Below are 265,996 nucleotides of genomic sequence, written 5' to 3' on the forward strand. Positions count from 1 at the left end.
GCTGGAGGAAGGAACAGCTGAACTATGGGGAGGTGGAGGTCTATGGTTGAAAATACAACTGTAGGAATATTCTTTTGGCAAATATGGCAGGGAAGGGTCACTGGTGCAGGGTGTCAGTGGTGGGGGAATGTTTGAGAAATGGCACACCTTGGGCATGTTTCTGTGGGCTATGAATGTCATAAGGTGTTATCTCAGTGGGTGGAGACCCACAAAATAAACAACAAATATTACACTCCCATTCTAAGGAGTCCTGCTAAATTCTCAAATAGAGGGGCAAGAATCTCTTGAGTACATAGACTGTTTGTAATTAAAGAAAACAAACCAATATGTCAAACCTTCAGTATCAATGCATGTAACTATGAGACTGATTCTTGTAATATTGAAACTTAGAGTAATAATCACTATTGCCTAAGATTTGTCCCCTGAAAACCTCCTTGTTACTCAAATGTAACATCAATCTAAGTCAAACTCAGCAAATAAACACATTACCTTCCCCCTGACATGGGACACAAGTCCTGGGGATGAGGGATTAATACAATGCACCAACCAGTGATGTGTTTGGAAAAAGACCTTGATCAAAAGAAGGAAACATCAAATGCAAAAGAGTTTTTATGGCTAAGAGATTTCAAAATGAGTGGGGAGGTCATTCCAGATGTTACACTTATGTATGTCTCAAGCAGACCTCCACTGTGAACAAAGGCCCAAATAGAGGTGCTCCTGAGGGCTCTAGAGCCATCCAAACACTATGGGCAAGACACATAATCCTTTGAAATCAGCTCCCTGTTGGTGGACCTTACCTTGAAATATATAATAGCCTATTTCCCCAGTGTAACATTTAGACTCATCTATAAATTCCCTATATGTGATTCCTCTACCATTTTTATTTGAGTCTATAATTATCACTACACCCATTAAACATATGTCTCAGAGACTTAAATCTTTATTCTGTTTATATGCCAATTGAGCCCTGAATCTCAGAAGAGTAGCAGCCAACACCTATCTCCAGATGGTTGAACTCTCCCAGAACAATTAACAAAAGGATGATGATGGACAACCCCCATGCCAAAAATAGAAAGTATCTACAACTTCAAAAAAAAAACAACAACAGTTCCTTCCATCTGCCCCACAAGATCTAAGCCCCTTCCCAATCTGAGGCAGAGCAGGCATCACCATTCCCAAATTCTCAAGGTTGAGAAATGAACAAGCATAGCCAGGGAATGCAACCATAGACAAAGTAAACTTATTAACATTGTAGTAATGAAAGAACATGTAACATTGTTATCAACATAGTGGTTACCAGAGGTTCTGAGGAGGAGGGAGAGAATAATAGGTAGAACCTAGGTTATATTTAGGGCTTTGGAATTAAGTGTAAACCACAATGTAAACTATAGACCTTGGTAGTAGCAATGCTTCAATATATATTCATCAATTGTAACAAATGTACCACACAATTGTAAGATGTTATTAATAGGGCATGATGTGGGAGAGGAATGGAGTGTGATATATGGGAATCCCTTGCACTTTTGATGTAACTTTTCTGTCACCTAAAACCTCTTTTAAAATAAAGTTTATAATATTAAAAATATTAATAAATCAAAGAAGAAAAATCACATAATCATCTCAATTGATGCAAGAAAAAACATTTGACAAAAACTGGCATCCTTTCTTGATAAAAACACTCCAAAAGATAGGAACTGAAATAAACTTTCTCAATATGATAAAGGGCATATATGAAGAAACTCACAGCTATTATTGTACTCAAAGGTGAAAAACCGAAGCTTTCTCACTGAGATTGAGAAAAAGATAACATGCCCAATGTCACCACCTTGTTCAATATAGTGCTAGAGGTTCTAGCTAGAGCAGTCAAGCAAGAAAAAGAAATAAAAGTCATCCAAATTGGAAAAAACAAAGAATTAAAACTTTCACTATTCACAGATGATAAGACCCCAAAAAATCTACAACAAAGCTACCAAAGCTAATAAATGAATTCAGCAAAGTGGCAGGATACAAGATTAATATGCAAAAATCAGTAGTGTTCCTTTACGCTAATAATGAGCAATCTGAGGAGAAAGTCAGGAAAAAAATTCCATTTACAATGGCAACAAAAGAATCAAATATCTAGGAACAATCTTAACCAAGGACATAAAGCAATTGTATTCAGAAAATTACAATGCATTGCTAAAAAAAATTTTAAAAGGCAAATAAATGGAAGAACATTCTGTGTTCTTGGATGGAAAAACTAAATATCATTAAGATGTCGATTCTACACAGATTGATATGCAGATTCAATCCCTACAAATATTCCAACAGCCTCTTTTGAAGAAATGGAAAACCCAATTATTAAATTTATTTGGAAGGGAAGGGACTTTGTGAATAGCCAGAAACATCTTAAAAAGGAAGAACGAAGCTTGAGGACTCTCTCTTTCAGACTTTAAATTATATTACTTAGCTACAGTGGTAAAAACAAACAAACAAAAAACAAAAAAAACAAAAACAGCATAGCACTGGCATAAAGATAGACATATAGATCAATGGAACCAAACTGATGGCTCAGAAACAGATCCTTACAGCTATGGTCAAGTGATTTTTGACAAGGCTGTCAAACCCACCCAGCTGTGTCAGAACAGACTATTCAACAAAGGTGCTGGGAGAGTTGGATAGCTCCAAAAGAAATAAAGAGGACCCCTGTCTCAGACCTTATATAAAAATTAACTCAACATGGAACAAAGACCATAAAACTCCCAGAAGAAAAGGTAGGGAAACATTTTTAAGACCTGGTAGTAGGTGCGGTTTTCTTAAACCTTACACAGAAAGCACAAGGAATGAAAGAAAAAAATTGAAAATGTGACCTCCTCATATTCACTTTTGTGCTTCAAAGGACTTTGTCAAGAAGATGAAAAGGCAACCCACTCAATGGGGGAAATTATTTGGAAACCACATATCTGATATTTGATTTTCATGCTATATAAAGAGATCATACAACTCAATGATAAAAAAGAGAAAACAATCCAATTAAAAGTGGGTCAAAGACTTAAACAGACATTTTTCCCAAGAGGAAATACAAATGGCAAAAAAAAAAAAAAAAAAAGCACATGAGAAAATGGTAAATATCACTAGCTATTAGGAAAATGCAAATCAAAACAACAATGAGATATCTCACACCTCATGGAATGGGCATTGTTAAAAACAGCAACAACAGAAAACAAGTGCTGGAGTTCATATGGAGAAATTGGAACGCTCCTTCACTGTTGGTGGGAATGTAGATGGTGCAGTCTCTGTGGAATAAAGTTTGGTGGTTCTCCAGGAAGCCAAATATAGAACGCCTTATGATTCGCCAAAATCTCTACTAGAAGAAATGGCAACAGTGACTTGAACAGACATTTGCACACCAATGTTTATAGCAGCATTATTCAAAAATTGCCAAAAGATGAAGAGAGCTCAATTGCCCATCAATCAATGAATGGATAAACGAAATGTTGTATATACATATGATGGAATACTATGCTGCTGTAAGAAGAAATGAAATTGGGACATATATGATAACATATGTGATCCTTGAGTACATTATGCTGTGAAATAGGTGAAACACAAAGGACAAATATGGTATGGTCTCATTGATATGAACTAAACACAAAGAATAAAACATGGAGTTAAAATCTAGACTACAAGTTACTAGAAGATAGGATGAGGACTCAGAAAGGGTACTGATGCTAAATGTATGTAGAATTTTTTATTAGCTTGACTATAAAGGTGTGGAAATGGGGAGCAGATGTGGCTCAAGCAGTTAGTACCTGCTTCCCACATGGGAGGTCCCGGGCTCAGTCCCCATTGGCTCAGGGGTTGAGCACCAGCTCCCGCCACCTCAAAAATACAAATGAACAAACAAAAACAATGTATGGAAATGACTAGAGTTGATGGGTAACACATTATAGTAAGTATAACTAACATGGCTGGGCAGGTCTATCAATGGGATTGTGGCTGAAAGAGATAGTCTAGGGACATAAGTGTCAATTGAAAGAAAGCTAGAGAATAATCTGTGGACTGAATAACAGGATCCAGAGGTAAATAAGGATTGTGGTTAATAATACAAATACATGAATGTTCTTCTATGAACTGGAAAAAATGTCCGTCACTATTACAAGGTGGTAAGAATATAGCGATGCATAGGGAAAATAAAATTAATGTAATTTATGGACTATACTTTACAACAATATCATAATATTCTTGTATCAATGTCAAAGAGGTACTATATCAATGCTATGGGTCAATAATAAGGGGTTATGGGATTTTTTTTTGGACTAAGGAAAACGTTCAAAGATTTATTGGGGCATTGACTGCACAATTCTGTGATGAAAGTGAGAGCCACTGAGTGTAAACTTTGGATAGAATGTACACTTTGGATAGCTATATAGCAAAGTGAACCAGGTGGTAGAAGATGGACTGTGGTTAACAGTACAAATATGAGAGTGTTCTCTCATGAACTGTAACAAATGTACAATACTAATACATAGTCTTAGTAACAAGGGTGTATGGAAAAAAATATACCAAGTGTATGCTATGGACCATAGTGGTAATAGTCTGATCATTCTCTTTCATAATCTATAACAAATGTTCCACAACAAGGTAAGGTGTTGGTGGAGGGGTTGTATGGGAATCTGTACATTATGCATGATTTTTTTTGTAAGCTTACAACTCTCTCTCTATATATATATGTGTGTAGATATATATATGTATGTATATATGTAAAGAAGGGTCCCATGCCTTAAGTGATAACATGTACTGAGGCTTCCTTTGGACCTGGAAAAAGCAAGTGAACTGCTAATGCATCTGAAATTCACACTGATTGTCAACCCTTCGTTATAACAGTCTGAATAATTGGTGTAGCAGTTATGAATTCCAAAAATAGATACTGGATTATGTTTGTAAACTGGTTTGTTCCTCTGGGCGTATTAGATTATACTGGATTAGAGGTTTCACTTTTACTTGCTTAAATAATGATTAAGGCTTTGAGCCATGTCAGTAGGACATTGAGTCTTACTCAGAGAAACCACACTGCAGAGAAGGGAATTTTGGAGTTTTGAATTGGAGTGTCAGTAAACAAACACACAGAGAAGCAGATATATGAGGAAGGAGAGAAGGCTCCTCCATTAGAGGCAGAGGCCCTGGGAAAAGAGATGAGCTGTTCCCCTGACGGTCTACAGCTTGCCTTGTGGAGAGAGAGAGCAGCTGAGCCCAGAGAGAAACAAGCCCTGGGAAAAGAGGAACCCAAGAAGCCTGAACCCCTGCAGACATTGGCAACTATCTTGCTGCAATATGTGGCAACAGACTTTGGTGAGGAAAGTAACTTATGCTTTATGACCTGGTAACTATAAGTTTCTACCTCAAATAAATACCCTTTATAAAAGCCCACAGATTCCTAGTATTTTGCCTTTCAGCAAATACAATTGAGGAGGTGGGAGTAATTAGAGATAAAAATAGCTTTGTGTCTGGGACTTAAATTTACTAATTGGACTTCACTGCTATAAACCTCATTCAGGTCTGGTCACTTTTGAGGGGAAATTGTTGAATGGATTCTTCTCTTATCATACTGTTCATTTTAGGCTTATTTTGTTTTTCAATACAAATGTAAACATGTGTAGAGTTTTAAAATATTTAATCAAATAGCAAATATTTTAATTGTAAAATAAATTTATACTTACCACTATTTTGTTAGAGTTTGGATTATCTCTAATGGTAGAATTAAAAAGCGAAATGAAGAGACTCCAATAGAAAATAACATTATTTGGGCACAGAGGTTTTATTAATTTTGATTCCATTAGAAGAATGCTTTATTGACCATTCTTTGTGTTGGTTTGGTTTTTTGCTTCATTCAGTATTTGAAAATAATCTTTCAAGCAAGAATGATGTGTCACAGACAATCAGTAACTGGTAATCAATAAATATAGTCCCTTTTATGCCTATGCATAGGCAATCCAGTGGTTAATGGCTTGGAAGTCATGCAGTGCATTCAAGTTAAATGTGTGGCATTCTAGTTCATTAACAATGTTAATTCTGCAGCCTGAGACAACATATCAAACAGAATACAAAGATCAGAGTCTCACAATCAAGAAGTCATCTCTGGAAGCTGTTTTAACTCATTTAGACAGTGAAATGATCTGGCAGTAAAGTAACCATTTGAAGGAAAATGATAGTAGCCTAAAAGAATGAAGCTTTTAAATAAGTAATCTGAAAGAATTTGGCTTAATATTTACCTTTGGACATTGCCCACATTTAAAGTAAATAAATAATCAATAGTCAAGGAAAAAAGCATGCTCTTTTATATATATATAATATATAATATATATATTATATACATATATGTATATAAATCCCAAGGTATGAGTTAGCTCTGAGGTTAGATTTATTTTCTCTTTATTTCCAAACCACTGGTCATTTTTCCAATGAACCCAGATCCACTCTTACGAACATACATGCTTATCAAATCTTCAATCATCTCTTTCTTCTTTAGGAAAGTGGTTTTTAGGAGCTGAGAATATGCACCTGAAAGTAGAGAAAATGAACTAATCATTAGGTCATCAAATCATTTTCAGGTTAATTAAATATCAATTGTTTGAAAAAGAAAGTTTGCTCCTTTTGCCACTCTGTAAGTTGTGTATAAATTTATTGTAGGGGTGTTTATGTAAATTTGTATATATGCAAAATTCTGTGTTATATAAAACTTAGTTTCATAATATTAATTAATTTATAATAAATACAGGTCCTAATTAAATATTTATTAAATATTTTTCTGATTAAAATTAGTGATCATCATATCATTCTAGTAGACAAATGCAAAGAAAATACTTAAGTCACTCATAATTTTCTAGATGTAACCATCATTTTATACATAGATACTTTATATCATAATTTATTTAACCATTACCCAGTTATGGGATGTTTGGGATATTTCTAAATGTTCTGTTACTATAAATAGTATTGCAGTGAAGAGCCTTGTACAGCATTTTTGGCTGCATCTCTGAGTTCCTTAGAATAGATTTCTAGATAGGAAAATGCAGAGTATGTTATCTGAGAAAATTTCCAGAGTAAGTAAAGTAGAAAATCAAACATTTTTGGGTCTAATTATTTAAATATTTAAAGTATTATTTTCAATGATGCTTATCGTTTATATAATAACCATTAGGAACATTTGCCAGTTAGTTACCAACTGCAAATCCCTTCAAATCATAAATTCAGATTTTTATGTTCCCATCATGGAGGAAAGTAAAGACTCAATTTTTCTAGAAGTTAGAAACAACCAGGCCCAGGAAGACAGGTTTTTCTGTCTTTCTCAGTGGCAGAGCAAGATTTGTTAAAGGAAGAGACCACAATTCTTGACACAAACAAGGATGTACCTAAAATGTTTATTGGAGAGTTTATTAACCCATAAATTAATTTTGACTGTTGTTTTCTATGTGGGAGTTAACAGGAGCATCCTCTTCCCCTAAATTCTCTCTCTCTGTCTCTCTCTTCCTCTCTCCCCTTGTTCCTCTCCTTCTCCTTCTCCCTCCCTCTCTCATATTCTCTTTCTGCCTTGACACACTCCATCAGGATTCAGTGACCAATCCTGGGTAAACTCTCTTCACCTTTTTTTTGGATAATTAAACATTGTTATTAGACCATGTCTTTTTAGACGTAATAACAATGATTTTTTTAGTCTTTTCTCAAATGATGACACCTCTAGTCCTCAGACTTTTTTTGAATTCTCATTTCTAGACCTCCCTGTTCTTACTCATTTCTGTAAACAGCCACAGTGTCCAGGTCATAACCCACTACATTTAGCTATCATTGGGTAAAGCTCTTCCAGATTCTTTCTATAGTCAAGTACATGCCTTTCATACAATTCCTTTTTTATATAATTCAGAACATTAGAATGGAAAGCCTTAAGATATCTTATGGGACATCTAAATCTTCCCATAGCCCTCTTTTGCATATGAAAAACTTGAGAACTAAATAAAGTTAATTTGCCCAAAGCTACATAGCTATTTGATCATTTTGTTTTCACATTTGTTGACAAAATATTAACAAATATGATATATTAATATACAAAATTGTATGGGACTTACATGCCTTTAACCAAGGATGATTCATAGCAAGATTTTACAAGTGTATTTAAGTGATTTGATGACATCAAAATAACAACTTTTTGTCTATTTTGTAGACCCTTATCTTAGCTCTTCCTTTTTGCCCTGATGATGTGAATTTGCTGAGAACTGAAGGGACAAGCACCTCTTCACTTTCACCTCCATTCCATCTGGGTAGCATATTAATTCCCCAGGGACAAAAGAAAAATTTAGTGGAAGATAAATACAGGTACATCTAGAGCCCAGTTGAACTGCTAGAGCTTTACTCAAGCCTCTTGAGATGAAATTTCGATGTTCCTGTAACTATTTAACTTTTGGATGTGGTGTCTCCTTGACCCAAGACCCTCTTTGACTGTGATTATACAATCCAAATGGAAAGTCTTGTTTTCTGACCTGCAAACAATTATGTCAAACATTAAAATAACTTCAAAACAGTGGAAGTTCACTCCTGCTACTTGCAAAGCATCTCCAGCTAAAGTGTACAGACCAGCTCAGTCTATAGCAACACTGTATCAAGTGGAAAAGTGGCCTCCAAAGCTGAAAAAAATTCTACTAACTTACTTTTAAAAAGAAAGTAGAAATACCATGCTGAAGCCTGCTCAAAGAACTACTGGAAGCTCCAGACTATTTCAATAAACTTGCTGAAAACAATAAAACTAAAAGCAGTTTTACAGAAAGACATTATTTAGATATAAAGATACATATATCTTTAAATGATAGACAAAATCTAATGAACTATTTTCATTTTAAGATGGACATAAATCATATTACTTTCATTCATGCTGTAGACGTTTCTTAGAGTTATTCAAAATGAGTGCCAAAAAAAAGCTGGTAGTGATTTGAATATGACAGTAAAATATAAAGATGGAAGGAAAGGTCCCAGGGGCCACCCTTAGCTAAAGCATATGGTCCTTTCTGATGCTGCTATCTGGGCATCCTCTATTCAATTTTTAAAAAAACAATATTGGTAGCCAACATTTAAAGTCACTCATTTTGTATTTCTACTTAAGTAGTTATAGCTGCAGAAAGAATAGTTCCTCTATAAAATGAAATTGGCTTAAGAAACAATAACACTTGCCAAAATAATAAAACTATAAATAATAGTGGATTATCTGGTTTTATAGATCAGCAAATAATGAAGATTTTTAGTTACCAAGGGTAAAATAGACAAAGGCTCTACAATATCTTAGGAAAGAATTCAGCTAGAACTATAAAATTGCTAATTTTTATTTTAATACAGAGATTATATGAGTATATTATATTCTCATAATAAAATGTATAAATGCAAAGATTAGTTATGGCCCAGTTTATGCTGGTGCATAAATAATTATAAGGGTTACTGCCACCCAAACAGCACTTGCTGGAAGGTTTGGAAACTCCTTGGTTGAAACCACAACGAAAAACAAACAAAAACAATATGAATAGGGCAAAGGCATTTACTCTACTTACAAGGATTCACTTGCCCTCTCTTCAAATCTATAAGGGATGTTCTTTCTAGTAACCCAGATAAGTCTGTATTTGAATATATATTTCAGTGACAGGCTCTAAATTTATAGGAAGTTCCAACTTACTAAGAATTAATTACTCAGCTCACTGAAAGTGGATTACTTATTTTAGATTTATGTAAAATCAACAGAGAATGAACTCACATGCCAGCTAATTTTCTACTCTTTACTTTACCAACTGAGAAGTTTATCTCTCAAGTAACCCTTCCATTTTCATGAAAGCAATATTCAACCTCTTCCCCCAATTTAAAAAGGGCAAGAACTTGTGCATTGTGAATGTTCCCTGGGCTAATATTCAAATCTTCCCGATCTCACAGCAAATAAATATCAGATTAGAGCTACCAATCTAAAAAGTGTTAATTTGGGGATATCCTGTTATGCCTTTATACTGTATTTTAGGAATCATGCTTATTCTTACTCGTCTTTGAGGCTCTTCCAGGCTGCTATTCACAAGAAGTGTGAGGATGAGGAAAATACATTAATTACAAAAAACCTAGCATGGAATGCAAAAGGAAGTGCTATCTATCTTCCTATCACTGTGTGCTCTTGGAGGTTCAAGTACTGAGGGGTATATACATAGCAATGGATTCACCTAAAGCCCCATCCCTCTTTATCAAATTCCAGCACATTTATACTTGAGTAAGCCTTTAAAAAGACCTGAGACCTGGGGTTATCACCTTGTTTCCTCCCTGTGTGCTCTTCCTCTCCATCCAATTGCCTCCTTCCCAAGCCATGATTTCTGGAGAGGACACAGTCCACATAGATGTCCCAGAAGAGTTGGGCCAGATCCCAAAACAAAGCCCCATGCTTCAAGTTCTCAGATGACTTCAGGTAGATCATAAAATCCCAGAAGCCTGAAACAGTATTGGAAATGCGAGGCTTCCACATTTCCAAGAGGAGAACTGAGGAGGATTCCCAGCATTGCGGATCAGCTTGGTTGAGAGCCAATAGGTCTGTCTGGCTGTGACAGAAGAAAGGAAACACACAGCACATTCCTACAATGAGCAGGGAACAAGTGAGACTCGGTGAGCGATGGATCCTTCCTCTGCTCCCAGGATCAGTCATGGCTCTGAAATTGCACAGGATGGAAATACCTTACATGAGTCTCTGTTTTGCTCCACTTAGTACAGAAAATAATTACACCCATATGAACCTTGATGTTAATCAAGGAAACCCACCAGTCTTTTCCTATCTTCCATATCGCAAGCACCATTCCATTTTAAATGACTCATTGCTAGGTTAGGAGTTATAAAACCAAGATATTTAGGCTAAGAAATTGCTGTTCCTAACAAGTGTTTCTTTATAAAATGAATAAATGAAAATTTCCCCCTCATACAGAATAGTATAGATTCAAAAGTATTAAATGAAAACTAAAACTCCTATTGCATGGCTTTAGTCATTCTATAACATCTTAAATCAGCCTAGCTATCCTAATCCACGATCCTTATGCAATTAGGAATTTGAATATACTTTACACTTGGGACCCTTTCCTACGAGGGTAACTTTTAATTTTAAAAAAGTATCCATGTTGTAAAATATTGTAAGTAAAAAGAAACACAAGAGAGTGTGCTAAAAGTATGGGTTGATGTATTTGGGAACCGAAGGACTTATATTCAACCTATTAGGACAGATCAATAGAAATTTGCCAAACACCTAAAAATATTCTTCAACTCTGATATAACTTTCATAAAGAGGATGTTTTCTCATTTCTCACTTCTTGCAATAAAGTCCATGAATTTTAAAGAAAATTATTTGCCAACACTTCAACTTTTCCAGCTCTCAATGCCTATTGAAATAAAATCAAGGCATCCACATATCATTTTGAAAGGATTTACCACCTTAGACAAGTGCAATGAGAAATCACGCCCTAAAAGAATATAATGAATCCCCCCCTCCCCGGGAAAAGTTTATCTGACTCCTCAGAAATTATACAAAATGTATATCACATTTAATCAACTCTTACAGAAAGGGAGAAGAAAAGAAAAAGAAAAAGAAAAAAACAGAGTAGGGGCATATACAGATCACTTTCAGTTCTGTCTTTTATTTCCAGACATTTTAGAAGTCACGAATATTAGTTCCATCAAGGCAGGCAAAGCCCAGTTCATGGGAATACACATTGGGATACTTCTACACTGGAACATCTGATGGTAACACCTGAAGATGGAACCTTTCTCTTCTTCACAGCGGCAGTACCTATTGAGGTACCCTTAAATCGAGATTTCGGAAATTCCGTGTCTTTGAACATGCAAGTTCCTATTTTGAAGGAGCATGTTTGAGATTCAAAGTTATTCACACATTTTTCCTCTTCTTTCAGATCATGGATACATGATATTTACCTGAACAACATTATATTCAGTGTGTCCTCTTCTGAACTGAAATATCAAAGTGGGACCCAGAAGGTTACCTTTCCTGAGGGCACCACCCCCAGCCGTCAGCGCAAAGCGGATCCGCAGAGCGCGCGCGGGGCGCGGTCCAGGCTGCCGAAGTTGGCTTAGCCCGCGCTCGGACCGGCTTTCCGAGGTTTCCTACTCCTGGCACTCTTCCCGAGCCTGGAGAAGTGTGCCTCTAAGCTCCTCATCCCCGGCGTCCTCCGTGCTCCTCCCCAGGAGCCCCGCACCTGTCCCGCGGCGTCGCCTTGGGGCGGAGCTGCCGGGGCCCCGCGCAGCCGCTGGTGCCCCCCTGGTTCGTTCCTCCGCGGCTTGACTCTCAGGCCGCGGCAAGGGCGCCCCTCCCGCCCTCCACTTACCCGCCGAGTCGTCTCGGGATTCCCTCGAGTGCGCGAGGAAGAAATGCTCGGGCTGCTCCCCGAGCGAGTGACGGTGCCCAGCTCCCGCGTCCTGACGGCTGCCGCGCCGCTTCTTAAGCAGTGGGAGTGTTCAGCGCCTCTTCAAGTACGTCAAAAGGGCCGGGAAGCTGCCGCCCCCCGTGGTCCCCTAAGTCCGCGCCCCCGCATCCCTCCCCTCCCCGCCCTCCCCTGAAGGCTTCGGCTCCGGCCTCCCACACCCTCCTGCACCCTGACCCGACACCCCGCCGCCGCCCGGAAAGGAGCTTTGGCGCCGAGGGGCTTCGCGCCCCCGCCTCGGAAGGCGTGGCGCTGCCCGCGGGAACCGCAAAGTTGGGGCCGGGCCCCGCGCGGGTCTGGGAGCGAGTGGGGGTCCCTAGGCCCCCGCACTCTGGACGAGCCTCTTCTGAGGGTAAAGAGAGGTAGGGGAAGGCCCGGGACTCTTGGGGCCGGAAGGGGGTGACAGGGGCCCTCCAGTCGGTCAACAAAGGCTCGGAGAAAATAAGGTACCCCCGGGAGATGTTCTGGATGTGACTTTCTCCTCCCGAACCGTGACCCTGGGCTGGGAAGAGTAGAACACCTCTGGGGAGGGGATATGGGTGGGAATGTGGCGCTGAAAGCTCCCCTTGATTGGGGCCAGCAGAGCCCGTGTTGCCCAGACTCTGTGGCCTGGGGTCACCTCAGGAGCCTGGGCTGTTGCTGGCTTCGCTTTCCTCAGCCTGCAGCTCCAGACTGCACGGTGGGGTCTTGGCTTTCCAGAAGTAGGTAGCGCCCAGTGTTGTGTTTGACTCAGCTTCACACCCGGTTACTGTTCTAGTGCCGGGTTAGAGTCCTGTCACCTTGTCCAGCGCTCTACAGAGCATCAGCGCCCAGGGTACGGGAAACACACCCAGCCAAGGCGCCTGAGGGGAAAAGAAGTCTTCCCTTTGCAAGTGTTTCCAGGTTCTTCTCCTCACCTCAAAAACAACCTAAGTGTCCGGAAAGCCACTTGTAGTCTCCAGTATTGAAGGCTTTTGTGCCAGCTCACTAGTATCCATAGTTACCTTGCAAAGGGGCACAGGGAGTAACCCAGGCTCATAGCTAGGTATACCCATGCCACCGAGAATCCTTCTCCTCCCCATGTGACAGGAAAAGAAAGCTCTGGAGATGAGTTCCCAAACGTGCAGGGCTCTTCTCCCCACGGTGAAAGTGGATAGAGAGTATCTGTCTGTGTGTGACCTGGGCACGCTAATGCCTGCCTCTATGGATGCTGTAGGGGTGTGGGAAAAGATCACAGAAGACTGCGACTGACTTCCTGCCTGACACGGCCCTGATCTTTAGGGGGCTCACAGCCTTTGGAGAAGGTCGTCAGAGAAATAGGTCCTTTTAACAATTTTTAAATGCTAAACAGGTCATTTTAACATTGCATCCCGTGTGAGCACAGGATAGATATTAACAGGGACGGACCCCGCCGAGGGTGGAACGGATCCAGAGGAGTCAGAGAAGGTGTCTTGGATGAGGGACTCCTGATTTCTTGAAGAAGGAAAAGGAGTTAAGCAGTCGTCCTGGGGCCAAAAGAGGGGGATGGCCTCAGCTCTCCGGGTAGACAGCGTGAGCAATGGCGTGGAGGGAGCACTCCCGCAGTTCTGGAGAGCAACCACAAGGGAAGGGGGAGTGTGGAGAGAGAAGGCAGGACAGAGGTAGGGATGTGGGGATTTAATTCTGACTTTGGACATGTCAAGAGTTACACTACCCTTAGAAACATTAACATATAGTTAAACAGGGCTTGATTAACTAATTTTCTTTTGCTTATTTTGCTTGTAATGTCAGGCGCTATTCTAGGTGCTGTGTATATAGAAGGAACAAAAAGTCCCTGCACTCATGGAGCTTACATTCTAGTTGTTGGGAGGAGGATTGGAAAAAAGATAATTTAAAGATAGACAGATGATTGATAGGTGGTACTTTATATGTGAATATATATACACTTATATGTGTATATATGTACACCCACAGGTTTATATATATATGAAATGATGTGTAGTTTTAGTTTCTGTGTTGAGCAGTGAGTTTGCAGGTATGTATCAAAAACAAGCACATATCTAGTTAATTAAACAAAGAGTACCATGCATAAATCATTATGAGAACCTATCATCCTGAAACCCATGGGGGAAAATATATGCAATATACAAGGTATGACATGAAAAAAACAAAGGATCATGGAGGAAAAAAGCAAGATTAGAAAGGGATGGTAGAAAGAGCTGTTTTATACAGGATGGTAAGAGAAACCTTTCCCAGTGAGGAGATATTTAAGTAGAGACCTAATAAAGTGAAACAGTAAGTTATGAATACATATGTGAAAGATTGTTTCAGGTGGGGGGGCTTGGAGCAAGTGCAAAGGGCTTGGAGCAAGTGTGGTGTGAGAACAGTGAATTAGGGGTATAAGTGGTAGGAAAGGAGGTCAGGAAGGTGATCAAGAAATTCATTCTGGCCGCTCTGTTGAGAACAGAATGGAGAGGAGCAAGGGAAGAGGCAGGGAGTCCAGTTAGAGGGCTGTCGACATAATCCAAGACAGATATGATGGTATCTCTGACAAGAGTGGTAGCACTGGAGATGGTGACAGTCATCGGGTTCTGAATGTATTTTGATGGTAGAAAGGAGAGGACTTATTTATGAAGTGGTTCTGGGATGTGAGAGAAAGAAAAAAATTGAACATGACTCCAGGCTTTGGGGCCTAAGCAACAGGAAGTTTGGAATTACCATCAGCTGAGAGGGAAAAATATTTGAGAAATAGGTTTGGGAAAGGGAAATCAAGAATTCAGTTATGAACATGTTAGTTTGAGCTGCTAATTTGGCATTCAAATGGAGACAATGAATAAGTAGGAATGACGTGAGACTGGTGATAAATATTTGGGGTACAGCACTCAGGAAAGAATTCTAGTTTGGGGGCTTCATTAACAACCTGTCGATGATAGTTAAAACCACCACAAGAATGTCTGTAAAGTGGGTGCAAAAACAGCCTGCGCACAGAACCTGGGAAATGCAACATTCAGGTTAAGAAACACAGACAAGAGGGACCAGGAGAAACCAATGAAATAAGGATTTTTACAAAGGTGGAAGAAACTGACCACATCACACAAATTCAGTAAAAAGAATCAATAAAATGAAGTCAAAGAATTTCCCATTGGATTTAAAAACACCCAAGGTCCCTGAGGAGCTTATTAAGAGCTGTTTCCATTGAGTATTGGGTGAGGAGCCGTGGGCTGAGGCCTCAGTGGAAAGTGGGAAAGAAGACAGCTCTTGTGGAGTACTCGCTAGGAAGTTTCATAGGAAGAGGGGAAAGATTGGAACCGGGGGTTTGGAGTTGGGTCTTGATCATGCTTATAGGCAGAAGGAGAGAAACCAATGGGGGTGGGGGGGTGGGGCATTGAACATCTGGAGAGAAGGATAACTGATATCACAGAGGAAACAAGAAGCAATAGGGCTAGGAGAACGGGCAGGGCCACACTTAAACAGAAGGGTGGGTAGCTTGCCCTGTGAAACAGAGGGAGTAAGGGAGGCTATCTATGGCTTTGGGTTTGTCTGTAGGCTGAGGGGGGAAGCAGGAGTTGAGACTGTGATTGTTGGTCTCAATTTCTTAAGGAAGTGTAGTACCCACAAAAGGTATGAATAAGTGGAAGTGTTAAGTAGAGAGCTTAAGGTGAGAAGAAAACCTTTAGAATAGTCATTGAAGGGAAGAAAAGAGCAGACAGAATTAAAGAACTAAAGAACAGGGGTAAAAGCCCAGTTGAAGTCTGAGACCATGTTTCAGTTTGCATGACAGTATATTTTTATGAGGCAGAATACCCCCTCACCTGTCTGTAGTATTTCCCTAATTCTAAGATGCACTTTTTTTTCACATTTCATACCACCAAAATCAGAATGTATTTTTCAACTGATGCACCTTGCAATTAGATTTGCAGCATTTTCTTTTTCTCTTTAAAAGTAATGGGATATCTACAATCAGTGGCACCTTCAATTTGATGTCATGCTTTGGGCAAGTTACTAAAGCCTGTGAAACAGGTTTTTTTGCCTGTAAAATGGACATAAAGCTCCCTCATGGTTAGTGAAAGATTAAATGAAATCATACATGGAAAATGCTTGGAATGGTGTTTAATAAATGCTAGTTAGTTTTTCCTGGAGTGTTCATCTGCTGAGTGTCAGAGACAAGAATTGTCATTATTAGCTTGCTTCAGTGTTAGCGCTTTTTGGGCAGATGCTGATGAAGGGTAAGGATGCAAGGGACTCACAAGCATAGACAAGTTAGAAAAAGAGGAGACTGGGGTAGGGAGATGAAATACTGGGAGCACAAGGAGGAAATTGGAAGCCTCATTGAAGGGGTATCTCCAGATGTGTGGGGAGTCAGGAGAGAGGGTGCTGAAAGGCAAAGAGTTTCTAGTCAGGAAGAGAGATATTTACATTTCAGATTTTAGAGGTGGAGCAGCTCTGAATCCTGAGCATGACCACAGAAATGAGTGGCTGAAATGGAGTGAAGGGAAAGGTCACTGTATTTGAACACTACATTTCCTCTAAGTCTGAAGATAATAATGAATCAAAATGGTTACCCTGTTTTATAGAAGCTGATGGTGTGTAACATCGCTATCTCAACCTGATGACCTGGAACAGATCTTGCTAATAAGAGTAAATGTTTGAAAAAAAATTTTTAAGAGTCTAGTTGTTGACTCATTCTCTCATGGCTCATCTTTTTTTTTCTCTTCAATATTATTCCTTGGAACTGGAACTTTTAACCTGCAGTGAGCCTTTTTACTGCCACACTGGAAAATAATGCCCTGATTTAACATTTCTTGTAAATGCAATTTACCAATTTGCACTTGAAAATTAAGTCTTCTTATTGATTTTTTTTTTTAATATAGAAAACAATCCTAGCCACTACATACTCTGTTGTAACATATCTTTAATACTTCTTGGTTATCAGGGGGCAATTTGGAGAGATTCTTGGGAGGGGGAACATGTACGTTCTATCCTGAACCTCTCTATCAGCTTGATAACTGCAAGAAGAAAATGACATCCTTATTCTCACATTTCAATAAAAAGAAAAGCACCACCAAACCACTGGAATGAATGAAACATTTTATACTTTCTTGATGAGGATGTTAGCTTGATATCTTATCCTGGTGCTTAGATTGATTTCTTATCCTTCATTTCCACAGATGAGACTCTCTGTAACAATGACTAACATTTATTCGGCATCTACATTTTACAAAATGTTACTTTCACATATAGTTTTTCTTAGTTTCCAAGGGCTTCCATGACAGAGCACCACAAAAAGGGGGGTTTAAAACAACACAAATTTATCGTTTCACAGTTCTGGAGGCTAGAAGTCTGAAATCTGTAGAAGAGAATTCTTCCCTGCCTCTTCCTGGCTTCTGTTTGCCAGCAATTCAATCAGTACATGGAGTTCTGCCCTCTCTGTGTCTGCCTGTGCCTCCTCTCCTCTTTTAATAGGGACACCAATTATACTGGATTAAGACCTCCTGCCAAATTACCTCATTTTAACTTGTGTAATTCTATCTGTAACCACCTATTTCCAAATACCATCACATTCTGAAGTACTGGGGGTTAGATATCTTCCTGGGGGACACAGTTCAACCCGTAACAATGGTCTCCTGTCATCCTAAGGAAAACATAATTTTTTTTTAAAGATTTATTTATTTATTTTAATTTCCCCCCCTCCCCTGGTTGTCTGTTCTTGGTGTCTATTTGCTGCGTCTTGTTTCTTTGTCCGCTTCTGTTGTCGTCAGCGGCACGGGAAGTGTGGGCGGCGCCATTCCTGGGCAGGCTGCTCTTTCTTTTCACGCTGGGTGGCTTTCCTCACGGGCGCACTCCTTGCGCGTGGGACACCCTTGCGTGGCACGGCACTCCTTGCGCGCATCAGCACTGCGCATGGCCAGCTCCACACGGGTCGAGGAGGCCCGGGGTTTGAACCGCGGACCTCCCATATGGTAGACGGACGCCCTACCCACTGGGCCAAAGTCCGTTTCCCGGAAAACATAATTTTTAAACCACTCCCCCACCCCATTTTACCAATTAAATTAAGGAACTATCCTTGGATCGGTCAACTGGTAAGAGTTAGAGCAGGGTTCTGTTTTCAAAACTTAGACATATTTATTAGGTCATTTATCTGTCTTCCATAGTGTACACATACAACACATGAGCTGTCTGTCATACTCTAATCTCTTCACTGTACAGGCTCCTTATTTCCCTACTTCTCCCCAATACCAGCTTGGGTGGTGGAGAGCATATGGTATGTTTACTTTACAGGGAAAATAATTTTAACAAGTTATATCTGGACTCAGCTCATCACATCATCACCTTGACTTGTCAAAAAAATATTCAGGAAACCAATGGGTTATTTTAAATTACATAATGCTAAATAACTGGTTCGACTGATATTTGTCATTGAAAAAGTTGTTTCAGTTTTATGCAGTTGCATTCTAGGTCTAAAGAATACCTAGTTGAGAATCACAATTAACTGAATGTGTCCCATGGGTTGGTTTTCTGATTTTTGTCACTTAAAGCAATTCTCAAAGACATTAAAAAGGACATGCAATTAATTTTAATGAAATTCAATAGCAGTTATGTAGATAGCTTGCATCTTCAGCAGGGCATTAATTTGCAAATGATGGGGACAGCCTTTAAGAATAGGGTACTTCTTTAACATTTTGCATCAGATAGTAAAAATAATTATTGTCTCTCATTCTTTTATGCTTCTCTATCATTTGAAGATGACAATAAACAAGGGCAATTTCCTGGAACACACATAAGTGGATGAGTCATTCTTTAAGTGCCATCAAATTCATAAGGACAAGTTGCAGTGAAGTAGTCAGATGATACTGGACATTGATTCCAAAATGTGCAGCAAGGAAAAGTTACTCAGGGATACAGGACTAGTTCATTCATATTTTTCATTCTTGTCTAAGTGTAGATACTGTAGCTGTAGTAATATGTATAGTGGTAGTTTCTTTCCAAAGTACTTCTCAAGATACAACCATTATTTTCAGTAGGTTGCAAAGTCTGTAAAGATTCCTATGACTTTCTCCAGAGTTGAGTTATCTGTAATTTCAAGACTTCAATAATTGTCCTCCCTTTTTGCCTACTCATTTCCAAAGTAGACTACAATATAAGTTATTTCTTTTCAGTTTTGTTTACAAATCAGAGCAACAATGACAAAGGTATAAGGTTTAAGTGATAGTAGATTTCCTTTTCCTAAAGTTTCAATTATGATGGAGTAGCAAAAAATATACACAAAATCTCCATTTCAATACATATATGAGAAGTAGGGAGAGCTACAATCCAGAAATCCAGAGGTCCAGTGAAAATCGTGGATTTCGACCAAGAAGAAATCTGTGAAAAGACAAATGAGGTCATAGATCTGTATGTAAATGCATACATAGGGAAACCAATTATACTGGATTAAGACCTTCATGCTATAAATCTTCTTATAGCATGAACAGAAGATCCTGGGATGAGGAACTTTCTTTGCTCATGTATATCTAAGGCAGCTAGTTCTGCTCTGCTCTAGGTTCTCATATGATTTTGTTCATACCTTTATTCTGTACTTACTGTATTCTAATTTTTTTACATGCCTACATGTCTTTCATCTTCCCACTATCACCCCAACTAAAATATGAGGTCTTTCAGAGTGGGAATCATGACTTGTGTCTCTTATTAGTCTTAGAATCCAAAACATAATAGTAATTTCTCAATAAACATTGGTTGAATTTATTTCTGATAATAGTCTAGAGTAGTGAGTGTCATTAAACAACTTTGCATTGATGGAATTTCTTTCACACATGTGGACAAATATTTCAAGCAGTAAAAACAAGCCAGACATCCAGTTTGGTTTTCTTTTTCTTCATCTAGAGATAAAATTTTTTAAAAACATTAGTTAGTTAATTTATTTATTAATTTATTTATTCCCCTCCACCTCCCCCACACTGTTGTTTTCGCTGTCTGTGTCCATTTGCTGTGTGATTTTCTGTATCTATTTCTCTTTTTGTCTTCTCATCTTTCTCCTCTAGGATTCACTGGGCTTTGATCCTGGAGACCTCTGATGTGGAGAGAGATTCCCTGTCAATTGTGCCACCTCAGTTCCTGGTTCTGCTGTGCTTCACCTTGACTGTCCCCTTCATCTTGGTTTTGTTGCATCTCACCACACAGGCACTCACACAAACACTTGGCTTACCACGCGGGCACTTGGCTCGCCATGCGGGCACTCACATAGGCATTCGGCTCACTGTGTGGGCACTGGCTCACTGTGCAGGCACTGACTCACCACACAGGCACTCATGTGGGCACTCGGTTTGCCATGCGGATGCTCACACAGGCACTCAGCTCACTGTGTGGGCACTTGGCTCACCTCACAGGCAGTTGGCTTGCTACACAGGCACTCGTGTGGGCATTCAGCTCACCACATGGGCACTCGGCTCACCACACGGGCACTCAGTTCACCACATGGGCACATGGCTCACTGCATAGGCATGCTTTTTCTTCTTCTTTCTCACCAGGAGGCCCCAAGGATCGAACCCAGGTCCTCCCATTTGGGAGGTGGAGGCCATATCACTTGAGCCACATCCACTTCCTGAGTGACAAAAATCTTTTGCTAGTTTTACAGAATGTAGATATTACTTAGATGTGATTATGGATACATCCTCATAAGTAGGGATTTGGACTGGCAATCTGTAATCTAAAAGTAGATGCTAAGCATGAAAGTTCAAAATTAATTTTCCCTAAGAAAAAACATTTTCCATTCAATGATGAGATTTTAATTTTTGGTTATTAGAAAATAAGAAACAGTCTAAATCCAGTTTAGGAGATAATTTTTATAACGTGATATACTGGTTAGGATTGCTCTATGCTGCAAGTAACAGAAAAACTGAATACAGTGACTTAAACAAAAAGGGTTTTATTTTTCTTACCTAATAAGAAGCCTGGGAGTATGTGGTTACTGAGGTTGATTCAGTGACCCAAGGATATTAGGCCCTAAGTTTCTATGTTTTTATGATTCTTTCAACCTTCCTTTAGACCCAGAGGATAGCTGTCACATCTCCAGATACCATATCTGAATTCAAAGCAAGAAGCAGCAGGAAGAATTACTTTCGCCCAGCCAAATCTATCCCCTTTTAATGAAGGGACCCTCCTCAGTGGATTTAGGCTTGAAATTCATGGATTATGCCTAGGTTATATGGTCTTTTGTACATACAAATAAACTATGAAGAAGAGCTGCTCCATTGGGAGGTGTGGTGGCTTGAAGCAGTGTGTTTCCCAGAAAAGCACGTTCGTAAATCTAATCCATTCCTGTGTATGTAAACCCATTGTAAAATAGGATCCTTTGATGAAGCTACTTCAGTTAAGGTGTGACCCCCTTCATTCAGGATGGGACTTAGTCCTGTTACTGGAGTCCTTTATAAACTGAATGAATACAGAATGAGAGAGAGAGGAAGAGAGAGAAAAAGTCATGGAAGCAAAAAGGTGAAAGCAATGAAACCAAGAAAGGGAATTGACACAGATGCTGCCATGTGGTAGAGGAGACCAGGATCACCCACAGCTCTTCTTTGGGAATAAAACATTGCCTTTAAGGATGACTTGATTTGGACATTTTCTCAGCCTAAATTGGTAAGCTAATAAATTCCTATTGCTTTAAGTTGAATTGTTTCATGGTACCTGCTTTAAGGAATCTAGACAACTAAAACAGACTTTGGTACCAGGAGAGTGGGTTGCTGCTATTGCAAATACCCAAAATGTGGAAACAGATTTGGGACTGGTTAATGGGTAGAAGCTGGAAGAATTGTGAACTGTTTAATAGAAAAGGCCTTATTGCTTTGAAGAGACTGTCGGTAGAAATGTGGACACTGAAGGTATTTCCAGTGAGGCCTTACACAGAAATGATAAATGTGTTATTAGAAACTGAAAGACAGATGATCTTTATTTTAAAGTGACAGAGAATTTGGCAAAATTGAGTTCTGATGTTGAATGGAAGACAGAATTTGAGAGTGGTGAACTTGGATATTTAGCTGAGGAGATTTCCAAGCTAAATGTGGAAAGTGCACCCTGATCTTGCAGCTTATAGTAAAATACGAGAGGAAAGGATAAGCTGAGAACTGAACTCCTGGGCATAAAGAAATCAGAAACTGATGGTTTAGAAAATTCTGAGCTTCTAGAAAGTAATTCCTTAGAGAATGGTGCTCAGTGTGAGGGTTTAACTGAACATGGATCAAGCCAGTCATTTCAGTGCAGGTTAGGAGTGGATGTGCAGTAACCCAGAAAGAGCTTATGGGAACTTCTTTTGTCTGATGGATTGGACCTCTCTGTACTTCATGCAAAACCAAGTTTTTTGCAATATTTGTATGAATGGAATCTTTGCTAGTCTGGACTAAACGGGACAGAACAGAGACAAACTGAGGGAAAAAAATCACTTTGAGAGCAGGACCATCGAAGCTGAGACATGAAATGAAAACGTCTTCTTGGGCCAAGACAGTGATCCTATCTGTGTGTGTGAAAAGGGTGAGTCTGCTCTGGTCCTGGGAGAGGGTGGGCCTTCTGCCCCATTGTTTGGAAGAGTGCTGCCACTCCAGTCTTCAGTGAGGGTGGAGCATATTCCCTGCGGATTGTGGAAAGTCTGGCCATCACCCCAGTGTTCTCAGAGTTGGAATCTTCACCCCAGTGTTTGGGAAGAGCATGGCCACTGCATAAGCACTTGGAAAGGAAGGAGCTGCTGTTCCATCAGGCCCAGAGGATGAACCATCACTCCATAGATGACTCTCAGACCTTGAAATCTAATAGAGTATGTCCTGCAGTGTTTTGGAATTGTTTGGGACCCATGACCCCTGTTTGTCTTCCAATTTATCCATATGGGAATGGAAATGTTTATACTACACCTGTCCCTCCTTAACCAAGGAAGCAAGAAGGTGAAAGTTCTGAAATCTGGAAGAGAAGGGAGAGACTAGCAGATGTTGCCATGTGCCTTGCCATGTAACAAAGGAGCCAAGGATCACCGGAGGCCACTCTTTGGGAAGGAAGCATTGCCTTGATGATGCCTTGATTTGGACATTTTTTTCAGCTTCAAACTGTAAGTTAATAAATTTCCATTCCTTTAAACCGACCCATTTCATGGTATCTGCTTTCAGCAGCTTAAAAAACTAAAATGAGGCTGTGAAGAAGGGCACTGGGTACAATGTTCAGAGATTTGTCCAGTAAGTTGAATTCCACATGGCAATGTGAGCTGATGGAAAACTAGGCAATGAATTAATTCAAGTTTAGTTCAAGATGTCCATATCATCTATGGAAAGTCTTTATTCTAAGTTAATGTTCTTCATTACGCATGCAAAACAGATGATGCAAAAATTCATCCACCAAAAATAACAAAGTTTTCTTGGTTATTTGGGATCACTACTATTAGAGCACCTAGTCATTTAACTAGTGCTAATGATACATGAAAGGAAACCAGAACAGACATCACATTCTACTATGATTCCAGTATTTTCAGATGGCAAGTCATTCCCTCTTCCCTGTGACCACCATTTTCTGGACTAAGATCAGGATAGTAAGAAGAAAGGTTTTCTCCTCACTCAATTCCTGAGAAGATCTGTTCACAGTATCTTCCTGTATTAGCCAAAGGGGTACTGATGCAAAATACCAGAAATCAGTTGGTTTTTATAAAGGGTATTTATTTGGGGTAGGAGCTTACAGATACCAGGCCATAAAGCATAAGTTACTTCCCTCAGCAAAGTCTATTTTCAAGTGTTGGAGCAAGACGGCTGCTGACATCTGCAAGGGTTCAGGCTTCCTGGGTTCCTCCCTTCCTGGGGCTTGCTTCTCTTTCCTCTGTGTGCTTATTTCCTGGGGCTCCAGCTTAAGGCTTCAGTATCAAACTCCAACATCAAAAACGCTTGCATCAAAAGCTCCAACTCTGTCCTTTGCCATACCTTTTATCTGTGAGTCCCCACCTACCAAGGGGTGGGGACTCAACACCCTGATGACATGGTCCAATCAAAGCACTATCATAAGTCAATCATGCCCAGTAATAGACCAGATTACAAATATAATCCAATATCCATTTTTGGAATTCATAACCATAACAAATTGCTACACTCCACCTTCTGAATTCCAAAAAGACATTACAATATTTTTAAAAACCTTCAATTGGTAACAATGCAAGTACTAAATCACATCACAATCATTTTAAAGAAATACAGTTTGTCTTGAAGCAAAGCCCTGTCTGCTATAGACCTGTGAAACTTACAAAACAATTTATCTGTTTCCTATACACAAATAGACAAACGAAGGATAAACATTTTCATTACAATAAGGAGAAATTGGGAGGGAAACATGAGCCAAGGGTCCTCTACAGTACAGTAGACCTGCAGGGCATCCTCTATGCAATTCAAAGTCTGAGGATCATTCTTAAGATGATGGTTTCTTCTTCTTGGTGCCTTATGGGAACCCACACTTTCCACATGCTTGCCCAAAGGTCATTTTCTTGGTTCTACCCTCATCAAGCATCTGGGTGTCAACCAAGCTCCAGACCTCACCCTCCACGAGTGCTGGGTGATTGTCACACCTTACCCAATCTTTGGGTTAGAGTCTTAACCCTCCTAGTACAGTGACATAAAGAAAATATTCCCCCTAAACTTTGGCATACAGGCTCAACCCTCTCAGAGCAACAATTTGACCACCTGGCCTTCCCTATCTTTTGGCATACAGGCTCAACCCTCTCAGAGCAATGAGTTAACCACCTGGCCTTCCTTAATCCATGGGGGACAGGTCCACCCCTCTCAGATCTATGGGGTTCTGACCTTAACCGCCCTAATCCTTGGAGAATGTGCTCCACTCTCTCTGCACTCTAGGGCAGCAACACTCTCCAAGAACTTTGGGTAGGAACATCCACCTTCTTCAACTGTTGGGGCAAACTCACACTATACACATGGATGGGGTTCCTCTCTTGGCCCAAGGTGATGTCTTAATTCCAGATCTCAGCTTCCATGGTTTTCCTTTTGCAGTTGTTTCCCCTTCAATCTCTCCTCTCCATGTCCCTTTTATTTCAGGCTGACAGTGGTTTTGTTCATATAGCTCTCTTAAAAACCTTGTTGGTTTAGCATTCAGGACAAAGGGGTCCAAGCTATCAGACAATAAGACTTTCCACAAGTCTTTCCAACATAACTGCATCTTCAATCTTGATTTACAAATTCCAAGTTTATTTAAGTCCTCCAGTGGGGCACTTTGATCTGGGATCTCGATTTCCAGAAGCTTGGTATTTCCAGAATCAGTTTCTGTTTTCTTTGTACCTGGCAGTTTAGTCCTCAACATATCTCTCTCACCTAGCATTTTGCTATAAGCTGCAAGCAGAAGCCAAGCCACATTATCTGGGTTTACTTTGGAAATTTCTTCAAGTAAATGACCAGGCTTGCCATTTTCAAATTCTGCCTTCCATAAAACACCAGGAGTTAATCTTGCTAAGTTCTCTACAACTTTAAAACATGAATCGCCTTTCCTCCAGGTTCCAATAATAGTCTCATCATTTACTACTCAGGCTTCATAAAAAGTCTTGTTAGCATCCATATTGCTATATCAACAGTCTCTTCAAAGCATTATAGTTCTTTTCTTCCAAGCATCTCACAATTCCTCCAAAAAATACCCCTTACCCATTTATAAAACTGTTTCAGCATTTTGATAATTGCAAAAGCACTTCTCCACTCCTTGGTACCAAATTCTGTTAGTCAGTCAAAGGAGTGCTGAGGCAAAATACCAGAAATCAGTTGGTTTTTATAAAGGGTATTTATGTGGGGTAGGAGCTTACAGATACCAGGCCATAAAGCATAAGTTACTTCCCTCAGCAAAGTCTGTTTTCAAGTGTTGGAGCAAGATGGCTGCCAACATTTGTGAGGATTCAGGCTTCCTGGGTTCCTCCCTTCCTGGGGCTTGCTTCTTTTTCCTCTGTGTGCTTACTTCCTGGAGCCCCAGCCTAAGGCTTCAGCATCAGACTCTAACATCATAACTCCAACATCAAAAACGCTTGCATCAAAAGCTCCAACTCTGTCCTTTGCCATACCTGGTGACGTGGCCCAATCAAAGCACTAATCATAACTCAATCATGTCCAGTAATAGACCTAATTACAAACATAATGCAATATCTGTTTTTGGAATTCATAACCATATCAAACTGCTACACTTCCTGAGCAGAGATGAGATTGTTGAGATGACTGAATACACTATATGTCATGAGAGATCATTAAGATATATTTTAAATCACTGATGAATCCACAAGATAATAGGAAATATAGCCAGTCAAGACAGGCAAAGAACAAGGTATTGAAATATACTGACATAGGCCCAAAGCAAAGCAATTTGTTTGTTCAACAATATGTATGCACACACCACACAAATACATGTACACACAATGTTCCATTCATCATTACAGGCATAGGAGATACATCAATAAACAAAACAAGCAATGTCCTTGCTCTTGTAGAACTAATATTTTACTGGAGAATTCTAACAATGTTTAAATAAACAAATATACAAGATAATTTAAAAGATCAAAAAATGAAATGAAGGAAATAAAACCATGTTTTATGATAGAGATTGTGGAGAGAACCAGTGACTTTAGGTCTCTTCCTACTTTTCTAGATCTTCAATCCATGCAAGCTTTGAAATTGCATGACTTTAATGAAATTCAAGAACAAAATTACAGCCTTTTATGCTTATGAAATGTACTTGTATCAATCAAATATAGTTTTCTTAGGTACCCACATCTGAAACTATTGAACCTTAACCAAGCAGGTATGTGGAGAGCACATGCCTCTTTACCATTCAGTCTCTCTTTAGTCTCCTGTTTACTCGTTGTCTCCCATCTTCCTTGAAAACCTCAGGAGCACAGGTGACCCACCCCTACTGTAAGAACTAGCAGCTCCTGTATTCTTTAACAGGTCCCATGCTTCTGACAAGTCTGAGAATTATGTCCAAGGGAATTTAAATTTATACATATAAGCACAGATTTGGAAAAGCATGTTACATATTCAAATGTCTGATCATATATAATCTCCATTTCATCTAGGGAACCCATGTTCAGACTAAGCTTCATACCTGACACACATCTTGGGATACCCATTCTTATATGGTTTGGGGTTAATAATCATACAGAAAACTTCTAGAATCTAGCAAATTTGTGATGCTGGCCAGGGCATCAATTAAATCTTAGTGAAAAGTTGGCAAGTTCCTATATATAACTTATGATTTTTTTCAGTTTATAAATTTAATCTAGAGTAGCTATCAGAAAGCTGACCATCTCTGATCTCAAATACATCTGCATTTGACATTCATGTTTTCACTGTTAGCAGAACAAGTAATTTGATTTGGAACAAATTTCCTGAGTTTCTAGTTGGGCGCCTCTTTCCCACTGGGTAACGGACACAAGTGAGAGAACTGCCCAGGAATTCTACTATACAGCCATTGCTCTGATCCATTTCAGTACCAGACAGGCATGAGACAACCATCTCACTAGAAGCATTTCATCAAACACCTGGCAATTTTTGAAACACCCTGGTGAGCTGCTCGTTGTCAAGACTCTAGAACATCTTCCGAATCTTCCCCAGTTGTAAACTTTTCAGAAATAAAATCCTAGAATAGGGGAGGAAGTCAAACAGTAATTTAACAGTACAAAGTGAAAGTCATGTTCATCAACTAATAGACCCAAGCCCACTCTTTCAGTGTTTTTTAAAAGTCATATTAACAAAGATGACCCACCTCATTTCTAAACCATCCCAGCTCATTTCTCCTCTGGGCATAGTCCATGCAGATCTATGTTCCCCAGTAGCTTCCTGGCACCACATTTTCCACTTTCTCTATGGTGATTCCCAGGACAAGGATTAGGTCCATAACACATTCTATAGAAGAGCCTCTGTCATGTTGAATGATGGGGTTGGAGGCATTCTCAGGTCCGCAGAAAATTTGGGAGCAAGAGTCAGTTTTATGAGGGGTTGGGTTTATTCTGTTTGGGATGCTTACTCAGATATAATTTTTCAATGCAGGAAAAGAACTGTTTCAAAAACAAGGTGACAGCATTCTTTTTAGTTATCAATCACTTTTTGTGCAAGGAAGTAAAAATTTATCTTTCACTTTCACTGAAATAAAAGTAAATATGTACAAAACTTTCTAACCAAACTAATTACAAAGCTATTTAGGTAACTACCAAAGTATTGTAGGCAAGTCAGCCAAACAGAGAAATGATCTATGTTACAAAATATTTGCAATATTCCATTAATGTAAGTGATATGGGATTTGTGGATATGTGAATTATTTGCCTTTCTGAGTAACTGGAAATTGCGTAAACCTGGGTAGTCAAAGGACATTCTCTAGGGATATTCATCTGTAATTTATTCATCTGTAAAAGCTAAAAGTTTTTTATTCCATATGGGCAGCTACTTACTCAGTATATAAGAGAACAAAGCAAAAATTGATCAAAATGACTACAAATGACTACATTTTCCTCCTTTCATCTGAATGGTATCATGTAAATATATGAGTACAAGGCCTTCTCAGAATCCTTCAACTTTAATAAAACAAAGTTTATTTCTTCATTTCTAACCATAGTTAATTAAATGTGGTCCCTGACATACATTACCAAGAAAGAAGATCTTATACAACTTTCTGAGAATTCAATGGAATACTATCAGAACTATTTTGGTTACCTGTACCCTTTTTTAACCTGGATTGGCTCCTTTTCTTTCCTTTGTTCAGCTCTCATGTCTCAAAATATTAATGTCTGATAAAATGTCCTTAAGCATCTCACCTTTTCTTTGTAGAGCACTGAGGATGTAACTTGGAGACCAACTTCTTACACCAACCTTATGCTCCTAAGTCATAGTGGCCCAGGAATAATATTTTTCTGTGGAGAGCTCTAGTGATGTTATTGATAAACACCTACCCTGCTGATAAATCAATACTTGACTTCTGAGTAAGTACAGCAGTCTCAATCTCTTCTCTTGTTCCTGGAATGCCAAATGCTTGTGATTTCAGGTTTTCCTTAAATCACTCTGGCTACACAGGAATACTGTCAAAAAGTTTCTTCAAGTGTGAACTTCCTAGTTTCCCTAAAATTTTTTCATATAGCCCAATAAAGCTATAATATGTTCTGGTAATTGGGTTTTATGTTCCCCTTTATGGAAGAATGCTACTGATTCCACATTAATTAGACTCATAGCTACAAAAGAAGCATCTGACTTGCCCTTTCTTGCTCAGTTCTTTTCTAGGGACGAACAGAACTCAGCTTTCACCTTATGGAAATAATTTTGGTTCCCTGCTTCATTTATTCCGTATTTTCTCCCAATCTCCTTAGCCTCCCCACTCCTTCTCCCTTCCTTTTCCTTTCTGTGATATCTTCCTTGGGAACTACCTCTAACTTTATGGTTTAAATTATTACATCTATAGTTGGTTCTCAAATATTTCCATCCTGACCACTCTAATGATTCCATATCCTTATTTCAATTACCTGCTAGACATCTTCACCTATATTTTCTGCTAGCCTCTTACATACTACAGATGCAATACTGAATAAATCTGTAAATCAGGATCTCTTCTAGACTGTCCCCTTTATTCCAGTTACTAAACCTGGCCCTTATTTTTTACTCTTTCTTCCTCATTTCCAACAATCAACCCCCCAGTTCTGTTGATTCTACCTCACTAACCTGTTCTCTCCTTACCATTTCGTGTTGCCAGGGACCTGTGTGAGTTCTTCATTGCCTTCCATCTGTGGCCTGGCCCTGTCACCCTAACTGCTCTGCCCACCTCCTGCCTCTCTTCCCTACAATCCATGCTATCTACTGCTGTCAGATAGCTTCCTTTACTCTGATCCTCAAATTTACTCAAAACTGCCTGCAGAATTCAGTTCACACATGACTGTCAGGATCTCTACAGCCTTACCAAGGCTACAGCTCCTTCCTCACTTCCTTCATTTCTCTTCTACACCCTCTATGCTCTGACAACACCAAACTGCTTGGTGATTGTGCAAGTCTGGGTTCCCCGGGAAGCAGATTGTGAGGCAGCGATTAACAGGCAGAAAGTTTATTAGGGAGTGCTGTTCCACAGCTGAAGAAGGGGAGGGAAAAAGGTGGGATTGGACAGAGGAAGATGAACCTGCTACAAGCCCACCCAAGGCCCATCTGATCCCACATCCCCCAAGGAACTCTGAAACTGGATTGGTCCTTCTGAGCTGACTTGAATTGGAGTGAGAGGAGTGGGCCCTGATAACACCATACTCATCATTCATCGGCTGCAGATTGCACCTGGAAGGAGTGCACCTCAATGACCTTGAGGCAAACTCCAAGGGGGGTGACAGGTAATGCCTATCTTCTGGTGGCACTTATAGAGGAATAAACCCTTTTAACCCCTTTATTCTTCAAAATGGATCTGAGCAAGCCATAACCGCACCAACCCACTGGTCTCCATCCAACCTTGCAACCCCCCCACGGGGGTTATCTCTCAATGCTCCTTTTTAACCTTTTTCTTTAGTAATAACTAACCTCCCATTACATTTTCTAGCCTGCTTTACCACTAGGTTTATCCATGTGACTACGTTCTGCCCAATGACTCGGATCAAAAGTAATCTAAGCAACTCTAGAGGGGACCTGGCAGGCCCTCTACATCTTCTTCTCCTTCTGCTGGCTAGAAGACAGACATGATGGGGGGACTGAAGGAAGCTGTGTGCTAAGGATTGCACAGGAAGGAGATGGAAGGTGTGTGGTGCCACCATATCAGCTCTAGACTGCTCATGCATGGCCTCTTGCCCGAGAGAAACCTTTCTAAGTCATTTAAGTCACTGGAATTTCAGTCTTGGTTACTTCAGCTGAATTGGTATGTCCAAACTGGTACAAGTTGCAATATTTTGCTTCCCATTTCTGTGTGTCCACGGTTCACCATTGTTCGGATACCAGCTCAAATGCTACATCATTCTTAAAAAGTTTGTTGATCTCCACCCTAAAGCAGGGAGTAGTATTTTCCTCTGATAACTTCCCATAATAATTTGTCTGTATTTAACTTACCTGGTAGGATACTTTCATTATAAATGGTAATTACTTCCCTAGTTCTCAGAACAGCATCTGGGCATATATTATTATTATTATTATTATTATTATTATTACTCACTGTGCCCAGAAAAGAATCTTTTATTTAATAGATGCTTGTACACTTGTTGACTCAATGGAATTCTTCTAATATGGAGTTGAAATTGGCATTGCTATCATTTTTCACTCATCAGTTTTGCTCAAGTCTTCAGATATAAAGAAACATTCCTTACCTCCTCTCACTCAGCAGTCTTGCCAATATCTCAAACTAGTTACATATTCCCCCTTGTGTCGAGTGATCTAGGAATAAATTTTCAAACTTTTCTCTGGGTCTTCTATCTGCTCTCTCTAGTTATAACAAAATAAAGTCAGAATTTACATTTAGAGAATAAAGTTTTTACAAAACAGAACCTCTCAAGTTGGACTCTCTCCCTTTCCCAGTGATAGTAACGAGTAGAGGTGCCAGAACACAGTGCTCCCAGCAGAAATGGCCCCCAAAGGTAGGCAGCACGTAGTTCTTCTCTCTGAGGATCTAGTTCCATCTTCCCACTCATTTTCCTGTCATATGCTATGTCTATCCTGGGCTCAGAAAAGGATCCAGAATTGGACTGCCTGGGTCTTAATTCTGGCTCTGCCACTTACTAGAATGGTGATCTCAACGAAGGTGCCAAACCTCTCCATTTTCAAGTTTTTTTTCAACTGTAAAATAGGGATAATAACAGAGGAACAATAAAATGACATGGTTGGGCATGGGTTTTGGACCTTAAAATCCCTGGGGTTTCATCCCAGCTCCCAAATTCTCTGTACTTACCTGGAAAGCTGTAGTAGGAGCAGGAAAGACCACAGAAAGGAGGTAATATTTGAGGTGACACTGGGGATGCACAGGGTTTTGACAGGAGAACAAGGAATTCCTAGCAGAGGAAATAGGCTGAACCAAAGGCAAGAGGCTAGAAACACTTCTTTGCCCTAATGATCCTATTGCTCCCATCCTTTTCTGGACCCAGTAGAACAGGGCACTTGGCACATAAGATGCAAAAAAGTGAGTAGGAGGATGGAAACACAGATCCTAAAGAGACAACCACTTGCTGCCTACATTTGTAGGCTGATTCTGTGGCTGTGGTTCAAGAAATTAACAAAACATTAATGGGAGTTATATCTTCATTAGATAATGGTTTTAATTTCATTCTTTAAATTTTTTCTTTCTTTCCAAAACTTTCTTCAACAGACATTTCTTGTCTTAATCAGAACAAAACAATTCTTGGAGAGAAAGAAAATGAATAGTAACTCCTTCTTGCTAGATTCTTCAGCTTCTGTATTACTTAGCTCGAGAATTATTTCCTTATTTCTCTGGATCCAGAAAATTATATAATCACCCCTGGATTAGCCAAATTGACTGATTCATCCCTATATCCAATTGGCCTTGGGAAGCAAAGATGGAAAGAAAGATTGTCATGAAATTTGTACAGATCTAGTCAGACCCTTCTTGTTGCCAGGTAGCAGATATCTATAATCAAATGCAGCATTCTCCCAGATGGTGGGCATGGCTTCAGGGTCCAGGCAGCCATTACTAATGGGATGGAACAAAATTAGCCTTGAGACAAGCCCATTTGCCAAACTGAGTCAAGTGTGTCTCCCACAGATGTGCACATCTGAATATAGGTGGTACACAGAGCACCACCAAAAGGAAGTATCTTCAGGTAGGCCGTCTCTGATGCTCTATGACTTTCAGTTGCTGTCCCTTATCCACACAAAATATTGAGTCCACACTGTAAGTGGCAACTCATAAAAGCTCCTGCAGGCTCTTCACATTGCAACCTGAAACCCTGAAGGAGAGCAAGGCCATGTCTGTGTTCGCATTTCATTGGCGCTGTCAGATGATTTCAGGGAGCCACACATGAAAATGTCTCATTATCTTATGCTGAAGTAACACACTACAGACCAATGATCTCAGTCTTATGCAACGACAGGTTCTGTTAGTACAGTCTTGGTCCACAATGTTTTTAAAATGTGAATTGACTGCACCATTTAAAAATGAGGAACATTTACATGAAAATCTGGATTTCTGGCTCCTCTAGAAAATAAGGAGTGGGCAATAATGGATCCATTTTTGCACATGGCAACAGTGGCTGAAGCTGAGTAGAGGCTGCTCCCTTCAGAACAGGGTGTGTGCACTCCAGCTTGGCAGTCCCCTCATTCTTCCCATCTCATCCACCTGCCCTGTTCTGCTCATTTTGGTAACTGGCTCCTTTAGACATAAGGGTTTGTGACAATTTCTTTATAGCCATTGCATCTACCTAGAAAAAGCAGCTAAACTACTGCATACAGTCCATTTGCTACCTCTTCAAGAGTTGCAATGGCTCTACAAAACTGTGATTGTCATTGGGACATGGAGACCTCCCTGCCATCATTTGCAATTCAAGTTACCTTTTTTTGTCTTCACCCTGATTCCTGGGCCTGAAAAGGCAAGGAGCTGTACCAGAAGATCATTTACCTCCTGACAGATGGAAGTTATATAAAGCTCCAAAGAGATCTGAAGAACTCGACATACTCTTGATCATTCAGGGTGAATATATTGTTTAGTTTGCTTTGTTCATGTTGGATCAATCAATTTGTGGGCCAGTTTGGCTTTCCATGATCATCACTGAGATATATTCTCCTAAGGGTGGACTGTCTGGAGTCAAAAGTGCAGTCTTTGCAGCTAGACCAGGGCAAAGGACCATCAGCAGATCCCAGCATGATAACTATTTTCATGTGATAAGGGATCATGGTATTTCCTTTCTTTCCAGAAGCTGCATATGCAGCCAAGAACCTGCTGATGGGTTTCTGGAGAATGAGAAATATTAGCTAACCTCTCCAAGGCATAAAAGATAGAAAGACACTCATTGGGTGGAGAGGAAGTGCAGCAACATTTTGAAAATGATTTTGACCCCTCATTAATTGAAGGACTTACTAAATGATGCTTTAAAAGCATTTATGGTTCTTCTTATCTACCCCCTCACTTCAGACTGAGATTAGCCAGGGATCCTTTTGCAAAGAAAACACTAGAAGTTTACCAGCAATGTCAAGAAGCCTTCTTTGTCATTACTAACAGAGCCAAGCATTTAACACAGATCTCTGAGGAGCACATCAGTGGAAAAATATCTAAATACATGAGGTCCTAACCAAGATAAAAATCCTCACACAAGCAAAAGAAACCAGAGACCTGGAGTAGACAATTAGTAGAACATTATAGGGTTGTTATAGTCCCAAAGCATGTAGGAATATGCTTTTCCCACCAAAATGAGCCCCGGTTAAACTTAACAATAAGTGATCATGGAATTAGGTCCAATTGCATTGGCACAGGCTTTTGCTCAAATGTTTCCTCTGCTGTGAAACTCTCTTTGATCCCACTGGGCAAGGATGGAGACTCCCTCTTCTCTGCTCCTAAGCATCCATACTTTTGTCTATTAGGGTGCTTATCCCAGTGTAATTAAGAATTGCATCTTTCTACCAAGATTGAGAGCTCATTATTGTGTATTTGGGGCCTGGCATAATACTTTAGGACTTTTTTATTTTTATTTTTTATTTTTTTTTAATTATTTATTTATTTTTTTAAATTACATTATGAAAAATATGAGGTCCCATTCAACCCCACCGCCCCCGCCCCCCACTCCCCCCACAGCAACACTCTCTCCCATCATCATGACACATCCATTGCACCTGGTAAGTTCATCTCTGAGCATCACTGTACCCCATAGTCAATGGTCCACATCATAGCCCAGACTCTCTCACGTTCCATCCAGTGGGCCCTGGGGGGATCTATAATGTCCCGTAATTGTCCGTGAAGCACTATCCAGGACAACTCCACGTTTAGGACTTTTTTAAAAGATCAAGTATTTTTTTCATACAAGGAACGAAGAGAGAGAGAGGAAGTGAAGGAGAGTGGATGGAAGGAAACACAGGCTGAATGCATCAGGCGCTTAGCACTACTTACCCCAGGGCTCTTGGCTGCTCCTCCTGAGCCTGGCACAGGCTGCTTCCAGGGCCTGGGGGCTCTTCCCACTTTATTAGACAGGGGAAGGCCTCTGTCAGGAAGCTATCCTGTATTCTTCTCCCAATTGCCCATCAGGGCTCCTCTTTTTACTCCCATTGCACTAGGGTCTTAGGTTCACTTACCTCCTCGGGTTTGGAAGTCTGTTTTTTTGTTTGTTTAAAACCTGTGTCTCCCAACTCTATGGTGAGCAACTCTAAGCCCAGAATTTTCTTTGGGTCTTTCAATTCCTAGAAGTTCCTGGCACCAAGTAGATGTTTAGTAAATGATTTTTTGAATGAATAAATTAATGAGGGGAATCCCCTAACCCTTGCACATTAAACTAAAGGGAACTCATCTTAAATTTCAAAAATTACTTATGAATTCCATCATGAGCATGTGGACTATTTTAACTACTCACATCAAATTTTTAATTCTAGGGTTGGTGTGAAGATTCTATTATCCAGGGTGTTTCTGGGTCATCTTTCCAAGTCCGTTACCAAGGAATCAAGGAGCAGACTCATTTCAATGTCAACTTCAAAAGAAGTAGGACTTAAATAAAAAAATAATAAAATGCAGATCATTCCTTCAAAGTCAAATATAAATTCCTGTGCAACGTCTTAATTTTACTATAATATTCATGTTATTTTAAAAGTGCTTTAAAATTTATTACATGAAATAACACAGAAACAAATGATGAATTATGGTGAGTAGACATAAAATTTACATAAGCTTGTTCAATCTTGGAACTTCAAGAAGTTTAAAGAGGAACTTTGACTATGAGAGGAGAGTAGATAGGGCTAGAAAAGAGACTAGGTCATGAAGGACATAGCTGTAGGCTGTGTAATTAAGTTTGGACTTTAGCCTGTAAGATATAGAATATATTCTATAGGAAATGAAGAGTGTCCAGAAGACTTTCATCAGATGAATGATGTGGTCATTAGAGCATCTTCTCTTGTGTCAGTGTAATCTATGCAGGTGGCTCTTGAGTCCTGACCCAAGGCACTGCAGCAGGAATGGAGAGGAAATGTTGAAAGGCATTTATGAAGTAGGGAAATAATTTGATGACCAATTGCACGTGAGATATAAGGAAATACCTTCCTTTGATTTTTTTTTTGATAATTTATAAAACCAGATAAAATTATTTTCTTTATAGCTTGATTATAAATTTGGTGTCAAGTCAAAAGTGTGAATGTTACTACTAGCCATTTCCCCTCTAAACTCAGAAGAGACATTAAAGAAAAAAAAAAAGTATAATTCTAAAAACTTTTTTTCCTTGATTTATAATAAGCAAAGCACTTCCAATGAATCCAATAAAACTGAATTCTAATAAAGAATATTTTTATCATTAATCAGAGATTTTATTTTGCTCCAATGAATGCCTAAGTTTTCAGTGAGCCTTTGATTGAGAGACCAGTGCTACAACTCTGATATCAGGCGCATGGCCGTTTAATCAACAGTGCAAAAGAACACAGAAAAATGGTTTAAGAAAAATGATCACAGTATAAAGCTACAACATTCGATGTTAATGAAAGTTTTAATACAGATGACTAAAAGATGCATACAGTGACTAACTTCTCCATCCGCAGGCAGCCAATAAGAAAAGAAGGAAATTTATTAACTTTAAACAAACCTTTAGGTTGTGCCCCTAAAAAAATCCAGACCATTTAAAAATGAAAATTAACAATGGAAGCAACAATGACGATAAAACATGATGGGATGCTTTTAAAGGAAGAGTTCAAGTACTGTTTGTAAATTTCTTCAGACTCTAGTCTTTGAATTTTGTGCAATTCCCATCTTTGCATAGTAAAAAAAACAAAGAAACAAACAAAAAAACCCAAACACCCACACACCCACACCCCACTTGGTAAAACTCCATAGCTCTATGTGATTCAGGGTTCATAGCATGCACCTACATGTACTGCTCATTTATCTAGTAGGAGTAGCTCTAATTCAGTGGGCTCATGCAGTACCCTGGGGTGAGCAATGAAGTTGGCGCGCATCTCATCCAGGTATTAACGCAGCAAAAATATAACAGGTGAAATGGGAACTTGTCATCACTTAACGCTCTTGTTGGGTAACATTAAATGGTGATATGCATGTGCTTTGAGCTCAAATTAATAAAAAGGAGTATTAACACCTCAAAAATCAGCAATTAGAATGCATGTGCAAGTAAAAATTCAGCAAAGAGTTGTTGGAAACTACATAACTTAATACCACAAAAATAATTATAATCCATTGTTTATGATTTGTATGGTTGCATTATCTTTCATATTCATACACATATAGCTTAAACCTTGGGTACTTTACATATACACACAAATAATTTAACATTGGAGCATAGGTTTGGTTACCTATGTAACTGCCAGTGTTACAAAAAGTTACACTGACATTTGCCATATGTACATAATATTTGGGGACCACTGTGGTCTGATTTAAAACATAACATCGCACATTTACAATGTTGTATGTGAAATGATCAAGAGTTAATGATAGAGATTTAACTTGTTTTGTAATCACCATGTTTTTTGTTTTCCTATTAAGTCACCTGGTGTCTCTGAAATAGCAGTGAAGTGAGTCTGGTGTATTTAGCAGCAGCTTACAATCTACTAGTGACTAGGACCCAGCAACAGGGAGACACTAAGCAGTGTACCAAAAGGAAGAGATGCCAAAGAATCTGACTTTCCTCCAGTTTCCTCCAAGTTAAAAGAGCCATAACCACTATGCAGAGGGATAAAACCTGTATCTTTTGAAGCCAAGGGTAAGGCTGATAAACCTGTCGGTACCCCTGTAATTACAGTATAAATATATAGCTACTTTAGAGAAAGACTGCATACTTGTGTAGCACCTATTACTTAAACAATAATAAGATTAGAATGTGAGGAATGGTCTATTGTAGCATATAGAAATTAAGGTTTCTGTTCTGTGTGATAATTCCACAATTAGAGATAACTTGCGGGGGGGGGGGGGGGGGCCTCAATGTTAAGCATATATTTTTAGGTGATATCCTTTCCAAAGTTAAAGTTGTGAGACTCGTGTTATGAATCTTGCTGGAAAGTGACTTCAAGTTAAAGCGAGCAACTGATTCAGTGTCATGAGGAAGTGAATAGTAAAGTGCATGTCCTGTTCTTAAAGAGAAGACATTAAAAAAGTTTGGGCTCTTTGGGAGCCTTTAGTAAATCTTGTCTCGAGATGGATACTTACTGAAGTGAGCATGTACAAGTTGTATATGCTAAAACAAAGCCAGGACCAAGTATCTTTATTAAGTTATTCACTTACACGGAAGCTATCTTGACCATAAATGAAGGAAGAAATTGGTGGAAATGAAGGAAACTCAGAGGGACTTGGGAACCCAGATTATATCTGCAAATCTGCCTGAAAGAAAAAGAATGTGAACCTGTATATAGTAGAATCCCATTATAATCCATCACAACATTCCATGAATCAGCACAGTGGGCCAAACTGTTGCTTTCAAATGCAACACAGAATTAAAGTATGTTGTAACAATGTTGACAAGAAGATAAATGCCACTTCTATGCCCAGTAGCAGTTTTATAATAGAGTTCTACCATATATATTTTGAGACAGGAAGATGAAACATGGATTAAATCCTGACAATAGATATGAATAAAATGGAAAGCTTAACTTTTTCCAAGCTTCCAACATTTAAAAATTAATTTTTTTATTTAAGGCTTTAAGTTTATCCTCCTTTCACATTAAAGACAGGGAACAAAAACTGTCAAAATAAAAAAACTAAAATAATGAGCTTGGCACTTTTGTGATTAATTTGAGAGGGTGTCTACTTTCTTACATTATATACATATGTTTATAACGACATCAAAAAATTTTAGAGACTTGTCAGTACATGTATTTGCATTTACATAATTGTTCTGTTTTTAATATGAGTATTTTGCTGTTTGTGTTCCCCCTCTTTTGTTTGTTTTTGACTTCAAGAATACTTTCTTTAAATTGCACCAGTTTCATGCCCAAACTCCCTGATTTGTAGCCACATCTGCCTTATTAAGCAAACCCAATAATCATTGGACAATATGTTACAAGGGAGAAAGACAGAGACCAAAAAAAAAAAAAAGAAAGAAAGAAAGAGAGGGAGAGAGGAAAGGAGGGACGGGGGGAGGGGGGGAGAGAAAAGAAAAAAGATGAGGAGCAAAGGATAAACTTAAACTTAAAAAGAACCTTTACAAGAAAAATATTTCAATACAGACAAGTGAAAATGATGTGTTCAAAATCTCTTATTTCCATATTTACATTTATAAAAGTACTATACAATAGTATCATTGTTCAAATTCCAGCTCCCATTTCCAGAGGATGCTCAGTCCAAGGGAAAAAAACAATGGGGAAAGTGAATCAACAAGAGCACGGCCCTGTGGAGTTCTGCCACAGCCTTCTGGAGTGGAGGTTGAGAAACTTTACATGAAGAGGCCCAGGTCACCTTCTGTGTGTTCATCTGTTATATTCATCTTAGCAATTCAGTTGCAGGTTTTGCTGAGGATTGGCTTGCTAGCTTGTTGTATATATGCCATGCAGTTTTTACCCTTTCGAAAATTAGATCTTCATGCCACTGGAGTTTGTCATTGGTAGGAAAAGAAAACAAATCATGCCAAATCATTTAGAAGATATTAAGTGCCAGCAGGCTGAGGGAAAAAAATCATTTGCTATTTTTTAATCATTCTTTTATTGCACATATTTTTTGTTGTTGTTGTTCCTGCTTCCGTTAGGAAAAAAAAAAGGTTCTGAAACATTTTTTTATAACATGGTCTTTTGCCCCCCTTTTATAGACATGTCATGGATGGGGTTCTTTGAAATTATCTTCAGAAAGGTCATTTTTCTTTTACCTCATCCCTGTTGCCCTAACTTTAGTTCTATAGTCACTACCACCCAATATTCTTGTTTACAGACTGAATAGTTCTGACAACGTTGATGCAAGTATGTCCAACCCAGAATCCAACAGTCGAGGCCAAGTTCACCTAGTGTGGCTGATTCAGATGGGGCCTTGCTGAGTAGGATCGAACCTCCTCTTCTTGACATTTCTTCCAGAGTGCGTCAAAAGAAGATGCAAGCAGAGGGGAAAAAAGCCACAATATTAATCAGATCGTGATGAGAGAAGGGTGATGATAATGACAGTAATGCTAGTTCCAGAGTAAAGTAATCAACTCGCACTGAGGCAGACTTTCCAAAACAACCAGAAATTGAAACAGAATAGCTAATACTTTTGATGATCTTTATAACATCTCCACTAGAGAATGTCCAATTGTAAAGGCCAAAAGAACCTTTAAGTTTTCATTTTAAATCAGAGAAAGTCCCACTGGACCAATTTATGTCTTTATTTCAGAAGGAAATAACCTTGCTAATTAACTGGATGAAAATTAAATATAGAGAGCGCTCGTCCACTTACGGGGCTACTAAGAGAACTAAGAAAAACTCACAGCCACTTCCTTCCAGGACTCGAGAGTTCTGCATCAGTTGACCGGCCTTTAAGAAGGGGGCCAAAAAAACCTTGTTCTACTCAATTATCTTGCTGCCTTGGATGTGTGAGATTTTACCCAACTATGGAACCAAGCATTTTTCATATCTAAAAAGTTGAAGAACAGAGTGCACAGTAAGACAGTACACTCAAGGAGAATGGACACAGGCTTGGATTAGTTAAGCAAATGCAGCAGTTTAGCTTAATGAAAATAAGCAAGTTAAAATGCTTTGCTCACAGTGTCCAGTCTCCTCAAAAGTGCTTCCTATGTTTGAAAAGAGAAAGGAAAGAACCAGCGAGACACTACAAGGCAACAACAGAAGTTGGCTGCAACCTCCCCATGGTCTGGCTTCATGTGGGGCATCAAGCAAGGGGTTCATGCATTTAGTCTGCATACTGGGCGTGTGCAACGCTGCTGCCACGGAGGCTTCATGCAAACTGGAGACCGGGGAGTCCCCAAGATCCCTCTCTCCCCTGCCCACTCGCTCGCTTGGGACCAGTTTGACACCCTCGCAGGTCCTAAGTACCAAAAAGATCAGTGTGTTCCTTCTCCCTCGTAGATAATCCAAAATAAAAATACCAAAGTGCAAATTACATATAAAGACATTCTGCAAAGTTCTTAATTTTTCCAAATTGACTACAGCGATGCTTCTTTTTTGAAATCTCAAATATGAAAACCTGTAAAGAGAACTCTCTTTAAAGTGTACATGAAAACGTCTCCATTAGTGGCCTAAGCACTGGCCTCACAGGCCATACAGTGGTTCCTTAGCCCAGCAGGTAATCTAGTGCTGTAAACACTATTTGCAACAGTGCTATGTCCTTTTCTTGGCCCTTCTCACTCAGTTCTTTTGAGTCCATATTCTTGAAAGCAGGCATTGCTGATGCTGCCAGGAAAGACAGGCAAGAACAAAAGGGAAGCCCCTATCATGTACCTGTCATTGATATGGTTTGACATGGAGCAAGCATCTGTAGTTTGCTCCATAGTTTGACATGGAGCAAGCATCTGTATCTACCACCAATGCTCAGACCCCTTAAAGGTAGATGTATAAGGAATCAAACTTCTTTCTTGTGAGTCAGGTAGGAAAAATGGACAGATGACCTGGTGAAGGACTAGGGCCCCAACCTTTTTTTTAGCTACATATTACTGGAACTCAAGAGGAATGTTAAACCAATGTCAAATCAATTAGTATGAGAGTAGAGGAAAGTTGGTATTTATTGTGCATGTAAATGACTATCTTGCCCACATCTAAACTCCTTTCTTCAAATTTTGGAAATGTCAGATAAATAGCCATTTCTAAGGCAATAATGGCAATCCTGTTCATTTTTTAAATGGGGATATGAAATTCCATTCCAGGCTGGCATACAAGCAACCTTCGGCTTCCAAATATATGTGCTCCTTTTAAAAGTTGGTTTCTGAACCAAAAGTACAGATTGTACTTTTATAGCAAGAATGTCAGCAGAGTGACAGGGTTTCCAGGTCAGCCCAGAAAGTCAAGTCACCCTTAGAACTATCTATTTCCCTGGCAAATGGGGGACTGCAAGAACACAGTTCCTCTACCAAGACTCAGCAGGGAGATGTAATGCTGCAAAAAAGAGGAGAGAGGCCCAGTGATGAAGACAGAGAAGGGGACTCCGGTAGCAATGCAAGGGCTCCTCAAGCATCAATTGTAAAACCGCTGTGGACTGCTGTGCGTGGAGAACAGCTTGACCTGAATTTTCCATATGAAGAAATTCTCTCTGTGCAATTTTAATGTGAAAGGACAACTATTATGGCAGGGTACTTGCTGCCTTCCGTTCACTGTTTCCTCTGAATACCCTCTGCTCACTAGGATTCTTAAGGAATTAAATGTTCCCATCATCTGTAAAATATATCTGGATCATCATAAAAACCAAAAGCAAAAATGAAAAAAAAAGACAGTTAATCTTTTGAGGAAATATAATTAGCAATATTAAGGTCCTTTTGTTTCACCCAACTTGACATTCAAATAATTCGGTTAACTTTCCTTGCATAATCCTGATATAGTCCTTTAAATTTAATTTCCTGTGAGTGCATACACAGTCTTTGTATGCCCAATGGAATCGAACATAAACCAAATGACATCTCTTAGAACCAAAATCAGGCTCTGTATGAACTTGTGACCTAAGTAACTTCTCAGAGGCTAGGAAACCACATATGGCAATTACACAGACTTATTAAATTTACCATATTTTAATGCCATGAGCAACTCTGCCAGGTCACTATGACCACCACTGGCAGTGGTGAGGAACCACTTTGCCCCTGAATTGCATGGACAGAGCAAGTCATGGGGTAGCAGGGACATGGTGATGGTTTTCTAGGACTGAGACATTATACCTGGTTGGAAGAGTATTTATCCTAGAATCCTTGTGACATGAATTTGTCAACAAACTCATTGTTTGTCACTGCGGTCTAAAAGTTTTTTCCTTCCATCAACAAGAATTTCTCTTTCCTGCCACCATCACATATGGCCATCTTTTATATTTTTCATCTTTCCTAAGCTTTGGAAGATGCTACTAAAATGATGTTTCATCTATTTAATTTTGTCCAATATCCAGTAAAAACAACAGCTCTAATAGTCTAATCGAGGAGCATTATTATTCAACGTTTGGTAGGTAGCACCAGTCTCCATAAGTCAACCAGGATAGAGGGTTGGAATCATCTTCCCCACAGTTCATAGAGTTCATAGCTTTATTCTGTGTGTGGAGGTGATTGGGAGGAAAAGAAGAATGGGGGAAATAAATCCATACATGAAGAAAAGTTGACAAATTGGCATGCCAAGAGCTAGCTCATTTTTCACAGGATCTCTCAGAAAAAGGCCCAAGACGTGGGAATCTCTACACTAAATCATCCTTTTGTGTCTTCAAATTTCTGAGGTATCGGGTTAGCCAGAGTTACTAAGGTATGCCCAGTACATTACCAATATGTCAAACTAGGTCAGAGAAAATAACCCAGAAATAGTCTTGTTTTGTTTCCTTTTCAGGAATTCTACAATCTAGTATGTGTAAGTCTTTGCTGCATTAAATAAATCTTGCAGAATCTATTCTTCTGATCTATATTTGTAATATTTTCAGAACACAAATTTGTAATATTTTCAGAACACAATACTTTTGATAAATCTTTATCACTTTATACTAAAAAACAAACACACATGCATACACACGTGCCCACTCACATACACTCATGCTTTTTACCACCTATTTGGGAGAAAACATGGTTACAAAACAAACATAAAAAATGGCAGACAATGTCAGCACTTAAGGCATAGCTGCATTTATCATTTGTGCTTGAACAAGTCATGTATGGTACAGTATTTTCTCTACATCTAAATGATCTAGTCTTATATTTTCTAAAGAAATATGATATTAGATAAAAGCAATAAATTTTTCTGAGTATTTAACATATTTCCTTTAATCTAAAAGTTTATATACCTTCAAATTCTTCAGGTCACTATGCTAACTACTCTTTCAGGAATAAAAACCTGATTTCAGGAAGAATTCCCAGTAGCAGTGTTTAGAGCAAGCTTTCTTACAAATTATTTCCAGCTTCTGATTCTCAAGGAACCCTTTACATAAAACTCGTGAAAAACTCAATGGGTTTCAGTTCAACTAGCAAATAACTATACTTCCAAACATCGCTAATGATAATGGACTACCAATCTCCAAAATTGTCACAGTAGTGGGAAAACCTAAAACACTATCCTTTAACACCCAAAGCCTTTTACTGCAAGGCAGACGTAGTCATTTAAAGTTAAATACAAACTACATAGCTACTATTAAAATCTCAAGCAAATTAGGATCCTCATGTAACAAGAGTTAACACAAAGAGCAGCTGCTTCTCCAATTTAAACTCCTAAAGTTAAATGTTCAAAAAGTATTCTCAGTTATTTTTTCTCTTCTTTGCATTGGGGCGTGAAAATATTTACTTCTCACTACTGTGGGCCTTTCTACAGTGATTTCCCTTCAAGTGATTATTAGGGTCATAGGCCTGGGAAGGGGCTTGACTTAGCTTAGCGGTACAGGTGCCTCCACAGCAATCCACACGGCAGTCGAAAAGGCTGCTTCTCACCTCACAGATGAAGCCCTCCCTGCCTCCCCCCAGCCCCCTGTTTTCTCCTATTCTGATGAGTAGACATCTCTCTCAGATATAAATCATCTGGACAGGGCCTAATCCACTTATATACACAGTGATAAAGGCTTTTCCATTTTTCCCCAAAGAAACATGCAATTCAAGCTGTGAGCTAGGCCAGGCCACTGTTTTGAGGTCCTGCTACAGAACAGTGCTTTAAGCTCCCAACTTCAAAAGGGCAAATTTGGCATCACATGTGGCTGGGTGGCAAAGATGCATTATAGACTGTTTTCTAGGTCTCTCAAAGTGAGGCTTCCTAATGTCAAGGTGGCATAAGCCTCGGAATGAGCTGGATTTATTTGTCTTGAGGCATATGTAAGAAAAAATTCAAGGGAGTATTATGACAATATAATTAGAGTATGAAATCTACTATAATGGACAAACTTTTTATAGCAATAGGGCACTAAGAGAGGTTTTTTTACTTGAATTAGGCAAGTCCAAGCAAAAATATACACTTTTTACTAGGTGCCACATGAGTGATGCATTATCCAGGTGATGTTTTGTTACTATCATGATAAGGAATTCAAATGTGATTTGCACATTTTGTGACACACTGATGCCAAAACTACTCTTTCATTTAACAAGGTCAAGGCTATAAATATCTTTGTAGATTAGAAGTATCATTTGATAACATCTCTCAAAGGTGAAGACACTCAAACACTGTAGGCTTACTGATTAAATCTTAATATAACAAAATTAGCAGAAAATGTTTCATTTATTTAAGTTGTCTTTTGTTTGTTTTTATATCATAATCAGTATCTGATAATAATATTTTGGCTGGTTTAAAAATATTGAGTTCAGGATCCCAAAATCATAATTAAGATAATTATTCAGATAATTCTGGTCAAAAGCTTCATTTATTAAGTAACCAGATTACTCAATAAATGAAATGTGTATTGAATTGAGGCAAAGTAAGCAATGAATTTGGCTAATGGTCTTATTTCCCATTTAAATTTGCTGCTATAAATCTGGTTGACGATTTATCAAAGGGAATATTTACCACAGGAGATAAAGTTGCCTCCAAATGAAAAGATGTAAAAAGCAATTATTCAATGAATCTGAGGTACAGAAATATCCTAAGTGGATAAATTAAGTTTAACATTTTAAAAAATTATAATCCAGGCCTTATTTGTGATTAGCTGGCTTACTTATTTATATAAACTTAGTTTAGTGAGAATGCACAATCCAAACTAAAAGGTCACTATGAAATCATACCAGGCCTATGTCAATATCAGCAGCTAATTAGAAACTATTAAATGTCATAAAGCCATGGACTTCAAATATCAATTCAGTTAGGGAATTAATGAAAAAATTTTTTTTAAAAATCTGTTGTTATAAAATAACAAAGCCTTTCAAATCGCAAAGCTACATATACTACGTTACACATGAAAAATAATGTCTAAATGATCTTTAGTTTATGAAAATTTAAAAATAGAGAGTATCAATGGAATATAAGCCAATTTTAACAGATATATACAATTTATATTCACTTATTTCTGACTAGCGTTCCCTTGATTATGAGTTTATAAATGAATGTGTCTTGGACTACTTGCTCCTGAAAGCTAGAATGTCTTCTATGGAAGAACTTCCACTTTGCTTTCCTTAAACCAGGGTACATGAATTCCTTCTACATTTTAGTTCTTGTTTTCCCACTTGCCTGAAGATGACATTTGAAGTTTCATGTCTCTTCTTTCTAACCCATTTCTGAACAAAAATGTTTATTTTTAGCAGTTTTACTTTTAAAACTTGAAATCTTGTAGCAGGAACTCAAAACATGGTTATGTAAGCAGAAAAGAGAAGTGCCAGAGCCACCGAGAAGACGACATGCGGCATTGCTTACTTAAATCCCCATCCTGTGCCCCCAAGGACAATAGCTGCTACCAGGATGGCACCAGCGATGGAGCCTATTATGAGATTGGTGGCACTAGGACCTGTGACAAAGGATCATGGGAAGAAAGTCATAAGAGCCAGCCACTTCGTTTACCTCAAGGGAAAGGCAGTTAAGCGGTTTCAGGAAGGAAATACCCTGTGTAAAAAAGATCACTAAACATTTAAATCGCCTTTATTTACTTGGCTTAATTGCATTTTAGATATTATGGATACCTATTGCCTGGGTTTGTATTTCTTTTCATCTAAAGTTTCTGTAACATTGACAGTTCAGTCCCATTAAATTCACCTTTCGTGGAATTTGAAGCAAATATGCTCAGACTGCTGTTGTTGCATATCTTTCTTCTCCCCTTTCCCAAGATCACGAATCAAAGAGTGCATAAAGAACATGGCCGCTTTAGAATTAGCTTAATCTGACTAATGAATGAAGGTGTGAAAAGAGGAAAAGTATTCTACTAAAGTGCTCTTTGAAGGAGGACATCAAGTTGTCTGAATCTGTTGGAGTTTTCCGCTTCCCTCCTTTTTTCTCTCTTTTATTATATTTTACTTCAAGACAGTCAATATTTAGCAGTCAGAAGAAGGTTACTAATGAAGATGTGACTCAAGCCACATCCTTTTGAGAAAAGGCAAATTTCTTTATGGTTCTTACAGTGTTAACAGGCAAAATGGGACACCAAAGGCAAGTTATAAAGGAAGCATTCCAGTGATTTGGGGGAAATGGAAAAAAAGTTTCCTTAGGTCAACTGAGAATGTCTTTCAAGATCTCATTTATTACTTAGAGAAATTTACAGCTTGGAGGCAGAAAAAAGGAAGAGTGCAGGAAGGACACCAAGAAAGAAAACCACAAGGTGAAGTTTCTGTCAGTTGTTTAAGTAAGCACTGATACACATTGCAGTACTTCTTGCCACTCACATGGAACACAACTTAGCTCAGCATTTTAAAATCTACACAAAATTAAATTTAGTGCCAAGAGTGATTTAAAATATCACATGCCCTCAGGATGCTGATTTGCAGGTAGAGTGCTAGTGCTCCCTGACATCAAACGACTTTCAGTCCTAACTGTGCATCCCTGCTCCAGAAGTCACAGGGCCAATTTTGCTGGTTCCTCAAAAATCCTCTTGAGTTTTGTGTATTTTTATTTCTATGTAGAAAATTCTCTTTTCTGCTCACATCAGCCCTCAACTGTGTACATAAATGGATGTCACTTTTGGCAGCACTAAAATTGTGTGCATTTTGTGTTTCTGCTCAAAGAGATCACCTAGTTCTTGTGGGCATGGGTGGATGGGTGGAGGAAACTACAATGGGAGTCTCAGTGGATGCTGGTTCCTTCAGGCTCCTGGGCTTGTGACATGCTTTTAAGACCATCCATTGAGGGCCTACAGAACACGAATCCCAGTGGGCTTCAGAGATGCAATATAATAAATAATAATGAGAACAATAAAAGTAGTTCAGCTACTACATATCGAATGCTTACTATATACCAGGGGCAGTTCTAAGTACTAACCACACATTATCTTATTGGATAGTCACAAAAACCAGAGAGAGGTAAAAACTATGACTATCCCTGTTTAATGCATGAGAAAATAGATACTTCTAAAGCTTAGTAAGTGATGGAAGCCAGATTTGTCTGATTCTAAAATCTATGCGCTAAGGTTTTAGCAAACTGCTGCCCACAGACCAAATCTGGCTTGCCACTTGTTTCACAAATAAAGTTTACTGGAACACAACCCTGCTCATGCACTAAAGCATTAACGTCTGCTTTAACGGTATGACAATGGAGTTGAGTTGAGAGGCCTGCAAAGCAGAAAATATTTACTATCTGACTCTTTACAGAAAAGTTTGCTAACCTCTACTCTAAGGAGAAATTATTCCATTTACATGTACTGCCTCCCCACATTTGAATAGGGAATCAAATTTTGAACATTTAAAAAATAATTTATGCCACCATGTACCCAACAAATGCCAATACTGTAAATAATGTTCTAGATATTAATTACACTTTATGAGCTTAAAAAACCATGGGTTGGGATTAGAATAGATAAATAATTCATGAGATGATTTGTGATTTACAATTCTAAACTAAGGAGTAGACTAAATTCTAAAAAATTATGCCCACAGAATCCTTAGTAACGATATGAAAATTACACTCTCATTTCAACTAGGAAGTTTTAAAACAATCTATATTTCACTATGCAGATTTTATATTTTAAAAATCTACATTTACCTTTTTTGGCAATTAAGACAAAATTTAGAATTTGAAAGGAAAAATCCATCAACTGATACAAACTGTGCATAAACCAAGAGGAATTTTTTTTTAATCTGTTTTTATAAAAATCATATTATACATTTGTATGGACTTACCTTTAACAAGCAGAAATAGCCACAAACCAACAACACTGGAAAGGATGAATGAAAGCAAATGCTAGTGACAAGGACTATGTTTAATCAAAAAGGGGACTTTTTGATTTTGCTGATCTTTAAGACTCAGAGGGAGGATTATTAAAGTTCATCCCTTCAATTAATACATTTCAGGACACTATAATTAGGGTAAAAAATATAGAGTAAAAAATTGATTTGGGATATTTTTAGAAATTAACTTTCCTCAAGAAGGAATTTCACACAAATATAGAGCTGCAAAAGGAAAATCTAACTCCAGTACTTAATCAAATAAAAAGATTCAAGGTGAAATTTCACAGGACCAATTTCTTATTTTCTCTAAATATTTTACCTGTGTTATATATTTTATTTTCTAACAAATAAGGGAAAACAAAATATCTTCTCCAGGATTTCTAACTTCTCGTGGGCTAACTAGCTTCACAGTCAGACCAACAGAAGATCCAAACCTGGTTAAAGCCCTTCAACCCCAGGAGGAAAGAAGGTTCACGTAATCTTCAGTACGAAGCGTGACGTGTGAACTTGCTCATCTTTTAATGCTATTTCATGAATGGTCTCCCAATCCCAGTATATAAGAACAGCACCTGTGTATTCCAGCTAATATGACTAATAAGGAATGCATCTGATCTTATCAAGAAGAAGAATATCTGGTTATTCCTTACGAAGCTAATAATTCATCTCTGGACCACCGTGAAGTGTCACCACCACCACAGTGATGTTCTTGTCATTTGAAATACTCTCTCTCCAATTTGAGAGCAAGAAAATAATCGTGATGCTCTTTTAGTCTACAGGTTAGCAATCTCACGAGAGTAATATCCGATGGGTAACTGATACCTATTTTGAGAATCTTCAGTAAGTACAAAGCAACCCAAATAAAGACATCAGGAGGAGTGGATTTCTGTGAGAGGTTAATGGGCAAGTGGCAAAATATATTTATTAATAACCAGCTGCTTTTAAAACAAACCCACCATATAATTTCCAAATGTTCACTTAAGGCAGTGCAGGCATGGATTAAATATCTTTTCATTCTTAATGCTGCTAGCTCTGAAATATCTATGCAAACTACTTCAAACTTGAATTATGAATCTATTTTATTAGAAAAATGAGGTAGTATCCTAAACACCTTCTTAAAAATATTAAACTGAAGCCTCTTATATCATCTGAAAAAGGGAGAAAATATTAGTTAGTGATAACCATTCAGATTACCTTTAAAAGGTGCTATAAGCATTAATAATTTGTGGTTGTATATGTGTATCTACTTGACTGGTGAAGATTAAATTCATTGAAAGAATTCTGTAAGAAGCATTTTTGCCAATAAATAGTAAAAGAAAGCTATATTTTGAAAATTACTTTCACAAGTGGAGGAGCAATGGAAACTCTTGGACCACTGACTTAAAGGTGAAGATATTATAAGCAACCCCACTGTCGTTCTATGCCCCACATTGTTCCAGACAGGAGAAGGTTCTGCACGGCACAAGGAAACCACAAGACACAAACACATCCAAATCACACCACAAGTAGCACTGCCACAGGAAACACAGACAATGAGACCAAACACAGAGGGGGAAGGTAAGGGGTCACCTCACACACCATCACCAGACAGAAACACTCTGAAACTTGTAGGATGCTTACTCTATTCCCCACCCTGTGCCTCCAAAAATCACCCCCAGGGCCAGAATGGTGCCTGCCACGGCCCCTATGAGCCTGCTTGTGGCCATGTTCACTGTGTGGAGGGAAAACGGAGACTTTTTTAACGAAGGGAATGACACATCGATTCCACTAACAAACATAATAATCTAGTCAGGACATTGTTTGAAAGACAGCTAACTATTAAAATCTTTGCATTAAGATTAGAAACTAAGATCTAAATAGACACTGAAAATATGAGGACAAATTTGAATTTACTGTCAAACTCCACCAACCCTATTTAAAAACAATCTTTTAGAACTAATTTTAAACACATATGCAATCCAACTTGATTTATAGTTTCTATAAAGTGGAAGGTAAAAGAAAAATGTAATTTAAATGGCATAGTGGCAAAGCTATATTTTAATAATCAAAGTAATAAACCATTAATTAGGATACTTTCTATAAAATTTTTAGGTTGTAAAATATGCATAAGAAGCCAGGTCTTTTTAAAATTAAGAACATGGCGTTCACAGTTTTGTGAAAATCCTTACAAATTTAAAACAGGGACTTTTAAAATTAAATGAATTTTTACCTGGAAAGTTATTAAAAGACATTTTCAAGTAGCTCTGTGATGTCTGGATTTTTCTCAGAGTATTTGGACATTTTGTTATTGCTTACAGTCTCTGATGAACGATGCACTGAGAGAAAGTTAGGATCTCTGCGTCACTAGTAATTTCTTTAGACCACCAAACAGTAGATTACTACTGAGTGAAGACACACATCCCTGCGCAACAACTGCTTCTGTTTATTGTTTTTGTATTTTGGAAAATTGGGCTGATCTGAGTAGGGGTCCCCAAAATTCTCCTTGCCAAGGCAAAATGAAGTTTGGTGTAGAAGCAGGAAGGCAGATTATTTAGGGCTTGAGTGTTTGTGTGTGTGCATGTGTGTATGTGTGTACTTAATCTCACATTTTCAAGTGAATCAAAAATACTGACTTCAAATTACTTCACCAGTGAGAACAGAGATTACCTTCAACATGATCTTACAGGTTGTGTGCCATGAGATACAGTGAAACAAAACAAAGAACCATGACTCCATGTTTTAAGGCTTAATATTGGGCTCTTTGACCTTGATAGCTAAATATCTCCCAGTGGAAGAGAGAAAACGAATCTTTAACCCTGTTGAGCAACTGTACATTTACTTCATTTTATCATAGGGTAAATAATACAAATGATAGATCCTAGTTTTATCACTAAACACATCCTGAGTTCTAAAAAAAATAAAAGGATGGGAAACAACAGAAAACTGAGAAGATCTATTGAACTATTGAAAGCATTGAAGGGAAAGAGAAGAAGATAAACAAATAAGGTAATGCTAATGTTTTCCAAGTATCACAATACATTATAATTGAAAATAACCTAAACTATAGTTCAGACTTTTAAATTGTGGAAGCAAACACTTGGATGGAAAAGTATTACAAATATAAAACCTTTTTCAAACCTTAGAAAATTATTAGTTTCAGAATATTAAATTAATTAGGATACATTATTTTATAACTTTCTCCCCCCTCAAGTTTTAGGCATTGGTTTTCCAGACCAAACACAAGAAAGCCTTATTAACTTCTCCAATTCTTATATAAGCCATATATGCTAAATTATAGGAAAAACCAAAATCTCCCAGTAAAATGCGATTCTAAACGGGTACTTGCAGATTTTAAAAATTTATAATAACTGTTTGAATGAGAAATAAAATAATTTTAAAAGGCCTCTGTATTTGCTATGGATGTAATTTCTCAATGTGGAAAAAAGTGAATAATGCAGTCCATTATATAGGTATTGGAAACACAGCCAGAGGAATAGGACATTTCTAGAGCCACTTCAAATATTTATTCAGCATAAACAGATATAAACTATAATCATCTCCAAACTCTTAACTGATAAGTACTCTTACCACCAATGCAAGAAAAAATAAAGTGGAAAAACAGTGCTTTAAAAAATACCTTCTCCCTTCTAGTTACCCCTCCCTCCAGCCACATTTAGTTCTGTATGTAAAGATTCATTTGATTGTCATTATACTTAATGGAGTTATCTCTTTAGGTAGGAAGTGACTCAAACTGTCTTCAAACTGACATGGATAAAATGAGTGGCTCATGTGTGGGTAGATTTTTACAGGGAACACGTTTGAAAACCAAACTTTCAGCTGCTCCTCACAGCTACCAAGAATTTATTATCACATTAAAAAAAAATTCCTTGGATCTCTGGGGGCCTATGGTCTAGTTCTTTTTTTAAAGATTTATTTCTATTCTTTATCTCTCTCCCCTCCTCTCCCCCCCACCCCGCCCCAGTTGTCTGTTCTCTGGGTCTATTCGCTGTGTGTTCTTCGGTGTCCGCTTCTATTCTTGTCAGTGGCACTGGGAATCTGTGCTCTTGGTTATGTCATCTTGCTGTGTCAGCTCTCCGTGTGTGTAGCCGCCACTCCTGGACAGGCTGAACTTTCTTTCGCGCTGGGCAGCTCTCCTTATGGGGTGCACTCCTTGCGCGTGGGGCTCCCCTACGCGGGGGACACCCCTGTGTGGCACGGCACTCCTTGCGCATATCAGCACTGTGCGTGGGTCAGCTTAACATGGGTCAAGGAGGCCCTGGGTTTGAACTGTGGACCTCCCATGTGGTAGGCAGATGCTCTATCTGTTGAGCCAAGTTCGCTTCCCATGATCTAGTTCTACTTCTATATTAATTTATTAAGTAACTATATTCATTCATCCACTCATCTACCTACCCATCCATCCTTCCATCCATCCATCTACTGAATATCTTTTTTATTCCAGGAAATATTGCTGGGCACATGATTATAAACTATTTTTCTTGTAATCCTAACAAAGCTGGAGATGGAACTGTTAGAGCTTCTAGCTTATAACACATACCTCATATTAGGAACTTCACTTTGTTCCCAACTTCTCTGACACACTTTTCATTGTAACTTGTTCATGGAATCTGTTTACAACTTTGTGATATGTTTTCATTTTTGTTTTCTTGTTTGTTCATGATTATTGTTTTTAGTTTTGATCCCTTCTAATTAGGTTTATATGTGCTGAAAGGTAGAATATTTGATAAGTATGCACTATTAAAGTATAAACTATATAATTTTTCCTTAAGATTTATTTTTTATATATAGAATTCTTCAACAGATAAGTCATGCTTTAGACATTCTGAAGGTGTGTCTCTGAAATTGAGTGGGTTTTTTTTCCTTTTCTTACTTTTAGGAACTTTTTGCAATAGGAAGGTGAATTAATTTGGTGAATTATTCCATTCATGTGATTCCAATGAGCCACAGGGTCCAGAACCCTGCATCCTTCTAGGCAAGAGGTATCAAAGCTATCATAGACCAAAATTCTTTCTGTGGGGATTCATTATTTCGCTAAAAATTAGATTGAAATTAATATCAGACACTTTATACTTTAGAATAGAATATTGGTATAGCAAACAAATATATTACCTAAGTCTGTGCTTCAATTTGTTAGACATACAATCAGATCTCCTTTCTCTTTTCCATGAAATAAAAAATTGAAAACTTATTTTTAGATACATTGGGACAAATATCTAAAAGGATGCAAAATAAAATATTTCAAATAGAATATTTTTCAGTTTATGCTGTTAATGAAAATATGAGATTTTCTGAACTCAAACAAATTGAAGTTATTTTGAAAAGTTTTAAAACTTGGTAAAATCCTAAAAGTAATGAAAAAAAAAATACCTAGGAGACATATCAGCATAATCATACATGAAAATCATAACATCTCATATCTAATCATCCTAACAACAAAATTAAAGCTTGACATACAAAGAATGCCACCAAAAAGATATATGCAAAAGGCAAGTATAAATACCAAAGAATATTCCTAAAGTTACTACTAAATGGACCTTAGAAACAACTGTTTTCACAGTTGTAAATCCTAATAATATAATTCTTCCATTTGCAAGGAATGGAACAGCTAACAATCCGAAAGATTACTTGGTTATCGTTTCACCTTTTCTACTTCTTATTGTGCTTTCACCTTTTCCAGTTACCACTGTGGTATTAGAACTAGCAGAATAACTTAATACTTAGCTTCAAATGAGGCAGTGTAGAAAAACAGAAAAAGCAATGGGCTTATGATCAGGTGATCTGAATTTTATTTTTGGTTCTGCCACAAGCTAGCTATTAACTCTGATAATTCACTTAATCTTTTCATTTGTAATAGGCAGGTCTGGACTGAATTGTTTCTAGGGCCCTTTCAATCTCTGATCTTTTGACTACAGTTATGATGAAAGGGTCTGACAAAGGCTTTTCAGGAAAACAATATCTATGCCTATAAGTATGGTATCACCAAATATATCTGATACGTTACAACTTCTTCTCTTCCTCTTATAATGGTGTTATAAACCATCAAACAAGAAAAGTTCCATTGTATTCCATAAAAAATACCAAGCAAGGATGTCTAAAAGTTGACAAAAATTGAGGATCCTTGACAAGGAACTCCCAACAGCAGGTGGGAATTCTAGATCTTTTAAACATAGGTAAACAATTTTCTACCATTGTAGAACAAACAAAAACAATTTCTTTTAGTGAGTTCAGCAGAAACAAGTTGGAAGAAGAGTTTTATATGTGAAATAAATGATAATGCAGAAAAAAATGAATGAAGGAATATGAAATAGAAAATCTTTTTTAAAATCCTTGCTCATATGGTTTATGCTAGAGAGCCTCTTTTTTGCCTTTAAATAATTTTGGCTTGAGAAGTTGCAGTGCATAATCCAGCTTGCTTTAAACTGTAGGTACACAGCAGATAACTTTAGCAAGTGCAGAGTGACTTCTGTGGCAATACTTTCATGTATCTCTTCTTAATGCCTATTTACATGAAGAAGCTGAATTTTGTACCGTTCCAGGAACTTAAACTTAAAATGAAGAAAATATCCAAAACACATAGGTACATTCCTTACATCCTCAAATCAATTAGAGTTACTGTATTAGCTTTTATTTTTGTCAATTTGATCTTGGTCAACGGGGTACAGCTGGATACAATTTATCTTTTATGCTCATGTTCATGCTTAAAGAAGCTAGATTTTCATTATGTTTCTTGAATTTTTCTCCCTAACAAAGAATGGCATTAATTAAATAAAAATAAGTATTTTAAAAACCCTCATACTACATCTATACAGAAAAACTTTCACTTATGGATCATTGTGGGTGTTGCTTATTATATAGGGCAAGCATTTGGGGGGGTGGCAAATACTGTGCTCAGTAAGGCAACTGTGTTCAGTAAGGCAAGTGCCAATCAAACCAATTCAGTCTTGAGAAAGAATAGACAACATGAAGTGACAGGCAAAAACCCTGGCACCTCACATGGCTGCTGAAACTACAGCCAAGAAGGTACTGATTGTCTCAGGATCTTGAGTTCATGATCTATTACTCTTTGGCAAGGCAATACAATAAATGAATACTGAAAAACTGAAAATCAGCTCTAATACATAGAATTCCACTTCCTTTACAGAGTCCCAAAAGGAAGGGGCATAATATTTATTGAGTGCCTTCTATATAGCAAAGATGTGCTATCTTGCAAATAGTAGACAGTTAATATTTGATAAATGAATAAAAATTAAAGTATATCATGTCTCCCTTAGCATCTTCTTTTAACCACAATATCAAAAATAAAATTTAAAATATACACAATGAAGTATTAAAAATTTGATTTCTACTGATTCCCATTTTACTAGTATATTAAGACTTTTCTATCGAGACTAAAATGATATAAATAGCCATTATAGGTACAGCTATTATTTAGTTGTACTACGATTACTTGTCTTTATCTTACAACAATAATGCATCTTCAATAAGGTTTTTAAATTTTAGATTTTTAAATAATTTTATAAATATAAAATTTTATTAATTTTAGAAATAATGGGTACCTTTGTTTTCATTAAGAATTTTTTTTTAAGTTTACAACAGGAAGGAAATATACCAGCATACTTCCATTGGTTATCACTGAGTTGTGGGATTATCAGTAATTTTTACTTTCTTTTTAATCTTTTCTGTCTTTTCAAAATTTTCTACAGTATAAACATGTATTCTTGAATGATCAAAAAAGTTATTTTTTTTTGAAAAAAAAAAAGCTGGGATAGACTAGTACCATAATAAATGGAGAGAAAAATAAGCAAAACAAAGGACAGCTGTGAATGCCCTCTTCTCCAGAACATAGCTTTTATTTTTGCCTCCAATTAAGTTGCCTAGGGATGGGTAGGTAAAGGAATGGGGAACAGATAGAACCAGACATCAATTAATAATTCCCCACCCCTCCCAAAGAAAATAAGCAAAGTCTAAGCATATCTAGCTCTGCTCATCTGCTCAGGCATCTTTATACCATCATATCTCAAATATCACTGGAGGAAATGGCATCTAGATCTTTGAAAGAGTCAGAGACTTGCTAAGGAAAGAAAATCTGGAAAGAATGTACCTCTGCTTCTCTTGCTACAGCCTAAACCTTCTCTAAATCTAACTTCTGAAGGTGGATCTAAGAATTTTTTGTTCTTGTTTTAAAGTAACAAATGACTAAATAAAAGTGTATTTGGTTCCCTTTTAGAAATAGAAGGAGAACAGAAATAGACTGTGAGGGTGTGTTTCTGATTCTTGACTGCATGGGCATTAAGCAAGTACAAGAAATGTGTTTTAGTACGCCCACTTTACTGAGCAGTTCACATGCACTGAATCAGCCCACAGCTCTTCAAGGACTGAGGACTATAAAGATTCATATGCTTTGGGATCATATTTTCCTGTATGAATTACACTGAAGCTCAGAGAGCTTAATGATCTTTTATCCAAAACTAAGTAGATCAAAGCAACACTATCTCACAATCCAGATGTAGCACCTGCTTCCCATGTACGAAGTCCCAGGTTTGATCCCTGGTACCTCCTAAAAACAATACAAACAAACAGAAAAAACTCTCATTGGGGAGCAGATGTAGCTCAGTGGTTAAGTGCCTGCTTCCCATGTACGAGGTTGTGGGTTCAATCCCTGGGACCTCCTAAAACAAAACAAAACAAAAAACAAAAACCAACACTATCTCTATATGTATTTTCCTACCTATAGGAGAAAAGCATGACAGTTTTTTATAAAATACCATTAGCAGCTCCACACACACATACACAAAAAACTAATATGCACTATCATTAGGGTAGACCATTTTTCCTAACAATTCATTGTCTTGGACACTAACATAGTTTTCTCAGGTATAATGATACAGATGCTATAGTAAATCTACTAAAACTGATGGCTCTTCAGATCTTTAGGACTAATGCCATATGAGGGTATCAGGACAGGCAGACTAATGAGAAAATTATTACCCTATTCACAATGACACAAACTACATGCTAACATGATGTAACTCGGAGCTGGCTGAGGTCAGGCCCTCAGGTGCTGCTGCCAGGCCCGGCTCCCAGTCGCTGGATGACTATGGCATTCGCCTGGCTCTGGGCCTGGGATTTCTCGTCTGCAAAATGAGAGGATGGTTCTGAGTGGCCACTGAGGTTCCTTCCGATTCTAAAACTCTTAACTTCTCTCCTCTTGAGCGGTGATTAAAACAAAAGCCCTGATCTTTTATGTTTTCTTTGACGAATTAAAATTTGCAGAGAATTCCAACTTGTTCCTAGTCAATAGTGTTTAAACGGAGAATGGAAGGCTACAACTTCCCTTCCGAGGGATCTGAATACTGAGGAATTACTGGAGCCTCCTTTCAGCAGAAAGATTTTATCTATTAGAAAATTTGTATAGCTTAGGCATACCATAGAAAAATTAATGGTTATGATCACAGATAAAGAAGGGGTTTTAAGAAGAGAAAGACAATGGGAGGGAAGGATATGGGTATATTTACTTCTTCCTAATCTTAGTTCTAGACTGAGGAAAGAGGCATTTTGAACACATTTCTTTTTTCAACATGACTTACACAATCCTTTACTCTGCAGACACATGAATTATACATTTTAATGAAAAAAAGAGATTCTTACATCTCCTTTCAAATCTATTATATTGGTTACTATATTGGTGCCATAGGAAGCGTGCCAGTGAATTCAGGATGCAATGAATTGAAACCGAAATCACACAAACCCTTGGGGCCTTCATCCTTGGGGGGGTGAAGGTTCCTAACTGGGTCACGGATACTGCAGTCTGTCCCCGCCCAGGTGAAATCACAGATGCAGGTGGCTTCATTACTACACACCTGTGAAGAAGAAGGCATGAAGATAAGGCATGTTCATTTGCTTTGTGTAACAGTGGTAAAAAATGTAAGAGACATACAAGGCAGGGAGAAATCTTTAAAAATCATCTGAAATGCTTTTAAGGTCTCCCACAGTTTTGAGAAGTAGCAAAGGAGGAAAAATACACAGATCAAATAGTCGAATGGTGTTTTTCAGTTAATTGTAGAAAAATAAAGATTGAAAGGAAGAAATTTTAATATTAAGTACAATTTTGACAATGTAGTTTTTTCAGATGTTGTTGACATTAGGAACGCACTTTAAAAACATATACTTAATTCAACAAATCAAGAGTATACTATGTGCCCAGTAGGCACTGCCAGAGATTCAAAGACCAGCAAGTATAAACCAACAATTCATTGCCTTACCTCCCCATGTCCCACACCAAGCTGGTTGCTCTTCCTGCCAATGAGTGCCCCTCCCACCTCCCTGCCTGTGTGGTACCACTCTTCTCTCGAGCAGCCGGCCTGAAAGCCTGAGAGTGATCTTTTGTTCTTTTCAGCTCCTCTGTGGGCCAAGCAGCGTGCTGGAATGGACTTGTAATTTAGATGAAATGTTAAAAAAATCTACAAAACTACAGAGAGTAGTGTTTAAACCTTATCTCTCTGTGAAATACATCCAGAGACTGATGACTAAAGATGATAAAATCAAACTTAAGCTTATTAGTATAAGGAGTTTTTTAATCTGAAATGTACAATATAATGTATAATACAATCAACAAGGCTGAATTTGACTTTTTTTTTTAACAAGATAAAAGTGGGCATTAACAGTAGAGAGGAATTAAGGGCCTTTTAAAATATATATATTAAGTTTTAGTAATGCTTTTAGAGAAATAACTGGAAAGTCTGCCCAGGGATTTTATTTTAACTTAAGTACCTAGCACTACTATGTGCTAAGTCCTTTATGTACAGTGTCTCATTTGATTCCCACACCAGTACCCTGGTGGCTGAGAAGTTAAGTTACTTGCCCAAAGTCACTAGGAAAACAAGCAGCAGAGCCAGGATTCAAACCCAGGATACTATCTAGCTCCCAAATCCATGTTCTCTCAATCACGAAATCACTATACTGCTTGCTCTTTGAGCCTACAATTCAAACAAACCCAAAACTCCAGACAGTAGTCAGGTACAAGCTTCTTAAGCCTTTCTTTCTTTTTCTATTCCATATCACTAGCCATATCTTGCATTGTCTTTACATCCATTCCAGCATTTCCCTTTTATATTATTCCTCTCAGTTTCTTCATGTCTCTTTTTCCCATTTCTGAAGTCTATATAAATTTTGAGATACATGACTTTTGTTAAGCTCAATTTAAGTAATCAAAATCTGATTTTGGATATTATACCTAGGTTTACCATAAGGACAGCTGGCCCAAACAAGTTGCTATGAGAATTAAAGTTACATACAGGTGTGAGCAGGGAGAGGCCTACTGAGAGGGTTTATACGTTTTTTTGACTGGTACAAAGTAGTCGCATGGGGTCTACTGTTTGTTTAGAAACCATATCAATAGTCTTCAAATTCCTTAGATGCTACATTTTGTCTAGAGAAGGCGATGACTATAAATAGTCTGTGAGAAAGGAAACAACAACATTAAACCCTATTAACACTTGCGGGTGTTATTCTTGGCAGAAAAGGCTGCTGGAACTTGTCATGGCCAGTACACATATATTGGCAGCACCCACAAAAGGAGAATGGCTAGACTGGAAATCTAACCATTAAGAACTTTCATAAAATGAAGGTTTGAGCTGGAGCACTGATGCCAACTTACCCCATGGCCTGAACAGACTTTGCCTTTGGAATCAAGTGGGCAGCTGCTCATATTTAGGGCCTGAATCTGTAGGCACTTCCGATCTAGACACATCATAGATGGGCCACACGGAGTTCCATCTTCTACATAGCCTATATCTGTATCATCATCTAGAACCACATGAGCACCACTAAAAGGCAAAAGATATTCACACAAGCATTAGTTTAGAAATATAAGACCAAGATGAATGAGGCTTGCTAGCTATTTAAAATAACCCAAAACTGTTTCTATTGATTTTTACTTCCAATATTTCAAAGTTAGGGACAACTTAAATTTGAATGATAACCAGTGCTATAATAGTCTTGTTACATATTTTACAAATATACTAGTTTAGAATATAATTCAACAAGATTGCTATGTCTAAAGACATGACAAACTTTCACATTCAAAGGAAACTTGTGTGCTTCAAAGTAACTAGTTTTGAAGGATGCAAATTTATTATAGGAAGGAGTTTATTGTCTAAGATGGTGTTAGACTTGCCTTCAGAGACATTTAAAAGACAGAAACACAGCTATCATTTGACCAGGACAGGATTATCCAATTTGGTTACCCAATCAATTTACTAATTGCTCAACTTTACTTTTGGATAATTCCAAGTCTTATATTCACCCACATAAGAAGGTTTGCTACTCAATGGTTGCTACTTAACCAAAAATAATAGGTTGTACATGTGAAGACTTCAGTAGGGGAATCCAAAATTATTTGGGGCAATAACAGTACCAACTGAATGAGAGCACAGCATCTTAGAACCATATGACTACTTTGAAGGAAAGGATACTTACTTGAAATATAATATGACTCTCTGGCTTAAAAAATAAGACTTAAACTTTTTGTGCCTTGTCCTCACAGACAACTGGATATCAAATGTTTGCCTATAACTATGAGTAATATTTTAATAAATATTTTCTATATGTGATTGGGTATTTATTAAGCTATCTTTTAAACCAGACACATGCTACATAAAGTATTGGTCATCAAAAGTAAAACACACATAGACAGAGTATTCAAATAGTGACATATGCCAATGCTCAAAACTTTAATCATGGGTCAAAGCGAATACCATAATTCTACTATTAAGATTATGAAACAAAGAGTGCCTCACTGTTAATACCTAGTATGATCATTGAGCAAATATTTGGTAATTTGAAAATCAATATACAACTTTGTTAAATGACTCTCAACATAAAGATTGAGGATTAAATCTAGGTCAACTTTCCTCTTGTGAAAACTAGAAGAATATCCTGTGATTTTTCTAAATTTATAATAGTCATGATTGTTATGTTTCCTGACATTTAGTATGTTACCTGCAGTCAATCACCCGGCCTTGATGGTAAAAGGAAGTCGGGATAACCTCACCCTGAAGTTGACCAATACGTGGAGCTCGAGTAAGATTGGTACAGAGTAAAAATCCACAGAACACATCACTGAACATGTGAAAAGAAAAAAAAAAGAAAGAAAACAGGAAGATCAAGCTCAAAAATATCAAAACATTTTTCAAAATTTAAATAATCTCTTTCCTTCTGAACAAGAACATTAGTTGCAGCTATTATTGGTTGGCCATGGCCCCTCTTTCTTTGCTAAAATAATCACAGTTTTGTTTGGGGCACCCTAGTGTCCAGTCCTGAGAGATGGATCATGTCTGGTATCTGAGCTATCAGGACACTCCCATTCTCTACACCCACTCCCTAACATCTCTCCCCTACAGCCCCTGGAGCTAAATAAAGGTGGCCTCAGGACCCAGTTCTGGCTGTAGAGATGTAGGTAAAGCCAACTTGGGAGATACAGGGGAGAAGTTTGCTTTCTGGGTGAAGGGCTAGATCCTGACGAGGAGAAGGCCTTTTGCTCCTATCCCCACTTCCTACATTTAAATGTGAAGCTTTTGAATCTATCTTGCAATCATATGCGTTCACAAGCAAACAGACAAAACTCAACACACTAAAGATTACAGTAAAGAACAGTAGAAAGCATCTGGGTCCTTGGTGACAAAATGAACATGAGGACACCTACTTCTAGCCTATTTATTAAGTAAACAGTGAATTCCTAAAAAAAGAAAATGAGCAAAGAATTGAAGTGATACATCACAAAAAAAGTAATGACAAAAAAAGGAAATCCAAACCAAAAAATATGAAAATGTGCTAAAATCCCTTGTAGCAGGGAAATGCAAATTAAAACCAAAATAATATAGCAGTTCACATCCACTAGAATAGGTAAAAGTAAAAAGGCTGACAATACCAAGCATCAGTGAGAATATGGTACAACAAAATTCTCAAACATATATTACTGATAGTAGGGTGCAACCATTTTGAAAATCAGTTTGACATCATCTGGCAACATGGAAAATACACATTCCCTATGACCTAGCAGTTTTTCTTCTAGGTACTGGCCCTAGAAAAACATGTACAAATGTGCACTGGGTTACAGGTATAAGAATGTTCACAGTAGCATGGTTCATAAGAGGAAAAAGCATGGAAACAATCCAAATGTCCATAAGAAAGAAGCTTGGTATATTAAGTGAACTTGAATGAAAACAAAAACAAACAATGAAAATGAACAAACACAGCTACATACACCATCCAGAACTCTTTAAAAATGCTCAAAATACAAAATAATACATGAAGATTCCTTTTATGTAACATTATCAAAACGTTAGACAAAATATATTATTTAGGGATGAAAACTTACACAGTAAAACTCTAAAGAAAAGCAAGAAAGTGATTGCCAATAAAAATCAGAATGATGCTACCTCCAGGGAGATGGGGGTAGATGGGGAGCTTGTGATGGGGAAGGTAGAAGGAAACATTTCTGTGATGCTACAAGGTTCTATTTCTTGACCTGAGTAGGAGATATTTATACATGAGAATTCAGGCCATAACTATTTGATAAACTGTTTATTTGTGTATTATTCACTTTTCTGTTTATATGATATATTTCACAAATTTATAAGTTTCAAAAACACTCAATGATTTTCTTTAACTCTTTAGTGGCTGGGCATTCTGTTACCAGATTTCCAAAGCTATCTTTTACAGCAATCTAATCCAATGTCTCCCAAAATTTAGAAGTCAGAGAGACATGGAGAAAATGATAGGATGTTGGGTTAATGGATGAAGCTAATCAAATCCGGGGTGCCCACTCCCATGGATTCTGAGTGCCCTCAGGCCCCCTTCCTTCTACTCCCAGGCACTTCAAGGACTGAAGGACCAATTATCTCAGAGTATCTGTGACCAACTCACAAGATGGGAAACTCAACTGTTCTCTGCAATGTTGGTTTAATTTGAATGATGTTATGGACAAAGATTTGTTTCCTCCAAGGACTCACCCAACATCAAAGACTACATGGAATTGTAAAATTTCATAAAGTACAAGCTAGAGACCATTAATAAGTAAAATAAAACTTCCCTTAAATTCTTGTGTTGGTTTAAAATTGGGGAAAGATGCCTACTGCTATGGAATGAAAAAGGGGGAGCTCTGGGCCATAATTGCAAATTTAGTGGTCCCAACAGATCTGAGTCATTGAATTAACCTCACTAAACTATTAAATCACAATTATAACTTTTCTTAACTAAAGGGGAAATATCACCAATGGGCTCCGAAAGTATCTCATTTCCTGAGAAGGTAACTCCAAAATGCACTGAGGAGTTGCTTTTTAGAAGAAAAAATTATCTCTCTGACATAACTATTAGATGCCTAATTAAATCATATGGCGTTACAGTCATGAAATGATTAAAAACATAATATTTCACTTTGAATGATCCCAGGAATATTTTCTATAAAGTTTATATATTTTGCATGCAAACTCCATGTATACTAGCATATTCATAGTCCTTATCTTCTAGCAGAAAATTAAAACCTAAATATCAATTTGTAATATACTGGCAAAATATCACTTTAAAACAGTTATCAGGTAAAATGCAGCATGTGAGAAATTTTCAGAATTTTACAGAAATGGTGTGTCTGCACCATAGTGGCCATGTGGACTTTAGATACACAAACACAATATTAAAATACATACTTAGAAAGGTAAAAAGTGGAACACTCATATAATAATATTTATTTTGTGCACATTTCACATCTGAATCAGGGCTCCCAAGTCTAGGCATTACGTCCCCAAGGCAGGCTGATCACTCACTGTTTGCTGCACTGGATCCACCGGTCTCCATCTTTCCCACAGTTTCCCTTCTCTGTGCCTTCTGTATTCAGCTTTTCATAACAGAACTTGTCAGACCCTGCAGCCTCTTTTGGCAATAGGCAACAACAGAAAAGTTATTTCATTCTGTTATCCATAACCAGCAATGTGTTAGTAAATGTTTAATAACCGGCTCTCCAGAAAAATAAACTCCTGATTTACAGAATTTGCCAATTTCTATGGTGTTAAATATTCCATGGCTGATTTCAAGCTATCAGTGTGGAAAATTCCTGGAAATTCAACAATTAGCTTTTGTGAGCCAGTTCCAAAATACCACTGTTTTAGCCCGAGAACAAAGCTCCTTCCCAATTTATGTTGGTGAGTTTGGCGGTAGGAGGTGGAAATGACCACCTGTAGCAGGAATTAGTGAAGTGACATACAGTGAGCTAATAGGCATTCTTAATTTTGTTTTATATTTACATTAGAAAATATTATAAAGACTTAGCCCATTCAGATTTTATGTTCTCACTTGCGTTTTGGTATTTAAACTTTAAAAAGACAAATATTCCTCTATTATCTTTTCTGTCAGAACCAAAGCAAGCCTCAAATGTAAATCTTTCAGTTACATGATATTTGCCAAACTAAAATTACTTGTGCCAGGGACTCTATATTCTTTTCTTGTGCTTCTTTTTTCCTTTGGAGTGACCCAGCTTCAGTCAGCAAGGCAACTGCAAATTCTTTCCTGCAGTTAGGCAGGGCATTGGAGACAATGTAAATGACAGGGAGGGAATATCTGTATTATAACATGTAGGAAATATTCCTGACAATCCAGATCTTGTACCTGAATCTGAATCTGTCTGTGCCTCAGGGAGTACCTTCACTTCTTCACTTCAAACTAAGATAGTAAATGACGAACTCTAAAAAATAAGACTGGTATTTTTCTGGGGGGTGTGGACCAGAAAGCTAATTTGGGGGTAAATATTAAATCCCAAGAAGCAAGTAAATCACATGAGTGTCCAGATAACAAACATGACCACTGCACACAACCCACTCTTTGCAAGGGGATGCAATGCCTCTTCTCTGACGGCCACAACCAATGAATGATACTGTCTGGTTTTTTCCTGTGATGACAAGCCTCTGAATTGAGCAGTTGTTTTCTATATTTCCATGATTGCCAGATTTCTTTTTATTCTCACCCTTTTTTTAGGATTTTGTTTTTTAGCTTCTCTCTCCAACCTGTACATCTGTTCCAGCTAAATTGGCAAGAGAAGAACATTCTTAAGAGAAAAATGCACAAATGACCATCATACAGGAAAACACGACCTACTTGCTCCCCAGATGTACTGGCACTGGTTGTCCCGGGTCTTGCACTCCCCGTTGTAGCAGCGGCCCTGAGGACAGCAGCACACACGTGAGGAGGCATGAGAAGGCAGTTCAGTTCCCACAAAATCTTTATAACAAGGTTCCCTTTTATCTGCCAACTTTTTTTTCATTCCATACCCTAATATTTTCAAAGACTTACAAACATCTTAAGAGAAGCATAATAATGAACAGACATAAAAAGGAATGAAGTTCTGAGACACACGACGACATGGATAAACACTGAAGACATCATGTTGAGTGGATTAAGCCAGATATAAAAGGACAAATAGCATATGATTCCACTTACATGGAATACCTAGAATATGCAAATTCATAGGTACAGAAAGTAGATTACAGATTATGAGGAATGGGGAGTTATTGCTTATTGGGTGCAGAATTTCTGTTGGGTGGTGAAAAGGGTTCTATAATGAATGGTGGTGATGGTAACACAATGTGAATGTCATTAGTACCACCAAGTTGCATGCTTAAAAGTATTAAAATGGGAAATTTTGAGTTGTGTATATGCTGTCACAATAAAAAGTTTTTGTAAAATACAATGGACAGTTAAAATTTAAAATTCAGAACAACAATCTCATAGTATAGCTCTTTAAATCCAAGATTTAAAGATTTCAAATTTTATTGAAAACAAAAATTTGTCCATTTTCTCAAGTGATACCAAAATGACTTTTAGCTTCTCTGTTATGTGACTGATCAGGATATAACATGGTTGAAGAAAAAATCACATTCAAACAGATTGTCATATTTTCCAATAATAGATTGACAGGCTAAAATTTTTGAAAAAAGGTCACAGCTCAATAAATTAAATCCCTAATTTTTCAAACATTTTTCTTTTTTTCTTCAGTTTCCTCTGGACAATCTGCCATCAGTTAAATATAATTTTTTTAGTTATTTGGTATGGTATTGAAACACCACTGCAATAATTTACTATTGTTTGAATTGCAATTTCCCTTCAGAGTCACATTTATCAAAATGAAAAATAAAACACATACTTTTAAAATAACATCTAAAGATTTTAGTCCAGCATACCTGATTTTGATTGCATGAATATCCATCTTGCTTATGAAGATTTGGTGGGCACTGAAAAATATAATCTTTTTACTAAAATGTTCAACATATAACCTATCTTCAGATAATATGCACAATGATATGAAAATACAAAAATAAAAGCATGGTGAATATCATAGGAATGTTTTTTAAAAAACGTGTGTAATACTCAAATAGGTTATCTAAATTAATTATGTTATTATTGGTAAAAAATAAATTAGGTCCATGCAGTGCAATCTTTTTTATATGTTTCTCTGTTTATCATGAGGTGGGTTAGAATAACAAATTAAATTCACTTGCCTACAGAGTTAAAAGTAAAAGGAATTAAAATGGACAATGAAGGAAATGAATCAGCTTATGTATGCAGACATAACTTACAGGGACTGATTAATTTACAAGATCTTGCACAGTTCCTCTAATCTGCTTGTGACACCTATTACACTTAACTATAGACTGATTTATTGAAAAGGAAAAAATACCAGTCCCTTGCCTTTCAACTCAATGAAAGTGCTATATCTTCATTACTTTTCAGATCTCTCAAACCACAGACTTGCAACTAGAACAATTTATGGTGTGATGGCTATTTCTTCTTACAGGTATATTTATTAAATCATTTCAAAAAATACATTGCATTTTCCCTAAAAGCTATTCTGAATAAGCTGAGTTAAAATTTTTACTCTGTGTATTTTATTCACCACATTTAAGAGAGCTTGAAAAAAGTTCAAGTAAAAGGCTCTACTATAGTGTTAAAAGCAAATATGGAAAGAAAAAAAAAAAACACCAAAAATCAAGTGTGGCAAGTGAATAAGAAGCATAGCAATGTGCATCTTCTCAGTAAAAGACAGTTCTATCAAAAGCCTTGGTGTCATCCTCAATTCCTCTCTTTCTCTCACCTTTCTCTCACACTCTCCATCTAGTCTATCAACAAATCCTGTCAGTTCTACCAGATGTGATCTTTGTCCACAAGCCTCTCTTGTTACTTTTACCAGATCTGTAGTTGGTGCTGGGGTTTAGTGTATACCCAGAGGACCTGAATCTCTAGACTGACATATGATAGCCAGGCCCTGGGCCTCAATAGACTTGCAGCTCCTACACTCTGGTTTATTGGACTTACCCCACTCAGCTAACATGGAGGTGAAGAAGGTCAGTCACCACACCAGGGAGCCAAGAGTGCCTACAACTGAAAGCAGGAGAATTGCATCCAGCATCCATGTGGAATCTAAGCCCCTCTTGATAAAGACGTGGAGTGGACATGGCCATTCTAGGGTCCACAGGATGGAGGAATAGAGAATGGATTAGAGTGGACTTACTGATATTCTATTCATGACCTACTGTGATTAGTATTCGAAGAAAATGTGGCATTGGTGTGGAGAAAGTGGCCATGGTGGCTGCTGGGGGTAGGGAGTGGGAGGAAGAGATGTGATGTGGGGGCATTTTCAGGGGTTGGAGTTGTCCTGGGTGGTGCTGCAGGGACAGTTACTGGACACTATGTCCTCTCATGGCCCGCTGGATTGACTGGGAGAGTGTGGGCTATGGTGTGGACCACTGACCATGAGGTGCAGTGGTGCTCAGAGATGTATTCACCAAGTGCAATGAAGGTCTCATGATGATGGAGGAGGTTGTTGTTATGGGGGGAGGAGTGGGGTGAGGGGGTTGGGTGGTATATGGGGACCTCATTTTTTTGAATGTAACATTAAAAAAATAAAGAAGAAGAAAACAAACAAAAAAATATAGTCACAACCTGAGTTTGAAGGCTACCATCTACACTAGCTCTGTCCAAGCTATCTTCTCCTCTTGCCCGGGTACTGCAATGGCCAGGGATTCCCAGCTTCCACTCTATTCTCCTTGCCTTCTACACAGCTACCAGAGAGATCCCTTTGAAACATAAATCAGATCATGTCGCTCCTCTGTTCAACACTCTCCAGGGGCTTCCCAACTTATTCACCAGCCTCAAAGTTCTCTGGGATCTGCTCCCACACACCCCACCCCATCGTCTCTCTGACTTATTCTCTCCTGGGGCTCATCTGACTTCAAGGGAACATGCCAGGCATGCTGCCACCCCCTGGCCTTCAGCCTCGCTCTTCCCTCAGCCTAGGAAGATTCCACCCTCAGGAGTTCTGCATGACTCACTTCCTCACCTCGCTGAGGACTTGGATCAAATATCATCATCTCAGACAGGGCTTCTCTAACCAGGCTCTTCAAACCACAAGCGCCTCCCATGCTGGCAAAAATTCTGTCACTCCATCACTTGTTTCTTTCTTCCCCCAAGCACTTATCAACAACTGACAGTTCATCTGTTTCATTTATTTGTTTGTTTATTGTATCCCTGTTATAACGTGAGGTCCACGCAGGCAGAGAATCTATGTATTTTGTACTTTGGTCACTGCTGCCTCTTCAGCACCTAGAACAATGCTTGGCATGTCCTAGGTGCTCAATTCCCATTGGTCCACTGAGAAAATGAACGAGCCATTCAGATACGATTAAGTTATTCTATTCTGCACATTCCAAGCTGTTTATCAAGTCCACTACAGACAAATAGAACTAATTTAGCATTGCAAAGGAGCACAAACTTACTAAGGAATACTTCAAGATAAAAGACTATGGCTCCACATCTTTCTAAAGAATAACTGGCTCTTGTACAAGCTTTCAGGTACCACAGCTTTTCACTGAACCTGATAGTGTGTATTCAAAGGATGAAATTATCAGTACTAAAACCCAGAAGTACTGTGCCAATCACGCAAAAGCAGAGATCCTTGTTTCCACTTGCATCAGAATCCACTTGAAACACCATCATTATCTCATTAATCAACTAGCATCAATATTCGCTTACTCCAAAACTAAAGCAACCACCATGAACAGAAATACGAAAGAAATTTTTATACTAAAACAGCCATGTTAGTGTTTAAAATTAATGTCATATTTCACTCTTGTGATGTTTCAAGAAAAAGGAAGTATTTGGGACCTTCTTCACTAATGAAAGGGGGGAAAAGCCCTTCTATAAATTTTTGCAGCCACATGAGAGAGGATTTCTAATCAAATTATTTTTAGTTTAGGCTAATAAAAGCCAGCTGCTTATCACTGAAATGTTTAATAAAGGAAATTATGGGACATCTTGTGTTCTCTGAAGTCTTAAAATAGGAGAACCATAAATCTCTGTAGTCTATTCTGGATTCAGCCTCTAAGTGCCATTTTAGGCACCAGTTTTATGATATGCAGGATGGTTTGCCTGAGGCAGGCTTCAACAGTACAACAGCATTTAAATGTGCCTTTTTTAAACTATGTTATACTGCCCATTGAGACAACATATTTCAGAGTGTTAACAAAAATGATTTCTCACATTTTTTCAAAAATATCTTTACTATATTACCCAGTATGATTTGCTAAAAATTTCTCTCAAATGCACAAGGTTTTTATTTATTCTCTTGTAAATTTATGAATTTTAAAAGTAGCTTCGAGGCATCAGTAAATGTTGATACCAAAATTAAGCCAAAAGGAGGAAGAAATGCCCAAAAGGAAATTATTGGGACATATAAATAAATTGGTAGATAGACTATAAGCTTTGTGTCAATGTCACATTTCCTAAACTTGACAATTATACTTACAATGGTTACATAAGTGGTATTCTCATTCTTAGGAAAAGTACATGAAAGTATTAAGTATTCAAAGAGCATGATGTATACAATCTACTCTCAAATTTTTGTAAAATAGATGAATAGATGAATAGGTAGCTAGACAGATGGACAGAATGATATGGCAAATGTGACAAAATACTAAAAAGTGTGGAGCTGGGTACTGGTTGGGGGTACGGTGGAGCTCTCTGCATGGGTTTTGTATTATTTTCACAACTTCCTGTAGTTTAAAATTATTTCCAAAAAAAAGTTCATAAAAAAATAAGCCAAAAGCCACTGATAAGGTAAAAGAGATAAAGTCACAATGTTGCCTATAAATGCCAATTTTCAGAAACACAGTTTCTTGGAAATCCATTTTCTTAATCATTATTAACATCAATTAAAAGTTCACTGAATCTTAGAGAATAAAAGAATATTTTGAGGAGTTAACTTTCTACTCCAATGATTTATTTCATGTTCATTCTAGTCATGTTAAGAAACTGTTAGTAAAAGAACATGCTATTCCAATATGCCATTGAGAAATTAACAGTACAACTTTCACCTTAGACATATAAGATAAGAAGTTAAACTTTCTTTTTAGTTGATGTTAAGAATAATAGGCTACACATAAAGCCCTCATTATAAAAGCATTATTTCCAGGAAATTCTATGGTAATTCAAGAGCTAATAGTTAAAATGTAAGAACTACATTTTTGAAAGGGCTGAATACACAGATCCAAAATCCGATATAATGGTTACAAACTTAAGGGGGGAATATAACTGGACTAAAGTAGACATATTATTCTAGCAACAAAAGACCCTGGAACATTGATATAAAGGCAGTGGCCTTCTGAGGGGAGGGAGAGGGAAGAATAGGTGGAACATCGGGCTTCTTGGGACACTGCAGTTGTTCTGCAAGATAGTGCAATGATGGATACAGGCCATTTTACATTTTGTCAAAATCTATAAAATTGTGCGGGGCAAAGTGTAAACTATAATGTAAACTATAGACCATGGTTAGGAGCAGTGCTTCAAAATGTGTTCATCAATTCTAACAAATGTACCACACTGAAGAAAGCTGTTAATGGAGAAAAGTATGCGATGGGGAGGGGCTAGGGTATGTGGAAATCCCCCTGTATTTTTGATGTAACATTTATGTAATTTAAAGCTTCTTTCAAAATAAAAAAAACAGTATCATTCTACAAAACAAAATATAAGTCTGTGAAACAGTTTATAAGGCTTGTTAACACACTAGTTATTAAACACAGAACCCACAATTCTTATATTCTATCGCTACATTATAGGAAAATTACAAAAAAACTATTTTACATATTTGAGTGTAAGAATTAGATGGTGCATGAAATCACAAAAGAAAATAGCCTGTACCTATTGCACTATACTATATCCTTAAAAGAGTTCATTTAACTTGAGCTTCAGATAATACATATCAAGTACTTCCAAAAAGTTTAATTGGGAATCTTTTTTTCCTTCTCCTCACGTTTCCTCCCAGTGAAGGGAACTTACTTAGTTTAACTCTGCCTACTCTCTGTTCTGTTCCTTTCATCACTTCCTCCCTGGGGAAGTGAAGTGAGTGACTGAGATGCTCGGAAAGAATAACTGGGCATTCTGGCTCAATTTCTCCATTTCTCTCTTGGGAGTGAGCCTACTCCCAAGCATGCATTTGCCACTGCTCCTCCATGCTATAAATTGTGCAAGAGTCTGCTTCTGCAGGTAGAGGTCATTCCAGACTTAATTCTGTCAGCAACCTGCTGTTACATAAAGAAGTCCATATGGCCCTCACACTAAGCTATGGCTTCAGCTTAGTCATTTTCAATAACAAAAGTGATATTTTGACCTCTAATTTTATTTATTGAGAGCTCCTTGGAAACTCTAACACCTGGTTAGAGGCAACTCCACTTCTAAGACTTTATCCAAAAGAACTAAACCTGAACAAAGAACACCTTTAAAAAATGCATTAAAATGTTCACTTTCAAATTAAGTAAAAAACTGTCAACAATCTAATCATTCACCACTGGGTACAGAAGTCAACTGATACACATGATAGTCTCTCAAGAAATCACAGAAAAGCTATTTATAAAGACTGTGTAAGGATATGGGAAAACGCCTTTGCCATAACATTAGAATGAAAATGAAGGTAACATAAAATGCAAAATTCTTAACACTGGGACTTACCTGCCCTCATTCTGGTTTTCCCCCTGAATCTTTTCCACTATTCTCCAACTACTCATGCTTCCATTCAATTTCTTGAACAAACCAAACCTCTGCACTTGCTGTTTTCTAACTACCTTCTTTTCATTTATGTCTCTATTTAAATGCCACCTGCTCCTGGAGGATGCACCTTATCGCCCCTAAAGGCCCCAACTCATCACTCTTTTCACATCGCCCTATTTCGTGTTTAGCATTTATTACCACCTAAAAATTTTGTTCACTTGCCTTTCTACACCCAGAAGAATGAAAGCTCCAGAAGAGCAAGGACTTGTCTTGTTTCCAATAATATCCCAACATTTATAGCAGTGTTTGACACACAGTAGGAGTACAACAAATTTTGAGTGACAAATAAAGACTTAATTAATATGATATCATTAAAAAGCAAAGAATTACGTAAATAAGGAACGTTGGAAGGCAACATTAATTGAAGTGTTAGAAAATTTGTAATGTGAAGAAAATCAGGCCAACGCATATAGTCTCTGCAGCCAGGGCCGTGTATGTGAGGAGGGGCAAGGGCAGTGCTGCTTGGTGTCCGCTTTCTACATCGGACTTCCATCCAAAATTTTGTTTAAAGGAAGGGTTTTGTGCCTTAAAAATGATTGAAAACAGTACAGCACAAATGAACTGTTTTAGATATGGGGACCAAGAAAGAAAAACCAATTAGTTGGCTATAAGTCAAGTAAAGGGAACTATCTATCCAAGGGAAAGTTGAAGAAAATTTAGGTTCAAAATAAAAATTTAAAAAAACTTTCCTTAAAGTCAGAATGGAGAGCTAGAAATTGCTAGAAAACAAAGCAAAATCAAATCATCAAAAAAACACACAAAAAACAAAGCATATTCACAACATGTAATATATATGGAAAGCCTTAAAGTATGTATTTACAAGAAAAATATATTACCTAAAATTCAGTTTGCCATACCTGGCCAGAGTCTCCAGTACAATATTCAGTAATATCACATCCATTCACAGCATCCCGACATTCATACCCCCGTGGCTGAAACTGCAATTCAACAATTTGCTAGTTAGAGACAAGATTAATGAATATTTCAAGAACACAGCATTCTTATAGTCCCCAACAATCCACAGACTCTCTCATAAACCTCACCACACTCTTCTTATGAATTAGCAAGATAGGTGCAGAATAAAAATCAGGTCCAGGCGCCACTCTCTATACTAAATATGAATCATCTACCAAGGCAGTAAATATTCAGATTTCAACACCCACTGTCTAAAAGAGTATTATTTTCGGAATGCAATGTGATGGCAATTAGGTAAAGAAGAAACACTGGGTTTGGCTGGAGACAAAATAGCAGAACACCAGACTTTCTATCATTTACCTTCAGTGGTATCAAATGAATGCCTACCATGTACAAAGCATTCTGTTTGCCTGAGAAGGGGGTAGATAAAAGATGAAGCAAACAGCTTATTCCCCTCCAGCAATTTATAACCTTGGTCGGGAACATAAAGCAAGTATAAGCTAAGCCAGAATCTTCTGGAATACCATAACGCTTAACATCCCTTGGTATTAAAGAAAACAACAAAACCATTTAATCTCACAGTTATAACTAATAGTAGAGGTTTTATAGATGAGAAAAAGGAGGCTTAAAAAGATGACTCTGAAAATTAACTGGAGGCCTCTGTAGATGAAAGTGGTTCTATATGTCTACACACACAAACCTTATATGTACACATGTGAACATATATATTACTTCTTTATCTAGCTTTCCTGCCTTTATAGAGGACTTAAATGCCAAATGTGAAATATGAGCACTAGGCTTTTATGCTCAGTCTAAAATAAATTAGGATAGTCAAAGAAAAATGTTGTAAGTAGGTCATTCTATTTTAAAAACACCACTGGAATTGTCCCTCTTCTATTCAACAATTTAATTTGGTTTTCATTGGTGTCAGGGAGGCAACTCTCAATGTTTATTCTGGAAGCTGTATATTTTCTTCAGAAGCCATTGGAGGATAAGGGCATAGGATTGTACATAGAGAACAATAGCAAAGGCAAATGTTATGACCCCACAGATTTTAGCTAGATTATTTATAGATTCTACAAAATTGCCAGGCTGATAGGCATACTGTCAACCAACAAGCTTTGGACAAGCTATTCAACTGCTTATACATGATATTTTTGGCTAATCTAGCAAGTAATAGAAAGATGAAATGATGTAAGCAAACTCACAAGACATGAGGTATTGTTACAGCAGGGTCCATCACTGCAGTGGGCCCCATTGGAGAGAGAACATTTCTTACAACACAATCCATAGCATTCCTAGAGAAAACACTTCACATGAATAGGTGAGAAACCATGCCTGCTGGTCATTCAACATTTGCTCTACACATGATTTATATATAATCCAAACGAAGAAACATATAATAGTAAGCGAACATTTTAGGAACGAATTAATTGTTTAAGCAATGATAGATTCTTTCCTACCATAGTTCTCTGCAGAATATAATCTTTTATGATAGGGACTCCCTACCAAAGGCTTATACTCATTTCTCAGTGGACATTCTACCCGTGGTTAGCTCTAGTATACAATATGCTTAATACGGAATCTAGTTTCATAAAGATAAAAGTAATACCCAACATGGAAAAACTGTGTTATGACTTGGTAAAGCTTGTCTGAGATGATTATAAGCTATGAATTTTAAAGAGGTAGGAAATTTGATTAAATCCATCAGGTTTTCAGACAAGACCAAAAGGACATGAGTAATTCTAACGTGTCTTTGCCAGAAGATCAGAAAGAAGGCAGTAAGAGCACAGTGAGTGATAGCACAGATGTCTTGCTAATACCATTCTTGTTTGTTCTGAGTGAGAGTTGTGCTGAAGGAAGAGAAGGTCTTTTATACCTACCACATGGAAACCACAATCACATTCCTCCCCAGCTTCTACATATCCATTTCCACATTCAGTGGGCTCAAATAGCTGGAAGAGATTGGAAAAGGAAAGGAAAACCATTTTAATTACACAGAAAATCAACACACTACCAGGGCCACAAACATGGTCCTATAATCAGCTATCATACAATATTCTTCAGTGATCTGCTGGTAGGGCTTCTTATAAACAATGCCTTGTGGGATATTCATTTATTAATAATACTTCTACAAATTTCTAAAAGACAATGAAATTGGGTAATTTGTCTTGGAGAATTCTCAGGCAGTTTTGGCCTGGTTGGTGGTGGGCTTCAGAGATGAACTCTAGCATTAGAGCTACATTTTATGGAGATAAGCTGTCAAGAGGAATAGATCGCTTTTCATATTCGCTAATGGAGCTAAAATGCTTTGCTAATGAGACTCAGAATTACCTAATTTGCTGCCTCGTCTGAAGGCAGCTGATTAAGATACAAAAATTATCAAAAAGATAAATATGCTTCAGTCACAGTTCAATGTGATATATACAATCAAGTAATTGCAAATAAATTTAGAAAAAAAATTGCTGGAAATCCATGCCCATCATTCTCAATGAAGAGAAATGTGCACTGTCTGACACATGTTAAGTAAATGTGTGGACACATGCATGGGTGTAAAGAAATCTCTCAATCAGTCCTGGAGCAATGGCAGAGTCAAATTTCTAGAGATAATCCCCCCTCCACTACTATGAATTTTTTTATCAGTTTAACTATATTACAGATCTGTAGCGACTGTTGACTGGGAGAAACATTCCTATTTTGAATGGCCTAGGGCAGGATTTCTATGTGCATTACCACCTCGCCTGTGTGCAGACTGGAACAGCACATCCCAGTCCAAAGGCTTGGAGCCACAAGTGTGAGAGGGAGAAAGACTCTCCTTCCCCAGCTGCAGTACATACCTCAGGAAGGACTGCCTTCCACTGAGTCTCTCTGAGTAAGACCTGATCTTCCTCCCACTTCCATGAAGAGAAAATTACCACAGGAAGCAAGGTTAATTAGGTGGGACTTTTCCTCTGGGAAAGTCCAGTGAATTAAATCAACAGTCATAATCTCTGTGATCAGCTTATAGGAGGAACATGGAAAAGGGAGGGACAGACTAGAACAGGACTTGGGTTTTTATCAGGTCTCCTGTGTAGCAAAATGCTATGTTTCATTCTTAGGACAACGTTCCTCCATCCTGAGATGGGTCACAGTCTTAAACCAGATAGAAAACAGAGTTGGGAAGGTTCCCAAAGCTCAGAAAAATATGTGTATCATATATAATATATAATGCCTGCCTTCAAAAGCACAGTAAACTAAAGCATTTGAAAAAAACATCAATCCTTTGACACGTACATATAAACTATTTCACTACAAACCATAGGTTTTTTTGTTTGTTTGTTTTGAAGTATCAGGGCCAGGGACTGAACCCAGGACTTAGCATGTGGGAAGCCAGTGCTCAACCACTGAGCTACATCAGCTTCCTCCATAAGATTTTAAATCATTAAAATATGTAGTTTAAACTGAAAAATGATTCCAATTTTATCAATTTTTAGAGATGTATAGTCCTTTGTATTTAGTTTCTAAATTACTGGAATAATCATCTTCCTACTCAGGCAATTTCAGAAATCTAATGATGGACCTTACATACATACTAGAAACTTTAACATTTCCAAACAACTGTTGTTTCCTCAGGCATGATGCTTATAAATAGCTAGTGAGCTCCCAGGTACGTAAAATTAGCCATGTATGCTGTAATTCAAAAATGCCAGCAGCCCACATTCACTCATTATAACTTATTTCACCCTTAAAAAACAAACAAACTATGAAGCTGTCAGATTTCTGTTGCATTGAAATCAATACCATGAAAGGCAGGTAACCCAGTTTAATGATACAAATTCACTTTAAAATTCCTGTTTCTTATTCTGTAGCCTCACTGAGATTTCATACAGATTTCAGGTATCAATCTTCTGACTAGAGTAGCATTCCTTAATTATGGGTAGAGAAATAAACAATTCTGTCATTCATGCACATTAGGTCACTAATTTTTTTTAAATGTGAACATTTCATTGTTTCCTCAAAATTTAGAGTATCAGCCATTTTGTATAGCCATCAACTATTTTTGACTTATGAAGTCATATTTTAACATATGAAATGCACAATGTAAAATACCATCTGCTAATTAGCAGTAATCCTGTTTTTGTCTGTTGAGTAACTTCATTTCCAAATATGCTATATAGTAGGTCCACAGTCCTTTATCCAAAAGCCTTATGGCCAATGAGCTTCAGAATTCTGACACTGTTGGATTTCAGAAATATATGATGCATTTACCATGTCTATGTAATAGCCCTGAGGCTATAACAAACACATTAATATTTCTGTGGTAAGACTTGTGAATATTTACACTAAGAGGAATAAATGAAGACTTTTCAGTTCAGGAGAAGTTTTACTATCAAAAGTGCTTTCTGTAAACTCATAAAAAACACTTCTAATTTTCAGAGTTTTTGGATTAAGGAAATGGGGATAAGAGATTGTAAAACTACATGCAATTCTGATGAAAGGCCAATTGAAAAACTCTGGGTAAAGACAAATACATATGTATTTGTAGACTCTAAATACTTTGAGCCATTTCTTGGTCAGCTGATATAGTAATGCTTCCTGTATGGAAGAGCAGAACACTCTTAAACTTAAAAAAAAGAAAAAAAAGCTAAGAAATTCATAGTTAGGGCTCTAGAGAGAATATCAAAGGGAAAAGGAATTTTTATAGAAAAAACTGGATAAAGTAACTTTTTATCTTTATTTAACCCACTTTTCTTAGCAGTGTGTAGAACTCTAAAATGAAATTTTCGAAGATATTTTAATCGAAGTTTGATTGGTTTTGGTAGGCAGCATTTTTGAGAGATGCTGCTAGCACTGAAAATCCAGAAATTCAGAACATTGGAACTATGGTTTTGTCATTCATTTAAACAGGACCCTTATAATAAATCTTTATTCCCAAGTCTATGTCAAATAGGTCCAGCAGGGAAAGTCTCACAAAACAAAATGTATTCTTCTTAATCAATATCTTCATCCTTTCCTGAATTATAGGTCAGTTCCTAAGAAAACAGTAGACAAGAAATAAAATTGTGCCTTTCTTTCAGTAACTCAGAGGTCTCAATGAAGTTCCTGGATGTAATGTTTAGTGAAAGGTATGCTGGTATGAAGGTTGGAAAGCCTGAGTTCTATACCAAGTTCAACCATATGAGAAAGTTCCAGAGGCAAGCAACTTAGTCGGGTCTCAGTGTTTCCAACTCTACAGTGGGAATAACATCTTCTTGTCCATCTCCCAGAGTGGTTCTTCAACATGAAAAAGCATTTTGCAACTAAATATTAATCTGAATGATTAATCTGATTAATCTGATTAACCTGCTTTCCAAGACAACCTCTAATATTTGCACTGTTCCACTGTATAACACTGAAGAAATAATTACACTAAGTTACTAACCTTTGTTGGTCTATTGAAAAGACAGGCTCCACCCCCTCTCTGTAAAAAGTCTCTGTACTCCAAAATGCTGCACTTTGAGAACTTTCGGGAATGGGAAACCCTAAAGAAACAAAGAATCAATTATGTAACTAATTTACCAAAAGCAGTCATCAGAGAAAAAAATTAAAACCTTGAACTAGAGCAAAATGTTCACTCTGGATCATTTACATCAATCGTCACAAATCACTATAAGGCACTTAGGTTCAAAATGCAAAGATAAATACATGTGGTAGAACTTTATAAAAACAGAAAATCTCAGATATGGGTGATAGGTTACATCTTCCTCAGCAGTCAAGCGTTTATGTGTACCTAACTTGAAGCAGTTTATGAAAGGCTCATCTAGGCTGGATTTTTAAATATGGTCATTTTTGTTTGCCATGTCTCATTAAAAGCAGCACTTTTGTGCCTCTGCCCTGAATAAAAGGAGCTCAGGAACCTACTAGATTTTATTTTGGAGGAGGAAGTCATGGGAGTCAATTTATTAAAGTCTATATAATGCAAGCATAAACATATACAGACTAACAAGAAAGCCCAAAAGAGGGAAACAGATGTGGCTCAACCAATTGGGCTACCGTCTACTATATAGGAGGTCCAGGGATCAATGACCAGGGCCTCCTGGTGAGGGCAAGCTGGCCCACGCAGCGAGCTGGACCATGTGGGAATGCGGCCCTGTGCAGGAGAGCTGCCCTGCATAGGAATGCCGCCTCACGCAGGAAAAGCCACTCTGCACAGGAGTGCTGGCCGACGCAGAAAGCTGGTGCAACAAGATGACGCAACAAGAGACACAGAGGAGAGAAAATAAGAAGACATAGCAGAACAGGGGAGCTGAGATGGCGCAAGAGAGTAGTCGCCTCTCTCCCACTCTGGAAGGTTCCAGGATCAGTTCCTGGAGCTGCCTAATGAGAATACAAGAAGACACAGAAGAACACACAGAGAATGGACACAGAGAGCAGACAATAGGGGGAATGGAGGAGGGGAGCAGAAATAAATAAAAAAATAAATCTTAAAAAAAGGCCCTAAAGAGATATCTGTCTATATAAAATATATGTAATATTTCAGTGCATATATACTATATAATAAATAACATATATACACTAAATATATATATGCATACAAGCAAAATTAAGGTGAGCTGCATGAATAATACCTTATTCTCAATTTCAAAGACTACATGTGAAATTCATGACTTAACATAAATATGAGCCTCTTTGTGATTAATAATTTCAAAACTGTAAGTACACAGGGGAATATTATACAAATGGTCAAGGGTAAACTGAATCATACACACTGATCTCTTGGACACATTTGTAATAGTTCTTGATTTGAGAGGGACAGGCCACTTATTCTAGGATGTAATACAAAAATTAATGTATTCTGGTGTATATAGGAAGGAGGTAAAATCTGCCAGTTGATAGTGAAAAGAACTATATGTAAATGCTAACTTAAGAAAGTATTTTTTTTTTGTTTAAATGGTTTTATTACATCCTGTAGATAGCTAGTCCAAACCCTCATTTAGAAATTGGGAGAATACAGCACAGAAAGTATCTCTCTACAGAACCAATATTATAAAAGATGTTACCTTCCTGTAGCAGTCCTCAAAAATGCCTGTTTAACCCATAATATTACTGAATTCTAGTAACAGGACCATGGAAGCAAACTGTTTCAAGTTTAAAGTACATTTCCTTGAAATGTGTTCTCAAGTAGCAGGGATAAGACTTGACTCCTTCACACCCTCATGTCTTCTCCCCATGATCTGGACTTGGGTAAAGGTCTGGTGCAAGACAGGAAGGGATTCTGCTTGTACAGCTAAGTTAGGGCTTCTGGCAAGGGGCTCAGCGGGATCGGGTTAGGACCAGAAATAGCCGATTTACTGGGCAGGTAGTTGGCATAGGAAAAAACATAGGCGAGGCACGTGGTTGTGGAAACTGCCTCCTACTATTAGGAATGGGCTCTAGCTGAGGAGATGTTGAGGCAGCAGCTCCCATGGGGCAGGGGTCCCTGGGGAAGAGGCAGTTTCCAGGTCTTGGTTCACTGAGGGAATGGCAGCTCTGCGGTGGCTGCTCTAGTTCCCAAAGGAGCCAGAGAAGGAAAGAGATGGGAGGGAATGTTCCAGTGTCCATCAGTAGAAAGCTACTTTATTTAGACAAAATAAATCTGTCTTAATAAAAAAATCCTTACTCATTATGTAAGCAGTATAGAACAATTTTTACTACTGTAAACGTATCTACTGACAAGTTTCTTAAAATGCAAACTGATGACTAGGTTTTCACCGACTCCTTCAGGTAGACAAGCAGCTATTATTCTAAGTGTACTAAAACAATTAATGCTCCTACTAAATTCAGAAGCATTTAATAATGTTCTTCTTTGAGGGTTGATTAAAAAGTAGAAATAAAGAAAACTTTTATCATTAACATTAAATAAAAGAGTATAAAATAAATTAACTTTATTCCTTTCCATTCTAAAATATCAGATAATTAACTATTGAATTTTTACTAAGTGCTGAGTCTAAAAGCTCAGTACCTGATTATGTCAAATTACATGCAGCAATTTTAGCAAAAAGCTTATGTTAAAATCATGCATAATGATATTTACCCTGTTTCTTCCATGATGCAGCCACCCCAGGATTCTGTACAGTCACATTCTAGTACAATGAAATAATAAGAGCACAGAAGAAAAAAAGAAGCAACAAAAGTCACATCTTTAATTTGCATTACAGCCCTTACAATAAATCTTTATTCCCAAGTCCATGTCAAATAGGAATACAAAACGTATTCCTCTTAATATCTTCAACCTTTCCTGAATTATAGGTCAGTTCCTAGGAAAACAGTGGACAAGAAATAACATTGTGCCTTTCTTTTAGTAACTCAGAGACCTCAATGAAGTTCCTAGTTGTAATGTTTAGTGAAAGGTACAATGGTCTAAAGGTTGGAAAGTCTGAGTTCTATTCCAAGTTCAACCATATGAGAAAGTTCCAGAGGCAAGTGACAGCATTTCTTGGGTCTCAGTGTTTCCACCTCTACAGTGGGAATAACATCTTCTTGTCCATCTCCCAGAGTGGTTCTGGGGTTCACAAGAAATGATGCACCTGTGCACGCTTCATGACCTGCAAAGCTGTGTTATACAAATGCAACAGAGCATCCTTGAAGTCCTTCTACAGAGCCACTGGAAGTCAGAGAAGGGGAATTCAAATTGCTAGCCAGTGTGATGATCAGTCAAAGACTTGGGGAACACTAAGCTAATAGGTTTAGTAAAAGAAAGCAACCTAAAGTAAAACCATAAGCATCATTTAAGGAAAATTCTGAACATGACTTAAATACTACAAAATGACATGCTGCTTTTATTTTCCCTGTTCTCTTTTTCTATCATAGATAAGGAGTTATTGAAAGAAAAACTTCCAAATGGATTGACCTAAAGAATCTCAGAGTTCAAAACTAATGAATTATCTACCTAAACAATTCACAAAGGAATAAAGGATTTTAGGAAGGAAGAACCTATGCCAGACATTAGTCGTGAACCCTGTTTCTCACCCTACCCTGTCATCCAACTCAGTAACATCTCTCAACTGACCTCAGCACTGGCTACTTCCCAGTTTATAATCTTCAACAAGATTATAAACCCAGTTCTACTCATTTCCGATTTTAAGGCTTCTATGCTAGCTGACTGAATCCTAAATGTGCCTTTAATGTACACTGTGTATTTCCTTGGGAATGGAACTACTCTAAGCAAGGCCTTAATATATAAAGAGTTAGTGGAGGTTACCTAAATGTCAGCAGATACTTGTGATGACTATGTTACTTGATGACTTAATTACACCCATAGAAGGAATCAAGTAGCCCAGGTATACATTTTGTTTCAATTTTCCATAATACTATGCAGTAAGGACAATTATTTGGTAGTATACTCAAACGTATAAAATGTAGGATAATGCTATGTTAGGTTTTTTCTTTGCTTCCTTGGAGCGACTGAGGTGGGAGGAGAGACATTTCTAGTGTCTCACAGTTTCTCAGAGAGAAGGGGACTTCTACTTAATTCTCAGTAAAGAAAATAATTTGAGAGAACACTGTTTCCCCTTCCACAGGACTGTATTATGCCTTTTTCCACAAAAAATAGTAAAAATATATTTTACAGCAGCTTTGAAGTAAAAATGAATATAATCCAGGGTGTGCCTGCCATGCGTACTGTATAAGCTGGCCCTTTCTTTCTATCTCCCTCTCACCTGACTATTGAAAAGAGTGACAGCTAAAAGGTATTGGCCTTATTTTTCTACACGGTGGGATCTGTGCCCATTTGTATTCCCTCCTGGAAAGAATCCTATCCTCTACTACTGCCATGAGAACAGGGCCTGGGGCAGGGTCTTCCTGTGGGGAAGCCACTCACTCTGTTCTGCTGAGGCACTAGGTGGTTAAATTTAAATTGAACTCAGCAGGAGAGAGCTCTTTTTGACCTTAGATCTAAGCACATCTCCAATCCAACACTACCATTATTAAACTCGAAATGGAGTCTCATCTGGCATCTTGTGTCTACACTCAACACATTGTGCATGTGAGAAAGAGCTAATTCATGCCCTGAGAAACCAGATATGAGTCATGCTTCCTATTTTACAGATTTTGGAAGGGAAATTTCTAGAACTCAAACAGATTAAGAATTACCTTAAGTTGCTGGTTAAACTATAATAACTTAGGAACAAAAAATATTTATAGACTAAACATGCAATATACAGACAGAATGGCACATGAAAGTGAGTAAGGTCAGTATACATACTTGGCTTTCTGCTAGAAGGTTCCCATTGGATTCCAAGGTTTTGAGCCAGGCTCTGTGATAATACTTGTGCCACTGCCATTGGAAGACCATACTGTTTTTCAGAGTTCAAAGTGTGTGGGAAACATTTGAGAGAGTGCACAAAGCTAGTTATTATTTCTTATTCATTACCACATATCATCTCAGTTCCCTAAGAAGAGCCTTACAGCATCTAGAGGTGGCATATGCTCCTTATCACTTCTTGCCTGCAACTGCGCCCAAGAAGCAGAAAGCCCCTCTTACTCTGTGACATTTCTCAGAACTTGATGCTCTCACATGGAAATGGAAAATGCAAGTCACAAAAGTCTGTGCCCCAATTAAACTTTTACCAAACCAAAGACAGAAATATTCAGTTTACTACAAACATGTCAAGATAGGTCCCCACTGAATGATAGCTAAGACTAGGTTTTAGACATAGTAATTAGGCTTTCTGGGGGTTGTTACCAACTGTTATAAAAATGAAGATATAAAAAAACAACCAATAAGGTTAATGAACTATTAGTTCTAATTTATGATATAGAAAAGCAGGTAGAAAGCATAAAGATAAAAATATTTATGGGGAAGAAAAGAAAGATACAGATTGGATTTACGTGTAGATGCTTTGATTTAAATGAGTTAAACCTAACATGGGCAGAAGAGTATCATAACTGAAAAAAAATTATAAAGTAGAATGAATAAGTTTAAAAAACTCAGCACCTTATCTATAGAGGCCTAAAAATCTTTGGGCTAATCTTCAGCTTGCAGTTGCCTGATAAATATAAAAAAACTATCACTAGGAAATGAAATAATACCTTTTTTCTAGGACCAAAGAACACTTTGGGTTCTATTTTCTAATGTAAATCACTTGTGCTATATTCTTGATATCAGTATTGTTCTAAATAAGCCTGAGAAGGGATGTAAACTGACCCATAGGAGAGAAAGACATCAGATGGACTATAGTTAATAGTACAAGCATAAGAATGTTCTTCATAAAATATAACAAATGCACAATACTGTTACAAAGGTAGTATAGCAGTTTGATATTGCTTATGAATTCCAAAAATAGATATTGGATTATGTTTGTAAACTGGTCTGTTCCTCTGGGCATATTAGATTATATTAGATTCAGAGGTTTCACATTTACTTGATTAAATAATGATTAATGCTTTGATTGGGCCACATCAGTAGGATGTAAAGTGCACCACAGATAAGGGAGGTTGGAGTTTTGGATGCAGGAACCCCAGGAAGTAAACACACAGGAGAAGAACACAGAGGAATAAAGACAGCTCCTTAGACATGGCAGAGGCACTGGGAAGAGAGATGAACCGATTGCCTGATAGCTCACAGCTGGCCTTGTGGAGGGAGCAGAGCAGCTGAACCCAGAGATAATTGAGCCCCAGAAAAGAGATGAGACTTATCCCAGCCTACGGCTGATATTGGAAGAAGCTGGGGCCACAGAGCCTTAAGAGGAAGAGGAAGGCTAAAAGTCGGCAGCCATCTTGCTCCAACCCAGGGCAACAGACTTTGGTGAGGGAAGCAACTTACACTTTATGGCCTGGCAACTATATGCTTCTACTCCAATAAATACCCTTTATAAAAGCCAACAGATTTCTGGTATTTTGCATCAACACCCCTTTGGCTGACTAGTACAGGTAATATATGGCAAAAAAATATACCTAATGGACATAATGGACAATAGATAGGACTATTTTAATAATCTTTCATCAACTCTAACAAAGGTTAACTACTGAAAAAAAGGACAATTATAAAAAAGTGCTATCATCAATAGTAACAAATGTTTCACAGAATGCAAAGTATTGGTGGTAGAGTGGTGTATAGGAATCCTGTATCTTATGCATAATTGTTCTGTAAATTCACAATGTCTCTAATGAAGAAATAAAATAAAACAGGAAGGTTGAAAGTAAAAAATGAAAGTGAGAAAATATTTATTGTGGAACCCTAGGCAAAACATTAACAAAGAAAATAGAAACATTAGTAATATTCATTGTAAAAATAACCGAGTGCCTACAAACATCATCTTTCTATGAATATATATTCATATATACATGAGAGAGTTTTTAAAAATTAAAACATGGTAGTACTCTAAAAAGAAAAAAGATAAAGCTCTACCTTAAGAAAATTATCAAGTTTACCTCATTCACACCAACTCCTCTGGTGCGAGAACAGACACCTCCAAAGAAACTCAGACTGCTTCTCTTGTAGTGAAACGTCACACGCCTTAAGAAAAAACATGCTATTAGGAAACCAATGTGGTGACCATCATGTAAACACTCACCAAATAGTAGTAGTTAAGTCAACTCTCCTACTACTTTTCAGCTCAGCAAGCATTAACTAAGTACCTACTAGGCATCACATATGGGTCAGGAATTAAGGATATAAAGATAAACAAGTTCCTTGCCCTATTTCTAGTAATGCTATCCAGTAATTATTAAAAAAATTACTAATCTTTAAAAATTGCAAATTAAAGACATAGAGAAAAGAAGGGAAAGAGTAAAGATGAGAGGAAAGGATGGAGGACTCTAGGACTCTGGTTTGATTCCAGGAGAGAACCATGAAGGAAGATCTGAAAAAAGACCTATCTATATGTCTTTCCTATATATCTATATCAAAAAGAAAGTATGGTACCCTTTTTCCTTACTGATAGCAGCTCAATTTTAATAAATGGTCTGTCTAAAAAGATTACATTTCCCAACTTCTCTTGCAGGTAGGTGTGGCCATGTGACTAAAATCTAGCCAATTATATGCTGATGTAATTGGTATGTGCAGCTTTCAGGAAAGCTGCTTTCAGGTAGCTGACTCAGCTGAAAGGAGTGTCCTTTTGCCCTCCTTTGCCTTTTGTCATTCCTACTGTCTACAATGAAGTTGTGATGGCCAGAGTGCCAAGAGCCATCTTGGATTAGCTGAGCTTGAGGATGGAAGCTATGTGCTCTGAAGGTAAGACTTTTTTTTTTTTTTTTAAAGATTTATTTATTTATTTAATTTCCCCCCCCCTCCCCTGGTTGTCTGTTCTTGGTGTCTATTTGCTGCGTCTTGTTTCTTTGTCCGCTTCTGTTGTCGTCAGCGGCACGGGAAGTGTGGGCGGCGCCATTCCTGGGCAGGCTGCTCTTTCTTTTCACGCTGGGTGGCTCTCCTTACGGGTGCACTCCTTGCGCGGGGGACTCCCCCACGCGGGGGACACCCTTGCGTGGCAGGGCACTCCTTGCGCGCATCAGCACCGCGCATGGCCAGCTCCACACGGGTCAAGGAGGCCCAGGGTTTGAACCGCGGACCTCCCATATGGTAGACGGACGCCTTAACCACTGGGCCAAAGTCCGTTTCCCTGAAGGTAAGACTTAACTGCTATGGAACCACCATCTCATCATGGACATCCTAGCTCCATGCTTCTTATAAATCAGAGACAGGAATAAACACCAATCTTGTTCCAGTCACTATTGCATAACATGTAGCGCAAATGACATAATTGAGGGATAAAGACAAATGTTAAAGGAAGACCACAGGAAAAGCTTAAAGGAGTACATACGAGATGAGGTGCACAGCATCAGCGTGCTGCTTGATGCGCTGCCGGTATGTGGAGAACTCATGCAGCATTTGCACGGGGTTGGTGGTGATGTCGATATGATCCTTCTCAGTCCACGTCTCCACGGCCACCAGGACAACCCTGGTGTTGAGCTGCTCCTTGTAAATCTGAGGGTATACAACAGGACAGGTGCAGGAGGAAAACACTGGGTCAAACATGCACGACCAGTGAGTCAGAGTCAGCAGAAGGACTGGAAGGGGGAGGTGAGAGGAGAACACGGGGTCATGATTAGCTCATAGAGAGTAATCTTTTTCCTTTCTCTTTTTCAAGAGCATAAATAAACAAACAACTAACAAACAAAAGCATGCAATTTGCTCTCGGACAAGTTATTTCAATCTCAGATCAGCACGTCTGGTGGCCAGGCATCTCACTAGATGGGTAGATTCTACAGTGAGGACTTAAACTGAAAACAGGGTGGAGTGAAATCACCCTTCCAAACGTGAAGGAAGGTGCCAGCTTGGAGCCCGATATACTATTCCTGCAGGGTTGAAATGGATCACTACATCTTCAGACAAGCACTGAACAATCTGGCTTACTGGCCCTTGGAGGTGGCAACATATGTAAAGTGAAGTAACAGTGGAGAGACTCATGGAACTAGGACTGTAAGAGGGAAGAGCAGCTTTATGTCTCAATTTCACTCTCACTACAAGGTGGCATCCCCCACGATATTAAATTATCATCTTTCTGCTTTTCTACTTTTGTCCAAGTAGCTTAAGAGTTACCATAATTAAGCAACTTCAATGAACGTAATCATTTTACTCTATTTTCAAACTAATTAAGAAAACCATGTATAATCTTTGAAGACACCAAAGATCTGCCTGAAGCTGCGCAGACTTCACAACAAAGAACTAGCTACCACCAAAATCAGCTACTCTATCTTATATTGGAACCCAAACTAAAGGTTATACTCTGCAAGAGGTGATTCTCCTCAATTATGCTGAAATTATTAACATGGAGATGCTACCAAGTAAACAGCTTGGTAAAAATGTTGTTCAATGTTCTCTTTCCCATTTATGCTTACTTTTCAACCCATATATTATGTAAATAAATCAAAGAATATACCACAGTTTTCCTCTGAGAAGTGTGCCAAGAACCATGATTAAACAAAATTAATAAACCAGGTGCAAACTGTTTCTCAAAAGCTCAACCCTAATTTTATATGGTACTGTATGCCCTCCACCCATATTATACTTTTTGCTCAGCTTGCCTGCCAGATATTATTTATGAGGAATATTTACATGAGAGGGAGTGGGAGTGAGGGTGGGGCTGTTTAGAAGGCAGAAAATAGGAAACTTTTTAGAGAAAACAAACATCATTTAAATGTTGAACAATTTATAATTAAAAACATCTTTTCCCAATTAAGAGGGAACATAAAATAAAATTCAGATAAATATATATTTAGTTAGACAAAATAACACTTTACATTAAAATATACAATGCAGTATGCTAGTTTCAAATTCTGACTAGTCAAATTGAATTATTTATTGGAACTTAATGCATAACATTCATATCTCTGCAGTTACTACCTGAACAGGGGGAAAAAAATCTTAACCTTCACTCTCTGAAACTTGTAAAATGAGAGAGGAAAAAACATATTGATATTAAGATTTGTAGAGTTAAAAGTCTTTGTAAAGAGATACATCTTTTACTGTTTGAAATTAGTTTTATTTGTGTCTGCACCTAATTCTGTCACCTAGAAATAAAGTCTGAAGCATTTCACTAATGGGAAAACTAAGAATTATTTTTTCCTTTAAAAAAATTGCTTTTAATATCTGCATTCTCCAAACACACTTCACATCAGTGTATTAGTTCTTCTCTGCTAACACTATATAATTGGGACACTAAAGCTCAAACAGCTATTATTAACCAAGTCTCATCTGCCAAGTCAAATTTACACTGTTTTTGGTAACTAACTGTTTTTGGCATTTTTGTCCTGCATTGACATTGGTAACAATAAGATCTAGACATCACTTAGAAGTAACACTAATGCATCTTTCAAACTCTGCAGACCACCTTATAACTTCTAGTCAGATGAACTTAAGAATTCTATTTTTATTTTTGCCCAAGGAAATAACTAGAGTAACAAGTCAGCAAATAAATATGTAAAATATCCCATCACAATAAAAATAGATTCAAGAAAACTGGTATACTTACAGAATCCACAAGGTTGACCACAGACTTAGCAAAGTTGTTGGTATGTGGATGAGAAGAGCGATGTTTCTTATACTGGGGGAAAAAAAAACCAGATATCTGAGTCATTGCCAAATCATAATTTAATGGAAATTTTCAAAATTCTGTAAAAGCCACACTGTCATAGCAAGAGTAAAAATGGGGATTAAAAATATAGAGAGAAATTTAGTCTGTACCATGTTGCTTATGTTCTTATTTCTCTGTGGGGCAGCAAAATTCTACCTAAAATAACAACAATGTTGTGGGTAAATAAGAGTGCCTATAGAAATGTGTTTGAGACGCTTTATACCTGAAAAGTAAGTTTTCAATGCAGTCTTAATGTCTTTTGTTTTCACTGAAACTGAAAGGGCCTACTACCCATACCAAGAAGTTTTGTCCCAATGGGACACCTTCTTTGCTTTAAACCCAAGGCTGTACAAAGATCAAGAAAATTGCCTAGACAGCACTATCCACGATAAAGCATGCACTTGTAGTTTATTCGGTATATTCTTTCAGACGAATACCTCTTCCAAACAAACCTTTTGCTTTGGACTGACCAAAGTCAGAAAAAATAGGAGAAGAAAAGTAAAAATATTAAGTGTACCAATAATTTGAGTGTTTATTATGATTTAACAAAATAAAGAAAAGTAAATTGATAGCATAATTATACAATAACACGTGGAGGGCTAGAATTCTAGCAGGAAGTACGTTGCTCAGTGTATTTTTAAAAGGACATTTGAAAACTATAAGTATCATAGGAGAATCATGCCCTCTACTGGTCAATGGGACTATCATTACTTTTTACAACTGAAAATGCAAAGGATAAACATTCCAACCTATATGGTTTTGAACCATAAGAATTTTTAAATTATCGTTCATTTTAATAATTAAATATTTATTAAAATAATGCATCTTTCATGAAGATTTAAAATATGCCAACATTGAAAAATCATGGTTTTTTTTTCTTTTGCCCATTTTCAACCTTAAATTTGTCTGACCCCTTCATTTCATTCTCTTTACCCCTACAACTATGATTTAAAAACAAAGAATAGAGAAGTGGATTTGGCTCAACGAATAGAGCATCCACCTACCATACAGGAGGTTCAGTGTTCAAACCCAGGGCCTCCTGACCCATGTGGTGAGCTGGCCTACGCACAGTGCTGCTGCATGCAAGGAGTGCTGTGCCACAAGGGGTGTCCCTCACATAGGGGAGCCCCATACACAAGGAGTGTACCCCTCAAGGAAAACTACCCCACACAAAAAAAGTGCAGCCTGCCCAGGAGTGGCGCCGCACATACAGAGAGCTGACGCAGGAAGATGACGCAACAAAGAGACACAGATTCCCAGTGCTGCTGACAAGAATACAAGCAGACACAGAAGAACACACAGTGAATGGACAGACAGAGCAGACAAGGGTGGGGGGGTGAGTAATGGTAGAGAAAGAAATTTTTAAAAATTAAAAAAAATAAATAAAAATAAAAAATAAAAACAAAGAATGTATGTCTTAATGATTAGACATATATTTTATTTTTTGTGCCACTGAGCACACTGATGACACAAGATAAACATGCAATAAATTGATTAATCGTGTGTTAGTCATAGCACTCAGTAATTCACAACTATTGGTATAACATTACTTTTATTATTACTGCTACCACTTGTGCATCATCATCTGACCAAAACTGTCTTTACTGTTTTTCTATACTAAACTTCAATGTATGTATATAACTGAGTCATAAAGTATCATATTGATCTAAAATATTTCAGGCATCTGAACAGGTTTTTAAAACACAGCATAAAGAAGTTGATGTAAATAGCTGAGAATTTTAATTTGCCAAGCAAAATTCCACAAGCTGAAAAACTGTAAAAAATACCTTTTAAATTAAAAGAAAGGAAAATATTAGCTGACACATATTCTAATGCATTGAAGTCACAAACCAATTAAGATGAATTTTATTTGGCTTCTGAATATTAATTTACTTTTGTTGGAGACTTCTTTTTTAAGTTTATAAATGTTCACATGTATATGCATTAAATAGTCTAGTATAGTGACCATGGAAAGCCTGACACACAAGTTAAGAGATTATAAAATGAGATATTTTTAGTCAAAATACGATAGATATTTCATCTATTTCCTATTTCTAATTTACCAGTCTGCTTTCTTTTTTTATTTTAGAAAGATCACTCTGCCTTCTGTGTGGTGACTGAATTAATAGAAAGAGTTGAGAATGGAAAAAAGAAATAGCGAAAAGTGGCAAATGGTAAAACTTTGCAGCTCCAGGTATCTGGGTGGGGGGTTTGTTGGAATTTTCTGCATGAGTTTTGTAATTTTTTTTACAACTGTCCTGTAAGTTTGAAATTATTTAAAAATAAAAGAGTTTTAAAAAAAATGGCCAGTGAGATGGGAAAGCTGTTGTGTCATGGAAGAAAAGAGATGAAGGAACCGTTTCGAGGAGGACGTGATCAACTGTGTCCAACGCTTCTGAGAAGCAAGTAAGATAACGGCCGCCAAGGAACCATGGGGTTTGTTACATTAATGCTCCATTTCACTGAGTACCTGGGATTTACAAAGAAGTGTGTTTTTCTTACAGCAAATATTTCATCTGCACAACAATTCCATGATGTGGCTTTAAATCCTATATAGTGGGATGAACAGTGTCCCTCCCAAATTCATGACCACCTGGAACCTCCGAATGTGAACCTTATTTGGAAAGACAGGCTTTCCACATGTTAAAACAAAGTCACACTGGATTGGGTGGGCCGTAAATTCAATGACTGGTGTCCCTATAAGAGAAGAGAACACCCAGAGAGATACACAAGGAAGACAGCGCCAGAAACTGAAGTGCTGGAGCTACCAGCCAAGGAATGCTAAGGATTGCCAGGAGCCTCCAGAAGCTGGAAGAAGCAAGAAGCCTTTGTAAGCGGGTGCAGGGACCTACCAGCACCCTGATTTTGGACTTTCAGCGTTCAGTAGTGTGAAAGAATGAATTTCTACCACAGACTACCGTGGGAGCTGTTACAGCAACCCTAGAAAACTGAAAGATGCTATTTTATAAGTATGGAAAATGAAGCACAGGAAGAATAAATAACATATCCAAGGCATGCTGCTGAAATTCAAAACCTACTCTGGGTTAAGATAAGAAGTAAACTTGTTCAGTTAATTAATTCTTACTTAATAGTTTATATACATTCTTCCCAAATCATGATTGTTGATGAGAACTCTTAATCTGTTATGTATATATAAAATACAGTGTTTTTTAAATAAAACAAAACAAAAAAAAACAGGAAAACCAAATGAGACTGAAATTGACAGATATTTTGAGCTATCATTACATAGTGCCCCTACTGACTCATACTGAAGAATATAGTAAAAATGTAGATACAACATTTTCTTTTCATTCACTTTAAAATATCTCAGCCAATTTTCTATTAGAGTAAGGTTTTTAATATTTATTTTTAGCTGAAACGGCTTAGAGAAATGTTTGCACATCTTTATTAAAGCTATAATTGGCCCAGAAATTAAGTTCTGCCAGCCAGGTTCTAAGATGCTTTCTACACAATTGAGAGAGGTTTTTCTTTTCTAATTGAAAACCACTGATATAAATGTGTTGCTCGTTCAAAATAAGATATTTTTTTCAGAAAGCCAGTATTAGGTTAAACTGAATTAAAGAGGCATGCTTAATGCAGATGTACGTAAAATGTTTCTATTTCTTGCATGAATGAAAATTCTGCATATTTTAAAAATGTGCAAGCTCTATTTATGGTAAAATTTACTTTCACATCCTCTGATCACTGAAAACAATTTACATTTAAAGTGGCAAATTTGCTTTTGCTTCCTCAACAAATACAAATTAAAAGTAGAACTTGATTTTTAACCCAAGGGTGACAATTTTATATCAAATTATTTAAATTTGATGATTTTTAATTTTGATAATTTTAAAAAGTATCAAAATACTGTACTGCTCCATTCAGTTAAAAGATTACAAGATGAGCAGTCTCATGGGATGATTATTCTGAAAATCAATGCCATCTCTCCAGGTATTAAAAAAATAGATGTATTAATTATTCTAGTTCAGTTTGACTTTCAACATGTAAATTTAAGTACTTAGAACCATAATCTGATTTATTGCTTCTTTATGGCAATCAGCTGTTAAAGCTATCTTCACCTCATAATAAAGCATACCTCAAAAACAGGGCTTTTCTCAACTCTTAGAAAAAAATGCATTCTTACAAAATGGCATGCTTATTTCGAAGTATTATGGACTAGGATTTAATTTAATCTTAAAGCAAAAGGAAAATAGTTTGAGTTTTCTTAGCCCAGATATAGTAATTCTTTAAATAGGAGAAACCTTCTCGGGTCATTTTTTTTCTACTTTAGGAATTATTACTATCTAAGAATAAAAGCCTTCATTTTAAAAAATAATGTTGCTATATTTATTCCTTGTAAATTCACCACATACATTTCAGATTTTTTTTTGGTTTCAAAGAAAGATGAACATATGACTAATTCTGATTCATTTTGATAATATTAAAATGAATTTCTAACATTTACCATTAAAAGACTTTCAGACTTTCTTATTTCAATAGAATGAATAAGGTAATTTTATCATACAGCATGTTATAATGTGTAGAAATTTTCCATATATGAAAACAATATTTTAAGAAGAGTGCCATTTTATCCTTCTTAAAATAAAGATAAAAACTTAGTCTTTAGAAGGATTAAAAAGTACATTCAAAATATAAGATGCTAAAAAATTATGTTTCCTATTTTGTACAGTTACTGAGCTAGATCTGCTCTATGACTGACAGCTTCAATTCATATTCCTAAAATAGTATGGTGGAACTATATGTGGATTAGAAGTCATGGGTTTGAGAATGGATTCTACCAATCCCCAGCTATATGTGAACATACTTTTTAAATTCAAAGAAAATACACACATTTTAACTATCATTTCCACTACTTTAAAAGTATTTGTATAATTGATGTTAGAAAAAGCTTGGGCTTCTAAAGCCATCATTTCACAATACAACACAGCATAATGCTAAGGATTAAGAAGTAGCTGGGAAAAGTCTGATGTCTAAATCAACAGAAATAATTCAGATAAAAAATTATCTTGGGGTTTCAGGCAAATTAATACCCTTCGGAAACCCATATTTTATTCTTAATGATCTAAAATGGCTGCCTACACATTGGCTTTCAGGACCTCTCCTGACTTGTATGTAATTGTGGTAAATTCTGCTTCTTAATACTAACATACCCCAAGCAATGTATTTAAATGTTATTGGTACAGAAAGTAAATCTGCACACAAAATTAAGAGAAGTTCTACTGAATGACTTTATATTCAACATAACTGAACTGGTACCTGATAATTAATGGAAAACATTCATTAAAGTAGAGAATCAAATAAAATTTTAAATATATATGTCACCACATTTTAAATGCATGATTTCAAAGCCTTATCTGTATAGAGTCTGTTGATTAGAATTTCAGTCATTATTGCCTGAAACACAACTTTAATATATAAGCTAACTAATCTAATTTTGGTTTGCTTAAAGTTGAAAAAGAACTTAGAGCCAAGCAATCTGAATGGCTACTACAATCTTTTAAAAATTTTTTTGCCCATACCTTTTAAGTTAGACTCTCATTTTTATAAAGTCTTTCTAGAAATGAACATTAGTTTTCATAAAAATAACTCCTCTTTGCGTTAGTTTACATAATTTTTAATTATATAGCTAGGACAACAACTGCAACTGGCCTAACCAGTCTGGGTAGGGTGGCAGTGGGGTGCCAGAGCTGGCTCCTAGCAGCTCACAAAAGCCAATTGTGAGCATCTTTTCCCAGTTCCACAGTCAAGGACTTCACTTTGATGTCTTGAAATCAACTACAGTGGGTGTATTCACACCATAGATATCAGCAAACACTATAAATCAGGGATTTTATTTAAAGTGCTGGATATTAAACATGTACCAGCACAGCAATGGCATTAGGTATATGAAACAAAAGCTTACTGACAACAACACATCAGCATGTCCTGGGCTTCAGGCAAGACATTTTATAAGGGAAATGGTTAAGTGGAGTAACAAATAATGATTAAATGCAAAGTGAAATTGTTCCTTTTTAAGTAAGCTTTTGGCCTAAAGTCCACTGAGTCCATACTCTTACCGTTTTATGATCATTAACAATCATAAGTTCCAAATATTTCATTTCTTCAAACACACCACGAGATGGCTGTGGAAATGCAAATAAATGGTCAGAATAGTGGTGACATAAAATATTTTTGTTCATTGTTAGGTTGTAGATTGTCTGAATATCAGAAGAACTCTTTGTTGCCTACTTTATAAACACCCTGTAAAAAACAAGGTCAGGAAGTAAAGCATCCACGTATGACCTGACTAAAGAGGCACCCAGGGAATCTAAAAAAGTCACCATAAATTGTTGATAAGTATTCAAGTATTTGGTAATGAACTGGATTTAATTATCATTACAGTTAAGTACTCCTCAAGACAAGAAACAGTCCCTGTTGTTTTTATATGTGTTTAGGTGTAAAAAAGAGGTCTAGGAAAAAATGTACAGTAAAATTCTGTTAAAATAGATAAGCCTTGATTTCTTTGGCATAAAAATGTGATAAAAATATTCATACTTACTTAAAACTTCAAATCATAAATTATAATCACCTCCAGGTATATCTGAAACAGGTATCAATGTAGTCACAAACAGAAATGTTAACTCACTGGAGTGAAATTCTAATAATAATGCATCAATTCTTAACCACACAACTGCTCAATGGAAGAAATGTTGCCAATTATTATATTCTGGCACTTTAAAATTTTAATTATACTAGATAATCTTATAAGGCTAAGGGTTAAGCCTTTTAGCCTTCATTTGGTCTTTTATTTTCCTTTCCATATTTGGAAAATTAATAACAATAGGTCTTTGTTTTTTCCTACAAGGTCATTGATTGGTTTATATTTGATAAGGGTATCCTCTAATGAAAGGTCAGCTCCCTACATAAAACTTATTATTATCAACTACATCTTCAAAAGTAAGCACAAAGACTTCTCTAAGTACAAAAAGAAAATATTATCCATAATCACCTTAATACCAAGACAGGGTCATAAAAGAGAGGATGCGCTATCTTGGAACTGGGTTTCTGATGGCTGGTGGTCTAATTTTTCACACACAAAAAATACATCCAGCAAAACATTATCTAAAATGTGCAATTTCCACTCCAATTACTCATTAAGTTATCTAGTAAATTACCATGTAATCTATATGCTGTAGAATTAATTCTTGGTTACATAGCATTCACCATGTAATTAAAAACCGTCCCCATCATTACAGCTTTCTAATCTATTATGAAAAAGACTAGGAACATAATTTCAGTTATAAAGCCCCTATACATTTATCAATACATATGAGATATATAACAGTTGCTGATTGGATAATTAAATGATTTTTATTTAGTAACTGTCATATTGCTAATGGTCAAATAGATTCATCCCATTCTGGAAAATACATTCTGCTTCCAAGTTTGGTAAGATGAAATTTTTAATTTGAAAGATATGAATAAGCATGACAGGCCAACATCTCAAAGCTTAACTCCTTCCCCTGCTTTTTTTTAACAGTAACATTTTATATGATGTTCCATAAACTACCTACTCAAAAAGAAACTGCTATACTTTCAGTAGAAAAAAAATACAAGGCAACTTTTGTAAGAAAACACTTTAAAATGAAGCTAAAAATAATGCATTCTTTATATGACATCAGGATTCATAGAACACTGTAATCAGTTTGATCCATTAATAGGGAAGGATGAATAAAAAGCAGTTCAGAATTAAACTCACCTAAAAGATTATAATCATAGCATTTTTTGGTTTGTTGCTTTTGTTTTTAAAAGGAAGTTCCCCAAATCTAAACTGCTTTAGGTACATTTGCATCCTGTGTGATGTCAGGCACAATTTAACGAAGTAAAATAACCCCGCTTGAGGTTAAAGGCCACACTCACATTCACTGCTCTCTTTCTTCTCCTTTTCAACCACTGTAATTCTGATAGAAAGGGCCACTGGTCACTGCTTTCCATACCTACGTAAAAGAAAAAAAAATACCAAAATTTATGTTTCATTGCATTCCAATTGGAGCATGCTTTTAAAATACTATATGAGAAATAGTGGCATAAATAATAGATGTCATTTCAAAATCAAGATAACCTAAGGTGGGAAAAGTATACTTATCATCATCCATTTCACAGTCTTGTGATCACAAAAATATCCCAAATATGTAATTTACTTCCAAACACCAAGAAAAACATAATGGATCATTGAAAACTCCTTAGAAACTCAAAATCTGAAAATTTAAGATAATTCTTTTTTTAAAAAAAGATGTTATTTATTTATTCCCCACCCTCACTGTTTTGTGCTTAATCTCTGCTCTCTGTGTCTGTTCACTGTGTGCTCATCTTTTTAGGAGGCACCAGGTACTGAACCCAGGACCTCCCATGTAGTAGGAGGTCACCCAACTGCTTGAGCCACATCCACTTTGCTTAAGAGAATTCTGTAGGGCTAAATTTATTTTAGAATTTAAAAATTATTTAGAGCATAAACTTTTGCATAAATTATTAAAGGCTTTGGCATTAAAATATTAAAAGATATCACAGACCCAAACTGCCAACATTTGCACACTTAAGATGCCTCAGGAACAGCAGCAAAGTGTCAGTGAAATTTAGGGATTATCCCTACTAAACTTTGTTACATTTGGCCATGCTCTCTGGTTTCCAGTGCAGCTGTTCACTAGGCCTTCATGTTTCAGCCTCTAATTGCTGCCCATCTTGCTCTTCACCCAGATATCACCCATCAAGCCTGCACATCTACTGAGTTCTGCCAAGTCACAGCTCCAAATACATAAAACTCAATGGTATTTTAAATAAAACTTACTGAGATTCTTCATTTGCTTAGAATGTTGTCCTGCTATGGTTTTCTGGATTATATGTGGTCGACCTGTGCTTTTCTGAAACAAAAACAATTGTAAGTAATTTAAAAGCAAGATGTGAGCAAGCCTTTATGGAACAGTATTAAGACCTTCTCTGATGCCACTTCTAATAAGGGAAAACATATATACTAATCTTTTTAGATATCAAAAATGAGAAGTATATGCCTTGTTAAAACTTATATCTTAAGTAAAATAACACCCAATTGCTCCAGTTTAGGTCAAAGCAGAGTTTTATTAGATACTCTTTAAAATCCAGCTTTCTTAAAAGTCAGGAGAATAGGAAATTCATAAGACAAATGGTAAAAAAAATACATGAGAAAATCTGAACACTTTAATAATGATACAAAATGCAAATTTACAAAAGCCACAAGATATTTTTTTGCCACCAAGTTGGTAAAAATAATTAAAATTATGATATCTAGAGGTAGTTCCAGTTTCTGTTAGCATAGTATCATAGGGAAATTCAGCAATGTCCATCAACAACCTTGAAAGTATTCATATCTTTTGCCCTAGAAATTACACTTTTGGGAATTTATTACTACTATTATTACTATTGGCACCATTACAGAGTGCACAGTGTGTGCCAGACAGTGCCAATGTATACATTATCCAATTTAAACCTGACAAGAATCCCACAGAGTGAATATTTTCCAGCCATTTTACGCTATTTTACAAATACAGATATTGAGGCGTAGAGATATACACTGTTGAGTTAAAATTATATTACAAAATAATGATCTAGTTTATTTTTTAAAATATGAGGATATATCATCAAAAAACTGGAAGACTATATACCAGAGGGTGAAAAGAACTTATCTCTGGGGAATGGATGATGAGTAATTATGTATTTAGTTATTTGTTTATTTTGCTTTCCAAATTTCCTACAAAGTGTGTGTCTTATATCAGAAAGTTATTAAAAAGATACTTCTTAACAGATTACATAAAAGACTTAAAGAGTTTTGCCATTTATTTATTACTTGAAAGAACAGAAGTTTTCATAAGAAATATGCCATCCATACTGCTTAACTTAATGTAAAGCATATTAAAATTACACATCCTGCTCTATTATCAAAAATCTAAATTTAATTCAGTTAGAATTCATTCAGGTGAAAAGATACCCAGGCTAATAAAATTCACAATTGGTTAGTAAACTGCATAAAAATAAAGAGCTTTATATATAAATATTGAATCAGCAAGACAATTTTTAAAAACCAATTTATTAAAGTTTCAAGTACTATTCCTTTTCCTCTACCCATGGTGAGGATGGGGACAATTATTTACATTAACAAAAGGTAGGCAGGAAGAAAGAAGGTAAAAAAAAAAAAGGAAATAATAAGCATATAAAAACCAGCCCCTGATTTATGGAGATAATAATGCAAAACCAATGCTTTTAAACATTATGATAAAAACAGCTTACATTTTTGTATCTCTTTGACAGTTTATCAGACACTGTCACAAAAATGTATAGAAACTGTCTTATGAGGGATGTATTGAAAAATATTATCTCATTTTATAAATTTTAAACATACTAATGCTTGGAGAGTTTTTATTTTGTTTTTGTGAGGTTTTTTTTCAGGATAACAATCAAAACTAGAGATCAAAGTCAGATTTTCTGCAGAATGAATCAAATAATTTTTCTGTACACACGTTCTCTATCTACCACTGAAGTAGAGGGGGAAACATTTTACTTCATCAAAAGATCCAGGTGGGATAGTTTTTATTATCTGGTCATTTCTACAATTACTAGTTGAACAGAATAATACAGATTTATCCAAATATTAACCATTTAGAATGTAATAATTTTTCTGCCTCTAATTTGGAATTTACCCCATATTCACTGACATACTGCCAAAACCAAGAAAAATGTTTTCCTGTTCAACTGTTATTATCAGTAGCCTAGATGACTGTCATTTCCTGTTTCAAAATTTATTTTATCCAAATCTGAGATCTCTACAGGTAAAAAAAAAAAGTTTTCTGCTCACCAAAACAATGCAACATTCTGACTCTATCATTCTCAAAATATTATTTTCCCATTAGCAATTCTTTTCACTGCTGACTTCCCTTCTGGATCTTTGCAGTTCCTACAACACTTTGTAGACTTCTGCCTAAGGACCTTTACATTTGCTCTTCTCTTGGAATGTTCTTCCAGCCTCTTCTTTTCCTTTAAATGTTTAATTCTCTTCTCTTCCTTCCTGGCTTTATTGTTTCTCCTTAGCATGTATCAATCTTAAATACCATATGCATTACTTATTCATCTTGTTTATTCCTATCTGTCCCTAATAGACTATAAGCTCCATGATGCTCAGACTCAGTTTTATTCACTGCTATATCCCCAGCACCTAGAATAGTACCTGGCCTGTAGATAGCCCTCAATACAATATTTGATGAATATATATCAAAATTTAAATTTGGTTGCATTCTATTAGAGAGAAACACTACTACAGTCTATGATTTCTTACATAGGTGGCTGCCCTGTGTATGGTATGATTCTGAACATTATTTTCTTTCCTATCTCTTAAAGAAAACTAAATATTATATCATGTAATCATAGTCCAATCCACAAATTTCCCCAGTAAAGATTCTTAAGGTTCACAAAAGTTAAGTACATGCTTATGGTCATACAATTATGAGAATAAAAGTTAGTTGAAAGGAGAGGATGGTGACCAGTCCTCTCCTCTCTACACAGACTGGAAAGAACACGGGCCTAAGCTTCAAAAAACCTCAGTTTGATCCCTTCCTAGTGTGTGGCCCGGGATAAGTATCTTAAACTGCCAAACTCACAGTACCATTCTGAGTTTGAAATAAGGCAATATGTACTAAGTACTTTGAAATCCACATTATTTTCTCAGCACTTGGCAAAGGCAAAGATGCTGGCAGATTAAAACTCAATAAGAAAACTGATGTCATCTTCAGACTTACCTCATCATGAATCAGCTCCAGTGGTTCTATCATATACACAAAGGTATTATCGTCAAACATGCCACTAAAACACAAGAAACCACACAAGGAGAGCCTTAACAAACACGGCAAGAAATAAGTCAGCAAATGATGGTCATTACTGTGTCTTTGAAAAGAAAGGTATTTGAATAAATACCTTTATATTGCCCCAAATCAAATTCACCGCTCTACATGGAACTCGACTGTGGTGCCAACCCTCTACTAGACAGTGTCCATGCTACAAAAAGTCTGAAAATATACATTTAGAGCATACTAATTATGCCCAATATAATATTCAAAATTAAATGGACAGATTAGATGATTGATTTGGAATAGAACTATTCGTGCAGTTTCAGTATCTCAACTTACTATTTCAGCAAAATGTACTAGTACTAATTTCTTGTTATGCCAAATCCTTATAATCTATAAGAAAATGGGCAGGTACATTGTGGATTTCTGTCAAGCAGCATGGATCTGTGTTGCAAATTACATTTAATTTTGACAGACACAGGATTCTTTATGAAGGGTGAAGAAAAGATCTTCAAGATCCTGTTTTATCACATGGCCAGGCTAGATCTTTATGTAATGAGCTACTGCATTTGGGTCTAAAAGGTCCTAGGGATGGCCTTTTCAGAACTGATGCGTGAGCTCCACTCTTCCTCAACCCCCCATCCCCTTGCTCGGTTAACTCCTACTGATCCTTAGGTCTTAAATGAGTGGTATGCCCTCACAAATATATCTCTGGGAAACCTTCCTGAACCAGGTTCATTCACCCTATAAGGTCTTGTCCTTCCTCCTTCACAGCACCTACCGAAGTTGTGGTTAAGTATCAATCTGTATAATCATTTGTTTAATCTCTGAATCAACTACAATCTCTTAAGTGTTAAGAAGGCAGGGACTTTGCCCTCCTTGTTCACCACCATATTTCTAATCTTTAACATGGCACTGGTACAGAAGAGTCTCTCTCAAAATACTTGTGGAAAAAAAAAAAAATGGAAAGGGCAAATGGTTGAAAGAAGGCTGAACAGTGGAGGACTCAATGAGAGCCCACATACTGAAGTCCATTGCAGGTGGACAGAGCTGCCTTGGAGTGCTTGACGCCTCTGATGCTTCCATGGTAGTAACAGTGCTCTCCACCCTACAAAAAAGAAGGTTTAGTTGCTTAATTATGTTTTATACAATGCAATTCACCCTTTGGGTTGCTTCTATAAAGGGAAAAGAAATGCAAGTATGGGAACGTGTGTACATTACACATTGACAGTCTTAGAAATTCTTCATGGTTGATATGAGTCTCGAAGATGACTGGGCAAGCTTTCAACATTTTGATAATAAGAATGTTTATATCCTTTTTCATTCCTTAACTGCTATTCAGTTACCAAGAAGGAACAGAGATAAAATGTGTACTGAATTCACAATGTTTAATCAGAAGCTTCCTATGTGTCTTCTTAATTAGCAAATACTGAAAAACTTTGACATTTTGTTGATGGTTTACAGTCATTTTGAATCTTGCTGATTATAATCCCTTATAATAGACTGATATCCTTGGGGGCAATTTAAGATGCCTATGAGTATTTACCCACACACTAAATGATTACCCCCAACCAATTCAGTTTATGTGTCTCCTCTTAGTAACTACAATACAGATTTTCAATGTTAGTTGTCTAAATTTGGCATTGCCATTTCATTACTATTTTTCAAACATAGTTCTCAAAAAACAACCTTAAAAGACCTTGAATAGATAGAAGCAGTCACAGAAGAACACAAAGAGAATGGACAAAGAGAGCAGACAACCGGGGGGGGGGGGGAGGAGAAGGGGAGAGAAAAAAAAAAACCTTGAATAAAAGGGTCAACTCAGACCAGCATAATATCTCAGCCCACATGTAGGATTATGTGTTAAAAACTGCTTTTTGACCTTGAATAAAAGGGGGAAATGGCAAAGACACATGAGTTTATATGGCTAAGAGTCTTCAAAAAAGAGTCAGGAGGTCATCAGAGGGATCACGCTTACACACTCCTCAGGAGGACCCCAGAAACAGCCAAAGTGGACACAACTCCAGGTACTGGTTCTCCTGAGGGCTATAGAGAACCACAAGGATATGGTCATGGCAGATGGTTCTTGAGCTCAGTACCATGTTAGTGGGCCCTACTTTGGAATTTGTGTCCCTGAGTGTAATGGAGTTGGACTCAGATGTGACCTTTCTACATGCCTCTTTTGTCACTTTTACTGAACCTTTGGTTGGCACTAGCGTTGGTGTATAGTCAGAAGACTTGAATCTCTGGACTGTCCATGTGCTAGCTGGGCTCGGAGCCTCAGCAGAGTTGCAACTCATACTCTCTGGTTCCTTGGACTTACACAGGTCAGTTAACAGGGAAGTGAAGATGGTCAATCACCACACCAGGGAACTGAGAGTGCCAACAACTGCAAGCAGAAGAACTGCATCCATCATCCATGTGGAATTTAAGCCCCCTCTTGACACAGAGGTGGAGTGGACATCACCATCTCAGGATCCACAGGATGGAGGAATAAAATATAGATTAGACTGGACTTACTGATATTCTACTATAAAACCTTTGTGACTACTAATAGAAGAAATTGTATCATTGACGGGGAGAAAGTGGCCACACTAGTTCCTGAGGGCAGGGAATGGGAAGAAGAGATATGATGAAGGGGCATTTTTGGGACTTTGGAGTTGTCCTAAATGATATTGCAGGGTCAGATGCTGGACATTATATATCCTGCCATAACCCACTGAATGTACCAGGGGGAGAGTGTTAACTACAGAATAAAGTATTATCCACGTGGTGCAGCAGTGCTCCAAAATGTGTTCCCCGAGTGCGATGAGTATGCCACAATGATGGGGGAGGTTCTTGGTGTGAAGGAGTGTGGTGAGGGGATGGGGGTATATAGGAACCTCTTGTGTTTTTTTGTAATGTAACCTTTTTTTGTGATGTATGTATCTTCAAAAAATACGATTTACAAAATGATGGGGGTGGGGTAGTGGGGAGTGGGTTATATGAAAACCTCATGTTTTTTTAATGTAACGTTCTATGTGATCTATTTATTTAAAAAGTGTTATTAAAAAAGGCAGATACACATAAATTTTAAAAGGATAATAATAAAGTTCAAATGCATTTCAAAAAAAAAACCAACCTTGTGCATAAATAATGACTTGTATATAATATATCAAGTTCTATTGACATATTCAACTGTAAATGTTCCAAGCTCAAATGGTATCACATATCAGTAATTTGAGAATCCAGGTTAATATTCTGCAATTAAAGTTTGGACTCTTCACATGATTCTAAAAACAACCATATGTAACTGTAAATTCCATCAAACTGATTATTTAGCACTTTGTATCACAACAAAAGACTACCTTAAGTGATTATCAAAGTACCTAGCAAACACTGTCATATTTAATTGACCTTTCTAAGAAAATCTATATTTCCCCAATTTCCCTACAAATTTTCTTCTAAGCTTAACAAAATATTTACATGTCTTTTCTAAGATCTAAACTTCATTCATTTGCACTGGAAACTGGAGGATGATGCTCTTCCACCATAAAGGTCATTGTTATTTGTTTGAACTAAGGCAAGAAAACATCTGAAGGGAACTGTTTGAGTTCCCTTTGTTTTTGAATGCAGATGAAAGCTTTACTATTTAAAGTGTATCATTATATTAGATACTATAGGCAATTTAGAAGCTTCCAATTTAATATTAGAAGAATTTCTGGGTTTGTATTACTAAATTTATACCAAGTTTTTTAAAAAAGTATTACTGGAAAAAATACTATTTAGTAATTCTTCAGATCAGTGCTGCATTTTGTAAATACCATTTCAAAGTAACATCTTGAGGTATTTCATATAAAATAAATCCTGAGAAAGAAGAGGAAATCTTTTTGGGGCACAGGCGTAACAGCAGCAGACCAGTGCAGAGAGAAGACAGCCAAAAGCACTTTCACTTCCAGAGGGTTCTGGGGGATCCATTAACATGACACTGGACGGTCAGCTCCAGGGGGACCTTCACCCAAGGACCTAGTTGATTCAAACATTCACCTCCTTACAGTTACCATATCCCATGCACAGATAGGGAGACTCGCACAAAGTGTTAAAAGGCTCTGAAATAAAGACAGAAAAAAGCCAAACTAAATCCTCATCTTAAGGCTGTCAAGTGTGATATTCTCCCGCCATGGCCTGAGACAGTTCAAGAAGGACACCCAGCATGTTCACGACCACCTTCTCTGAGTGGACCACAGATCTGTGACAAGGCAAACAGCAGGAAGGAGACCCAAAAAAAGAGTTAATTCGGCACATGAACAAGTCCATGCAACCTCTACAGGCATCAGCATTTCATATCCAAAGCTATCAGTCTATTAAATACAACAAAAACTGAAGATCTGGAAGCAGATGTGGCTCAACCAGTTGGGCGCCCACCTACTACATGGGGCAGGGGGTCCCAGGTTCGGGTCCCAGTGCCTCCTAAAGAAGACCAGCAGGCACTGCACTGCTGCAATAGGCAGACAACTAAACGAGCAGATCCCACAAGTCAGCAGATGCCACAACCCATGGGGAGTAGATGTGGTTCAGGCTATTGGGCACTCACCTCCCACGTGGGAGGTCCCGGGTTCAGTTCCCAATACCTCCTGGAGAAGGAGAGGAAACAATGAGCAGACAGACAAGAGAGCCATCTGGGGGAGGGGTGTATACATATTTTTTTAAAATTAAATAAATAAAAAAATATTTTTAAATAATTGAGGATCTGGTATTTACAACTTACTAGCTCATCAAATGAATTTTTAAAATTCCTAGTAAGTATTCTCCCCAATTTTCTCAGCTTCCATTTCTACATAGCTGAACACTCCACAAATTATATGATGCTCAAATAATGGCAGCTTTGCTCCACAAATCAGAATCCCATGAACCTATGTGACAAGTCCAATTTTAAAGGAGCAGAGAATTCATAGAAACCACCGGGCTGCTTACGCAAATAACGAAACACTGAAGTTATGTACAACTTTTGAAACGTTTCCTAATCATAAGTGGCTAGGGATAACAATTTTGTGACTCTGGTGATAACAATTTGGGGGGTGGGGCCAAGAGGAATTGGTTCCCTGGTTTTACTGATATAGTGAGAAGAACTGTTTATTTCTACACACTTTAATGGAACTACAATCTACCTTTTCAGTGTGATTTATTTTTATTTTAAAATTGCCCTACCTTTGGGTCTGCTTAATTATCTCATCCAATCAGCCAGTTCCTTTTTTTTTTCTTATTTTTTTATAAATGTTCCATTAAAAAAATATGAGGTCCCCATATACCCTCCACCTCCTTCACCCCACTCCTCCCACATTAACAACCTCTTTCATCATCGTGGCACACTCATTGCATTTGGTGAATACATTTTGGAGCACTGCTGCACCACATGGATAGTGGTTTACACTGTAGTTTACACTCTCCCCCAGTCCACCCAGTGGGCCATGGCAGGACATACAATGTTCAGTATCTGTCCCTGCAGTAACACCCAGGACTACTCCAAGTCCTGAAAATGCCCCCACATCCTATCTCTTCTTCTCTCTCCCTACCCTCAGCAGCTACCGTGGCCACTTTCTCCACATCAATGCTACAATTTCTTCCATTTATTAACTCCATTTTGTGATACTCCCACAAGCCTGGACTTTCATAGTGACCAAGCACTGACATTTGCAATCATCTCCTGAAGGTCTGGCTAACATTTGAAAATAAACTACATAGACTTTAGCTCACAAATTGTGTATATTATGATACTTCAGGTTCTGAATAAAATAATAAGAATGAGATTACATTCAAATGATTATTCTATATGTTTATCTTTCAGCACTCCATACTCATCAGTTAACAGGCTATGCCAAATTAGTTTAAAAAAGCAGTGGGCTGGTAGCAAAATAGAAATAGAAAAATACATCTCTAATGGGACCCATATATCCAAATCTGAGTACTGCAGAAAAAGGAAATGAAAGAAAATTCCTTGGAGAATGGGGCAACTTGAGACCCCAATACCAGTTTAATCATTTACCTTCATTAAATTCAATGGGGAAAAAATGTTCTTGCAGTAGTTTAATTAAAGTATTAGGACAGTTTGGCTGTACCAATGGTATATAAATTTTTAATGTTCATCTAAATTATACTAGTCAAGCTTAAAATAGCCTCATGAGGAGCCAGTGTAGTCTGCCATATTGATTTCATGGATCATTTTTTGGCCCTAGGCTTCCTTCCCAGCCTATAATGTATTCAGAATACTGCTAGCAAGGCAATATTTTGAATGATTAACAATAGCAACTTCAATTTCAAATTCAAGATTTAAATAACTGACAATCTTACATCTAGTATAAATGGATTTATTGTAGATAGTTTTGTTTCGCCAGTGTTACTTAAATTGTTTACTATTCAGCCTGTGGTGAAAAACTTGCTTATTAAACTGGTTATTAACTGAAAGAACAGAGAAAAAATTTGAGTGCACACACAAGAAAAATGTTATTCTAATCTAGAATAAGAGGGGAAAATATAAACTTGAAACTAACATTTTGATTAGGAACAGAGCACCCAAACATAAATTTTTAAATCCAGTTAAGCAGAGAGGCAGGAAAAACAGATAGGAAAAACTGATGAAAGGAAAAAAACCCGGAAAATTTGTAAGACATTAATAATGGAAGAGGAAAATGAAAAAAGGAGAAGCAGTAACAAGGGCAGAAGAGGACATGTAAGAAAGGGAAAGACAGGCAGGCATCTGCAGCTGAAAACATCCTTGCTCCCACACAGGCACCTCAGCCAGGCTCTGATTTGTTGCTACAGTCCTCATTCTTTCTTAAATATTGGACAGAGTCTTCAGGACACTGACTCTTCAAATCCTTCTGCTCAGCAGCAATCCCAATGCTCAGCCAGGTTCCCCCTCCATTCTATAACAAATGCTTATTTCCTCCTGCACTGAACCAGCAACTCTAAAAAAGACTATTGCTCTGTCAGGAACGTACTACCATGTTTAACTTATGAATGACCTGATGGACTGTTTTTTAAAAGTGGTTGCATTATTTTACATTGCCACCGGTAGCATATGAGGGTTCAAACTTCTCCACATTTTTGCCAACACTTGTTATTGTCTATCTTTTTTATTATAGCCGTCCTTGTGTGTGTGAGGTGGTAGCCACCCAAGTTTAAAACCAAATGAGAGAGAGACAGAGGAGTCAGGCAAACGGATAATAAATAACACCTTCATTTTTGATAGAGTTATACTGGAGAGTATGGCTTAGCAGGGAATCCAATGAGCCACCCTTGAGTTAGTCAAACTTATCTACCTAGACCCCCGCATGGTAGTTAAAGCATGGAAAAGTAGAGAAAGTCCTCTTCCTTTAGGGAGGTAGAGCCCACAAAGGAAAGGGAGAATGGAACTGTGTGAAGCATGCCCAGTTCCTTTTCCCATCAGTTAAGTCACTCATCCTATGCTGGGGAGGAGTGAGCAAGCTGACTGGAAAGGTCAGAGGTAAGAAAAGAGAGCTGGGGAAAAGCTCTGTTTTCTCCATTTAACAATGCTAAAGACTAATAAGGTAGGTAGAATCAGGATGGGGGCCACTGCACCTATCTCTTCAGTCTTACACTGCTGGCCAGGAGGTGGTTCATTTTATAAGTAGAAGAGCAAACAAATAAGTACTAAGCACTTAAAAATGTGCTTGAATGGCTTACCTAAAGGGGATTTACCAGAGTAAGTTATATTTGAAAAGTACTCCTATATTCACACTCTTACATTAATACTTAACTCTTTTATAAGAACTGAAATGCTAAAAATTAACTTGCTTTTAATAAGTTAATCAACAAAGCTGTTTTAATTGTTTATTATATGCAAAGTACTTTCTAATAAAAACTACTGTTCTGTTGGCAATGCAGACTATATAAAAAATGAAATTTGTATGAAACATGTAGCTAATAACAGCCCAAATTCTGATAGTCAAATAAAAACAACAAAAGCTTCCTAAAGTAGACAATCAATTATAGAACAAAGGTTCTTCCATATGTGTTTATAGATAAGGGGCACCTATTCTATATGATATACTTAATTCCCAGAATATTTGAAATGTCCACATTTACATTTAACTCAAAGCCAAAGAGGCTACTGGTGATTCTGTTCCTCTTTAGTCATTTGAATAATACTGATTTTGCATGTGTTTTGTGTGCATGCGTTTTTGTCTAAACAGTTATAGATCTTAGGAAGAAAGGCTATATGATGTGCATAAAAGTTTATTTAACCTATCCATTCTTACATATTCATTTCCTTTTCTGGTATTCTGTCCCCCAATTTTTTAACCCAAAAGCCAATGCAAAGTTGTTTTTGTTTTTTTTAATGCTTGGGTATGTATAATGGTAGTGGGAATATGAATTTATACAAACTTTTAGAAAGCAAAATATAAGTACACACCAAAAATCTTTCAAAATGTATCAACATTTTGACTCAGAAAGACCCATTCCTGGAATTAATCCTTAAGCAATTACTAAATACGTGCTCAAAATGTGTCTGCAAAGCCTTTCCTACAGCATTATTTGTAAGTGAAAGATTGGAAGCAATCTATATATCTATTACTATGAGATTTCTAAACAAATTATAGCAAATGAATTGAAAACAATAACCAATTTTTAAAAATAAAGGTTTAAAACATTATTTAATGGCATGCTAAAACATCTATAATATTGTTAGGTTAAAAGTCCTGTTACAAGATAATATGCATATCATCTCAATTTTTTTATTGTGCATATAAATATGAACACATAAAGAAGAGATTATTATCATTAATATTTTCATTTATATATGAAGCAATTAAGTTTGGACATATAATCTGACTGGGGAAAAGGGGTCATGAATGAGAAAAAAAGCAATGAACACAAAAACAAACTGCAGTGAACACAAAACTGCGGGTGGCTTCTTTTGCCACTGTTGAAATATCCCTTGTTTTAAAACTTAGTTACAACAGATACCAGATTAGGAGTGTCTTACTAATGACAAATCCTTCCTTTGGGGACCTGAAATGACCTCTGGAGGCCAATTAGCTACTCTGCTTCAAAAAAAAAAAAATGACTGAACTTCTTAGTGAGAAGTATGGATCAGTTTACTGCAGCCTGCAAAGGGGGCTCATGTGCTGAGTCTATAAAGTTCTCAGGCATTCTTCCCGACTCCAGACTCATGAGTCAGCATCCGCAGTGCTCAGGGCGCTAGCACAGCTGCCAGTAGCTTTGGTTTGTACAAATGCCAGGAGCACTGTTACCATGCTTGATTTAGCATTTCTGCTCACTTTCCAAAGCATTAACTTTTAGGGAGATTCAACAAACCCCAAGATGCAGCCTACAGCAAAAACTGACAGAACTATAAGAATAATGTACAGAAGCTCTTAATCTGTGCCATAAAATTCAAAGGCCAGAACACACATCAAATTACAAATGAGTCCATTCTTAACTGGATAGCTATGAACCCAGAGAAATGCCATGGCCCCCTGGGCAGTATTTACAATTAAGGCCACCTATAAATATTTATTGAGAGGCTGTCAGTCTGAAAATCCCAGCTCTCTATTCTTCACAACTCAGCAAGCCCAAACATGAAAGGTGCAACTTCTATGCCAACACTAGTTAGCAATCTAGAAAAAAAAAATCAAACAATGTTTCAACGCTTGGCTTTGTTTTCCTGTTTCCCATCCCAGGCATATGGGAGCTGTGGACACTGCTCAGGCTCAGTGGACGTCTAGTGACTCCCTGAACACCAGTTTCTTTCTGTAGCCATTCCAGGAATTTTCATAAAATACAAATACAAATATTCTCTCTCTTGCTTTAATCTCCACCTACTTCCTCTTTATTGATCCTCCATGAAGAGAATAAAAGTTAATCTCCAAATGAAGGTGACCTTACAAATACAAATATTCTCTCTCTTGCTTTAATCTCTACCTACTTCCTCTTTATTGATCCTCCATGAAGAGAATAAAAGTTAATCTCCAAATGAAGGTGACCAAGTACTCAATTAACTTGCTATTACAATGCTGGGTGGCATTAAGCAGCTTTATTTGCTCTATCTCTACCTTCAATTGCTTCACTGGGAGAACAGGAATACCAGTATCCACCTCAGAGGGCTGTTGTGTAAATCTTCCCTCACCTGTCCTCTGTCCTTACTTGGGCATGTCACTTGAACTAAATAATCATTCTAATAGCCCATCTGGTCTTATAATTCAGATTCTGTGTCCATGAGCCTGGTTCTCTGTTTCCTACTACTTTAAGATGCTTTCTGATATGGAACTTAAGAGCTCTTTATATCACTCATGTAAGATGTGTATGTATAACCAAAACAGTAAACATTTCTTTTTTGTCCTGACTAGACAGAATCTCTTATTTATCTCAAGCACTTTTATAAATTTATTAAAATTTATTTTAATAAATCTATTCTTACTAAAAATAGTATGCATATGTAAGACAAGTGATTTTATTGAGAAGCCATCAAAACATCACAGTGTACAGTGAACAGTTCTGTGATTAACTATTCTTATCCTACCATACCTTAGAGTACTGTGGTTTTCCATTTTCATAGTGAATCTCCACATAATCAGAAGACAGCAAACCACTATAAAGGAAAGAAAATAGAGTGATTTCTGCATCTAAGATACTTAGAGATTTAAAAATAATTGGCTCAATATATATTATAGATATGAGGGGCATGCAAATCACAAATAGCCGCAGATCATAGTACAAAAACAAATTCTCATCAAAAGTCTCAAATGTTATGCAGTTACATATCATGCCCCTGTCTGTTAAAGAGATAAGAAGACACAGATGTCATAAAGCTGAACTCCTTTTAGACATACTATTCATCATTTGACTGAAAAATTAATTAATATGGAACAAACTAAAAGGCAGCTTGCAAGAGGAAACAGGACCTATAAGAATGCTCCAAATGACTGGAATCTCACAAAGTGTTAACAGTATAGAACAGGAGTCAGAAAACGTTTCCTTTAAAGGTACAGTTAACAAATACTTTAGGCTTTGAGGGCTACACGGTCACTGTCACAACTTCTCATATCTGCCACTGTAGTGCAAAGCAGTCATTGGCAACGCATGGCTGTACTCAAACAAGGCTTTATTTATGGACAGGGAAATTTGAATCTCACGAAATTTTCATGTGTCATTAAATATTATTCTTCTTTTGACATTTTCAAATCATTTAAACAATGTAAAAAACATTATTAGCTTGCAGAGTGTACAAAAACAGGGCTGTAGTTTGCCAACTCCTAGTCTGGTTAAGAACACAAACTGTGAAGTCAGATAAACTAATGATTAAAAAATCTGACCCAGCCCCATATTGGTGGTATGATTATGAGGGAAGTTACCAAGTATCAGAGGGAGACAGCAAGAGTGGAAATCTCCTAAAACGATGAAAGGATTAAATAGAACTACACAAACGCAGTGCCTACCACAGAACTCAGCATTAAGGGCTCAGGAATGGGCACAGTGGCTGTCACTTTTGAATTTTAACAACTTCCTAAAACACGTTTCTCCCTCTACAATATGGGATGTACAAAATATGGGCTTCCTAGGGAGTGCTGGACTCAGTGTTAGGACATCTGGGTTCCTTTTCGGACTTGCCACTAAGAATGATGATAACGAGAGAGATAAGTCAGATTTATTGACCACTTACTATATCTGAGGCATGGTTAAAAGGTATTAACTCATTTAATCCTATTGACAACTGAAGAACAAGTGGAAGTTCTCCTAGAATTTAGAAGTGTGCCCCTTCAGCCTTCATTCCCAATTCTGCAAAACAAAGGGCTGGAGTAGAAGACACCACATGTTCTTTCCTGCTCTGACATTCTGATTTTCTATAATTCTGCCTGATCGTAGATTTGTTAGGAAACCCAGGCACTACTTCTTTAACTGAAATGCAGAAGGACTAAATGATTTCACCAACTGCACCTGATGCAATTGAAAAGTGACCCAATAAGAAGGGCTAAAAGGGCGACTTACAGCCAGTCCACAGAGTCACTGGGAGCCTCATGCATGCAGCCAAGCATGGTTTCCTGTATGAGCTGAAGGACAACCTTTACAGCACAGAAACAGAGCAGATGCTGTACCTTACATGTTTTCCTACTGAAATTGCTAGTCAAACATATATTTTGATGATTCAACATTTGAAACTAGATTATAGTACAACTACATCTTCTATTTTAAAAGTCTAAGCAATAGTAAAAGTAATGTAATGTACTGTAGAAGTAAAACTCCATAGACTTGATAATATTTAATAGGGTACAGAAACTTCTTTCATTTATGATTAATTAAGTTAGCTCCCAGCACTATGAATATATATAAACAGGGCTGTTGATGTTAACATTTCTCTGAGGAATTCTTCCCTCATACCAAGAGGCAGAGAGGTTTTCCTAACTGCATTCTAATTACGTCTCTCTACAGGTAATTCATTATTTTCAAAATTCTCAACCACCCGATTGCTGGAGCATGTCTGAGAGTTGAAAACAAAGTTATTTTAGACCACTGTTTCTGCCAGTAATTACAAGAGTAAATTATAGCAATCTAACCATTAATTGCCAAATCTGCTAAAGGTCACTTCAATCATCCTATTTCCCCTTTTGAAGGGACTCTTCCCCCATGGACATACCTATTTCTAATATCTTACATTTGAGAATCTTAAAGAACAAAAACAGTTACTTTTCTGGGAACGTGTGATAAACCAAGAAGGCCACAATGCCTCTTCAGTCCCCACCATCACCACTCCATTCTTCTACCTCCTATAAAGACCCCACATTCCCCTTTGCCCCTTCCTTTCCTCCCATCTTATCGCAGCGAGCCCTACCTTAAAACTGCTTCTTTCCTCAACAAAGCTTCTCTAGCACCTGGTAAAATGGCTAGCACCCAGGAGGCCTTGATCAATATTTGCTGGATGAACAAACATCCTCCAACACCCACACATGCCAGACTCCTCCTGTGCACTGGAAAGCCGGGATGAAGAACGCAACTCTCTGCAAATGAAGCTGAGCAAAAATCAGCAACTATGTTTGAGATCAGTCATCTCACCCTCACAGATAATTTGTAATTTCCCTTTAAGGGTAATTAATGCTAAATAAAATGTAACCTAGTTAGTTATAAAAGTGTTGAAGGAATGTTGAAGTAGCAGAACTTTGAGTATCTGACAGGAACACTGAAAAGGAAGAAATGAAGAGTTAAGGGTGCGGTGATGTGTCTCCAGCCCCACCCAGCAGATTAAGAACAGGTAATATACCTCTCTGAAGGCCTGTAGATGAGTTTTCAGGCCTGCTTGAGGATCTCTCTAAGTTCTTTCTTTCACTCCTACTATCTGTAATTTCATTAGCAGAATTTTCTGTTGGGAGCAGAAATGTTCAAACATGCCAATACCGATCCGTTTGGCAACTGTGGTCCCAAGCATCAATTGCCATTTTACTTTTTCAATCAGCCACTTGGGAGTCTAGTTCTGCAGAGCTTAATAATTCCTGTGAGAAGTGGTAAAATGGGAGGTCCTAAACATCCTAAGATTTGAAATAAGCATCCCTTTTCTAATAATTTACAGAAAGCTAGGCGCCATGGTACTACAATGTTTCTCATGTGGTTGTCTGGTGAAAGAAGGGTGGCCTTTGGAAATAAAGGGATAAGGAAGTTCAAAGCCAGGTGGAAGAGAGTGGAAGTATGAGAGTAAGGAAACACTCTTGAACCTACTGACTCTGCAACTTCATGGTGAAAATGCAGCACTGAGGTCATGAAAAGAACATGAGCCATAGAGTCAGAATGAGTGTGATTCTACTAAAAATATGAAGGACAAGAGTTAGCATCTTGAAGATGCTGACTTCTAAGAGTAAGAGTATGGGAAGACTATTAAAACATGGTAAATGTGCCAAAAATCAGGCCAATGAAAGGGATTGATGCAGAAATAAGGTGATGTATTCACCAAATTCCATTTCATTTTCCTCTTCTTGGCATGGTAAGACTAACATTCATAAGTTCCCCAGCATTAGCTTGGGGCCAACAGACTGTATTCTGGCTAATGAGGTATAAGGAGAAGTGATGTCTGTCCCTCTGGCATGGTCATTAAAATCTCTACATGATTAGCTCAGCTCTCTCTTCTATGACAACCCAGAAGCCACATGCTCCAGGTGGCACCACTCTAAGATTGATGAAGTCTAGGTTCCTGAGTCATAATTTGGAGAAGAGTTGACCAGGAGAGCCATTCCACTTGTATTTGACTATGATGTGGGTGAGAGAAAAGGTTTATTACTGTGTAATGTCTCAGGCTTTATGCTTGTGACTAAAACATAGTCTAACCTATCCTGGCTAATTCCAGGATTTAGCACAAAAAAATCTTTTAGGAATTTATGTTCAAAAGAAGTTCAAAACCATCAGTAAATATAGAAAGGGAGTTGCTATTGTATCTAGGCAAGAGCTCTGCTTTGAGAAGATTTCGTATAAATTTATATATATAAATATATATATGTATGTATGTATGTATGTATTTCTTGGTACCCTTGAGTTTAAGATTCATGTATGCAATGAAATTAAGAAATGAAATAACCAAGTGGTCAAAACTCCAAAGAGTTTATATCTTCCATTATAGGGAGGATCATTATGGAGAAGCCAATTGAGAAAGTTACTTACTAAGAATTCCTAATGCTTATACATGTTAATAACTAAAAGGATGAATGACTTCTAATTTTATAGAAAGAAACTTGGATCCCTTACTTGAAAGAAAGAATCATATGCTATGTTTGAGATGACCCTGCTCAGGAACACTTAGGAATGGGTTTATCAAGCAAATTAATTGTTTAGAATAAGATGGCATACATTATAAGAGTCTTGGACTAGAAGGAAGACTACCAGGGAAGTCATATCGGAACATAAGAAAACCACTTGTTCTACATGCGTTAAAGATCATTCACCTTCTTGTAAAAAATAGTTCAACTACTAGTTTCTACAAGTTCCTTCTAGTTCTTAAAAGTCTGAATTCCCTGAAAGTTTAGGTTAAGTCCTATCTACCTCTGTAGCAGTTTGATATTATTTATGAATTCCAAAAAGAGATATTGTTTGTAAACTGGTCTGTTCCTCTAGGTGTAATACCCTTTGTTGTATTAAATTCAAAGGCTTGATTTTGTAAAGATTAAGGCTTTGATTTGACCATGTCATTAGGGCATGCAAGGTTGAGCTCTTGCCCCCTTGGTGGCCTATATGAACGGACACTCATTCCAGGAAATAGATATGACAGAAAAGAGGAAGGGAGCTTCATAGATATGAAAGAGGATCCTGCAGACCCAGAAAGAGAGATGAGCCATTTGCCTGATGGTTTGAAGCTGAAGAGAACAGAGCAGCTGAGCCCTAGACAGCCTACAGCTGAGATTGGAAGAGGCTGGGCCCAAGGAGCCTTAAGAGGAAAGAGGAAGGCTGAACCCTAGCAGATATCGCCTGCCACCTTGAGTCAACATGTGGCAGAAGACTTAGGGTGAGAAAATACCTCTTATGGCGCGTTGAGTTGGACAAGCTTTGTAACTGTAAGCTTTTACCCCAAATAAATACCCTTTATAAAACCCAACATATTCCTGGTACTTTGCATCAGTACCCCTTTGGCAAACTAATACAGCCTCTAATTAGGAAAATGAGTGGGTTGTTGGAAGCAGAAAAAAATTTTCTGAAGGCTCCCAGAGGCCAACAGGGCATTCCTTCACCAGGTAAGAGTCAAGTTGAACAGTAGTAAACACCAAAGCTTAACAACTAGACGGCCATATAATTTATCATCCAAACAAGGGCATATCTGGGAGTGATGAGAGACATCAATAACTATGCTAGCAAAACAGACATAAACCAGGACTGTCTCAGGTAAGCAGGAACATACCTTTTCTGAAGGTTACTCTTCAGAAAAGTCAAATTTAAGGTACACCCACCAAGTTCTCCACAAAAAAATCAGACCAGTCTACAAGATGCTAAACACCCTGTAGCAGTGTGATATTATTGATGTATTCTAAATAGAAATATTGGATTATGTTTGTAAACTGATCTTTTCCTCTGGGCATATTAGATTATATTGGATTCATAGGTTTATGTAAGTAATTATGTAAACCTCCTGTGCCAGTAGGGCACTGAGTCCCCACCTCTTGGTGGGTAGGGATCACAGATAAAAGGCATGGCAAAGGACAGAGTTGGAGGGTTTTTGATGTTGGAGTTTTGATATTGGAGTTTGACGCTGAAGCCTTAATCTAGAGCCCCAGGTAGTAAACTCACAGAGGGAAGAGAAGCAAGCCCCAGGAAGGGAGGAACCCAGGAAACCTGAAGCCTCACAGACGTCTGCAGCCATCTTGCTCCAACATGTGAAAATAAACTTTGGTGAGGGAAGTAACTTACACTTTATGGCCTGGTATCTGTAAGCTCCTAACCCAAATAAATACCTTTTATAAAAGCCAACCAATTTCTGGCATTTTGCATCAGCACCCCTTTGGCTGACTAATACACACCCAAAGCTGAAATGCTACTAAGAAAACAGAATGTGAGCCTGTCTCTTTGTCCAGCTGCTTTTGTGGGCTACATGAATATGTTTCACATGGCCTCTGTTTTAAGAAGGCCTCAGCCCATCATATCATACATGGGAGGGGAGGTGGTCAGCCTTCTGAGATATGGGATCCAGGAAGCTCTAAGCCCAAGTTCACTGTAATACACTGATATGTTAGGTTTTGCCACACAATGTCTTTGTTTTTAACTAAATGTATCATGAATATCTTAATTCAATTCTCAAAAGTAAAATATATAGGTTACTTCCATATGTGTTCAAACTGGGACTGGAACAGAAGATGACTTTTATTGGAACAAATAGTGGCAAAGATTAAATTACATCTGCCAAATAAGGTGTACTATTAATTTCTAGTTTTATAATGTAAATTTGCTCATCTGATTATTTTCTGGTTAATAATGCTTAACTTCTCAATATTAGCAACCCAGATCACTCACAAATGGATCTTGACAGATTTATCCAAGAAGTCTCCAGCCATCCCTTCCTGCCAGATCTCACATTCATTCATTTAGTGACAACAAATGGTAGTGACTGTGGACATTTTCAATTTCGAGGGACTTCAAACATAATGAAGCACAATGCATGCTCCATCTTTACACTAGAAGTTTGTTTGTTTTTTTATTTTATACACATATAATATTCTAAATTCATTAGAAAATTACTATAAGTGGTAATGAAGAGAGACAACGAATTTAAACTCAATACACTGATACAAGCATAAGCTTGTAATCTTATGATTATGCTTCTGTCCTTATATTACATTCCTTTTTGAAAACAATACTTTAAAAAGATAAATTTTCAATTGCCACTTTTCTCAAGTTTTAAGAAAACATTAGACTCATTCCCCTTAAAATAGTTTCACTGCAAAAGTTGTTTCAGCTAGAAAATATATATTCCCATAGACATAAACAATACAGTAAGATTTTTTAACTGTGCTAAAAGATTGTAGGCCTGGCAAAGTTGGGATTTAAAGAGTGTAGAAATGATATGTTACGTGGGTTATATAAATTACAGGTTGAATAGAGGTTTTGTGTTAAGTCAGACAGAGATGGCATGCTAGGCAAGGGCTGGGGAACGTGGGCATATTTCATAGACAGGGAGCTGCGGGTGAGAACATTCCTAGCACGAGTAGGATGCAAGGGGTTAAGCTTCTTCCAGGGTCACAACAGTAACTTAATGAGTCACTAAATAAAATGAGAGGTTGCAACAGGAATTTTATTATTATTATTTTTTAAAGATTTATTTATCCCCCCCACCAGTTGTCTGCTCTCTGTGTCCATTTGCTGTGTGTTCTTCTGTGACTGCTTCCATCCTTATAAGCAGCACCAGGAATCTGTGTTTCTTTTTGTTGCATCATCTTGTTGTGTCAGCTCTCCCCCTGTGTGGTACCATTCTTGGGCAGGCTGCCCTTTCTTTCATGCTGGGCAGCTCTCCTTACGGGGCGCATTCCTTGCGCGTGGGGCTCCCCTACGCGGGGGACACCCCTGCATGGCAGGGCACTCCTTGTGCGCAACAGCACTGAGCATGGGCCAGCTCCACACGGGTCAAGGAGGCCTGGATTTTGAACCGTGGACCTCCCATGTGGTAGGTGGACGCCCTATCCATTGGGCCAAGTCTGCTTCCCACAAAAGGAATTTTAATGTGGAGGTACTCCCGCATCTCAAAGGAGATGGATCCCCATCTAAACCCCACAAGGCTAAGGAAACCCTGGAATAAGAAGGACAGTAAACACAGGCAGGGCTGCAAGTTAACAGATAAGGGAGTAGAGAAAGGGGGAGTTAGGAGAGAAATGGGGAATGAACTAGAGGCTATGTCAAAGCTGAGGACTCAGCTGAGTTGGTCAGTCAATAAGGAATAGCCAATGGAAAGCTCCCTGCAGAAGAGGTGGCATCAATGAGACATTAAAATGAGATGTTTAATTTCTCCTCTCCAATGGTCTGATTTGAAGGCAGCCCATATGACGTGGCTAGTACTGGTAATTTTGAGATTCTTTTGTGGTAGAATCATGGTTACATTCACAATTTAGTTTTATCCCCATGTCATGAAGCAAAGGGAAATTGAATCCAAATAATGATGGCTTGCTGATTGCACAAAGTCACATGGCTCAAATTTCAAAGTTAGTAAAGAAGTCAATATTATAGTTCATTAAATATTACTTTAATTTAGGCTCTTTCCCGATATGCTGATATTTATTTATGTGACTATTAAACCAGGCATTACAAATAGTGAAAGGATAGGGAATGGATGTGGATCCATTATCAACCTTGCCTTCTGATAACCTTGTCTAGGACAAACAACTCTCCTCCAACTCCAGTTCTTGCCATATTCTAAGATAAGAACATTTTAGTTCTTTCATTTTTCAAGCTATACAGAAAAAAACTGTGCATTTGTTTATAGAGTATTCCATTCTTCCCAGTTATGTTTGAAATGGTGAAAAGAACAAAAAAAGAAACCAAGGGATAAATTATCAAAAAGAGTAATAATTAAGTAAGGTGCCTGGTTAAAAAATAAATAAGCAAAAATAAAATATGTTCCTAAGGGCACCAGAAAAAACAACCTAGAAATAATCTGGGGGTGGAGGGAAATTTGTACTAACAAGGACTGAAATAAAAACAAGTTTCGAAATTTATACACACACGCACACACACACATATAAATAACCCAAGAATGAACTTTGATTTAAATAAATGTGCAGATATGTATGTTAAGTAAACTATAAATCCTTACTAAGAAAAATAAAAGAATTCATGACTGAATGAATCATAGTCTCTGATTCTCCATGGGAATACTCAATATTATAAAGACATCTATTTCCCTCAGCCTACTTTATTACTTAAATATAATTCAAGGCAAAATCTCAGAAAATTATTGTAACGACAAAATGATTCTAAAGTTCTCCTTAAGGAAAAACACGATTAGTCAACAATTAATCAAAATAAGAGTTTTTTTCTTTAAAAAAAGATACATTCCTCCTACAGCAACTGAAGATACAGGTCACTGGCCTGAATAGACAGGTAGTAGGGTAGAATGGAAAGTCCAGAAAGAGATTCAAATTCACATTTTAAAAAACTTAAATGATAATAATGGCCTTTTAAATTAGTAAAAAGGAAAATAAGAGTAAATATGCTTGTGACAAGTGACTAAAACACTTTGGGAAAGAATTTAGATCCCTATAGCCTATGCTAAACCATTACGCACTAAAGGCATGTATGTTTTAAATGAAGCTGTGGCAGCCTGATATTATTGATGCATTCCAAAATGAAATACTGATTATGTTTGTAAACTGGCCTGTTCCTCTGGGATAGTGATACCCTTAGGTTGTACTGGATTCAGAGGTTTCACTTTTACTTGATTAAATTATGATTAGGGCTTTGATTGGGCCACATGAGTAGGATGTGGGGGTGGGACTCACAGAGAAAACGACAAAGCAGACCGTAAGAGTTTTAATGCTGGAATCCCAGGAAGTACAGACACAGAGAAGCAGACACATGAGGAAATAGAGATGGCTTCATTAGACATGGTAGAGGCCTCTGGAAGAGAGAAGAGCTGTTTGCCTGACAGTTTACAGCTGACTTTGTGGAGAGACCAGAGCAGCTGAGCCTGGAGAGAAACAAGCCCCAGCAGAGAGACTTAGCTCAGCCTACAGCTGATACTGGAAGCAGCTGGGACCATGGAGCCTTAAGAGGAAGAGGAAAGCTGGATCCTTGCAGATGAACCCAAGAACCCAGGAAGCCTGAACCTTTGCAAACGTCAGCAGCCATCTTGATCCAACGTGTGGCAACAGACTTTGGTGAGGGAAGTAACTTATGCTTTTTGGCCTCATAACTGTAAGCTTCTACCCCAAATAAATACCCTTTATAAAAGCCAACAGAGTTCTGCTATTTTGCATTAGTACCCCTTTGGCTGACTAATACAGAAGTCATGAATCTACTATAAAAATACAGCTGAATATCAGGGAAGAGAGAGACCTTTGTAAGCATGATATTACACCCAGATGTCAAAGAGAAGTTAACTGTTAAGACTATAAAAATTTTTAAACTTCCATGAGTCAAAAAAAAAAAACAAAACATTATAACCAAAATTTCAAGGTGAACTGAAGAAAAAAATATGTGGCAAAACAAATGGCTGCTATAAAACATAAGGAACCTTTAAAAGCCAAAACCAAATAAAAACAAACAATCCAATAGAAAATTGGGCCAAAGACTTCAGCAGGTAATTCACAAATCAGAATTTACAGAATACAATTCATGGGAAAAGGAAAACAAGATCTGATGGCAATCCATCAGATAGAAATGTACAATTATACTAGTAATAAAAGACATGTAAATTGAAAAACCATGAGACCATTTCCCCCCATCAGTTTGGAAAATAAAAATGAATGGTAGTAACAAGAGTTGAAGAAGGTGTAGAAAAACTGGCACTGCTCACATTACTGTTGAGAATGTGTCTTTCTAGGGGGAAATTTGGCAACAAGTATCATAAGCCCTAAAAGCATGTTCACCCTTTAATCCGCAAGTTCCACTTATTACACTTGCCTGAGGAACTAAATGAACAACAGAAGAGATGGATGGATGGATGGATGGATGGATGGACGGATGGATGGCTGGATTTAGATAAATCAAGAGACAGATACACACATAAATATACATAGATACATATCTGTATGTGTATGTATATGCAAATAAATATGTACAGCTCCATATACATATACACAAGGCTATTCTCTAGAGATGATGTAGATGTGAGTAGGTTTATATGTACTTTAACACACACTGAGAAAGACACAACATCTTTAAATGAAAAATGCATATGAGAGAATACCATGTGTGGTAATCCTTTAAAAGTATGTTTATAAGAACCAGCAAGATGGCAGCTGAGTAAGAAGCTCCTAGAGTCAGCTCCTGCTACAGGGCAGTTAGCAAACACCCAGAGCTCTCTGGAGCTAGCTGAAGCACCTGTTTGGGGGCTCCAGGAGGTCAGAAGAGCATCCTGCAATGTCCTTGGGGGAGTGGAATGAGGAGACTGCCCGTCTGCAGAGAAGACTCGTAAGTAGAGGCTCCACGCCATGGAAGCCGGTGCCCATCCTCCATTGGAGGCACAAGCCACCTGAGGAGCTGTTCTGTGGCTGGAATTGAAAGCTCCACTTCACCAAAATGGGGGAGGAAGAGACAGCTGGGCACCACTTTCAGCTATGAGGAGGAAATTCAGTGGGCTACAGTACGATCCTGAGAACAGCTAAGGTTTGAGCCTGTCCAAGTTAGAAAGAGGCTGGGAGCTGCCATCTTAACCCCACGCCTGGCACAAGGGAAAGCAGGATGGATTGAAAATCCCAGTGCTGGTGGAGACTGGTTTCTTTCCATCCAGGTAAGATTGCAGGTCTAGCCTAAGACTCAGTGCCACCTCCAGCAGGGAGGAAACTGAGGGGACCTGAACCAGCATCTCGTGGAAATTACCAGCCAAGCTGCAGAGGCTAGTGATTATCCTACTCTGGCAGCATGTCGCCCCAGGAGCTATTCTGTGATGGGAATTGGAAGCTCCATTTCCCAGAAACTGGGGAGGAGGAGAGGGTTGGCTGCCAATTTCGGCTACTGATTGAGAGACTTGGCTGGCTAAGAGATAACCTTGGGAACAGCTGGGGTAAGAACCAGCCCAAGTCAGAAAGAGGTCAGTAGCCACCATTCTGACTCCACCCCCAGCCTGAGGGGAAGCTGGGCTGACTGAAAATCTCAGTGTTGGCAGGAACTAGTTTCTTTCACGCAGATCAGCCTGCAGCCCACCTAGGCTTCAGCCCTGCCTCTGGTGCGGAGGAGGATGAGGAGCCCTGCACCAGCCTATACAGGTAACTGCAGATAACTTTGGCTGGCATAGACTGATGATCAGAAGTCTACCAAGGCAACTGCGATCATCTTGGACCCACACTACATAGACTGCTGCCTACACCTACAGCTCCAACCCTGTACCAGGCAAGGGAGAAAGGTATGTGAAGCTTCATCAGTCTGTCCGGGCAACTACAGTCTAGGCCTGCATGTGGATTATTCCACATAGCTGTGACTCTGTCCCTAGCCCTGGCAAAGGAGAAAGTTGGAAGAAGCTCCATCACTCCCTGTGCAGTGAGGGCAGCTTGAGCCTCCACAGCTTACAGCACCAACTACATGCTTGGCTCCTACTACATAACCAGCAAGGGAGAAATGATAGGAATCCCTAAACTAAAGAGAAAAACTGTATCCAGTATGGCCCAGTTAAAGGAACAAGATAAGCCTCCAGATGACATAAAGGAGTTGAGACAACTAATTATAGATGTTCAAACAAATCTCCTTAATAAATTCAATGAGATGGCTAAAGAGATTAAGGATATTAAGAAAACACTGGATGAGCAGAAAGAAGAATTTGAAAGCATACATAGAAAAACAGCAGACCTTATGGGAATGAAAGGCGCAATAAATGAAATTTAAAAAACATTGGAATCACATAATAGCAGATTTGAGGAGGCAGAAGAAAGAATTGGTGAGCTTGAAGAAATGGCCTCTGAAAGTGAACATATAAAAGAAAAGAAGCATGGAAAAAATTGAACAAGGTCTCAGGGATCTAAATGACAGCAAAATGCATACAAACATATGAGTAATGGGTGTCCCAGAAGGAGAAGAGAAGGGAAAAGGGCAGAAGGAATATTTAAAGAAATAATGGTAGAATATTTCCCAACCCTATTGAAGGACATAGATATCCCTGTCCAAGAAGCACAACGTACTCCCATCCAAAAAAAACCAAATAGACCAACTCCAAGACACATACTCATCAGAATGTCAAAGGCCAAAGACAAAAGGAGAATTCTGAGAGCAGCAAGAGAAAAGCAATGCATAACATATAAGGAATATCCAATAAGATTAAGTGCAGATTTCTCACCAGAAACCATGGAGGCAAGAAGACAGTGGTCTAATATATTTAAGATACTACAAGAGAAAAACATCCAACCAAGAATCTTATATCCAGCAAGACTGTCTTTCAAAAATGAGAGCAAAATTAGAATATTCACAGATAAACAGAAACTGAGAGAATTTCTAAGCAAGAGACCAGAATTTCAGGAAATACTAAAGGGTGTGCTAGAGCCTAAAAAGAAAAGACAAGAGAGAGAGGCCTGGAAGAGAGTCTAGAAATGAAGATTATATCAATAAAAGTAACTAAAAGTGTCAAAAGAGTGGTGAAAATAAAATATGACAGATGAAACTCAAATAGTCAGGAATAAACTTAACCAATGATGTAAAGCACTTGCATTCAGAAAACTGCAACTCAATGTTAAAACAATCAAAAAAGCCCTAAATAACTGGAAGAATATTCCATGCTCATGGATTGGGAGACTAAATATCATTAAGATGTCAATTCTACTCAAATTGATATACAGATTTAAACCAATCCCAATAAATATTCCACCAGCATTAAGGAAAAAACTGAAAACATGATCATTAAATTTATTTGGAAGGGTAAGGAGTCCTGAATAGCCAGAAAATTATAAAAAGGAAAAGTGAACCCTCATTTCCAGACTTTAAATCTTAATACCTACCTACAATGGTAAAAACAGCATGGTCCTGGCCTGTGTAAAGACAGACACAATAGACCAATGGAACTAAATTTATGATTCAGAAACAGACCCTCACAGGTATGGTCAAGTGATTTTTGACTAGCCTGTCAAATTCACAAAGCTCAGGCAGAACTGTCCATTCAACAAATGGTGCTGAAAGAATTGGACATCCATAGCTAAAAGAAGGAAAGAGGACCCCTATCCAAAAATTATCCAAAAATTACTCAAAATGGATCAAATAATTAAAAATAAAAGCAAGAACCATAAAACTTCTAAAAGAAATTACTGGAAAATATCTTCAAGACCTGGTGATAGGTGGTAGATTCTTAAAGGCGATGAGAAGGACTGAGTGGACTACTGATGTTTAATGCGTGTACAAGTTTTAATTAGCTTTACTGTAAAATTGTGGAAATGTATAGAGTGGATGGTACCACACAGTGAGTAACAGCTAGTTTATAAATGGGGATGTGACTGAAAATGGTAATCTAGTTACGTAAATGCCAATTGACAGAATGCTTAAGAATAATCTAGGAACTGGATAGCACAGTAAATCATACAGTAAGCCAAGAGGTGGGTGAGAATTGTGATTGATAGTACAGATGAAAGAGTGTCCTTTGTTAGCTAGAACAAATGTATATCACTACTGCAGGATGCTGGGAATGTGGAGAAGTATGGGAAAAAATACAGCTGGAGTGACCTATGGACTGTGGTTAGTAGTAATAATATATTCTCGCATCTATGCAAAATATGTACTGTGTTGACACTGAGGCAGTATGGAAAATATTAGCCAAGTGAACACTATGGACATGGCAATAATCAAATGATATTATTTTATCTGTAGCAAATGACACACCACATTGTGGTGTGTTGATGGAGGGGTGTTGTTTGGGAATTCTGCACATGTGCATGATTGTTTTATAAATTTACAACTTCTGTCATAAAAAAAATATATTTAAAAAATAATAATAGGGTGGGTTGGGGGGAAAACACACCAAATGTAAAATAAGAACTATGATTAGTATTAAGATTTTGACAGTGTTCTTTCATAGTTTATAACAGACGTCTCATGACAATGCAAGGTGTTGGTGAAGGGCTGATGTATGGGACCCCTGTATGATGTTATGCATGTTTGCTTTGTAAGTTCACAACTTTTACTATACACTTAATTGTTTATGTATGTTTATATATAAATGATATAAAGATGATTAGGGGAAAACACTTTGTTTAGTAGTAATATTTTGACAATGCTCTTTAATCATTAGTTAAAAAGGTTTAAAAACAATGCAAGTTATTGGTGGTAGGATGAGATGTTATATATGTTTGTTTGATGTTATATATGTTTGTTTTGTAAGCTCACAACTATAATACATTTATTGTTTATGTATGAGTGATATATTTCAATAATTTTTTTTTTAAATGTGTTTATATGTGTATATTCACAGACAGGGAAAAAAGCCTGGAAAGATATACAAAATTTAACAGTGGGCTGTTGCTTCCTGTATGTTTCAAACGTTTTTATTTTCTTGGTTTTGCTTACCTGTAGTCTCTAAAGTTTATACAGTGAAAATATATTACCTTGTTAATAAAAAGCCACAATAAAAGCTACACTTTTAAATAGCCCTTTTAAGAAAGAAATTATTTAAATATTGACTAATTTCGGGTCCAGGAAAGGACCCATAGACGTGATATGACACCACACCACTGACCACACAGAATAGCGGCTTCCCCAAACCGCCTCTTCTTCCCCTCACCTCAAGACAATGGATATTCACTGAAGACCTGCTCTGCTGGAGGGAGTGGATGAGGAAGAAAGAGAAACAAAACGCAGCCTCCACCTCCAGGTGATTATAATCTCACAGCTGAAGTAAAACCAGGGAGCATGTATCCTACTAATATAAACAATAAACAAAGCATCAAGTATCCCCTAAAGGGGAAATGAATTTCAACTAATGTGCTTAGGAACTCCTTAAGAAAGAAGTAAAGCCTGGACAGGATCCATGACACAATTTAGGCAAGTGAATATGAGCAGGAAAGAGCAGATTATGTGCACAGGGGCCAGTGCATGCAAACACATGAGCTAGGAAAAGGCAGGAGGCATGTTGGGGAAATATCTAGTAACAGGGGTTTGTAACCTTTTTTTTGTTCCACGAACACCTCTGTCAGTCAGGTGAAAATCACGGACCCCTTCTCAGAATGTAGTGGGCAGATACTTTTATGACACACCTGAGCCCCCACAAGAATAATGTTTTCTTAACTTTTCAATTTAAGTTCATGGATCCCCTATGGTCTTTCCATGGAAGTGGACGCCTGGTTAAGAACCCCTGATCTAGAAGTTCAGTTTGGCCAGGGCATCAATTATAAGGGTTGGAATAGTACTGAAAAGGTTGGAATAGTACTGAAAAGGCAGGCTGGGGACCAGACACTTAACAAGCTTAAACAAGGAGTTGGACCTTTCCAAGAAAAAGAAACCCTAGGACCACAAGTCAGAAGATGGAAGGTGAAAGCAGGCCTCTAGAAAGGAGCTGAAAAGGAGAAGGTGTGTAGACTTTAAGGCCTGGGAAGGGCTGAACACAGATAAGGCTCTTTTACTGGGTCAATTAGAGCCAGCAGCAGAGTAATTAATGTTAGCAGCAGGAGAGAACAGCAAGAGACAAGTGAAGACACTGAGAAAAGGCTTTTCCGCATATGAAAACCTACAGCTTTAATTTTCCTTCACTCACTCAATTAATGGCTGAAGATTGCATGAGGAGAAAAAAAGCAGTTTAAGATTTTTAGATAGAGAAATGATTAATAAAGCTTAAAAAGGGAAACAGACTTGGCCCAGTGGTTAGGGCGTCCGTCTACCACATGGGAGGTCCGCGGTTCAAACCCCGGGCCCCTTTGACCCGTGTGGAGCTGGCCCATGCGCAGTGCTGATGCGCGCAAAGAGTGCCCTGCCACGAAGGGATGTCCCCCGCGTAGGGGAGCCCCACGCGCAAGGAGTGTGCCCCATAAGGAGAGCCGCCCAGCGTGAAAGAAAGTGCAGCCTGCCCAGGAATGGTGCCGCCCACACTTCCCGTGCCGCTGACGACAACAGAAGCGGACAAAGAAACAAGACACAGCAAATAGACACAGAGAACAGACAACCGGGTGAGGGGGGGAATTAAATAAATAAATCTTTTTAAAAAAAAAAAGCTTAAAGATTAAACTTTTACTCAAATATTTCTATGGTTTTATTTAGTTTTAATGTAAATTATAGGTATTGGTCCTTAAATTTGTTATGTAAATACCAGGGAACATTTTGGGATTTTTATGCTATTTTAATAGTTAAAGGATGAGTAAGTAAGCTTTTTATCAAAAAAAAACCCCACAATTATCTTACTCTCCCGCTCTCTTTTTGCCCTACCTGGGAAAAGCCTAATCCTCTATTTCTCCTGTGCAGCCACAACTGCGCTTGTATGGCCTCTGCTGGCAGTACAAGGTACAAGGCATCTCCAGAGTAAGCCCCCAAGACACAGGCTGGGGACAGGTCCGCACAGCCCCATCAAGGAAAAGGCATTAAAGCTGTCACCCTAGACTTCTTCTACCAGGCAGAAAATAACCCTCTAAGCATTCATGGTATCTTCATGCATATACCATAGGGACATTCAGAGAAAATAACCATGGTCCTTCCTGAATATTCGATATGTTTAAGAAATTATCACAACATAGCAATTAGAAACACTTCTGGAGCAATATCAAATGAATACAGCAGATAAGAACATAGCATAGAAGGGAAAAAGGGAAGAAGATAAATTTTTAATGGTCTTTTCACGCAAGTGCAAAATTACTTTCATAAAAAATAGCACCAGAGGACAACCAGCAAGAAGGCGGCCAAGTAAGGAGCTCCTAGAGTCAGCTCCTACTACAGGGCAGTTAGGAAACACGCAGAGCTCTCTGGAGCTAGCTGAAGCACCTGTTTGGGGGATCCAGGAGGCCCGAAGAGCATCCTGCAACATCCTTGAAGGAATGGAAGGAAACTGCCCAACTGCAGAGAAGATTCCTAAGTACAGGGCTCCACAACACGGAGGCTGGTGCCCATCTTCCACTGGAGGCAACCGCAGCTGGAATCTGAAGCTTTACTTCCCAAAAACAGGGGAGGAAAGGACGGTTGGGCACTGATTTCAGCTACTGATGAGTAAATTTAGTGGGCTAAAGTATAACTCTAAGAACAGCTATACTTTGAGCCTGCCCAAGTTGGAAAGAGGCCAGTAGCCAGCATTTTGACTCTGCCCCCAGGAGGAGGAGAAGTCCAGCTGACTGAAAATCACAGCGATGGTAGGGACCGGATTCTTTCACCCAGATCGGTCTGCAGCCCTAGCCTAGGCTTCAGCCCCACCTCTGGCAGGGAGGAGGCTGGCGGGCCCTGCACCAGCCTATCCAGGTAAATATAGGTACATTTGGATGGCATGTACTGAATAATCAGAAGTCTACTGGGGCAACTGCAGTCATCTTGAATCCGCACTGCATAGACTGCTGCCCACACCTGCACCTCATTCCCCATTCCAGGCAGAGGAGGAAGGGGTGTGAAGCTTCATCAATCTCTCTGGGCAACTACAGTCTAGGCCTGCATGACTGGGATTATACCACACAGCTGTGACTCTGTCCCTACCCCTGGCAAAGGAGAAAGTTGGGAGAAGCTTCATCAGTCCCTGTGCAATGAGGGCAGCTTGAGCCTCCACGACTTACAGGACCAACTATATCCTTGACTCCTACTGCACAATCAGCAAGGGAGAAAGGGCAGGAAGCCCTAAACTAAAGAGAAACTGCACCTAGTATAAATACTCCAGATGCCAAGACACCAACAAAAAATTACAATCCACACCAAGAAACAGGAAGATATGGCCCCGTTAAAGGAACAAGCCTCCAGATGACATAAAGGAGTTGAGACAACTAATTATAGATGTTCAAACAAATCTCCTTAATAAATTCAATGAGATGGCTAAAGAGAATAAGGATATTAAGAAAACATTGGATGAGCAGAAAGAAGAATTTGAAAGCATATATAAAAAAACAGCAGACCTTATGGGAATGAAAGGCGCAATAAATGAAATTTTAAAAACATTGGAATCATATAATAGGAGATTTGAGGAGGCAGAAGAAAGAATTCATGAGCTTGAAGAAATGGCCTCTGAAAGTGAACATACAAAAGAAAAGAAGCATGGAAAAAATTGAACAAGGTCTCAGGGAACTAAATGACAGTAAAAGATGTGGTTAACAATCAGATATTATCTTATCTGTAACAAATGTTCCACCACAGTGCAGTGTGTTGATAGACAGGTATTGTTTGGGAATTCTGCATATGTGCATTATTGTTTTATAAATTTACAACTCTTGTCATAAAAATATATCTTAAAAATATTAATAGGGTGGATTGGGGGGAAAATACACCAAATGTAAGATAAGGACTATAATTACTAGTAAGATTTTGATAATATTCTTTCATAATTTGTAACAAACATCTCACGACAATGCAAAGTGTTGGTGGAGGGTTGATGTATGGGACCCCTGTGTGATGTCATGCATTTTCGCTTCATAAGTTGACAACTTTTACTATACACTTCCTGTTTATGTATGTTCACATATAAATTATATACAGATAATAATAATAGGGTGGGTTGGGGGAAAAGTACTTTGGTTAGTAGTAATATTTTGACAATGCTCTTTAATCATTAGTTAAAAATGTTTAACAACAAGCAAGGTATTGGTGGTAGGGTAAGGTATGAGAGTCCTGTATGATGTTATGTTTTTTTCATAAATTCACAACTATTACTACACACTTATTATTTATTTATGTTTATGTTTGAGTGATATACTTCAATAAATTAAAATAGCACCAATGTTTTTTTTAAATTACTGTTTAAAAAAATTAATTATCTTCAAACTCATTCTACCTTCTGAACACATTTCATAGCTTAAAAATTATTCACTGGTGGATACAGAATTTATTTTTGAGTAATGAGAAAATTTTGGTAATGGATGGAGATGATGGTAGTACCATTAATTGTATACTTAAAATAGCAAATTTTATGATACATATATAACAAAATTTTTTTAAAAAGTTATTCACTGGGACTTCAATTATTTTAAAAAGTCATGGTTTGCCTAAAGTCTAACCAATTTCTCTAACCAAAGTTAATTTTTCATTTTTCCAAATTATGTACCATTTCAAAATAATGACAAGAAACAGACTTCTGAAAGTTACAGATTTTTTGGAAAAACCACTATTTGGCCAAAGCTTCTTTGGGAAGGTGATTTCTCCAAGCTAGAGTGGACTTTCCAATCCAGGGTAGTTTATTAGAGTGTTAATTGCGCCTTTTTCATTTTGCTCACTGCCACATCACCAGTAATAGAAGAGTACCTGAAATAATCAGCTGTGAGTATGCTAGGCTGACTTCAGGCAGATGTTTAAAAATGGTGCTGAAAGAATAATTCCATTGAGTTGCCTATAACTGTAATGAGCAACTTTATAATTTTTCCTAATTATACATATTTCTATGTACCTCTAAGCAGAAAACAAAACAAAAATCAACCTGTTTCTAAAATGTTAAGTGGTAAGCTATTTAAACAGATTAGACTAATAATTAGCAACAAATATTTAGATAAAAGCTCATAATCAAGCTCTGTTAAAGTTATGTTTACACCAACACAACTTTATTTAAGCAATCTGCTGCAGATTAGATAACAATTACAGAAACATTATTTGAGTCTAAGAAAAAATACATAAAAACTGTAGACAGGCTAACATGATTTATCATGTAGATATCAAAAGCATATAATAACTGAGAAAAATAAGTACTTATCCAGCAAAAGTACCTTACAATAGGGAAATCTGGTGACATTTGATGTCACTTGAAAAGCATGTAAGAAATTGTTAGAGTTAAGTGATCTAATCTCCAGTCTAATTATAGAGTCTACAAATTTTGCCTAACACTAAAACAACTTTAATCTTTTAAAATCTACTCAGATAATTATTTGAACTTGATTCTCTAAATATATGTCTTAAAAATCATTCAAATATTTTTTAATGCATATAATGTACCAGTAATGAGATTGAATCGGTGGTGGTAGAAAACGATGGAACAAAAAATCTATAAATCAGGGTTTTAATACTTCTATAAATGGGCTTTTCCTACACCTAAACAACTTCCATTAGATTGTCTAAAATTTTTAGGCCATGTATACAATCTTACTCATATTCACCATTAAAGTGCCTCTCAATGTATAGCACACAGACAAAACCCTGGGATTGGAATCCAGATGATGGAGAGAGCTGCTTCAAGGTTCCATCCCCCCATAGAAGTGTCAAACCACCAGAAAAAACTTGCAAAAACATCTTTCTCAAAGCTTCAGAAAAATTTAAAAGACTGAAATAACAGGGCAAGTGCCAAATCAAGAAAAGGGCTACTTAAAAAGCAGTAGGTAGTTATGGAAGAAACTGTAGCATTGATGTGGAGCAAATGGCCAAGGTAGTTGCCAAGGGCAGGGAGAGGGAAGTAGAGATGAGATGTGGGGGCATTTTGGGGACCTGGACTTGTCCTAAATGATATTGCAGGAACAGATGCTGAACATTATATACTCTGCCATAACTCACTGAATGTACTGGGGGAGAGTGTAAACTACAATGTAAACTATAATCTATGCGGTGCAGAAGTACTGCAAAATGTATTCATCAAAAGCAATGAATGTGCCACAATGATGAAAGAGGTTGCTGACATGGAAGGAGTGGGGGGTGAGGTGTGGGGGATGTGGGAACCTCTTATATTTTTTAATGTAACATTTTTTGTGATTTATGTATCTTTAAAAAAAAAGACAATTTAATTTTTAAAAATTAACAAAAAGACAATTTAATAAAAAAAAAAAAAAGTAGGATCCCGTGACATCCTGGCTGGTCCCACCCACTGTAAACTCCTGGTTGCAGATTCAGGAGCAGAACGACCTTTGTGTACATACTGAGAGAGCAAGTATATCTGGCCCAATTTGTCTGGTGGTGGCCTGAAGGACTTACCATCCCAGAACCTGCCTTGTGTGTAGAAGACAGCCCTCAAAACTCCTCTGTAGAATGCTGTTGAAGAATCATCAAGTTGTACTGCCCCAGGCAAAAGACTGCTGGCTCTAGGACATACAGTGCAGTGTTCAGGACTGTGAGGAAAAAATTTCCTAGGGAAATGTGAAAACTGTGTAAACAGGGAAATTCCTAGAGTCATGCACACTTGTCCAAAACACATGTACAGAGGATCAGGGAAGCCCCTATGCTTTAGCCTGGAGCTAGTCTCTAAACTCATTGTGGGAGAGCACTTCCACAGATAAATCTGCAAAGACTGGGAAAGGTGTTTTCTTTTTTCCCCTTATTTTTCTTTTTGTTAGCTTCTGACAATTAAGGAAAGCTCTGTCATAACATGAGTTGGATACAAGCTAAAGGAACAAGTTTAAATTCTAGTGATAATAAATTAAAATATCAAAATGTCCAGGTTTTAACCAAAGGTTATAAAACATACAAAACACAAAAAACAAACAAACAAACAAAAACCAGGAAGCAATGACCCAGGCAAAGGAGAAGAGTAATTAGAAGACATCAATAAGGAGGACCAAACTTGGGACATACTAAAGACTTTTAGAACATGGTCCTAAATACGCTCGGACAGTAAAGGAAAACATGGACAAATAACCAAAGGAAATCATGAAAGTTATAGATGAACACACAAAGATATTATCAACAGAGAGATAGAAATTATGAAAAGGAACCAAACAGAACTAAAGATCACAGTAACAGAAATTAAAAATTCCCTCAAGGGGTCCAACAATAGAATGGAGTTGGCAGAAGAAAAAAATCAGAGAACTTGAATGTAAGACAACTGAAATCATTCAGTCTGCAGAGCAGAAAGAAGAATGAAGAAAAGTGAACAGAGTCTGAAGAACCTGTGGAACACTATCAAGCATATGAATATACACACTGCGGAAATCCTAGATGGAAAAGAGAGAAAGGGACAGAGACAATATTCAAAGAAAACTCTCCCAAACTTAACTAAAGGCATGAATATATAAATAAAAGATTGTCAAAGAACTCCAAACAGCATAAATCCAAACTCCAAACAGCATAAATCCAAATAGACCCACACCACAGCATATTATAATCAAGCTAATGCCAAAGATAAAGAGAGACTCTCAAAGCCATGAGAGAATGAATGTGTCACATACAAGGGAGCCCCAAAAGATTAAGTGCTGATATCTAATGAGAAATCATAGAGGTAGGTAGGCAATGGGATGACATATTTAATGTGTTGAAAGCAAAAAATTCTATATCCAACAAAACTGTTTCAAAAATGAGGGATGTCCAGATAAAAACTGAGGGAGTTCAGCACCACTATACTGGCCCTTCAAGAAATGTTCAAGAAATTTCTACAAGTTGAAAGGAAAGGATAATAGATAAGACTGAAGCTGCATGAAGAAATAAAGATCTCCTGTGAGAATAACAATATTGATAAATATAAAGGTCAGTACTATTGTATTTTTTGTCTGTGACTCCACCTTTTACTTCACAGGATCTAAAAGACAAATGTATAAAATGTAATGATAAATCAGTGATTTGGGACTCATAATGTATAATATATGTAATTTGTGACAAGAAGGCAGGGTGATATAGAAACATAGTTTATGTATATTGTTGAAGTTATGCTGGTCACAAAGCAAATGAAATTGTTACAGATTTAGAATGTTAAATTTAAGCCCATGGTTAAGTACAAAGAAAATGTTGGAGAATATGCAAGTTCATAGAGATAGAAGTTACAATACTTGTTGCCAGGAATGGGAGTCTGGGGAATGAGGAGTTAATGCATAATACATGTAGATTTTCTGTTTGGAGAGATGGTAAAGTTTTACTAATGGAAGGTTGTGAGGGTACCACAATATCATGAATATGATTAACTCCATTGAATGGTATGCTTGGGAGTGTTGAGATGGGAAAGTTTATGTTTTATATATGTTCCCACAATTAATAAATAAAGAACTAAAAGGACAATGACAATTAAATGCAATTCATGATCCTGGATGGGATATAACAAGGTAGGAGAAAAGGTTCAAAGGAAATATAAAAATTGGAATATAGATATTAGTATAGCCTTATACTAATGTTTAATTTCTTGAACTTGATAAGTACTCTTCAGGTAGTTAAATAAGTGAATATCCTTGTTCTTAGGAAGTTACATGGAAATGTTAAGCATACGGGAAGTATGAAGTATACAACCCATACTTAAATATACAGAAAATGGATTGATAAATAGGTAGTAGGTGGACGGGTGGATGGATGGATGGAATGATAAAGCAAATGTGGCAAAATGTTAAAATGATGGACCCGATAATATCCAGGGAGAGAAGGAAGGGCTGTAGGGGAATGGTAGAGTTCTCTGTATGAGAGTTTTATTCTTTTTATTACTGTCCTTAAAGTTTGACAGTACTTTAAAATAAAAAGTTTTTTGATTTTTTAAAAAAAAGCAAAACCTTTATAAGATTTCAGAAGAAATCAAATCCCAGAGAGAGTGACACAGAAAAAGGAAGAAACTACTCTATTTAGGTCTTTTCAGGGAAACTATTTTTACTTTAATCTTAAAACCAGACATTTTTAGAACCCTGGTGGAAATTAACTGTGCATGATTTATAGTGGCAAATTCACTGACAATTAACAGTAAGTTTCAGGACCATGATTAGGGTTGGAAATGAGGAAGGAGACAGATTCTAAATGAACAGATTCACATTCAAAAATGCCATTCCAACATCGGTAACTTGGGATATGGGGTAGAAAATGGTATGGGTTAGCTACAGGGGAAAATTCAGAAGCTAGCAGTCTGGTAAAAGTCAGGACACCAGGTTGAAGACAACATGCAGGAGATGAATGCATTTGGAGGCTAGAGATCATATCAGCGTGTGAATACTAGATAAGCAAATAAGATTCTCTAAACCACAGTCCCATAAAAAGGGCATGTATTATGTTGTATCCACCGTTCTTGGTATATCCACTTATACACGTTTATTATTATCTAAATACTAAATAAACTTTATTATTATTCTAATAAGGTTTTGTTGGTGATAAGAACTAGTTGAGAGACTCAGAAGAAACAAAAGATGAGATGGCACGTCACACTCCAGAGGGAATCCCCTGGAACTACTGCTAATATATATCTTCCAGGCTGAGGAAAAGAAGTTGTTTGCCCTCAAACTGGTATAGATCAAGATGTGAAATTTCCAATTGTTTCTTATAACATCAGACAAGGTTGTGCTGAGTGTTAGCCCACTGAATATTTTCATTCTATATGTTTGACCTTTCATTTTACTTTAATTCCAATTTCAGTAAGACAGTAACAATAACTGAAACCGTTCAGGAAGCTTAATCTTTCTTCCCAACCCCCTCTCAATCCTAAACTTTTTAATGGAGTGCTAGGAAAGCATGCATCTACATTTAAAATATTTTTTTCTGAAAATTCTATTGTTACTGCTACTTTGTTGGTTTTTTTGTTTTTTGTTGGTTTGGGAGAAGATGTTGGGGTAGGAGTGAAAAATCCCAAATCTACACAAGATTCAGGATAAAGCTTACCCTGGGTGGGGGTTTGTAGTGGGAAATGTGATTGATAGTGGAGGGACACACAGAGAGCTTCTAAGACACTAGTCATGTCCTATTTCTCAACCAGGATGGTGGCTATATATAAATGTCCATTTTATCATTATTCTTTATGCTGTGAAAATATATTTCTCTACTTCTTAAAGGTATATTTCATAATTTTAATAAATTAGGGGAAAAAGAACCTAAAATATCTAAAGGTAATAGAAACAGGAGAGCACAGTCCAACCTTCAAGTTAAAATATTTGAATATGAGACAAAGTGAGCCAGAAACAGACCGAGGAAAAAGCACCTGGACTTAGAAAGATACCACTGTTAAGACCAGGGAGGGGGTTGGGGGGTGGGGGGACTCTAAAGAACATGTGGGAGGTAAAAAGCACAAACAGAACAAAAGGTAACTCTCTCCTTATCTATAAATAGCAGGCATATTAGGCCATTTTTAGACTCCAGTGTTCCTGTAGGAGTCCATTTCTATTAAAAGAATAAAACTTAGAAAGGAAAAGAAGTTCTTCGAGGATACCAAAGTATAGGAAAGAAAAGTTCCTAAATTTAACAAAATAAGGGACAGAATTTGAATTATATAATACTTTATTACCAAAATATTTCACTCTCAAATGGCAAGTAATATCAGCCCATAGCTCTCACTGGAATAATCTACAAACTTAAACTTAATTTTTAAAAACAGCTTGTTTTCAAACCAAAACTGCCATGGCTGGAAAATACCAATCTTAATTGTTTTGATAAGTATTTCAAAACATATTTTTAAATTCACATTAACACCTTACACCTTTCCTTTCTCAATTTCACATTTTCCCATTGTATTAGATTTATCTGTCTCCAGAAAGGTGGAATTCATAGACAATAATACCAACCACGGGTCTATGAAAAAACAAGACCTAAGTATTCTCAACTACACTACTGTATACTCACATTATACAGTATGTGTTCTTACTCAACAAGATAGAATAATTTTCAGAGTTCCTACTTTTTGTACTAGAAAATATAATACAGTGTTATATTTACAACATCCAATAATTGTGAAAAGGGTTATTCTAAGTGTTTTCACATGCATGCTTAGAAGGTCAGATCAGTATCATAAATTGCTCTAATTTTATACATAATTTTAAAAATCCTGAAGCCATGTAATGATACTTAATAGCCTTTTCAGATGACTAACAATGTCTAAAATCAGAGCATATTATTGAGGACATTACTGAGATGGCTAATAATTGCTACACTAAATGGCAATCCAAATCAAAAAGGATGAGTAAAGTAATAGCATAAGACTTTTTTCCATATCTTATGCACAAGCATTCCTATAGTTACTAGAAATGCATTTTACTTTGCTTACCCTTTGAGAAGATATTAAACCACTTTTTTTAAAATTAAAAGATAATTGGAATTTTTATCCCATAACTTCATTCCTTAACTCTTTTATCTGAACATTAGGAATTGAATCATTTTCTAGAGTTGCATCAATTTCTAAATTTCACCCCAGGCATCATTTGAAACAATGTTCTAAACCTCCCAAATGCCAATCATCTCCATTTAGTGTGTGATAACTCCATGAAAGTACCTAGTTAACACACCTTGCATTGTTTCTGAGTCATCCATTCTTGCTATTGCCACTTTAACATTATGTATAACTAAGAGAAATATATAATGGTCAAAATACTTCCCTCTCATTTTCTGTATTAGACTATCATTAATTTTTCCATGGTCAGATTCCTTACACAGATTATAAATTCCTTAGAGCAAAGACCATGTTGTTTATATTTTTATGCCCCTAAACTTTACAACACATAGTAACTGTAGTCATTCAAAAATGTGACCATTTAATTAGTCTAAAGAGAAAATCAGAAACATTAAACACCACAGGAATACATTGTGAAGTATCATAGTCAAGACTTCTGTTAAAGATGGAACATTAAAGTAAATTCTATTCTACTTCACTCCCTTAAAACTCACAAATAACAACAACAAAAAAAAAAATTTAAAAAGGACTCTATACTTTCCCTATGAAAAGAAAATGACCCTGATTTCAAGTTACCAAAATGATGACACAAAGTACTATGAAATCTGAGCCAACATATGTCTTCCCAGAATAATGAACAGGTAAGAGTACCTTTCAGAGGTGAAGTGAAGGAGGTGAGGAGGAAAGTAAAAGAGCAAATACTAGCTCACATTAGAGAGCCAAGGGGCTCTGCAGTGAGTGCCAACAACTCTTTAGTACACCCAGTGAGAGATGTGCCTCTCCAAAGGAGAACAACAATCTGGTGAAGAGTAAAAAAAGCAACAGAACCCAAGCAAAGCTGAGGGGCCTGGCTCACAACTTCTTTTCTCCACACATTGCTTCAGCAAATAGCTGGCCCCATGCACAGATGAAGCATAACTAAACAGGCCTAGGCACAGATACCGAAGAAGAAAAGAAAGAAGGAAAGTACCAAAGCAAAGAGGAGATGAAAGCTATACATAACAAGAAAATAGAGGAAAGGGTCAGATAGTCACAGAGAAATTATAGAAATGACCTCTTTTTGAAAAGAGGAGCTCAAAAAAAAATATGAAAGAACAGAATAAGATGAAAAGGAAGCTAGCAAAGCTCAGGAGAAAAACTGAAATAAAAAATAAACATTACAAGGCATGTAAGTTCTTCTAAGGCAAAAAAGCAAGCTCTCTGAAGAGGCAAAATTAGGTTGACTCAGGCTCATTCATAGCAATTTCTGATGCCCAAAGACAGCAGGTCCATGTCTATAAAGTCCCAAAGGAAAGTATGACTCAAAAATTTCATATCCAGCCAGATTATTCTTCAAGTATAAAGTTAATAAATAGACATTTTCAAACATTCAAGAACTCAGGAACACAGCGAATGGACACAGAGAGCAGACAACTGGGGGGAGTGGGCAGGGAAGGGGAAATAAATTTAAAAAAAGAACTCAAGAAATACAACATCTAGAAATCTTTCTCGAACAATCTACTTCTCAATGAATTACACCCCAGAAAGAAAGGAGAAACCATAGGTAAGGGTCTCACAATGGGCTGTGAATCCATTTAATTAAGACATTGTGGAACTTGTGGTTATTGAACAAAACGCAAATGCTATAAACCTTGACAACGTAAAGGAATATTCTAACTAGCGGGGGCGGGGGATGGACAGAGGTGGAAGAATTATAAATATGTAACTTTCTTCTTTCAAATATATGATTTAGATGAGGTATTTTTCTAAGGACTCTAAACAATGTTCTTCATAATAACTTTGGTAGGATTTTTTTTTAATAAGTAATATTCCTTGTTTGTAAAGAAATAGCCATAGGACCCTCAGCAATTCCTTTTATTTTACTTCTTTCTTTTTTGTTGTTAAATTTAATACCTATAATTTTCAAATAGTCAAATTTTAAGTGTAATAAATTATATTTTTAAAACCATTATAGTACATTCCATTTTTGGTACACTACCTATCTACCAAGACTTTCATTTGTATACATAAAGAGATCCCTTCTCTTTTCACAAGCCTTTCATGCCACTTTACTGGAATTGTAGTTGGTGCTGGGGCTTAAGATATATCTAGGGGATTTGAATCTCTGGACTGACAATATGATAGCCAGGGCCTGACCTCAACAGACTTCAGCTCCTACACTCTGATTTATTGGACTTACTCCACTCAGCTAACATGGAGTTGAAGAATGTCAACCACCACACCATGGAGCCTAGCGTGCCTACAACTGAAAGCAGGAGGATTGCATCCAATATCCATGTGGAATCTAAACCCCCTCTTGACATAGATGTGGAATGGACACAACCAAGCCAAGGTCCACAGAAACGAGGAATACAGTAAGGATCAGAGTGGACTTAATGATATTCTATTCATGAACTATTGTGGTTAATAATTGAAAAAATGTGGCATTGATGTGGAAAAAGTGGCCATGGTGGCTGCTGGGTGCAGGGAAGAGGAGGAAGAGAAGAGATGTGGAGGCATTCTCAGGGCTTGGAGTTGTCCTGGGTGGTGCCCCAGGGACAACTGCGGGATGTTGTATGTCCTCCCATGGCCCACTGGATGGAATGTGGGAAAGTGTGGGCTATGGTGTGGAACACGGGACATGGGGTGCAGCGATGCCCGGAGAGGTACTCACCAGATGCAATGGATGTGACATGATGATGGGGGAGAGTGTTATTGGGGGGGGAGTGGTGGGGTGGGGACAGTGGGGGCGAATGGGGACCTCATATTTTTTTAATGTAATATCTTTTTAAAAAATGAATAAATTGAGTAGAATTTGAAAAAAAAAATAAAGAGAATTGTCAAAATATTTTTTTAAAAAAAGAGATCCCTAAATTAAGTTTATCAAACATTAATAATGGTTACTGTTGAATGGTAATTTTATTTTTATTTTTCCTTTGCACTTTTTTTATTGACCTGAATTTTTATAAGTAGCAGTGTAATTTTTACAAAACAATAAAATAGTTCTTCCCAAAAAACTACTTTCAATTTAGCAGCTATTGTTCCGTGTCTCTGAAGTACGGAGATTTCTTCACAACAAAAAGGAATAACCTAAACATCATCACTTTCGCTGCTTTTTATATCGTGGTCCGGTAACAATAGGTCTGTAACTCTGTAATGAGAATGAACGAGTTTTGTACCCTGGGATATCCACTACTTCATCATGGCGAACAGTCATTTTAATGAACCTCTGCTTTCAGATAGAAATCAGTAAGACTCAACTTTGCTAGTAATCTCAGGAAAGTTGAAAGAATTATTCATAGAGCTACTAAGGTCCTTTTGTTACAAGTTTTGTTGTGTTACTGACTTTTCAGAAATAAAGTAAGGTTTTTATTACTCAAATATAAAATGCTTACCTCAGCACCTGTAACTTGGCAGGTAGTCAAAGCATGTTAACAACTTACTTAAGTGAAATCTGAAAAGCAGTGAGTTTTACTAAGTCCTTTACTTTTCTAAGCACTTTTGGTAAGGTAATTTAAAATGAACAAGGCAATTAAAGGCAGAGGAGACAGAATACATTTTTATCTCTTCTTCCTTATTTCCACCATACCCTTATCTCCCCTGGAAAAAAGGCCTACAAATGAAGGAAGCTCAAGCAGGTGCAGGCTCTACCCTGCAAATCCGTGCTAACATTCTCTAACACAAGGGCTGGAATAAAGTCTATCAGGGCCAAAAGGACACTTCTGCGAACCTTAAATAAAGACACCTACAAACTTAAAGGCACCTTTGTATTTTTTTCAATAAAAGTGAGACCAAGCTCAAGCGTAAAACCATACTTGAAAATATAAAGCACTGGGCATTCAGACAAAACCTAGTTAAGAAGCGCATTTTCAAATGAAGCACCTGGGAAAACTCCATACAATAAATTCTACCAGACAAGGAACTGATTGCAACTTATTATCTGAAACTTGGTGGTTTTATCAACTGCTGAAACTTTAAATGCACTTTCTTGTTGTTAAAAAAAAAAAAAAAGATCCACATTCATTCCTAACTATGTGAATGTGGAAAAAGCAAGAGTTCTTAGGTAGATATGAATATCTTTTTATTGCAAAATAATATGCAATTCGCATTATTTTTCAGAAACTCTGATCATCTTTTTAAAATGTTAAGAGATAATTTCAGTCATCTCATCCTCTTTTATATATACTACTAGATTTATACAACCATTAATTTTGGCAAATGCCCACTATTTGGTGTCAAAATACAAATATAGTTAACTGGAAAACAAGATTTTCTCATTCACTCAGGCAAAGCTAAGGGACATACCATTTTAGGGACTAGATAGTTTTGTGAACAGTAGAAAGGTTAATAATTTTTTTTTTCAAAATGAAAAAAAGGGCCTGAGAGGCTTTATCCTTCAGAGAGCAAATATTCGAAAAAAAAGAAAAAAGGGGTCTGCTATACTAGAAGGTAAAGTCCAAATGAGGGTAGTCTGGTGTATCTTGACATGGGAATCTAGATTTCAAGCTGTAACTGAGGAAAAGTTTCAAAGCATAAAAGCCAGAGAGTAGGAAGGTAGAATTTTAGGTACCTGATAGCCTGTATCATGGGAGGGAGGCAGCCCTGAAGAAAGACTCCTAAACTGAGGTTCTCCATCCAGCAAAAACACCAAGGCCTTGAGTAGCCTCTGGAAGGAAGGCTTAAGACAATCACCTTTCAATTCTCAGCTGAAGTTATTGATGTTACTACTGTTTGTGTCCCCACCCTGATCCTTCTTTATTAACAGGCTCAGTACCTAGTAACCAACCCCTCCCCATAAGCCCTTTCCTCTGCCAAACTTGCCCAAACATGACAAAGAATAACCATAGAGGTAAGGATTGCCTTTTGTTTGTAGAGATTGTAGTGGTGGAAAATAAGTGATAGCTGGTGAGAGTGGGTAAGAAATTCCAGAGAGTCAAGCAGCCTCTGAGAAATATAATTCAAGGGCAAAGAAATTATTCTTTCTCATATGAGAACTCTAAACTCTAAATCTAACCCTTCTTAATGTGATGATCCCTTTTACAAAGCGTCCGTTAACTTCCCTGGAATTAATGTGAATCTGTGTGGCTCCATGCAATGCCAAACTCTATTGAGAGAAAAAAGCTGGATTAAAAACTTGGATTTCCTTTGCAATTACAGCGAGATGGGGCTGCCTCTTTAGAGTCACAATGGGGCTCTAGCAAGGAATGATTAAATCCCAGGACTCCCACTGACTAGATGTGTGAACTCACGAGGCAAGACCTAACTCCTCCGTGCCTCGGTTCCATCAGCTATAAAGGGGGATAATAACAGTACGTATCTCCTGGGTTGCTGTGAGGGTGAAATGAGTTTGTTCACATAAGTTACTCTGAACCTTGTAGCACATACTAGGAATTGATGATTACTCTAATTTTTGCCCAAATTTCAAGTCCTGCTTAGTCTTTTGGCACTAACAACACTTTTATCCATTTGCTGATAATTCTGGAGGTGAAACTCAGATAGATCTAAACCATCATAGTGAGAAACTTTAGTTTGAAAGTATGTATCCATTGCAAATTCAATAACTGGTAGGTTTTAGTGACCCTTCCTGCACTGCAAGTCACATGGCTATATGCAAGTCAGGAGAGGAAATATTATGGGAATTGGGTCAGGTATTTAAAATCTCAAAACCTGAATTCTCAGTCCCAGAATTACTGATGAACTCATTTTCCCTTCTGCTTAAGCTTTACTCTTTAATATTTTGAAATATTTAGGTAGCGTGTACATTTTAATAATTGAATGCACATAATTTATAGCGCATATACATAAAAGCCCTAAAGCAATTTGCTCCATATTAGGAACCGAGAATGATAGGAACTATGCTATGGAAGTCAAGAGTCCTAGGTTCTACAGCCCCACACATCCTTGGGTGACCTTGGGCAAAAGAACCCATTGCTGAATTTCAGTGTCATCATTGAATTTGGTACAAATTCCATGACTCCACAAATTATAAAGTACGTGTCAAATTAACAGATACATTTCTAAAGTTGTTCTACTATGAAGTAAAGAACACCCCTTCTTTTCCAGACCTCAGGTTCCTGATACTCCTAACCACCTGGAACATGGCCAGCATCCAGGACACAAGGAAAAAGGCTCCCTGAGTCTTCAAAATCACTGTTTTAAAGAAAGGCATCTCTTACACTTAGCTGCGGTAGACCTCAAGTCTTTATTGAAGGGTACTAACCCCTGATTTACATAAAATGCTAATAATTTTAGTTATTTTTCAGTCTGACTGTCACATATTAAAAAGGAACAAATTATTAAGAACTGGGCTGAAATGAGAGGTTCACTGAGAAAAAACCCGATAGCCCACAGCAAGAAAAAGAGATGCAGTACCTGTTATATTGCTGGCCAAGCAGACAAAACAATAACCCTGAATATCTTAAAAAAAAAAAAAGTTAAATTGCAAATAATATGGTCTATCAAAGAAAGTGAGAAAGTATTTAACAATATTTGAAGTATTCTTTCAAAAATGACCCTTTTGCACAAGTTTAGCATATCAAGGAATAAATTTAGGTTGTCTGGAAAATCCATTTCATGTGATACAATTCATTCCCCATCAGCCCTGGATAAATGAGGTTTCATAAAATAAGATCTTTAAAAATAGTCCTTTATAGGTTTTAACAATGTAAAAAATAGGTCAAAATTTACATAGTTGCAGCATACACAATTGTGTAAGTAAGCCCGTGGTACTTTTGAGTGGTTTTTAAATAGAACCATGTTGTAATTTTTAACCAAGTGCTTCCAGGAATAGCAAAATAAAAAGGATAGAAACCTTTACACCAGCCATCAAAAAGGCCAAAACCAGAATCAACTTATGACAGAATGTTTTCAAAAGAAACTGATTATTAAAGGCAAGGAAATAGAATCCAGTGCACTTCACTAAAGCAGTTGCACACCTTTTAAGTGTCTGATCTACAGTCTCTTTCACATACTTACTTTGGTTAGTCCTCCCATTAATCTCAGTTTACAGTTTAAAATGGAGGCTCAAAGTGGCTCCATGATTTCTCCAAGTGGCAGAATTGGAATGCAAATCAAAATATTCAGCTACATATCTAAAGCTTTTTTCCACCATACCACACTATTAATTCATTTATTACACATTTATTGACTGAGCCCCTATGCTGTGCCAATCCTAAGTGCTAAAGGGCAAGTAGTTCTTCCCTCCTTCCTCTCACCTCTTATCTCCTCGCATCTAACTTTCAAACAGGTGCCTTCTTAACTGTAAGAAATTATCCATTCAAACTTTCGTTCTTATTCCACACATTCCAGAGCCTCTCTTGACATATGCTATTACACTTGGCTTTAGATAAATATGAATCCAATCTGTAAAGTGAATATGCTTTTCCTTTGTAATCATGTGAACTTTTCAAACTAACGATCTGACATCAGACAATACAGTAAAAGTCCATTCCCGTCAGGATGAGAATGGCTTGACCAAATTAATGCAACCTCAAGGGAACTAATTTGTACTGAAGAAGATGCTGCTTCATCTCATAAGTTTAATATTCTATTTCTGAAATCATTAACCAATAAAAATAAGTAATTAGCTTCTCAACATACAGAGAGTAACTATGTATGCCTACAGAAAAATAAAATCTTAGTCCATCCCACAAATGAATGTGGAAGGGAACACTCTACTTAGCATCATGGTTTGCTCAGGAGGAGACCAGCATAGCCCTTCTGGAGGGCAATCCTGCAGGACTTCATCAAATTAAGTATACACCTATCCGATGGCCCCAGTAATCCTGCTCCTAGGATTACATGCCGGAGAAATTCCTAAACATGTCCATGAGCCATGGGTCCACAGATCCATTACAATATGGCTTGTGATTCTAGAGAGTCAGAGGGAACCTAGATTTCTACCCCTGAGGGAATGGAAGAGTGTTGAAACTACTCCATAAGACAGCCATCAACAGTTAGATATAAAGGAATAGATATACACAGTCATAGACCTTAAAACATGATGTGAAGTTGAGATCTATAGCATAACCATTTATATTAAAAACTTACACGTTATGATATGTGTTTCACAAGAACACATACCAATAAGAGATTATGTAAAATGCATTATGATGGTTGCCTCATTAGGATGAGGGCAAGGAGAATAAGAGAGCAATAAATAAGAATGAAAAGAGAAAATGATACGGGATCTTGACCAGACCAGCGACATAACTTGCCATGAATAAGACAGATGATTAATGCAATCCTCTATACCTGAAGTTCATTTGAAAAATAAAGGGGTACCAGTCATATCACCATTCCTTACATGTGAGTGCTTGAAATTCTTTTCTACTGTTCTTCAAAGCCAATGGAAATATATTTATCTTACCACCAATATTTGTTTAACATGGCAAAGATTCAATGAAGAGTTTAATTTTTAAAACCTTTTAAATAATCACAGAGAAAAAGTTTCTGCTGGCTTCCAAGTAACACAGGAGAAAATAATTACAATTAACCATGAGATATTTTTACATAAAGTCTTTAAGCAAAGACAATGGGAAAATACTTAGCAAATTCAAAGGACATGACTTTCTACATGAGATACCTGCTGTGTGCAGGTAAAATGGAAGTTTTCAATCAAATTTGGAAAGCAGATGTGTGTAGTAGGTTAATACTGTCCCCCAAAATTCATGTCTACCCAGAATCTCAGAATGTGACCTTGTATGGGAATAGTGTCTTTGCAGAGGTAATTATTAAGGAACTAGAGAAGAAATCATCCTGGGGCACAGAGACACAAAGAAGAAGGCCTTGTGAAGATGAAGACAGAGCCTGGACTGCCAGGAGTCAAGGAACACCTGGGGCTACCCAAAGCTGGACCAGGCATGGAAGTATTATTCTCCAGAGGCTTCAGAGGGAGCATCCACGGCCCTGCTCACACCTTGACTTCAGACTCTCAGTCTCCAGAAGGGTGAGAGAATAAAATGTTTAAACTGCCCAGTCAGTGGTACTTTGTTGGGGCAACCTTAGGCAACTAATGCAATGTGTTAAGAATAATAAACTTAATAAATAATAAATTAAAAATTAAGATATTTCATATTGATCATGTCTCTTTCCCTCCCTTTCACTGTACTGGATTATGGGGAAATAAAGAAGAATAAAATGCAATCCCTTTAAGGAGCCCACAATTTAGGGTGGGATGTGGGAAAACTACAGAGGATGGGTTGGTTGAGCTGAAATTTGAAGGATGAGTAATTCAAGGATGAGTAGTAAAAATCTTTTGGTTGGGGGGAGAGGAAATAACTCCTGGGCACCCTTTTATTTTTACTGGTGAGTCAGTGTTTGATATGGAGTGTTTACTGGATATATATACAAACAACGGACTGTTGATACAAGATAGCTATTTTTCCTCAGGAGTGCCTTTAATCTGATATAGCTTTAACAGCCAGAGTAGTTCCAGCTACTGTAAAAATGAAGTACTAATATTTTACAGGTTAAAAATGTGTTATGTACCCTTTCTTCCTCCGGTGGTTTAGTTAACTCCATTACTATGGTATTAATGTACACATGATAGAATCTAAACATTCCAACACAAGTGCTTTCAGAAGTAAATAGTACATCTAACTTCTCAGCCAGCTTTGAATACCTGGGTTCTTCTGTGCTTTTGACTCGGTGAACTATAAAAAAATGAGTGAACTGCAAGACATCATTAGACATTCTTTTTCCTAAAAGTAGTTTGAGACAAGGTTTCCAGGTCTGTAAATTTAAGGCAGCAAACTGTTTCTGCTACAGACACCATGTAGAAAACATCCTTACTACATTTTCCTTGGTTTGACTTTATATTTCTCCTCAGGATATACTGTTTGGAAGTGTGTTTTTATGATTAAATTATTGCATGACTTGTTGAAAAAGTATTTTTGCTCTTTTATGTGTAGGTACTTCTTTCTTCTTTGAAGGCTTGCTTAGTGCCTGGTTGTGTTGATTAGATACTGATCTCAGAGGAGACAGATCTTAAAAGCTATAAAAAACAAAAGGCATGGAATAATGGAAAACCTAAAGACAGACCACGCTAAAAGAGTAAGAATTTTGAGTCAAATTAGTAAATTTTATGTTTTTTCTGTTTGTGTGCCTATTTGTGCCTATCTCTTTGTTCAATGTATGTATGTGTATATGTGTGTGTGTGTGTGTGTATATATATATATATATTTTTTTTTTACACACATATATTTGTAAATGAGTAATCTTGGAGTCCCAAATTAGAAAAGTCAAGCAGGATGGAAAGGGCATATAGCAATCTGAATATAGAAATTATTGGAAGAAGAAAAAAAGAGGCTCCTTGACCTACCTTGCACCTCCCTCCCTGGCCCCCTTCCCCAGGCCTTCTCTTTGAGAGAGCTATGGCAGAAGGACTAGGGGCAATAAGATAAGGAAATGTAAGTTTAGCTTAGAAACCTGGAAATTAAGAATGATAGGGACAGAGGAAATGTTATGGAATAAACCTTAGTTTGCATAGTTAAGTTTTGTACCCCCAGTTTAAACCTTTTAACCACCCTGGGATGAGTGTAATTAATAATCCAATTGCCAAATTTCAGTAAGTAAAAAAATAGTCCTTGAAAGCTATGGAAAGGTTTTTTCTAATTTATGAGTGAAAAGAAATTAAACAATTATAGTTAGATCTTTAAGATAATGATAATTTTAAGTTTGTGCTTATGAAATTAAGCTATAGAAAAGAATTCAGATCTGTCCTAAAGTGAAATGATTTAGTTTTCACAGAACAGAATGAGAGATATAAGACTTAAACAGATATAAAAACAAGTAAAAGGTTTGTACAAGTTATTTCATAGTCAATGTTGACTAAAATTTGATAAGCTTGTTTAAGTGAGTATGTTTTTGTCCTAAGATAAAATGACTGGTTTTCATGAGGGCAAGAATAAGTAGAACAAGACCTGAATAAATAGGAAAAGTTGTAGAGGGCTTATGAAAATAAATTTCATCTATTAAAGGTGAAATGTGTCTTAAGGTGAAGAAACTAGTCTATGTGGTTATGGTTATAGAAGGTTTGTAAAAGCATTTTCTAAACTGAGGCATTTCACTGTAAATGGCTGATTCCAGGAGATCATTATTAAGTAGATTTCTGAATTAATATTGACAGCGAAAAAGAGCTTCATAAGAGAGAAACCTGTCAGATACCACCTCAATCTGCATATTTAGGTGGTAGTAGCAGGAAGATAATCTGGATTCCACTGGGAATCTTAGGTTTTCATGAAATAATCTGGAAAATAGTTTTGCCTGTACTGCTGAAGTAAAATACCTGTTGATTAACATAACCTTGGTAAAGTTGTAAAAGTAAAATGAAAGAAAACTTCTACTATATGTTGTGATTAATGATCTCTAGAAACAGCTTTGTGTAAGGAAATTAGGGCCTAGATTGTAAACTCTTGCAACAATCACATTTATTCCTGGGTTCTGATCTCTAATTGTTATTTCTAAATTTTGAGATGCTTTACTCTTTTTCTATAAACTAATAGCTCCCTAGAATTTTTTAAGTATCTGTTTGACACCTGGAACCCAGAATTAGAGTTAGCCAGCCCTAAAAATGATGAAGCAGCATTTTATGGATACATAAAAAGAGTGGCCAACGAGAAGCAACCAAGGGGTGGTGCCTGCCTAAGGAACTAGGCATCCCTATTAAATATTCTGACCTCATTCATATTATACAAGATAGTAAGGCTATTAAGGGCTCCAACCACATACAGTGCCTTAAAGCAGCAGGCACGTGTACAAAACCAACATACCCTTAATGGACTGACCAACAGACTCATGCATTTAGACCAGGCCCAACTACTGCACATGGCATCTTCCCATTTGAGTTATTGGCATGCCCAGTACAGCCACTAAAACCATAAGGTATCAGTTATGTCACCTGGCCATGCCCCCAAAGTGGATGGCAGGAACAATGCTGTTGCTGACAACCACTCTGGCTTTGCCAGCTGACAACAGCTCAGTCTCTTTAGCCCTACAGTGGACATGCCTCCAGACTGGCTCTGGTACCCAATGCCAGAGGGCACTAAGCAACAGGTGGGTGGAATACTGGAGCCAACCTTCCCATTCTCATGAGGGCTGATGGTATGACAGTTTGTCAACTGCACAAAAGGCTCACCAACAGGGGCAATACCAACCAGAGTGATGTAGGCTGAGCCTAACGAACCACTGGCATTACCGCCTGCTCCTGTGGACAGTTACCATGGGTGGTATTGTGAGTCTGGATCTTGCCCATCTAAGTAAATGTCCTAGGGCCTATGGGAGAAAGTTCCACTGTTATTTTACTAGAGAACATCTCCCCTTCCAGGTACCTACTAAATATTTGTGCTTGCGCCCTTAGGCTTCTTTTGCAGATCCACACGGCTTCTTCTAAAGTCTTCCTTTACTGGGCTGCTACTGTAGCAACAACCCACAATCAGTCCGACTGTTGGAAGTGTGGCTACGTGCCAGCATTCAGCATCTCTGGACTCGCCTAGAATATCCTTCCATTATCTTTAAGATAAGAGCCACCCTTCTAAGTGGCAACTGCTAGAGTCCACAAACTCCTATAATTGCTTGTCTTGTTTATATTGTAGCTGTGGTCTTCTTTTTTGTTTAAGATTTATTTATTTATTTATCCCCACCCCCTTTGTCTGCTCTCTGTGTCCACTCACTGTGTGTTCTTCTGTGTCTGCTTGTATTCTCATTAGGCGGCTCCAGGAACCAATCCTGGGAGTTTCCAGAGTGGAAGAGAGGAGATCATTCTCTTGTGCCACCTCAGGTACCGGGTCTGCTGCGTCTCTTATTCTCTTTCTTCTGTGTCTCTTTCTGTTGTGTCATCTTGCTGCGCCAGCTCTCCTGTGTGGGGCAGCACTCCTGAGCGTACTCCACGCAAGCCAGCCCTCCACATGGGCCAGCTCGCTGTGTGGGCCAGTTTGCCCTCACCAGGAGGCCCTGGGCATCAAACCCTGGACTTCCTATATGGTAGATGGGAGCCCAAGTACTTGAGGCACATCCACTTCCCCGTAGCTGTGGTCTTATATCACAGCACCACTATTTATAAACCTCCATTCCACACTCAGGGCCTTTTTCAGAAGAGGTGGCAGAAAGAAGTGTTCTGGGATGGAGTGGATTTTAGCATATATGACTTTGCATTTTCTCCCCGCAACCACTCCATTTCTTTCCTCCCCCAGATGCAGCAGCATTCCTGAGCAGTTCAAATGGGAAGCTCAGGAACTGGCTGTAAAAACAGCTCTTGTCCCCAAACTGCCTAATCACTCCTCTATCAGTAAACCTTTCCAGCCTTGCCAAAAACATCTGCTCCTTTAGGATCTGTTTCCTGTCCTTTTGGCTCATGAGCAATTCACTGCATTCCTTGGAAAAGCTCCCTTCCCCCCGCTGCAGGTAGATATGTCCATGTCATATCTACCCCTCCTCTGGCAGTGAGTACGGAGCCTGGGCAGTACCATCTTTCCTCCTCACCCCCCGCCGAGGACTAGGACTAGGCCATGGCTGGGCTCAGAACCATCTCATCCCCTCACCACCAAGGATGAGGACCCCACTGACAGGTCTCTCAGAAGAGCTAGATAAAGAGAAGACATCCGTGCTGTTGCCAACACATCTTGTCATACTTGGATCAACACCCCCAGACAACCACAAGGAAATCTTCAAACAAGCCAAATGGCTTCACAGCACAAACCAGCAACCAAGAGACATATGGGAATCAATTAAGGGGTTTCTGCCTAACACCTCTTGGTGTATTCCATTGTCTGATCACGCTAATCAACATCCTTCTCCTCGGACCCTTTTCATCCGCATCATTACCAATGTGACAACTCAAAGCTGCCAGACTCTTTCTTCTGTTCTCTGTAGCTTTAGAGTTATCAGTCTATAGAGCCCCAAACTGGCCATACTTGGTGTTCAGTGAGTCAAAGGACTCCCTCAACCAAAAGGAGGGAATATGAAATTGAAATGATAAATGATTTTACTAATCATCTTGATTTGCTTGAGCTCTCATTTTATCCAGGGATTAAAGGGAAGAAACACAGGCTAAGTGAAGCAGGCTGACATACCAATGATCTTTTGCGGTGCTGATGAAGACCTTTCCCCTACCCAGAAGGAAGAACTGTAACAAAGAAACCAGGCTGACACCAGCAAAGTCTGCTAATCTTCACTGAATGGCCACAATTTTACACCAACATCCTGGTTGCTAATTAACAAACTGGGCTACAAGGACACCGTGGTTGGACAGTACCCCCACCCTGGAGTTCCTGTAGTTCATATCTTAACCCCTGTCCTCCCCACCACTCCCCACTTCCCCCCACCTTCCCTTTGTCTCAAGCAGCCATGTAAGCTGCTCCCTCAGCTCAGGCTTTTGAGCAGAAACCTCTTTTGGTTGCTCCTGCATTAATGCAACTTCAGCTCAATAAAGTTGTTGCTCTACACCCCCTTTTTTTCAGCACAACACTTTTATAAACAAATCATAATAAACCAGAGTGAAAATCAATATTAAAGAGGGCTGTGAGAATCTTTACAATTAATCTTAAAAATTAGAGAAAATGACTGTACATGATTCTAATCTATGAATCATCAAAGAAAAGGTTCAAGACATAACACAAGACGTATTGGCAACATAAAAACTTAATGAGCCTTTATCTGTGAAGTTTTTAATTTATATAAATCTGTACAACATCAAATGGAAATTTAATAAATTAATGTTCGGGTTAAATTTATACAATGAACAGGAATAATGAAAGCAAAGCAAGATTTAAGAGAAGAGAGAAAAATGTTTATTTCTCTAAAGCTCACCTTTGTAGAACTTTCAATTCCAACTTTAATAGGATTTCTTTATCACTGAAAAATGATCCTGGTTCTGATCCCAGTTCCGCCACATAGCAGCTGTGTAATTTTCCTAATCTCTCCACTGTCTCTCACTCCATGTTCAGTGCTCTCAGGTATCTTCAAGTCCTCACACTCCCTTCCGCTTCAAATTCCAACTCATAAACAAGCTTGAGGTCTGAGCTTAGCCATTTAACCACATAAACCATTAACTCTCTATCCACTCCCATCCCTAATCTAGATTAGGTGCCCTTCTGTGTGGGATAAAAATAGCCTATGTTTTCCCACCATAGCACTTACCCACTTTATAATCTAAATTCCTGAAGACCTGCTTTTCTCCTCCACTGTTAAGTAAGCTTCATGAGGGAAGGATTTCTCTCTGGGGGCTCCCAAACTGTCTGGCACTTAGCAAGCACTCAATAAGCATTTGTACAATAAAGTGCTTGGAATGATTCATAAAAAGCTTCAAACAATGGAAACCTATTGATCAATTCACTGAGGTTGAAGAGAACTTTATGTACTTGACTAATGCAGACGGCCAATATGAGAAGTTCATTTAAGTAACAACTCTGATCATTTGCAAAACCAAGGTTGCAGACATGAACCATTATGCTACTATCGAATGTCCTACTATATCAGGGCCAAAAGGATAAAATCTTCCTCAACAGGAAAACATTTATACCTGTAGAGAGACAGATAAACACCTTTTATCAGATAATGAGAATTATAAAACCCAGTGTATTGCCTTTGTTACTTAACTATCAGAAAGTAAAATCTAAATTCAACTACTGTAATTAACTCATCTCAGATGCCTAGTAACATCTAATCCTCTCTGCTTCTCAATTTTTGTCATGACTAACTTCTACTGCAATTTTTATACATTAATCTGTCTTTAAAAGACCAAGAAGTGATTTGAAGAATGAATCAAGTTCACGTTTTATTTACATACATTCTGCTTTGGGGTGGACACCTACAAAAGGTCTCCTTTAATCCACCAGTCAAGAAATAGTCTCTTGATTCACTAGATGCCTTTTGTATCTTAGATTAGATAAACAGCACAATGATGATCCCTTTGACTGTTAGATTCCTTTGATTTTGCTTGAAATTCTTAGATGCCTCTATTTTCCCCTCCCAGATGCTATTGCCAGTAGCCATAGTCTCCTCTTTTCTGGGCAGTCTTCTCATCTTGGAATCTAGAGACTCTAAACCTAGTTCTCTGTCCCTCGTGATTTCTTCAGCCTGATGTTTAATCTCCCTATGTCCCATCCACCTATAATAATGACAATCAATAGAATAGGAGGAAGGGGGGATATGGAAGCCTCTTACTACAGGGTAAGAGCACAAACATCCACTGTCTTCCACCACCCCAAGAGTTACACTGGATCTTGTCCATCTATGGAAATTAAGAATCAGTCTATAAATATCAAAAGTTTAGCTGTGATTTTATTTTTTTAAAGTCCCTGTTATTGATATGTTTAATAGTAAAAGCCATTCTCAAACCATTTTTGAAAGTAGGTGGGCTATATACCCTAAATAATTAAAACTAGAGGTTACTCAAATTTAGGCAATTTTTATTTTACTTTAAAATTTTTCAAGAATTTCTGTACTTGTTCTACCAGCATAAGGATGGACCATCAAATGCAAATGATAAGGACATCCAAAGTCTCCAATATAGGTTTAACTCTCCAACCAGAAATGCCTAAAGAGACCTGATAGATATTCAGCTAATCAGAGGGGGGGAGGAGAGAAGCAAAAAGAAGAGCTACCCAGCACTATGGAATCAAAATGTTTTAGAGCCAGACAGGAAAGGATGTCTCATCTGTGCCATCACTGAAAAGCTTAAAATATTACTGAGTCTCCAGGATATACAAAATGTAATATTCATATTGTACATGGCATCGTAGTAATCAATATTCACAACAGATTTGGGGGTCTTTGCCTACCTCTTAAAATTCCTTATTATCACAAAAACTTTTTCAAAACTACCAGAATAGTTCTGCCCTTCCTAAAGTACTTAATGAAAAAGAGACCATAATCTCAAAATGGTCCTTGGAAATTATAATAGGATTATTACCTTTGAGGGACAAACAGACTTACCCATTAACAAGCAGCAGCCTAATGCTGTAATAAGTAAGCAATAAATGAGGTAGGATGATCTTTCTCAACCAAAAGGATGATTTTAAATCCCATGGGGACCTTCTGTGTTTTCTTCATATTGTTAAAAATTGACTAAAATATGGTTTAAGTCTTTTTTCACACTTAATGTTAACAAATGGCCAATTGTTAGAATTATGCTCAGTTCACTTGTAAATTTATAGTTCAATGTTGTAACGGCAACATCGGCAGTGAAAAAGATTTCGGAACAGGCAGCTTGTGTTGGAATCTCAATATGTGACAGGCCCTGTCCAGGCCTCAGGTTCCTCAGTTGTAAAATGGGGATAATCACATCTTCCTCATAGGGCTATTAAAGGAATTTAAGTAGGAAAATATGGGTAAAGGCTTAACAGAAGGTCTATCACCATCAGTGCTACTGTAGTAGAAAGCTTTCCTTCGGCAGGCTCCTTAAATTAAGAAATAAAGCATTTGGTCTATAATTTAACAGCATCATAAGAACACAGAATCCTAATATGGAAAACAATGTTACAAATCATCTAGTCTAACTTTCGGCCAAAACCCAGAAGGTGTGCCCTGGGTCATAATCTTAGTAGCAGGGCTGAGATTGGAAACGTTGGTTCCTAATTCCCAGGATGACTGTCTCTCCATTTCCCTCACCCAGGAGTGCAAGAGGAATTTCAGGCAGTAGGACTGATGGGCAGATAGTAAGAGAGAAGCCAGAGGTCAGCATTGATGCACAGGGCCAGCCAAACGGTTCAAGGCACACGCAAATTCACAAACCCAGAAAGAGGCACAACAACGACACCACGGCCTAGGGGTGCAGTACAGGTGAATTTGCTTCTCACTATACTCCTGTTACAGCTCTACACTCCTGGTTCCATTTCTTCAAAATGTGGCACAGAGGGCCATGTTTTTCCCCATGTTTCTTCTTACAATCCAAACATCAGTTCAAATCTCAAAATCTGCAGCACTGAAAAAGCATTTGGCAAAATGAGGCTCAAATTTCCCCCTTACAAGCCAGGGAATAGTTTGCCTTCCATCTGCTGCTTGACCATTCAGGTTTCTCTGAGTGAAGTAGGTGCATCAGCCTTCACTCACATCAGGGGTCTGATGCTTTCCTGATCCCACACCTTTGCTCAGACATTTTCCCTTGGGTGGAATGCTCTCCTTCCTTCCACATCTTTGACAATCTAGTGCATCTGTAGCAGACTCTGAAATGCCCTGCCCACTTGTCCTGATCATTCACTTGAAAACTAAGGCAGCTTGACTGCAAATGCCTGAGACTCTTGGCCTGAAGAACTTTTCTCTGTCCAGGACCAAGTATGCCAGAAGTACTAAAGAGTTAATGCCCCCAGTGTGGGTCTCAATCAATAATGAATTGGCAGTTGGAGGATACACAGTCCAGCTTCCTTACCCTTCAGCCAGGTAACTCTCTGGCATGTTCTACAGAATCTACAGTCTCCCATGTTTCCTCAGTGGGAATGAGTCCCAGTTGCCCACAGTAGTAAGCAGCTTGTGAACTCAGCCTTCGTTTGCTCCTTTCTCTTCCCTACCTCACTAGCCCTACTCCACTCCCTCACAGGTATTTCCTGAGATCCTGGGTCTGCCACCAGGAGAAAAAAATCAAAGAGCATCCTTCCTGACTAACCTAAGATCCCACCTCCCCCATAAAACCTTCCCTCATCATTTTCTGTCACATTTTAAGGCTATCTGGAAATGTTCAAAACTGGGGATTCTTAACCTTTCTGTTCCCCAGATCCCTTTGCTAGTCAGGTGAAAACCACGGACCCCCCTACTAAGTCCACACTATACCGTGTATTATTTAATAAAATATATCACACCCACACCAACACATCCCCACAAAAATAATTTTTTTCCACTTTCAATTCAAGCTCATAGACCTCTTGTTAAGAACCTCTGTTCTAAACTCATTTCGCTAGTATGGGCTCTTGGAGAGTAGGGATTCTTTTAGCTAGCTCTGAATTCCTTTGTTGCTTAGCATAGTATTATACACAAACTAGATGCTCAATATATGTTTGCTGACTGAATGAAGAATGAATTACCCATGCCAATTAGCAGGAAAGTTGTGCTCTTTATTTAACCTAAATGGAACTACATCAATATAGCTCTTCTCTTCTGTCAAAAGCACTTCATGAACTACTTTTAATGAGCAAATTACTGTGTGCATATATTTCTTTAAATCAGCATTTCCAGATATTCATCTTAAACCAAACACCTCTGATTCCCAGAAAATAAGAACAAAAATATTTTTCTAAACCAGGAACTGCCTTACTGGATGCATTACTGGATGCGGCCTTTTCATCGCACCTTTATTCTCATTTAACACTTTTTGGAAACCACCCTTCTCCATGCAGAGACACTAAGACATTTGAGATGCCTGAGTCCTTGCATTCCCTCACCATACTTCCTTCTTCTGCACAGCCTCATCATCAGGCACCTCAAATGCCATCTGTGGGTGAAGGGACGCATCACTGCAAGTCAGTAATCTTTTCAAGCAGAGGTGTTCTGTGTACTTCTCTGAACTAGGGATACTATATTGGTTTTTCCTTTTCAGCGACACCTGGTGACCCTATGTCAAATGTCACCACTCTCCATACATGTTCTTCCCAAGCCAAATCCAGATATCTCCCCCTGCTGTATGAGTTCAATTCAGGTGCCAATTACCACTCTAGGTTCTGACCCAAAAAGTATGCATATTAAAGGATGGAGCCAAACAGGACAAGATATTTTAACCCCAGATTGAAGTTTCCTGATCAAGTAAAATCAGAGAATGTGGCTGGAACCTTAAAGAGGGACATTCAGGTGAACCCAAAGAAATAGGCTAATTCAGCCTTGTTACCCAGTCAGAAGCACAGGAAATAGAACAATGAAAGTAGATACCTGACTGTTTTATTGCTGAGTGTAATCCAGAAGCACCAGGGAGTCCCCACCTCACCCAGGAGCAGGCTAACAGAGCCTAGTTTCATCAGTTTAGATAAAGTAACCCTGTCTATTCACACCCCATTCATGACCCAAGGGAGGTTGCCTCTGCCCTGTTGTTCTTCCTCCCTCCAGGGAAGAACAAGCAGTGAATGTAGAGAAGGGTGGGAGTTCTTCACCAGTATTTTCCAAGAAAGTTGACAGTTCTATGGGTTCCTTTTCTCTAGGGGGAGAGGAGCAAAGGGTTTCTCCATTACAGAGTTCTCCATCTCCAGTGGTGTCCTCCTTATCTGAGGCACTGCTTAGGAATTATTCCTCAGCCAGTACCTTTTCAGGGAAATGGAGAAAGAAAGGAGAGCATCCTACAAAGATGACATCTGTTTGTCAACCATCTCCCCCTGCATTTCTCCTACAGCAGACCATCCATGAAAGAATCCTCTGCTCAAACCTATGAAACTTCAATATGGAATGCAAACCACATACAGCTAAAAATTACACACGCATGACTATTTTAGCTTAGCACAGGCTTTACAATAATAACACAGTTTTTAACACTTCCCCCAAACTCTTAGTCCAATGCTAGAGTTGTTTCTCTCAGCTCACTTGGACCCTAAGGAAGCAAAGTCCTTACTCTTCAAGTTTCAGGTCCAACCTTCAGTTTTAGGTCACGGCCACCAAATGCCTATGTCTTACATTGGTTTCGTCCAATCTGAGCTCTCCCTGTACATCATTCAAGATAAATATACAAAAGAGACTTCTAAGACCCTCACATTCTCTCATCGAAAGTTATGTTCCAGGTGCCTATGAAAAACTGAGGAACAGGCTGGGGCCTTAATAACCAGGAAACTTTCACACTGGATGCACCCTGAGAATTCTTCCATCTCTGATCTGAATACAGACTAGAAGGAATGCAGGGATTCACTTCTGATAAGCAGGAGAACATGCTGAAGACCTGAACATTCACATCGGACCTGTCAGATGGCTTGGGAAATTAAACATCCAAATATTCAACTGCTTACAAGTCGTTCCAATTTCTTTAATAGACGTCTTGTCACAAAAGGACATGATTGCACTACTATGAACTGAATATACTGTGTAGTACCTCCCTAATGAAGGATGTTGTTAATGTGGGAAAATGTGGAAGGTGTGGGGAGTGGGCCATATGGGAATCCCCTGTATTCATTAAATGACATTTGTGTAATCTAAGTATCTTTTAAAAAATGAAATAATATAAAATGTATAAACTCATGGAGTTAATCACCTAAGTATGGGTCACCAGAAATAGAATGAGATCATAGAATGGAAAGCTGAGGGTTAACTTGTGCAGAAGTGGTAAAAAGGATGTGTGCTAATATTTGGAAATGAATAGAACAGGTGAAAGCCCAACATAATGTTTGTAACTAGCAGTACAATTAAGTGGATATGAAAGGGGTTTAAAGGGAAAGTCTAAGGCCATGTAAGGAAAGCTAAAAAATATAACATGGGACTGTATTACATAATGAAATCGCATGTAAAATACGGATATGGGTAAAACTGCATATATATTTTTCTTTGAAATTTAATAAATAATGTCAATACAAAAGGATGTTAATATCAGACAAAAAAATTATGCTAAGTGAAAGAAACCAGACACAAAGATGAAGTTACACTGGTGGTTACGTTGCACTGGGAAAAGAATGCTAAGGGATATGGAGTTTTTCTTTTTGGAGTAATGAAATTGTTCTAAAATTTTTTGTGATGAATGCACAACATTTTGATTATACTAAAAACCACTGATTATACACTTTGGACAGATAGTGTGGTATATGAATGTATCTTTAAAAACTGCTTAATAAGTAAATAAGCAATTGTGTAAGACTAGCCAGAAATAGCTTTGTACAGCAGGGGAAGCAAAGAAAGATTGGGAGGTGAGGAATTTTCTTGTTTTTTATTATTATTATTATTGAAATAATGAAAATGCTCTAATAATGACTGAGGTGAGGAATGCTTAACTATGTGATTATATCAAATACCACTGATTATACACTTTCAATGAATTATATGCTTTATTAATATATATCGATAAAATTGAGTTGTTTTAAAAAATAGATGCATTGTAAGCAATTGCAGGGCAAGAGATGTACCAAATCTATCATAAATATGTTTCAACTCAATAGAAGTATGTTATTTGAATTCTTTGTGCTCTTTACCTTGAACACACATCAAGTACACACATCAAGCCTGCCAACTTTTCTCCAGCTTTCTCTCCAATCCACTTTTAGCAGAGAAAAGACCGTATAATGTACCAATGCCTTATCATTTATAAAAGTCAAAAAAAAAAAAAAAAGATACTGACTGAAACCAAGTGGAAGAATAGCACTGCTTTTTATAAGACTTGTTCTGCTGTTCTCATTAGAACATAAACTACATGAAATCAGTAACTCCTCTCCCATGCTGAATCCCTAACTCCCAGTCCAATGTTGCTTTGGGCTGTTAGAATAATTAATCATAACTACAATATCTATCTGAAAGCTGCCCCTCCAATTGGCAAGGCACATGTAAGTACCACACATTAGCTCATTGAATCCTTACAACAACCTACAGGATAAGAAGGATTGAATCCTTACAACAACCTACAGGTTAAGAAGGAAACAAAAACTTAAGAACTGAAGCTTAAGAATATATCCATACAATGGAATATTATTCAGTATAAAAAAGAATGAAGGACTGATACATGTGATAACATGGTGACTCTTGAAAACATTATGCTCAGTGAAAAAAGCCAGACAAAGAAAACCACACATCACATGATTCCATTTATATGAAATATGAAATGTCCAAAATAGACAAATCCATAGATCCTGGGGCTGGGGGAGAAGAAAAAGGGAGTAATTGCTAATGAGTACAGAGGATAGTAAAAATGTCCTGAATTAGACAGCAGTGATGGTACAAAAGTGAACATACTAAAACTGAATTGTGTACTTTAAAAGGGTGGATAGTGTAGTATGTGAATTATATCTCCATAAAGCTGTTACTAAAAAGAAGAAAAAGTTTTAAAAACTGGCTCAAAGTCACACAGCTAGTAAATGTTTCAAACCTGTGTCTGTTTGACCCCAGAACCTATGCTGAGCCATGATGCAGCACTGTTTCACAGTTCTTCCAATAAACAAGTGCTGAAGACACCAGCAAATATAATTGTAGGTAATAAAGGCTTTGACATAATTCTAATTACTCCTATGAAAGAGACAATCCTCAGATCTCCCTGAGATTTCCAAAGATTGATGCACTTACTTAATAATTATTGAACTAGTAATTCTTCTTAAACCTTCTGTAACTTGGAACAATGGTTGTTCTAGAGACAAAACAATCAAAAAAAAAAATTTAAGGGAAGTATCTAGAAAGGAATGTAACCAAAAATACTCTGGCTGCAAATAAAATATAAATTCAAACATGTCACTTGCATCCTGACAGTCCTTCAAAAACTTCCCATCCCAATTCCTTGCCATGGATTATGGCCCCACAGAGCCTGGCCCCTGTTGTCTTTTTAATCTCATCTCCTCCATCTCCCATCACTTCCCAACCCCCAATGCACTCCAGTCACACCAGTCTTCTGTTCTTCTTGAACATTCCACGCTCACCTCAGTACTTGCTGCCGTGGCTGGGTGGAACCCCTGGCCTTTCAGCTTCATGTGGAGACTCCTCTTTGATATTCAGGTCTCAGTTCAAATGTCCCTCCTGAGAGAAGCCTTTTAGCTTCTGCTGAGCACTGAAATTAAGTTGGCCTTTCCCTCATATAACCCAATTTGATTTTCTTCAATACATCAGTCTTTATTCACTGGTTCATAGTCTGCCTCCTCTCCTACACCCATGGGGAAAGGCAGATTGTTGTCTCTGTTATTACCAGAAGCATCAGCACCTATAACGGTCATTAGCACACAGCAGAAACTCATTTGTTGAACAAACAAGCAAAAGGCACTGTCTTGACATGCCTCAGCAAGCCAACACCTCACCTGTTTAATCTTAAGGAAGTACAACACAAAAAGGCTCCCATTTCAGGAACTCATGTCACTCACAAGCTAGCATTCCAGGTCCAGAGACGTGACTAACCATTTAGATTCTATGGTCATTGCTTGGGTCACTTTTTTTTTCTTTTATATCAATGTTACAAGTTACTCAGTTAACACAAGATAATAACAACATGAACAATAAATCTACTTTAATCAGCAGTTATATTCCCCTATATTATTGCTCATGCCTCAATCATAAGAGATTTGGGAATAGGTCCATTCTGCTGAAAAGGGGCAAAGGAATGGAATTGTTTTGCTTGCAATTGAAGACACTCCTCGCCTTTAGGCTGGGGTTGGTCCTTCTCCACTGTTTTGTGAGTTGGCTAGAGCATGTCTGAAGAACTGGAGAGTAGGAATTGGCTGCATATCTGCTGGGTTTCAGTGCTCAACCAGCAAAGAATCCCTGAGAAGGATACTTAACAAGTATACTGAAAATTATAGGTTCAAGTAAAAGAAGTAGAAGAATCACAATAAGGTGACCTACAAATGAGTATAACTAAGTTAGATTGGTAAAATAGCTTTTTATATATTCCCAGATAGAGCCCTCTGAGGAGATGTTGATTTCATGTGACCATGTGACTTGTCTATGGTGTCCAGACATCTCCAGTGCCCTCAGGAGCACTTTTGGTTGTTGCTTTGTTTACTGTGACATTTTTGAAAGTCTGGCTGAGACCTGAATAAGTGTTGCCTCTGGAATGACCTCCCAACTCACTCTGAAATCTCAGGGCCATAAAAACTCTTTTTTATTTAATATTTCCTCCTTTTGATCAAAGTCTTTCTTCAAATGCATTGTTGATTAATGCTTGATCCAAGCATTAATCCCTTGGTATCAAGGAGGTTCATCCCTGGGAGTCATGTCCCACATCAGGGGGAAGGTAGTGAGTTTATCTGCAGAGTTTAGCTTAGAGAGAGGTTATTGAATATCGAGGAGGTTTTTAGAAGGCAACTCTTAGGCATTAATTACAATTAGGCTTAATTTCATTATTACAGGTATAAGGTTCATAAGTACAATCATTAAGATCAATGGCTCTGGGGAGTGGGAGTAGCTCAAGTGGTTGGGTGACTGCTTCCCATGAATGAGGTCCTGGATTCTATCCCTAGTACCGCCTAAAAACAAATGCAAAAACCAACTCTCATTGGGAAAGGATGTGGCTCAGTGGTTGAATGCCTGCTTCCATATTTGAGGTTCCAGTTACCTCCTTAAAAAAAAAAATCAAGAGCTTGGCTTATTAGCCTGTTTTCCTTTATTAGGCAAGGGTTTTACATTCCAGAGCATTTGGCCATCTTATTTGAGAAAGTAGTGGACTTCCCCAGGAAGGAAGTTTAATATTTTGTTAGCTACTAGGTGGGCCTCTATCTATCCAGAAAGCATACCTATGGTAAAAAGGATACATTTATATCTCACAGCAGTATGTAGCTATATATGTTCCAGTTGTTTAAAAGGCCCTGTCTGTCTTAGACACCTCACTGTATAAAAGTATAACTTACAAGAAAATTTGGTTGTTCCTGTGACATAAACTTTTTTTCTAAAAATAAAATACGCAACATTCCCATACTCCCTCCCCCATTGTTTACACTTAACATTGGTGTGGTACCTTTGTTACAATTGATGCAAGAATGTTAAAATGTTACTGTTAACTATAGCCCATTTGTTGTTTTAGGTGCATTTTTCCTCATATACTATGCTATTATTAATACCCTATAATAGTGATGTATTTTGTTTTAGATCCTGAAAGAAAATTATTTTATTTATATTATTAACCACAACCCTTGTCCACCACAGGGTTCCCTGTGTTATACAACCCCATGTTTTATCCTTTACCTTTTCTTCTAATAACATATATGATCCAAAACCTACCCCTTCAATCACACACACTCACGTACCTCAGAGTTGCCAACCTACACTCACACTACCGTGCTACCATCACCTGTCTACCCCCACACCTCTACAATCCACCTGATGATAAATTCTACACAGATTAAACATCAGTTTCCTTTGTCTACCCCCATTCTAGATACTGGTGAACTATCTTCCAGATTCTACACTTACGAGTCTGCTTATTATAATTAGTTCATATTAGTGAGATCATACAATATTTGTCCTTTTGTGCTTGACTTATTCCATTCAACATAAGGTCCTCAAGGTTCATCTATGTTATTGCATGCATCAATACTACATTCCTTCTTAGAGATGAATAATATACCATCACACGTATAAACCACATTTTATTGATCCATTAATGTGTTTATGAACATCTAAGTTGCTTCCATCTTTTGGCAATTGTGAATAATGCTACTATGAACATTGGTATGTATGTATCTGTTTGTATCCCTGCTTTTAGTTCTTCTGGGAATATACCTAGTAGCAGGATTGCAGGATTAATTGGCAATTCTGTATTTAGCTTCCTGAGGAACTGCCACACTGTCTTCCACAGCAGCTGTACCATTCTGCATTCCCACCAGCAGTAAATAAGTGTTCCTATTCCTCCACATCCTCTCTAATACTTGTAGTTTTCTGGGTTTTTTTAAATAGTGGCCAGTCTATTATGTATGAAATAATATCTCACTGTGGTTTTGATTTGCCTATCCCTAATAGCTAGTGATGTTGACCATGTTTTCATGTGTTTTTTAACCATGTGTATTTCTTCTTTGGAAAAATGTCTACTCAAGTTCTTTGCCCTTATTTTAATTGGGCTGTTTGTCTTTTTATTTTTGAGTTGTAAGATCTCTTTATATATGCTAGATATAACACTCTAATCAGATATATGGTTTCCAAATATTTTTTTCCATTGAGTAGGCTGCCTTTTCACATTCCTGACACACTCCTTTGAAGCATGAAAGTATTTAATATTGAGGCAGTCCCATTTACCTGTTTTTTTCTTTCATTGCTTATGCTTTGGGTGTCAAGTTTATGAACCCACTGCCTACTACAAAATCTCAAAGGTGTTTCCCTACATTTTCTTCTAGGAGTTTTATGGTCCTGGCTTTTATGTTTAGGTCTTTGATCCATTGTGAGTTGATTTTTGTATAGGATGTGAGACAGGGGTCCTCTTTCTTTTTTTTTTTCTTTGATATGGATATCCTCTTCTCCCAGTCCCATTTGTTAGAGACTATTCTATCCCAGTTGAGTAAATTTAGTAGCTAAGGTAGTTTGAGATTATTTTATGAGTCCTGAAAATAGAAAGACTGTTTGTAAACTAATCTCTTCCTCTGGATGTGATACCCTTTGATTGCATTAAATTCAGCTGAGGGGCTTTTGATTAGATTACCTGTTAAGACTGCTTTAGGGCTTTTGATTAGACTAAGTCAGTAAAGCTTGACTCATGTTGAGTCCCACCCCCTTGCTGAGTCTGATATAAATGGATTCACATGGACAGACAGACATAGGGAGTGAGAGCTCTGTCATTTCTGATCCTGCCATGTGACAGAAAGGAGAAGGCTCAAATAGCTGAGGCCCTGGAAAGAGATAAGTCATTTGCCTGACAGCTTACAGTTGAAATAGGGAAGGATGCAGAAGAGCTGAGACTGACATAAGGGGCCCAGGAAGAAATAAGCTCTTTGTCAGGACAGAGTTCTACAGGACCACTTATGCACAAAGCCTCAAGAGGCTGGGCCCATGAAACTCAAGAGGGAAGGGTAAGCCCAGAGGGAAAGGCTGAAATCTGGGCAGAGATTGGCAGCCATCTTGCTTCAACATATGGCAGCTGAGTAGGATAAGAAAGCACCTCTTATGGCGCCTTGCATTGGACTCTTCACGGCCTTGGAACTGTAAGCCTTTACCCTAAATAAACCCCCTTTTTAAAGCCAACACATCTCTGGTACTTGCATCAGCAGCCCTTTGCCAAACCAGTACAGCAGCCTTGTCAAATATCAGTGGCCGTAGATGTGCAGGTATATTGCTGAACTCTCAATTCGACTGCATTGGTCAGTACGTCTACCCTTAAGCCAGTACCATGCTGCTTTGATCACTGTAGCTTTGGAATATGGTTTAACGTCAGGTAGTATGAGTCCTCCAATTTTGTTGTTTTCAAGATGTGTTGGCTATTTGGTCCCCCATGCCCTTCCAAATACATTGGATAATTGGCTTTTCCATTTCTACAAAAAAAGGTTGGTGGAATTTTTATTGGGTTTGCATTGAATTTGTAAATCAATTTGAATAGAAATGACATCATAACAAAATTTAGTCTTCCAGTCCATAAATACGGAATGTCCATCCATTCATTTAGGTCTGCTTTGATTTCTTAAAGCAATGTTTTATCATTTTCCATATACAAATCCTTTACACACTTACTTAAATTTATGCCCAGATATTTGATTCTTTTAATTGCTATTGTAAGTGTAATTTTTTTTTCTTTATTTTCTCCTCAGCTTGATCTTGATTATTGCATGTTGACCTTATATCCTGCCATTTCACTGAACTTGTTTATAAGCTCTAGTACCTCTGTTGTAGATTTTATGGGTCTTTCTATATATAGGAACATGTCTACAAACAGCGCAAATTTTACTTCTTCTTTTCCAATTTGGATGCCTTTTATTTCTTTTTCTTGCCTAACCGCTTTAGCAAGAATTTCTAACAAAATGTTGAATAAGAATGGTGACAGTGGGCAAGCATTTTAGAATGCTTGGTAGAATTCACCTGTGAAGTCATCTGGTCATGGGTTTGTCTTTGTCAGGAGGCTTTTGATGACTGGTTCAATCTCTTTACTGTGACTGGTCTATTGAGGTCTTGTATTTCTTCTACAGTCAGTGTAGGTTTTTCATGTGTTTCTAGGCATTTATCCATTTCATCTTAGTTGGCTAATTTACTGGCACACAGTTGTGTGCCCACTCCCCCACCATTTCCCCCATGACCTGCAGGGCCGCCCTCACAGGCCTCCTGCATCACTCCCCCACTATTCCCCCACACCTAGAAAGACCACCTTTGCGGGCCTCCTGTGCTGCTCCCTTCACTACCTCCCCCAAAACCGGCAAGTCTGCATGTCTTCCTGCCACTTCTGGAGGATGAGAACCCCTGCTGCTCTCTACTCCACCATCTTCAGTAGCACTGGGGTTACTTTATTCTAATATCTTTATGCTCTCATTCCTTCACATACTGAGCCCACTTTCTTACCATATATCTTTTGTTCTTCCCCTCCTTGGATGGTTTTAAAATCATTGTAAATAGTATGGCAATGATCACCCTAAGGTAGAAATGATATCATTCTTCTCTCAGAAGTTTTTCTGGTTTCTCCAGCACTGATTTTTAAAACTGCTTGACTCTTTATCCTAACACAAAGCAGATATTTTGATTAATCCCAGCCTATTAAAAACTGTTTAAATCCAGAGGCCCATACCAGCCAACATATCCTATACTCTTACATGATTCCCTTGTCTCTGGACCATACCAGTATTGCATATTCAGGCTGGGACTCTGCATAAGGGAACTATCACATGAGTAGAGCTCTTGTGGCCTCACTCCCACTGCATTTACTTTTCCCTTTAAAGACCTCCATTTTCTCCTAGTTCCTATACCTCCTCTTGATATTATCTCCTTTCTTACCCAGACTGGATCAAACTACTTAACAATCCAAACTATTTCTTCACCCAAATTAGAATAGTTTTGCCCCCATTCATTCACCAGAAAAGCTGAACCCTATCTCCATCCCACAATCTTCTTTCCTCACACACTGCAGTGGTGGAGCACCTAAGGTTTTTAAAAAAACAAAGAAACAAAAAAAAAACCCACCATCAGGAAGAGTAACACCAAAAATGATGCATGATTTCTAATAAACATGGCAAATAGATTTTTCTTTTCTTTTTAAGGAGGCATCAGGGATTGAACTCGAGATCTTGTGCATGGGAAGCAGAAACTCAACCAAATGAGCTACACCTGCTCCCCACAAATAGATTCTTTAACATGAACTTCATGCACTGCCTCGCATATTTCTCTCCTCTCAGCAACCAGCCTTTTTCCTCAAACCCTAACCCAACCTGTCCCTCCATCCTAATCAATACTTTATATGGCAGGTAATACTCTCTCCAAGAAGGAAGAGATCTTCAGAGATGCACTTCTTCAACTGCCTACCTCCCACCTGCCTTGCATCAGTCTCTACCTGTACACTACCTTTCACCTTCATATTCATATGGGAATATGTCTCTTCCTCTATTTCAAAACCAAACTCTGTGGTTATGTTCTTGAACCCATTCCCCTCTGTCCCCACCCAAATCTGGCTCTGTAAATTATCTCTTCTCTCTTCTACATCTTCAACCTCTCAGTCTTACCAGCTCCACCTCTTAGCCTATCAACTTGTCCTTTTACCACTATAAAGTCTTCCCTTAACCCTGATGTCTTTGTCCAGCTACTACTTCCTAGAGCTACTACTTTAGCTCTCTTTCTTTCTCACCGAAATCTCCTCAATGACTTCTTGCCATCTTCATTTCACACCGTCATTCATTCTCAGCCCACTGTAACCTGATTTTTGCCCCCAAAGCTTTACTGAAACTTCTGCCTTTAGACCACCAGTGATTAACCAATTGGCAAATTTAAAGGGGAATCTTTGCTCCTTACCTCACTGGACCATTCTACTGCATATGATGCTATAGATCACATCTTTCTATTTTGAAACTCTATTTAGTCATTCTCTTGATTCCCCTACTTCTGTAATCACTCATTTATTCTTCATGGGTTCCTCTTTTCACTCCCACTCTCTTAACTCTCTTCCCTGTCTAGCCTATCCTTATTCTATTCACCCTCTCTGAGCAATCTCATTCACAGCCACAGTCAATAACATTTATATAGAAATGTCTCTCAGGTCTATTATCTCCAGCCCCAACCTCTCCCTGAGCCCCAAACTTTTATATCCAGCTACTTCCAATAATGGCATCATGGATGTCCCAAAGTCCACCAAATCTATGATGTTTATTTTGACTGCATATCATCTTGAACTCACCATTTAACTTGTTGGTTCCCTAGTGCTACCCATTTCAGCTGCATACCACCCTCCATCTAGTTGTCCAATCAAAGTACCTCTGTCAGTTGTAACTCTTCCTTCTGCCTTGTGATCCACATCTAATCAATCCTGATGATTTCTGTCAACTGAAAATTTCTTGAAAGCATCCCCCACTCTACACCTCCAGCACTTCCTTGGTATAGGACCTCTGTTTATTCCTCTTAATTGATTTTTCACAGCTTAGGGGATAAGAGCCAAAGAAACTGAGTAAGAAATACCAGTTGTTTCATAAGCTGCTCTCAGGCCTACTACTCAAGACTCATCTCTTCCTCAACCTTGTACTTTACTGTGAAGCTCAACAAAGAACCTTGTGTGCTCCCTGAACATACAACTCTATACTATGGCCCTGCTGCCTTAGCACATACTGTCTCCTCTGCCTGGAACAACCTTCTCCATTTCCTCTCCCTCCCTCCCATCTCCAACATCTTCTTTCCTAAGTAGCACTTGTCCTAAGACTCAGCTCAAGTATCACCTCTTCCAAGGTCCCTTTTCACACTCCTTCAGACTGAAGAGCTGCTTCTTCTTGGTGTTACTGTAGCATATTTACTTCTAAAACAACAGAGTTCACATTCTTCAAAAATGACATATTTATTTAGGAATCTTCCCCAACTAGACTCTAAAATAAGCTCCTCAAGGCAGGACTGCTCATAATAGGTCCTCAAGATAATTCTTGACATGTTAAATTATACTGATAAATAATTTTCTGATATGTTTCTAGACCTCCAAGAAGCCTGTACATGCCATGTGACCCTTTGTCAGACATCTGCTTTTTAACTGGAGGCTCTGCTGTGGTCATGTTTGAATACTGAAAAAATAAGCAGCTGTTATCACCATGCTGGTCTAGAATGAGTCTCTGCTATAGTAAGAGTTAAAGAAACAGAGGGGCAAAAAAAAAGAAAAAAAGAAAAAAAAAGAAACAGAGGGGCTATACAAACCCCTTGCTACTCAACATAGTCTAAGATTTGGCAAGACAAATCTCTTAGGCAGGCACACTGATGACACAGCATGGCAAAATGGAACTCACCCAGTGCTCAGCAAAACCAAAGAGGAAAACCTGTAATATCTTTAACACAAGAAATTCTGAGTTCTGCTAATTCATTCTGACTTAAAGCTGCAATAACACTTGAGTAAGGAGTACCCTAGCTGACTTTAAATTTTTTTCTGCAGAGCTCACAGAACTTGGCAGACAAGAACTGTAACAGCTGTTCTTTATATTCCTTGGCAATTTCTCAGATATGGACTGTGGTCATCTACATTATTGCATCTGGTAACATTAAAAGGTATTTTTCTTGCAATGATGCATTCCTGGTCAAAATACTGATGAGAGTTTAAAATACTGACTGGAGTTTCTGTAACTAAAGAAAACTATACAGGAAATCTCTTATACCCAAAGGAATGTCCACTGCTACTTTTATTTGAAGCAGAAGAGCCCTGGTTAAATCAATAGTTCTTTTTTTTTTATATATATTTATAATTTTTTAAAAAGATTTATTTATTTCTCTCCTCTTCCCCCCCACCCCACCCCCACCCCAGCTGTCTGTTCTCTGTGTCAATTAGCTGTGCCTTCTTCTATGTCAGCTTCTGTTGTTGTCAGCGGCACAGGAATGTGTTTCTTTTTTGTTGCGTCATCTTGTTGTGTCAGCTGTCTGTGTGGGCGGTGCCATTCTTGGACAGGCTGCACTTTCGTGCTGGGCGGCTCTCCTTATGGGGTGCACTCCTTGTGCGTGGGGCTCCCCTACTCGGGGGACACCCCTGCATGGCATGGCACTCCTTGTGCGCATCAGCACTACGCATGGGCCAGCTCCACACGGGTCAAGGAGGCCTGGAGTTTGAACCGCGGACCTCCCATGTGGTAGACGGACGCCCTAACCACTGGGCCAAGTCTGCTTCCCTAAATCAATAGTTCTTGTTCATACTTTGTACAAAGACATCTCTATACCTGGTTCCAACTTATTTGAAATATCAACATATACACAAACTCAAGAGAAAATCAGATAAATTTTTATCAGGACTGAAATGTCTAAGAAACTTTTTAGAGCAAACTATGAAGGAAAGACCCTTCTCAAAACAGGTATCTGCCAAGTTATCACTTTAATCTTCATACAGAAGTCAAATGAATTGCATAATGAAAGAAAAATTGGTAAAAGTTCTAGACTAAAGTCTAATTATACTTGAATCAGTAATTTATGACGCTTCTTATATATAGTAATGATTACAGCTAATATTTAATTAACTGGTATTACTGAAATATTTATTCCATTTAAAATCATAACATCTAAGTACTATACAGTAAACCTTTTTCATATCAGGTATTTAATATGTTAAATGTTAAGTGTCTTTTTTTGGGGGGTGGGGAACAGAATTAACTATTCAGACTATTTTGTATTTTTCTTTAAATGCTCTATGACATATAATCAGCTGGAAAATATTGGTTACTTCAACAACAGAAATTATTTTGACTGAACCAATATCATGGAAATGAAGTTTTATTGTACTTGTTCCTTAACAAGATTATGACCAAATACTTACTTGTTCAGTGTGAGGTCAAGAATGAATTTGGAGCCAAAGGCTTCAATCTGGAAGCTTGCCTGAGCCAGATGGACGGCCTATAGATTGAAAAAGAAAAAAAAAAGAATCTTACTTTCCTGTCTTTAGACATTATATTTATTTATAGAGTAATATTTAGTGAGTATAGTTTCCTTAGGTATCAATTCATTTCTCTATGTATCTTTTTGTATTGATCCATTACTTTATGTATCTTTATGTAGCAATCCATTTCTTTAAAAGGAGTCTAGGTGAGTTGTCATGGTTTCACTGGTATTAGTGCAGCAACAAACCAATAAAAGACAACAAGAGGAAGAGGGGAAGGAGGAGAAAAAGAAAAAGACAACCCATCCTTTAAAATGAATCCATTGTGATAAAATATCAAAAGCATAGTCTGCTGGACTTTTTCAAAGCAACATGATGAATTATGCGAAAGGACGACTAATTAAAGCCTTATTCAGCCTATTTTGTGCACAATGTCAACTAATTCTTTCTGTGCACCTAAGTAAAAAATTATGTCAGTGCTCTGTTCTTCATCAGAAATTGGAATTTTCTCAAAAGGATGTATCAGCAGAATGTGACAGTAAAATGTGATATCACAACCTTCCAATTTCAGGAAGTATGTAGAACCTGGCCCATTGGGAATGCTGAGATTTCATGTCCCTCTTTAAAAATATCACATTTACAAATACTATCATTATTGTGCCTTATCTCAAAATAGAAAGATAATCCCATCTAAACATGAATCATATTTACGAGGAGTTAAATATCAGTGTAGTTCATAGAAGTATCTTGAGTAATATAAATTTAAAAATCAACAAAATTTTGTCCAAGTATTATCTGAGATAAAACTCTCCTTCATCACTATCTATCCCCCCTCCAAAAAAAAGGGGGACAAAGATAAATGCAATAGCTATAGCCCCTGTCCCTTCACTCATCAATGTCCTTCCTCGAGGCCTCAATCCTAAGGTACAGATGGCAGGAAATAACCTGTGAAGTGCCTCGTGCTGAGCAATGGGATGCTAGCATAAACATACCACCCTCTCCATCCCATACTTTCTTCTACCGCCTTCCCCCAATACCACACATGTTCCTCTTTGCCCTCCTCTTTATTTTTGACTATCAAAACCCTACCCATCCTTCAAGGGGTGCTCAACTTCCATACTTCCCATGAAGATCTTCTAGGGCTTGGAGATAACTTGGTTCCCCTTCCAACTGCAGTGATATGAGCTCCATTCCCAACCCTCCCCTAGGTGGAGCTCCACAATTCATATCACGGGGGTCTTGAAAACATTTGGGCCCTTGTAGTTGAATAACCCTTCTGCAAAATATAGGAATGCTTATTTAATTCAACTAATATGTACACTGTCCATACTACTTTGCCAAGACAGAGACATACGATTCTCTACATAAAGTATGATTTCTACTCACAAGTAAGCTTAACTGCTGAGCAGACATTCTATAATCATCAATAAATAAAATAAGAAAGAAATTAACAAATATTAAATTCTAAATACAGGGCAATGAGAGAGAAGGCACTTGGATCCCTACAACCATGGGATGCCATGCCAAACCACAGACAACTGGGTATCCTGCCTCTAGCCAATGACATGAGAGAGAAACAGCTATCCTTTCAAGCTGCACCCATGTCTTCACCAGCAGGACAACTAACTGTCTATTACAAATAGCTTATAGTTGTTAACCTAAATTCATTCTGCAACTCAGAGCATTAATATTTGAGTGAAGATTTTTATACTGATGAATAATTTGTATGAGCAGAGATTTTTCAGCCCTGGATCCCAAAAGCTTTAAGAAAGATTTAATGACTTCCTGAGAATAAGACAGATCCTTAGACCCATTTTCTCAAATCATAGAGAAGAGGTTCATTAGTAGTATCCTGGCCTGAAAGGGCTGATAAATATAACTCCTTCAACATCTTTATAAACACTAAGAAGAACCTGACAGTGACCCAGTAAAAAGCTCATTTTATAATAAATAAGCAATGAGACATGTACAAATCCCAAGAACACTCTTTGTAAAACAAGATGGCTTTGTGGGGAGTTATACAAATACTGGTAGTTATACAGTTTAATCATTGAGTTTATACTGAATAAAAGTGACCATCTTCAGTTTAAAAGAATTTAATGAAAGATATCCAAATAATATTGGGTTCTTCCTTTGCTATTTTCATTCACTCATTCCACACACATGTATTAAGCCCCCGTATGTGTACAAGGATGGCTGGGACATAACCCCTACTCTCAGAAAAGTGGCAGTCCCCAGGGAAGCAGCTAAGGAACTGACAGTCTCGGTATGTCTAGTAGACCCAGGAATTAAGTCTGAGCCACTCCCAGGACAGAAGGGTATGAAAAGATTTCACTGACAATGTGCTATCTGAGCAAAGTTTTAAGGATGAATAGGAATCCACCTGATAAGGGAAGAAAGTTGTTCAAGGCATGGAGAAAAACATTAACAAAAATACAGGGTAAAAAATTAATATAGCTAATATGAAAATGGCTTTGCAGAGGAAATGTCAAACAATGATTCTGGAAAGGTGAGCTGGAGACCGTGGGGCTTTACGTGATGTGCCCAATGATGTGTATGAACTCACATTTGTACACGAAGCCAGAATGGCAAGCTTTCCTCTAAATATCCGTTCCTCCACTGTCATTCAGTATGCTTCCAGCCTCTCTTGCAGCTAGCTGGGCCCAGAGGACTATGCTCTGACAAACTGGATGTGAGTACAGCTTTGGTGCAACTTGTAGGTTTTACCCATAAAGAAACTGAACACCTGAGTCACATCCCTTTTCCCTCTTCCCATTGGCTGAAATGCTAATGTAGGGGTTGGGGCCATCAAGGACCATGGAGAAAAGATCAAAACCCTTAGAGATGACAGAATACAAGATAAAAGGAACCTAAACCCTTGGCATGATGAAGCTGCCTGTGGTCCTGGACTGTTTATCCCACACTGACAAATAACAGAGAAATCAGTTTCTAGTTTGTTTATGCTGCTAACATTTGAAATCTCTGTCTAGCTGCCATATTCTAACTTGTTTTTTTCCGATTTGGGTTATTTCCTTAGAATAAATTTCTAAAGTGCAGACCCGAGATCAAAAGCTATAACTGATTTAACAGTTCTGTATTATGAAAGGTGGTAATAAAATACAGTGATGAGAAAAGCAGGCTTGGATGTCCCAGACACAGGTACAAACTGAATCCTATTACGTGCTTGCAGTGTCACAAATCGTAAATTTCATCCTTTCATCTACAAAATCTGAGATAAAAATCCCCACCATTCAATGGTTGTAAGGACCCAAAAAGATAACTGAAGCACTCACTCAGTACATGAATGTCTAACACAAGCTATCATTATCACCAGCACCGTCATCATTATCATCATTATGATTCAAACATATTGATAGAACACTCTCCAGAATGACTGGAACAATTTACAGTGCCATCAATAACGTATCTGTTTCTCCGTGGGGGGGGGGCAGGGCGAGAATCTACTTTTATTACCTTTATCAGCAAGAATGGTTTACCATTGTAATTCAAATTTATTTTAATGCTAGGAAAGCAATGCATTTTTCTATAAAATGATTTAAGATTTCCTCACAGCATTCATCTTCTTTATACATGTATCAAGTGGAATCAGTACAGCCACCTAACAGATCTGTATCCATTTTAAGTATTTTTAAATATATCAGTGTATATTATTTTTCTTACATTCTGTTTCTCTTTTTGTTGTTATGCATTCTGCATTTGTATGTAGAGTACAGATTCTTCTTTATACCAAAATATCTATCTGACAGGTGATTCTTTTTCCTACCATTCTGTTATTTCTGCTATGTCTTTTACATGATTAAAAATAGTTTTTACCTTCAGGAATCTCTACGTTATTCCATTTCAATTTAACATGTATTTTATTTTTAACAAAATACTATACAGTTTTGATAACCATTTTAAATATGTTTTCAAATCAGGTAAAGTGAGTCCTCATCATTATCATTTTACAAATTACATTGTTGGGTATTATTTATTTTACTTAATTTCAGCCCACTTCTTCCAAGTGGCAGAAAAATTAGAAGACTGGCTCAGATAATAAAAAGTCTTATAGCATAAGCCTTATCATTTATGGTTGACTAAATATTAAATTTGACTGACTGGAATCACTAAAATCCACTGAAAATACAAAGAATATATGGAGTATTGCTCTTACTTTACAGAGAAGGAACTATAAGCTAAGTTTAAAAAGGTGTTTGGCAATTAAAAATCAGATCACAGGAATACTTCAGAACAGAGTTCCTGAATCACGCCACAAATAAGGTCATAAGCATTTTTTGCTCTTTCAGGTTATCTATTAAATAGCCTTGATGATTAACACTTCTTTTTATAAGGACAATCACTATAATAATTCTGTGGGGGAAATGTAGGGTTTTACAGGCAAAGAGCATCATTCAACGGTAAGAATGAGCACATCCATGGACTCAGAATTACTACCCTGAAGGACTGTAAACAGCTGTTGCCAACGCACTTTGGTATTATTCTTTTGACTCAGAATCTGGCACAGGAAAATTACAGGAGTTCTATAAACAAAAACAACTAAACTCAATTATATACACAAACCTCCTTCACTAAAGAACAATTTACACATTTGAATAATGAGCTTTGGGTTTTTTCGTTTTTTTCTTTTCAGGAGATGGCACCTAATGGCAACATATTCAATAAACTTTTGAGGACTTAAGTTCCTCACTGTGGGAAAATAGCTTGAATTAGAACATGGGAACCTGGCTTGAGGTTAGAATGTTTCCATAACACAGATAAGAAGTGTGAGCTTAGGAACACGGGCCTTGACTAGATGGAACACTGTCTTGTCAGCACAAAAACTGTTTGCTTGAGGAAGCTTTTGAACTTTACATGGCCTGTTCCCTAGTATTGTAGGTGTTGCAGCTTTAATAACAAGCAGCCTTGAAAGTAAACCTAGATAACTACTGCTTTGTAATTTCTAATAAATACAATGTGGAAACTGGGGTTGAGGCTCTCAGCTCCAGAAGCTGTTGAGTCCCCTGGTCCCATCTTCATTTTCTCTCTTGTGTCTTTCTTCCTGTCCTTCTATTTCTTAAGTTCTGCATCACCTTCCCTTCATGCAAACCTATTGCTGAGCTGGCCTCAGCAACTGGCACCTGAACAGGGACTTGAGGAGAAGAAGGATCGCTTCAAGCAAAACTAAAGGTATTGTCACGGTGCAGAGCCCTGAGTGGTTTAGAAGGCCTTCCAAGTCCTCAGGGAGTAAGGACACTCTCGGGTATTTTGCCAGGGTTACGATGAGAAAAGGAGACAGTTCAACAAAATATCACCCGTATGTCTGTCTCCTAAAACAATTCCTCAAGGCAAGAGGAGCCGAGGCCAGTGAGTCTCATATTTTAGAACTCTTAGAGATTATAGAAAAATATTGCTCATTGTTTCCAGTAATAGGAAATTTAGAATTAGGAGATTAGGAAAGAGCAGAAAAAAAAGAGTTAAAGATATTACATGTACAAGGTGTTTTGCTCCCTGTTACTACATGGCCCACTTGGACTATTATTACATCTGTTTTGATACTAAATCTAAAGTTGTTTTGCCTTCAGCTCCTTCATTAATTGACTTTAAAAACTCACTTTCCCCTCTGGCAATACCTCCTCCTCCTCCTTCTCCCATACCCGGAGACGCTCAGTCAAAGTTGACAGCTTTAAAACAGGGCACCTTGCAGGTTAGAATGGAGGGATATCATTTTGAGCCACTTGTGCAAGGAGAGGTTAACTCACAAATAAAACATCCCACAGAGGCAAAAGTGCTGAATAAGGCCCTTGTTAGTGAAATCATGCTTGTAAGAAAACTCTCCGCTAAAGTGTTAACTAAGATAAGGAAAATATTCTGGCAGCAACTGTGCAAACCCCCTGCTGCCTACTTGTTAATGTGGCTGCAGGCTAGCGGGGGCTGATAGAATTAAGCTGCTGAAAGAGGAGGAAAACATGATAACATCAGTGTTCTGTTTTCTTTCCATGCTCATTCTGAATGACCTATAGCTAAATTAATAAAATTAGTACAAAATTTTTATCAAGGTGTTAAAAGGAATTTTCAGTTTTGAATCAATAGCATACCCCTGAACTTCAAGTCTCAGTGTAATCTTAAGGAGTAGTAACCCAAAAAAATGTGTATTAACTGTCTGTCTAAACTGCTAAATAAGAGCTTAACTGCATTTATGCTGCTCAAGGTATCCTAACTGATTGCTGATTACTAATAAAAGCATTTCCAAGAACAAGCTTGCGTGTTACAGGCAACATGGATTCCAGAAGAAATCTTAAAAGCAGTAATATCTAAGATGTGAAATGTGATGGAGAGTTTAAAAACAGCTATTTTTTTTAAAGTAAGAATTATGAGTCAAATTGTAAACTTTATGTTTCTGTTGGTGTGTTGTAATTGTTTTGTGTTTGTCTGTTTGTTCAATGTCAGTGTATATTTTGATACTTCTGGATGGTAATATAAATTAATAAATAAAAATTTCTAAAAGAGCTCTATTCAAATGGCCAAAAATTAAATAAGCACTTAAATTAATACATAAGTTTAAATGTTAGTAAGATCTCTACAATGATAAAAATTTTGAGTCTTGATTAATGAAATTACTATAAGTGTCTTCATAAAAAATAGTTCTTAAAAAAAAATAAAAATAAAAAATAGTTCTTGCCTAAATTGAAATGAATAGTTTATTTTTCTTCACAGGATAAAATGAAAGATGTAAAACTTAAATGAATATTAAAGAAGGTAAAAAGTTCATGGGAGCGCTGACTGAAATTCAATAAGTTTGTTCAAAAAAAGTGTTTTTTGTCCTAAAATAAGAGGGCTAGTTTTCATAAAATCAAAATGAAAATATGCAGGACAAGACTTGAATGCATATGGCAAGTTGTAAAAGGTACTATGGTAACTTTAAGTAAGGGAATGTATTCTGTGAAGGTGAAATTTGTCTTAAAAGAGTATAATTATAATCTATATGATTATAAATAATTATAAGAAGTTTGTAGAAGCATTGTTTGAATTAAAGTATTTACATGGCTAATTCTAAGAAGTCATTATTAAACAAAAGCTGAATTGATAATAACAACAAAAAGTAATTTTCTAACAGGAAAACTTGTTGGCAGCCAGCCTCCCCTGCCAAGTTCTTTCTAAAGACTGTTTCTAGTATTGCATGCTACCAGGTATTTGAAATAAAGAAAAGTTATATTTGCATATAACCAAACTGAATCATTATTTTGACAAGTTTTCTTTAGTGTTGACAGTAATCATATGTTATAAGAGGTTTGCTTGGAGACAGTTTCCAAAATCATTTTGGTAACTTATGTATGTATGATGTATAGAATGTGTTTTTATTATTAAAGAAACAGAAAATAATTTTGTCCTAAAATAAAATGATTGGTTATTAAGAAAGAGTAAAATGTGGGACAAAACCTAAATGCATACTGAAAGTACAGAAGGTTTGTGGAAAAAGAATTTTTGTGGTTAAAGTTGAGTAAGATTTGATGGGTCTATCTGTAAAGTTTTAAAAGCTTTAGTATCAAATAGTATACTGATGCAAAGTTAAAATTTTGTTCTTTCTCTGTTAGTATGACAGTTTCTCAAGTCCTTAGTCTGTTTTAGTAAAAGTTTATAAAGAGTTTTTCTCCTGAATAATCAGTATACAAAAAAAGTCCCTTTTATCAGAAGAACTTCTTGTAGTTTAACCTTATCATTTCCTTGTGTTTTTTTTAAAAGAAACAAGTCTCATCACTTTTAAAGGAATGTAATATTCAAATCTGCTTTCTCAAAATCAGATCTGAAAAGTATCTTTTTATTTCAAACTATTGCAAAAGATTTGTTCTTTTACCTTGAAAAAATTAAAGTAATAAAATACTTAAGTTCCTTTAATATAAGTTGAATGGAAAGTGTTTAAAAGTGTTATAAAATTAAAAGGATTCTTTAACCCTCTGTTAATTAAAGTTGTATGAATAAAAGTTCATATGAATACTTAAAGAGTATATAAAATTCCTGGAAATTTAATAATGTTTCACCATAATATTAGATAAAAAGTATAATATTGTTAAACATGGTTGTAACTATTAAATATATATATATATATATAGTATGTATCACAGAAACAACTTCTTATCGTAAATTAAAATAACACCACTGCAGCATGCAGCAGTCCCAAATACTGCTAGTTTGTTGCAAAAAAATAATATCCAACTATGTCACTATCACTTTGTTTTAGCCTTTCTTTGGTATTTTCTTAGGCAAGTCAAGCCAGCCCGCATTCTCCTACCTGTAGAAAAGTCAGAAATGGACTTTTGCAGTGCTTCCCCAAGGCTGTGTGCATAGTCCAACCACCTGCCCTGGCCTGGTGGCAAGGAATCTGGTTGCATAGAAGAAATCTGTGGCTGAAACCCTATTGATGACATTACGTTAACTAGGAATCCTTTTTTCAGAATTAAAAGAAACATCAGAGACAATAGTATCTTAAGAGCCTAAAATAGGCAAACAGTTGGGACAGGCTGCAAGGTCTCAGCTGCTCTATCAAATTCTTACATGTTGTTTGGTTGGGTAAGACAAAACTATACCCTCTGCTGTAACTGATAAAGGACAATGTTTTTTCATGTTAATGGAGTTTGTAATATTGTTGAAATATTTAAAATCTTTCATCCCTCACTTAGCTCAAAAATTAAACTCATTGTATATATTAACTGGGAAAGGTCCTTCATGGGAGTAGGAGGACCTCCAGCAGGTTACTTTAAAAAATGAAAAAAGAGGGAGAAGGTGGATACTGACTTAGCCTGTGAATTGGATGTGGCCAGCACCAATATTGCCTTTGGGTGGGGTTTGTGGCAAAGGCAGCATTCTAAACAAGTACCCCTTGGGTTTCAGTCACAATTCTGGGAAGGGACCAAAAGTACAATACAAAAAAACAATTGTGTGCAGCATAGGAAGTCCTGCTGAAAGTGAAAGGCTTAACCCAAGAGTGTCTGGTCACTCTGAAGAATGTCATCCCTATCTAGGGGTAGAATGTAAATCCTGAAGACAGAAATGATGGACTGTTGTGAATCACCCTCTATGGGGGACAGATCTGTGGAAGAACATCTGGGACACCTGCCAGCAGTGACAGGTAACTAACTGTCTGTCATGTCCCTGCCAACTCCTCTATCATCCCTTTCAGGACTGTTGAGGCACATGCCTTCATGAAGATCCAGAGCCCTACCATTGAGAAGAAGCAGACTGACTCCACTGGAAAGGCAAACACTGTGAGTACCAAACCTTGTGGTACCTAACCCAGTACACCCAGTTGCCTGTTACTTGCCAACAGCTCATGAACTTCACCCATGAGCATCCATCGTGGTCACTTCAACGACTGTGACATTGGTCCCCTCCTGCTCTTGGGAGGGATGTGGTATGCTTTCACCGTTGCAGACACTGCATCGGGACTCTTATAACAAGACAACTACTATTTTCTGCCTAAAAAAATAAATCCTCACAACAATGGACTAAGTTTAAATTCAACACTTAGTTGTGGCCCCAGGTCCAGTAAGATATAAGACCAACGAAGGCATTGAAATTATGAGATAAACTTCCAGCTACCCCACAGCCCAAAATGGGAAAGTAACAATAATTTGTCACTGCCTATGCCTCACACTATACAAACTGGAGAAAATTGAGGTCATTTTTGATCGAGTACTAGCCTATATAGCCCAGCTGGTTGGGAATCTTAAGCTCATGAGAAATGAAAGTCTATTCATTAAATGTCTGCTAGTTGGAAGTCTTATTGTTTATTGTTGTATAATCTACTGCAGTTATAGATTATGTATAAAATGCAGTTTTGAGCTTGGTAGAAGAATTACAAACTGTAAATATGTGCTTACTCCTACAATGTGATTGGAATATATCCAGTTTTTGTGTGATCCCTATGTATACAATAGCAGTGGTATTCCTTAGGAATTAGTGAAACGTCATTTGCATGGCCATAGAAACAATTTAAGCTTAGATATTTCTCAATTACAAGCCCAAGTAACAAGCATTCAACATACTCATTTGCAATTGCTTCTTGCCTCACAAACTGTGACAGGAATTGTGGGTGGATTAAGATCCCTGAACCCTATGCTATGAATTAAGAGTTGGAGAGGGAGTTTTCTAGGAGGTATATTAATTATTTGTTCCTGTCTGTTTTGTCTGTATTTAGTCCTCAGATGCATGCTACAAACCCTCCGGGGATTAATGCAGCAAGAAACTGCCCAAGCAGTATTCATTACTTTGCAAAAACAAAAAGGGGGAAATGTGGGAACATAGATTGAACTTGAATGTGGGAACCTGGCTTGAAGTTAGAAGTTTCCATAACACAGATAAGAAGGGTGGGCTTAGGAATACCAGCCTTGACTAGACAGAACACTGTCTTGTCAGCACGGAAACTGTTTGCATGAGGAAGCTTCTGAACTTAGTATGGCCTGTTCCCTAGTATTGCAGGTGCTGCAGCTTTAATAACAAGCAGCCTTGAAAGTAAACCTAGATAACTACTGCTTTGTAATTTCTAATAAACATGATGTGGAAACTAGAGTCGAGGCTCTCAGTTCCAGAAGCTGTTGAGTCCACTGGTCCCATCTTTATTTTCTCTCTTGTGTCTTTTTTCCTGTCCTTTTATTTCTTAAGTTCCGCGTCACCTTCCGTTCGTGCAAACCTATTGCTGAGCTGGTCTCAGCACCTCACCTAAGAGCTTTTTTGCACCCCATCATCAAATGATGTTATGCTATTAAGCAACATAAATGCTCAAGTCTGCAAATGGTATATTACATAAGCTAAAGTAACACCATTATGTTTTCTTAGGACACATATTCTAGAATAATTGATATTAATATGGACATGAAAACGAGAAAGAGATAACTATCTACTTATAGAAATAAAAAGCAGGCTTTTGCAGGATATATCTGCTTCATGCAACAATGCTTCACACCTAATGAGTATTCAATCAATATCTCTTACTACTTGGAAAGTATTGTGAATTCCATAGAGTGTTTGCACACAACTGGAACTGAAAACAGTAAACTGTAAGTCAGCACCTGCACAGAATTCAGAAATTAAAAGAAGACTGAATTTCACAATTCAGTAGAAAGTAAACCTGGAAAACTGGAGCTATCTATACTATTAACCACAAAATCTTCTATCACATATTTTACTTTAGTATATGCTATACCATATTTTATCATATAGAGTTTGGGAAACAAGAAAATTTGGAAGAGGTTTCGCTGCTCTTAAGACATATTCAGTTTATTTAGGAAGAAACTCATTTAAATATCAAAGTGAACACATCCAAAGTAGCATATCAATAAGACAGTGAAATGCTCAACAAGTGGGATTCAGAAGCCCTGATGGGTACCAAGCAGACACACAGGCCAAATGCTTAAAGCTCTGCTTCCCGAAGAGTAAGGCTGTGGAGCTAGACTTCTAGGAAAGAGGGGCCTAGAAAGTACAAAATGCTGCAATTAGAGTTAGAAGCAGGTTTCTCTCTACAGGAAAGAGTCATGGAAAAAGCAAAAACAGCTGAAGAGTTATTTCTTGTTTTTATTTCATTGCTATAATATTGTTTATGTCTATTAAAACATCAAATACACAGAGAGAAACTATAACCGTTTCAGGCAGTATTTTCTCACCTTTATATTTTTGCTCATGTTTTTTCCCCTACCCTAATGATTTTTCATGAGTTTCTATTCTACTTTCTTCAAATATAGTGGGATTCAGGACATGTTATGGTGTTCTAAGGAAGACAGATTTGGAAATATACCAACAAACAAGAAGAGAGGGGGAAAACCAGATAATCAGATATTAAATGACCTCTGAATTCCAGAAAGAGTCTGCTTCCTTGAAATGGGTGGACAGCTGAGGAAAGAGGACACTTCACTGGGGAAGACCTGGGTCAACCAGCAGCAGCATGATGTTTTCCTCTTCATATAAAAACATGAGACAGAACCTGGTAACCCAAAAAGTAAATTCTAATAAGAAATAAATGGTTATGTTTAAACTGAAATAAGTTGATGAAAATGTGTTACTTTATTTTGATAGTAAACAGGGGCTTTTCTGTAAATGACTAGTCTGGGTCTAGCCCATACCTGGAGAAATATAAAAGTCCAATTTGTGGTCCTTTTTTTGGTATAATGGGGGGAAAATGTGAATAAATCCACAATCCTTAACAAAATCTAGAGTTTTCTTTACCTTAACCTCTAAATTTAATTTTTTTATTTTTCTGAATTAATCGTAGGAATTTTAAAGTCCACAAGAAAATCTCAATAGAGCATTTTTAATTACAATCTGGCTCTAATCCCTTATTCTAAGTTAGGACATTGGTGATCTCACAGAGTGGTATATAACAAAAATAATAATGCCTTACTTGTTTTATGTTTTAGTCATCTTAAAGAACTGTCTATCTAGAACAATACGGTATCCCATGTGGTTGGTAGGGCAGACATTTTTATTATCTTTTTATAGAAGAAAAACCTTTTTTAAAAGCCCTGAGGTTAAGTGATATTTTTGGCCAAGGTCACATATCAAAAGAAGAAATGTGAGTTTGCTTCAGCTCAGTGAGAAAAAGTGCCAGCCTTTATGCCATAAGTTCTTAAACCTCTAAGCCTCAATATTTCCTTGGCATTAAAATATAAAAAATCTTAGTTTACCAACAAGATGTGTAAGAATTAAGTAATGTAATAATGTAACAGTAAGTTCCTAGCACAAGTTTGGCCACATAATAAGAGTTCAACAATTTAAGGCAGTGACAAAGTGGAAGGAGAAAGAAAAAAAGAAGAAATATATATATCTACTCTTTGGAAAAGGTATCAGTCAGCCCCACCTTAAAAGTTATCTCTCAGTAGCGTGAGCTGCCTTCGAGCAAATGCCAATGTGCATTCATACTCTGAAAACCTGCACATTTTATATTTTCAATGCTAATTGCCATTATGTATTATACTTTGACCTTGTTCAAGTTGTCGTGTCTTTAAAATAATATGAATCATTACCCTGAGAAGGAGAACAGCTGCAAATGTAACATGAAGGCAGTTCTGCAAATTAAGGTAATTTGCTGAACATTCTTGTCAAGATGCATTTAAATAGATGGCTTGTGGGAGAGAAATTATCGTGTTTCCTTCTAGCATGTTCTACCTCGCAGTATTATTGGTTAACCCATTAACAAATGCATACTGAATACCTATCCTGGTTGAGATACACTGGCAGATATAACAATTCGGAGACAGTATTTACATCAGAAAGTTTATATTTATAACTGGGTTAGGGAAATTAGAAAACACAAAGAGTGAAAAAGACAGCACTTTAAATAATAATATTAAAAGTTAATTTTTGAAATGCTATGTGCTATTTAAACACGATTAATTCCTAAGTTTTGAGTATGGGGAACAAGTGATTGGAATTTGAAGAATGAGGACACTGGGGGCTGGAGAAAGATGAGGAAAGCTCATAGAAGCCATTCCTAGCATTTTAGATAGAACTCAGATAGCTCTAGTATTGATTTAATAGGATGAAATTTCAATGTGTTACTAAGTGTTTGCTAACAAATGACTGCTTCAGAAACAAGCCTTTAAAATAAAGCACAGCATGCCTTCCATTCTGGAATGTTTAAAAAAAGGACAGTTAGGGTTGTGATGAAAATTAAAACATGGAAGTTAATTCTAAAATAAAGTAGTTCATGAACTCAAGAAGTAATATGAACACACACACCTTTCAAAAACTGCCCATGTGTTTTATTAATCAATTTATCTTTTAGCCTTAAACTAGGAAGTTGAAATCCTAGATTTTGAAGGGTATTACAGCATCAAGAACAAACCATCAGCAACACATGCCCTTCTCTCAAGACACTAACAGATCACCATCTCCCAATAAAGAAAGCAGGACTTTTTTCTCTTGCCCGTCTGGCCAAGAAAAATGGAAATTTCAAGCCAAAAGAAATCTAGCCAGTATTCAATTTTTCAGTTTTTGATGATAGAGAAAAAAAGCAAGCATGGATATATGAATTTTAACATATGACCAAACCTTTTACAAGAACTCTTTTCTAAGCAAATCAATTTTAAAGAGATTACAGTTTCATCTTCCTCTCTTTTGTTACCCACCCCTCCTCCCGTTTTGAGATACTCTTAAAAATTGATACAGACTAAAGATGGACACTGAAGAGAAAGGAGCAGTGAATAAATCATGATTTAGCTGTACTGAAAATTTATTTTAAAATTCTTCATGTTCAGCCAAAGAAGAAAATCTTCATCTAATCCTATGGAAGTATAAGGGGAATATTTCTTTATAGCTCTAAGGGGTCATACTAAGACTTTACTTAGTGACCATTTAGCCACCAGGAGGGTTTTGTAACAACACATTTTCACTGACAAAGCATTTTTGGACATTTACATAAAATGACTTCCATACATTTATGATTAACATTTGCAGGATATTGATAACACCAACTCAAGAGACACAGTAAATCACAAGTCTTCAGTGGTCTTGCCATTTGAAAATGGGCAAAGTATTACAAGTATCACTACAGCTATATTATTTAGAATTCATATATCATCTAAAAGATGAGTAAAACTACTACAACTATGACAACTGTTACCATGGAAGCAGTTTCTTTCTGCTGCCTTCCTGAATAGTAACATTTAATTTGATGCATTAATCTAGTAACTAAGGTGTGATTCACTTTCTTTTTCATCAAGTCCTACATCACCAAACTGCACAGCTCCAAGGAGTGCTTCTCTCTCTGCTAATCCTTTTGTCATAAAGCAAAAACATAATTTTGCTTTCTAGCAGAATTATTGAATACCCAGTAAAGAAACTGAATAAAAGTATAGAAATAGGGTATAAGTTTGGAAAGGCAAAGACACCAAGCTCCATGCTTAATGTCTTTGGCCCATTACATGATGTAGTTTTTTTTTTAATTTGCTTATAAAATGTTCACACTATCCTGAAAAAAAAAGCCTCCCTAAGGTAACACCCTATGAGAATTCGTACTTCCTTGGTCTGCCCACTCAGGTCCTAGGAATGTTGGCTATAACAGCCCAGAGATCAATTCAAATGCTTATCTAGAGCATTTTAACGTGGGTCTTCATAAAAGGATTAGTTGAGAATGAATGAGTCTGAAATATGAAATGAGAATTTTGATGCCATACTTACTCAGTTCACTTGAACACTGTTATAGCTAACAACCCAAATGATATGGAGTAGACTCAAATATTAATTCCAACTTCTCCTTCACTAAGAAACAACTAAAAACATATAACCAAAGGAAGCTAAGCAGACCTGTCCAGGCCAGATCTCTCTTCTTTTGACATATCCTGATACTACTTACTGATCCTCACTAGGGGGTATCACACTGTTCTTGCCCAGAGCCAATTTTTGCTGAGGTCTGTATGCCTGGGCTACTAATGCTATATGCAGAAATTTTTTCAAGCTCTGCTTAGGAAATTGTTCAAAGTTCATTCTAAATGACAATGGTATTCCTAAATCCTAACAGGTCTTTGCTTTCCTTGAATGTTCAAGGAAATGCACTCTGCAAAATATGCCCCACAAATTGAGTCTTACTGGGGTACAGCTTCCGTTTGTCTGCACAGACCCACAAATATGGACTATAGAGTTCTAAAATTCCCAGGGTCTCATCTGTGCTTTACTTTGCCCATGGATAGTTATATTCTGCCCCTTTGGATGGAAAGGGTAACTTTCAAAGGATTGGCCAAGCCAGAAATGGATTCCCCCATTTTACAGAAATTCGGACGCTATTAGAATAACTAGGTAACACTATGAGGCTGTTCCTGGACATAAAGATTCACAATTGTCCTGTTTCACAATTTTATTCAAAACAAATATCATGTGTACTATACATACTTTGCCCAAAACTAGATATGGAAAAGCTAATATTGAAGTGATATTTTCTCTACCATCCAATTTCCATACATTTCTACAAAATGCCAGCCATTGAGCCTGTATTCACATAAGTTTTAAAACTGAAATTTAGAATATTGATCATTAAGGCTTTTCTAATATGCAAATGATATATATCAACATATCCATGGACTGTTTTAGGTATATTAAAACTCCATTTTTACTTCCAATTGAGAACCCAGAAGTTACATGGAGCCTTGAATACATACAGAAATAAAAAGAGTACTTTGGATCATATCTATCTCTCAGATCCTATCCTACCTCATTGGTTTCTAAATCATCCATGAAATCATTTATACACTCAATGAATAATTATTGCTCACCTACTATTTCCAAGCAAAGTCCTAGTCTTCTGGAGTTCACACTTCAGTGTTTATGTGGCAGGGGGTGGTAAATACAATAAACAGATAAATTTACCCTAAGATATATGGTGGTAAGTATTATAGATGAACATAATAAAGTAGAAAAAAGGCATATGGAGTCAGGGAGACTGCAGTACAGACAGGTGACAATTTTATCAATAGAGTGGTCAGAGAAGGCTGCTTTGAAAAGATGACAGGAACAAGCCTTGCAGATACCTGGTGGAAGAGAATTCTGGGCAGAGCAACAGATAATTGTAAAAGCCCTGACACATGAGCATACTGGAATTTCCTATGTTCAGGGAACAGCAATAGGGCCAGTCTGGTTCAAGTGGAGCATCCTTGGCAATGAACTTAGAAAAGTAATGAGAGGCCAATAGCGTAGCACCTGAAAGTCACTGTAAGAATACTGCCCTTTATTCTAAATGAAATAGGAAGTCACTGAGGATTCTGAGCTGAGGGTGACATGATCTGGTTTCCATTTTCAAAGGTTCACACAAGCTATTGTGTAAATGGGGGGATGAGGGGAAGTTGTGGGGAGAAAGCAGAGGGCCCAATTAAGAGGTTGCTGCAATAATCCAAGTAGGAGGTGATAATGGGTTGGACTTGAGTAGTAACAGAGAAATTGATAAAAAGTGGTCAGATTCTGGGTAGACAGGGAAAGCTAAGTCAACAGGAGTTACTTAGAGATTAAATATGGGTTATGAAATAAACTTCGATTTTATTTTACCAAAGTCACCAGAAAGAACAAGCAATTTACTGAGATAGAAAAGACTGCAGAAGGAAGTGATGGTGGGGATTCAGATTCTGTTTGGTACATATTAAATTTGATATGCAAAGTATATGTCCAAGAAGAGATGTGGAAAAGGCAGTTCGATATAAAGCACATAAATATCCAAGTGAATAAATGAGCTAAGCAGTAAACAAAGTGAATGGCTAGTTGTATGAGTAAATGAGTAAATAAATGAATATTAGGGATACCAAAAAAAAAAAAAAACTCCAGTGAAAGAAATAATGCGGAAAGTACAGTTCAGCAGCTATCATACTAAAACAGCTAAGGCTTAAATGAGAATGCTGAGATTACTGGGAGGGGAGGGGGGAAACTGTAGGGGGAGAAAACTGTAGAAGTCAATATAAACCAACCTACTCACTGGGTTTCAAAATAAATATTTTCAATTAAAACAGTCACTTTGGAACCCAAGAGGTATATTATGTACTACAAATTCCAAGAGGATTCGAGTCCAAGAGCACAATTTCACATATCCTGTATATATGTGTTACAATTACAAAAATGATTAGCAAATGAGGATTGCAGTTCTTTAACAAACCACATGGGTCATATGCATAAAACTATATAATGCTTATCTTTGATTTCTTGGAAGTCCATCATATGCTGGAAGCCATGCTATCTTAACTGCTTGCATATTTCAAAATGTAACTGCTTTTAAGTATGTAATGATATATATCACACTTTAGGAATTTTTTTAATGTGTTTAAATATGTTCAACTGATTTTAATTTACTAACCATATCTCCCATCTTAGTGGACTAGCCTGATCCACTAAATTAATGTCCATGGAAATTAAAAGATATCCTACATTTACAAATAACAGGTTTCTCAAACTTGCTTACCATTTTAATAAATTTATATCTTGAAATCTAGCAATGAAATAACTCGAAAGCATTGCATGAATCTCTTCATTTTGACATCTCTTCATCTAACTAAGGAAATGACAGGAAGGAGCATTCTCTTGAACTTTGAAAAAAAGTTTCTATTTCAATAGTGACAAAGAAAAAGAGAAATAAAGCAATTTTTACAATTTTATCTCAATTACAGTTATTTCAGATGCTCTTTTTACCTGAAATAAGCAAATAACTATATAAAATCTGTAATTAATTAGTCATGGGAGGGCTTGCTATAGTAAATGTAGTTGATAAATAGTCCAAAATAAAAACTATTTATAGTACATGAAATCTGTTTCTAAAAATAAAATAACCTTAACAGTTTGTCTTAGTCCAAAAAGAAAAAAGCCATTAAATATAGACTTCAAACTCTTCTTTCATTCTAGTTTTTCTAAATTCTAGCCAGATTCCCCAAATATAAAAATTGTTGAATAAGTTTGCTGGCACAGTGGGCAACCAGATGTAATGTAGAAAACAGCATATATGTTAAATCACAGAAATATAATAGTTCTCTTTTTTTTTTTTAAAGATTTTTATTTATTTCTCTCCCCTTCCCCCCACCCTCCCCCCCAGTTGTCTGCTTTCTCTGTCCATTCGCTGCATGTTCTTCTGTGACCGCTTCTATCCTTATCAGTGGCACCGGGAATCTGTGTTTCTTTTTGTTGAGTCTTTGTGCTGCATCACCTCTCCGTGTGTGCGGTGCCACTCCTGGGCAGGCTGCACTTTCTTTCTCGCTGGGTGGCTCTCCTTACAGGGTACACTCCTTGCGCGTGGGGCTCCCCTACCCGGGGGACACCCCTGCGTGGCGCGGCACTCCTTGCACATCAGCACTGCGCATGGGCCAGCTCCACACAGGTCAGGGAGGCCCGGGATTTGAACCCTGGACTCCCTATGTGGTAGACGGACGCCCTATCCACTGGGCCAAGTCTGCTTCTCTGTTCCCATTTTCTTAATCACAGGTTTACAAGCTCTACATCCAGGTTTCTCAACCTCAGCTCTATTGACATTCGGGGCTGAGTCACTCTTCATTTTTGGGGGCTGTCCTGTGCATCGCAGGATGTTCAGCAGCATCCCTGGCCTCTACCTCCCACTTGCCAGTAGCACCCCACTCCCAGCTGTGACAACCAAAAACATCTCTCTCCATTGTCAAATGTCCCCTTTGGAGGGGGCTGGGTAAAACTGCCCCTGGTTGACCACCCCTGCTCTATAGTACAGCAGATGTATATATTCATATCGATTCCTCTAGATATGTTGTCTTTACACAAAACTCAACCCTATTTTCAAAGCTTATTTTCAGCTGCCATCAAAACCCGTGGCACAGAACAGCAAGAAGCAAATGATGCAAATGAAAAGGGGAATTTGGTTCTTTCAAAAGTTAAACGTAAGCCACCTGATAAGAAGATTTTTTAACATTTATATCCACAGAAATCCCCTCAATTTAAACCACAGGTTTAAATCTGTCAAATGAGCTCACATGTATTCTTCAAAATTAATGAAGGAAGAAATACTGCAACTATCTACATAGTCCAGAAATCTGATCTTTTAAAAGAATAATGTTGCTTTCTTCCGTCTCAAAGTGGCAGTTTCTTATAATCTTTTGAAATGTCATTGGTGACTCAAAAGAAAAGAACTGTAATTTAAACAGCAAGGATGAGAGGGAATACATCTGAATGTGGTCTCTGTTTGGAAGTTACTACGCTTTCTTTCCATAATTAATATAGTATGCTCTTTCCATGCGTGTAAAACCCCAAGTCTCTAAATATCATTTGTATGTTGATGGCTCCCACATTTCATCTCATCCTGATCAGTCCTGAGACCAAAGCCAGCTATCTTGATGATATATCCACTCAGATGACTAACAGTCCTAAATTGAATAGGTTCAGTTTCTCTTAGACTTCTTCTAAACTTTCCTCTCCAGCCTTTCCTGTGTAGGAGAAAAGAGTACCAGCATTTGCCAGGGAAAAGTCCTACACTCATTCTTGACTCCAGTATTAGATTCCTATCACTGCTGTTAACAAATTACCAAAAACGCAGTGGCTTAAGACAATACAAATTATTACTTACAGTTCTAGAGGCCAAAAGTCCAAAATTCAATCTAAATTCAAGGTGTCAACAGAACTAATTCCTTCTGGAGGTTCCGGGGGTGGATTTCCTTGCCTTTTCCAAACTCTAGAGGCTGTCCTCATTCCTTGGCTCATGGCCCTATCACTGTCCCCTGCTTCCATCGTCACATCACTTCTTTGATTCTGACCCTCCTGCCTCCCTCTTATAAGGAAACTTGTAATTATACTGGGTCCACTTGGACAATGCAGAATACTCTCCCCATGTCAAGATTCTTAGCTTTAAAAGTCCCTTTTGCCATGTAAGGTAACACATTCATAGGTTCTGGCATTTAGGGTGTGAACATCTTACAGGGCAATTATTCTGCCTACCACAACTCTTCTCCTTTCCTAACCTACTCACCCCCCAAATCATCAGCCATCTGGAGGTGCTACCTCCAAAATATATTCCAAATATATCTTCTTACCTTCAATTGCTCTGCTACTATCCTAGTCCAAGCCATACCATCTCAGCCCTAGACACCTGTGAGTGCCCTCTAAGTGGTCTCCTTGCTTCCACTCTTGCCCCTCTATAGTCCATCATCCACAAAACTGCCAGAATTGTCTTTTATTCAAAATACAAGATTTTATTCAAAAATACAAGTTTATAGTATTGTCCTGTTTAAAACCCATCAGTGGCCTCCTACTATAACCAGAACAAAATCTTAATAGGTTCTTCATCTTACTTAAAAGGAATGAACCTAAAAAAAGATTTTTAAATACATATTTCCTCTTTTTTTAAGATAAGAAGAATCACTTCATTTTTTTTTAATTACGTCTTTTTTTTTTAAGATACATAGATCATTAAAAAAGGTTATATTAAAAAAAATAAGAGGTTCTCATATACTCCATCCCCACTCCTCCCACATCAACTACCATTTTTGCATTTGGTGAATACATTTTGGAGCACAGCTGCACCACACAGATTATAGTTTACATTGTACTTTACACTCTCCCCCAGTATATTCAGTGGGTTATGGTAGGATATATAATGTCCAGCATCTGTCCCTGCAATATCATTCAGGACAACTCCAAGTCCCAAAAATGCCCCCACATCACACCTCTTCTTCCCTCTCCCTGCCCTCAGCAACTACCGTGGCCACTTTCTCCACATCAATGATACAATTTCTTCCATTGTTAGAGTCCCAATAGTTCTATAGTAGAATACCAGGAAGTCCACTCTAATCCATATTTTATTCCACTTCATTATCTTTTTAAAAAGGAAAAAGGAAATATGCAATTTTTCCTATACAAAGTTTCTCTCCCTTCTTCACCATCAGCCTTCCAGGGCCTTGTATCCTGCAGGAAGAACTCTTACCAAATTATCAAAGAGGATACTTCTATTCCAGCTCTTCTTCCTGGGTCTCCCCAGAGGCACATAACTGGAACATGACTGCTAAAAGCACCAGAAAATTCAAAACACGTAAGTAATAAAAAACCAGAGTTAGGGAAAGATAGGGAAGCGCACAATGAAGTTTGAAACATTCTTCATTCTTCATAGGCAGGCAAGAGACCATATCTAAGGTTGAGAAGATCTAAAAATAGGGCAGACAAAATTATTTCATGTTAAAAATAACTGGAAACAGAAATTTAACAGCCTTTCAGAAGTGACAGCGGAGGAGGCTTACTTTTCATTTTATGCCTTTCTGAACTCTGAATTTTTAGGCCATGTAAGTACATATATTAGAGTAACTACTAATTTTACATAAATATTTACACATCTGCACTCATTTTACACACGTAGGTGTACATGTTTATATGTGCAAATTGGTCATCAGTTTTCATCTACTATCATATTCCTTCCCTCTGGTTTCTAACACTGCTAACTCAGAACTCCCTCACCAGAAACTGTCTTTTCAAGGACTCCTTGGTGATAAATCAGGGAGGCACTATGACCCCACCAGCATCCTCTGTGCTGAAAACTGTTCCTTAGCACCTCCTCTGCCCAATCACCTGGTACCAACCACTTCTGGAGCCAGCTACTCTTCTCGCCTTCAATTAATAAATGTCCACCTTTAATAATTTCCACTCTCCTTCCAATATGCCCAAACAAACCTCAGAGGGCCAGTTATTCCACTGATACTTGGTATAATGAATGATTCCCACATTTTACCTGCTCAGATGAATACTTGGTCATCTCTTTTTAGAGGATATTTCACATAAATTAAGGGTTATAATGGACTGAACTCAAAAATCACCTGACGCTTATAAAAAACAGACACCCCCCCCCCCACCCCCCACCCCCCACGCCAATAAAGACCTACTAACTCAAATCTTCTCAGCAACCTCCCCAGGTGATTCCAACACACACTGAAGTGTGTGATCCCCAAATCTAACACAACTTCCTTATTTCTAAAATAAGGAAATTTAAATCCAGAAAAGTAAGTGACCTGCCCAAAATAACCCAGCCATGATGCAACCAATTAATTATTCTAAGAGCAGGCTATCTCCCTTTAAAAGGGACCTATCAGAAAAAACAAGCAAATATTGAACTGTTCATCCTTCTTCCCCCTGAACTTATTCTCCATTCGTTTTGGTCATCTAACGATTAGCAAATCTCAGCTTCCTGCACAACACCTCCAAATACTCCCCTTTGAGCAACTTTCCTTTGAGAACTTCAACTTGTACTCATCTCTCTGCAATCATCCTCTCTCCACAAAGTCCAAAAGTTGCAGCACAATCTGCTTCCTTTAGCCCTGACCTAAGAGCCCCCCTCTGAAAATTTTGTGAAGACTCCTGTCACCACTATCAACTTTCTCTTCTTTGGTCTCAAGCAATTTCCTGAACTAGCAAGAAGTAAGAAAGCACACTTTTCATGGAAATAAAATCAATCCTTCTATAGCAATAATACTTCCCTTGTTTAACCCACTGTTCAGAAGCATCATCTGTATTTCTGAGGCAAATAGGAAAGCATAACCTTTTCAGAGGCCATTAGAAAATCCTGAACATGTTATAAGGTTGATAAATGTTTAGGGGTTATTTTTATTTGTTACAATAAAAAAATACTTATCCATTTTAATTGCATGTTGGTCTATGAAATGAAATACAGAAAATCAAAATTTTAATTTAAAATGTGAATGGAGCAAGATGCGTGTCTGGTTTTTAAAAAAATCCTCAGTGAAAGGGATGTTAAATCTTATGCATCTAAGTTAAGTGTTTGAATACACAAAAAGAGCACTTCCTGCTATCCAGCAGTAACAACCAGCAATAGTTTCATTTTCTTCAGCAACTATATTATGTTTTTGGGGGGAAAAAAATCACCCTGAGTACGATGGGAAGTCCCTGGAGCTTGCTGAGCTGAGGTGTAACTGATGTGATCTAGGACTTAAAAGACAGCTCTGCCTGATGCGCATAAAAGGGACTGAGTCAGAGCAATGGAGGCAAGACAAAAGCAGGGACACGAGTAAAGAAGACATTTTAATCATGCAAGCAGGAGGTGATGGTGTTTAGACCAGGTTGGCAGCAATGGAGGTAATGAGAAGCTGTCAGATCCTAGACAGCTTTTGAAGGTAGAGCTAACAAGACTTGATGGCTCGAAGTGGCACCTGAGAGAAAGAGAAGAGTAAAGGTACTTGGCCTGAACAAATGGCACTAGCTGGGAAGAACATGGGGAGGGCAGGTTGGGATAGGAGATGTTAAAATCAAGAGTTCCATTTTGGACATGTTAAATGTGAGGTGCCTGTTAGGCATCCAAGCAGAGATACCATACATATAGTTGGATATGTAAATCGGGGTATCAAGAGACCAGGCCCTGTGTGTAAAGAACTAAGATAATCGAATGTTGTATCACAAGTAAGTGTTTCATACAAATAAGTCAAATGAGTTCATCAACTTTTTAACAAGTTAGTTTTGAAAAGGAAATCCAAGAACTCTACAAAACTAAAATGGAAAGACAATTTAAGATCTGATAGGCAGACAAGAGAGTTTATAAATATACCGTTTGGGTAATAATCCTAAAATGGATCAATAGTTCTTAAAAGGATTACTGTCCCCAACTAAAACAATAAAAAGAAAAAACAGAGAGAGAATTAAGTAGAAAAGAAGTACAGTTAACTATTTCAATAAAATGTCTTACACACCACTGCAAAGCCAAAAATAACAAGATGACATCATCTCAGCATCCCATTGATACTAAAGGGAACAAATGATTGAATTTACACAGCCTAACAGTGATAAATGCCTCTGACTACATTCTACAGGGATGGGAGTCAATTACATTGCAAGGGGCAGCTCACAGTAATTAACAAGGTATTTAAACAGAGTTCACTAACTGTTTTTAACAGTAATTTACAAGAGGAGGGGAATCAGTGTATGAACTCTTCTTGGTTAAGATGATTTAGATGTGAAGCCCAATATTTTACCTCCTGGTCATAACATGTTCAATTTTACCCAGTGTCTACAAAAACCACAACTGTATTTCTGATAATTTTACTCTAATAATTTTTTTCTGGTTGAGAAGTCAACATACTACGCTAATTGTCATGGTGTTACAATTGTTGCATTTAATTTGAAAGCCAGAAAACTACCAATGGTGGAGGAAAGTACTTATTGGATTTTGTTTTGAGTTTTTTTTCTGGTAGTGGCAGGAAAGAGGTGCATGGATGTTTAACTGGGACATTATCTCAGGGAAATTTATAGTAAAAGTATTGGGTGCAACACCATACCCTCCTTGGCAATTTAACTGCACAAAGAAAACAGTTCATATCGCGATTAGTAATGGAAGTAAATGTAGCATTGATGTGGAGAAAATGGCCGCGGTAGCTGCTGAGGGTAGGGAGTGGGAAGAAGAGATGTGATGTGGGGGTATTTACTGGACATTGTATGTCCTCCCATGGCCCACTGGGTGGACTGGGGGAGAGTGTAAACTATAATGTGAACCATTGACCATGTGGTGCAGCAGTGCTCAGAGATGTATTCACCAAGTGCAATGAATGTCCAATGACAATGGAGAAAGCTGTTGTTATGGGAGGAGGGAGTGAGGAGGGTGCGGGGTACATGGGGACCTCATATTTTTTTAATGTAACTTTAAAAATAAATAAAGACATAAGAAAAAAAAAGAAAACAGTTCACCTTAATGCCTGTTTCACCAAAATGCCTGTTTTCTAAGCCCGCCCTGGAGTATCCTGATTATTTGTGAAGGTTTAGGGGAAACTCCTCAACTTGCCCAGATATGCACACCATGTTTACATACTAACTTGGTAAGAGGATTGCAGTCTCTAAGACATCACGCCACATTCTCAAGTATTCACTTCTTCATAAGTAGAACTAGTGTCCACTTCCACCTGCAGTAAATCAATCAAGTTTGTTCATCCACGGCCATAAAACCAGGAAGATTCAGAGACTGATCCTTTCCAAAACTGTTTCCTCAGCCAAAGCTCGCTTTCTTTCTTTTTTCTTAAAACAAATGCTTTATTCCTTAAAAGAACAGTTCTCACCTTAGAGTCCATAGTCCACTTGTCAATAATTAATCAGTAACATTTACTGAGGACTGCCTATGTCCTTAGCTCAGTGCCAACTACTTAACATGCATGATCCTACTTACAACTGGCACAACCCTCTGGGTTATCGCTAAGGAAGCTGGGGCTCAGAGAGGCTAAGAAACTTGTCCAAGTCAACAGAGCTGATAATTGCATATCTGTTGGACCCCATGATCCTTGACCCCCAGTCATTCTTCCTCCACTAGACAGCAATGGAAGTAGTAAGAGAAGTCAAAGAGGAATTTTTGACCTTTTAAACAGCCTAGCACAGATATTTATTCCACAAATGGTTATACTGGATCACTAAGATGCCAATCCCTGGTTTTGAGTGGAAATAAGACCATGTCATTGTAGAAACACTGGTTATCACACACTGCCAAGTTTAAATTGGGTATTATGTCATTTCTTTAATTAGCAAACATAGAGGCTAAATTAGCCAATTCTTCTTAAACTCAGCTTGTTTTGAAATTCTATTTCCTCAAGCTGCAGACTACCACATTAGAGAACATTTTCCAAAATAAGAAAAAGAAAAAGCCATTCCTGGAATGATTCAAATGTCTAACTTTGAAAATCTCACCTTTATTCAATAAATAAGAAGAAAAATATGATAGAGAAAAAAGAAAATTAAAGATTAATAAGAAAAGGTAAACAGATAAGCCAAATGTTAATTTTAAATAAAGTTATTTATCTGGAGTACTATAGCGAGGGGGAAAAAAAGACAAACCAACTGGTTAGTAGAGGAAGCCAAACATGGTAAGAGTGTGTGTGTACACATGATATAATTAGTTCACAGTCCTTGTCATCAAAAGTGATGGTATCTAAAAGGCATACAAATGGGAAGCAGACAAGGCTCAACTGATAGAGCATCTGCCTACCATAGAGAGGGTCCAGGGTTCAATGCCCAGGGCCTCCTGACCCGTGTGGTAAACTGGCCCACACGCAGCGCTGTCACATGCAAGGAGTGCCATACCAGGCAGGGGCATCCCCACGTAGGGATGCCCCACGCACAAGGTGTGCGCCCCACAAGGAGAGCCACCCTGCATAAGAAAAGCACAGCCTGCCCAGGGGTGGTACCACGCACACGGAGAGCTAAGGCAGCAAGATGATGCAATAAAAAAGAGATACAGAACTATTGTGGTTAATAATCGAGAAAATGTGGCATTGGTGTGGAAAAAGTGGCCATGGTGGCTGCTGGGTGCGGGGAATAGGAGGAAGAGATGAGATGTGGAGGCATTTTCAGGACTTGGAGTTGTCCTGGGTGGTGCTCCAGGGACAATTGCCGGACATTGTATGTCCTTCCATGGCCCACTGGATGGAACATGGGAGAGTGTAGGCTATGGTGTGGACCACAGGCCATGGGGTGCAGCGATGCCCAGAGATGTACTGACCAGATGCAACGGATGTGTCATGATGATGGGGGAAAGTGTTACTGTGGGAGGAGTGGTGGGGTGGGGATGGTGGGGATGAATGGGGACCTCACATTTTTTTAATGTAATATTTTTTAAAAAATGAATAAATTGAGTAGAATTTGAAAAAAAAAAAAAAGAGATGCAGTTTCCCAGTGTCCCTTGATAATGCAAGCGGACACAGAAGAATGCACAGCGAATGGGCACAGAGAACAGACAATGAGGGGAAGGGGAAAGAAATAAATCTTTAAAAATAAATAAATAAATAAATAAGGCATACAAATGTTCAACATTTAACCCACAGAAATGTGATTAAAAAGAACAAGGTTGGAAGCCTACAGACCAAGGTTCTGGTCATTCTTGTCATGCCAAGAATTCCCAAGACCTGGAGCAATTTACCTGACCTATTTAAGCTTAGTTTCCTCAGAAACAATCATCATTCTGGGAGTTATACTATGAAGACCAAGTGAGATTATAGTGCCTTCGATAAAACTGATTAGATTTAGTACAAAGGCAATCCATTTTATTTGTTCTCACACCAATGCATTAGAGAACTAAATTTAAAATTGATTTAATGCATTCTACTTATCTTAAAAAAGAAAAGAGCAAGGAGACACATGAGGGGAGGGTCCTTCCTAAGCCTTGATTGTTTTATAGGAGTCCATCTGTAATACAACTATTATGTCTATGGTACTAACAGGTCTGTTTACAATTAAAGGACAGCATGAAGCACCCAATAACCTGATCCAAACTACAACTTGATTCAGCAAATTCTTGAATTTCCAAACTAAGGAAAGGAAAAACTGGAAAAGGTAATCAAACTTAATTTCTCTGTGGCTCTGGGATATCATGCCTCTAGCTGTGCTTAGATTTGACTACTTTTAAAATAAGTCTGTAGCCCTACAGAGGACAGACAGAGGTGGTCCAGGAGCCTGGGATGATGACCTTGTTCCCACTTCCCACCTAGCATTAAAAATGTGCCGAAAAATCTGAGGTGGAAACTCTCTTGCAGACAAGCAAAAAGTAAATATTCCCCATATGAATGGAGATCAAAGCTAAAGATCAATATAGTCACTAGTCATAGAGCCCTATGTATACTTCTGATTATGCACTGGTTAGTTTGAACTTAACTACTCTCTAATTAGTACGTATCAGTAGAGAAGACCTGCTTGAACTTCCATCCTTTCATTTCTAAATAAAACATTTAGAGAATAGAGTTAAGATAGATCTTACAAATAAATATCTTTCAAAGTAAAATTGGAATTAGAGCTCAAATTCATTAATTTGTAATAGTCAGAAGAGGAAATTAGCCTCTGCCCACTCTTTAGCCAGAAAAGACACCTATATAATAAAATCTTATTATGAAATGTCAGCTAATTCACAGGTCTAGCTCTGTTCCAGTCTGGGAACCCTATGATGGATAATAGCCCCTTGTATTAATCAATGAAAGCAAAAACTTTACCAAAATTTACCATGAATGAACTTGATTTTTTTTAACTTCTCATTATTCTGAATAAAATACAACTGGTTCTACTCTTTTAATCGTATTCCTAGCAATAAATTTTATTAGAATCATATTGAATTTATATAAATTCTAAACACAAAGATTCCCTTGTAAAATTGCAAAGCTCAGACACTCAGTGGATTACAAATGAATGAATTACATGAATGAATAAGTCTTTTATAAGTTTAAAGGGTAGCCATAGCACTTGTCAATTGAATACTTCGTGTGAATAAAGCCTTATGATTATGTACATTCCTGAGAATATAATATTTTCTTTCAAAAAAATGTATACTCTAGGAGCAATTAATTACTCAGATCTTAAAGAAGAAGATGACAGGATCATCTAAAGCAAGAATTTAACAGAATTTTGGATTTATCCATCAGCCTGAGAACACACTACCATAGACCGGTTCTGGCCATTTACCACAAGGATTTTCCATAACCAGACCCACAGTCTGGACAGATATGAATGAACTCATCCAGACAAAATGAACTCCTGCTGTGGACCAACCTGTGGGTAAACAGGCCTGGAAAAAAGGCTGACAGGACAAGGGTATAGCAAGAGCAGGTATTCAAAAGGAAAGGAGCAGCTGTTCTCCAGAGCAGTGCACAGCCTCTGCTTCGCTCCACAAGTAAAATTCAACTAGCTGAATTATGCTTGTTGAGTGTGGATAAAGGGAGTCACGTGATGAAATAAGTGTTCCATGAGGATTAATCTGTCAGCAGTGGGACTGATGGATTGACAGTGAGAGCGACAAGAGGCAATGACAGGAACACAGTGCAGAGAGAGGAGGAGGGATGGATTCAAGGAAGAAACGTCAAGACTTAATGAGCGACTATTTATAGGAAGGAGATGAAGGGAGAAGAGTCAAAGATGACTCCAAGGCTCACTCCTGGCTGAGAAAACCATGGAACCGCTGAGAACAATGGGAAAGACGGGAAGGGCAGCTCTCTCCGACTGCCCTCACATGGGGTAATGCCACCAACCCTGGGCTATGCCATTGTGTGGAGGCTTCCAATTATTTTTGACAGGCTGCTGGCTATAGAGAACAGGACAGTGACCAATCTGTTAACAAAATCTGAGAATAAATAGAGATAAAACGATACTAGTAGTTACATAGTTAGCAGGAATGAGTCAACCCCTAAGAAGAAAGAGCAAAAAAACAATTAAGAATTCATGCTGAAGCAAGTCTTCTCAATAGCACAGTTCAGCCCTGAACTGCAGGAGAGCGTAGTGGAAGCCAAACCAATCAGGCTAAAATGATCAAAAATGGTGTAGACTTTATGGGAGAGAAGAGTTAGAGAACAGAGTTGAAACAAACCACCCAGGAACTGGGGAGAAAAGGAAAAGGCAACAAGGAGTGGGGGTATGGCAGTAAACAGGGCACACCCACCCTATCTACAGAGAAGTGTTCTCTTAACATCAGATTGGTTATTTCCACCCAAGAATACAGACCCAGAGTTGCCCAGTCTTCTGATTCTTCAAGAGAAATCATCCCATCCACCACCCTCTATTTTATCTTCTTCAAACACTCATCGATACCTGAAATCTTTGTGTTGTTTGTTGTTGCTATTAACACGTTCAAGGCCGTCTCCTCCCACTAGAAGGTAAGCTCCCTGAAGAGCCATAGAACTGGGCACTCAATCAATACTTAATCAATAGGTGCTACCTCCAGACTTCTCAGGACTTACTGTTTAATATGGAATAAATCCAAACCTCTTATCTCTTCACAATCTTCACAACCTTTCACATTCACCTTCTGCCACGGCCCACACACTCCATCCTCTTTCCAGTGTGGACTGTGAAAAGGTAAGACCTGGGTTCAAATCCGACTGTACCACTTACCAGCTGTTTCTCCTTGAAGACACTAACCATAAATCTCAACTGCTATATCTATAAGCACCAACACCTCTGGAGGATCTAGGTGGTATTTTTTTAAATTATAACACTAACGCTCAGTTCTTAAACATTTCCCACATTTGGGTTTCCCCTTCTTGCACTCACCACAAAGAACACTGCTCGTTCCCAGCAGACCAAGCTCTTCTACAAGGAGCCTTTGTCCTACTGGCACTGCATGAACGACGCTCTTGCTGCCTCCTGTGCAAACATATCTCCTTGCTCTTTAGGGCCAACATTCTTGTTCCCTTCTCTATGAGGCTTCTTTTGACTTCCTTGACAAAGGTTACTCTCTCCTTTAGGTACCCACAGCATTAGTTCTTACAACTACTACCTGCACTGCCATGAACCATGTCACTAGCTGCCTTGTTTCTGACACTTTACCAAGCGACAAGCAAGGGGAGGGACTCTTCAAAGAGTAACTCTGAAGAGTGTTACTCTTCATGATTTCTTCCCTGACTCTAGCACAGAGCCTAATTCAAAACAGATATTCAATATATGTTTGCTGGATCAAACAAAGCTGAATGCCTAACAGATGTAAATCAAAATTCTTGGGAACTATATGAGTAGCTGCTTCTTGATACTTGAGCAACTGATCCAGAACTATGACACCAAACGATCAGTTCTTGATTAGCCCCATTAACGGTGTGTGGCAGTACAGGGATGATCTAAGAATTATTAATGAGATATTTCACCATTTTAGGTCACATACATTAGCACAGTAAGTGCTTATGCAGTGCTAAAACCTCAAGACCAAAATTATCTCTTCTACAGTGCTAAAAATACTTAGTGGTATCTTGAGCATTCAATCATTGATTTGTTTAGCAGATATTTTCTGAAGGCTTACTATATACTGGATATTACAAGTAAAACCATGTGAGCCTTAATTTTATATTCTACAATTGTGAATGTCTATTTAGGAAAACATGGGAAAGCTGTTGAGGCCAATACACAAGTTTGTATTATCATATAACCTAATAAAATAGGTGCTGCTCTACCAAACCTGAGAAACAACCCTGTGACAAGTCAGACTTATCAAATAACAAAATTCACATAGATGAGTAAGGAAGAAGCAGGGCAGATTTCACAATATATGCCTTAAGATTTTATAAACAATTCTTTAGCTGAAACCTGTGCTTATTAAGGAAACTTCCAGGAGGGAACTTTTTCCCCATGTTCCATAGTCTGGAATTTCTATGAATTTTTAAAAATTAATTTTTGAAAATAAGGTCCATAAAAGTATATGCTATAGAATTCTAAAAGAGTGTGATAACATCCATGGGTTAGACACTCAAACCCCTTCTCCCAAGCTCCTCTTTCTGTTGTCCCATGCCCAAGAACAATGAGCAGCTGGCTTCTGGCCAGTCAAGGAAGGAGAAACCAGTCTTATCCTGGAGTAGAGTGGGAAGAAAAAATCATCACCTAGATCTACTCACTTAAACTTCTCTCTCTCTCTTCTCTCAAAGGGCAAACATGGGGAGATGGGGGAGTGGGGAGCACACTGAGACTGAGCCATATACAGGCAGACTTCACCTTCCCCAGACCCTGTGCTAGGCAAGGGAATAGTATACCTCTCCTATCCCTTTCCAATGAAAGAGAAACGAATCCTAAGGAAATAGGATACAAGACAAGTAATTTTTGACTAAAGGAAAGTTTTAATAAAAGTTTCCTTAACTTTCCTGAGAGCAGACTCAGAGAATTATCTATGAATGAATGAATGAATCTAAAGTGTTTCTTCCCTTTTCTAAGTGTACGGCCCATTTTATTAATATGTTGCATCAATTGTCAATAAAATGCTTATGTTTAATCATTGATACACACCAAAAATCAAAGAACATAACAGTGTAGATCTGAGCTGGCCATATTCCCTGTCTGCTCCAGACCTACTTTGTATATACCTGCTAATAGTGCCTACTTTCACTCTCAAAAATGGCAGCGCTTGGACAATAAGCAATACATGACCCCATTTTAGATAAAAATATTTCTAAATAAATTTTGAAAAAGCAAACTTGAAGGTTTTCAGAGACACTGATATGTATAGCGGTGCTCTGTACAATCTGTGCTTAAACCCACCAAGTTTTAAAGAGTCAAACATTTTAACTTTCACAACTGTAAAGTAATAAGGATTCATCAATACAGAATACTTTATGAAAGTTCTTCCAACATAAATGCAGAGCTCTGCCTTGCATCCTATATCTGTGACTTTCCTCTCTACCTCCATCCCCATTCTAGGGATCCAGGAGAGTGACAGAATGATTCAGCATTTCTAAAGCTTTCATTAAGATGTGCTTGAATGCAATGAAATCAGGGGGAGAAAAAAGGTACATAGTACACAGTTATTAAAATCAAAACTTTATAATGGAAAAAATGATGAAAATTTATGCTTTCGCTCTTGTTGAAACATTTGTAAAATGGCTGAACTGGCACATGTCTCTTATCACTATCATTAAGCAAGTCATCCTGAGAAGATAACAGCAGGAAGTACATCAAACATTTTTTCAACCAGTTTAAGAGAGATGCTTAAAAACACAAGTAAATGGGAAATCATAGAACACAGACAGACATTTGGGAAGCCACCAAATAAGAACACTGTTATGCCTCTATAGTAGCATTCTTTGGAATCTTGTTTATCTCATTTTCTGTGTCTCATGGAGGACAGATGATGCTTTTTTCCATCCTTGAACCTCGTATCTTTTATCTTTCAATCCCTAGCACTCTTCTTTGCACATGAGAAAATGTGCAACAAAAGTTTGTTGAAGTAAACTAATGAGAAAAGAAGAAAAGTGCTTTCAAATATCTTTTCTGTATAAATATTATAGTGTCTACCTACAGAAGAAAGAAAACACCTTGGAGAGTGAGGATGGGAAGGTAGAACCACTCCAACATCAAGTAGGTGTGTCATAATGAGAAATCTATTTCTCTACATGAGTGATGGATGACATTTTAACAGTCTTTATTATCACAGAAAGTCAGATATATTATAGTCAAATCACATTCCATCCAACAAAACACACAAGGAAAGCTAGACTATAAGGCAGGCATTAGTCATAGCTTCCAACATCTGAATTATAAAGAAGTTCCACTGATATCTTTTTTGAGCCTCAGCTCAGGAAAGCTTGGGCATTTTTTTAAAATAGATTTTGAGGTGGTTTTTTTTTCTTTCTTTCTTTCTTTCTTTCTCCAGCACTCTATGCAAAGGCACTGGAGTTTGAGAACCAGCCACTTAACCTCAGAAGGCCTCATTAATTAGGAAAGCCATAAAATGGTTCTCACTGCATTTTATCAAGAAGGCCTTGAATTTCTCTTCCTTAAAGACACCACCCACTTTCCTATCAATAAGACAAATGGGTAGACAGGATCTAGGAGTCAGTCCATTAAGATCCATAGCGGCTTATGGGGAAAAGGGCTGTGAAAAGAAACCATTGATCTTAGCTGGTGTGGAAACCAGCCAGCCACTTCACAATAATGTGAAACAAAGCTAACTTCTCTGGTAATAGGAAATATGAAAGAAGCATTTTCTCTGAGCCTGACTTGTTAAAAATAATAAAAATTCAATATTCAGACCTCCTGAATTTTATATTAAACTTTATAACCTTGGCAAAATCATCTAAAAGCCTTCATTTTCTATTTTTCTAACTGTAAAATGGGGATAAGTACTATTACCATTTACCTGTCTTTTAGAAAACTAATTTTTAAAATTATGTAATTCACAGATAACTTTTCTTAAATCTAGATGTTTAGACAGTTACTGCTCTTCTCAACTAAACGGGTAAGTTCAAAATGCATTATGTGACATACAGATTCTATTTCCATTCCTGATGAAGAACAGAGGATCTGAATAGCCCACTGTGTAAATCTGCTCAGGATCCAATATATTAAATTCAAATAAAGAATAGCAAGCAGGAAAAAAGTTCTTTACACTCTGTATTAAGCACCTTCAACTTCCAGAATGCCTTTTTAAAAATCAGTGACACTTTTTGAACCAACCTGAAAATAAAGTAAATGCTCACAATCAAAGCAGATTAAGTCTTGAAGGATTAAGCCAACAAAAACTGATTTCTATATTATGTGAATAATTTGTTTCTATTCACCACAATTTTTTTTTGAGGTTTTTTGAACCCAGGGCCTCAAATGTAGGAAGCTGGCGCTCATCCACTGAGCCACATCAGCTTCCCTGAGTTGATTTGTTGTTTGTTTTTAATTTTTTCAGGAGGCACCAGGAACCAAACCTGGGACCTCCCATGTGGGAGGCAAGCGTGCAACATCTTGAGCCACATCCGCTCCAACCATAATCTTTTAAAATGTCAAATTGTTTATCTACTGAAAATATAATTTTAAAAGTTTCCTACTAATCAATTAAAGAAAAAGGTTGCCTCAATTTAAACATTCCATTTCTAAGTGAACAACTGATGGGGAAACTGCAGCCAAGTAGCCTCTCACAACAACCTGAAGTATGCAGACTAAAGCAGTTTCTCTATCATTGGGGGTAGAATACTGCAACCTTACATAAATCTTCACAGAAACAAGTCAAGACCATAAACATTCACTTAACTATTGTTCAGTGTCCAATATACCTGAAAGAAACATGTATCACGTTTCAGCTGCTAAAATTATAAAGCAATAAGGAAATTCCAATTCCAGTTTTGAATTAGAGAAGAGAAACAAACAGCAATCCTATTCCAGCAGATACCAGCTTAATTCCCTCTAGTTTCTCCCCAATCACAACATTAATTGCTTTCCTAATAAAGTGCTGCAGTACAATTTGTGAAATCACATCCTGGCAGAAAATCAAATCAAAGGAAACTCTTCATGGCAACTACTTTTGCATACCCGGCCCTCTGCCTACCTTGTTATGTTTCTGCTGGTGTCTGGTCTTTGTGTCAAGAATATGGTAGGGACTTTCCGAGTCTTGGTTAATGTAATATATGAGTCTTGAAGGCAGTGTGATTTCTTTCTGCATTGCACTGCTGTAACTGATATTACTGCTGCTATTCTGTTGCAATGTATTGTCTTCATCTGCCAGGACTCCCAAATTTTTTTCTGCAGTTTCATTCCAATGCGGAGCTGATGGAGGGAGAAAGCACATACACAAACACACACACACATACTCCATAAATATATAAGTACTAAAATGCATTTTTCCAGCAACTGCAAAAACAAAGTTTTCCACTAATAGCTAAGAAGTGGCGGCACAGTAAAGCAAGTAAGTTCATTGCAACAGTGAAATGGCCTGGGTAGATTAACACAACCTAATAAGTATTGTACAATAATGTACTATTTTTGTTTTATTTTGTTTTATATGCACATTTTCTACTCCTAAGGGAGGAGAGGGGAGGCAAATGAATTTGAAAGAAGTCACTAAATGCACATGCTGGGGGTTCTGGCCCTCATCTTCACTCCTCTGAGACTACAGACGCTCAACTGTACTCTGCCTAGCTGTACCCAAGCTCAGAGCTAGGAATGCTCCTAAGATTACTAAGTACTGAATCCATGGTCATGGACTGCTAATTGATTCTTTTAACATAAAGGACAAATCCCTTTTCTCTTAACTTTGAAATGAGCAAAAATCCTTTGCCATAGAAGGATGCAAATGCTGGCAGCTTTCCAATTTCCTGTTTTTTCTCCTGCCTATGTCAGCTTTCAGCTTTCAGCGATTTCCAATCATCAATGTATTAAACATTGCATTAGAAAACATATTAACTGTTCATTATAATGACACGTATTTTTGAGAAATCACAACCAAAGGTGTATCTCTCCGAAATATCAAGTATTCCTAACCCACCTCAATTCCAACAGCAATGACTAAAATCTGTAGGTAATTTTAGTCAACAACCCATTACCACTATTCTCATCACATTCCTGCATTCACATCAAGACTCCACCGCGCCAGCACTTTGCGCCCTAGCTGCATTTCCCATGCACGGGTTTCCCCTCAGCCAAGTTGTGAAGAGATCGCTGAGGGTCCCCGGATCCACTAAATAGCTTCCAGTGGTACCAACGGAAACTGGAATGGGTTTTCACTGAATGCAACAGAAATGGACTTCAAAAGTGAACTGGAACGAACGGGGGTTTGGGAATGAGAGGAGTGAATTGGGAGGCAGAGGCACCGACAGGCCGAACCCGAGACATGTCCCAGGCGCACGGACCTGCGTGCCCTTCGCTTTCCTCTGCAAGGCCCCGCCGGGAAAGCAATGCAAAGGGCACGGGGCCATACCCACCGCTGGCTGCAGCAGTCCCCCAAACGCGGGGCCGGGACGAGGAGACGAGAGGAGGCAGCAGGAGAAGAACGAGGAGCAGGCGGCAGGGCGGCGCGCGGACCAGGGCGCGGGTAGGCGCCGGGCCGGCGGGGCCGCCGCAGGGGACGCAGGAGGCGCCGGGGAGGCTGCAGCCCGCCAAAGGCGACCGCCGGGAGCTGCTGCCTGGCGGCTTCATGGCTCATAGCTCCCGGGCGCCGCTCGGTGTGGCCGGCGGGAGTGACCGGCTGGGCTGCAGGGCGCCCGACCAGCGCGGGACGCCGGGCGCGCGGGGAAGCTGCGGGCGGAGCCGGTCACGCCGACTCGGCGGGCATGGTGCTGCCGCGGGCTCGGGCTCGGGCTCGGGCTCGGGCTCGGGCTCGGGCTGCGGCCCCTCCCCTGCTCGCCGCTCAGCCCTTCCCGGGGCGGGGCGCCGAAGAGGCCAGGGGTCCTCGCCGCTCCGGCAACTCGGAGCCTCCCTAGCTGCTGCTGCTTCCCCGCCGCGGGTGCGGCCGCTCCTGCAACTGCGGGGGCGACTGCCGGGCTCAGGATGCTGAGGCAGCGCGCGGGAGCGAGCGGCGGCGGGAGCGCGCGGCTCGAGCGGGCGCCTCGCCCCCGAGAGCGCGCCCGAGCGCGGCTTCAGGTCCTGATGCTGATGCTGATGCTGTTGCCTGGCAGGGGACGCACTGCGCATGCTTTATAGTGGGGGATCGAAAATAAAAGCAGCAGAGTGATGCAGCATCCCCGGCAGCATCAAAGGTGTTGGTGGCACCTCCAAAAGTGGGGGCGCGGGAGGGGGAAGCGGGAAGTCAGGGATGAGTCAGAGGGGGGAGAGCATGGGGGGGTGCCTCCAAGACAGAGACGGTTGATCTGAAGACAGTCCTCAACCAGAGAAGTCGACCTGTCTTTTCCCCAACCACAGATCTCACACGCATCCTCCTGTTCCAACCCCCACCTGCTCAGGAGAAACTAAGACCAAGTATTTTCTTCTTAATCCTTTCCTTTATTCCTTCCTGCAAATAAATATAAGAGATTGCATTGGGGAAGGTAAAAATAGCTCCGCTCTTCATTCGGCGCACGGCGGCGGCTGGCACGCGGGCTGAGGAACCACGGTCGCGCGACGCTGGCTGGCTGGCGCGCTGCCGCCGAGGGCCCCGCGGGCGGCCACTTCTGCGCAGGAATCCCCGGCGCCCGGGCGCCCCGCTCTGGCCCCGGTCCTCCCTGCGTGTTCCTGGGGGCTTTGCGGAAATCATATGAAAACCAGAAGGCTTTTGCTCAGAAGTTCAGAAAGTGTGACTGGGCGTATTAGAGAAGACTTAGAAATTCTGGCGGCAAAGAAATGCGAAGATTAGAAACCTGGCATGTGGCTGCCACCTTGGGAACGCGCCGTTTGTCAACCATGGGGGTGGGCACGTGATTGGTTGGTCATAGTTCAAATTTTGAGATTCAGTCCTGACTTCTGCAGAGAAAAGGTGGGGTGGAGGGGCTTCTTGTTTTATAAAAAAATGTATATTTAAACCCAAGGTTCCTGATTTAGGTAGGTTAGCAGCCACTAAATTTGACCGCTTCAAATTAGGGCCTGTGGCGTATTTCTGCCCCAAAACTCCATGGTGCGTGCATTCATTTATTCACCCTCTCAACGACAATCTGAATAATAACATGATATTATCAATCCATTATTTATATTTAAAATGTGGATAACAATATTTACTTGAAGGATCAAGAAATTGATTAAAAGAAAAACTGTGAGTCTAAAGCACTTTAGCCATGACAGGACTCAGTGCTAGCCATCTTCTCTGTTCCTATTTAACAAAGAGCAATGAGGGAGGGGAAAAGACAAAGACAGACATTCACAGAGACACCAGAGGCCTAAAAGCACAGAGCTGTTAAGGAATTTATCACTAACATTAGCTCTTCCTCCCTGTATCAGAGCTAGGATATTAATTTATCTCACATCTGTTAATGTAAATTTGTAATTAATGCCATCTCCACCATATGAGGGCAGAGACAGTTTTCCTTTTTGTTCTCAGTTGTGTCCCCAGGACTCAGTGCAGTGTTTCTGGCACAGAGCAGGCACTCAGAAAGTGTGTGGTGAATGAATGCATGAGTGGGTGCTACACACAAGCAGGAGTCACATTTGAGATAGGCTGGTGAACACTCCCACCTTCCTGTAGTTCCTACTTGCTAGTGTCACATTTAATGCAAGCATGTCCTGCCCAGACTCACCCAATTAATATCCAATTTAATATACATCCTGAAAAAGGGCCTGGGAGGTAGGAGGCCAGAAAAGATGTCTACAAATAATGGAAAGGGAGAAGGAAATGAAAGAAAAAAGATGTCCAGTTGCAAAGTTGTTTGCACGGCATCTCTTGCAATTTGAATGACAATCTCTCAAAGCCTATTCCAATAAATAAGGAGTTCCAATGACTGAACACATACTAGATATAAGCCACTTTTCCATGCACTTGGGGTGAAGAATGAGGATTTGATTTATTTTCTAATAAGAGGGAGGGATGGGGTTTACAAAGGGGGATGTTATACACTCTAATAAAAAAAACTGCAGTTATTTACAGAATTTTAATGTTTACAGACATTGTTGGAGGCAAGATAATATATCAGTAACAGATAGAAAGTTGGAAAGAGTAAATTACTTTGAAAATCTACTGCAAGTTTGATCCTTAAACCATATTCTTTAGTTTCAGGCTGCTAAAAAAATTATACAGTGGGTTGACTTAAACAATGGAAATTTATTGGCTCACAGTTTGGGGGCTAGGAGCAGTTTAAAATGGAGGCATTAGCAAAGCTACTGTGGCTCTCTGGGACTGGCTGCCCGCAATCATTGGTCCTTGGCTTTTTTGTTACATGGCAATGCAAATGCGGCATCTTCTTTCTCTTCTGGGTTGCTTTGACTTTTGGCATCTGGCTGTTCTCCATGGTTTCTGTCTCCATCTGACTTTTCACTCTGCTTATAAAGCATTCCAATAAACCAGATTAAAGCCCAAACTGATTCAGTTGGACTGCAACTTAACTGATGTGTACCAAGACCAAGAACATGTCCAAACTGGGGTATGCAATTCAATCCACACCATATATTTAAGAGCAGGCTACAAAACCAAATCAAATATTCTTTAACCAGTCAATTTGTTGGATTTAGTAATATACTCCTTAAGTAGTTTGGAATTTCTATTGTTATAATTTGCTGTTAAATATTCTCTTCTGTGTTCTCAGACTATTTAGTACCTTTCTTAATCACTTGCCACCTATTTCTTTGCTTTATATTCATTTATGTGCATAAGATCTCTCCTTTATCATAAAATACAGAGAGCAAGGCGGCATCTCAGTGAATCCACAGAGCCTAGTACAGTACCTGGAATAGAGTCAGCATTTATGTGTTGAGTAGAGGAGGCACTCACAGGCAGGAGAAGGGGGGATTCGGCAAGCTGAACTGGAATGAAGAAAAGAATGTCTCAGAAGCATGAGTGCTGGGATAGTTCTGGTTACATAAGTTTGCTGAATCCCAAGGGCATCAGGGGATCACTGGAGTGACCTTATCAAAGTGGTCGATGGTGGAAAACTGCTGCAGTTGTAGGTGAGGGCAGCTTCCCAGAAGTACTGTGGGAAGGAAATTGCACTAAGCAATTTGGACACTAAGTGAACACAATAAAGGGTGGATACAAGTGATGTCTGGAAAAGGTAGCTGTATCATTCACAAAAATGCTTCCGTTAGTCTCGTAAGGGAGGACTTCAGAAGGCCTCCCTGTGTCATGGCCTGTTTCAGAACTGACCTCACTTTGAACCTGGGGAGAAATCTGCACCTGGATAGGAGCAAGCACAGGGTAGGAGTAGATGTATTAGATTCAGAAAGTATCTACGTCAACAAGACGGAACTTCTTGTTAGAAGGTAGAAGAAAGGGTCCCAAAAGAGGGCCTTTCAGGGTGAAAGCAGGTGAAAAAGGAGGGCAGTGGAGCAAAGCAGATTCACAGGAGCAAATAGAATGGAATAATCATATCACCCATGGTCAAACACGGGAGTTCAAACTGAGGAGAGGTCTAGGGGAGTGAGAACAATAGGGCAAAGAGGCAGTAGCTCTGGCTCAGGAACAGCTTCAAGAGAGCTCACTGGGGACAGATTCCATTACAGGTTCTGCTAGTGGAGGTTTCTCAACTCTTTTTAGAATGTCTGTAAAGACTGATTTTACAAGTGAAAATTAACACTTTTAAGGAAAGAAGAGGAGTCATTTCTTGGTGAAAGGGAAAAATAGGCTCAATTACTGGTACTTTCCAATAGTTCAGGGGTCAGCTAGCAATTTCTGTAAAGGGCCAGATTGTAAATATTTTAGATTTTGTGGCCCATATGTCTCTGTCATATAGTCTTCTTTGCTTGGATTTTTTTAAAATTGCAACCCTTTTAAAATGTAAAAATCATGTGGCCTGCAGGCCCTAGTTTGCCCACCTACCATTTCTAACAACAACTAGATACATGATAGGTAATAGACAAATTCATTAGATAGATAGATAGATAGATAGATAGATAGATAGATAGATAGATAGATAGATAGATAGATAGACAATCTTAAGGTAAAATTATTCACCAACCACATAATCTTCTATGCTTGTCAGCAGATAAAGTAAAGGAAATTTGTGCAACAATATCCATGGCTTTAGTTCCAGAAAAGTTTGCTTTTCATTGTAGTTTAGCTATTCATTTAACCAATAAGTAGCCACTAGAGTCTTAATAGATATTCATCACTTGAGGGGATTCCTAAGGAAAAAAAGCTTTCCTCCTTTTAGAGTTAATTCCCAGACTTAGATAATGGGGGAGATATCAGAAATCATTCACCAAAAAAACACAGATGCTGGAAAAATGCAGACTACACTTTTGTTTTGCCAAAATGTATTTTCTGGTGAGCAGAAAGATGTTGAATTGATGATACAGCTGTGACAGGTCGGAGGATGGAGTAGCACACACACGGAGAGCCCTTCCTGGAGCTGGTCACATCTGGGATCTGCCTGTGTTCCTCAAACTCAGTCCTGAAGAGGCACTGTGGGGCAGCAGGTACACACTCCATACACACTCAGCAGAAGTGCATTCTTTGTTATAGCCAAACTCCAAGCTGGAAAATAAGATTGCAAATCTATGTTATATATACTACAGCTCATTGTGAATGATAGACCACATTGGAACAAGGTTCAGAAATCAAGACATGTCTTATTCCAACACTATTGAGGGGGAAAGTATTCATTATAGAACTGTAGTGGTAAGAGACATTCTTAATAAATCTAGCCAAGTAATCGAACAGATAAAAATGTATCCAAGTGTCAAACTATGAAAATATCTGAAGGAAGGCAATTACTGCAGAAATTTTAAATTAAGTTCTTTTTTTGAAAAATTTATTTTGAAAGAAGCTTTAGATTACATAAATGTTACATCGGAAAAATTAACTTCTTAAAGGGCATTTAAATTAAATGAGGATTAGTTAGGAATTCCTGACAGAATTGGATAAATTTGAAAATCAGTTGCTTTTTTTCTTCCCAGTACAAAACCATTAGGTTCATTTAGCTCACCGTCTGGTGCATTTACAAAACGTGTGGCTCAAAGGGATAAAAGAGCATGTGACAATTTGTGGCAATCCTGTGTGCTCTGCAAAACTTGGGAGAATTGTGTTTATTAGGAATAATCACTAAGTAACTCATAATTAGTAAGCCCTCGCTGGGTCACAGAAGCAACATTAGGAGGTTCTGCAGAAGGAAGTATGCTTGTGTTTGTGTGACTGTCTCACAGACATCTAAATTACCACATGCTAATTTGCAGGGGGGTGAGGGGGGGACTTCAACTACTTTTAGAGACAGCAACTGAATTTTATCTGAAAAGGTTAGTACTCCAGCCATAAGATCAATGTGCTAATGTTAATCCCTCTATTTGCATAATAACAGTAGCTAAACAGAGCTAAGGCTGTTCTAATAATTACTGTGCCTTTATATAGTGCAAAGTGCTTTGATTTATATTATTTGATTTGATCCTTAAAGCAGATTGAATTATGTATCCCAACAAAGACATATTCTCAATCTTAATCCATACTCCTGTAGATGTAAACCATTTATAAATAGGACCTTTTGAAGATGTTATTTTGAGTTAAGGTGGACCAAATGAATTAAGGTGGACCTTAATCTGTATCACTGGAGTCCTTTATAAGCAAAAGAAAATCTGACACAGTCAGAGAAAGTTGCAGAAGGAAGACAAGGACCTAATCCAGCGACAAGAGGCAGAGATGCAAGCCAAGGAACCCCAAGGATTGCAGCAAGCCAGCCCCAGAATGACATTGACCTGGGAGAAAGCATAGCCTTGCCAAGGCCTTGACTTAAGACTTCTGGCCTCTAAAACAGTGAGCCAATGAATTCTTGCTCTTTAAGCGATCCCATTGAGTGGTATTCATCAAAGCAGCCCCAGAAAACAGATACAATCCTCAACCCTGCAACCAAGAGAAGGCAGTTACTATTCATGTTTTGAGGAACACTATTTTGAATGTTAGGATACTGTTTTAGGCGCAAGGAGTACGCCCTGTAAGGGGAGCCGCCCAGCGTGAAAGAAAGTGCAGCCTGCCCAGGAATGGTGCCCCACACACGGAGATCTGACACAACAAGATGACGCAACAAAAAGAAACACAGATTCCTGGTGCCCCTGATAAGGATAGAAGCGGTCACAGAAGAACACACAGTGAATGGGCACAGAGAGAACTGGGGGGAGAGGGGAGAAAAATAAAATTTAAAAACATAAAGCTTTAAAAAAAAAAGGCTGCTGGGAACAACATATCAGGAATGTGGTAACTTTTATAACGGGAATATATTGTTAAAAGCTTACAGATCTGAGGCTGTGAACATATGCAAATCAAGGCATCATCAGAGATGCTCTCACTGCAGTTTGGCTGCTGGTGATCCTGGACTCCTGTCTAAGATGGCAAGGCACATGGAAGCATCTCTTTCTCTTCCAGGTCTCGTTACTTCAGCTTCTGGCTGCACCATCTGTGGGTTCCTTTCTCCCAGGTTCCTCTCTGAGCTCCTAGGTTCCTTCTGTTCGTCTCTGTGGCTTTTTCTCTCTGTATCTGCATCTCCTCTCTCCAATTTATAAAGGACTCCAGCAAGAGGATCAAGACCTCCCTGGGTCATGCCTCACTGGAGTTCTCCCATCACAGGTCCCCCAACTGAATCCAGTCCAATCAAAGGACCCCACACCCACAGGAATGGAACAGCTTCAAGAACATGAACTATGGAAAACGGACTTTGGCCCAGTGGTTAGGGCGTCCGTCTACCATATGGGAGGTCCGCGGTTCAAACCCCTGGCCTCCTTGACCCGTGTGGGGCTGGCCCATGCGCAGTGCTGATGCGCGCAAGGAGTGCCGTGCCACGCAAGGGTGTCCCCTGCGTGGGGGAGCCCCACGCGCAAGGAGTGCGCCCGTGAGGAAAGCCGCCCAGCGTGAAAAGAAAGAGCAGCCTGCCCAGGAATGGCGCCGCCCACACTTCCCGTGCCGCTGACGACAATAGAAGCGGACAAAGAAACAAGACGCAGCAAACAGACACCAAGAACAGACAACCAGGGGAGGGGGGGAAATTAAATAAATAAATAAATCTTTAAAAAAAAAAAAAAAAAAATGAACTATTCTGGGAGTCACAAAAAACTTCCAGCTGTCACAGATACTGAGGCTCCCAAGGTTTTGCAGGGATTCTTAACCCTGATTGCACATTCAAATCACCCAGAGAGCTTTATCAACCCACCACAGCCTGAGTATTTAGATCTTCAGGAAAGCAGCCCAACATCAGTTGCTTTTTTGATAACAGCCCCAAAACAAAGCACCTAAAATGATCACCTTAAAGAAATGGTAATGTTTTGAAATCATGGTGATACTTTGCTATAAATATAATTTAAAACCTTATTTTTGTCTGTATTTAAAACCTCTGACACATTGATCCATACAAAGAACTGTTCTAAATTATGTTCCTAATTTCACATTAAAGATTTTTTAACATGGCCGTTCTATACAATTACTTGTATAACTGCAAAACAAAACCTAATTATGGTCCGGACATTTATTTCTTACATTGAAAACCGTTCCACAGGAAGGGACCAAGATCCTCAATTAACAGAGAATTTACTTTTTTCTAGATTATAAATTAACACAGTGACCCATTAAATTTAGTTTAAAATAATTATTATAATTAGCAGCATCTATTAACCTACTTCTATCAAATAATAACGTTCACTTTGTTCAACATATTAAAATGCTTTTATTTCTAAAGATATAACTATGAAAGATTAAACCCTGGTCAGCAGCCATTAAATATTTTTATTCTGTTGTTGTTCTAAGGCAAAAAGAAGAGCCAACATTTGGATGGCTCCTTAGATCATACAACATGCCTGTTCACACCTTATGGTATTTAGTACATTGGAGCATGTAGATCAAAGCTGACCTAATAGTATTTTTCTATCAGATTATCATGGGATTAGACCATGAGTTCTTCACCTTTTTTGTTCCACATACCCCTTTGCCAGTCAGGTGAAAACCATAGGCCCCTTACTAAGTCCACACTCTACTGTGTATTATTTAATAAATATATCACACCTGCACCAACACATCCCTACAAGAATAAAGTTTTTTCAATTTCAATTCAAGCTTGCAGACCCCTGGTTAAGAACCCCTGGATTAGACTCTTTGTGTCATGGATAATGACTTGGCTTAGAGACAAGAAACAAATGATAGAGCCAAATAATTACTTCTCCAGAAGGAAAAGAATAAAATCTAGGATTCTCTAGAGTCCAGTTCTAAAACTTTGTATTTGCTATTTTGATAAATTATCTGTGGTAACTATTGCACTCTGAAATGCCCTCTCTTGCAGGAAACATTTAAGTCCTGCCACATAATAAAATGTTTGGGTCAACTGGGATAAGCTATAAACAGATGTTCTGATGCGACGTGGCATAGCCCAATTGATAAATGAGTTCCATATGAGCAGGTAAGTTTTGGAAATAGTAATCTAAATTATTTGTATATTTAAATAGCCGTACATCCCACCTTCAAACATCACTGCACACATCAAGTATTATCCAAATTATGACTGGTAATAATACACACACACACATAAACAAACATACACCTACTCAACTCCAATAGGAGAAATAGAGTGTGGGGTCAATATTAGCTGTTCCTTGAATAAAGCATCTTCATCTAAAAGTGTCAACCAAACAATGTTTGTAACCTAATAAATACTATCAAAATTACACCAAACTCTGATGTATAATCACTGTAAAGGAATTGGACACAATCCAGAAAAAAAGCATTTTAAATGACCAAGCTGCTGCCAGATGAGAACAACCTAAAAAGATAAGAACCATACCCCTTGGCAAGACAAAGAAAAAGAATGAGCCTATTTTCAAAGGCTTTAAAATCGTGAGCAGTGTGGATAAGGTGAACATAACCATCCAAATCCTGGAATACTTTAATGAAAGCGCAGCACGAAGTTCATTTGTAGTGGAGCCCACTTGCGCAAACTTCCTTACTCAGAGATCATCCCACCTCTGACAACACTCAGAAGAGAAGGTCTCCATGGCCACATGCATGCCAAATGGCCCTGTCCCCACTCCATTCCCCATCCATCCCTCCACAAACCCAGCTGTTTTACGTTCTTCGCTACTAAAACAAATACTGTGTAATGAGGTAGCTTAACAACAGGAATTTATTAGCTCACAGTTTCAGAGCTAGAAGTTTTGCTTCTTCTAAGTATCTCCTATCTTCTAGCTGGCCAACGATCTTTGGATTCCTGGTTTTTCCATCACATGGCAATGCACATGGTGATGTTCCCTCCTTTCTTCTTCAGGATCAATTGACTTTCTGGATTCTGACTGCTCCAGTGGCTTCTCTCTGCAGCTTTCTCTATAAAACTTCCAGTAATAGGATTAAGACCCATCCTGATTCAGTTGGGCCACATCTTAACTGAAGCAACTTCCTCAGAAGGTCCTATTTACAATAGGTTCACACCCACAGGAATGGACTGTAATTAGGAACTAGTTTTTCTGATACAAATCGCCAAGCCACCACATTAGCCGTAAGTCAGGATTTAAGGCCAGGCATCTGGCCCAAGCTGGACCACTCGCAGTGTCTCACTTCTCAACCACACTTCATCGACTCAGTGTGGCCAATGTACTTAGTCAGGGCATTTTAAAATTAGCATAGGGGATGTAAAGCTCAGCTGAATTATAATAACATTGAGCAGCTTTGTTTCCAGATCTGGAGAAGTAGAGGATGAGGCCCAGCTGCAGTAGAAAGCAGATATGAGTAATGGGAATTGTCCCCACGCCCCTGCCTTTTCTGAAGTTTGGTTGCTCATCATCAAATCCTCTTTTGGCCTAAGCTGTTCTGTCCATCCATAATAACCAAACAAGTCCTGACTGAGGAATAGGCTTGTGAAACACATCACCAGAGACCTGGTACAGGCAGCGCTGCCTTCCACATTGTCAGCAGTTCACATTCTTCTTTGCCTGTCAATCAGGGGTCCACACTGTTGACTGAGAGAGAAGAGAGGAGGTGGTTTTACCAAGAGCTCAGACAACCTAGTCACGCATTCCATCTCTAAACACCCGCTGAAGAGGGCTGTCTCACTCTCCCTACCCTGCTGATTGCCATTTTGTGATGTCTTTTGTTCAATGTCATACATCCTTAAAGAGTATGTGTGCATCAGGGATGAGAATGGACGTAGAAGATGGGGAGTAAAATGCCCAGGGGAAAAAAAAAGGGAGAAAGGGAGATTTTAACACTCTTGCCTGCCACGCCCTTAAAACTAAGAGCGTCCTTTCTAGATGATTTATTTTCCAGACCAAGACACTTTTGAGAGTGAAAGGAGTGCTCTTTGTAACCATGCTAGGACAAAAGGCATAAACTGGGAGTGTCTTGGATGAGCCCAGAAGCATGGTGCCCTGGCCCTTACCGACAAACCGAGGCCATCTCTGCCAGAGACAACAATGAACCAAATGACTTGTAGCTGCTCTGATGTATTTACATATGAATCCATATGCATCCAGTATTTGAATATTGCAGGGACTGTTTTTGAAAAAGAATAATCTTCACTTTAATTTTACTACTAAGGTTAGTTATATGTTTGGAGGATATTTCTGGTTGCTACAGGGAAACGTTAAAACAAGAGGAAGATGTGGTGGACATAGAATGGGCCACTCAGATAGCACTCAGGGATGGACTCACTGCCCACCTACTGGGAGTGGTATAGGCAAACAGCTTCCCACCGTCAGCAACTTTGAGGATCATTTTGGCTACAGAGTGTCCAGTGTCACTCTATTCCCAGAGGACCCATATGCAATAGCTGACTACAGCAGGGGTATAAAGGCAAATACAAAGGGGCATAAAGCAAATAGAAATGCAGGCTACCCAGTTAAATGTGAATTTCAGATAAATAATGAATAATTTTTGGCATAAGAAAGCTCCACACATATTTCAAATCTGAAATAAAATTTAACTGGGCAGCCTGTATTTTATCTGGCAACCTTAATTTTGGTCCAGTGCAGTACTACTCCGATGGGCCATTTTCACTCCAGAGTCCCCTGTGGGGACTGTCCAGGCTGCTCTCAGGCCATCTCACCTTCTCCTTTGGTTTCCCACCTGCCACTTCCTTCCACAGGCATTGCTCCCAAAGCCATTCCTTAAAACCATTCCTGTTTGCTAAACTCCATCTCAGAGTCAGCTTCTCTATGAACCCAAACTGCAACAGAAGGCATCAAACTTCTGTTTTGCTCAGACATTTACAAAATGCTGGTCATAAAAATAATCCCCCAAAAGTTTCTCTAAGTCTAAAATGATCACTAAGAAAATGTATAACTGATGGTGATTATAGCCAACATATTCATTTTAGAAGGCCCACATTTGTGATATAGAAATGTTATATATAAACTTTATGGTATAATTGAGTCCTTACATAATCAATACCTATTGACATTTATTTCCATTTTATATGATATAAATTTATTACCTTTCAAAGAGGAATACTGGTAGTCATAGCTTTGATTTATTTGAAATCATGTTCTAAGTCAGGAAGGCAACCCTCAATTATGACATTGTTCTCCTGGGAATACACAATCCAGTTTGTGGTGAATGCTATACTAAGGATTTATAGGAACTGCACTGTAGGAAAAAGCAAGAGCTGCTGAGAGCTGCAGAAAGGCAGTGTGGTGCAGTGGCAAGAGCATGCAATTCGGGATCGAAGGATCAAATGTCATGTCTCAGCACATCTTTATGAAGAGCTTAAAAATGGTATATGTGAAAGTTCTTGGTAACCTCCAACATACTGCAAAATTGGTAATTATATTTTGGAATTTAAATTTAGATAAAGGTTTTTTGCTGCTTGATATAAATTATTAAATGTTTGGAATATGCCTCTAATTCTTGAAGAAAATCATGCTTTATTGTAGCTCGAGTCTTAGGACAGAACATGGGCTGTAGTCTTTGGAGACTGGCCGTCTACCTTGCAGGTTCCCTAAGTGCCCTGCTCTCTTTTGTCTGGGGAGTCTGCTTCCCAATGCCTGGCCTGCACGATAGCAGTTTAGCTATCTTATTCTCTGATCATTTCATGGTTAGGAGCCCTCCTCCCGTTTATTCATTCATTCAGTCATCCATGCAACGAATACTTATTGAGGGCCTATTATTTTCCTGCCCTCATGGAACTTATATTCTATTGGTGGAGATAGGCAATAAACAAAATAAACTAAATAAACAGTATTCTAGAAGATAAAAAATGTTTGAAGTGGAGAGAGAGTTGTAGGCCATGAGGTCTGAGGATGTAGAGCCTAGAGGTCACTGTCGGGCCATGCCCTTTCTGTTGAGAGAAAATAGAAGTTACTAGAGGTTTTTGAATAGAGAAGTGTCATGATCTGTTGAACATTGAAACAGGAATGCTTTCTCTGCTGTGATGAGAATAGACTGAAAGTAGGGAAAGAGACAAAGCAAGTAGTCAGCTGAGAGGCTGTTGTAAACACCCAAATAAGAGATGGTCCAGGGTGGTGGCCGTAAGGGTGGTAAGAAGTGGTCAGATTCTGGATTTTGTAGCTACAGCCAACAAGATTTGCTGAAGGATTGTAATCAAAGATGACTCCATGAATTTTTTTTTTAAGATTTATTTATTTATTTCTCTCCTCCCTCCTCCCCGTTGTCTGTTCTCTGTGTCTATTGGCTGAGTCTTCTTTGCCGGCTTCTGTTGTTGTCAGCGGCACAGGAATCTGTGTTTCTCTTTGTTGCATCATCTTGTTGTGTCAGCTCTCCGTGTGTGCGGCACCATTCCTGGGCAGGCTGCACTTTCTTTCGCACTGGGCGGCTCTCCTTACAGGGCGCACTCCTTGCGCGTGGGGCTCCCCTACGCGGGGGACACCCCTGCGGGGCACGGCACTCCTTGCGCGCATCAGCACTGCACGTGGGCCAGCTGCACACGGGTCAAGGAGGCCCAGGGTTTGAACCGTGGACCTCCCATGTGGTAGACGGACACCCTAACCACTGGGCCAAGTCCGCCGCCCAGACTTCATGAATTTTAACCTGCGGAAGTAGAAGGATGGAGACACCATTAACTGAGACAGGAAAAACTGTGGAAGGTACAGATTTGGGGGAAAAGATCAGGAGTTTTGTTTGGGGCATGTTAAGTTTTATTGACAATGAATACGTCAAGTAGGCAGCTGAATATATGAGACTAGAGTTCAAGAGAAAAAAATAAAATTGGGGGTTATATTAGTCAGCCAAAGGGGTGCTGATACAAAATACCAGAAGCCTGCTGGCTTTTATAAGGGGTATTTATTTGGAGTAGGAGCTTACAGATACCAGGACAAAAGCATAAGTTATTTCCCTCACCAAAGTCTATATTCACATGTTGGAGCAAGATGGCTACCAACATCTGTGAGGGTTCAGGCTTCCTGGGTTCCTCCCTTCCAGGGTCTTGCTTCTCTTTGGGTTCAGGGTTCCTCTCTTCCCAGGGCTTGCTTCTTCCTGGGCTCAGGATTCCTCTCTTTCCGGGGCTTGCTTCTCTTTCCTCTGTGTGCTTACTTCCCAGGGCTCCAGCTTAAGGCTTCAGCATCAAACTCCAACATCAAAAACCCTCAGCTCTGTCCTTTGCCATGTCTTTTATCTGTGAGACCCCACCCACCAAGGGGATGGTGGCCCAATCAAAGCCCTAATCATAACTTAATCATGCCCAGGTACAGACCAGTTTACAAACATGATCCAATATCTATTTCTGGAATTCATAACCATATCAAACTGCTACAGGGGTCATAGTGTACATGGTGTTAAAAGCCATATGACCAGATGAGATCATCTAGGAAGTGCAAGTAGGAAGAGAGGATAACCAAAGACTGCCCCCCAGGACACTCCAACTACAACAGGAGGGACATGGGAAGGAGTGGAGCAACCTGTGAGATATGAGGACAACCAGAGGAGTATGATACCTGGAAGCCTAGTAAAGAATGTGTTTCAAGAAGGAGTGATCAGTGGTGCCAAGTGCTCCTGATAGGAAAAGGAAGATGAGAACTGAGAATTTAACAATGTGAAGGCCCCCAACACTAAACTGCATGCCTTGTGTTTGTCCTGTGTCTGTTAAATCTCAAAGAACCTGGGTATTGTGAAGTTGCCTTTCTATGGATGTTGTACTTGCAAGTTGCAGTCATTTATGGAAAGTGTACACTGCTACTGCACTTTCAGGAGCACATGTGATTAAAAGGATAGTCTTTTGGGGGTTGGATGTAGCTCAAACAATTGGGCACCTGCCTCCCACATGGAAGGTCCTAACACCTCCTAAAGAAGATGAGCAGACGCTGCAACCAGCAAGACACCGCAGATGTGGCAGCCGGAAAGATGCTGCAACCAGTAGATGATAAAACCATCAGGGAGCAGAAGTGGCTCAAGCGGTTGGGCACTTGCCTCCCACATGGGAGATCCTGGGTTTGGTTCCCAGTGTATCCTAAAGAAGATGAGCAGACAATGAGCGAACAACAAGCAGACTCAATGAGGAGACAAAATGATCAGAGACAATAAGCAGAGACAATGAGTAGACAATGAGCAGACAGATGAGGGGGCCTTTTTGGGGTGGGTAGGGGGAACAAAAGGTTTTTGGAAAAAGGATAGTTTTTGGGAAGCAGATGTGGCTCAGGTGACTGAGCTCCTGCCTACCACAGGGGAGGTCCATGGTTCAATTCCCAGTCCCTCCTAAAGAAGACAGCATGCTGGCATGATGGGCAGGTGCAGCAAATTGACACAATAAGATGATGCAACAAGAGACACAAGAAGGAAAACATAATGAGAGACACAACAAAGCAGGGAGCAGAAATTCCCAGTGCCTCCTAAAGGAAAAAACAAGCAAGACAGGGAGCTGATGCGATGGGCAGGCACAGCAAGCTGATGCAACAAAATGATGCAACAAGAGACACAAGAAGAAAAACATAAATGAGAGACACAAAAAAGCAGGGAATAGAGGTGGCTTGAGCAATTAGGCACCTTCCTCCTACATCAGAGGTCCTGGATTCAGTTCCTGGTTTCAGTTCCTGGTGCCTCCTAAAGACACAGCACACAGCAAGTGCAAATAATGAGGGAGTAGGGAGAAAGAAAGAAACAAAATAAATCTTAAAAAAAAAAGGATAGTCTTGAACGAATTGTGCTGGAACAAAAGAATATCCAGATGCATAAAAAAAAAAAAGGACTTGGATCCACCTTACACCATATACAAAAATTTAACTCAAAATGGGTCATAGATTGGAAGGTAAAACCCAAAACTATAAACCTTCTGGAATACATAGGAGAAAAGCTTTGTAACTGTGTGTTAATGCAGTTTTCTTAAATATGAAACAAAGGTGCAATCCATAAAAGAACAACAAATTGATAAATCGGACTTCATCTAAATTGAAAACATCTGCTCTTTCTTCATGAGAACTGTCATAAAAATTAAGAGACAAACTACAGACATGGAGAAAATATGATAAAAGATTTGTATCCAGAATATATAAAGAACTCTCCAAACTCAATAATAAGAAATGAACAACTCAATAAAAACTGGGCAAAAGATTTGAATAGACATGTCTCCAAAGAAGATAGGTGCATGGTAAATAAACACAAAAAGAAATGTTCAACATCATTAGTCATTAGGGAATGCAAATTAAAACCACAAGGAGATACCACTTCAAATCCACTGAAATAAGTAAAATTAAAATGACTGATCATACCAAGTGTTGGCCAGGATGTGGAGGAACGAGAACTCTCACACACCCTTGATGGGAATATAAAATGTCACAACCACTTTAAAAACAGTTTGGCAATTTCTTTAAAAATTAAACATAAGCCTGCCAAATGACCCAGCCATTCTACTCCTAAGTTTTTACTCAAGAGAAAAGAAAACATTTTCCAAAGACTAGTGTGTGAATGTTTATAGTAGCTTTATTAGTAATAGTTAAAAACTGAAAAAGCCCAAATGTCCATCAACAGGTGAATGGATAAACACATTGCAGTATATGTATACAATGGAATGTTACTCAGCAATAAAAAGGAATTGACACGTGAAACAACAAGAATGAATCTCAAAGTAATTATGCTGAGTGAATGAAGCTGGGGAAAAGGGAGTACTTACTGTATGATCCCATTGATTCAAAACTCTAGAAAATGCAGACTAATCTATAGTGACTGAAAGTAGATCAGCAGTTACCTGATGGAGGAAGGGCAAAAGCAGGAGGGGGTACAAAGGCACAAGGAAGCATTTCTGGGTTATGGGTACATTCACGGTTTTGATTGTGGGAATGGTTTCATTGTTTTATTCATATGTTAAAACTTATCCAATTGTACATTTAAAATAAAAGTTTATTGTATTCCAATTATATCTTGGTAAAGCTATGTTTTTGTTGTTTTAGGAGGTGTGGAGGATTGAACCCAGGACCTCTACATGCGAAGCCGGTGCTCAACTACTGAGCTATATCGGCTCCCCAATGAGAGTTGGTCTTTTCATCTGTTTGTGTGTTTTGTTTTGCTTTTTTTTTTAAGATTTATTTATTTATTTCTCTCCCCTCCCCCCCACCCCAGTTGTGCTATTTGCTGCGTCGTCTTTGTCCGTTTCTGTTGTTGTCAGCGGCACGGGAATCTGTGTTTCTTTTGGTTGCATCATCTTGTTGTGTCAGCTCTCCGTGTGTGCGGCACCATTCGCACTCCTTGCGCATGGGGCTCTCCTATGCGGGGGACACCCCTGCGTGGCAGGGCACTCCTTGCGCGCATCAACACTGTGCATGGGCCAGCTCCACACGGGTCAAAGAGGCCCAGGGTTTGAACCTTGGACCTCCCATGTGGTAGGTGGACACCCTATCCATTGGGCCAAGTCCACTTCCCCTAATAAGTTTTTAAAGATTTAAAGCCAATAACGAATGGGAAGATAAAAATGATTTTGACGTTTTCATCTTCTTGGGAGTTCTTAATATTTCATGAAAACCACCATCAATTGGTTTTCATAGGTGTACATTACTTTTAGATAGCCAGAATAATATTTTACATCTTTGTGTGCCCTTCTTACACAACATCTGGTATCCATGCACTAAAAATCATGTTATATAAATGCTGTTCAGCATAAAAAGAAAGAGAATTGAGGAAGGGGAGAGGGCGGGCAGGAGGGATTAAGAAAGAGACAGGCAGAAATATTTGGGGGTGATGGATAAGTTGACTATCTTGATTGTGGCAATGGTTACACAGTGATGCATGTGTCAAAACCAATCAAATTGTATACTTTACATATGTGCAGTTTATTGTATCTCAGTGAAACCTCAATAAATTGTATGTTTAAATGCTTAGCAAAGTTTCTGGTATATGGCAAATGAATAATAAGTGCTGGCTGGATTGGAATGTGTCCTGTGTGATCTTAGGGAGAACAGAAGAACAATTCCCTATTGTGTAAAGTCCAGAGTGTCCTCTGTGGATGCTTGCTCTTGACCTGATGCTTCCACTGCTCGTGACTTAGGAGCCATGGGCCTCCACAGGCATTTTGTGGTGAATTTACCCAAATACCTGATTCCACTGCCTTACTAAGCTCACTCTACTGAGCGAGAAAACAGGCATTTGTCCTTGTGATCAGCACAAATTGTTTTCTCTTGTCATGAGAAAAATGGGAGAGATTAAACAGTGGCATTAATTCTGATTCTGGGTATAAACCTGACTTTGAATATGTAAGGCACCTCTTTTTATTTCTAAAGATCTCTGAAAATGTGATCTTTTCCATATAGATGCAGAGTGCTGCCAAAACATTTTCTTACCTCTCAGTAAAGATTTTCCTTGCCCAAGGAAGTCCTGCAGCCTTGCAAACAGTTGGCTTCAGCCCGCAGTAAGGAATATTGACTTTTACCAAGTTAATTTGTAGGGCAAGGAGAAGGTGAGTATCCACTACCATCAGAAGCAGGAGGGGGAGGAGGCAGTAAAGAAAGACTAGAAGACACAGAAAACGTTTGTTCTTGCCATGAATTTGTACTTCTGAGGAAGACAAGGACCTGGCAAAACATCAAGTTGACTAGGAGGGAGTGCTTCCCAAGGTTTGTCCCATATAGAAAATGATAATATTATAGGGCACACTGGGGTAAACAGAAAAGTGAGCTGTCTGCCATAGGTGGCCAACCTAGTGGTTCTTGCCACCTCACACCCCATCTAGGTATCTAGGTGCTCCAAAGGCCACGGAGCTCAATATCCTAACCACCCTCCCCACCACGCCTAGGTGTACCACTAGAAAAACTCTGGTTTATGTTTTGAGACCATGACTTATTTATCTGTATATCCTCAGAATCTAGCAGAGGGCTGCAGCACTCAAAAATGTGTACTGAATGATAAATTTACATCAAGTAAGTTACTTCTGACTCTGGGAAATAGAGAGTGCAGAATTCAAATAACTGAAGTCCCCAGAATATCGGACAGATCATTCAGAACCAGCTTGATCAGAGGGACCTGATAATGGCTTTCATTTTATCATTTACATAGAATCTTTAAAAAATACTAAAAGCCCACAATAGTATGACACTGGCATGCATTTGCTGCTGGTAGAAATACAAATGCGTGCCACCATGCTGGAAATGTGGACCATGTGCCTTAACATTTCCTACCACTGGATTTCCCTCCCCCCCCTGCCCCGGCCTCATTGTTTGTGCTTGCTGTCTGCTCTCTGTGTCTGTTCATTGCATACTCTCTGTGTCTCCTCGTCTTCTTTTCATGAGACACTGGAAACCAAGCTCAGGACCTCCCATGTGGGAGGGAGGTGCCCAATTGCTTGAGCCACATCCAATCCCTGCTTGTATCTTTTGTTGTGTCTCCTTGTTGTGTCTCTTTGTTACACCATCTTATTGTGTCATCTTGTTTGGTCAGCTCACTGTGCCAACCCATTGCAGCAGCCCATCCCACACATATCATGCCAGCTTGCTGTCTTGCTCATCGTCTTTAGCAGGCACTGGTAGCTGAACTCAGGACCTCCCATATGGTAGGTAGGCACCCAACTATTTGAGCCGCATCTGCTTCCCTCATTGGGCTTTTAGGAATCTTTCCTAAGAAAAAAATGTCAAAAAATGCAAACAAAAATTTATATACAAAATTATTCATCAAGGCATTATTTTGCACAACAATCAAACATTGTTTAAGTAAATTATCATATAATAAAAAATTTTAAAGCTTTTAAAACTTTATTTACAAAGAGTTTTTTTATTCCCCACCCCCTTGTGGCTTGCTTGCTGTCTCCTGTCTGTGTCCATTTGCTGTGTGTTCTGTGGGTCTGTATTTATTTATTTTTTATTTATTCCCACCTCCCCATGGCTTGCTTGTTGTTTTGCTCTCTGTGTCCATTCACTGTTCATCCTTTTGTGTTTTTACTTGGCTCCCCTTTTGTTGCTTCACCTTGCTGAGTCGGCTCTCTGCGGTGCTTGCAGGCCAGCAGCACTCCATGATGTTTGCGAGCCAGGTGGCAGTCCATGGCGTGCAGGCGAGCCTGCCTTCACAAGGAGGCCCCGGAACACGAATCCAGGGCCTCCCATATGGTAGACGGGAGCCCAACTGATTGAGCCACAGCCGCTTTCCAACAAAGAGTTTTGATGACATAGGAAAATGAACATATTATACTTTTAGGTTATAGAAATAGTATACAAAAATGGCAAATTTATTATAATTTCATCTATTCAAAATAATGTACACATACTAATATTAGAAAAATGATCAAATGATCACTGGTAATAAACTTATAAACTAAGCAATTACTATTTTATTTTCTTTACCTTTCTGTATTTTTGAATTTTCTATAATAATAGCACTTTATTTTTACAAGCATAAAATATTACAGTGAAATCACATTTATGGGCCCTATAATGAGATGGTAAATGCTTAAAATAGAAAGTAAAGTATCAAGAAACATAATTGTATATATAGTATGATTACAACTATTTAAGCTTTGTAAAATATACCTCTCTATATTTATAAAGGGAAATGCAAATCTATAATTGTCTCTGGGTAATAAGATTAGGGGAATTCTCATTCTCCTTCCTACTTTTTCTGCATTTTTAAATTTCATACAATGGAAATACATTAATTTTATGATGATAACAACATGAAATTCTCCATTTTCAAAATTCTGAGTTTAACCCTTAGGCAATACTTGGTAGAATTTCCTAAGTAGAAGATTAAGTAAGTCTAAGTTGGGGATCCTATTAGCATGCAAGGAAGAAATCTTTGGCAAAAACACCAGTGAGACTAAAACAGTCTCATTGTAAGCTTGAAAAAGACCCCATTTAACACTATTTTTATCATCTAGTCTGTCATCACTGTTGGTTTGAGAACAGCATTAAACTTTGACATTTCCTATACTATTACAGATAGCAACTTCTCTCTCCATTCCAAACAACTCAGAGCTGAGTTAATTTTAAATTTTAAAACATTTCTATAAATAAGATATTTGTTTAACACACATAAAAATATTGTATCTCTTTTGTGTCTTTTTTTCATCTTCAACATGTTTGGCTGTTTCATTAATTAAGAAGTGGTAGATGTGGTTTACTTGGAATAGTAGCAAAAATGGATACAGCCCTTAGCATATGGCCCAGGAAAATTTCTTTCTGTTGGTCTGTGTGGGCATGAAGTAGCAATATAGTTGATATTTCCTCCTTGGGAGCTAATTTTGCCCCATTTCTGGAATATCTTTCTTCCACTCCACGAATCTGAGAGTTATGGCCACCAAGAAAGCTAACTACCCAAGCACAAGACAGCACTGTCTCTAATTTCATGTTTCTAATAACTCTAGCTATCTGGGAGTGAAAAGAGAAAAGACTCAAGGAAGCAAAATTGAAATCAAAATGCAAAAGCATTCCACTGTAAAATTTATCTCTTTAAGAGATTTGAAAATATTGTTCTCTGCCAGTCATGTTGGATCATAATGGGCAAGGAATTTAAAGACAGAATTACTATCAAACAGCATTTTAGCAATGAATTATCATAAGTTTTAACTGAATACATTCTTAATGCAGTATTTAGTATATAGAGAAGGTATTTATCAAAAAGCTTCCTCCTCCTCTCCCACTTTGACGCCATAATCCCAAGCCACTTTACCATAAACACAAGGTTTTTGGTATACTATGAAATCCTTTGAAACCTATCCAATTACCTATCCCTGTTGCTCTCTACTCATACGTCTCTAATATTTACGTGAAAAATAAACATACATATAGATAAATAAATGTCAAGGGCTTTGGAGTAAAAGGTGATAACTAAAAGAATGAGGGAAACGGACTTTGGCCCAGTGGTTAGGGCGTCCGTCTACCACATGGGAGGCCCGCGGTTCAAATCCCGGGCCTCCTTGACCCGTGTGGAGCTGGCCCATGTGCAGTGCTGATGCACGCAAGGAGTGCCCTGTCACACAGGGGTGTCCCCTGCGTAGGGGAGCCCCGCGCAAGGAGTGCACCCATAAGGAGAGCCGCCCAGCACGAAGGAGGGAGCAGCCTGCCCAGGAATGGCGCCGCCCACACTTCCCGTGCCGCTGACGACAACAGAAGCGGACAAAGAAACAAGACGCAGCAAAGAGACACAGAGAACAGACAACCGGGGGAGGGGAGGGGAATTAAATAAATAAAAATAAATCTTTAAAAAATAAATAAATAAATAAAAAATAAAAGAATGAACATTGTGGCAGAAGTTTATGACTAATATCCTCTTTTTTATGGGGCACAACCGTTGAGCTACATTTCCCAGCCTTCCCTGCAATTAGGAGGGGCCATGTGACTGAGTTCTAGCCAGTGGAGTGTTGGCAGAAGGGATGAGCCTCACTTTCAGATTTGAACAAAAACACTCTCCCCCATGCAGTCCTCTCTCTTTTCCCACCTGCCAATTGCATGGTGAAACCTCCGAGAACGTAAAGAAGAAAGAAGAATCAAGATGGAAGACATTGTGTATGTGACTTTTATCTAATGGAGGGAACCGCTGTAAGACTTATAAGAAACACAGAGTTTTTAAGAGACTTGCCAAAGGGTGGGGCAAAAAAAGATGCTATCAACAAACAAGAGAAAGAAGAGAGCCCAAAAGGTGGGGCATAGGTTAGTATGGCTGGGTACATAGCCCAAGCAGAGCAATGGAGGGATCAGGCAACATCTGTGCGGACAAACTAACAGATAGTAATAATTAAGAGAAACAATGAGAGCAGCCATTGAAGCAAAAGGATAGCAGATTCGGATGGTAATATAAACTATAGATGAAACAAGTTCCAATTTTTGTACATGCCCAGAAAGAAGAAAGGTTGAGATGTGGGTGGCTACATATTTAAACAGATATATGAAACAATCATCTTAGCCAGGAACCACAAGCTTGTTGGAGATATTGTTGGGGTCACATATAAAAATCTTTTTATAGGCCTCATCACAGTGATCAAAGACCATGTCTTAGTCATCTTTATATCTAGTTTCCAGGACCATGCCTGGTACGTAGCGAATCTCAATAAGCAATTTCTTAAAAATATTATGACAATAGAAATAAATGAAAAAGTCTGATGACTGCAATTGGAGTCAAATAGGCATTAAGTGGATTTCTCTGCTATTGTTTAGAATGGCTCTTTGGGTTTAACCCAAACTGCATTTGCTCTATATAAGTGGAAAAGTCATTAATAAATCCTAAGGGTGAATGAAATATGAGTCAGTCCAATTGATATTGGGTCTAACTTTGTGCACAGAACTAGTCTTATTTTCACTAATTAAATTCATTTCTCAAACCAAAAGGAGATGTCCAAAGAGATACTTAATCAGGGATGGAAGTGTGACAAAGAGTCCTTCTACATTTACAGGAATGTATTTATCTATAAGTCACCTTTCTGTGTGCAAAAAGTTAAGGGACATGGTAGTCTCCTAATAGAGGTGACAGATCAGGACAAAGAACACAACCACATTGAGAACCAGTTACATAATACAAAAAGCTTTTGTTAATTATGTCACCTCTCCTGAGGCCTTCCCTTAACTGCTATAAACATCCTGAGGTTGCTAGGAAAACAAGACAAAGTCAGAGCCTGGTCTGACATGGAAATTAAGGAAACTTTATTGATCTCATGATGCCCACACCAAGGACTCAGCTCTGACAAAGATTACATCAGTTATACCCCAGCCCATATCGCAACATCTTTCACAATTCCAACCGAGTTCAGAATCTTCCTTCTATCAGCATTCAGCCTACTTCAGTAATCATTAGTATGACCTTTATAAGGAAAAATGGGAGAAAGTGTCTGCAAATACCCTCTACCTCAATTCACTCTTTTTCATCTTTTGGCGTCTCATTCATTGTTCTTTTCTTTTGGAGGGCTCTTGAACCTACTCATTAACTCTAGAAGAAATTCCCAGCTGGATCTGTATCTTCCATACCCTGGCACTAAATCATATTGTTTCTCCAACATCCAATAAACACTAACTTTACCATAAGTCCTAAGAATACTATCTAAATATACTCCAATCATAAAGGAAAACTGTAAGTAGTAGCTGTTGATTTGGGCTGCCAAAAATCCATACTTCCTTCTTCTGTGAAAAAGTAGTATGGGAACCACACTTCACCTACTTTCTTTTTTTTTTAATTTTATTCATTTTGTGAAAATATTACATTCAAAAAATATGAGGTCCCATTCAACCCCACCACCCCCACCCCATCACTCCCCCCCCAGCAACACTCATTCCCTTCATCATGACACATCCATTGCATTTGGTAAGTACATCTCTGGGCATCTCTGCACCTCATGGTCAATGGTCCACATCATGGCCCGTACTCTCCCCCATTCCATCCAGTGGGCCCTGGGAGGATTTACAATGACCGGTGATTGTCCCTGAAGCACCATCCAGGGCAACTCCAAGTCCCAAAAACACCTCCACATCTCATCTCTTCCTCCCATTCCCCATACCCATCAGCCACCATGGCCACTTTTCCCACACCAATGCCACCTTTTCTCTGTGGACCTTGGATTGGTTCAATCCAGGAGACTCAGAAGAGTTGAGCCCACAACTGGGTTCCAGGAGTGGCTATAAAATCTAGGCTTCGCCCATTAGAACATCCCTGGTCACTGTGATTTGTCCTGTGATGGGTCCATTATCCAATCAAAGTCAAATGAAGATAATCCTGGACATTTGCTAGAGCATCTGAGAGATGGGCCTCCCATCTTGCTACCATGAAAGGAGAGTTTGCCTGAGAATGGACCCAACAAAAAGAAAGTAAACTGATAGCTGTAGAAAAAGAACCTGGTGATATCTACTCTTGGGCTTCCTCGGTAAGTAAATCAGTAAGTTCTCCCTCTTCCTTAGTCCATTTTGAGTTGGGTTTTCTGTAATTATCACTAAAAATGTTTTGACATAAAGAGACTTTAAAAGATTCTAAGACATAGGGAGATGTAGAATGTCACTAAGGATTAGAGAAAGATTTAGAAGGTATAAAGGAACTAGGATAAAAGTAAGGTATTTACGAACTGTCAACTCTGGGTGCCCTGTATAGCTTATGCCAATTCCTTCTGCATATTTACTTTTAACCCTAACCCATCAAATTAACCAGGGATAATTGAGACTAGAAAGACTAAGGAAACAATGCACTAATAATGAGTAGTACCCTTTAATTTAACCTTTTTTAATGAATTTAAAATAGCTATGGATATTTACTCAATTTCTTGGCCTTCCATTCCACCATATTACAAACTCCGAAGTAAAGCTTTCAGTAAAAATGGTGTTAGCTGAAAGCTTGCTGAGGCATCTATCATTACTCAGGAAACAGCCATCATCTGATTCCTGACTGTTCTACACCCATCTGTTTTGCTGACTCATGGTCCTCACTCAATCTGAGGTCTTCCTAACAGGCTACTTGGCATTTTTAGCCTTAAATCTCAGGTTGTTTCCTTCTTCCTTGTCAACCCCAGCACCCCATCATCCATGTCACCTAGTGACTATCTAATCTGTAAATTTTCCACTATTTGATTGTAGAATCTGCCCCAGAAATAGTTGCTAGTCATGGAATATCCTAAGACCCAACTTGAACTGAAGCTATGCTAACAAAGTCCTTGGCACCTTCTCTTGTAGGCTGTAAAGTTATTTACAATAGTCATCCCTGGATCTCTGATATTTGCTCTATCTTCATTTCCATGGTAGAGATGAAAAATAACTAGAAAATCAAAACTGGAAATAATGTTCATGAACCGATGTCAACATTCAAAAATGCAATCTATAAATGTTCAGTCCAGATATGAAGCACAATAGTCATATAAGCAAAATTTACCTATGTGCCCAATTTGGAAATTTTCCTTTTTAATATTTCCTCCATCACCCATTAAGTTTTCATTACAATTCCCAGGAGTCTACAGTCTCCTGGGCTGCTCTCTATGGTTTACTTTTATCACCTTTTCTACTCCCTAGTCCCATTCTTTATCTGCCCAGTGTCCTAATCTCTGTAGACCCTGTTCTCTGTTTTCCAAATTAGAATGTAGATGAATTCTTTTGCTATACAACTGCATCTTAATATGGGTTTTTTAAAGAAAATGCCTTAATCTAAATGAATGAGAATTTTAGGCAAGATGGAAAACTGATGGAGAAGTCATTTGAGGACAAAGATGCCATGCCATTTCCTGCTTGCTCCTTAGATCAAAGCCTAAAAGTGCCAGAACATTTCACTTGCCTCATCTTTACCCTTCAGGCAGTTTTATCAAGATCAAGCTGGAGAAGAAACAACCTTAAGGGAATGGCGTCATCCACCGTCTTTGCAGAATTACCTCTTCCTGACCACAGATTAGAACTATAACTTTGTAGAGATTTTTTAAAATGTTGATTTCAGTTTGCATTAGAAAGATTATTATACCTTACTTTTTTAGCAAGAAGAAAATACAGGTGTCTAAGCCAAGACAAAGCCTTTAAAGACTCTGTCCTTGCCAAAGCCCAAGGCCACAGGCCCTGCAAGAAGCAGCCACAGTTCTATCTCTCTCCACTCTCCATTTCTAAATCCCTTGATGTTGTATGTCTACCCTCTGGCTCCCACATGGAGCCTCACTCTCTTTTCACAGTCTCCTCAGATTCCCTGTTCAGGAGGACTCCCAGCTTTGATCGCCATTTCCCCACAGGACACTGCCTCAAGGTAGTTTGCTCCCTTTGGATTCAAGCTCTGTAGCTTCTCCAAGAAGTCCCACCTTGCCAAAAATTTACAGAGCTAAGAAAAACACTAGCATATACTAGTGAGCCATACTCATATTCTTCAGAAAGCAAAAACTATTTCAATGACTTTCCTGTCTTTCAATTGAAAACCAGAACAACATTAAAACCACAAAACTTCAGGTTAAACTAAAAGACAGCCCACATGATTAATGCAATTACAGAATTCATTTTTAAATGAAATATTTCACTTTAAAATAAACTTAGTAACTTATATTGGGTTTAAAATTTTGCCAGTACAGGATCCTCAGAACCTCGTCAAATGAATGAAATAAGACTTTTAGTTGTAATTCACACACATCCACCCATTCCAGAGCCCCCTATTTCTCTTACCTGGTCTGTTACTTCTTTTCTTTTTTTCACAGTACTTATCCCTTTCAGAAATATATCATGATGTAATTATTTATTTTTATTAGTAATTATCTCCCTCTTGCTAGAATGGGAGCTCATAAGGAATAAGACTCTTTGTCTGTCTTGTTCCCTGATGTATCCTCAGCACCTAGAACAACATTCTGGCACATTAAGGTACTGAATTAGAATCTATTGATTGAAAAACTGAATGACTTAGCACATCAATTCTAAGTCTATGAAAAGGGCTTGCAAGGTTTGTTTTCTTCCATTTCCCCTATTACTTTTTTTCACATTAATTCACAAATTCCCTTTTGTTGCTAAAGTTCAGATTATCACAAATCATTGAAACCTGAACTTGTATTCTAACTTTATTCTCCCTCCTAATAATTTAAAGGAGGGTTGATGTCTTAGTAGAAAGATATTTCATTCTTGACATTAACACCCAATAAAGGCAATAATAGTAACATGACTTTTGTGATTCTTTCCGTCTACTCACGTATATACACACAAAATACCACCAAAATTTTATGAGATGAAACAAACAAATTGCCTCAACTCTGAGAGTCTTTGGAATCTAACTTTATAAATATGCTTTGTTAAGATACAATTTTAATATCAAGCTCTTTTGGTCTTGAATTACAATGTGGTTTGGGATCTGTGCTATACATGAGGCTTACCATATATACATCCTTTTAGAAATGTATTTTTTAAAACTCAAAATAGGGATCTAAAATGGACTTATTGTAGGATTACAAAACTATCTAACAATAATCCATAGAGAATAAAACATATGCCCATGGAATTTCAAAAATAAGCTTGAAGGACCATTTTTAGTCTTACTTAGAAAACAGAAAATTTGTTGGTGCTAAAAAAGACAAAGGAAACATAACTAAAACCTACTAAACTATAAACAGAAGAGATTATGTGGGCAAAAACTTCCTCCAGGAATATCAAAACACCAGGATGACAAGGGATTCTTTGAGGCTTGAGAAATGCATGTATGGGCAAAGGAAAGCATGTACAACTTTATACAATAAATTGTAAACTTCCTAAAGTCATTAGCACTAAGATGTGATATACACTAAAAAAGCTGATTTTAAAAAGTATAAATTAAATTCATAGGTTATAGGATCCTGAACTTTAATTCAATTCAATGACACTGAGTTTCTAGTATGTGCTAGTCACTGCACAGGGCACCAGGTTACTGAGGCAAATGGGATAGACACCTCTCCTGTCCTCATGTAGCCTAAAGTCTGGAAGGAATATAAACATTAAGCAAACAATTAGAAATGTAGTGAGTGTGCTACAAAAGTATAAAAGAAGTAAATTTATCCTGGTCTCAATTAGTCTGGGAAATTAAGTACTGAATCCTTTGTCCTTCCTTTCCTATAGCAAGGAAAGCAGAATCAAAAGTCTGCAGGGGTAATAGCCAAAAAGTGATTCAATTTATACACTAGAACTGCCACAAATCTCAAAATTTGACAGCATAATAGAGTTATTAGGGCTGAAAAAAAATGATACAGACATGGAATAGGAAATGAGAAATACAACATTTGAGAATGGGAATGAGAATCCACAGAATGAGGGTAAGAGGAGATGCCTGGATGACAGTAGTCCCCAGTTAGAGGGAAATTGGCCCAGATAGGAAAAGGTCAGAAAGTTCCAGAAGAGATTTTTGTCAAGAAGATGACATGATAGAAGACCTAACATATCCAAACATACTAAAAAGAGATTTAGACAACTAGGGGAATTTGGCCTTGAATTAGTGATACATTCATTTTACATATGAAGAAACTTAAAAGCAAGATAATTGTTAAACCAAGGGAAAACAAATTTGGGAAGAAAAGCAAGAGTAATAAGATAATATGAGCTATTAATAGCATTCTATAGCAATCATATGAACTCTGAGCATTAACCTGGCGAAAATTTCAATTTAAAGGTATATAGAAAGAGTGTGTATGGGGGGGGGGAGGTGTGAAACAGCCAAATTCTCACCTGCCAGATTATCTTCCATTATAGTAAATCAGTAGATTATATATAATCACCCCTAAAGGAAAAATAGTAATATAAGCATGCTACTTAGAAATATGAAAGTATTACATATTTTTATATATTAAATACCAAAAGAAATATCTAAAAGAGTTGAACATACTTGCTTCAGGAAAAGGGGAATTGGAGAAAAGATAAAACTTGGCATAGAGATGGCAATTTTTCATTAGAAATCTTGTAGATCAATTCTCTAATCATTATATGCTACTCCCATTCTGAAGAACCATTTTCTATAAAATTATCATTATATGCTACTCTCATTTCTATAAAATTTAACGGTTTGAGTCTCCCAAATGTCTAGTTTGTTGTTAATGTCCAATAGATGAATAGACATGCTGATCAACTTGCACATTTAAGAAACACATTTAATTCAATCTCCATGTCAGCAGGGTTCAAATGTTTAAGATGATCAGCAGTCTGCTCAAAAATTCTTTCAGCAACAGTTGTGAGGGAAATGCTTCCCACTCTTTTCTATAAGTTCTTATTGGTTACAGGCCAATTAATATGCATTTCTTTACTGGACATTGTATGTTCTCCCATGGCCCACTGGGTGGACTGTGGGAGAGTGTGGGCTATGATGTGGACCATTGACCATGAGGTGCAGCAGTGCTCAGACATGTATTCACTAAATGCAATGAATGTCTCATGATGATGGAGGAGGTTGTTGTTATGGGGGGAAGAGTGGGGTGAGGAGGTTGGGGAGTATATGAGGACCTCATATTTTTTAATGTAATATTAAAAAAAATAAAGACAAAAAAATGTATTTCTTTCATTCCAGTCTAGAATTGATCCAGTTGTTTTATTCTCTCAAAATACAGATTAAAGGAGTCAATTATTTAACTTCTACACTGTATCAGTTAGCATTTTGTTCAGCTATAAATAGCTCTGACATAGGCCTCATTTTCTCATCCAAAGGTAGATGACTGCTGGTGTTGGCCCAGCTCATTGTGGTCAGTGTTGGTGTTTCTGTGAGTCTCTTGGCCTTTCCCTCATGGTTACAAGATGGCTACCACATTTTCAAACATCATGTCAAATTCAAGGCAGCAGGAAAGAGATCTAACCACATCTCTCCCCTTCTAAATAAACTTCTGTTTACATCTTATTTACTAAAACTGGGTCACAGGGCCACCCCTAGGTGAGGGGGAGGGAGACTGGAAAAGTAAAGAACAGTATTATTCCACAACTTGCTTCTTAGACCACAGAACTCACTTGGGAGTCCATCTTGCTTGAGAGTGAGCTCATCAAGCCCCCTGAACAAAATTAGGGTTTCATTAGCAAAGAAGGAAGGAGTAGAGTTAGGAAGGCTAGTAGTATCTCCCACACATTCCCAGCCCTGATTCCCCAAACAATTTGTCTTAGTTTTCTAGTTGCTAAAACAAATACCATACAATGGATTGGCTTAAACAATGGGTGTTTATTGGCTAATGGTTTGGAAGCTAGTAGAAGTCCCAAATCAGCAAGGTGATGCTTCCTCCCTGAAGCTGTAGCGTTCTGGGGCTGGCTGCCACCAATCCTTAGTCCTTAGCTTTTCCATCATATGGCAATGTACATGACAGTGTCTTCTTTCTCTTCTGGCTTCTGTTGATTTCCAGACTCTGGCTGCTCCCTGTGGCTTTACTTTCTGTGTCCAATTTTCTTTGCTTATAAAGACTTAAGCCACATTGGAATATGGCTCACCGTCTTTCAGTTTGGGCACACTTTAGTAATAGCATCTTCAAAGATTCCATTTACAAATGGGCTCACACCCACAGGACCAAGAGTTGAAAACTGAACATGCCTTTTGTAAGGGACATGATTCAATGCCCAAAATTGGTTATAGTCCAGAAGTCCCAAGAACAGCTTCTCATTCAATTTGATATAAAACTCTACCACTAACTAAATTCCTTTTTATTAGTCAGTTCCAAACATATGCATGGTTCAATAAATAGCCAAGACTGGCACCTGAAGTTGTTTTCTGAGAGATGGTTGCTTGGATTGGTCAATAAACTTCAGCCTCCAGAGCGAATTAAGGAATTATGGAGGTCTACCATCCTTAATTGAATTATGAGAATGAAGTGCCCTCAAGGTAGATGCACATTAAGTTCTTCTTATCCGTTAAGGCCAGAGTACTTTAGGCAATTTTCATGATTCAAAATCAACTTTAGGAAGGGACCACACTGGTAAAGAAAAGTCATGACTGTCAGAATAATTCTGTACTCATAACATGTGTCATAGAAATACTTGGAGTTTGCAGTTTATTTATCATTGTGCCTGTCACAGAAAGTCCAGAGAGACTTTTGAAGCTAATTTGTGGCAAGTGCATTATTTCATATTGTCTGAAAATCAGTTTTACTATTCTAGCAAACTACCCAATAATAAAAGCTGCAATGGTCCAAATATCATCTGCCATGTTTACAGTTATGCAGAACTGCACAGTTATTCTAGTGACTAATATTTTTTCATGTCTTTAGGCTATTGGAGGAAACTCAAGCCATGGGAGAAAATGAGTTGCATAGGAAGAACAGAAGGAGTAAGAAAGGGAAAGAGGTAAGAAATAAGCAATCTCAACGGCACCTTTGTATACTGACCTGTCAGAGGAAGAGCAGAAACTGAACACCACATAGTTCCAGCTCACTAGTAAGCTTTTTCACTGTGTCCAGTATCATTTTTATCCTGCCTATTTATTTCAATGACTTTATTTTCAATCTCACAATTTGTTTTTTTTCCTAGTCTATCAGTTCTTAGTCATGTCTACTTATATCTGTTTTATGACTTCTTGTCCTTCTTTATCTCTTTGAAGAGCTGAAACATATTTTTTTAGTCATTTGATAATGTTCTATTACTTTGCATTTCATCAAGAGTGAGTTCAGGGAAGCAGATGTGGCTCAAGCAATTGGGCACCTACCTACCACATGAGAGATCCTGGGTTCGGTTCCTGGAGCCTCATAAAGAAGATGAGCAAGACAGTAAACTGGCCCAATGGGCTGGCATGGCAAGCAGACACAACAAGATGACACAATGAAAAGACACGGGAGACACAACAAGCAGGGAGTGGAGGTGGCTCAAGCAATTGGGCACCTACCTCCCACAGAGGAGGTCCTGGGTTTGGTTCCTGGTGCCTCCTAAAAAAAAGATGAGCACAGAGAGCAGACAGTGAGTGCAAACAACAAGGGTGTGTGTGTGTGGGGGGGGGGAATAAGTAAAAAAAAATAAATCTTTTTTTAAAAAGTGAGTTCATCTCCTGATTGATGATTTTGTTATCTATATATGGTACTTTTTCTAATGGTGATATTTTACCTGGGTTCGTAGGTTCATCCTGAGTGGGGTTGGGGTTTTTGCTATTGTTTTATGTTATGCTGTTTTCTCTCTGTGTGCTCCTGCCTCTTTATCTATAAGTTTGGCAGTTGCCTCCACCCAGTCCCTAGGGAGACAGCCCCCTCCAGAAGTCTAGAACCAGGTCTAACATTGGAGGTACAGTATTGCAAGCCCAGGGTAATTTGGGAGCTATTGTAAATGTAGTTACTGAGCCAAACAGATCCTGCTGCTTGTTCTACTTCCTTCTGTCCCCCACAGGGATTTGGCTTTATAAAGCCAGTTTCTAGCAGTGGTCAGAGCTGTTGCAACCTCCTTTCATGGGCAGGGCAGGCCCAACTAGCCTTTGGTTTTACACGGTGTGCTGGCTCTGGTCCCCACCACATGTGGGCTACTTTGGTTCTTGTTACCCTGTAGGAGTTAAACTCCTCACTCTGCCTATTTCTGGACCTATAGCACAGCAGGCCTGTGCTGCAGTCCTGGCTCACTGCTGAGTGTTTCCTTTCTTTCTCTGCCCATGAAAAAATGTTTAGTTTTCTTATTTTCAGTGTTATGTCTTTTAAGTTTAGAACAGAGGGGCAAAATGTAAGGATGAACTCACAGTATCACTTGATGGGGAAGTCTGGAAACAAAATAAAGAAGGGTATAGCTATAGATAAATCTGCAGATCAGGGGTCAGAATTTGAAGAACATCCGAGTTTTGCTTCAGGATAGCCCTGCTTCTCAGAAATGATCCAGCCAAAGTCAGCAGGTATGTCAGCTGAGGAATAAATGATGCTGTAAGACTATAAAATCCTAAAACAGACATTCGAAAGAGGAAGTTGGAAAAAGAGAAAAGCATTGCCAGGATGCCAGTCGTTCCATGCAGTTGTCTGGAATCCATTCCTCTTAATCCCCATCACCTTACACTAAGTTGGAAGAAATACAATCAAGAGATTGTGATACTAAATTCCAAATTTCATTGAAAAACCCACCACTCATGCATACTGTCCCCAATTATTGCATGATTCAGAAATTTTCATTGAAGTTCTTACCAATCCTCAGGGTTTTCTAAAGTTCTTTTCTTTCTATTGGTATTTCATTCTCATATTTAAATTTCCTTAAGTTGCTTTATATGTATCCTATATGCCTGGTGCCCCAGTGCTGAACTGAGTTTGAGCCCTATTTAAGAGTACAGGTTCTGCTCTCTTGAGACCATGGTCCACCTATCTATAAGAGGCATCTCCAAGCACATAATGTTCCCAGCCTTTTATTTCCCATAGTCCCAATTTCCTGCTCTTCTCTCTTTATTTCTCTGTCTCCCACATGATACTATGTTTGTTTTTTTAAGTTCTATGCTGTCATTTATTCTGAAGACACCACTACTGTTTTATACTCTGAAATTATTTAGTTCTAACAATCCTCCTTCATAGGTGTATTAGTCAGCCACAGGGGTGCTGATGCAAAATACCAGAAACCAGAAGGTATTTGGGGTAGAAGCTTACAGCCACAAGGCTCTAAAGAGTCCAACTCAGGATACCATAAGTGGTACCTTCTCACCCAGAGTCTGTTGCCACAAGGTGGTGGGTGATATCTGTGAGGGTTCAGTCTTCCTCCTCCTCCCAAAGCTCCATGGCCCCAGCTTCTTCCAATCTTAACCACAGCTGGGACAAGTCTTCTTTCTCTCCCAGGGCTGGTTTCTTTCCAGGCTCAACTGCTCTGCTTGCTCCACATGGCCAGCTGTAAACTGTCAGGCAAATGGCTCGTCTCTCTTCCCAGGATCTCGGCTGTGAGTAATGGAGCCTTCTCTCTTTCCTCACGGATCTGCTTCTATGTGTACTTACTTTCTGGGGCTCCAATATCAGAACTCCAACTTTCTCCTCTGCATGTCATTTTCTCTATGAGTCCCCACCCACCAAGGGGACTCAACATCCTAGTGACATGACCCAATCAAAGCCTTAATCATTATTTAATCAAGTAAAACCTCTGAATCCAATACAATCTAATATGCCCAGAGGAACAGAACAATTTATAAACATAATCCAATATCAATTTTTGGAATTCACATATATCAAACTGCTATACTCAGCCTCTGCATTTGTACCAGCTGGAAAATTATTCTATCAACACATTCTGAACTGGAATTACTGCTGGTGATGTTTCTCAAACCTTTGGTGGTGGAAGAAAAAGCAATATATCTTCTCCCATGTGTTTTCTAACTGTCTTTCTGGCCAACAGAAATATCACTTTCTCTACGTACTTTTCTGCAGCAGCAAAACTTAAATTCTTATTCTTGTGTTCCAATTTCATTTTCCTCAAGGGAATCTCTATCTCTTTCAGGCAGATTCATTTTTTTCCCTCAAACTTGCACCTGTTTCCTAAGTTAGCTCCTTTCTTTCACTATAGCATGTAGGCTTATACTGTTTTTCTAATCAAAGTCATTCTTCCCTTTATTTCCTCTTTCTACTTGATTTCAATAAAATGATCTATTTTTAAAGTCAGTCCAATTCTTCTCTACACTTCAGACTGCTGCTTCCAAAGCATGCATTTTCTGATTTCATATCAGCTTTTGAACCCTTCATTATCTATAGTTTTTCTTCTTTATTATCTACAGTTTTTCCTCTACCTCTGAGCAAGGATGATTGCTAAAGCCAGAGCGTTCTGGGACTATAGTCTCTGGTATTTTCCAAGAAGATGCCACATCCCAGTATAAAAAGGATCTTGCTAATAAAAAGCCATATATATATATATATATAAAGGATATATATATATCCTTACAAACTTGCGGTAAATAGACTTTCTCAAATAAGGTAATAAAAGCAAAAGAGAGGGGATCAGATGCTGCTCAAGTGGTTGTATGCCTGCCTCCCATGATCCCTGTTATCTCCTAACAACAAAACAAACAAACAAAGGAGAAAACCAACTCTCATTGGGGAGCAGATGTTGCTAGGTGGCTGAGTGCCTGCGTCTGGTGAACGAGGTGGTCCTGGGTTCAATCCCCCGTACCTCCTTAAAAAAAGCAAAAGAGAGAAGACTAATCAACTTGGCTTAAATTTAAATTCAAATTAAGAATCTAAATTTTGGTTAAAATTTTAGGGCTATATGACTAAAGACTCCATGAAGGGAGCTAATAAAAAGTATCTGATTGGGAGAAAGCATTTGCGAGATACTTTAAAAAGTTTATCCTACAGATAAAAACAAAACAACAAACAATACAATAGAAATGCAAACAGAAGCTATAAACAGAGGATTCACAGAAGAGAAAATACAAATGGCCAATAAACATATGAAAGGATGCTCAATCTTACTGGAAATCAGGGAAATGCAAATTAAAACAATAATGACACAGACATATTGTTTCCTTTAGATTGGCAAAAACGTTGATTTTGCTTCTGCGTTTTTGCAGGGTTCTGAGGACTTGGGTACTCTTAGACACTGCTAATGCGAGTACAAATTGGTTCAATCAATTTGCACATTCCCTACAACCCAGCTGTTCCACATATGGATTTCTCTCTGACAGCAACTCACCCAGAGGAGTAAGGACACACATAAGTGAAGGTTCTGTACAGCACTTTTTTTTTTTTAAAGAAGCTTTAGATTACATAAATGTTACATCAAAAATATAGGGGATTCCTATATATCCTCCCCCTTCCCCCTCCCCCCTCCCCCACTTTCCCCATTACCATCTTTCATTAGCGTGGTACATTTGTTACAACTGAATGCATACTGAAGCATTGCTGCTAACCACCGTCTATAGTTTATGTTATGTTTACACTTTATACCACACAATTTTATAAGCTTTGACAAAACGGACAATGGCCCTTAGCCATCACTGCAACATCAGGCAGGGCTAGGTTCTTGGCTTATTTCGTAAAGAATTTAAGGACATGCCACAGGTAGGCAAGGGAGTAAAATGTTTATTAAGATACAAGAAAAGAAAAACAGTACTGGATCTGACCCACAGATTGCTGGCATGCTTGTAGGGCCCCAGGTCAGGCCTTTCTAAAGCCTTTCCTCCTCCCCCTTCATAACGCTGGGGCGGGCCCCCAGCTGTTTGCTGCTCTGATTGGTTGCCCTGCCTGTTAGCAATCAGGGGCCGAGGGTGGGGCCTTTTGTTTGAAGTTGCACAGCCAGCTAAGTGGTAGAGCTAAATTTGAGCCTAGGCAATTTGGCTCTCGCCTCTCCCAAACTACTCGGTCCCAATGCCTGAAATACAGCATTGGGGTAATGGGTTAGTACTCTAAGGGGACTTCACATTAGCTTTATCTGTGAGTTTCTGGTTTGAGGGAAGAAGAAATTATTGCGGAATCACTTATATAATTAAAAACTAATTTTTAATTTAAAAAGTAGTTACTGATTTCTTAGAATCATTTCGAAAAGGAAAGAAATGAATGATCAATAGGAAGGGAGGGAGGGAGGAAAAGGGAAAGAAGGAAGAAAAAGGGAAGGAAGGGAGGGACGGAGGAAGAAAGAGAACTAGGAGACCATAGAAGGATTTTCACCCTTCTTCATCCATTTAGTAAAGAATTTCACAATGCTGTGGCTTGCAGGACACCCAGGTCGAAGTCCAAGGTAATATCAATAGTTATGTCTGCTGAGGCTGAGAAAAAAATGGAGATAAAAAGGAAAGCAAAACCTTGGGATTGTGAATGTCATCCTCCTGTCCGCCAATGCTAGCACCACCTGTGCAAAATTTCTACAAAGAAACTCTGTCAGTTTTGCCCTTGAAATTAATTCCTAACCCATGACTCTCAGCGCTGCAGTCATTTCTACTGGTTGGCTCCGCTGGGGAGGAAAAACAGTCCCAAATTAAACTACAATTAAGGCAAGGAGGGAAAGGAAAGTTTTTCTTAGTTCCTAGAAAGCATCCATCACACCCCAAGGGGACAGCAGAGAAGGTCTTGGGGCACAGTGGCCCTATTTTATCACTCCAGCTGTGTGGGAAATCAGTTTTCCTAAAAAGCCAATCAAAGATGGAATATCCTACAAAAATGAGGGGCCAAAAAAGAAAATTTGTCATGAGGAACCAGTGTTTAACCTTTCTCTCAGTACAGAGAAAGTTCCAGTACCTAGCACTGTTACTTACCTGTGTTCTTGGACTTGGCCCATCCACTGTCAGTGTGGTCAACCTCTTTGGGGGTGCAGCCGGAGCTGATGGAAGTGAGATTTGAGCTCCCCCATGTGGCAGAAGAGTTGTACTAACCTGGCCTGGGGTGAATGGGGTTTTGCAGACCAATTCTCAGGTCTATTCAGTTCACTTACCTTCTTTTGAAGAATGTGTACAATTGTGTTTTCTGAAACAACATCTTTTTGTGATGACAGTTCTTGTGCTATAACATTTAATATGATTATGAGTGGAGTTAGCTCAGAATTTTTTTGGTCAATAATAGTGAAATCCACTTACTCCTAAGTTTTTGCCAATGCACATAACACTTTGTATATGAACTCATTTTTGAGCAAGTTTTTGTGTGTTACAACTAATTTAGTACCCAATTTTCCAAATATTCTATGACCAAGGAGAAAAACAATTCTAGTATCATTTACTCTAATGTAGTACTTAAAATAGGACACCTAGTCCTATAAGAATAAAATAAATCTTTTTGGGTTTGATATACACTCCCCCCCCCCCCACACACACACACACACAATAACACAAAGCACTGAGCCTCTTTGCCAAAACTTGCAGGATCTCCTTTCCCCTCTGTCTCGGGAACTCTTTCCAGATATAGAACACACCTTGATGTGGCAACTCTTGCTGCAGCAGCAGATTTTCTTATTCTTAAAAAAATGTTCTTTCTCTTAGAGTGTAAAAGGACCAAAATTAAAAAGCACACCACAAATGGGGAAATACTTCAGCAACTATGAGGAAGCACTTGTATGAAACTATAAGAAAAAGGATATAAAGAAATTTATATTAAAAGAATAAAAAGATGAAACACTTATGGGTGACAAAATTAGAAATACTTCATCCCTAAAGAAATAAAAGAAATCCAAAATAAAACAAGATACTGTTTCTTGTATATTATAGTAACAAAGATGTTTAAAATGCTAAAAGTTTCCATGTACAGTAAAATAGACACAGGACAATTTGCTTTTAAAAAACAGTTTGGAAAAATATCAAGAGAAGCCTTGAAAATATTCATATCTTTTGACTTCTAGGATTTATGGTAAAATATAATACAAAGTAAGGGGAAAGCTTTATGCACAAAAATGCTTATTGAAATATACAGATAATATTCAATATTATTATAGTCAATATTAAAAGATTGATAATTACCATAATTTAGCCTACTGGCTCTCATTCCTGGCTCCACATTAAAATCATTGGGGAGCCTTATTTTTACAATAAAGATACCTAGGCCTCACACTAGAACAAATGAATCAAAATCTCTGGGTATGGGACCTGGGCAAGTGTATTTTTTTTAAAACCCTCTGAGTGATTCTTATGTACAGCCAGGGTTAAAAACCACTAGGATATGTAAATTATGACAGACTTATTACATTATATAACAATCAATAAAAATATGCTTTCAGAATTTTTAAAAACTTGAATCAGTTATAAACTTGCCAGAAAGTTACAGGATTAGAAGAAAAAAAAACAAAAACACCCCATATACCCCCCATTCAGAGACTCCATTCAATTTTAGCCTATTGTTCCAAAAACACCCTTTTCAGCAAAGGATTTCATCTAAGATCTTACATAGACCCCAGTTGTCATGACTCTCTAGGCCTTCAATCTGGAGCATATCCTCAGTCTTTCCTTGATTTTCATGACTTTGACATGTTTTTAAGATTATAGAACAATCATTTTGTAGAATGTCCTTCAATGAGGATGTGTCAGTGGTCTATAAGACTACCCCAGTTTTCAGTTTTCAAAGGACTCAGACTATGGACTCAAAGCTGTGATTTATTACAGTGAAAAGATACAAAGTAAGATCATCAGAGGGATAAGGGATATAAGGCAAAGTCCAGGAGAAACTAAGCACATACTTTCAAAAATTCTGTCCTAGTGGACTCAGACAGAACATGCTTAATTCCTCAGCAACAAGTTGTGATAGCACATGTGAAATGTCTACCAAGGTGCTCATTAGAGAGCCAGTTCCATGGTTCTTACTGAAGGCTGGTCATGTAAACACCCTCTGCCTAGCACATAGCAAAATCCCAGCCTACCAGAAGAAAAGGAGACATTCAGCATAAGCCACATTGTGTACATAAACAGTTTAGGCACAATGAACCACTCTTATAAATTAATAGGGTAGGAATGTTCCCCAAATTCCCAGGTGGCAGCCAAGGTCTAACTTTGAAAGCAGAGGAATTCTAGTGTATACTTTGCATCATGAGGTTCACACCAATCCAACACAGGATTAACTCTTTCATTTCTCCCCATAATTGCACTCTTCTCCAACAATGAGAAATTTGGCCCACATTATCCCAATCCCTTATAAAAAGCCAAGCTTGCAAACCCTCAGATTGCCAACCCAGTCCCTCAGTCAAAACCCTCATTTGAACCTGCCTCTACAAGCTACTTAACTTGTTTAGAATTGTCTAACGTGTTTTTGTTTGTTTTTTACAGCTTTATTGTAATATAATTGACATGCAGTAACCACATATTTAAGTGTACAATTTGAGTTTTTGCATATATTATATATACATACCCATAAGACCATCACCACAATCAGGATAATGAACATATCATTCACCTTATTCGCTACTTTGTGCCCCTTTGTAATCTCTCCTTCCTGCCTCTCTCTATGAGATATGCCTGGTATGTCACCAGAGATTAGTTGCCTTTTCTAGAATTTTACATAAATCGATAATACATTATCCACTCTTCTTTGTCTTCTTTCGTAGTTTCTGGAGGCTTGTAGATTGTGTACATTCAATGTGATTATTGACATGGTTGTTTAAATCTATCATCTTATTCTCAGCTTTCTACCAGTTCCCTCTGTTCTTCGCCACTGTTTTCCTTCCTTTGAATTATTATCCTGTTTTATTTTCCCTGTTGATTTAGTAGCTAAAATTCCTTGTTATGTTTTTGTAGTGACTGCTTTGGGTTTATATTATACATCTTTCTCACAGTCTATCTTCAAGTAATATTATATCACTTCATACATTGTATAAAAGCTTACAATAGTATACGTACATTTCCCCTCACTTATAGCCTTTGTATTATCATTGTCATGTTTTATTTCTATGTATATTATAAAGGCCACCATACATTATGGTTTTTGTTTTAAACAGTGAATACTATTTTAACAAAATTTTAAAGACAAGAAAAAAAAGATATTTACCATTCATTCCTCTATATAGAACCAGATTTCCATCTGGTATTGTTTTTCTTTTACTTGAAGGACTTCCTTTCATATTTCTTGTAGTTGAGGTCCTCTGTGGATTCATTCTTTTAGTTTTGAGGTCTGAGAAATTATTTATTTCACTTTGCTTGTATCAGTATTTTTAACAGCTATATTGAGATATAATTCAAATACCATACAATTCATCCTTTTAACGTGTACATTTAAACATCTCTGGTAAATCCACAGGGTTGTGCAACCATCACCACAATTTAATTTTAGAACATTTCTGTTCCCTCTCAATGAAACCTCATTCCCTCCCTCCCACCTCTAGTCCTAAGCAACTACTAATCTTTCTGTCTCTATAGATTTGCCTTTTCTGGCTACTTTACATAAACGGAATCATACATACATGGTCTTTTGTGACAGGCTTCTTTCACTTAGCATGTTTTCAAGGATCATCCATGTTGTCACATGTATCAATACTTCATTTTTTACTGCTGAATACTATTCCATTATACAGTTATAGCACATTTCACTTATCCATTCATCAGTTGATGGAAATTTGAACTGTTTATGCTTTTAACTATTAAGAATAATGCTGCTCTGTACATTCATATACAAATTTGTATGTGGATGTATATTCTCATTTCTCTTGAGTATATACCTGGAAATGGAATTACTGGATCATTGGCAGCCCTATATTTTAATCACCTTTGTTTTCGAAATGTATTTTTGCTGGTTATAGAATGGTAGGTTGACTTTTTTTTTTCTTTCAGTACTTTAAAGATCTTAGTCCACTGTCTTCTAGCATATATTGAGAAGTCTGTGGTAATTCTAATCGTTGTTCCTCTTTCCATATGTATCTTTTATCCCTGGCTGCTCTTACAGTTTTCTCTTTATCACTGGTTTTAAGCAATTTCATTATGCTGTTACTTGCTATGGTTTACTTCACGTTTCTTATGCTTGGGATTCACTTAGCTTCTTGGATTTTGGGGTTTATAACTTCATCAAATTTGAAAATATTTTCATCATTATTTCTTCAAATTTTTTATCTGTCCCCTCTTATCTCCTTTCAGGATTCCCATTATGTGTGTACTGGGCTGTTTGAAGTTGTCTCACAACTTCTAATACCATGTTCATTTTATTTCAGTCTTTTTTCTCCTTGTATTTTATTTTGAAAAATTTCTAATGCTATTACTTCAATAATCTTTTCTTCTGCAGTGACTAACATGCTGTTAATTTCATCTAGTGTATTTTTTATTTCATGTGTTTTTTGTCTCTAGAAAATTGACTTCCTTTCATGTCTCTCCTTAACATGCCCATCCTTTCATTTACCTTCTTGAATATATGGAATATAATTTTATCTGTTTTAGTCCTTGTCCATTAACTTATCATCTGTGCTATTTCTGGGTCAGTTTTTACTGATTGATATTTTTTCCTCATTATGGTTTATCTCTTCCTGCTTCTCTGCATGCCTGGTAATTTTTTATTGGATCCCAGACTATGTTAACTTTATCTTGTTTGGAGCTGGAATTTTTTTTTTCTGTATTTATATAAATATTATTGAGCTTTGTTACTGGAGTTATTTGGAAATAATTAGATCACTTTGAAGTTTCCTCTTAAACTTTGTTATGTGAGACCAGAGAAGCTTTTAACCTAGGGCTAATTTTACCCCACTGCTGAGGCATTACTCTTCTGAGTACACTATCTGACATCCCATGAATTATGAAGTATATCCCTTCTGACTGGTGGGACTGCAAACTATTCCTAGTCGTCTGTGAACTCCTAGTGATTTTTCTTTCTAATCTTTTTGGATGGTCAATTTCTCAATCTTAAGTAGCTTTCCCACATACATATACTTTTCAGTGCTTAGGTGAAAACTCTTCAGATCTCCATAACTTGCTCTTTGTGAAGCTCTCTCTTCTTTGATACTGTGCCCAATGAACTCTAGCTGCCTTGGACTTCCTGAACTCGCACTTCCATCTCTTCATCACAGGGTGACCAACAGATTCTATATAGGTTTCCTTTCCCTGTGCTGTGGACTAGAACCTTTCTCCAGGCCGTAAGCTGGGGCAATCTTAATGCTCATCTCATTTGACTCCCCTCTCCAGGGATCACTATCCTTCACTACCTGATCTAATGTCTAAAAATCATTGTTCCATCTATTTTCTTCAGTTTTTTTTTTAAAAACTCTTCCAGGTTAGAGAGAAAGTCCAGTTCCTATTACTCCATCTTGTTCAAAAGCTGATATTTCCTTAATGGCCTTTTGTGGAAGGAAGGGAGGAAAGAAGAAAGGAAGGAAGGGAGGGACAAAGAGGGGAGAGAGGGAGGGAATAAATAATTTTTGAAGAAAAGAATGAAAGAAAAGTGTAGGAGAAGTGAAAGGAAAAGAGGAAGAGGAAGAGGAAGAACTGCTTACAGAATTTTTAGCGACATCAGAGAAAGTTTATGATGCCGGGTTAATTTTTTTTAAGGATACAAAACTGTACATACAATATAGTCTCAATTACAAAACAAAGCAAAACAAAACCTGGGTTTCCTCAAGCCAGGCTTGAGAGAGACACTAATAATATTTGCCTTAGGCATAGAATCTTTCTTATTTTTAGTTTTTCTGTAATTTCTAAAGTTTTTAAAACAATAATTATGTAGCATTTTCATAATGAATGAGAAAAAATATAACAGAAATAAATTAGATTCACCTTAAAAATAAGAAGGAAAAAACAGCTAAATGCCTTAAATGTTGTGAATTTTTTTAAGCAGAAAACTTCTATGAGTTTTCATTTTAAGATTAAAAATTCCTTTTATTTAATTTCCCAAGATACCATCCCACCACCATTAATGTAGACATCAGGGAACCAGGAGACTTGCAACTCCAAATAAGATGCTATGTAATATTAAATAAGATTGCCTTCTCATTTACACTGAACTGAAGACACTATGATGATAGCCAGAAGCCAAAGTCCCTCTGGCATTTGATATGGATGCCAGAAATCTGTCTCCAGCTGTCTAAATTCTTGACTTAATGCTATAATGCTACAAATAAGTTTTCATAGTAGTTGTTGAACTTAATATAAACTTCGCAGAATTCATTCAAAGGAAAAAGTCAAAGATTTTAAATAGACCAAAGAAGAACAAATTTATAGGAGTTGCTGCACATAAAATTCTGACTCTAGTTGCCAGACCTGTATAAGTATGTCTTCCACCATGCTTCCTCTTCCATCTTTTTTTTTTTAAAGATTTATTTTATTTATTTCTCTCCCCTTCCCCACACACCCCGGTTGTCTGTTCTCTGTGTCCATTTGCTGCGTGTTCTTCTTTGTCCGCTTCTGCTGTTGTCAGCAGCACGGGAATCTGTGTCTATTCTTGTTGCATCATCTTGCGGCGTCAGCTCTCCATGTGGGTGGCACCATTCCTGGGCAGGCTAAACTTTCTTTCTCGCTGGGTGGCTCTCTTTATGGGGTGCACTCCTTGCGCGTGGGGCTCCCCTACGCAGGGGGATGGCATGCGCAGTGCGTGGCATGGCACTCCTTGTACGCATCAGCACTGTGCATGGGCCAGTTCCGCACAGGTCAAGGAGGCCCAGGGTTTGAACCACGGAAGTCCCATGTGGTAGACAGACGCCCTAACCACTGGGCCAAGTCCTTTCCCTCTTCCATCTTATTTTGATACATTTGGTATTTGCAGCATTTAAGGAGCCTTTCTGTAAAGATAGTTTGTTTGACTGAATAGTCTTTCCCCCAAAATGCAAACATTTTGCCTCTTTGTTCACTGATTTCCAGTAAAATTCAGTATTTCTTCTTCTGTGTAAACCTTGTATTTGCTTTGGCTAACTCAGTTTTCTTCTTTACTGTTCATACATATTAAAGGACTCAATGACATAATCGACTTTGCTTTTTACTCAGTTGCTCAGGGCTTATAAAAATAAAACAAATACCCACAGCTGTTCTAGGCAATCACTCAGCATTTTGGGAAAAAAATACAGATATAGGGACAGGTGGCCCTGCGCTCAACACAGCATTCAGAACAAGGGTGGAGGGGCTGCAGCTGTGTTTCCAGGAGAAAACTAGCAACCTCCCAGGCTTTCAATGATAAATGAACTTGCTTACAGACACCCAGGCTCCAGGGAGTGGCCTTTCTTGAGTTCTCCTGGAGGTTGACACTGGTAGCAAGATCTTCCTCTATGGCAGGGGTTCTTAACAAAGGGCCAATGAGCTTGAATTTAAATTAAAAAAAAAAAAAAACAACATTATTCTTGTGGGGACGTGTTGGTGCAGGTGTGATATATTTATTAAATAATACACAGTAGAGTGTGGACTTAGTAAAGGGTCCATGGAACAAAAACGGTTAAGAACCCCTGCTCTATGGGGATATCTCTGGGTTTCTACTACCCCGTGGAAGTAGTTCAACAGTTCAGAAAAGTGGGGAACTGGCAGCATGCTGGGTTTAGTAAAGAACACTCCAGAGGGCCTGCATGCCCCTTCCTCAGCAGGCAGGTTGCGGTTACCCAGTCCTCTGGGTACAGTTCAGGAAAGGCCTGGAGGCGGGGCAAGAGAAGTTGATAGCCCAGAAGGTTTTGAAGGAGTGATAGTGTCTGATCCTACCCTCAACATCTTTACAGCTCCCAGCCTAGCCAAAGTTTCTGACTGCTACCCAAGAGATGTGAGATCACAGAAGCTATGATTCATGTCTCAAACACTGGCTTCCTTAACTGCCTCCTGCTCCCTTCAGCTGTGGCTGCCCCCAAAGCATGCCTTATGGCTCCTCGAATTTCAGCACTCTTGCACAACATTATTTAGCTTTAATCAGTTCCCTGGTTTCAGATTTATCAGAGTATTGAGTTAGGAGTCTTTACCCCCAGTCATGGCCACGTTAGCCTTCTCCCAATTGGTGAGAGAATCAAACAGCCTAGGTCTCTAGATCATCTTTCTACTCTACACCACCCTGAAGGCTTTCCAAACCAATCAGCCATTGATTTACGGACTATATTGGAGCTTCTGAAACATTTTTTATCGTAGCTCAATTTTCAGTGGGTAAAAAGAATTTGAAAAGAATAATCCAGAAGGTAACAACATTAAAAAAATATGATAAAAGAAAAACCTGGGGAAACGAACTTGGCCCAGTGGTTAGGGCATCCGTTTACCACATAGGAGGTCTGCGGTTCAAACCCCGGGCCTCCTTGACCCATGTGGAGCTGGCCCATGCGCAGTGCTGATGCGCGCAAGGTGTGCCCTGCCACGCAAGGGTGTCCCCCGTGTAGGGGAGCCCCACGCGCAGGGAGTGCGCCCCGTAAGGAGAGCCGCCCAGCGCGAGAGAAAAGTTTAGCCTGCCCAGGAATGGCGCCGCTGACAACAACAGAAGCGGACGAAGAAACAAGACGCAGCAAATAGACACAGAGAACAGACAACTGGGGGAGGGGGAGGAAATTAAATAAATAAATAAATCTTTAAACAAAGCAAAACAAAAACCTGGTTTTTATATGTTAATAAATATTTATTGAATGAGTGAACAAATATTAATATGACAAGAACCATTACCAACCCATGTCAACCTCATAAGTATCAGCCCAAGGACAATTATGAACATTCCAATATCCACATGCATGAATTTTTGTAAGCCTAATACCAGTGCCATGCTGAGCCATATTGTAGCTTGAGGCAAAAGGAAAAGTAATATTGACGCTGTCTTTATTTAAAACTTTTAAAATGTTTTTTTCATCATGGATATTTGGCATTAATTTTGATTTTTTTAATGTATTTATTTAAAATATGATTCATCTTGGTTGCTGAGTTATTTGACATCCTCAGATTGTGCAGTTAAGGTGAGTGCCTCACTTTCCTCACTGTAATCCTGGCTTTGTTCAATACTCAGCAAGTTTCTAAGAAAGGAAGTGGCTTAATCATGCTTGAAAGTGATGCCACATGCCTATAAAAATAGAAGGGGAATCTTATCTTTGTGGATCATTTTCCAAACCATCCAGAGGCTCTTTCCTACCAAGGGAGGGTCTTTGCACTTGCTGCTCCCTAAGTCTGATTGTGCTTCCCATCTTCACATGGTTGGTTGCCTCTCATTCTTCTCAGCTCAAAGGTCCTCTGAGAAACCGTCACCAAACCACCCTTTCCAAAATTGTTCTAAAATAGCTCTCTAAAATGAGTTTCCTCCTTACTTTTTATCACAGAACCTTCTTTCTTTCTTTCCTGATATTTAAGAATTAGCATTTATTTACTTGTTTTCTGACTTCTTTATCAGGTATTTTCCCCATTACTCTATAAACTCCATGAAGATGGGGACTCTGTCTTATTCACCATTATATGACTGCCACTTAGCAGAGGGCTTACCACATAGTGGGTTTTGAGTGAGTAAAGGCGTTCAGAGGGATTTAGAAACACAGATAAGTTTTGGAACCTTCAAGAGCAAGCATCTTTTGTTCTGCTTTACATTGGGCCTCTGGAAAGCAGTCACCTCATTCATTGCCCCACCACCTACCAGGAGCACAACATCCTCAAAGTAAATCAAGTGGAGGAGTGTTCTTTGAGAGATGTGATCTGGATGGGATTTAGTTATAGCTGAGAGCCTGGTAGGGATTTGCCATTAAAAGTGGTGCATGGGTTGCATGAGGAACAGGAGGAAAGAGGGTTCTTGGGCCAGGGCCAAATGTTAGTCATAACCAGACCACAAGGGGTTTTCAGAGTGCTGGCCAGAATTGGGGTAAGGCAAGCCAAGGAAACAACTGGCCCTGATAAAGCCAGAGAGGTGAGATCACAAGCAGTGGCTTTAGCCTTGAATGCCTTGAGGCTGAGAAGCAACATGAGGGGCAAATGATTTCACTGAGGAGCCAGAAGACACTGAATTTGGACCCAGGAAACCCCAGGGCTCAGTGTTACAAGATCATATAAGCAAAAACACCAAGATCACCATCTTGGAGAGGAGCAAAGGGAAAGATGAGAGGTAAAACTAAAAGACAAAAGATCAAAAAGATAACTTAAATTTATGATTTGGGCTAAATTAGTTTTTCTTCTTTCCTCCCACCTTACACAGATTCATATGGAAGATCACATCCATTTAGAAAATGAAAGAATTTACATTTTTCAACATATTCAAGTTATAGTGTAAGAAAATAGAAAGATCTCTGTATTAGTCAGCCACAGGAGTGCTGATGCAAAATACGAGAAATTGGTTAGTTTTCGTAAAGGGTATTTATTTGGAGTAGGAGCTTAAGGATACCAGGCCATAAGCATGTTACTTTTCTCACCAAAGTCTATTTTCACGTATTGGAGTAAGATGGCTGCCAATGTCTGCGAGAATTCAGGCTTCCTGGGTTCCTCTCTGCCAGGGTCTTGCTTCTCTCTGGGTTCAGAGTTCCTCTCTTCCAAGGTTTTGCTTCTTCCTGGGTTCAGTGTTCCTCTCTTCCTGGGGCTTGCTTCTGTTTCCTCTGAGCGTACTTCCCGGGGCTCCAGCTTAAGGCTTCAGCATTAAACTCCAACATCAAAACTCCAACATCAAAAACCCTCAACTCTGTCCTTTGCCACACCTTTTATCTGTGGGTGGGGACTCCATGCTCTAATGATGTTGACCAATCAAAGCCCTAATCATAACTTAATCTCGCCCAGGTACAGACAAGAATACAAACATAATCCAATATCTATTTTTGGAATTCATAACCATGTCAAACGGCTACAGGTCTCACAGCAGATGAATGAAAGAATCCTGATGAGCTATAGTTTGGGGGAAATGAATCCATACAGCTTATTTGAATGTACTTATTACTGCTTTGTTTTCTGGTCTTAGAATGATTGACTTTTAGATCACTGGACCAGGGAGACACTTTAGTGGTCATGTTTCAGTCTTCCTCCTTTTACAAATGAGGAACAGAAGGTCTTATGATTTGTTCACACCAGTTTGATTCCTTTAAGAAGCCATCCTCATCTCAACAAGACACACCAGAATTCATGTGAAAGAAATGTCTTCCTCAGGTGACATGGATCCCTACCTTCACCTGTGCTGCTCCTCAGTCTTTTCTCTAATTGCCCAGTCTCTGATAATGCTTCACCCAGAGCCTCCATCTGTTGCATAATTCAGTGCAGTATCTCCCCCTTCAGTGTGTTCTGAAGCCTGACTACAGAATCTGCTCCATTTCTAAGCAGCAGCCGTTTATGCTTAGCTCCATGGCAAGTGATCCATGAGCAGCTTTGTAGGTCATCTGCCTCCTTCCTAGCTCTCATGACCTCATACCAGTATTTTGGCCAGTAGGGGATCCTCGCAGGTCTGCCTTGATCCTGGCAATGAGAATAGCTATTTTTGTTATTTTTCAATATCTTGATCTCTTCAACTAGATAATAAATTCCTTGAAACAAGGATTATTAATCTTTATATTCTTCCTCACATTATTTACCACAGTTCCTGGTGTATAACAGGTGTAAAAATATTGGTTAATTGATTTAATTTACTCCCCCATCACCAACACAACCCCCACACCATACTGTGGGTGAGCAGAGTAGGCAGCTGCTGGCTTAATATAAATTTAGAGTCTAGGAAAGCTTTCCCGGCCCAGACTATTTTCCTCCACCAGGACACCTAAAATAACCACATTACTCACTCCTTTGAGCCAAGGCCTTGAAAACTCTTGTTAAAATGCAAATGTCATCTGGGAGGAATAGCATGAAGCTATCAATGCCTATTAATAACTTAGAATATTATTAGTTTAGCAGGAATGAAGAAAGATCCAGAATGTGGAAGGGCAGACTTAAGTCAGCCCCAGAATTTGGAATACCATCTTGGCAATAGGTAGGTGCATATTTGAAAGGGAACAAGGACCTTAGAAAACTCAAACGGGATGATAGCCAAAAGCACCTGATGCAGTGCAAAAAAGATTAATAATGATAAAAATAATAGCTAACACCTAAAAATACTTCCTATGTGCCAGATTCTATTCTAGGTACTTTAACATGTATTAGCTCACTTATTCTTAATGTCTTCATTTATGAGATAGGTATAATTATCACTCCCCATTTTCAGTTGAAGAAACTAAGACACGGAGAAATTAAGTGATTTTCCAAAGGTTATAAAGGTGTAAGGGGTAGAGCTGGAATTTGGACTAAACTGTCTGGTTCTAGGGTCTCTTTGTTGAACCTCTTTGCTACAGGGTCACTGTCTATGATCATTGTTTTCATTAATATAGTCATCTTTTTTAATCATAGAAAGAGGCCCAGAGCACACCATTCATGGCTCTTTTTTTTTTTTTTAAAGATTTATTTATTTATTTATCTCCCCTTCCCCCTACCCCCCACCCCGGTTGTCTGTTCTCTGTGTCTATCCGCTGCGTCTTGTTTCTTTGTCTGCTTCTGTTGTTGTCAGTGGCACGGGAATCTGTGTTTCTTTTTGTTGTGTCATCTTGTTGTGTCAGCTCTCTGTGTGTGCAGCACCATTCCTGGGCAGGCTGCACTTTCTTTTGCGCTGGGCGGCTCTCCTTATGGGGAGCACTCCTTGCACATGGGGCTCCCCTACGCAGGGGACACCCCTGCATGGCTGAGCACTCCCTGCGCACATCAGCACTGCACGTGGGCCAGCTCCACATGGGTCAAGGAGGCCCGGGGTTTGAACCGCGGACCTCCCATGTGGCAGACGGACGCCCCAACCACTGGGCCAAGTCCGCAGCCTTTCTTTCTTTTTTTAACTTTATTTTATGCCTCTTTCTATCTCACTCTCCTACATTCTATGAGTCTCCCAACCTGAAAATTCTGTCTCAAGAATACATACATACATATACACACATGCACATGTGTGCACAGACACACACACATACATATTCCTTTCCATTTCTTCTACAGCCTAGTTCAAGTTCTCTTTATTTCTCTCTCTAAGAATCATTCACTGTATGCCAGGCATTGTGCCAGTATCTTACCTCATTTAAGCCCCAAAACAACTATATCAGCTGAAATACCAATAAATAAAGAAACTGAGGCACAGAGAGGTAAGGGTTTAAGTCATCTTTTTTATTGATTCATTGGTCACTTGATTGCTCTAAACCTTTGACTATTTTCCAAGGTTCCTACAAAGTTGATTCTAACAGATTTTGCTCATTTTTTTGTTATTTCTGTAGAGGGATGGTCCCTTGGAACTCCCTACTCAGCCATTTTCACTGATATCACTTCAGCATGAATATTAAAGTGGCAAGAAATGGAAAAGTACTCTAATAACTTACATTCAAGCTTTCAACTAAAAAAATTAAAATAGTTTCCTTACTTTATTTCTGATTGCAAAAAAAAAAAAGTGTGCTATGAACCATGACTGGTGGTGATAGTCTGATATTATCTTATAATCTATAATAAATGTTCCACCATGGTGTGGTGTTGTATGGGAAATCTACACATCTGTATTTTGCAAGTTCACAACATCTGTAATAAAATTACATTAAAAATAGTGTGGTTTGGGGGAAAATACATCAAATGTAAGATAAGGACTATAGTTGGTAGTAATATTTTGATGATGCTCTTGCATAGTTTATAACAAATATTTACAACAATGCAAAGTGTTGTATGAGGGGTGATGTATGAGACCCCTGTGTGATATTATGTATGTTTATTCTGTAAATTCACAATCTTTACTACACACTTATTGTTTATGCATGTTCATGTATGAATGATATACTTCAATAAAAATATATTTAAAAAAATAATAAGCCATGCTCAACCGTGTTCATAGCAGCACTATTCACAATAGTCACAATAGTTGTTTGGAAACAACCCAAGTGTCTATCAACAGATGAGTGAATAAAATGTGGCATATGTGTGTAATATCAAAATAGGCAAATTCAAAGACACAGAATGTAGATTAGTGGTTGTAGGGGGTGGGGTGGGAGTAGGGAATGGGGAGTTATTGCTTAGTGGGTACAGAGTTTCTGTTTGGGGTGATGAAAAAGTTGGAAACAGATAGTGGTGATGGTTGCACAATGGTGTGAATATAATTACTATCACACTTAAAAATGGCTGAAATGGCAAGTTTTGTTAGATATAATTTACTACAATAATTTTTTTTTTAAAGTCATGGTCACTTCCCTACTTCTAATTGTCATACTGATTCTCCCACATTCTACAGAACTTTAAAGTCTTCGGTATCCCACACAGCCTCAGAAGAAAAAATTTTCCAAGACCAATTTAGATTCTGAAAATAGTAACTATAGCACTAAAGTTCTTTTTCATTTGAGTAAGAAAGATTATTTATATAAATCATTTAAAATTGCCCATTTACAACTAACTAGAACTTAAACCTCTATTTTAAACTCATTAAAGCTTGCCTTTTAAATGCAAATTCACAAATATATTAATGTAAAGTTTGTCTCTTGAATAATCAGAAGAAGAGGAGGAGGAAGGAGAAAAAAGAGGAGGAGGAGAAGGGGAAGAAGGGGACGGAGGAAAAGAGGAGGAGGAGAAGGAAGAATGAGGAAGAAGAGGAGGAAAAGAAAGAAAAAGAAGATAAAGTCAACTAAGAAGTGCTTATTTCAAGTAGTTTTATGTAATTTGATTTATTCTTCACAATTATGGAAAATTGCCTACAGATGAAAAAATCAAGGGTGTCTATTAGAAAAACATGCAATAAAATTTTTTCAGGCTAAATCTTAGATATTGCACTTCCTATCCATCTCTTATGTACAATATCTGTCTATACTGGTTCTTGCAAATATGATGCTTTTCATAAAAAATTAGAAATGATTATTTTTACAACTAGTTTCCTCATTCATGTCTTGCTCCCACAATGACAGAATCTGCTCTACATACTTAAAATGTTAAGTCTCAATTAAGGATGCACCAAAAGCTATGGAGTGTCAGGCACCTTCATGAACAGAATCAATTTCTCTGGGTCGTTTCCCACAGATTATCACTGGCTTCTCTAATACTAACTCCGGTTTTGATTACATTGACGAATAAGATTTTTTGGCCGTCCTTTTGCATACCAAATACCAGGGAGGCAATGGCCTATAGTGTGTCAAAATTGTGAAATGCAATTGCTTTTCTTGCTAAAACATACTAAGGGTCACACTTTATCAGATAGCAATTGGATAATTGCCCAGTAATCTGTGAGGAAAACTTCACTGGTAAAAAAAAGAAAAAAGTTTTTTCTAAGACAAATGGTCAACTACTATTGAAAATTCTACCTACAGTCCTAGAAATGTAATTTGTCAGTATCCTTTTACAGATCTCATCTAACTGTTGCTCTGCTGGAAAACCACCAATCCATAAAGTGTGTTTGTTATAATTGACTGAGCCACCATTTTGCCCTACTTGGTTTCCACTGAGACCCAGCAGTGCCATTCCCAAATTAAAATTACTTCCTAATTTAGGGCAAAGAGGCAATAAGTGAATAAAAATAGTTTTCTTAGCAATTTTCAAAATTTAGCCAAAAGAGTAGATTCCGAGGAAGAAAGACCTGATCCATTCCCCATGACAGCTCTCTGCTCCTTACATAATCCTCAGAGCCCTTCCAGTCTTGAGAGTCTGGCAATGGCTAATAGGCGACTTTGCAGGATTCAGGGGAAGGTGGAGTAGCAGTGAGGATAGGTTAATATGTATAAAGCCTTTAGAACAGTGCCTGGGACATAGAAAGCATAGTGTGTTACCTACTCTTATAATAAGGATTATTACTACTTGTCTTATTAATAATAGGAAATAGTAGGTAAGTCTTGTTCCATCTCAACACTGTGGAACATTGGAGGGGCCCTAGAATGTCTCATCTCAAATAGACTCACAGGGTTCTCAGATCCCCCAATCTTCTCTTTTGCAAAGCAGAGTCTCTGGTGGTTGGTGTTTTCTCAGCAGAGTCTATTCCAGCTCTCTTGCTGCTTCTGCAGCACCAGCATCACCTGTCTCCACCACAGTGGGTGCACAACTGGCAGGTGCAACTTCCATTGCAGCTGCTACTTTCATCTACTACTCCTATTCACCTTTTTTTTTTAAGATTTATTTATTTCTCTCCCCTTCCACCCCTGTTGTCTGCTCTCTGTGTCCATTCACTGTGTGTTCTTCTGTGTCCACGCGTATTCTTGTCAGCGGCACTGGGAATCTGTGTCCCTCTTTGTTGCATCATCTTGCTGTGTCAGCTCTCCGTGTGTGCGGCACCACTCTTAGGCAGCCTGCACTTTTTTCACATGGGGCGGCTGTCCTTGTGGGGTGCACTCCTTGCGCATGGGGCTCCCCTGCAAGGGGTACACCCCTGTGTGGCACTGCACTCCTTGAGTGCATCATCACTGCACGTGTGCCAGCTTACCACATGGGTCGGGAGGCCCTGGGTTTGAATCCTGGACCTCCCATGTCCAGGCAGATGCTTTATCCATTGAGCCAAATACGCTTCCCTGCTATTCATCTTTGACACTTGTATTTAGATGGGAAAAGGTGATCTCATCACCAGGATTATGGCCCTCCACCTGGCTCATTAAAGTACAATATGAGCCTTTTCTTATAGCTTATTTTCTCAAAAAACTAGAGAAATATGTCCTTAGGATTGGGTGGCATTGGGCCTCCCTCCTCACCAACCCCAAAATTGTAATAATTAATCCTAAGATCCATTAGCATTCCTCATAAAAACAGAAATATTGTTGGATATTTTTGGTGGTTATGCAGATTTGATCTCCCTTCTTCATTTCTGGGAATTTCTTCACTGCATGTAATACCTGTCTATAATCAAAGTGCTAACAATGACTGAGAATGAAAATTAATGGTTGTCTAAAATTAAGAGCAGGAAATAAGTGATAGAGTGTGTGTTATGAAGAATTAAGCTTACTTAAGGGAGTTCTGGTCTTTACTCTCAGCTACTGGGAGATGCTCTCTAGGTCCCTGGAATGTCCTACCTGGTATGGAGTGCCTTTGTTTGCCTGGGAGTTGTGGCCACCAGACAGTCTAACAATGTGATTTATGATGGGGGTTTCAGGTCACATGGTATCACTTCCAACATCCAGAGGAACAAATGATCCTATTAGGCCCACCTCCAGGAGGGACTGGAGACTAAAGGTCAGCCACATGGGTGCTATGTGATGAAGCCCCAATCAAAATTCTAGAAATCAAAGATTCAGGTAAGCTTCCCTTGTTAGCAATACTCGTTGTATACCATCATACATCTTGACTAGGGAGAGATAATGCTGTCCATGATTCCATGGGGAAAGGATGACTGGAAACTTCACCTTTGGGCACCTGTCAGGCTTTGTTCTCTGAGTCTTCTTTGGTTGGTTCTAATTTGTTTCTCTTTGTAAACATGAGTATAGAGCTTTCCTAAATTCTTTGAGTTGTTCTACTAAATTATCAAACCTGAAGATGGTTGTGGGAATGCCTGAATTTGTAGCCAACTGGTCTTAAGTGACTAAAGCTTGGAGTTGGTGTCTGAAATGAGGACAGTCTTATGGAGAACTGTTTCCTCTGACTTTGTACTTGGTCTTCGAACTCTTTGCACAGCATGAGAAATGAAAACATCCTTTTAAGACTGGCAGTTGAGGTCCATATTAACATTTTTAGAATAGCAGATTTGTGTAAATAAAAATGATTTTTTATGGCTAAGAGATTTCAAAGTGAGTGGAGTTGAAGAATGTCAACCACCACACCAAGGAGCCTAGAGAGCCTACAACTGAAAGCAGGAGGATTGCATCCAGTACCCATGTGGAATCTAAGCCCCCTCTTGACATAGAAGTGCAATGGACACAACCAATCCAATGTCCACAGAGAAAAATGTGGCATTGGTGTGGGAAAAGTGGCCATGGTGGCTGATGGGTGTGGGGAATGGGAGGAAGAGATGAGATGTGGAGGTGTTTTCGGGACTTGGAGTTGTCCTGGGTGGTGCTTCACGGACAATTACGGGACATTGTAGATCCCCCCAGGGCCCACTGGATGGAACGTGGGAGAGTATGGGCTATGATGTGGACCATTGGCCATGAGGTGCAGCAGTGCCCAGAAATGTACTTACCAAATGCAATGGATGTGTCTTGATGATGGGAGAGAGTGTTGCTGTGGGGGGAGTGGAGGGTGGGGGCGGTGGGGTTGAATGGGACTTCATATTTTTTGAATGTAATATTTTTTTAAAAAATGAATAAAAAAAAACCAAAAACAACAACAACAACAAAAAAAGAAATTCTGAGAGCTAAAATCATCAGTTCTCCTGTTAAGGCATTCAATTGGTTGGGTGAGACTTCTCTGATGACTGAAGGCAATCTCCTTCGTCGACTGTAGATGTGGTCAGCCATAGATACAACCAACTGACTAATAAATTTAAATCCACAAAATGCTCTCACAGTAACAATCAGTCCAGTGCTTGCTTGACAAATAACTGGGCACCGTAACTAGCCTAGTTTACACATGAATTTAATTATCACATGCGGGGAAATACTTCCAATCCAAAAGATGTGCTGAGGTCTGGGACAGAGCCAGCTAGGTGCCTGCTAAATAGCTATTCTCACCTTCTCTTTAGATAGGCACATTGCTGCCTTAAAGAAATACATTTCCCAGCCTTCCTTGCAGGTAAGTATGAATTTTGGCCAATGGGATATAAGCATAATAAGTAAAGAGTGAGACTATTGGAAAGACACTTTAAAAGAAACTGAATCTTAGAACACTCCTTGAAATAACCTG

General features: G+C 38.2%; 2 protein-coding genes and 1 long non-coding RNA gene across 6 annotated transcripts; 1 reads left to right on the forward strand and 2 right to left on the reverse strand.

Annotated features, from left to right (window-relative positions):
* Positions 1-6,400: 6,400 nt before the first annotated feature.
* Positions 6,401-10,690, reverse strand: FAM237A (family with sequence similarity 237 member A). The gene is made up of 2 exons (XM_012524992.1): positions 10,303-10,690; positions 6,401-6,540 (listed from the first exon to the last, which is right to left on the reverse strand). Exons 1-2 carry the CDS (start codon positions 10,688-10,690, stop codon positions 6,401-6,403), a joined length of 528 nt encoding a protein of 175 aa, XP_012380446.1.
* Positions 10,691-36,846: 26,156 nt separating this feature from the next.
* Positions 36,847-210,843, reverse strand: ADAM23 (ADAM metallopeptidase domain 23). 4 transcript variants are annotated; one of them, XM_058300285.2, is made up of 26 exons: positions 209,700-210,843; positions 208,328-208,545; positions 173,068-173,144; positions 112,949-113,012; positions 103,447-103,529; positions 102,374-102,437; positions 99,400-99,472; positions 98,475-98,551; positions 96,632-96,697; positions 90,453-90,524; positions 88,242-88,405; positions 86,854-86,938; positions 84,686-84,776; positions 82,517-82,565; positions 79,886-79,985; positions 76,368-76,439; positions 75,693-75,782; positions 74,427-74,507; positions 67,653-67,703; positions 66,571-66,634; positions 65,247-65,352; positions 62,425-62,544; positions 61,082-61,250; positions 59,174-59,285; positions 46,973-47,063; positions 36,847-40,554 (listed from the first exon to the last, which is right to left on the reverse strand). In XM_058300285.2, exons 1-26 carry the CDS (start codon positions 209,911-209,913, stop codon positions 40,506-40,508), a joined length of 2,502 nt encoding a protein of 833 aa, XP_058156268.1. In that variant the 5' UTR covers positions 209,914-210,843; the 3' UTR covers positions 36,847-40,505. The 4 variants fall into 4 exon arrangements, with proteins under 4 accessions (XP_058156268.1, XP_058156267.1, XP_058156269.1 ...); XM_058300284.1 differs by lacking the exon at positions 46,973-47,063 and having other exon boundaries at positions 209,700-210,380; XM_058300286.2 differs by lacking the exons at positions 36,847-40,554; positions 46,973-47,063 and adding an exon at positions 50,977-51,136 and having other exon boundaries at positions 209,700-210,349.
* On the forward strand, positions 178,141-185,149 carry LOC131279150 (uncharacterized). Its single transcript, XR_009186495.2, has 3 exons — positions 178,141-178,314; positions 182,303-182,387; positions 184,860-185,149. It is a non-coding gene; the product is annotated as an uncharacterized lncRNA (long non-coding RNA).
* Positions 210,844-265,996: the final 55,153 nt, after the last annotated feature.

This window comes from Dasypus novemcinctus, chromosome 7 (genome assembly GCF_030445035.2).
Source record: "Dasypus novemcinctus isolate mDasNov1 chromosome 7, mDasNov1.1.hap2, whole genome shotgun sequence".
NCBI classification, from domain to species: Eukaryota; Metazoa; Chordata; class Mammalia; order Cingulata; family Dasypodidae; genus Dasypus; species Dasypus novemcinctus.

What these genes read in the sequence shown, in the direction of transcription:
- ADAM23 (XM_058300284.1), bottom strand. Translation starts at nt 209,913, where the DNA reads ATGAAGCCGCCAGGCAGCAGCTCCCGGCGGTCGCCTTTGGCGGGCTGC. An exon ending in CCAGTACATCTGGGGAGCAA is followed by an intron (nt 65,353 to 66,570) that starts GTAGGTCGTGTT and finishes TATTGCCAAAAG; the next exon opens with AGGCTGCAGGGTCTGACAAG. An exon ending in TGGATCCAGTGCAGCAAACA is followed by an intron (nt 62,545 to 65,246) that starts GTGAGTGATCAG and finishes TCACATGTTCAG; the next exon opens with TGATGTGTTCTGTGGATTTT.
- FAM237A (XM_012524992.1), bottom strand. Translation starts at nt 10,690, where the DNA reads ATGACTGATCCTGGGAGCAGAGGAAGGATCCATCGCTCACCGAGTCTC. An exon ending in GCACACAGGGAGGAAACAAG is followed by an intron (nt 6,541 to 10,302) that starts GTGATAACCCCA and finishes CTCTACTTTCAG; the next exon opens with GTGCATATTCTCAGCTCCTA.